Source organism: Euprymna scolopes, chromosome 13 (assembly GCF_053919585.1).
Source record: "Euprymna scolopes isolate OS-2025 chromosome 13, ASM5391958v1, whole genome shotgun sequence".
Classification (NCBI taxonomy): domain Eukaryota; kingdom Metazoa; phylum Mollusca; class Cephalopoda; order Sepiida; family Sepiolidae; genus Euprymna; species Euprymna scolopes.
In genome coordinates this window covers 41525997-41760657 of record NC_136494.1, presented here as the reverse complement: position 1 = coordinate 41760657, position 234661 = coordinate 41525997, and the positions used below count along the sequence as shown (strand labels likewise).

At 31.7% G+C, this 234661-nt stretch overlaps 1 protein-coding gene and 2 pseudogenes across 4 annotated transcripts; 2 read left to right on the top strand and 1 right to left on the bottom strand.

Moving 5' to 3' along the window:
- Positions 1 to 16456: 16456 nt before the first annotated feature.
- LOC145291987 (uncharacterized) lies at positions 16457 to 227233 on the bottom strand. Of its 4 annotated transcripts, XM_080137948.1 has the most exons (28): positions 225656 to 227233; positions 137981 to 138170; positions 101728 to 101840; positions 99243 to 99519; positions 93417 to 93574; positions 92759 to 92873; positions 90545 to 90568; positions 80648 to 80803; positions 79228 to 79328; positions 77125 to 77325; positions 75006 to 75190; positions 74785 to 74882; positions 72856 to 73061; positions 70902 to 71145; positions 69694 to 70001; positions 67692 to 68126; positions 63119 to 63256; positions 60062 to 60085; positions 55146 to 55211; positions 54790 to 54863; positions 49333 to 49451; positions 45624 to 45842; positions 33035 to 35166; positions 25690 to 25811; positions 25441 to 25555; positions 24168 to 24281; positions 19267 to 19929; positions 16457 to 16629 (listed from the first exon to the last, which is right to left on the bottom strand). In XM_080137948.1, the coding sequence occupies exons 1-28, from the start codon at positions 225761 to 225763 to the stop codon at positions 16609 to 16611; spliced, it is 6726 nt and encodes a 2241-aa protein (XP_079994074.1). In that variant the 5' UTR covers positions 225764 to 227233; the 3' UTR covers positions 16457 to 16608. The 4 variants fall into 4 exon arrangements, with proteins under 4 accessions (XP_079994074.1, XP_079994070.1, XP_079994071.1 ...); XM_080137944.1 differs by lacking the exon at positions 16457 to 16629 and having other exon boundaries at positions 18460 to 19929; XM_080137945.1 differs by lacking the exons at positions 16457 to 16629; positions 60062 to 60085 and having other exon boundaries at positions 18460 to 19929.
- Positions 106877 to 106974, top strand: LOC145292578 (U2 spliceosomal RNA; annotated as a pseudogene).
- Positions 152252 to 152475, top strand: LOC145292590 (U2 spliceosomal RNA; annotated as a pseudogene).
- Positions 227234 to 234661: the final 7428 nt, after the last annotated feature.

The window sequence follows — 234661 nt, the reverse complement described above, 5'->3', positions numbered from 1 at the left end:
TCTTCTTTGAAAAAGGGGTTTTACACCGAAAATCTCAGAAAAGCAAAAATGATTTTAATTATTTAATAAAATATTTTATATCATTATTTCGTTTTTTTTTTTTCATTTTTAAATTTTCAAATTAACCTTATGAAATAAGTTTTCATTTTTAAATTTTCAAATTAACCTTATGAAATAAGTTTTCATTTTTAAATTTTCAAATTAACCTTATGAAATAAGTTTTCATTTTTTAATTTTCAAATTAACCTCATGAAATTTCATTTTTTATTTGTGATTCATTGTTTTCTTCCTTGTTTCTCTAATCTAACAATCTAACAGCAATTCAACAACAGTGAAACACATGTTATCATGAAAAAGTAACCGAGATTAAATGTTCAATAAATTTTTGCATTTCACTGTCAAACTAGTTAAGTCAAACATACCTGTGTAATAATTAGTTATAATTAATTATAAGCAGTTATAATTAGTTGCAAAGTAGCTACCTTTTTGTTGTTTTAGTTTTATTTTGTGGTCTGTCCATCATTTTCAGGTTATTTAAAGCTGAATCATTTTGGTAGAAATTTTATGCTTCAAGATCACAAAATCTTCCATTGCAGTTAATAAATGTGTTTTACTGAGACAACATCAAATGACAAAGATGAACGTACATATTTTAATAGTCTGTTTGGTGGCATATGTTCCCAATACAACCTTTGTGACTATGTTGCCACTCTTGGCGACTGATAAGGATAAGGTATCACATAGGATATCACACGTCCTATAAAAAAAAATCGATTCATGATATTAATATATATGTATACAAGAAAATGAAGTGTCATGGTATATTCGATTTAATCTGGAGATGAGATACAGGCAGTTTGTAGAGGTGGCTTGAAATAAAAGAGAAAGAAAGTGTCTCCAGAAATCCATAGAAAATTACCAACATCTTCACTATAATATAATCAACTGAGGGACTCCAGCATTAATACTAAGAGCTTCTGATTTCTGCCCATCAACCACTACTCTTATGAACCTATCAGAGAAAAATGATTTAATAATAGAGAAGACATTTCCAGCTATTTATGTAAGAAATATAATTCCATGTCTTTTAATCATCACAAAGTTACTAATTTATCCAAACATAGAATAAATTTTATCAGGCCTTTCCTTCACACAAGAATAAATTTTACCGGCCATTTATGGGTCAAAGACATCTCAGTTTTTGACCCATAAATGGCCGGAATGATGAAGATGTACATTCGTGAGCAAAAAAAAAAAAAAAAAAAAAAAAAATGGGCCAAACAAATTTTATACATTTTATTGCACTAAAAGCTATATTGAACAATGAACAATTGAACAAGGAAACTTAAACGAGACACAGAACAAGACATTTACTTTAATAAATGCTTAGGATAGAATCGCATTCCCACTTGATTGCTTTAAAAGATCAATCCTTTTAGACATGCTCTCAACCAAAGTGGAACACTGTGAAGAGGAGATGTTATTCCATTCACTTTGCACAGCTTCCTACAGTTTGTCATTGTTCTCAAAAGTTCTTCCAGCCAATGCATGAGATATTATGGACCAAATATTCTCAATTGGGTTTAAATCGGGGCTTTGACCTGGCCAAAATATCACATAAATTGAATTATCAGAAGATCATTTTTTGTGACTTTAGCAGTGTGTGAATGGGCATTATCATGTTGAAAAATAATGTTCTGGGATATTCCCACCTTTTGGATACTTAGTAATAGTCTTGTTTCTAATATTCAAATGTATTCCTTTGCATTGATTGACTTCTCACATCTAATAAGTTCCCCAACTCCTGCTGCAGTAAAAGTTCCCATATCATTATCTCTCAATTGCCGTGTTTAACCATCGTTTTTATGCAACTTGGCGAAAATCTTTCTCCAGTTCTTCGATTGCACCGTTCAGGAGCATCAGGAGCATCACTAACAAGACAAAATCTTGATTCTATTTAACCAGAAAATATTCCTGAACCAGTCTGTATCTTTCTTGCCATAACAGGAGAAAAATCTTTTTTTATCATTGATGTTCTATCATTGATAAAAATGGCTTCTTTGCACACCTTTTAGAAGAAAATCCCATTTCTTTCATTCGTCTAGATATTGTAAATCTAGAAAGAGAATTTCCAGCCCGGGATTTGAATTATTTCCTTTGGTCAACATAAGTTTTCTTTCAATCCTTTGAAACAGTTAATTTAAGCCTGTGGTCGTCCTTCAAAGTGGATGCTCTAGGGCGACCAGATCAAGATTTCCCTTTTACCAAGCGTTCGGCTTTGAACATTTGACTAATTCGCTTCATTACAGGAAGAGATGTTTTCACTTTTTCATTTCTTATCTGTTTGTGAGTTATTTTGAACTGCCTTAATCCAGCAATTCGGTTTTTTATATCCTCGCCAAGACGCAGTCTTACCATTTTTAGGATTAATTTTTTCCACTTATTATTATATGCTATAATAATAATGATCTGCAAAATAAAAATTTTCAGTAAAAATTAACAAAAATTTATGGAAAAATATTGAAAACTCGATTTCTTCCTTCTTTCACTCTTGGCCCATTTTTTTTTTTTTTTTTTTTGCTCATGAGTGTATATTCAGAAATTCACCTGTTTCAATTGGCGGAGCAATTTATATGGAATTAATTGAAGACATTTTTAGCCATGCCTTTGTAAGATTTAATTTGTATGGCATTCCTACCCATATTTATTCTGACAATGCTCTTTTATAGTTGGTTGTAAATATGATTAGAGAAGTGTTTGTTTCTGATGAATTTGAAGGAAAATTCACTTCATACAACATCAACCATCTTACCATAACGATGTATTCGGCTTAGTTATCTTATTAAGATGGTGAAATGTTGCTTGTATAAGTTAGTGGGAAGAGAAAAACTATCCTATTTTGAGTTACTTATGATACTATCAGATATTTAGAATTCTATTAACTCACTTATAGATATTTGGGGCAATTTTAGTCTTGATGTTATTCCTCCAAATGACTTCCTAAAAATGTTGTATTTTTTCTTGATTAGATTAACTCACAAATGAAACTTTTAAATTGTTTAGAAAAAAAAATCTTACTTAAAAAATTCCATAATTTGTGGCATGAAGAGTATTCACTTAGCAGGATTTAAAAAAATATTTTTAAAGTCAATTTGATAACTGCTGTAGACCCGTGCTAGGGGTTACAAATGAAAGAAACCACAAGTAGTGTAAAGTGTATAAAATATAATATGTATTTATTATAAAGAATACAGGAGCCACTAAAGTGGTATGAGAGGAACGTGTTCGTGGCATGCGGTTAAACATGGTATGAATGTCTCCATCTTGTCTCTGAAACCAGTGGTATTCATAGGACTGGTTGATTCCATGGTATGTTTATTTAGCCCGTCGGCTCCGGCCTTGGTATTATCTACTACCAAGGCCTCATTTGGGGTCTGACGCAGCTTAGGCACCAGGGCCAGTAGGGGGAAGTGGGGTGTGCGGGGGTCTGTGCTAAGCTAGGCTAGACTTGCATGAAAACAAGTACTTTATTAGTTTATTCCTACGCTAGAATCACTATCATACTAAAACGCCTTCATTCTTACCATGGACCTATTTAAAATCAGTATAACTCCCAAGCTTATGGGATGGCAAGCGACATGCATTCTGTTGAAAAAGACAAATATATTTACAAAAAACAAAACAAAATTAATATTTACAAAACAAAGGGATTTTTTTTTTTATTATATATATGGGGGTGAGATGAAGGGGAGGGGGGAAAAAACTAGTAAACACCCAAAAAAGAAAGAAAAATAAAGCAATAAAACAAAATGCCTATGGGGGCGGGTTAGTAAGTGGTCCCTCCCTACCTACTCGCTAATCATCAATTGGAACGCCAACTGTCTTCCAGTCCCCTCAAAGGAGGGGTGAAAGCAAGCAGGTTGTTCCCTAATGGGGAGTGGGGGACCTAAGAGACAGCACTTCCGTGAAAATAACATAGGGTTGGGGTCGTCGGGGATGAACGGTGTCTTCCAAGATATAATACGTAAGGGATTAAAATAGACCAGGGACAAAACAAACAGGTGGACTGGGCATCTTTGGAAGCTCTCCTAGTGCCGATGAAAAATAAAGAGTCGAGAACAGGATCAACACTCATTCTTATCCATGTCTAGTCCCTAATAAAGAATTTATTTTCTACTCTGGGTGGTTACTCTGCCTAACTACTCTCTACCCGAGGGACTTTTGTCCGTCAAGGGGCTGGGTTCCGAAAAAATAGGGACTCCAGCATCCAACCAATGACTACTAGGGCGGGAAAACGAACTCGAACCTAGTGCCCCGTCGGATGCACATACTAGTGTTGTGTACCCATCTCCTATCAAAGTCTATGCGGTGCAATCTTTCCCAATCACATCTGATCTTTATTTTAAGTTGATGCTTAAAATAAACAACCAGATCGTGATCTGAAACAAATTGCCTCTCATAGACAATGCCCAGACATGAAACCCACGTCACTAACCTAGCTACGGCTAGGACCGCTAGAAACACCGACCATTTCTCCCCACCAAACGGCGGGTCCACATTGTCGACTACGTACGCTAAATCAAGTGGCACCGACCGCTCGGGGTCGATGCGAGCCGTTACCTCTCTGACATACTACCAGAGACTCCGAACTTCGCTGCAATGAAAGAACGCATGTTCTCTCGTCTCCTCCTCCTCTTCATCATTGCAGCGTGGGCAGAGGGGATAATATTCTCTATCCCTGCAGTCCCTGACTAGTCTGCCAAAAAGTGGCAGCACGTCCCGGACTAGCCTCCATGCGATGGAAAACTCTGAATTATTGATATGGCTACTGGCTGGCGCCCAACTCCACAGCGAGAGAACTTCTCCCCTCGACAGATGTAGCCGCTTCACCAGCAGATCGTTTGCGGCTCCCACCACTAAATTCTCATATAGCCTCCTCCTAGACTGCGCAAGGTCACTGGACCCCAGCAATGCCCTAAGGGCGGCTCAGCATTCGGTGAGGAAACATGATTCCCCCGGCTGTCTTCTGCAACCTTCAGTGGCAGGAGCGGATATGAGCCGTGGAAAGGCTTGCTCCATAGTTGGTACCCAGTGTGTTTCCTCTAACAGTGTCTGACTCCAAATTGCCAATCTTTCGGCGTGCTTATGACTCTGCAGGTAAGCCTCCCTCGCCAAGTTTCTGCATACAGACTTGTCTACGGACATACAGCTTTCCTCCCTTCCACAGAAGTTTAAACAGGAGGCGCTCTAAAGCCTTACAGTGGTCCGCAGGCAGGGGAAAAACAGACAAGCGGTAAAGAATCAGCAGAAACACATAAGGAGCACATGCCTCCTTACGACCCTTCAAGGACAATTTCCTCTGAATCCAAGTCCCTACCAACGACTCGACCTTCGTCTGTACCTCCGATCAATTCTTGTCCAGCTGGAGTCCAGACCCGAACCACACTCTGATGATCTTAACCGGGCCATCTGTCCAGCTGAACACACCTGAAAGCGAGTTTACCCTGATCCAGGCGCCTAACCGCAGGCCAACAGACTTGCTGCGATTGACTACGGCCCCTGTGACAACTTCATACTCAGCGATCGCCTCCATCACTGCTCTAATATCGCTTCGTTGCGCAACGAAAACAGTGACATCATCAGCGTACGTGGACACCCTGGCAAATTTGATGCCAGGTAGAGCTATACCGCGCAGGACTGGTCTCATCGCCTCGTCCCTTAATTTGCGAAGAAAGGGCTCCAACGCCAGGACATATAACAGAGTAGACAGCGGACAACCCTGGCGCACCGACCGAGAGACCCCAAAGGACTCCGACAACCTACCGTTTACTTGTATCGCTACCGCGCGATTATGATACAGAACAGAGATCCACTTGCGGAAGTCTGGACTAAAGCCGGCGGTCTCCATAACAGATTCCAAGAAACCATGGTCGACCTTATCGAATGCTTTGGACTGATCTAAATTAATCAGCGCGGCTTCTGTGTCGGCTTCTAAACCCTCTATGATCATATGCACCAAGTGCAAGTTGTTTTGAATTGAGCGACCCTTCACAGCATAGTTCTGCTCCAGCTTGACCAAGTCACCGATAACGACCTGCAGTCGGTTTGCAAGAACGCGGGACAAAATTTTTAACTCTGTGTTTAGCAGAGTGATGGGCCTATAATCATCTAGATTCTCCTCACCATGCCGTTCTCCCTTCTTCAGAAGCATGAGCAAACCTTTGGTAACCTGCCCAGGGATCGAGTCCTGTGCAAACCAGTGGTAAAACACGCCCTTCAGAAGGGGCACAAACATGGGCGACAACCTCAAGAACAGTTCGTAGGGCAGACCATCGAGTCCTGGAGATTTGTTATAGCCAACCTGCTTCAACACAGTAATAATTTCACACTCTGTAACTATCCTCTCGCAGCTAGCCGCTCGGGCCGCAGTAAGGTGGGGCGAGCCAGCTAAATAGCCGCCAAACTCCTGGCCGTAGAGTCTGGGTAGTTGGGTGAAGCGCTCCTCCAAATGTTGTCGAAACCCGTTGCAAATCTCTCGTGCCGATACGAGAATGTGCCCTTCCAGGTTTTTCACCTCCCGAATGTACCTGTCCGAGCCGCGTCTTAGGGCGGCCCCACGCTCAACAGCGTCAACGTTTACGGCTTTGTTGGAGACTCTTTTTAACCTAGATCAAACTACTTGACCTTCATAATGCTTGCTAGCCAAGCGCTGGAGTTCCCCCTTAACTAATGCTATCTATAGGGGATCCCCATTAGCCACTACCCGGGTCAGCCTATCATCCAAGTGCGTTTTCGTCCGAGCCCTATTTAAAGCGAGGGTTTGGCTATATTGGACGCAAAAATGCCTAATAGTGGTCTTAAGATTAACCCACCAGCTACTCCAGGTAACTGCCCCCACTAACTCCCGCTGAATTAGTGTTGTCAGCTGTTCCCGGAAGTCGGCCGTCTAGCAAGGAGGTATTCAACTTCCAGTACCCAGCCTATTACCTACTCTCAAACTGGCCATTACTAATTTATGGTCCGAATGACCTAGCCAATGGAACGTGGGACAAGATAAGAAATCTATGTCACCTCTTCTAACTAACATCCTATCCAAGTAGGTATTTGGACGGGAGGCCATATGATTTTGCCACGTCCACATCTCCTTCCCCGAGTGATCCAGACGGAACCTATTGACAAGATTGCACGAGGCCATCAGGTTAGACAGGCTGCTTTCACACCTCTCTGACTCTCTATCCCCCCCGACCTTATCTATCTTGGGGTCCAGGATGGCATTCCAGTCCCCCATTAAAACTACCCGCTCTGGACCTGCCAATAGGAACACCTCCACCTGCCGAAAAAAGGAAACCCTCTCCCCAGCAATATTGGGCGCGTAAACAGCCAGAATCCAAAACTTACCGCTTTTAACAGCAACATCGACCACGACCAGCCTTCCATGAGTGTCTGCGTGGACTACAGTAACCGTCGCAGCCAGGGTGCGACTCACTAGCACAGAAACCCCACGACTACGGAGATTGCCATATGCTGAATAAACGTCAAAGTCGTTCACCAACACATCGCAATCCCCGGGCCCAACAAAGTGGGTCTCCTATATTGCAGCTATATCTACCTCAGGAGCCACGAGATCCCGCAGCACGTGAGCAGCCTTGCTTCGGGATCTCATGCCCCTCGCATTTAAACTAGATAGGTTTAAGGTTGCTATTATTCCCTAACTAGTAATATTCGTCTAGTACAGGTCTAAAACCCTCGGGGGTTAGGACCGAGAAGGTCTAACCGAGACTGCCAGTCAACAGCTCCGCTGCGAGCTGACAATTTCAAGCCAGACCCCCTTCACATTTGGCACGGATTTGGTTCAATGAGGGATGTTCTTCCTCGATTAGCTTGAGGCCTAGTACTGCTCCTTTGGCCTCCCGGAGCATTCGCCAGAGCACCTTTACTCTTGCGCCTTTGTCGTTTTTTACAAACGTAATGTACATTGGCGCCTCCGGGAAGTTTCTGGGGTCTTGAATCCTCTTCCCGTCCACATATAGCAGATTCGCCAACTGTTTCAGCTGCATTCTTTGTCTGCTGTTCAGCTCTGCCTGAGCGTCTGCCTCACAAATTCTCGCTCCGGGCAGAAAGGGCAGCTTTCTGGTCTTTTCGGTCCTGGCTGGTTTAGGTACGGGAATGGCTTCCTCTACTGTAACTTTGCCCTCTGGGACTTCTACCTCCTCCTCTTCTTTTTCCTCCTGAGATCTCTCCATCTCTACCACTTCTACTTCTAGGGGGGTGTTAAAAAAGGTAGAGGTTTTCTGCTCCGTCGGGATCTGGGATTGGGGAGTATTCTCAGGAGCAGGGTTGCTGTCATCTTTGGCCTTCTTCTTGGTCTGTCTTTTCTCCTCCTCCTTCTCCATCCCTTCCTCTGAGGAAGGTGCTGACAATTTTCTCTTTAGGCCCCCTTTTTCCTCCTCTTTGCGACTTGGGGTGGCCTTTCTACTCTTCTTTCCCACAGTTGTCCAATTGGACGGAGCTTTCTCCACTTTCTCTGCTACCTTTGCCGCTGGTGCTGATGCCGCCAACGGTGTTGTCACTGATGTTGTTGCAGGTTCAGCTGTCGGTGGGATCGTCTTGCCTGTCTCTGCTGTTACTTTCTGCGGGCACACCTTTGCTATATGTCCAGCTTTCTGGCAGTGCCAGCAACGTGGACGTCTCCCTTCTACAATGAGGGACACTGTCCAATGTTTGCATTTGAGCTGGGCAGGGATGGCATTGGACCCTTTTTTTTATCCACCTTCATTTTTATCTGATAATCACCGGTCTGTATGTTTCTTGGGCCGCGGACCAGAGTGACCGCTTCTACATCTCCATACTGAGACAGTACTGCACCGAGGAACTCCGAACTGATGCAGCAAGGGACTCCGAGCACAGATACTAGGGCTCTTCTTTTCTCTAGGTACTCCGTCTTAAACTTGATCCCTTTCCAGACCAGGTCGCTTTTCACCATTTTCTCCGCCTCCTCTTTAGTAGTCACCAACATGTCCCAGCTACGACTGATGAAATATGTGGCCGGGATATTTTGCTGGACTAGCATCTTCATGAAATTCTCTGTTGGAACCCCTATGAGCCCCTTCTTTTTAACGTCTAGAGTGACAAAGGAGACTATCCTACTTCGTAAGGCTTCCATAGTTCCAGGCTCTGGTTTTATCATGTTTCCTTCTGTGAGCGCTTTATACATTACACAAAACAGCTCTCTATATTCCTCCAGGGGATTCCTCGAGCCATCTTTGCAGGCTTTCTTTTGTCGCAGCTACTCTTCGCGACATGGGAATGTCGCTGGATGGTTCAAACGGTTCATCATCCACCTCTATTTCTGCCACTCCTAATTCAGACTCTGGCGTGGTTTTTAGAAATGAGGTACTACCAAATGTGGTAGCCTTCGATATGATCACTGGGGCACCACCGTGTGGTACGCCCCACCATGAACACTGGAGCACCACCGGGTGTGGTGTCCTCTGAACCGATCACTGGGGTATCACCGGGTGTGGTGCCCCCCGAACCAATCACTGGGGTACCACCAGATGTGGTACCTCCCGCCACGAACACTGGAGCACCACCAGGTGTGATGCCCCCCGAACCGATCCCTACACCAGGGGCGTCCTCCATGGTGCCAAGGAGCAGGGGCCTGCTCCTTCTAAGTGATGGCCCAGTGCCTGACCTCGACCCACCGATTCAGAACTAGGGGGACCTTCGCCTAAAAAGGCACGTCAGTTTCCCCTAGACCTGCTGGCTGCTTAAGTCTGTCAGACACTGGACTACCTGAAAAAGATCAAAAAATGTAACAATTAGTAAAAACAACAATATAACAAAAAACAATGCTTAAGGGACCACTCACTCAAAGAAGGAGTCGGTCCCTACAGCCGAACAAGAAAAACCCTTAAGTGACACACAAGAAGTGGTCAAGTGGGTGGTCATCAGAATCTTTTCAGAGATGTTGCCAAATCAGAAAAGCGCCAGTTCGGAGATCATAGCATGCGGTTAAACATGGTATGAATGTCTCCATTTAGTCTCTGAAACCAGTAGCATTCATAGGACTGGTTAATTCCACTTAGTTCTGAAATACGGGTGATTTGTACCCCACAACAATAACAATCATGAGATTTTTCTATAAAGCTAAGTCTTGACCTTATTGGACTTTAGTTGTTGAAGTGGTAATCGATCGTGATTTGTTAATATTAAAAAACTAGATGGTAATATTCAGTTACATTCTCTCAAACATTTGTAATCTTTGGAATTGTCGATAACTTATTCTCACCAAACCAACATTCCCTATGGGAAAAAAAGGGTTGGCACTTCAGATAATGCAAATGAAGCTGTTGTGATTAGTTTTAGTGTTAAAACTAATTCCAAACCTCGAAGAAGAATTAGAAACTATAATACTTTTGCATTTTAAACTTTAATTCAAGCCATTATATAAAATAATTTTTTTAAACAAACAGTATGTTTTCTACAATGTACTAACATGGACTAAAGTCACTGTGGGGAGACATGTGAAGCTTCCTCCTCATGCATCATAGTGTGTCTACAATTAGAGCAAGCAATCAATCGGTTTGATTGAAAATTTCGATGACAATAAAAGTATTGGAAATGTGGAGCATTTGTTGATCCTAATTCAATCTCGAATCACCTTGAATCTTGCTGCTAGTCTAAAAAAATATAGTGTTAATGACAGAATCAAAGAGAGCATTTTCTTTTTCCTTTCTTTTGTTTTTATGACAGAAGAATTTCAGAATTTATTTTTAAATAGCCTTATATGATTTAAAATAAAAAGCTTAGTATAAAATAAAGTTTGCAAAATTTGTTTTTTTTTTTAACAGATTCAAAATTTTATTGAAAATAACAGGCAGACAATCTTTAGTTTACTTTTGAATGATTGCCTTTGTGTCATAATTTCTTTGGCTGATTTGAGTCATGTGACAGTTTTAAAATATGAACACTAGCAGACGAGAATTTTAGGATTTGAGAAATCTTTTGTTTCCAGATGAGAAATTGGATTAGATTCATCAACATCTTAATTTTTCATCTCCATGAATACAGTTTTCTTCTGCTATAAAAAAACTGTTTAAATAAATGAATTATTCACCTTCATGTTGAAGATATTTGAATGCGTTTTATTTTATCATGTTTTTAAAATATGGACAAATTAAGACATCAATCTTAAGTTATACATAAAATTTAACATTTAAAGTTATTTCTTGGGTTGTAGATATTTTGTGACGCTGAGAACATTTTAAATTTATGCTCCTGAAAAAACCCAAGAATTATAAAAGATTTGTGGTAAAATCCAATTATAATTATTTTATCCAAAAGGAAAAAGATTATGACATGTCATTATTGAACAAAGGTTATATTAGAATAATGGAATCCAAATGCATCCTTAATTTAATGAGAATATCAGAAAATAATCCAAGTGTTTGTATTTAGTCTGAATGACTAATTATTTATAAAATGTCATTGAAATTAAGTTTTTTTTTTTTTTATCTAAACGATAAATGAATAATAAAAAAAGAAAAATGTATATGGGTCTTTATATATTTAATTTAACTTCTGCACCCCAGAAATTCTTATTTATGTAAAAAATATAATTCCATGTCTTTTAATTATCCTAAGATAACTAATTTACCCAAACAGATAAAATTTAAAAAAAAATAAAAAAATGGTGTAGAAATTTAAAAATAAAATAGGTTAAGCAAATATTTTTCATTTTCAGTGTCTCAAGTAATTTTATTATTTACTAATGGGGGTGGGGACCTGGCATTACCTGGTCATAAAATATGCTTAAATATAATTTGATTCATGCAAATTTTGTATTTCTTATTACATACTCAATTCTCTATTGGATATTATATTGTACCTAATATATACAAAACATTAAAAAAAATGACTTAAGCGCCATCAGCTAGAAAAACCTTAAAATATTTAGCATTCCAGCTGCATTCCCTACCGATTGAGCTATCACCAGATAGATAAGAAAGATTCAAAAGTAAGCCACTTCAAGTTATGAATGAATTTGCGCATGCACAAAAGTAATAGTAGTATGCTGACAAATTGAAATGAAAATTTTGCATTTACACTTGTCAACATATTTCTGTACGCGTTATTCATCCATCCAAACAAAGATTTTACTCGTTATAAATCAATCCTTGGTGTATGATTACTATTTCCTATTAATTTCAATGTTATGTGACGAGTAGTTTAAGAGTTTATTGATTAAATATTTTCACACAGACATGTTAAATATTTTGGTTTCAATTATAGCTGATAGCACCTGTTATTTTTTTTAAGTCTTTTGTAATCAGTAGTATATATTAGAGATGAACTCAGGTCCATTGATGATGGTTGGGATAGAATGCCTGCTTCTGTTCAGGATCCTGTTTGCTATATGCCAAAACTGGTGGGAACCAAGCCGCTGCTCAGCTACTGTTGCTCCATTTCCAATTTAGGATGATATTTGAAAATAGTCTCCCCTCCCATTTTAATGCGTAGATTTGAGATGTTATACACAGAAATTATGTATCAGGTATGATTAATAGTAATAAAACAGTTTAACCTCTCTATAAGTAGACATGTCCTCCTTGTTAGGTTGCTGGCGGAAAAAGAACTAATCCTGAAATGGCTTCGTTCACATTTAAACTCCTAAGTCGTACAATATCCACGAGTTCTAAGAATTATATACTAAAAAAAGCAGGAGGAAAACTAGCTAATCCCAGTATGCATTTTTTTCTTCTCTTTTACGTTTTCCGAGGTTTCTGAATGATGTTTAAACTTAAGGAATTATGTACAGATACAATAATGCTGAAATAAATACATTAAATAATAATAAAAAACAAAACAATTTAACCTTTCTATAAGTAGACATTTCCTTCTTGTTAGTTTGCTGGCACAAAAAGAACTAACCCTGAAATGGCTTTGTTCACATTTAAACTTGAAAGACGTACAATATCCACGAGTTGTGGCTCGATCATGAAGGTCTTAATACAAGTTGATGTAAGTGTTGTAACTTCCTGGATTTTTCATCATTGTGAACATAGAGATGGATTCAATGGAGTCAAATGCTTTTTCATAGTCAACAAATGCAAAACAATAAATATAAGTTGCTCATTAGCTTTCGCTTGGAGTTTGCTTACAACTTGAATGTGATCCATGGTGGAAAATCCAGGTTGGAAATCTTAGGGTAACTTTCTGCCAAGTGTGTTTTGCATCTTTTTGAGAGAAATATGGGAGAATACTTTGTATTCAACCAAAAGTAGATTTTATTGACCTGTAGTTTTTAATATCGTTCAAGTTTTTTTTATCCTCTCTCTTTCCATGAATCAAAATTTCAGATTGTTTTGTATGAATCTTGAAATTTCTGCACAAAGGAAAAAACAAAAGCATCAAGATTGAAAATAATAAATTTATTACAGAATATTGAAAAAAAAAAAAAAAAATATTTGTATGAAAAGAATGTTCATATTCAGCTTCCCCATGAAACTGGTCAGAGTTTGTGCCTCATCACAGAATATTTACATCGCATTCGTAGAGGACAACAATCTTTTTTTTGAAAAAACGGCTGCAGACAACACAGCTCTCCTTACTGCATCTTGGGAAGGCTAATCTTTACAGAGATTTTCAAAGAAACAAAAAGGAACAGGAATTATACATACATACTTACATACTGATTAGGGGGGGGTCAAAACAGAAAATAGAAATACTGTACATTGATGCTGATTAGTAAGTGAAGTTTGGTTGAAACAAAACAATGGCAGGCAAAAACATGCGTGTACAAGAATCCTTTGTTTTTATAGCATCTACGGCAAAGACAGGAGCTGAACAAAGATTTGTTAATGAACCTAATTTTAGAATTTCAGTAGAATTTTCTTTGTTAGTTAAAAATGGTGAAATCTGGCATGATAATGCTCCAGTAAGTCAGTATGAAAAAATAGCTCAAATATGATCAATTATCTTTTACAAAGATTTTCTGTTTTCATATTTATTGATGGTGTGGTCAAACTCAAGTGTTTAAGCTCAATGGATACTATATATGATGTTTGAATTGAAATATGTAATTCCAGAGCAATTTTAAACCAAAACAAATTCAGACAATATAATTTTATATCAAGCAAATTGGTTTTAATTTAAACATTACAAAATTGTTTCTTCATTGCTAAATAATGAAAACATCACAAAGACAAAATGACTTACTGCAAAATCTCCAACATTCTTAACATTAATATGTGTATTTAATGGTAGAGATATTTTGTTGAAAATATGAATGATTAAGTTATGTATGCAAAATTCAAGATTTGTGATTACCAATGTTTTACCAATGTAACAATGAAGAAACAATTTTTGTAACCTTTAAATTAAAACCAATTTGCTTGATACAAAATTTTATTGTCGGAATCTGTTTCAATTTATAAGTATAACTATTTCAATTGAGAAATTGAGAGTGGATAGGTCTTGAAACATAGCTTTTGTTTGTTTTTAAAAAAAATGCTTGGAAAATGTAAATTCGTTCATTTTTTTATTATTTAAAAACCTGCTCTTCTTAGATTTGGCAATCAGATAAATTCAGGTAAATTTTATGCACAAAAAAAAAAAAAAAAAAAAAAAAAAAATCCCAAAATAATGATAAAGTTTGCAAATGGATGACCAGAAAGAAAGTGTAGTCCACATGGAGGGATGGATGTCATGTGGAGCTTATAGGGAGGATGTGCAGCCTACAGAGAGAGGACGAGTAAAAAGGGGACTGTCACCCCAATGGTGAGAGGGAGGATTCCAAATTGGAACCAGTGGAGGGACTAAAATGAAGACAAAAAAAAATAAAAAGAGTGAAATGATAGGAAGATGGAAAAATCCAACATGCCAGCAGCAAGCAGTTTAATCAAAACTTGAGTAACTGAGAGATAAATCACAAACTAATTCATTAAAAATGATTAAAAAAAGACAGAAATCAAAAAATGAAATGGTGGGAGGGCGATGAAAACAATTTACAAGGATTAAAGTTCTATTTGCCAAGATTGCATCTACAATAGTAATTTATGGTCAATGTTAGAAAAGAGAAAAAGAAATGTTCCTTGAACAAATCAGCAGTAAAAAGATATTTTTTTTAAAGACAGGCAAGATAAGGCATCATCTTTCAAATTGGAGAAAGACTGTGAGGGTTACAATTAGTACTTGAGATGTTAAAAAAAAATTGGGACTGCAAAACTTTTTGCTTTGAAATAAAAAGTAAATAAAAACATCCAATTTTAAAATATGTTTCATTCTTGAGTGACCTCCTGTCTTAAGAGACAATGGATATGCTCTCAATGTGTACTTTTGTTCTTCAAAATGACAGGGACATATTTGAAAAATTAACACTTTCGTTTGGTTCAGAAGCAAATGATTTGTTTCTTTAAACTTTAATTCAAACCAAAAATTGATTTTCTCAGGGATAGTTTAAAAGCTTCAAAATCACTCACAAATTTTGAAGGCGTCATACAAAATAAATGCAATGCTGACCATTGTTTTTAATGTAATAATCGATTGACATGACTGACAGTGTTTATACTGTGAATCTTTGCAATTGGAAACTGATTTTGAAGCATTTAAGCTTTCAATTAGAAAGTTATTTCTGGCTTGAATTAAAGCTTAAATATTATATAGTCAAGTATTATGGTTTGTTTGTTTTCCTAAGCTAAAGGAAGCATTAATTTTTGAATGATCTCCTGTTGTAGATAAGAAATAAACTTTTCTGTTCTTTTTCTTTTTGTTTAAAAAAAAATACAAGAAAAATAATTGTAGAGGGGGATGGTGTCATATGGTCTGGAAGCTAATGATGCATAGAATTGGTTCTGTGAATCATTGTTGCATACACGATTTAAGCAGACTTTTCTCAATAAAAAAGGCACATCTTAATTATAGATATACTATGTTAATATTAATTACAACAGGAATTTGTATAAAAAAAATTTAAAAAAATTCACCACAAAAAATAAAAAAAATCTAATTTACCTCCATCCCCAATCTTTCAATTCAGTTACAGAAAATGTTTTTATTTTAATTATTAATGCAACATTTTTAAATTAACTTTTATATGTTAATACATTGTAAAAGTTCAATGTAAATAAATTTAAATAAAATTCTTATTAATTATTTTCATATATATAAAAAACTTTTAATGATTAACATCTTTTCTCTAGTTTTTGTTTATTTAGAAAAATTAGTTACAATGTGGATTAAAGACCATTTTAAAATGCAGTTTTATATTAAACAAGTGAATGCGTTTTTAAAGATCTCTCTCTCTCTCTCTTCATGAAGGTAGTGCAGGTTAAATTCCCCCCCCCCCATGAAGACAGTGCAAGTTGAACATAACATGGTGATGCCAAAAACCAGGCTGGAATTTCAACGTTAAGAAATTAGTCATCATTTCATCACATCAACCATGCAGAAAGGATCACACGAAGCGAGCAAGTTAGGTGTGTTGGCAATGGAGATGATCATCTCTTGGCCAAAGACTCTTCTTTACCTGATTGTGACGATTTTACAATAGGCCAGCTTTTCAGTTACTAAGGTCAAGCTAATGGCTACCCTGCATGTTAGGGCGTGCTAGAATGCTACGGAACGAACCTGCAAGAATTAAGAAAATCAGTCACATCATCTCAGAAGCATTAAGACGAAATCATGCAATCAGATTTATACATTTATTAAGTTTTTATATGCTTTCTAGCATTCAAAAAGGCGATGTTCAATTCTCAAGGGTTTTGGCCTTTTTATTGCTTTTAGATAATCACATTATCTTGCTTTACTTCTATAATAAACAAATCAAAGATTTTCTAACAAAAATATTTTAAAATAAAATTAAAAAATCTTTTTTTATTGCATCTAATAATTATTGAATAAAACATTTTCCAAATAGATATAGACAACATATATTAGTAGTATAAAAACATACATAATACCTATTAGTGAACTAAACAAACATCTATGCTTCATTGCCTGAAGAAAATCTTCAAGTTAATTTTCTTAGGGAATGAAATGTTTCTGTGTAGCTCACTTGCTATAAGTATATTTTATACGACTAAGCTCTACTCATGTATTCAACGATGTTGAATTAAATACTTAAGCAAATAATATTTTATAAGTGTGTGGATATAAATATATATTTACAGTTGGAAGAAACGTAACTTACAATACAGAAAAATCTAACAATTAGCATCAATGTGTGTTTCAACTTGGAAAACAGTTTTTAGTGTTAAGTATTTTTTCTTATGAATACAGTTAATAATTAAATTATATTTTTTATAAAATGAGATAAAACAAAAATGCATCAAGTTATGTTGGGAAAAAAATAAAACACTGAACTAGAAAAATGTTTGAAACAGAATAATTCTACCATTTTCCCTAAATAACAAATTTTTGATAGGTTTAGGAAACTTGATTTTGTAAGTGTATTCCAATGTAAATTTGTCTAATAGGATTCAGTTTACCAAAAACAGTTTCTGACTTCAATTCAGAATTATTAGCTTATTTCATTATTTACTACATCGAGTGATTTATAATGAAATGGATGAGATCAAATTTAAGAGAGTAAATTTTTAACATTTTGGAAATAAAGTTATTTTGCAAATGGCTGAATTAGAACATTTTAGTGAACTTTAGAGTCAACCATTTTCATTGGCTTAAAAATGGAATAGAATATTGTAGACATTTATTTATTAGCTACTCATTTACCAGTTTATGTAAATAAATATTTCTAATGACATCAACTCAGGTTTTCTTATTGACATAGAAATTCTAAATTGCATAAATGGTGATGAGGATAATTTAGCATTATCACAATAAAAAAAAAATGAAGTACCATTAGCAGATATTTATTTACATAATAGCTATTCTTAACTATTATTTTAATACTGTAATATTAAAATAATAGTTAAGTAAAGTTGAGTGTGAGAGAGAGAGAAAGAGAGCCAATTACTATTATAGACATTTAGTAAGACAAAATAAGTCATATGTAGAAGAGCAGGTTAGAACTACTATATTATCACAAATAGAAACGTGCATGATTAAGGAGAGAATCTGAAATTGTATGTGAACACAAAATTAGCTAGTTATGTACTCTTCTGATAAGAGGAACATTTTGTTAAATAATGCAAATTTTAGTTTGTAGAAAAAAAAAAAAATCTTTCCTCACAATCAAATATCGAACTGTTTTCGTAAAATTCCTGACTTAGCCTAATTGATGTTTCTTCAATGAAGCATGTCAATTGGTTTAAATGAAGATTTCCTTATTCATAGAAAAAATCCAGGGGAAGCAGATCAGAAGAGAATGAGCTGATGTTTGTAATAACAAAACATCACATTTTTTGGAAGGACAGAAAATGGTTTCACTGGAAGAATTTGCAGATGATTTTTGTCTTAAGCAGTCAAGCAAAATAAACTAAATTGATTTATGAAGAGTTTTTTTTGTTGAATTTAATGAATTGAAAATAAATTTTTTCATGATAAAATGAAGACCTAATATTAAAAAAAAAAAAAATTAAAATGGAATTTTTGTTTTTAGGATCCACTCCATCATAGACCAAAAGGAATCAGCATAGATATGAAAGAATTTATGGATGAGAAATTAAAGAAAATACAAATTATACCAAACAATAAAATTATCATAGAATTAAAGAATTTAAAAATTTATCGATATACTTTTTCTTGCTTATTTATTAATTTTTTTTTGATCAAACACTTTTTGATACTCAATTCAAAAATCTATTTTCAACACTACATAAAAATAAGGATCTTTTAGAAACTGATTAAAATCTTTCTGAATGCCAAAATCAAATTAGTAAGAATTTTTCCGCATAAATTGAAAACAAAATCTCCTGAAACTCTGAAACATCAAAGATTATTTGTGGTTGATAATAAGCAAAAGATGAGAACAATTCTACTTTTTCCAGACATTTTCATTTTGCTACTCGCACATACGCACACACCTCCGCATACAACGCACTGTACAAAAGCTATCTATGTTTATTGTCCATTCATTGTCGATTCTATATTTCTTTGTAATCTGGAAGCTTTAGGTTTTTCTTTAGGAGTGTTTTCTCCAGCCTCTTGGGCAAAATATTTCATTTTATCTCGAAAAGACATACGCTCGGGGCCTGGCATCTTAGCCGAATTGGCCGCTTTCTTAGCTTGAATTCTAGTCCGTGGATCACGATAAATCTCTTGGGAACCAATGACCCCAGGAACTTCAGCAGTTCGATAATGTACCTCAGTTGGTTTCGGATGGGTCACTGGTGGTGGAGAGATTGTTGTCTGCGGTTGGCTCATATCAAATACATCGCTGTTTGGTATCGTTGGAGAGACTGCCAAGTCATCATGTTCTTGATAGTGTGACTCTGTGGGATTAAATTGATCCGAGGTATGAGAACTAGATGATGAAGGGTAAGATGAGAAAGATGGATTAATGCGAGTTTCTAGTTGGGGTTTGAAGGAAACAGATTTTTTTGGAGCAGTAACATCAAGATTGCTACGCAGAGCTGATGCGCTGGTATTGCGGCCAACATTATTATATTGTGGATTATCACTGAAGCTTGCTTGCTCTTGCGGAGGTTTCATTCCCGCTCGTATTTGGTACTGATTTAGAGTCTCATATGAAGAGCCCCTCTCAGGGGGTTGAGGGACTGATTGGAAGGTCTTTTCTGGAGGTGGAGGAGGAGGAAATGTTACACTTGGCCCATGATCAAGATATGTAGAATTAGTCATTCCTGTATGCTGTGCTGGGTAAAGATTAATGGAACTGTAATCAGAAGTGGGCCCGTCATTATAACGCACGTTTCCTTGTCGCATTTGCTGGTCGAGCTTTCTTTTCTCTTCGTTTCGCCGTTGAAGTTCTTCTTCAGCTTCTCGGGCAGCTTGGACTTGTTCCCTTTCCTAAGGAAAAAAAAACAAACATTGTGGAAATTTCAAGATGAATTAAACAAATGTTTTAAACTCATATTTATTTAATCTTAATATATACTAGACTACCCGTGGCCCGTTGGGTCAGTATATTATATTAGCCATGGAATTAATGTATGAGCATGACACTTGTGAGGTAAAGAAAATATTTTTTTGTGCCATAACAAACATTTCTATGAAAGTATATTAAAACGAAAAAAGAGTATAGATAGATTTCTATGAGTCGTTCTGTTTATAATTGTTTATTTTTGAAAAAAAAAACAAACTTACAGCCATTGAATTATAACTGGTTTGCCATACTTAGAGGTAAATGTGCACTGAACAGATACCATAATACTTAAAGTTAAATTCAAATTTTTATAAATCTCTTAATTTAAACGTGAAAAAAAAAAAACCAAACAATTGGGATGCTGAAAACGTACACAGTAAAAGAATACGTTTTATTGTCACATTGATTATTTAAAAAACAACATTTTCTGGATTATTTATTTATGTTGGTCGTGTAGAAGAAAATGTATGAATGTTTTTAAGAAATGTGTATTAAAAAATAGAGAATAAATTAAAAAAAGAGGAAGGCGGTGGGTAAATCGCCGTTGTAAAATGCTCTTATGGTTGTCAACGGGTTAAAGTAGATTTATTTGTAAGAAAATTGTGTTAAAATAACTTACATGCAATACGGAAATGAACAATGTAAAAAAAAAAAGCAGAAAGTATTAACAATTGTTTATTCGGATAATGTAAATGCGGGAAAAAATTGGGATGCTGAAAACGTACACAGTAAAACAATACGTTTTATTGTCGTGTTGATTATTTAGTATGATATATATCGTATATATGAAACAGGTCGATGATTATACATATTTGTAATCACGTTTTGAGTTTGCTTCCCATATCTTGAAGTTTTTTTATTCAATAAATTTAAGATATTCGCTTTTCTAAGGACATCCGTTTGTTTGAACAAAACCGGTCCAGCGATTTGTGTTTATTTGTTCACGCTGTTATGGGTTTATGTTTATGTACGCATGCACAACCGGAAGTCGTAAACCGGATGTTGGGTTATAACACCCATTACAAGGTCATTTGAGTTTTCTATATATATAGATATATAATTTTACTTATGAACTTATTTTATTTAAATATGAACACATAAAAATTAGGTGCCTTCTGCAAATATTAAATGAATATAAACATATTGAGATAATAAATTTAGTTTTTTTACATTTGTATAAATAGACAAGAATTATTATTTTTTTCTTTTTTACTAAAAGATTTTGAAGTGGATGGAGTTACTGAAGTCTACCAAGTGAAGGGTTGATCAGGCATATGTGCGCCGTATGATGATTTAATCCTGACCTGTGAGGATTAAAAACATACGTCGCAGGGAGAAAAGTGGTAGGAGAATGATACAAAAATTCAAAATAGACAAAATAGATGAACTTGGAGGAAGATTAAATCTGGACAGTATAGAGAGATGTGTACAAAAAAACAAACTTAGTTTGGTCACAATGAAAGAACTGATCAATAGATGTAGAACAGTTGAGATAACAGGGTCAGTTGATAGAGAAATGGCAGAGAAAACACGCAAAGAAATAATAAGAATGGATTTGACAGAAAAAGCAGCAAGTAAAACCCGATTAGAGATAAATTTGTTTGGAACTGAATTATTAAAAGCTGTCCAACACATGCCAGCATGTTAAACAAACGTTAAAGCAAATATGATAAGCTAATCTTTTGAGAAAGTAAATAAAATTAATGTTTTAGCATTAGAAACTTAAAGAAGCCCATGGAAATGTTATGGTTTAGATAAAAATCACTATTAGGATTAAGATAATTTTAGAGGGAAAAATAAAAATAAAATATAAAAAAGTGAAACAAATACAGAGAGAAACAAGTTTTGTCATAATTATTGTTTTATTAAAGATTGCACTTATTAAATATCCATCTTAATCACTATTACATATCAGTTCTGTGTGTGTGTGTGTGTGTGTGTATGCATATATAATTATTAGTATAGGTTTCTATGAGTTGGGATCGACCGTGGATGAAGCATCCTTAACCTAGTTGTCCTGGGCGTCTACTTCACTGGAGCAGAACAGCTTGTGGCTGAAGAGACCACTGTAGGAATGGCAGACTGTCGCAAAGGTCACAAATATGTGTGCATGTGCTCCTTGGGCTGTAGACAATGATTTATTTCTTTCTGCCTGCACGCTTCTCTGCAGCAATGTTTATCAACTTTTCTTCCCCTGCTTTCTAAGGTTTCTTCTCATCTTGAGCAGTCATCTGTAATGCCTTCGCATGACCCAATGTTGACGTCAATCACCTTCATGTCTTCCCTCACAATATCTTTGTATTGGAGTTGGGGGTGGTCAATATATATGTGTGTGTGTGTGTGTGCCTTTGGAGTATCTGTTCTTTTTTCTAAACTTTTATTTAAGATGTAATGAATTATTCTAAATGAAGAAATATTACAAAATGCAAAATCTTAAAAAATAATGGAAAATGATTTCTTTACATTTTCAAATTCAATCTTATGAAAGGCATGCAATAAGCAAAGGATTTTTGCACATAATTTCAGAAGAAAAACTTTTCATTTTTATTTGGTGGGAGTGAAGAGTGGCTTTGAAGGTGATTGTACTAAAATCTCCAACTCTGCATGACACTTAATCTCCAACTCTGCATAGAAACTTAAAATATAAGTTGGAGATAAGATGGGAGCAAAGAAAAAAACCATGCCATCATTTTTGACGGCATAGACACATTAATTTATATTATTTCAATTCCTCAGACTATTGTTCTCATTTTTAAGATATTATTTTCATAACATTTTAGCTGATGTAACCTTCACGTGCATCTTGTTGAACTTAGGAATCTGTACAGAATTTCTAACAAAATTTAATTTATTTAATCCATTGAGAGTAGCTTGTTCTTGTTCTGTCAGCCATGATTGGATAAAAGTCTTAAGTAATTTATAATTGAATTCATTTTAGTATCATAATTGTACTCTTAGTATCACCCATACTGAAGATTGAACCTTCAAAAGACTGTCATTTAGAACTGATTATCACTTGGCATTTATATTTGTTACAAGTGCTTGTAGACAATTCTAGTATGAATATATGAAAATATTCTTATTAATATATTAGAGTCTGACAAGATGCACTTCAAAAGGGTTGGAGGTTGCATCTGCTGAAAAATTATAACATCCAAAATGAGATAATACAAATTATTAATTCTCATCTAAAAGATTCTGAAACATCATAGGCACAATAGTAGAAAGAGGAAGTAATTTAATTCTAAAATTTATAGACGGTTGTTTACTTTAAAGCACTATCTTTATAAAGTTAGTTATGTTTATATGTACAGGATTCACTCCTGAACTAATTAACCGATCATTATGAATTTTGGAACACAGTTAATAGGCATAAGGGGTTCATATTTAGTCTTATAGAAATAAGAGAATGGAAGTCTTTTGTGAAAATTCAGATACACCAAACTTTTTTTTTTTTTAATATTTTAACAATAGGTAATAGATATTAATATTCAATAAATATAAGTTACTTTGGAGTATTTTAAAGGGTTTTCAGGAATCGTAACATACAACCTCCATATTTGAAAATTAATATATTTTAGATTTGCATTTAATTTGATTTATAGTCATTAGAAATCTATGAATTTCAATCCCTCACATTCTTTAAGCTTAAATTTGTTCTGTTCATGGAATCAATTTAACCCATTTTGGGATGAATGAATTGCATTTCCATTTTAATAAGTGACAGCAGGAATTTTAAACCGTTTTCAAATCAAATTCAACTGATTTAAAGGGGTTATATTGAATATGACAGTGCACAATTATCAGACGGCTTTCTACAAATGCATTGTGAAGAACATAACCCACTCTTTACCAGCTATGTCATAACTGTTTGGGGACACACTAATCTGGCTGCAATTATTTCAAAGTTTCCCTTTTTCTAGAATAGCTGTCTTACAAACGATAGAAAGTCATCTGTATTGTTATTTCACCCATAGCTGTATGGGGGACAAATGAAAACATCACCTTTCCAAGGATACAATATAGCATATGACAGATCTTAAATAAACCACAGTCTATACTGATAACCACTGAGTCACCACTACTTTGGTTTATATATAATTTCCATATTCAAGCATAAAAAAGAAAAAAGACTCCTAAAATATCAAAAACAGGTACTTACTAATTCTTTCTTCCTTTTCAATTCTTCTATTTTTCGGTCTCGCATTTTTTCTTCTTCTAATAAATGGATTTTGCGTTGTTCTTCAAAATCCCTACGCTGCTTTTCTCTTAAATCCTGTAAAATGGAAATGAAAAACAATTTCATAGTTTTCTCAACCCATACTTATTGTAGATGTATGATATTTGGTTTATTGTTGTTTAACTGTCAGGTTCCAATCAATAGGGTTAAAACTGCATAAATTTGGACAGCTTTTATAAAAAACAAAAAAAAATCCAATGCAATCTTTTGCCCCTTTCGCTTTAACCAACAAAGCACTGACATCATTTGTCAATCATTTCTATTTTGTCTAAACCAGTTCTATGGCATGCAATCAATCATCTCCACACCACCATATCAGTTAGTGAAATGCCTTGGAAATATGTGGTCAATCCCAATTTACTTATTCCTATTTACAATGCCTCCCCACGGGACAGAGTTAAACACCAGGGTCGTTTTTTAATGTGGAGAAAAGGAACAAAAATAAAAATTGTCTCAGTCGTGAAGGATTTCTCCACTGACAGAACAAGAAATTAAAGTGCAGCATCTGAAGAACAGATACTACACTGTGATCTTGTCCCAAAGGCCAAGTACAGTAATTTACTTGTTTCGCAACAAAAGCAGAGTTAGACACAAGTTGTTTTTTTTAATTTGGGAAGTCTGTCATCTCTACAGTACAGCCAAAATTTGAAATGGGCATGATGGGACTGGGTTTCCTACTATATAAAGTCCCAGATCATGTGGTCAATTGTCATTGGTTGATTTCAGAAGTTCACTTATTCTTTTTCAATGTGTTAAGGTGACAACATTGTTTATTCATATCTCAACAACAAACCAGTTCTGTCTACATGCTTTTGAGACAACATGCACTCAGTCTCCTCTTTATTCAAGTTTTCTTGACATGCTTGGAGACTAAAACTGTAAAACATTTTCATCATTCATTATATTATGCACTTTGATACATGTGCATATTTTTGTACATTACTTAAATAATAAATCCTGTTATATTTTTATAAGTTTTTCTTTCTCTTATTTTTATATTAAGAAAATGATGAATCTTACACAATTATGAAAATAATGATACACAAATCTTTTTAGCCATATACATATACACACACATACATATAAACACACACACTCAAGATTGATCTGCTTGTTCTTAAATAAGGCCTAAATGTTTCTAAATTAAAAGCTAATCTTTGATCTTGAAAACAAATCATACTCATCCTGAACCTACCCTTTGTTTTTGAAGATGCTGTTCTTGTTCGAGCATTTTTTGCTGCTGACGTCTTTGAAGTTTTTTTCGATCTTCTTCTCTTTCCTTTTCAAAAATTTCTAATCGCTGTCGTAGACTGTAAGAAGAAAAAACAGTCTTGAATATTTATTGCATCTTTTTTTGGAGGGATAAAGATATTAAAGTTGTATCCTGAAAAAATAAAATAAATAAATAAAAATAATGAATAAAATAAATGTGAATTTTTCTTACCGTTGCATTCTTTCCGTTTCTTTTTTGTATTCTTTTGATGCTCTGTCCTCATCAATTTCTCGAAGTCTGTTCAGTGTCTTTTGAAGATCTTCCTGAATATTTTTGATCAGCCATTCTTGACTCTTAAGAAAAAAAAAAACGAATATATTTCATGAAAGTAAGGCACTAAACATAATAGTTATTCTAACTCTTTATCAGTTTTTATTTTGTTATCTTAATACCAGTTCCGTGAAAATTTGTTTAATAAACTAATTTTGGTTAATGATTCAAAAGCCAATATTAGTGAACATTCAAGACATTTAGTTTGATAAACATTTGTAATTTCATCTTGTGTATTAAGAATCAACATTGCATCAATGTTTATAATCTGACTAGAATAGACAGTGACACATTTGAGTAACATATGAAAGATATTGGTTTCAAGTCAGTAAACAGGTTTTATATCAGAGTTTTCCGTCTCCTAAATGGATGATCTAATAAGATCTCTATTCTGGTACATATCTATGAGATGGGTAATCATATGCCTGGGTACTATGCTAGGTTCTTCTAAGCCACAGCAGTTAAAAAAAAATTCAAGTTTTTAGGATAAGTTTTGTTGTTTCTTCCATAGAGAATAAAAATTTAAGATATATTTATTTTTTTAAATAAAAAGATATATTTATTTTTAAAATTAAAGATATATTTATTTTTAAAATTAAAGATATATTTATTTTTAAAATTAAAGATATATTTATTTTTAAAATTAAAGATATATTTATTTTTAAAATTAAAGATATATTTATTTTTAAAATTAAAGATATATTTATTTTTAAAATTAAAGATATATTTATTTTTAAAATTAAAGATATATTTATTTTTAAAATTAAAGATATATTTATTTTTAAAATTAAAGATATATTTATTTTTAAAATTAAAGATATATTTATTTTTAAAATTAAAGATATATTTATTTTTAAAATTAAAGATATATTTATTTTTAAAATTAAAGATATATTTATTTTTAAAATTAAAGATATATTTATTTTTAAAATTAAAGGTATATTTATTTTTAAAATTAAAGGTATATTTATTTTTAAAATTAAAGATATATTTATTTTTAAAATTAAAGATATATTTATTTTTAAAATTAAAGATATATTTATTTTTAAAATTAAAGGTATATTTATTTTTAAAATTAAAGGTATATTTATTTTTAAAATTAAAGGTATATTTATTTTTAAAATTAAAGGTATATTTATTTTTAAAATTAAAAGTATATTTATTTTTAAAATTAAAGGTATATTTATTTTTAAAATTAAAGATATATTCATTTTTAAAATTAAAGATATATTTATTTTTAAAATTAAAGGTATATTTATTTCTAAAATTAAAGGTATATTTATTTCTAAAATTAAAGGTATATTTATTTCTAAAATTAAAGGTATATTTATTTCTAAAATTAAAGGTATATTTATTTCTAAAATTAAAGGTATATTTATTTCTAAAATTAAAGGTATATTTATTTCTAAAATTAAAGGTACATTTTTTTTTAAATTAAAGATATTTTTTTTTTAAATTAAAGATATATTTATTTTTAAAATTAAAGATATATTTTTTTATTAAATATCCATTCTATGGAGGCCAGGTGCGAACGCAGACCCCATAATTTTATTATACCATCCCTATTTAAGTTGAAACATACTTATCAAAGTATTCTTATGTACATCTATATCAAAAACCCTTGTAAACGTTTTTTTTCATTTTTTATTTTCATAACTTGGAGGCCAGGCGCGAATGCAGACTCCACAATTTTTATGAATCACCGTTCTGCCAGATCAAACATACCCATTCCTGATCCTGAATACATTTTCTATCATTATATGTAATCAGTTTTTTAAAATAGTCAACCATATAGGAGCCTATTTGTGACCAGACACACACACACACACAGATGTTAAGCTTTATATTATAGATGTACGTATTTTACGTATGTATCTTATGTATATATATCTACGTACGTATCTTATGTATATATATCTACGTATGTATTTTATGTATATATTTATGTATGTATTTTGTGTATATATTTATGTATGTATTTTGTGTATATATTTATTTATGTATTTTGTGTATATATTTATTTATGTATTTTGTGTATATATTTATTTATTTATTTATGTATTTTATGTATATATTTATGTATGTACTTTATGTATATATTTATGTATGTATTTTATGTATATATTTATGTATGTATTTTATGTATATATTTATATATTTACGTATGTATTTTATGTATATATTTATATATTTACGTATGTATTTTATGTATATATTTATATATTTACGTATGTATTTTATGTATATATTTATATATTTACGTATGTATTTTATGTATATATTTATATATTTACGTATGTATTTTATGTATATATTTACATATATATTTTATGTATATATTTACATATATATTTTATGTATATATTTACATATATGTATTTTATGTATATATTTACATATATGTATTTTATGTATATATTTACATATATGTATTTTATGTATATATTTACATATATGTATTTTATGTATATATTTACATATATGTATTTTATGTATATATTTACATATATGTATTTTATGTATATATTTACGTATGTATTTTATGTATATATTTACGTATGTATTTTATGTATATATTTACGTATGTATTTTATGTATATATTTACGTATGTATTTTATGTATATATTTACGTATGTATTTTATGTATATATTTACGTATGTATTTTATGTATATATTTACGTATGTATTTTATGTATATATTTACGTATGTATTTTATGTATTTATTTACGTATGTATTTTATGTATTTATTTACGTATGTATTTTATGTATTTATTTACGTATGTATTTTATGTATTTATTTACGTATGTATTTTATGTATTTATTTACGTATGTATTTTATGTATTTATTTATGTATGTATTTTATGTATTTATTTATGTATGTATTTTATGTATATATTTATGTATGTATTTTATGTATATATTTATGTATGTATTTTATGTATTTATTTATGTATTTATTTATGTATGTATATTATGTATTTATTTATGTATGTATTTTATTTATTTATTTATGTATGTATTTTATTTATTTATTTATGTATGTATTTTATGTATTTATTTATTTATGTATTTTATGTATATATTTATGTATTTTATGTATATATTTATGTATTTTATGTATATATTTATGTATTTTATGTATATATCTATGTATTTTATGTATATATTTATGTATTTTATGTATATATTTATGTATTTTATGTATATATTTATGTATTTTATGTATATATTTATGTATTTTATGTATATATCTATGTATTTTATGTATATATTTATGTATTTTATGTATATATTTATGTATTTTATGTATATATTTATGTATTTTATGTATATAGTTATGTATTTTATGTATATATCTATGCATGTATTTTATGTATATATCTATGTATGCATTTTATGAATATATCTATGTATTTTATGTATATATTTATGTATTTTATGAATATATCTATGTACTTTATGTATATATCTATGTATTTTATGTATATATCTATGTATGCATTTTATGTATATATCTATGTATGCATTTTATGTATATATCTATGTATGTATTTTATGTATATATCTATGTATGTATTTTATGTATATATCTATGTATTTTATGTATATATCTATGTATTTTATGTACATATCTATGTATGTATTTTATGTATATATCTATGTATTTTATGAATATATCTATGTATGTATTTTATGAATATATCTATGTATGTATTTTATGAATATATCTATGTATGCATTTTATGAATATATCTATGTATGTATTTTATGTATGTATTTTATGTATATATCTATGTATGTATTTTATGTATGTATTTTATGTATATATTTACGTATGTATTTTATCTATATATTTACGTATGTATTTTATGTATATATCTATGTATTTTATGTATATATCTATGTATTTTATTAATATATCTATGTATGTATTTTATGAATATATCTATGTATGTATTTTATGAATATATCTATGTATGTATTTTATGAATATATCTATGTATGCATTTTATGAATATATCTATGTATGTATTTTATGTATGTATTTTATGTATATATCTATGTATGTATTTTATGTATGTATTTTATGTATATATTTACGTATGTATTTTATCTATATATTTACGTATGTATTTTATGTATTTATTTATGTATGAATGTAAACAAAAAAAGTCAATAGTAAATACAAATAAAAGAAACTTGAAAATTAAGTTTTTAAAACTAAATTTACTAGTTGGCAACCCGGCGTTGCCTGGCCAAACAATACGCTTAAAGATGATAGTTTAATTTATGCAGCTTGCGTATGTATTATTATCAATCCTCTGTCGATTATTACATATTACAAGGAATAATCTGCTCGGTGGAGTAATTTGCAAAAAGTTTTTTTAAAAAATATCAATGATAATGTCGTTCATCAAATTCTGTCTGTGCTTGTTTACAGTATAAAGTCAGCTAATATTTGGGCTTGATGATAAGTGCCCTGGAAAAGTCACTTTTGATCAATGTTTAGTCTTAAAATATGCAAATGAAAAAATGATTTGCTGCGATTTTAAATGGTAGCTATTTTATTGTAAATTGAACGCATTAATAAGAAAAACTTAAATTAAAACGATGAGGTATACCCGGGCTTAAACAGGGGGATCATTCGATCTGTAGTCAAATGCTCTACAAAGTTATCTCACCAGATCATAATAAATCTGTTTTTTAAGACAGGATTATTTGCTGAAATTTTATATTCTCTCTTTGCAAGTGTAACGTAAAATATTCCCCTGTAAAAATTATTCTTTTTTTATAAGAAAGAAAAGCTATTTTTAAGATCAAATTTTTTTTTTTATTTTTGATACTTATTGAATGAATTTCTGCAGAAAACATATCTAAAACACTGCCAAGCATATTAGCATTGTGTGAAATTTGCAAAGGATAGGCTCAGCTGTTTCGGCACCTATGAGAAAGGAACACACACACACACATAAAGTGATTTTTATATAATAGTAGAGATTCCAATTAAAAATGAGTTTCGTATGATTATCACTGTAGCAGACAGTTATTGCTTATTGTTATTTATGCAATAATTTCTGACGTTTTTGGGTTAATGATTTTTTTTAAAAAGATATGTTTGACTTAAGTTTATCAATATTAACATTTTTTAATAATGATTAACAGATAATAGAGATTTACCAAAGTTGGTACTCATGCAGTTTACAGACCTAACAGTAATAACATTATTTAGAAAATCATTCCTAACATGGAAGAGGAGAGGTTTTTTTTTTTAATAATTCTCTTTTTCTGCCATTCATGCTGTGGCAAAATTTGCCCACATATCTGATTAGATTTTTTTTTAATAACATTTGAAAGAATTTGAAATTAATTTAATATAAAAGATTTAATAGAATCTTTTCATATGTAATTTTAAACTAGATTAACAAACTTTCAACTGTAATAAAATAGTTTTATATCAATGTACATATGCAATTAAGTTCAAATATAATGTATAAAATGAATTACAAATCAATATTTTTTCAAAAGTACCCAATAGAAAAAGCCTTAATGCTTATAGAAAGTTTATATATGAATAAAATGACAGATCAGAATTATTTAATATTTAATGTCAATTTCGGGGCTAAAAATAACTAATGCTGTGTATTCTACTTTAGTTTCATGTAAAAATTCATTAATTGTGACATATGTTAAGACATTCTTGGAGAGAACTTGAATGCCTATTTGACACCGTCCTTGAAAGTCTAAGGTTTGTCAAAATAAACTGGCATAAAGATACTTTTCTCTACAAGTAAACCTTGACTAAATATTCAAAATCACATAGTATCTCTGTATGACTAATCTACACTGACTTTTATGAGTAATAGTGCCCCTTCTCCAAGTGATATTACCTTGGGTAAACACACGGATCTGGATACTCCACCAGACTAGATGTATTCTTGTCCTGGAATCCAGTAAGACAAAGGGACACTATGACATAGTTAATTGGTCAATAAGTGAGAGGAAAATTAATATTCCTTACTATCTCAAAGTTTGAGATAAAAAGAGAACTTTAATGGAATATTCGAATATCTATGTATTTCATGTGTATTTCATATGTTAGCCGCAGGAAAGGAGGCCCTTAATTTCTGAGAAATTCGACTGAAGTAAAATGGAACAAAAAGTATAACTAAAAATAAGCGTCTTTACATTTACACTATCACCTTTATATAAAAGTATTATTTTTATTATATAAAATGAGATTATTTTACCATCTAATTTACATTCATGGTTATGGTATGTACAAACATGTAAATTAGATGACCATGCTGAGAAAAGAATCACTCAGGAGTTGAATGAACATAGTGAGGGGGAAGGGGCACAAGAAATATATTGCTAAACGAAAGTTGGGTGACTTGTTCAGTAAATTATAAATTACAGCCAATTAGAACAAAATTTCTTTTTTAAACATAACTCAATCCCAGAACTAAAGTATGCTTTAGCATGTACTTTATGTTATTAAAATATATAGAAAAAAGCCTCGGCAGATGTAAAACTCACATTATAATAGATGATAAAAAATATTTGATATCATATTTATTTTCAAGAAACTGCTTTTCTGTTAAATTTGCTTTAAATTAGTTCTGCTAAATTCTTTTTGCTATGAATTTTTTTTTAAATTAAAAAATATCTTTTTTTTAATACTGATTAGTGACCACTTTTCAAATTATAAAATGCATTAAAAAAGCTTTGATTATTTGAACTAATAGTCAGGTGAAAAACACCAATAGGAAAGCATTTTATGGTAAAATTATAAGAAAAGTATCCCCCTCACTCTTGCATTAAATTTTTTAAAAAGTTTATCTGAAAATTTGATGCTTAACTCTTTTCTGCATAATAAAATTTCTTGATCATATAAAAAGAAAAAAAAATTAAATCAATATTTTTCGCTTATGAAATACTTTTTTAAATCTTGTGCAGATACATTTACCACTAAAATAGTTTGATTCTTGCTTTGAAGATTTCGTAAAATTCAGTTTTTCAATAGAGTTAAGAATGATTGATGAGATATTTAAAAGTCACTCAATTTTTTTTTAAATACAGTGTGTAAATTCTATTTCAACTGTTAACAAAAAATTTGGCACATATAATTGCAGTTTTCACCAAAATGGTTAATAATCAGTTTTATTATTCCATTTTTGGGAGTTTTATCTATGAATCTTTTTGTCAATATTTTTTATACACCCATCGATAAAAAACTTACTTGTTGTCTGTAAGGACTGATTTCAGTTTCAGATTCATTGTCGTCATCATCTCCAACTTCTTGCACTCTACGCTGGAATTCTTCTTCCAAACACAATTTTTTCAGTCGATCTTCTTCTTGGGGTGTGCGATATTTCATTTCTGAAAGTTTTTGGATCTCCGTCTCTCGGATGCGATTCATATTTATGTCCTCCTGTTTGAGGATCTTAGTTTTATCTTCTCGGTCCCAATTACTGTTATTGGATGCATTCACTGGTGGCCGTGGAGGAGACACATTTGACTGTGGATAGGACATCCTTGGATCTTCGTGTGAATTTGAGACGTGTTGAAGACTGGGTGGCCCTTGGGTTTCAACAGACCTTCTATCGTATGAAGTGCCGTCATAGTTATTTACTTGAGTAGGATAAGTTTTGTAATTATTTTGATCCATAGGTGGTACTCTGTTGCCATCACTGAACTCTTGACCTCTCTGACCTGGACTTCCAGATTTGTAGTTTTGTATAGACGAACCAAAATCATGAGGGCCATTATATCTGTGAGTGACCTGCTGCTGCTGATGTTGCCAGTGTTGGGTATCCGAGTGATAGGTCATTCTTACATCTTGAGGAGGTGGCGGCATCATTTCTTGAAGGTCTTCAGGTGCAGGGGGAGGGGGAAGGTCTGGTGGTATTTCAGGAGGTGGAGGAAGATCAGACTGATCGATCTCTTGTAAGTTGGATTTACTTCCTCCTCCTGTCATGTCAGGAGTTTTGGGCTTCTCAGTTGCTTGATGTGGCATTATAGGGCGAGACTGGACGACCTGCTTTTGCTGCTGCTGATGTGCATAACGTACATTGTAAACATTCTGTGGTGGAACTTGCATTTGTGACTGTGGTTGGATTGGCCGTTTATCATGGACATTAATCATGGGTATGTCATTTACTGGGGATCCTTTGTCAACTGATTTCAAAGTAATTGTTTTGGGTGGAACAGCAGGTTTCTTCATTATTTCTTGATCCCCTGCTCGTTGCAGTTGGTGAAATGGTGGCGCTGGTTCCTGGATTCGTTGTTTAGTTTTTTCATAAAAATGTTGCTGCCGCGCCTGATTATTGACGGAAGCTTTCGGTATATCATTGATTTCTCGAGTTTCTGGTGAAATCTTTGCATAATGTGAAGTGGCAGATTTTTGTTCAGGAGATTCCATAAAGTGTGATTCCATAAAGTGTGGATGCTTGACGACTGGTTGTTCCAATGGGCCAGCATGGTTATAAGAATTATTTGAATAATCAACATCATACTTTTCTTGCCATTCACGGACTTTATCAGCACTAATGTCATCCGAGTGGGGACGTAATTGTACACTACCAAATTCTGGTCGTTCATGTGAACTAACTGGAGGCGCCATGGAATACGGACGGTCATCTTTTGGCAGACTTGATACTGGAGAATGATTCATTGTTGATGAGTGATTCACCATTGGCTTCGGTTGGTATGTTGGAATTGGGCTGGGAGTGTAGTTATTGCCTCTATCTGGAGGACCATAACTATTCCTGTGATGATCCTTTCCTGGATGTTGATATTTTCCAGGATCCGCTTTATTGTTGTAATAGTTCATGTGTCGAGCATTATCAGGTCCTCTTGGATGTTGATCCATGTATCTGTTATCAGCTATTTTGGGATCTTGGTCCGGTGGTCTCTGGATTGGTCCAGCAAAATGTGGTGGATCAGCACCCATATGCTGTGGGCGCTGTTCATAGATTTGTCTTACGTTGCCATTCATGTAGGGCGGTTGTGAGGGCATGGCCTGTTGTGATGGCATCGGCTGCTGTGCAGGGGAGTTTGATTCTGGGTGTGGCTGACGTTGGGGTGGTGATCTTTTGTTGTTGGTAAGCATTCTGTAATCATCACCAGGAATGTTGGCATTAGGGGTAGGAGTCAAGGCACTGGCAGAGATGCTACCATGAATATTCTGATGGGGAGGCATCTGCTTCTGATAGACACCCATTTCTTCTGGCCGTAAACTTGATGATGATCTTGATCTGGGATCCTCTCCCCGATGCTGTTGATGATGCTGTGGAGGTCTGTTGGCATCAGGATGTGGAAAATTGTTCGGAGGATACCTCATGCTCCGTGGATCTTGTCCAGACCCTTCACCTTGAGAGGGAAAACAAAAACAAATTTAATCAGCAAGGTTGTACTACTAGATATAAGAAATAAAATAAGTTTTATTGCAGATTATAAAATACATTCATTAATATTAGATGCAAATCTATAAAAGTAACAATTAGGAATAAAATATAAACACTTTCTATAGGAACATAAAAAAGTTTTATTTTAAATAAAAATGAATATAAATTTGTACAAAAATTAATATCAAAAGCTTCTTCATAGAATGGGAAATATTTTTTTGGTTTGGACTGTCCTTTTTCGAGCAACCCTTTTTTTTTTAGTGATGAAATGCAATAAGTATTATAAATGATGCTTATACGTCACTGAACATTTTTACAAATAGCTAGGGGAAAATTCTAGGTTCATACTAAAAAGAAAACATTGGCAAAACTCCTCTCCAACATTGTGATACATACCAATTCTTCTTAACTTAAACCATAATTCACAACATCTACACTCTCTTGGCTGTCAAAAACTCAATTCCCTGTCCTTTTCAATTGGTCCTTCTTATAGTTGCTATTCCTCTCATATGCAAATTAATGCCGCATTATATATATATATATATATATAAATTTTTCCAAAATTAATAATGGAATATGTCACATATATATATATATATATATATATATATATATATAAGAATCCATCTACAAAGATTTTTTCTTCTTTTTCATGCCCAATTCCATTACTTGATAGACCAAACAGATGCACTGCCGCTTGTCTGAGTAGTATCTTCTATTACAATACTTTTCTCAACAGTATTTGTACATAAATCACTGCAAAGGATCTGATAGGATTTGTACTTGATTTTAGCCAATTTTGTAGGCTATGAAAATATCTACTAAGCCAATCATGCATTCCTTCACTCTTTAAAAAAAAAAAAATTTTTTATATCGCTTGCATGAATGAATGTTGTGAAGTGATAACAACCTTGCTATGACAGTAATCTTTTAGGTTGGTACAAAAAATAATGTTTTTTTGACATATATATATCTCTCTCTGATTAAAAACGACATTATTTTTGCACAAACCTAATATTTGGTATTTGATGATGTTATGTGTAATATGAGAGCGAGAGAATAAAAAATACTTTCCTAACATATTGCATTCAAGTGTTTTTATTCTATTAACTGTTGGTGTGTGATACAATAGTTCATTTTTATTGTTTTGCCAATTTTATGAAAACAGAGATAGTAACAATGAGAAAAGATATAAAATGCAAAAACATGCAGAAACAATCAGTGAATTATTCAAATTTATCAAGTAAAAAAAAAAGAAAGAAAAGGTAAATGTGAAACAGGAAATGAAGAAATGCTAATTTGTATTCTTTTCTTAAATTTCTTTCAAGTGATTTTCTTTTGTAATGTTTCAGTTTAGGGGAAAGGAAGCAAGTGCAGATAAATAGAAATTTGAATTTGTTGAGATTTTATCTACTAAAATATACATGAATATGACTATATGCTAAAACATGCATTAAATGAAACTTTTAAAAAATGTGCAGGGTTTACATTCAGCATTTATTAAAAAAAAAAAATAAATAAATAAAAAAATAAAGTAGTATTTTTAAACTAAAAAAAAAAAAAAGAAAAAAAAAAGACAAATTTATCATAAAAAAAATTCAGCAATACTCCTCCCCACAAGACTGTTTCAGACTTGTGGGGAGGAGTATTTTTGAATTTAACAGAACTCTGCTGAGCAAGATTTTACGTTAACATTTAGTAGAAATGAGGAAATTTATTAAACTTGTTAGGTCTATGATTTCTTAAATTTGAATTTTAATTTTTATTTATATGACAAAAAATAATGTATAAAGTCTGCGTAATATTAGTACACTTTTGTATTATATGAGTAATTGCACAATAGGAGTGTAAACTGAATAGCTTCCACTTAAGCTGCACGTTGGGCATTACCTTGAAGGAGAAACCCTATATGCATCAATCTTTGATAGATCACAGCTTCTCATGAGGTTGACCCATATTTGAAGTATGGATTTTGAAAAGACATTCTCTATGCAGAACTGCCTACTTACAGTTTTGGTTTAAGGGTGTTTATAAAAAAAAAATTCAAATATTTTGATATTGATTTTGTCACGTAGGAAAACTCTGTTTAATACCATCTTCAATGGTAGTAGTTAATCAGAAGTGGATAATCACAGAGCGGTCGAGAGAACAAGGTGTAAACACAACAAAATAGAACCACACCAACAGAACAGATTTGTAGATATAACATTTGTAGCTGTGTATGCTTCTTACAGATTGGCTATTGCAATCAGTGGAAATACTGCATGTGAGTCTGCATCTTAGGCAATGGAAAATTTCATGGGTTTAGGAAACTGATGCTGACTATATAAGTTATTTGAGATGTATAAAAACAAAATCATTTTATAAATGCAATGAAAGATGCCTTCATTTCTATAATTAGACAAAAATTATTGGTAGTAAAGCTGGTTAACTATTTAAGATTTCAAATGTTTTTTATATTGTTGATTAAAATGGAAAATAAAAATATTTTTGAAGCATTTCCCAGTAATTGGAGAAACTTGTAGCAGGCAAGAGTACTATGCATTTGATTAAAAAAGAATAATAAAAAAGTAATTTTCTCATATCTTATATCAATGCCTCATTCCTAGTAGAGCAGTGTCATTTGTATTTTTAAGTGTTGCCAAGAGCACTAATGAGCAAATAGGGATGTTCGAGGAGGCATCTACTGCTTTTGGCTAATAATTTCCATCTGTGATTGACTTCTCAAAGTTCACGTTTTTCTTTTTCTTCTTTCTCTTTTTAAGATTACCCAATCCTTTCTATCAAGTGTTCATCCATTGAACAAATTTGTGTTTTGCAAGGGTGGAGAGTAAAATCATTTTCCTGTTACCTCTCAAGTCTTTGTTGTGACTTAGTTTATCGACTTTAGCAAAGCTTTTACAAGATTCAAATTTTCACTAATTCTTGTTGATCGTGGAATAGGTGCCTTATTTTCTTATATTGAAAATACCAAGTTAAAATGACATTTGGATATCAGGAAATTATAATCATCATAACTTTAACTTTGCGTAATGGGTAAAGTAAATAAAATATACATTATTCAAAAGCTCCAAGCAAATCAAGTGAATCTATAAAAAAAAAAAAAAAAAAAAAAAAAATAGCTGCCAATTTATTTGAAAATACAAAAAGCAAATATTTAAAAGAAAAATGTATAAAAGCTGATGAAATTATTCATCTAACATGCAAATGAAAGCAGGTAATGGTTCATAGGGAGAAAGGTTTAATTACTTTGACTATACCCAACAACAAAATGAAAATCATTCATTGGTTTTGAAATGTTTAGGAGAGGAAAACTTTTTTGCATGTCATTGTTGTTGGGTTTGGAAAGGAGACAATTTAATGCTAGATCTTTGTGTGCTTTTTGTGCAGACAAACTTACGGAAGTTTGGAACAGACCTCCATGATGATGGTGGTGCATTATAACCACGAAAACATTTTTTAATATTTGGTGAGAAATGTTTACCAAGCCTGATATTGCTCATACTGCCACTAACTTTATGGGTGGTAGCAGTGTTGAGGTTGGAATGGCTTAAGCTGCCAACAACCCCATTGCTGAGTGAAGAAGAGGAAGTATTAAAAGGCTTTGAACGTCTTGCAGAAAATTCTCTCCATTCTGCTTCCAGAACAAGATCTTTCACGTTTTTCTGTCGATGGAGTTCTTGTGAACCCTCAGATTCTGACAGAGATCTATAACGATGGTCTGAAAAAATGCCAGTTGCCATTTTTATTCATGTATTGAAAAAAAAAAAAAAAAAAAAAAAAAAAAAAGTTGGAATGGAAAGTGATACGAAGTCGAATTCGGAGAGAAATAAGTTTCATTTATTAAAATGCATGATTATAAAAATAAATAGAAACATAAGAAAAATAATAGAAACCAACAAAAAATAAAACAAAATAGTTCAATCATGACTTAAAATTTTTGGGTAAGAGCATGAAATGTCATATACAGGAAAAAAAATAATAAAGAAAGAAAAAATGTAGGAACTAATATATTTTCCAGAACAAAATTAGAAATTAAGATTTTTTTATGAAAACATCAAATTAGAGAAAAAAAAAATGGATGTAATTGTAGATTTTTATTTAGATAAATTAAGAGTTTTTATTTTGGATTTTATTGCTACCCGATTTATCATTACAATTGGGACTTTTTGCAGATTTCTATTGAAGGTACAGACATTCTGGAAATCGCAATGAGATAATGCAAAAATAATGTTATCTAACAAAAAACAATTGTTACCTTATTAACATATAGATGCTTTGAAATGATAAGTGTTGATAAAGTTCAATACGGACCAAAGAAAGAGAAATGAAATATTTTATTTTTGTTTTTTTTTTCACTTGGAAACTTATGGAAGGAGTAATCTAGCCTCATAAAATACATCAACTCGTTTATTTAAAATTGAATTGAATGATGATGTTATATAGAACTCTAGAAACAAAAACCTTGTGTTGAGCAAAGCATTGACCAATCAACATCAGAGTTGACTAAACACTCTTCATAAGAGCATCGTTGTAGTCAAAAGTGAAGAGTCAGAATCAACAATTTTTGAAGGAATTAGAGTTTTTTCTTTTTTTTTAAATAACTCTCTGAAATGGAAAGTCAAGAGTTGGCAATTCTTGAAGACATTTTATTTAGCTGACTTCCTAACTCTGCTTATACAAACTTTAGAACATTTACTTATTCTACACAGAGTAAAATTAGCCGAAGAGATAGAACAAATGGAATACTAGAGAAGACTGGATCAATATTGTAAATTTTCAAGAACGACTGCTACAAATTTTTGGAACACTTTTTATCTCTTCAATTAATATAAACAAAACTATTCTACTTTATACTGTCTATGAAATACAATTTTCTTTTTGAAATCAAAGCAAAAAATGTCAAAATGTTCAAGATATAAATTCGTAAAGATAAATTTGAAATGAATGATGAAAAAAAACAAAAAAAAAAATTCATAAGTTAAATTATCAAAAAATATAAATTATCAAAAATATAAATTATCAAAAATATAAATTATCAAAAATATAAATTATCAAAAATATAAATTATCAAAAATATAAAGATGCAATTAAAATAACAAGGACAGCCGAACAAGATTAATCTCTTTAGACTGAATGGAAAACCTGTTTTCAGATTCCAAGAATGTAAGCAATTTTTATAAACATCGGAAAATGACCAGAGGTAAAGCAATCGAAATGACAGTAATAACCAAAATAACACCAGTCTTGCTGTAACCAACATAAATTTTCATCTAAATGATTCCAAAATCCCATTTGGATTATTCGAACTACTATTCTCGTCTTAAGTGTTGTTTTCACAATGTTTCAGGCGATGTACCTTCCAACCTTCTTCAGGTGTACCTTGTCAAACTTGAAAATCTGAAGATTGAACCTCCAACCTCTGGAAGAGTATCACAACTGAATTTTACCTAATACTTTATTTGTTACACCACAGGTCTTTTGGTCATGGCTGACGGAAAAGCATGCTACCCTTTATGGATTAAATAAAAGGTTCTGTTCAAAGTTCCCCATAGATTCCAGAGTTCAACAGAAAAATTTCTGAGTTCTATAAGAAGGGCGGAGGTTACATCAGCTGAAACATGAAAATAACACTAGTAACCAGAAGAAATAATACAAAAAATAAAAATGAGTGAAAAAGATCTAGATAGACATAAAAAAAAAAAAAAATTTACACTTTCCGATTCTATTTATTACATGCAAGTAGTATTCATGAGATCTGGATAAAAATGTACAAGGTTTTCTACAATTAATATCATCAAACTTTTAGAAACAAAAGCTTGCAATGTTTTTTATGAACAACACAACTATAACAGTTAACAATTTAAATTCAAATTTGAAAAATAAATATTCCAACTTTTTTTCCCTTTTAAAATAAGCAAATTTAGTTATTTCCAACAATTCTGCTCCACCATTTTCTTTTTGAGAATGAATGAGTATTCTCCACTATATATCACACACAATTAGAATTTTATACTACCACTTGTACTTGTTAACATATTTGGCTAATATTAGCAAGATACCGTTGCCTATTGATATAAAAAATATTTAGATAGTTTCTTAATTTTTACATATATATGGCTAATTTTTTAAATAATTTTTTCTCTTAAAACTTAAAACGTTATTTTATATGAATATTAGTGCAAACACTAGGAAAGCACAATATTTTTTCATCAATTTTTTTATATAAAATTATTAGCTGCATCCACTCTTATTTTCAATGAAGAATTAATTTAAATTACATTTTATTCTAAATATGGACCAATGTTAAAAAGAACATGGCCAAACAGAATTAAATACCGATTTGTTAGAATTAAAAATGGTGAAAATGACTGACTTTACTTTATTAGATAGGTAAAAGAATAGATATACATGTACACAAGATAAAATGCAAACTTTAAATTGTTGGGATGCATAGCTTAGTGGCAAGAGCATGACTTCAGATTAGGCAGCCTCTGTATATTACTTTTATTCCCCTTTCATTATTATGGCTTTGTTTGGGCAGGAGAATAAAAATTAAATCTGTTCTTTGTAAGAATAAAGCAACAGTGTATCAAATACAGTACTTTTTATCGTAATAAAATAACATTCCTTTCAAAGATAATTTGTTGAATTTAATATCCACCATTTTTCATAAAATATATCAAAAGATTGAGTGATCGATTTTCCAGCATATAAACATTGATGAGTCATTCAAAGCCCCCCACCCCCACCTAAATTTTGTTTTATAAATATATGCAGATGTTTTAGAATGGAAGTTTTATCAGATTTAGGCTGTTTTAAAATTTTTTAAAAGAATTCTACATCATTTTATAAACTTTTCTTTTTTTTTTTTAGAGAGTGAATTCCTTCTGGGTGGTCTTATTTTGGTGCCAGAAGAGTCTTGTTGTTGTTTAACTGATTTATTCTACAATGCAGGTGGAAGGACGTTGGAGTTGCTTGTCAGAGGCCTTTGACAGTGGCAAAGCTCCTGTGGGATGGTAGTTGCTGCAGCACCTCTTCGTGTCCAAATTGTCAAACTCTGCCTTTGCTATTGCCTCTCGATGAATCTGGATATCCTGTACACAAATGGCAGGTTGGTTGATTTCATCTTGCATGCTTTGTTGAGCTTGACGTCAACCTTTGCAACACGAGCAGAATGAGCCTATGCTGCCACTACTGCAGTTGAGTAGCACAGCACTAAAGCTGACAGGCTAATCTTATCACTGACATCTATGAGTTCAAATTGTATCTCAGCAATTTAAAGTGATAGCTGTCAGTGATGAGATTGAAGCCTTATTTATATTTCTAGAAAGGCATTAGTACATAAAGGGAAATAACTGATTAGTGCAATGACGTCAGTTCATTTTACTATTAGCAAATTGAACTTAACTCTATAAATAATGAGTGGGAAGAAGGACAATTGTGTTTAAGTGGTTGTTTGGTTCTTTTGTTTTATGGTATATTAACTCGTTTTAGGTTATTTAATGCAGAATCTAGTCATTTTGGAAAAAACTTTTATTTTTTAAGTTCTTCATATCTTCAACTATTTATTCATAATATTTATTCATGAGGTTTGATTTGAGTGTTTTGCAAAAAGGAAATTGTTTTTGACTTTGCAGAACATGATTGAGTTTTGTAAAGTGAAAGGAAACAATGTTTGGTGCATTTTTGGTTAGAAAGCCAGGATCTTCAGACAGCCTGATCTGGTAGCACCACAAATTGTGTTCTAAAATGCATCATTATGTGAAGTCTTTTTTTATAAAAAAACATTTTAAGTGCTAAAACATCAATGTAAAATCTAAGCATATCTTAGATTTTACATTGATGCACTTGTAAATCTGAGTGACAAGAGGGATTGCAAGAGTAAAGATATTTCCTATCTAAAAAGTATGATCTATATATCTATAAAAACAGAGATGTGTGTGCCACAGACGATTTCTGATTGGTTAATCCAATAATCACCTCCTAAAAAACTATGGTTCGTAGGCTCTTAACTTTACCATAAAATATTATGGCTTTATTTATTGTCCATCTTGGAAGGGTTTAATTTTTTTCTAACTTGTTATTTACAAATTAAAAAAATACGAATCTTACACAATCTTACAATCCAACCTACGACATCCACGGCCGCCATTCTGGTGCTAGCCGCAGACATGTACACAACACGAAAACAATGTTTTGAAAATCTAGCAAAAATTAATTTTCCTGAAATTTTTCAATATTTAAAAATAAATTATGCCGGCTGATAAAATTTTAAAACTTTTTTTAAAGCTAGAAAGATAAAATTTAAAAATACTTATTTTTATGTAAAACGCGCGTTCCCTCGTGGTCTTTCCATTTCGGGTTTGTATTACTGTACACATAGATTCGAAAAAGTTGTCAAAAAACAAATATATAACAAATAAATGTTATCAAAGGCAAGATAAGTTACTTTTCTACCAAACTGGATATATTTTTCGTGTTTTTATTCAATGTAACACATTTATTCAGCTCGAAAAACGGGTTTGTATTACTGTACACATAGATTCGAAGAAGTTGATAAGATACGAAACAATACAGCACGAAAACACACGCACACACTCACGTCCACTACCGTCCTTGGCTACGTCACGTTGTTATGGCAACACGATAAATACACAGTAAATTTGATTTTCTTCATTTCTACGCAAATATTACGCAAATATAAATCATATAGAATATCTGTATGAATATAATTACACATAATAGTTAAATAAAGATGATCATCGTATAAGAGAACCGAAAAAAAAAACTAATAGGGAATTTGTATAAAGTTGTATTTTCTTTTTAAATAAATAGAAAAAAAAGGGGTGTTGATAAGACTATCGATACTTATACAGTTTAGTGACGACATTAAAAAATGGAAATATTGAAAAAAAATTTTATTGTACGTAACTGTTATAGACTGAAGTTCTCCGAAAAAAAATTTCACTTCATTTGATCAAGTAGTTTTGTTCTTACAGCGAAAAACAATTATTTATCATGACGACGTCAACGTGGCCATTTTGGAAATGTACCTAGCAGAATACCTCCATTTTAGGCCAAATTTCGCAATCTAGCCTTTTTTTTCTCGCCATATTGAGATGCGCACAACACATCTGCAATTTTTTTACGTTTTTTTTCTTTTTTTTTAAGATCTGCAATTTTTTTGTGTTTTTTTTTTTAAATAAGAATACTATTGAATATGCAAAGAAATTGAAAAATGCAAAGAATTGAAGAATTTTTATACAAGATTATTTTCGAAACATGCTCAGTTGGACACGCATGGATAACTTCGAAACTTCGTTTATTTACTTCTGTTACAAATTAAAAAAAAAAAAAAAACACCCCAAAAATGGCATCTGTCTTCGCAAAAAAAAAAAACAAAAAAAAAAATCTCATTCTGGTGGGGGGAAAAAAGGGCTAGATTGGCCTAAAATGGAGGTATTCTGCTATGTACGGCAGTTACCTGCCCTTGGGGAATTCCTGGGCCTGCAATAACATTTCCAAAATGGCCACGTTGACGTAGCCGTGATAAATCATTGTTTTTCGCTGTAAAAAAAAAAAAAAACTACTTGATCAAATGAAGTGAAATTTTTTTTCGGAGAACTTCAGTCTATAACAGTTACGTACAATAAAATTTTTTTTTCAATATTTCCATTTTCTAATGTCGTCACTAAACTGTATAAGTACCAGACTATCATTACACACAAAAAAATATAGATTTATTTCTGGGTAAAGTTCCCCCGGGTTTTCCTTTCACTTCAGTAAATAATGGTCTTTTGTTATATATATGGCGTACTATTATCCTTATATATATGATGTTTATGTTTATATATATATGTATAAGTGATAGTGTCTGTGTGTGTCTGTGTGCATTTCCCTACGCTAAAACTCTGTCAATTTTAAGCCTACAGATTCGAAATTTGATATACAGGGTACTGAGATTTGGGAAAATCGATGTGATAGGTTTTCGACAGAAATTTGGCGATTAAGTGGTCAATATTCAACAATTAAACCTTTGAGAACTCTACCAAACTTCTCCTACAATTTAAGGTCTGAACACATGATATTTTATATATAGATTCCTTGGACATGGATCTAACTTATTAACTATACTTGATCCCTAAACAATAAATGTTAAGAGGTCATAATAGGGGTCAAAGTTTAAAAAAATTGACCATTTTTTTTTCCTCAGCATACACTTCAAAACACCTGGGCAACGCCGGGCACCGATTGCTAGTTCTAAATAAACTTATGCGATATTTGAAGAAGAAGAAGAAATAAAGCATATGAAACAATCGTTTGGTTCTTCCACCCACTCTGGATTCTACTCCTAATCAAAAATAAAAAAATAAACTTTTTTCCTATTCGAAAAGAAACAAAATGAATACAAACACTTACTATTTGGAGAGGGAGAAGATTGAGGGCCAGGACGGGGATATGGAGGACGTGAATCATTCATCTGCAGTGGTGGTTGGCGGGGCAAGCTAGTTTCACGAAACTCTGGCTTAGCGGCTGGTTGTGGTTTAACCTGTGGGCGTTCACTTTCTCTGTGAGGACCATTGAAGAGATTCTCTTCACTACGATGACGATGTTGAGCTGGTTTCTTTGGCCCATTGGCTGAAATAAAATATTTCAAATGTGCACTTTAAAAATCTACTGATTGTAATAATACTAAAACAAAATGTTAATGAACAAACAATGAAAGTCACGGAATGTAAATATTACATAATTTATATAAATATCTAACATATGAAGTCATCCTGTCATTTTTTTTTTCAAGGGACACACAAATAGCATTTAAACTGACAAATAAAATTTTGTTTCTGACCAATTGTCATTTGTTATTGATGTATTGAATTATTAGCAATATAAGTATGTACTTTGTCACAATTTATTTAAAAATTACTTAGTCTGGCCAAGATGAATGCTAAATAATTACCTAAAAGTAAGAATCAGCAAATTAAATTGAATATAATAGAAGTTGTGTACTTTAAGTTTAAAAATGTGAAAACAAATAAAAACTAAAATGACTATTTCATTCTCATCAATGCTAGTTAGGTACAAGTAGCATACATGTTATCCACAGATAGTTTGTTTTACTGATAAGTGTTGATAGATTCTGTTAAGTGTTGAGACATTTTGTTGAACAAAGATGGCGGCAGTAAATCAAATTAGCAAAGAATCAATGCAGTCACGATCTCGAGTGTTGAGTAATTCTTAGTAACAAAGCTGGCAGTGAAGAATCAATATAGTCACGATTCAGTCGTTTCGAGACAGAGGTTGACAGCAAACTGAATTGAATCTGAAATTCAATATTTTTTATAGTAACATTTGAAGCTTCTGATTGGTTGATTGTCATAACCATGGTTATATAACATTGGAGTCAAAAACATTTTAACAGATTCCAACCCAGAAAACTGCAATTCTTTCCCCTTTGTCAGAAACATTGCTCATGGAATGTGAGGACTAAAGGACAAAATAAGGGAAGCAAGGCCAAAAGTAAACCCAAATTTTCTACTCTCGTTATATCAGATTTAAATCATGTGGTTTGCATAGAGCAAAGCTGAGATGAGCACTTGCCATGAAAATAGCGAACACATGCTCGCAACATCTCTTTTGTGGGATGGAAGTTATAAAGAGAACATGGCTACACTGACCAGGATTTCAAACTTTTAAACTTTCTATTGGAAAAATATATGGTAATAATTAAATGTATCATATTTTAGCTGATCAAACCATGCACACACTTATAAAAGGTATTTAAAAACTAAAAGTGAGGTTAAATGTTTGTCATCTAAGTAAAAAAACAGAATTAGAAAAAATTCATTATAGTCAGTGCAGATGTCACCTCCATTAGACATATGTAATATAATGGACACTAATAACATGAATATTGTTAACAAATACACACATGTTTTTATTGAATATATATATATATATATATATATATATATATATATATATATATATATATATATATATATATATATATTGCATCTTATAAAGATTATCCCAGATTTTCAGCTTTACTTTTAAGCAACATTGGATTTCTATGCTAGTATTTAACAAAATTATTTTAAGTTGTGCATTTTAATAAATATTATCAGCAATAAATATGTAGTATTGGGAATCCCAGTTTAAATGCTATCTAGGAAGTTTGTAGAAATAGTAAGTTATGTAAGTATATTTTCGATTCCCATCAGCGAGTTTAGTGTGGTTAGAAAAGGTTGGGTTTGACAGGCGTCAAACTCGAGTCACCTTTTGTCAACCTAGATAGAATGCACCGGAAATTAAGGGTGACACTGAATTGTGGTCGTAGGCTTCCGGTTGACGGACACATGGGCTGAGAGTTGGATTTGGCCTGCAGATGGAACAGACAGGAGATTAGTATCTCTCCGCGACAACCAGGGTCCAGATATAGGCTTGCCTTTTAAGAATTGAAGCTTCAAATCCTATCTTGTGTTCATCAATGCATCTGTCTGCAGCAGTGACCACTCCCCACGAGATGGCAGACCAGCATCCAAGAAGATATCTGCTGGACAAGGCAAGCAGATATGTACGATTATGTTATTGCACGTACACGTCGAGACCTTTCAAGGCAAGAAATAACACACACACCCACATAAGTAAGAACATATTGATAAGAACACACAGACTTTTAAAAGTTTAGAAGTAAAAGAAACAGTAAAAAGAAAACGATAAGTAAAAGTAAATGATTAATAGTAATAAATAAACAAACAGGACAGAACGTTTTACGGTAACAGATATGCACTCTTTTGGTAGCAGATTTTGCTGAATAAAGAGGAAAATGCACATGTGGATGTAAGTAAAGTAAAATAAACAAAAAAGAAAATTAAAAAAAAAAAATAGTGAGAGTCACCCTTTGAAAAATGATCTACAAAGCTAAAATATACAAGATAGAAAACCTGGACAACAAAAAATATTAGAAAACTTTCAAAATAGGTTTTATATCAAAAGCAAAATATAACTAAATATTACTATAACTTTTGCATTATTTGTATGAATTCAAAGCAGTGGACATTCCTCAGTAGTTAAATTGGGCTAGAGTGAATAGATTTTTTCAAAGATATTCACTGCAGATTATGTCTTAAATTTTAAAGTTTTAAAGATGTAAAAAAATTTGTCAAATCGAAGTGAGATAGTCATGAATTATAAATACAGAATACACTTCACTAAAGGATAGTAACCTAGAAAATAAAGATTTTTTTCCCCCCCATTTCTTGATCACAGAACTTATCTAACCCAGACAGACACATTCACGCGCACACAAACACGTGTGTGTGTGTGTGCATGCATAAACATATTCATGCAGGTTATTCTGTATAGGTGGATCATTGATGAAAAAAAACAAAAAAAAACAGTATTCTTCTGTAAAAAGAATTGAGTACTTTTGGTTATCAGTATCATAAAAATGTAAATAAATTAATAATTTCATTTACATACAATATAATTTCTACCAATAGAAATCCATTTGCTTAATCATTAACCACTGGGGGAGGGGGATGGTTTTGAATCTTGCTACACCTAGCCACACTAATGAATTATAAAGATGACAAAATGTTTCTATAGAGAACTATATTATTTAGATTTTATATATATATATATATATATATATATATATATATATATATATAAAATGTGATAGGGGTAGAAGTTAACATTGAATATAAAAATATATTGCTTATAAGAAAGGGAAACCATATTAATTACTTTTAAGCTTGCTGGGCTTCAGTAAAACAGAAAAATACTTATGCATAAAATTACATTAAACATATTTTGATAGAAATAGATTCATACTGAAATCAAAATTGCTAATATAGTAGTTTGCATAAAAGCTTAAAATACTGTCAAATATCCTAAAAATCAAAGCAAATGGTTAAAAACATTCAACTTTGACAAAACCTCGAAAAATACATTGTGGAACATTTACTTTGAACTATACCATTATATTTCATTGATGTAAAATTTATTATTTAAAGTATACAAAATTTGAAATGAGAAATTCTATGTTGAGAAAAATAATTTTCCTAAAATCTGAAATGCTCATCAGCAGATTACAAAAATGAAATGGTGAAAAATTAAAAACCTCTTTGCATTATAGGAGATGGTTGGCTGAGTAATGTGGCTAATCCATGATAAATGGCGCCTTGTTTAGAAACTTTCAAGCAAACGACATTGCCAGTCTTCGTCATCAGATTGGCGGCCCTAAAGAGAAGGAAACATAAAATCAGTTCAATTTCGAAAATAAAGCAGTTATCTATAAAAAAAAAACAAAAAAAAACATGAACGTGGAGAAAAGAAACTAAAAATGTGATAAATCGGCAGCATACACTTGTCATGGGCATTGGACATTTTAATTGTTTCTTTCAAAGCATCTTTCAGATGGCTCATTTCAGGGACAGATTTTGATTCAGGTTTCAGACCATCCATGATTATTTTGTTCCAGGTTTTAATAGTCTTTTTCCAAATCTACTTCAATACATTTATGGAACAACTCAACCCTACAGTTCATATTGCATGATTTTAAGGTGGATAATATAAATACAAGGGTTTTTCATATGTTTATGCTGGATAAACTCTGAAACAAATTAACCGATCATCAGGAATTTTGGAATACAACTGCTAATTTAGTTCTATGCATAAAAATAGCTGAAAACTCTTAAGCCCGTTCGTAAAAAATCAGATACCTCTCACATTGATTAAATTTGAATCAATTCCGTAATTTTCAGTTCTTTGGAAGAATATTTAAAAGAGTTGCTGTTAAGGGGAATATGAGCACACATTTCCATTTGAAATTTGATTTTGATTAGCAATCAAAAGATATTTGAAATTTCAAATATCTTTTGATAATAAAAATCAAATTATTAGACACAAATTTAACAAGATTTCTTAAATTTTAATTTCTTCTTAAAACCTAAAATTTAGACATTTTTCTAGAATCTAAATCAGCTAACAGAGTTTGATAAAAATAGGAAAGGTTTATTAGTTTGAAAATTACCTATTAAATCTTTAGCAATTAATGAGGAGGAGGTAATCTATGCAAATTTAATATAAAATATTTTTATAAAATATTTTGTAAAATAGTGAAAAAATAATTTTAATTACAAATGTCCTTTCTGAATTGAGTATAGCATGCATTACGGAGGGGGAGGGGACATTTTTTTTTATTAAATTATTAAATTAATTTCACTTCTAAATGTGTGTAGTAAAGTGATGCCCCATTCAAATTTTGAACGAGTTTATAAAAAAAATTTTAATTTAAGAATTTTGTGAACATTTTATGCTTAAAAAATTATAAATATTTTAGAGATGGTAGAATGTATTGCATGCGTCCACCTTAATAATTTAAACAAAAAAGACAGAAAATACAATATCATTATATCAAGACCAAATGATCTCCCTTTATCACTTATCCTTAGAGAATAGATGGATTTTTTTTCAATTTGGTAGGAGGAATATTAAATATGTCTAATGCATAAAAAATGAATATTGATCAATGATGAGTACCTACATCAATAAATAGATTTTTAATTTAAACCAATTTTTGAATTTCAATTAATTTTAAAAGATAATAAAAAGCACTGAAAGCAATCTTATTTTTGACACCAATTTTCAGAAATGCAGTCATTGTAGTTTCAAAGATATTTACAAGTATATATTTTTACAAACCATCTATATATATAAAAGGCAAAATGTGTGTGACCATTTTTTTTTTTTTTTTTTTTTTTTTTTTTTTTTTTTACAAAGGCATCACCACATTATCAAGGCCCAGAGGCCACTCAAGGATAAGGGTTAAAGAGTGTACAGTAGAAGTTGGTCAATATAGTAATCATTAGTAATGAAAATTTGGTAAATTTAATAACTTATATGGAACGGCTCATCAAGAACTTATTTACTTTAGACTTGAACAAAACCATATTGTAGTCAGCCGGAAAGCAGGAAAACGGAAGACAATTCCACAGGCGTGCAGTTCTAAGAAAGAAGCTTTGTTCATGGAATCTACGTTTAGGTTTAGGCACAGATAAAGAGTGGGGGAAATTATTGATAGTGTTTACAGCTAGACGAGTGTTTCTTGTGAAAGTTTGGCGAGGGGGGACCATAGATTGAAGCTCAGTTGAACACTTTCCATGAAAATAACGATACATCAGAGACAAACTCGCAACATCTCTTCTGTGAGATAGAGGTTGCAAGGAGGAGAAAAGGACATCTCCTACGAGGCTACGAAGTCTATTTTGAACTCTATCAAGGCAGGACAAGTTCTTTCTAGCAGCTCCTGCCCAGATGTGGCAACAGTATTCCATCCTTGGACGTACCTGGCTCTTATATAGATAGAGAATAGCATCAGCAGTGAGATATCTACTGGATCGATAGAAAGATCCCACCATTTTTCCAGCGGCCTTGGCAACAGATTTGATATACGTGTTCCATTTAAGATCAGGAGTAATGGTCAAGCCCAGAAGCTTGTCAAAACTTGAGGCCTCCTGAAGACGAGAGCCATTCATTTCAATTGATGACAAATGTGGATTAGAATGTTGATGATGTAAAGAGAGAAGCTTGGTTTTAGATGCATTAAAAGTAACCAGCCACTCCTTTCCCCATTGTACTACGTGCTCAAGATCAGAGGAGAGAGAATTGGAGAGAACTTGCTCGTTTACTGTCTTAGATGTGGTACCATAAATGGTAGTGTCGTCAGCATAAATGTCTACAAATGATGTAAGGATATGATTTGGAAGATCATTAATGTAGATCAGGAAAAGAGTTGGGCCCAGGATGGATCCCTGAGGGACACCGGCATTAATATTGTGAGCTTCTGATTTTTGCCCCTCAACTACTACTCTTATGAATCTATCAGAAAGAAATGATTTAATAATTGAGAAGACTTTTCCAGCTATACCATAGCTAGCGATCTTATGAAGTAAACCTTTATGCCATACCCTATCAAAGGCTTTAGATATGTCAAGAGCAATTGCCCTAGAAAGATTGCCACCGTCGAGAGATTTGCTAATCCTATGCGATATAACTGTAAGGACATCTGCTGTAGATCTAGCAGAACGGAAACCATATTGAGTGTCACTAAGAAGGTTATTTTTGTTGAGATGTTTGATTACTTCTGTATTTAATACAGATTCTAGCAACTTACTCATGACGCACAGGAGACTTATTGGCCTGTACTGAGAGGGGGATGAGCGATCACCTGAATTCTTAAATACAGGGCATACTGATGAGATTTTCCAGGGAGATGGGAAACTATTCTCCTTAAGACAACGTTTAAACAGTTTTGTAAGTATGGGCGCTAGTTCAGGTTGAAGTTTTTTGAGTACTATGATTGGAATACCATCAGGGCCAGTTGCTTTACTGGAATCAAGGTTTTTGATTAGTTTGGCAACATCACGTACAGATATACGTATATCACATAGCGTGTTTTCTGATACAAGAGGAAATATTGGGGGTTGGCGGTCTTGGTCGCAAAGGGTAGAATTAGCTGCAAAGTTCTTGACAAAGAGTTTGGCTTTGTCTGATGCTGACGAGATTACCTCAGATCCATTGATAATAGTTGGGATGGAGCACACGCTTCTGTTCAGGATTCTGTTTGCTATTTGCCAAAACTGGTGGGAACCAAGCCGCTGCTCAGCTACTTTGGACTTAACAGATTGAGCATACAACTTTCTTGCGTTCCTTATTACTTTCTTACAATGGTTGCTGGCAGTCCTGAAAACGGCTTTAGTTTCCATACATCTATTACGTTTGAAGCAGTGGAAAAAGTGATTTCTGTGCGCAATGGCAGCAGCACATTCTGGAGAGAACCATGGCTGGCTGTTAGGTTTTTGCTGAAACTTTTTAGAGGGTATGAAATGGTCAATACCTACAATTAACCATTCAGTTAGGTCTAATACTATAGAGGACACATCCTTTTTAAACATGGAATGCAGAGGTAGATCAGATATAAATGTACGGAAGCTATCCCAGTCAGCCTTAGTGTATCGATATACTGTACGATGAAGAGGTACGTCTGGGGACTTATTACATTTCATTTTTATCTTAATTGATACAACAGAGTGGTCGGAAGATCCAAGAGGCGACAGAACAGAAACTGAACATAGTTCAGGGCAAGTTGTGAGAAAAAGGTCTAGTAGGCTCGCATACTGGCCGTCATTATCGGGCACACGGGTAGGTTCCTGAACAATCTGAGTGAGGTCATAGGCAATGGAGAAATCATGACAGAACCTCCCCTCATCATCGGTCTTGTTTGAGTGGGTCAACCATTCGACGTTGTGAACATTGAAGTCTCCACATACGTGAATGTTAGCTGCAGGATAAGTAGAAAGGACTTGGTCAATTTTCTCAGATATGCTTTGAAAGATAGTAACTCCGCTGTTGTGGGGGCGATAGAGAGTAAATATAAATGCAGTAGTGTGAGCTAAAGCAACCCGGAAGCACATATAAGGTAAGTTAGGATCTTCCCTGGAGATGTCCCTCCCACATGGAAAGCTATCTTTAATATAGGCACATATTCCATGCCCATGGCGATCTTGGGGGTCAGATTTAGAAGTTAAGTTAGAGTATCCTGTAATTGCAAACTCAATGTGTGACCATTTCGTGTATGTCTCGCAAAGGCTTCTTTCGCACGCGTTCCCGGGGTTGTTACTATCGCTTAAAACTCTGTATAAGCTTTAACTTAACATGCTAATCTATTACTCGCACTCGTGGTCGAGACCGTTAAGTAGTTGGTATTGTTTTCCACTTCCGAGTTCAATCCCTCCTCCCGACCAAACGTTTTTTTTTATTACTTCGCTTATTCTTTAGTTTACCCCCCCCCCATACGCATGTTTATTTATGCCATTTTTTTTTTTGTTTTGGTTTTGTTTTTTTACATCGTCTTTTTTATAATATTTAAGCAGGATTATTAATTACCCCCCCCCCATACACACACCTACAAACACCCGAGCAACGCCGGGTACCCCCCCGCTAGTACAAAATAAAAACCAAACTTAAATGAATGGGAAAATAACAATTTTTTATAATCATTTTTAATTTTAAATAAGTTCAACATATCGGGTTAATTTTTACAACATTTTGGACACCTATTTAGAATCAGTGTTTCATTTGAGACACCAATTTTCAGAACTTCTTCCATTGTATGTATAAAGATATTTATATTTAGATAAAAATGTTTAAAAAAAAAAAAGAAAAAAAAAAAGGATTCTCCAATGTTTATTATTCAATGATCTTTAAAACTAATTGAAACTCAAAAAATTGGCGAAAGTTAGAAATCTAGTTTTCAGTGTTGGTACTTACTATTAACTAATTAATCAACTTTCTCTGGATGGATATATATATATATATATATATATATATATAATCTCTCCCAACGTAGAATACAAAGGCAAAATAATCTAAACCACGCATTCATTCCTTACTGCAACCAAAGAATTGGTCATTTATTAAAATGGAAATAAAAAAAAAAAAAAAATTCAGTTTAAAAAAAGAAAAGCAAAAAAACATGCAATTATCTGTACTTATAAGAAGATAAAACATAACTTACTTTTCCTGGCTTAGCCCAACCAAACTACGGCCATCCACTTCTAACAATTGGTCTCCAGCCTGAAGTCTACCATCCTATTCATAAACAATAAGAGAGAAGATACAAGGGGGGGGGGTTAGAAAGAGAAATAATTGTAATTTTTGTTTTGAAATTTGAAAAGTTTTTTTTTTTTTATCTTAATTCTATAAATTATTAATATCCACTTGTTTTAAAGAATTGTTAATTTAGAAAAGTTGCAAACATTTGATTTTATTGTAAATTCATAAACAATCTTAATATATCAAAGAGAAATTAAGAGAGGAGGAGGAATAGAATAAAAAAGAGAGTGAAGGGTATAGATGACAACCAAAAATTACCAGAGCTGCAGCGCCTCCAGGAACAACAGATTTGATGTAAATTCCTCGTGACATCTGACCATCACCCTAAATTAAATAAAACAGAAGTTAATAATAAAACAAAATGGCATTAAAAACAAAAATTACCCATACAATATGAAGAGTTACTAATCAACTAAGAATGGAATCCTGCATGTAATCAGAGTTGTTTTCATTTTTTTTATATATAAACCTTAATTTAAAAATGTTATTTCATCAGAGAATTTTGATTAGTGTAATTTTTAATACATTTAAATAAGATGAGCTTATGTTATGTAAAGATAGATAGTTTTTCAAGATTTAAATTAAATTACTTAAATCTTTATCAATTTTGAAACCTTAGAATAATTTCTGAATTATTTTAGACTTTGCTTAGTTTAGTAAACTTGGGTAGTTTACTGTAAACAAACAAAATGCAAACAAGTGTCGACTAATACAAAGTACAAGGTGGCTTCAATAAGTTTCCAGACGTTTTTTATACAAGCATTTAAAATTGTTGTAGATTCTTTAAAATTCAGTATGTTATTGGAATATATCTTATGAGATGACTGACCCATTTTTATGATTTCAGGTTCAAATGAACAGCTACAGCAGGAATTGGAATACACCCTACTAAAACCTGATTGTCACAGCTGGTAAATTGAAAAAAATGCAATCTGGGTGTAAGGACACTTTTAAAGAACGATATGCAATAAAATTCTGTTGGAAAAGTGCTACATAAATGTACGGAATGCTTCTGACTGCTTTTAGATGATCTTGCATGAATCGAGCATCAGTTTTTGAGTGGCGTAAGAGTTTCAAGGAAGATAGGGAGTCTGTGAGAGATGATGAGAGATGTGGGAGGAGTATGGAAATGAGAACACCATAGTTTATTGGCCAAATAAAGAATAACATGAATTAAGACGGTCGTATCTCTATAGAAACAATAAGTGCATGGTTTGATGTTAGTGTAGATACTGTACGCACAATTATTTGGGATGAACTGATGATGTGGAAGATTTTTGTGAAGTTTATCCCAAGGATGCTCAAGATGTTAAGACTTATTTGACCAAAATGAGCATCAAGACAATTCTTTACCCTTACAGTCCAGACCTTGCTCCCTGTAACTTTGCTTATTCCATAAGGAAAACCTTAGAGGCTGTTGTTATGAGACAATTAAGGAGATGAAAGAGACTGTGACAAAGATCATTGACACGGTCACGCAAGAGGATTTCTATGGGGCTTTTCAGAAGTTGTTGGAATAGTACAACAAGTGCATTGCAGCCGGAGGAGATTACTTCGAAGGAGACGAGAGTTTCATGTGTGTACTATCAATACAAGTGCACATACGAAAAATGTCTGGAAACTTATTGAAAGCACCTCATACACAAGAAATGAGAAATGCATGCAGCATTTAAAGTTAAATTTAAAATTAAAGTTCAATGAAACAAGGAAAAAATTATAGAAAAAAAAAATTCAAGCAACAGAATTTACAAGTAAAAAGATTAAGAATACTGAATTAACATTTTTTTAGTAACAGTTGGACTAATACAGATTTAGCCATAAGTGGTATCTTAAATTTTAAAAATTTTATTTAAGTTTGAAAGATTAACATTTTTACGACCATATTAATTTGAGATTTACTTCAGACAATAAAAATATTAAAAAAATTAACATTTATGCTGAAAATTATATTTTATGTACATATTCTTACACAAAATATTTCATATTTGATAAATCTTGACAGATTATGCCAGATGTTGAGTGTTAATTAAAAAACAAAAAATAAAAAATGAAAAATTCTCAACTCTTGTGAAAATTTATGATTGCCTTCCCACAATATGCTATAAAAGTCATCGATCACTGTTAAATAATTTCATACTAAAACTTGATAAGATTCATTTTTTATGGATGAAAAATGATCAAATTTGGTTTTATAAAATGTTTTGAAGAAACAGAAAAACAGAGAACATTGAAAGAGATGAAGGACAGCGAAATGTTTGCAAAATACAAAATATAATTCATATCAAATTACAAAAACATGCAAACTCACAAGTGCGGTCATATTCAAAAAAGAAAACTGTCCATAATATGACAACAAACTATCACACTTTTAGTTAAATGTCATCTTAACACAAATTGAAAAATAAGATCATTGAACGATTGTTATAAATAAAACCTATATGGTTAATAAAGTTTATAACTATTTAAAAATAACAGGAATGATTGAAAAAGTTTTCAAAGTGTATTAAACAAATTTAATTTGCATTTCCTTTTAAAACAAAAGAAAATAATTGACAAAACAGAAGTTTTATCTTTAACTTAATCTAAATGTAAAATGCATGAATAAAAAGATATTGAAGTAGACATTTTTATTTTGTAAGTCATCGTTAATGTCTTCAGAGATTCAATTAAATGATCTTTCCAGAAAATAAAACATTGCTTATGGAGGTTTGTTGTGTACTTCACTAAAATTGGGTATCACTAATTCAAACTAATAATAATGCAGTGGAATACAGAACATTTTTAGAGTCAATTTTTATTTATTGGAATGGAGGACATATTTAATAATATAAAAGTAATGCAACTTGTTTGAACACAAAAAAATTGTTTATAATGGAGAGAATGTAATTTTGTTCTAAAAGAGAAATGAAAACTTTTAAAGAGAAACATGAATTGATAAAGAAAATGGAATGAGAAAGGTCAGGATGCAAAACTCCAAGACAAAAAAATATCACTGAATCAAAAAATCGTGTGGAAACTAAACAATTTAATTAAAATAAGTAATAGCACACAAAAATGTATAAAATAGATAAAATAAGTAAAAATGTTTATATAGAACACTAGCTGGACACCCGGCATTGCCCGATCATACAATACGCTTACACATATTTTAATTTATGCAGATTGCATATGTATTTTCATAGCATCAATCCTCCATTGAATATTATATATCACAAGGAATAATTTGCCCGGTGGACTAATTCACAAGAAAAAAGAAAAAAAATAATAATAATGTCCTTCATCAAATTCTGTTTGTTTACAATATCAAGTCAGCTGATATTTGGGTTTGATGATGAATGCTCTGGAAAAGTCGATTCTGATTAATATTTAGTTTTAAAATATGCAAGCAAAGAAATGATTTGTAGGGATTTTAAATGGTACCTCTTCTTTTATCATAAATTGAACTCATTAATAGGAAAAAAAATTAAAATAAAATAGTGAGATACACCCGGGTTTGAAACGGGGGACCATTTCATCCGTAGTCTAATACTCTGCAACTGAGCTATATCTTCAGATGACAATAGTTCTATTTTTAAAGAAACGATTTGCTTAGAATTATCTTCCTTGGTCGATGTACTGAAAAATACTCCCCTAGAATCGGATTATTTCGATTTTCGATACTTATCTGATGATTTCTGTACAAAACATTCATAAGAACACTGGCAGACATAAATTACCTTTGCGTGAAATTTGCAAAAGATAGGCTCAGGCATTTCACAACCTATAAGGAAGGAACTCGCACACACAAATTGACTTTTATATAAAAGTAGATTTAGGAGATGCTTAGAGATAAAATAAATTGAGTTTGCTTTTTTTTTTTTTATTTTTAGGAGAGGGGGGGCAATTTTTTTTATATCTTTCCAGAATTTATAAAATTTAATCATGAATTACTATTGAAAAAAAATCAGCAATATGTACACTTTGTATAAGTGGGGTAAAAAAAAAAATCAGCAAAATGCAAGTTCAATTATTTTCATGAAATGTCTACATGTGAATTGTCGCAAGACTTGTAATGTTTAAACATTCACAACTATAAAACTATAACAAGTCCCAAAAATATCAAGATGATCAACATAAACAAATCATTTGAGTCCCAACAAAACAAGATTTATGAACAGAGAAGGTTAATGAGAATGTGTGTAAGCAGTGTTGTGTAAAAGATTTGTGTTGTATAAAGGTTGCATGCAGTCATGAAAGCTCAAGTATTCTTAACGAGAATATCAAGATTTATTTAATTTTTCTCTATGAAAATTGTTTTTGTGATTGCAATGAACAAGTGTTCTTATTGATGCTATGTACTTGTGGTATCCATTAAAGAACTTGCTTGTCTACTGGTTGTAGCTCGTGAGATACTAATAGCCATTGCTAACCTGCAGAAGTCAATCATTGTAGTGAGGTAAGTTGAGGTGATTATGATTTTGCTCTACATGTGCAGTGAGAAACAATCAAATTTTAAAGGTGTTTAGATTTTTGAGATTTTTGCTTTTGGTATAATTCCTCTTGGCAAGGAATGTCTGGTTTCTTTCACTATCGAGCTGCATAATGAGTAACCTGTATTTGAGCCAATCTAAGTTGTCACTTTATATGAAGGAAATTTATTGAATATTCTAGAATTATAAATTTCTCAGCTTTGTACTCTGATTGGTCAATTTGCACATAGATTTACTGTAATAATATTTTGAGCTGTTGAAGTAGCATCTTTTCCTATAGAAATAGATATGCAGTACTGACAGAGCTAAAAACAAAAAAATTCAAACAGATTTTAAAGATGTTGATATTTTACAAAAACTAGAATTAGAATAGGTGAAATATTTTAATTGAAAATAATGCAGACCATGTGAAAATTCATATCTAAATATCAAAAGAAAAAGAAAAATTTAAAAAAAAAAAAATTTGTACATCTTATTTTTTGTAAAATTTGTATTATTTCATTAAAATACATCATAAAACATGGTTCAGTCTGTAGCATATATAATAAAGCAATTAATTATTAACTCTCTGATGAATTTGTCATTAGGTAATGAATCACAGATTTTGTAGAGAAAGGGAGATTTTATTCCAAGTGAAGATGTGCATATTCAAAGTCATTCCAAATTTGAAAAATGAGATGCGATTTAATGAGGGGAAGAACTTACCTTATAATAATCTTGATCTGTTGTCTAAATATGGAGAAAATAATGAACAGGCCAACAAATTTAATGGGAGACAAAAAGATGAATGAAGGAAAATGCATATTGGACATACAACAGAATAAAGCACTGATAATCATACAACAATTGTAACCTTATTATATAAAACTTAGAAAATGCATTAAGTTAGGAAAGGGATGTTTCTTTGCTAATGATAATATATTAACCTGCTGTATAACAGTTACACAATGAGAGAGAGGAGAGAAGAGGGAAGTAGTGTTGAACAAATAAGAGAGGGAAGGAGGAGGAGGAGGAGTGTTGAACGAGAGAGAGAGAGGAGGAAGAAGTGCTGACAAATAAAAGAGAGAGAGGAAGAGGAGGTGTGTTGACAGAGAGAGAGGGAGAAGTGTTGACAAGAGAAAAAGAGGAGGAGGAGGCGAAGTGTTGATAAATGAGAGAGAAAGAGATTAGGAGAAATGTTATAAAACCCATCTTGTCAAATTAAATACTACCCAGCAGAGCATTGTAGACCATAATTCATAAACTAAAACAATCGCTATTTGAGAAATCATAAGAAAAATGACATTCAATCAACCAATTTAGAATAAAAGAAAAAATGAGAATTTGATAAAAAAATCTATGATTAAAATAATTACATTAGTAGAATTTGTTATTGCAATCTCTAATTTGTTCATTTCAAAACCTGCATAGCTAGTTTCAAGATTTAAAATAGTCAAATTATTTTTACCCATTTTGCCCGATTTTAGAAAATGTACAACACACCACACACCCATCTTAACTTAGGATGGTACAAGATTTCTACAGTATAGCACTTAGAACAAATATAGAATTAATAAATGTATTTCCTAATTGGAAATATAACATTAGAAATAACTTAATTTGAGAGTATTCATCACCAACAGATTCAATTAAAAATAAAAATAGTTCAATAGTTTCCATCAATATAAAAATGACTGTGCATTACCTCCCGCCATCCACCTCACATGTTTAAAGTCCTAAAATAAAATTACGATACTTTGACATTTTCTTTTATTATGCCTACAGATTATGCAGTAAAAGCGGTGATACAGCAGACCATTTTAAAGACAATGGTTTTATATCGATAGATGGAACCAATAAAATGGAGAATAAACTAATCTTTTATACAGAGACTAGCCAGACACCTGGTGTTGCTCGGTCATACAATACGCTTAAACATATTTTAATTTATGCAGACCGCATATTTATTATCATAGAATCAATCCTCTATTGATTATATATTACGAGAAATAATTTGTCCGGGAAACTAATTTGTGAAAAAAATTTAAATAAAAAAATTAAAAAACAAAACAATGATAATTTCATTCATCATTCATCAAATTCTGTCTGTGTTTGTTTACAATATCATGTCAGCTGATATCTGGGTTTGACAATGAATATTCTGGAAAAGTCACTTCTGATTAATGTTTAGTTTTAAAATATGCAAAGGAAAAATAATTTGCAGGGATTTTAAATGGTACCTATTCTTTTATCATAACTTGAACTCATTAATAAGAAAAAGTTTTAAAAAAATGGTGAAGTACACCTGGGCTTGAACAGGTGATCATTAGATCCATAGTCGAATGTTCTATCACTGAGCTATTCCTCCAGATGTCAATAATCCTGTTTTTTTTTTTAAGAAAAAATAATCTAAGATTTTATTATCTCCCTTGCCGATACAACGTGTAAAAATTCTTATTTATCTATAAGAAAAAAATTATTTTTTAGATTGAATTTTTTCAATTTTCGATACTTATCGGACAGATTTCTGTACAAAATATATCTAAGAACACTGCCGGACATATATATTACCTTTGTGTGAAATTTGCAAAGGATAAGCTCAGCCGTTTGGGAACCTATAAGGAAGGAACTCACATACACACAAAGTGACTTTTATATAACAATATTTATATAATAATATTTATATAACAGTATTTAGACAAAATAAGTAAAAAATGTAAATAAATTTATTCAATCAAAATCTTATTCCATCTGTATTTAAACAAAGAAAAAGAAATGAAAGTAAAGATATTTGAAACCAAATAATTGAAAAAAGTTTGTATTTTAATTTGAAAATAACTAGCCCCAATTTTATGAAGATATCCAATAAAAAAAGAAAACCTTTCAATAATTGTATTTGTGTACAATTTTCATTAAGCAAAATGAAAAACTAAAACACAACACTAACAATTTGACCCCCCCCCATCATGTGAGAAACCAGCATCCAATATGACTTTTATCAAAAATGCTTAGACAAGAAAATACTATTTTGAAAGCTAATCTGGATATATTAAGATAAAAAAAAATGAATATCTTTCAAAGGTGACCCAAATAATTCTCCAATTAGTGAAATACTAAAATGGCTACAACCCTGAAACTACATCCGATGATGAGACCTCGATTCATGAAATTTGGAGAACATGGTATCAATCCTTACTCACCATTAGTCCACTCTAAGCCTACGTAATAGAACTTGTCACATAAATTTACATAATGAATAGCTAATCAAACCAAACACTGAATACATATTTGAAAATATTAAAAACCTGAAGCATAAAAAAACATTAAATGACCTTAAATTGTTGATAAACCATAAAACATAAATAATCCAGGACTTGAAGAAAAATAGTTTCCAGTTAGAAATAAATCAAACATGTGAAAGTTTATCCTCTATTTTTTAATAATTTATTAAAAGCTGAAGACAAAACGGTCTTAGATATTTTCATAAGAAAAATTATTGTAGCATTAAACTGAAAATGGATCACTTAGAATGCCAATACTAATCTCAACAGCCATGTCAGAAAAATTGACATCAAAACAAACTAATTTTTATAACCAAAAACAAAACGACTTTATATTGGCCTTTAAAAACCGTGGGAGGGCTATTCAAAATATTTCCTCATTGACATTTAATAAAAGATAATCAACAAAAAAAACAATGAATGTATAAAAATGTCATCTTTTAGAACGGAAATCCCGTTGGATGCTTCATTCATGATGACCATAATCAGCAAAGAAACTTACTTTTGCTGCTACAATGCTGAGTCCAATGCTTCCTTTCACTTTTTCAAAGCTGACTTCAACAATTTCTGGTTCTTTTGGTAGTTCTTCAGAACGGGGTCCTTGTCCAAGATGAGGACCTGAAACCTCCTTGTGGTGAAGCTACCAAAATACAATGCAATTAAATAAAAGAAACGTACATTATAGATTAGAATCATCCTTAACATTATCAAGGGTAATGAAATTGTGATTACATTTAAAAATTAAAAATAAAGTTCTTTTTGATATGTTGTGTTTTTCAGAACTGATTCAGACGTCAAGAGAAGGAATTAATTACAAAAAAATTTCTTGGTCAATTTCCCACCTCTGGTTTAATATCTTCATTTTATGTTCAACAATAAAGATTTAAATATGTTTTTTAGATATTCAAGAAGAAATAAAATTAATCCAATCAAAGATTATATATATATATATATATATATATATATATATATATATATATATATATATATATATATATATATAATAAAGTCGTCATATAATGTGTGCATGTCTCTCAACATTTCTATTTGACTATAGGTTTTAATTTACAACTAAATGATAACATAATGAAATTAATTTTACTTTCATAAAATTTCTATTAAAAAATATTTTTGTAAACATAAAAAACCAATGTGCACTTGGCTCTTCATTCTCACTAGAAATGACAGTTTAAAAGCTTCAAAATTACTTTGAATTTTTCTGGTGATGAACATGATGTTCACTATATGCTAAGTAACAGGTGCAATTATTACCCCCACAATACAAATATAATAAATTTAATATTCGTTGAAAATAAACTATGGCTTAATCCACCAAAATGCCAAAAAGATATATGTTGTCTAACTTATAAAATTTCAGTATTTCCTAAGACATCCTTTTAATCTTATGACATATTCCTTCATTGAATTATATTTCCAAAAACATAAATATATTTCCATAAGAAATTAATTATAAGTAAAAGAAATGATCAAAGAAGGTGTAAAAAAAAACAAAAAAAAACAATAGAAAAAATTTGTTTGGGTTTTGATTAAATTCCTCATTATAAACTAATATCCATTGCAATACAACATTTAAACGTACAAGAAAAATCCAAGAAAGCAAGAAAATAATCAACCTGAATGCATTGCTCTCATTGGAGTAATAACAAAATGGAAAACTAAGAATAGAATATTTCCATCAATAAACGGATTTAGTTAATCTGCACTGATCAACACCTGCTTAATTGTTACCAATGGTTACTTCAGCATCTAAAGATAATAGTTTATAAGGAATGCAGGATTTAAACATAATTTTTTAGTACAAAAAATAAAACTATTTTTTAAAATTACAACCTTTTTTTATTTTTTTTATTTTTGATAAAAATCTTAGATGTCTAGAATGAACTTGATTGATAAAATAACCTAAATTAGAAAAGTCAATATTTTTTTAAATGCAAATTTGTCAGTTTAGGAGAGAAACTGATATCAAACTAGAAATCTTGTTAAGGAAAACTAGCTTATTCTAGTCAAGCGCAACTCGTCAAACTGGTCATGTCAGATAAAAAAAAATATGTTGGAACTTTGTTAATGAAATCAAAAGAGATTGAACTCTAATCAGTCCTGTTATTTTATCTGCTGCAAAAACAAGGAAACCTTCCTTTCTTTGATTATTAAAAAAGTAAACTCATCCTTAAGAAAATAATTATTTTAGAGAAACATTAGAATTTATAATTATTCAATTCAAACATTTAAATTATACATTTATTGTTTGTAGTAGAGGTGCTTTTCTTTAAATTTAAAAATATTGAATTCAATATTAAAAAACTTCAAAGAATTAAAAAGTAAAAGAAATTCTGACGTTTCTGAATTTTTGAGATGAGGATTATTTGTATTATTATTCATTGGACTACTGTTCTCATCTTGAGTGATTTTTCACGTTTCGGTCGATATAACCTCCGACTTTCTTTAGGTGTATTTTGTCGAACTCTGGAATGTTTCTGTTGAACTCAGGAATTTGGACGGAATTTTGAGCGGAACCTTTTATTTACTTCATGGGGGTAGCATGCTCTTGTTCAATCAGCCATGACTGGATAGAGGCCCTAAGTAATTCACAATTGTATTTTGTCAGTCATACACACTGAGGATTGAACCTTCAACCTTCAGAAGAATATCACTTTTTACAATTGATTTTTTCAAGTACTCCAACCACTGCGCCACAGGTCCTTGTGGACAATTCTAGTACGAATTTTAAGAGCCTTCAACCTACTTTTTTTTTCTAGTTGTAAATATCACCATTTAATACTAATTATTACTATATATTAATGTATATCTATCTCTATACTTATTACTTGTATATATTAATGTTTTTACTTATTACTTGTATATATTAATGTTTTTACTTATTACTTGTATATATTATCTATTGTTTATAATTACTGGTTCCCATATCGTATTGAATTCTATACTAGGTCTACTTAGCAGTTGGTTATTCCCCAGCATATGTGCGGCTTCTTTCAGTTGTCTTACTCTCCACCATTCTTCTCTGTCTATAATTTTTACTTCGTCCTATAATGGTAGATGGTTTTCCTTTTCTTTCCAGATATGGTCAGCTATACCTGACTTTTCAGTTTCTCCACATACTACGGCTTTTTGATGTTCTTCTAACTGTACTTTCAATGGATGGCACATTTCACCTTTGTATAGTCTTCCACATTTACATGGGATTTCATATACACAGTTCTTAGTCATGAGTTTTTTCTGTAGGGGACTCGACTCTCATAAGCTGTTTTCGGAGAGTTGAATCACTCCTGAATACTGTCCTGATGTCATATGGATTACATATTCGTTGAAGTTTTTCAGACACACCCTTCATATATGGTATATAAACTGTGGTGAGTTTCTGAGTGGTGTCCTTTTGTGTTTGGCCCAGATTTCTTCGAGATAGTTGTTTCGGTGGAGATTTTCTCTTAAACTGTTCATCTCCTCTTGATATGCACTGATGTTACTACATATTGCTTTTGCTCGGTGTTGTAGGCAACGGACGATTCCTTTCTTTATATTATATGGATGGTTGGAGTTGTAGTTTAGATACTGCCCAGTGAAAGTTGGCTTTCGGTATACAGATGACATAAACCTCTGACCTGTGCAAGTTAGCACATCTAGGAACGATAATTTATTATTTCCTTTTTCCATTGTGAACTGTACAGTTGGACAGATCGCGTTCACATGGTCTAGTAACGTTTGAACATCTTCCTGATGGGGTCAGAGTATGTGTCATCTACATATCGCAACCACATTGTTGGCTTTAGTGGTGTTGATCCTAATGCCATTTCTTAAAAGTATTCCATGTATGCATTGGCCAGTACCGAGGACAATGGTGATCCCATCGCCAGACCTTCTTCCTGCTGATATATATATCAGATCCCATCACAAAGTAGTTTCTACACAGAAGGTCAACTTAGGATCTCTATCCAGTCATGGCTGACGAAACAAGAGCGAAGTAAATAAAAGGTTCCGCTTGAAATTCCGTCCAAATTCCCGAGTTCGACAAGATACATCTGAAGAAGGTCGGAGGTTATATCGACCAAAACATTGTAAAAATCACACTCAAGATGAGAACAGTAGTCCGATGAATAATAATACAAAAGAAATTCTGTTCATAAATCTATTTGAAATATAAATGAACAAAATATAAAAAGACAAACTAAACTATTTCTGATTGCCTCTCATGCTCAAAAAATATATAACAGAAAATACCCATATATATATATATATATATATATATATATATATATATATTCTGAAATATATGAGTATGCTGAACTTTGATGCATTATGCAAGGTCATTGTGTTTGACAGATATCATTGGGAAGCCATGGTACTAAGTCGAACCCAATCTCTTGGCTATGGAAGAGCCAATAACAAATAAGATTTTTATGTATGGTAACTTCTTCATTTTAAGGAATGACTAAACGCTGAACAGATGAAATGCTTCCTGTTGGTTGCTTATGGAACACCAGTTATCCAATCATATTTATTATTTCAGGGTTTTCCTTCTCTTTGACTTGTTGTGCTACCAAACCACGAAAGTCTAATCCTTGTTTACTTATCATCCCATGATAGAGTTTTTACATGAGAAAAATCCAACTTAAAGGTGAGAGACTCTGGATTCAGACAAAAATAAAAATTGCCTCTGTATAGAAGGATTTCTCATCCACTGACCAAGAACAGAAAAGATGACGTGTAGTATCAGAACAGATACTACAGCTTATTCCTAAAGAAAAGGCCAAAAGTCATGAGTGTCTACTATTTCCCCTTAAAGAGGAGGAAAGATGGATCTATGTCGCTGTCAAGGATATTAATAATAAGCTGAACACCTTTAACAGAATTTGAATGTTGATTTCACAGTTTATGCTCCTCCCATGTAATAACTGAATATTTTCTTGATCATATTCAAAAATCATTTTCTCCAAAGATAACATTACCAAATAAGTTCTGCAAATAACAAGTCTGAAAGTAAAAAAGATAAAGATAAAACAAAAAAATATATAAAAACAAAATCATCTTTACTTTCTTACCTCATTAAGTTTTGGTCCTTGCTGGTCTGGTCCTATCATGTGAACAGTCCAGAGTTCTTTTGAATTGGGTTGAGGAATCAAACGGCAGATTCCTGCTTGAGTGTAAGGTTCAAGGTATTCTGGAAGGCCATTTGGAACTCCTCGGATGATATCGCATGAATAACCATCTTCCGGCAAAAGGAACGGAAGCTGCAGATCTTTGTGCTCCTCCAAATGAATTTCACTACCGTCAGATTGGGCCAGGTCATCAGCCATATTCATAGCAACAGCGACCATTCGATCAATCAGGGCCTGGGGGATATGTGGTTCATTATCTTCTGGAATGTAATATTGCAGAAGGGCACGCACTTGAAGGGAATTTAGCTTAAAGCATGTGGAACTTATGTTGGCAATATCATCAGAATTGTTCTTGGGAGCCTGCAGAAGGTGGGCAGCCTAAAAGCAAAAATGGAAAACAAAAAAAGATTTATTGAGTAAATTATCAGAAGTTTATATTTGCATGAATATCGATTTTATGACAGAATTTATTTTGTAGAGAATTGAATGTTACTGTATATCATCAAATTAGTTTGGTGTTCATAATGATCTGTTATGATAGAGGTTAAAGAATTAAAACCTGAAGATTTTGAAAGGCTTACTTGATCTGCATGTGTTCACCTCATCTTCAAACAAATTCTGTCTTCCACTCCCTGATCACTAACTTCTCATTATCAGCTTCTCTAGAAACTATATCTATACCCTGTGCAGCCAACAATCAAAACCTTTGTGCCATTTATTTTTATTTTTTTTATTTATTTACCCAGGTTGATCCATTTGGTTCAGTAGTAAAAATAAGAGGCAAAAATTATTTTGGGCTAAACTTTATTGTATTTTTCCTCATATTTATATAAATAACTAAAAAAGGCAGGAAAGCACATACTAAACCTAAATATTTTTGGAAAGTACATTCTATCCAGAAATATGTTTGGGTAAATTTTTTTTTTAAGTACCACTTTTCCCTATAAAAATGAATCCAAAATTTTCAACTCCCACCATTCATATAACAAAAAAAAAGGAATCATCCGGTGCTTACAACACCATGCCAAGACAATATGTAGCGATGACAACACATACCAGGAGGATTTGGAAATGTAAGAATAACCCTTCCCTGACATGATTACCTAGAGAGGAAAACCTAGAGCAAACACTAAAGGACAATACCTGAAAAGTTGCCAGTGGGCACATCATACATAAAGAGTCCAAAAAAATTTTTTTTTAAAATATGCAGTCCATAATACATCAAAACAATATTCAAGAGCGATTTAACTCAAAAAACACCTAATACAAGTCAAACCCCCGACCAAAAGTCTCAGGACAAAAAACTGTATATGAGATTTCATGCAAATGCAGAAAACTATACAAAGGTGAGATCAGTCGCTCTCTAAAGGTAAGACTAAAAGAACACTGTAAGGCTGTGACACTGAAGGGAGGTAAAAAAGTCGGAACTAGCTAATCACATGGAAAGAAAAAGGAACACGCTTTCCTTTGTATAACGAGGTCAAAATAATTGACAAGGATGCAAGGTGGCGGGTCAGGTGACTCAAAGAGGCAACACATACGCTAAAAAAAGAAAAATTACTAAGCAAACCAAGCTTAGAAATTAGTAGCATTTGGGAGTCTCTAATTATGCCATAAAAAAAAACATTACTCAATTTGATCAAATAGTTTCTTTTTAAAGAGGAAATCAAATTTTAGTCAGACAATTGCAACAAAGACATATAGGCAATTTTCGCTATGAGGATGGGGGACGCCAAGGGGAGATAACTCTTAAAGTTTGTCAAAATTTGATGAGATTATTTTTATAGTTTTGAATAATTTTAGATATTCTTTTTTGTTTTTTCATTTCAAAAATCGTTTCAATTTTATAAATAAAATTATTAGAACTTTATGTGCATTTTGACAAACTTGAAAGATTAGATGGAGCTATTTCTCCTTTCCCCCTTATTAATAAAAATCTTTTTACCTGGATAATTCGGCATAGATGGCAATCTGCAGCCAGCTCAAGTCCCTGCTTCTCTGCCCAGGCTTCAACGCGACCAAGTCTACGTTTCAGCCTGATTCCCCATCGTCTTGTACACAATCTTAAATTTGGCTTTTGTATAAGAATATTAAAGAGCCACATGTTGATGAAATGAAAGAGTTGAGAGAAGAGTTGAATGGTCAAGGCAGCATTCACTCGACACCGACGTAGGAGATTCATGGCAGCAGAAAGTGTTCGCAAGACGTCACCAAGTGTAGGTGACATTCTCTGGTTATTCCTGTTCATATTCTCTGGAGAAGAAAACAAACGTACAACTTTATTCCCATTAAAGAATTTATATTTTTTGTGGAGATATTTTGCTACAGCATATATTATATTTTATAATAAAGAGTTTTGTATATTATAATCTTTTTTATTTTAGATTATAAAATGTGCCATGAATAAATATTCTATTTATTAAAAGCCACATAATATCTTTGTCAAAACAGTCCTTAATCTTTTGGCTAGAAGCAAAGTATACTGCCTGTTCTGATATTAAATTTCATCCTTCCTGTTCTTGGTTAGTGAAGAGAAATCCCTTTAAATGGAGGCAATTTAAATGTTTGTCTCAATCCAGAATTTTTTGGGAGACCTTGATTGTAAATAAGGCCATGTATTTTTAAAATGTTATTTCATGATACTTATATTCAATATGCCCTACCTTTTTTGTTTTTTATATAAATCTCCAGTTTACAAAATAAAGTGGTTGTAATCCATCGCTACACAACATCGACTTATTTTAATATTTTTGGTTAAATTTAATTTGGTAATACATTTTGTTTATTAGTTTGTAATTTTTTTTCTTTTTACTTAAAACGTTATTTCTTTATAAATCTACATATTTTACAAAAAAAAAATGTTTTGTAAATAAAACTTTAAAATTAAATTTGGAGAGGCAAGTATGCATATCTTATTTGTTTATAATCCAACCAGAAGTAAAAGGAAAAGAAATTGGTGTCAACCCAAAACGTGTCCTCTTGGTATTTTTTTCTGATTCTGGGATGCCTCAAGTCTAATTGATCCAACTATTTTTGAACACAACTTTTATTGAAACATTATCCTTACTATGACATGGTAAAACTATAATTACTTACATTTTTCTTTTTATAACAATTAACCTACAAATTATTTCTATTTTTAAGATAACTTACCAGCTACACCAAAATCATCATCTTCAACACTATCATCATCATCAATAAAAGCTGGCATTGTTTGTTGAAGATCATACTGTAAGCAGCCAACAAGATGGTGGAAAGCCATTTGGACAGACTCCGCCATCACCTCTTGAGCTTCACGGCTAAACAGGCGAGTGTCCTGGTCTTGTTTAATGAAATTATACGTTTCTGAAGTATTAGCCATCAAAAACGCTAATGCTGCTGGATCTTCACGGCTGTCCTGTTAAAACAAAAACCACAATTATGGAAATTAAATAAAGATTTTTAGCAGAGCTAGAACTGGAAATAACAAAATCTGGAAGTTTTCTTACTTTTATCTTTTGTTCCTTTTACTTAAAAATGCAGTTGAAAAAAAAATATAAAGTTCCTTTTAAGAGTAATAACATTTTAAAATAAAAAATATTGGCCACTTGTATTAATTCAGATCAAAAGTTGAATTCTATAAAATTTATACTTATTTAAAAATCACTTAAATTTCAAAATCAACATTGTTTCTCTGTATTTATACAGTTAGATATAAGACAAACTGAAATGAAAAATAAAATTCACAAATGTTCAAACAAGGAATATAAAAAAGATGGCGATTATTTAATTAAAAACAAAAAACAGATGTTAAAGATAATGTATGTACTCGTCACAAAACAAAGATGTCATATTTTAAAAATTACGTAAATTGATTCATTAAATTTTTTATATAAGAAAATCAAATTTTATGAGTAAGTGAAAAGGGGGTCAAGAGACACCACATCTTTTTAGAAGGTGTTAAATTCAAAGGGTGACAATTTGACTACTAAGATTTATGGACTGTGCTATTTTATTACTACTTTACTATTATTTGCTAAAAATCATAAAATTTGATTCTCTTAATTAAAAAAAACAAAAAAAACTTTACATGATTTTTTGGAATATGACATTTGTTCCAAGACAAAAATGTGCATGAAGATTTTTCTGTATTTTTTTTTTTAATTAAGTGTAATTCTAAATAAGCACTAAAAAGTTTTGTCTTAATCCATGCAGTTTCAAAAATAAGATCTTCTCCTCAAAGAAAATAATTAGAAGAATAAAATATTACTAGTTTGCATGAACTTGAAAATTTGGAAAATAGTAAAGTAAAAGAATTTCTATCATATGTTAGAAGAAAAAATTCAAGAAAAGTTTTTAAAAAAAGATAAACATTGTAAATTTTATTTTTCATCATTACAATTTATATCATTAATGCTCTTTAATATCGAATATTCCTTCATCACATAGGATCTAATATAAAATATTTATTTTATTCAAATAAATATATAACCCAGATGAGACATTAATGTTGAAACATTGGTTCATTTACATAGGCTTTTTCTAACATTTAAATAATTTTATATATATATATATATATATATATATATATATATATATATATATATATAACATCATAAACTAACGAATGGATCATTCTTAATTTTGGAATATTTTAACATGGCAAACTAATTTTTGTCAACTTTCATGATATAGGACATGTTTCCATCCATGCTTGCATGTGTCCTCCAAATTTTTGAAAAATAAACTTTAATAAAAAAAAAAAATTGACTTATATTAAGTGATAAAAATTTAAAAAGAATGGTGGGTGCATGTGAGCATTAGTATATGCTTGGTAAAATTCTAAACTACTAAACTTATGAATTATGGAACAAGTTTTCTAAACAGAGTATATTCTATGGGTATTTCTTTTAAGACTATATTATTTAGGAGGGTGCAACTGAAAAAGAAAAATCATTAAAATTTAAAACTAATGTTATATTTATTGCTAATTCTATTACTTCATTATATAATGGAAAATTTCATTAAAATTTCACAATTCTCCTGTTTACAAAGATTAGATTGGTAGGAGAGTGAGGGAGATATCCTAGCACTGATTGTTAGAATTTGTATTAAAAAAAATGCTAACCTCAATAGCTTGTTGCATGATTCCACTAATTTTATGAATGAAGTTGGTAAGTCGTACAGCTCGTTCTTGAGGTGGCAAGTCAGGATAGTACCCATTAGAGAGACAATGACGTATCGCCAAATACAAAGTGTAAGTTGGAGCAAGTTTGAACTGGGTAGTGTTGCATTTTGTATTTAGGATAACTTGCCGTAAAAACTGGTCTTCAGCTAAAAAAAAAAAAAAGGTAAGAAAAGGTTATTTTAAATGTTTAAATGATCAAAAGTTTAAAGAAAAGGATTAATTTCTTTGAGATATCAAACAGACTCAATAATGAGTTAACAAATCATGCCTAGAATTCATTAAAATATTTAATATTTTAATTTTTAAGAGTTTTTATAATTTTTACAAATTGTGAACTGTTCTTTATCCTGGTTGCTGTTATCACAAAGTTTGGATCAATATGTGCCATAATCTTTGCAGCTGTAATATATCTATGGGATATGGCCAAGACAACTAGAACATCGATTAAAAAATGTGCAGGTTTTCTTGAGGTTCTGTGTTCAATCCTAAGCAGAGGTAGCAAGAGGATGTAATAAGCTAACTGTTAGAATATCATAAGACTGGGAGAATGGAATATGACTAGTGTATCCTCAGGTTGATTCAAAATTCCACAACAGTTCCAAGGTTCAAGAAAAAATACTCTGAATACATCTCATCCAAAGAAGCTGCCCTGAGCCTTTACCACAAAGGTAAGACTTGAACCTGACGCATGCTGCCTCCACATTGTTCTTCAGGATTGTCAACCACCAATATCATCCTGTTAATCAGCTTGTCCTTGATGTTGCAGATGGTATGGTTGGTGTCTTTGTAAACTACATCGTACACAAAGTAATCTACAAAGTCGCAATAAGTAGGGAAAGGGGTAGGTGCTGAGATTGGTGAAATTGTTCTCAGACAGCCACTTTTAGCTTTACTTTGGGGTGTGATCCAAAATAGAGTTAAGCTGCCATATATATATCTTTCCTGAAGTCACCCTCTAAACCAGTACTTGACAACAGTGGCTAGCAACTAAATATAGTCATTTATGGAAATTGCTCTGAACAAAGCATAAAGCAATTTGATGTAAGAAGCTAAAAGGAAAAAAAAACAAACTACTTTTAAGTTAAAAAACTAGCCAACAATGTTAGATGGATAGATTCCAACACAGAAAACAGCAATTGTCAGAAACATTGCTCAAGGAATGTGTAGACTAAAAGACAAAATAAGGAAAATGAGAGTTAAAATGCTGCTGAGAGTAAACCCAAGGTCCATTTCCTACTCTCCTTATTTCTACTTTTCATTATTTTGGTGTATTTATAAATTAAATTCGGTATTAAAGTATAACTGAATAGCATAAATAATATAAGAAATGTAAAAATAAAATTATCTAAAATAAGGTATTAACAACTAAAAGGAAATTGCATCATTTTTAGTTAAAGACTGACAGAATCTTCATTTCTATTATAATAAGTTATATAAAATATATGCAAGACATTTCATTAAAAAAAAATATATATTGTTCAACATTTTACACAATTTCTAGTAAAAGAACTAAATATGCTACTGTTCTGACAATGGAAGAAATAATTTTTATTAGAAAAATCAAGTTCTGAATATATTCTGAAAAGAAAAACAACGTGAGAGAAGTAAATAATTATTTTGTTATTGCATTCACAAAAGTTATCAGATATATCTGTAATGATAAGTCAGTCATGGAAAGTTTGCATGAATTTGAATCTCATAATTTTCATGTTTATGTTACTTGTTGTAAATTGAAATAAAGATTTGATGGCATGCATGTTGCAAAGTTTACATCCTGTAAAAGTCAGTTCTACCCCTATGACAGTGGTGGCCCAATGCATTATCGGGTACTATTAAAAAAAAAATTAATGACATTTAAAGAATTCTTACCTTCTTCTCGAAATTCTAAAGCAGCAGGCAAAACTTCAGCAGATCTTCCGGATGAGGCACCATGTCTCCCTGGACTATGTGGACTATGGTTAGGGGCACTGCAGGAAAGGAGAAAAAGAAAATGTCCATAGATAAAACTTCTAAACAAAATATTCAATTCCTAGATTTTTATTTGTTGAAGATTTTATCAAAAAAATGTGAACAAAAATTTTTAAAATTACTTTTTGTGTAAATCTTCCCGGGACATTCCTCGTGGTAAATTCTGATCAGCTAACGTTTCTACCTGGCCATTCAGTTCGAAAGTGGTTTCAAATGGTTTGTTTTGGTCATCTTTAATTCCATCTGGATATGGAATAGGCTGATGTCTTGGGTTGGGAGAGACTGATCTTCGATGATAACTAAGGTCCTAAAATTAAAGAAAATAAAATAAAAAGTAGTAAAATTGTTTTACTAAATAAAAATACAAAAAATATTTTTTTAATAAGGCTTAGCTGAGTTACTGTCTTGACTTGTTTACTCTCTTCATCTATTGCTTTTACAGATGAATTCTGCAATTGTTTTCTCAGTACACTCTTGGTAATGTTGGGACCAAAGTTACCTCGAAGGGAGATAATTAGTCACAATGCTGCTATCATGTCTATTTGGTCACAAATTGAGACTCTTTGGTGTGACTTCAAGCCAACAAACTGTTTGGTAGAATCTCTTCTGATTAGTTACTCTTGGATATGAATATCCTCAAACTAACGTTGTTTGTAAATTCTACTCAATAAATATTTGAAATTTAAGTAATTATTTAAAATATGGTTTAACATCTTATAACATCTCATCTCCTAGACTTGCATACTTCTTTATAGCTCCGCTGTGATGATCTATATCTCACATGTGCATAAATGAGCAAAAGATTTTTATGCTTCAAAATGATATTGTTAATCAGATTTTGATATTGTGATATTTTGCTAAGCCATCACATACAAATTGCAGCTTTTCATGTTTTTCTTGCTAATGATTAAACCCAAGTACTTGAATGAATTTAAGATTTTTAATTCTCAACAATAAATTATATTTTCTGAAATGTGTTTTGTGTCTATCATAAGTTTGATTACTTTATTTCAATAAAAAATTTTTAAATGAAGAAAATAGTTTCTAAGAGAGAACAATTTTTATTCTCTAAAATTATTTTTCTATTCCACAGATTTTATAATAATAAATATTGTAAATATTTCAGAACGATATCTTTCTTTTTTTTTTGTTTTTTTTTGTTTTAGTAACACTGTTAGTAATATCCAAAGCCAAACAGTTAATTCAGTTCACCATAGGTCTGGAAATAAAAGAAAAAGCGAGTCTCATACAGAATTAATCTTTTGAGCTTTGCGATAAATCTGTGTTGAAGTTTTTATTATCACTGTAAACTGTAATCTCCTTGAATTTGCATTAAACAGCAAATATATCATATAGTAAACATTGGAATTTATTTTCAACATTATATACATTATGTATCTTGTTGACATAAGATAAAAGCACTGAGATTCAAGTTAATATAGATTTGTTGAATAATTTAATATCTATTTTCTTTTTATTAAAAACTGAAATATAAACAAATGCAAAATTACTGAATCACAATAAATTATGAAAGTTACACTAAACTAGCTGTATCTACATCGATTTTACATTACATTTTTGCTTTCAATAAATATCTGATTAATAGTAAAAAAAATAGTGATTCAATATACAATTTTCAAAGTTAAATTAATGCAAGAAATACACAGCCAAAGTTGTCATAAGTTTTATCGGTACTTGTACAGTTTAATCAAAACATTAAAAAACGAAAATATTGAAAAAAAAAAAGTTATATGTATCTGTTTTGGACTGAAGATTTAAAAAAAAAAAAAAAAAAATTTCACTTAATTTGATCGAGTATTTTTTTTTTTACAGTGAAAAACCACATTTTTATGACAGGGTGTTGAAGGTAGCCATCTTTAAATTTTTGGAAAACACCACCAGGATATAACTCAGTTTAAAGCGCCAACACTTCCTCCCATCTTTAATACTAGCTTTTCTTCCTATAAATCGAACCTTTTGCTCGGTATCATAAGAAATTGTTTTTTCGCTGTAAAAAAAATATAAAAATAAAAAAAATAAAAAATGATGAAATTAAGTGAAATTTTTTTTCCAGATAACTTCATTCCATAACAGATATGTATAGTATAATCTTTGATATTTTCATTTTTTTATGTCTGGATTAAACTTTACAAGCATCTTTTTATTAATATAGATAATGAAAATTCCTAACATTTAAAAATGTCCAAGTTTTCTTTCTTTTTTTTTTTTAAAAAAACTTACCTCATCTGATCTAGAATCAGAAAATCTAAAGATATGATTCAGTCCAAATCTGACAATCATACCATCCTGCAGCAGTGTTGTTTTAGAGACATGTTCATCATCAATGAATGTCTCTGCATCCGACTTGATTGGAGTCAGTGTAACAGAACCATCCATATGAGCAATGACACAGTGATGAGGAAGAATTCTTTTACCAAACAACTGAAAAAGAATAGCAGATTCATGAATGGAGTTTATTTTAAAAAAATAATCTCGTAAACTAATGAGATTTTTTTCAAATAATTATTTTCTCTTTTAGGAAAAAAAGTTGATTTCATCTTTTTTTATCTATTTATATAAAGTTAGGTATGTGTATATGTTCATATATTTCAATATACAGGATTAAATCCTAAAGTAATAAACAGATCATTATGAATTTTTGAACACAGCTATTAGATGTAAGGGGTTACAATGTAAGCTATATATAGTTTAATTTAGTTTTATGCAAAAGCGGTAAAAAAGGTGTGGAGGCACCGTGAAAATTCAGATACCTCCGATTTTGTAAAATATTAATTAGGCACCAAAATATAAATATTCTCCAAATTTCATTTACTCTTGAGTGTTCTAGTATTATATCTGTATTTTAATTTTCTTAAAGGGTTATAAGAGTAATGCAAAACTATTCAGAGAATTAATTGCATCAGTCTTGAGACGAGTATTCTTTTAGATTCATAAAAAAATAAAGAAAAAAGTAAAACCTTCTCCAGTAAAATATTTTTTGTATATTTTACTATTGAGAAATGTGAGAGTAAATGAGGAACCCTATTATCTCCCTTTGTTCACAGCTTGTAACACCATATCTTATTTTTTTGTGCTTCTTCAGTATTAGAACGAAATCAAAACATTAAATTTCAATTAAAATAGATGGTATCAACTTATGTCAAAATGATTAAAATATCCAAAAATTATGAAAAACGATGAAGTAAAAAAAATAAATAATCAATGAAAATAATTTTCAAATAATACTTAAATAATGAACAGCGGAGGTAATTGAAGTATGCATTTTATGTAGTAATTTTACTAATTGCAACATAACAATTAAGTATATAACGTTTTTTAATGGAAATTCAATTTTATGGCTTTTGATTTTCGTTCTTATACTGAAAATGTACATTTTTTTTAAATTCTTATTTTTACATTTTATGATATTCTATTTTGGAGGTAAAGCACAAGAATATGTTCAGAAATAATTGGATGAAAAAAAAAAAATGCAAGTAAAGTGACAGTTATTCAAATAATTTTCCATAAATTCAGTTTTTAATCTCCTTCAGACATACTTAACATTTCATGGAAAGGAGTGATCCATGTGCACTCCTGCTCCAAGCCCTGAATCCCATATTACTATTTCTACCCTTTTTTTTTTTATTTTTCATAATTGTGGAGTTATAAATCAAATACAATAAATCCATATTTCCTTTTTATGGATGTCTGACATGAACAAAGACCCCACAATATTATTCTACTTCCTTTGATCAAAATGAAATATACCAAATACTCTAGCTCATGTAGTGTCAGAATATGCATGGTTATGCGGGTCTACTTCTGAAAATTTTAGGAGTTTGTGAACAAATAAGCAAACAAAAAAGGTGGAACTATAAACTTATGCTTTCATGTAAAGGATTCACTCAAAAATGAATCAATCGTAAGGAGTAAATAAGATGGACACATTTTTTCTTTGTAAAATTAACCATCTTGTGTACCCCCCCACTAAAAACACACAAAAAAAACAAAACAAAAAGAAAGTAATGCTACATATTGTTTTTACCCACCTTACGATGATCATTTTGCTAGTACATATATACAGATATAACCGAATTAAATTGTTTTCTAATCAATAAGATTTGATAAAAATTAACATCCATGGGCAGTGAACAAAATCTTATTAAAAAAAGAACAAAAAACATCAATTTAAAAATAATCATTTCTTATTGTATCAATTAGTTGCCATAAAATTAGCCATCTTTATTTAAGGAATAAAAATAAAAAGGTCAAGTGTGGATTACATATCCTGATTATAAGAAAATGCAAATCAAGAATACACACAAAATAATTGAAATATCAAACCTGAAGATATTGGCCACTTTCAGACACAGATTTTTCGCTGCCAACTTCAGTGACACTTGATTGTAGATAATGTCGTCTGCCTTCAATAATTTCTCCACCATCTTGTTGGAGCATGAGAGAAGAGAAAAAATTAATAAGTTTGGTTATTAAACTAGTAAAATTTAACAGATTTTATTATATTTCTTAATAGGTCAACTTCCCGATCCCTTATACCACAGCAAAATTAGACACAAGCTTAGTATATCGTAAGCAATTCAAAAAGAGGATATTCTAGGTGAAAAAGTTGCCATGACTGACCATGTCAGCATTTCCCTGTTAGGGGGATTTCAAATGACTGACAATATATCACCTGCCTTTAACAAAGGAGGAAGTGATGCCTAGGAGAGGTACCAACTAGTACAAATATCAACTTTGATTCAGCCAGAGGGTTCCTGTGACAGATAAGTTAACTACTGTCTAGTATTGTATAAAAAAGTAGCAAAAATTACTTCATCTGTTCTAAATATTGTTTTGAAATCCTTAAACTTTTGATCTTTTGACTAGGAGCAAAATATAGTATCTGTTCTAATACTATATTTCATGTTCTCTATGTTTTCTGTTCTGTCAGTGAAGGAGAAATCTTTCTCAACAGAGCAAATTTTAATTTTTTCATAATCCAGAATGCCATTTTTGAGGAGATAGAGTTTCTCCACATCAAAAACTGAACTTGCGTCTAACTCGGACCTCATAGGGGAGTCAGCTAAATAAGAACTTCCCAATATGTAAAAATTACTGCTAAAAGTCTTCGTAATATAAAAATCCTGACAAAAGGTCACCAAATATACGGATAAAATTAAATATCATAAATACACTATTAAAACTTAAAACTCATAACTCTTGAGATCAAACATCCAAGAATAAGATACCAAAAAGAACATATTTGGGTTGACACCAGTTTCTTTTATTCCCAATTAAACTATAGGAACAATATGCACTCGTTGAAGATTTTTTAAATTAAAAAACAGTTTTATTTACAAAACATTTTGTTCTTCAAACTATAGAGATTTATAAAAAAAATTTAAAAAATGGAAGCATTACAATTTTTATTTAAAAAAAATGTAAACAATTGAAAAAAAATCAAGTGAAAACATTTTTAAAAAATATTGTGCAGAAATGGATTAAAAAACGTTTTGATTTGTAAATTTTTTTTAATCTAAAAAATTTTTTTTTTAATAAATCTCTATAGTTTACAAAAAACAAAAAACTTTCAATTAAATGTTTAAAGGCAAGCGTATGTATATTATTTCTTTATAACCCTGAAAAACAAAATATTTTAATTAAAAAAAAAATATCTTTAAAAAGAGAAGAAAGAAAGAAAACCTCTAAAACCAAGATGATTGAACTTATTGTCATTTATATAAACTCAATAGAAATATTTTACCTCTGTGCAGTTCTACCAGGTAAGGTAGTCTGGATTGTTGTGGAGGGTTTTTGTCTTGGTTGGAACGCAAATCATTATGAGAAACTGCTGCCCGCATTCTCTCTTTTTTTCTATCATCTTGTGGGGGTCGCAATCGCAATTGGAACATGAGGCAATCTAAAGTAAGAAAAAAAGAAAGAAAAATGTCTGGAAAAACCTCAAACAATCATAAGTTTTGTTATGAAAAATTAATGTAAACATGTTGAAATTCAGGTCACTTGAAAGCATCTGATTGTCACTATGAGATTGAGTTATAAGAAAAACAAATCACAGAAAGACAAACACAAAAAGATAAAAATGTTCCATATGTGAATGTTAACATTTGAAATTAAAAATAACTACAAAAAGAAAAACGGTTTTAGTTTTATGTTAAAAGGCAAAAATTATGACGAAAAACTTAAAAAAATTAAATATACATTTTTAAAAAGAAAATAAAGAGAGGATAAGATGTTGAAAAAAAAATTAACACAAATCATAAAAAAGATGTTGAGAGAGAGAGGTAAAAAAAAAAAAAAAAAAAAAAATGTTACTCATTCTCTCTTCTGGTCCAGAAATGGATGAACATTAACATTTACTGGCCAGGGAAGTGTGTGAGCATTCTAATTTATACAAGTGATCACAAGTTCATTCTATATTTTTTTTGATCAGGCTGTTTATAATTTACGTGCCACCAAAATCAATGCACATTTTTATTAATCTTTGGTACAAAAATTGAAAGTTTTCCCAAGAAATTGAAAGTTTTCCCAAGAATCAGGGAATCAGCAAATTTCAATGAAATCTTCAATTATATGTAAATACTTTAGTTTGATTTGTTTATTATTATAAGCTTTGAAGAAATACTTTTTGAAGGTAAGTTACATCCACCTCTGTCTTTTTTTACATAACTAGTTTTTTTTTTTTTTTTTTTAATATATTAACTCAACTAGTGATTTTTTTAAAACTGATTATATATATATATATATATATATATATAATTTTAAAATTAAACTAAGGCATGTTTGCTCAAACTTTTAAAATCTAAGAAAAAAAATTAGAAGCAATATTTTTTTGGGGAGGAGGCTTGAAAATAGGGCACGGTCTCTGGTAATCAAATGGAAAATCTTAGGTTAGTGTTGTAGATTTTATAACAATCGGTGAAGAATTTGTTTGAGCAAGAAACTTGAGATTTTTAAGTTTAAAGATCCCCCAAAATTTGAAGAAAAATTGTTATAAAATATAGAAACAGAATATATTTTATTGTAGGATAGCTACTAAATAAAAACACCATTATATTTTTTTATTTAGCAAAAACAAACCTACAAAAACTACCATTTGATATTAACAGAGCCTGCTTAATGTATTTGTAGATAAGAATTAAAATATTAACAGAAATGAAATTTTAGTAACTGATCAGAGTGACAAAAGATGGTGTTGGGGAGATACTAAAATAGTAATAAAAGCTAATGGCTTTAAATTAAACTTGAATGACCAATAGGAAGAAGTGAAGATGGGTGTGAATATTTTCAGTAGACAAAAACTAATAGCTTTAAGCAGTAGGAATTGGATAAAAAAATATTTGCTTATAAAAGGGATGGTAGAATTTTAACTTTTGCAGTTGACCTGATGAATTAGTTTGTTGGAATGATTCCTGTGAAAGCCATTTGCTATATGTATGCTCTTGCACATATATATTTAATGTAATAAGTTTTCTTGAAGAAATCTGAGGATAAGAAAAAAGCACATGATGACAAGCGAGGATACACAAAGTGCAGAAAGTCAATCTTATAAAGTCATGCAAGTTATGAGTTGTTAAAAGCATCATGCCGAAAGTATTAGCATACAATTGCATCAGAAAATGTGCATTTTGTGTCGACTTTTCCTACCTTTTCTATAACCTTTGAGTCAAAAAAACAAAATTAATAGAAAAAAAATCAAATATCTAATTAAAATAATGTCCAATAGACTTAATTTATTTGTACAAGTTTAGAAAAAAAAACTTTGAATACTTGTGTTTTAATCAAAGTTTTACTTAAATACAAATCAAATACATATCAAATAAATCCATAAATAATGTACTTATACAATGATATCCATTAAGAAAGCTTTTTTTTTTACAGTTTCTTCAAAATAAATTGAAATAAAATGTTTTATCACTTTTAAGTATAGTTTCAAGTTCATTATTTCTTTTTTTTTTTTTTTAGTTCAAAATTTTTATTTAGTTTAATATTTGTCAACGACTTTTTCATGTTAACAATATCTTTATAAACAATATCATTAATTTTACTCACAATTAACTGTGCCTACCCGACAGTCTTTACTTGAATTTATTTAAAAAATTTAAAGAAAATTTTGAAATTTAAATTTAATTCTTTGTTTGGTCATTATATTATTAATTGAAGCAAATAGTTATTAAACTATAATTAATTATATAATGATAATGTTTTAATCCAATATGTTAGACCTAAAATTGCAATACTACTGACAAATTGATATCTGACTCTGACTTGTGTAATTTACTGGAGTTACTTTCTGAAAATATTTAGGCTGACAATGAAGATTATTATAATAGAGCGAAATTTAGAGCGAATTTTAAATAATAATTTAAAATGCTCAAAATGTAAGGGAGATAATTCCTATTTAATTTAAAGGTAAACATATGAGTTATCTCTGAAACTATTAATAGAATATGTATTGAAATACAAAATAAAATAAAGGAAACGAAAACGAATAAAAAAAAAATCCTATTAAAAAATAAAAATTATCTTTTGAAGCTCTCCACTTGGCCAATGGGTGAATAAAGTTAGTTAGAAAAAATAAAATATTCAATTCCATTGATGCTTATATAAATAATATTACGAAAAGAAATTTAAAAAGAAAATGAATTTCAGAATGTTAAATGGAAATTCAAATTATATTCCTTAGAAAAAAATATTTTAAGATTATATTTTTTTTTGTTAACTAAAATTGAGAAGCAGAAATTGAATGCATTACAAAGTATATAAAAAACATGAAACTTATGAAAAAAGATTGTAGTGTATAAAACTAATTATTATTGATTTAATTAATTTATGATAATAATTAGACAATTGCTCTAGAAAAGAAACATTTACAAAATAATTCTCAAACTTTTATTATTACTCACACTTTTCAGCATTTCTCAGTAGGAGCACTCCAGGCAATTATTAAAAACTAACTCCTATAAAGGTGAATCCAGTCAGACACAAGAAAGGCCACAATATTTCAGTCATAATAATTTGCAATTTAAACATTAAATTGTTTCTAAGGCCAGACATGATTAATTTTACTTTCAGTGATTGAGTCAAACAAGTAAATAGTCTTCTTGACGTAATCACTGAAAGTAAAATAAAAAATACAAAACAAAAGCAAAGGGTTTTTTTTTGTCTATTTCCATTTCAAATTTCCAGCTGCTATTCTTTATGTATTTCTTCAGATTGGAGATGAAAGAATCAGAGATGTTTCTCTAAAAAGAAACCATCAGCAGGTTGAGCATCAATAGAACATTCTAAGAAAAGAGCAGATAATAGAATTAGTCCTGAATATTTAAATAAATATATATATTACACACACACACACACACACATATATATAATTTCCCCCAAACCTTTGGCCTTGATGGAGGGGAGATAGCTAAATCTTGCTGCTATGATTTCAAATGATCTAAAATAACATCAAGGGGGACTTGATTCCAAATGTTATATCTCCCCTCTTTTGGAAATAAGGTACGATTATGAATATCTCCAGTATCAAATAATCTTTATACACTGAAATTTACTTTATGTATGAAAACCAAAGAGGGGAGATATAACATATGAGAAACATTTAGAATCAAGTCACCCCTTGCTGTTATTTCAGATCATTTGAAACCATAACGGCAAGTTTTAGTCTCCCCTCCATCAAGGTCAAAGGTTTTGGGAAAATATCAGATATTTTGGAATTCATATGCAAAACTAGGAGAACAAATGAATATGATTAAAATATCGCTAAAGATGCAATATCTTTCCACCCTCAAAAAATCCTTTAATCCATTTATTATAGGTTTTTGATGGTGCTGAAAATGAAAATAATGTTTAAAATCCCAGAAAACAAATAGTTTCCAAGATATGAAGAAATTATAGTTTCAAAAAGTGGGGGTGGGGGTCACTTTTCTATTATATTTAACATAAAATGAACACCCACTTTATAGCCATCTTTTTTTGGCAGGGGAGGGGGCTTATTTATTTTAGGGATGGTAATTGTTGCCTGGTAGATCAACACAAAACCTATCTTAAAAAAACTTGTTTTCTCTAGGTTTTCAGATGTGCTGCAAGCGAATATTGCATTTAAATTTTCCACAAATAAGTATTTTTTCCAGGTATTAAGCAATGTAATTCTTTATGTCATAAATGGTGGCCGTTGTTGTATGCGCAAGTGTGCTCATATTTTGCTTAATACCCAGAAAGATACTTATTTGGTAAAAATTTAATTACGATATTTGTCACAGGCCACAATAAAAACATCCCCTATAAAAATTTACCCCCCCCCCCAAAAAAAAAGGGGAGGGGCATAAGTAGGTACTCATTTTACATGAAATTAATATAGAAAAGCGATCCGCCACATTTTGAAACAAAAATGTGTGACCTTGAGCGCAAATGTCACATAGCTCACTATACAATTCAGGTCATTACGTTTCCAACAAGCCTTCATTTGACTAATAGTCACTGAGATTTCGAACTTGTAAAATTGTTAAAAAAGGTGGTATATCTATACTCGTAGCCAAATTGAATATTGAAATGCTCATATCTTTGGTTCTATGGGACAAAACTACATGAAAATTTTCAGGCTTTTTGCAAATTATAATTCTATTCTATGTTTAGAATTTTATGACAATTGGTAAAAAAGAACCTATATTTTCAAACCAATAAAATATGCCCAAATTTGCTTACATGTGTATATATAGTGTCCTGGCAGGTAGCTTTCGTTTTTCTGCTTTAGTTGTCTCCCCTACATTTATCGGTTTTGCTGCTTTGGTTGTTTCCCCTGTAACCTTGCTAGGCCACTAAGTAAGTATGATAAGTTATGAAATTATTATTATAGCATACCTGTTCACACTGAAACACTTATCACAATATTCTGTGGATCTATATTAAAAAACCTTGTTAAACTTTGTGACATATTTCCATTCTATGGAGGTCAGGCGCGAACGAACACCCCATAGTTTTATTATACCATATTTCTTCAAACTGAAACATAATTATCAAAGTATGCTTATGCAGATAGATATGAAAAGTCTTTATTAAAGTTTGTGCCTATTTCCATTCTATGGAGGCCAGGCGTGAATGCAGACCCCACAATTTTAATGAATCATCATTATGCCAGATCAAACATACCCATTCCGTGTCTCGATACATCTTCTATCATTATATGTGATCAGTTTTCTATGATAGTCAACCATATAGGAGCCTATTCGTGACCAGACACACACAGACGTTCAGCTTTATATTATATATATTTGTAGTCATCGACATACAGTCCTGTTTCGTTGTATCACAATTCATCAGTGCCGCTAGACTAGCATCTCTCCCAAGCCAAGGATTGAACCTAGAACCGTCGTGTTGACAGTCGGCAGTTCTCCCACTCGACCACAGAAGGGACGCCCGCAAATAACTCGTCGGAATGTCTATTTAAATAGACATCTGCCATCACTCTTGCAGTGCTCAAACCGCCTGTTTGTAAACAAACAAACAACGAGCTTCGCATTTTTCAGCCAATTAAGTAGCGGGTGAAATGACCCATTAAAACACACTAAACCAAATGAATAAATGTATAAACGATCCAAACAATTTACTTCCTTAAAATACAAATCTTAATACACAAGGATTTTCAAAAAACTTTTTAAATTAGAAATAACTTTCTATTTGGCAATTGACTAAAGGCTTCCAAAGACCTTGTAGATTTCATTTTTTTTTTCCTAAACTATTAGCAAAAAAAAAAAAAAAAAAAAAAAAAAATTAAAATAGCATATTTATATAAGATATTGGACTGCATTATAGTGGATTTAACTTAATAAGTAAATTTTTCTAATTCAAAATTTTCATTTTATGCTGTTTCAGTGAATACTCAATAGTAACAGAACAGATTTGCACCATTTTTATGATTCTTTATGGAGATTAAAATCAAGATATGATTCAAAACATTAAGTGTAAACACTTTATTCTAATTCTGATCATTCAATGAAAATCTGATATATTTAAATGTTCAAATGGGAAGTTGTACCTCTATTATTCTCCTTAAAACTCTTTAAAATACCTTTAAAAAATTGAAATTTGAAGAATATTAATATCTAATATCTTGTTAAAATTTCACAAAGAAAAAAAAAAATCAGAGGTACCAAAATTAAATGAATTAAACCACATTTTTACCATTTATTTTAGCAACTGTATTCCAAATTCATGATTGAATCCTGTACATATAAACATATGTAACTTTATAAAGATAAAAAATGAGAGTTGCAATTGAAGGAAGTGAATTATTGTATTGTTTGTCTCATTTTCACCTCTCATGCTCTATGGGTTTTCTTAGATACAAGTATTAATCAGTACAGAAATATACTAATCACCTCAAATTTTGAAGTAAATTATTATCAGAACTTTAAAATGCAGACTTTTTATACAGATTTATTCAAAATGTTTTTGTCAGATTCTATGAATTTTTTCATACATAAAACTAGAAATTTAAAAATCCAGTGAATATATCTATTATCAAAGAATCTATTCATTAATCCAAGTATAAATATCAACAGCATAAACAACTGCATAAAAACCCAAATATTTTATAATTTTGTTTGCTAGAAATTAAAAATGCAATTCAACATGTGTATAAAATAATGTAAATACAAAAAAATAAATAGTAAATACAATTTTGCACATTTTGATACATTTTCATAAAAAACTAAATTGTCACATTTTTTAGATAATTTTTACGTATTTTATAAATGTATATTTCAAGCAAAAAGTGTCACTTATCACTATAACGGCATAAAAATTCATTATAGCACAAATTATTGAAACTACATTCATTTTATAGAACTTAACTTGTGTCTTTGACATGTCTTATAATGAACTTTTGTTATTTCCTCCCTTTTTCCCTCACACATGTTAATGTCTGTCTCATATATGCCACTATTATATAAAACAAAAACGTTAGAAGAAACTGACAGTAATATTGCAATAACAGATATTTTCAAGTCTTTAATTCAATTTGTGGTTTAATAATTTTTACTCCCACCTCTGCTGAAAAAAATAAGACAAATTAAGCAGAATTTGATAAAAAATCTGAGTGATTTGAGATATATTGTCTTAAACTGACTTAATTTAAATTTAAATAAAAAAAGATTATTCTTTTTGTATTGAGTTTTTAGACATAAGCCACATGCAAGAGATAGCAATCAGAACAGACAACAGATGGCTAACTACAAAGATAGGCGTTTCTATTCAAAGAGAAAATGCACAAAAAAAAGATCTAATTTTTAAATTCATGCTAAAAGAAAAATTATATAAACACTATGTTTGTTGGTGAAAAATGTAAATTCGAAAATAGAAAAAAAAATCTATTCTCATTGCAAACCAAAAAAAATTCTACATGCAAGTTTTGAGTGAGAAAATAATTCATCGACACTTTTTTTAATGTATCAGAAAAGCTATTTTATTCGCTTGATTATTTATGATCCTAATGTCTACATAAGTGAGATATTATTTGTTATATCTGTAAAGACTTAGTTTAAAAGACAAGGCATTGAACTTGTTCAGCCTTGAGAAACAATGGATACACTAGGAAGCCTGTGTGATATGAAGTTTATAGTTAAACAATAGTTGCATAATACCAACCACCTTTCTCTTGACAAGAGAAATCAACGATGACTGAGAGCAATGCTGGCATAAGCGGAGAAGGATTAGTGTTATTTCAGAGTACCTATTTACTTGCATCCCCACAAGGGCAAAGTTAAACACAACCTCATTTTTTATGCGACAGATGTTCACCTCCTAAAAAGGAGGCTTTAGATGGGAGAAAATAAAAACTACCCCAGTAAAAAAGGATTTCTTCTCCTGATTAAGGACAGAACATATATTACATTTTCATTCTAACCAAAAGGTTTGGAAGTTTATTTTACCATTTCACCCATGGCAGGAGAAAATATGGATTCATACCTGTGTCTAAAGATATTAGAGAAAGTCAGCCATATTTATATTTAGATCGCTTGATTTTCCAAAATAGTCACTCATCTGAATATTGACTAGATTCAACATTTGCTTCAGGCCGGTAATCTGATAAGCAGTCTTATAACAATATCACAGGAAAATGTGTGAGTAGAATAGATGGGCACTAATACTAAAGGATATTAAAGAAAAACTATTATTAATCAAAACTAAAATTCTGATAAAATAATGTTGCCACTATAAATAGAAACAAAAAGAGTTTATAAAATTCATTCCTGAACTTTTTCATTATGATGAATACAACGATTGTCTCCCTCATGCAATAAGCAAAAAAATGCGAGATTCTTTCCAGATTAATGTTTTAATACTTTTGATAAATATGATATTTCTCCTCTCTTTTCAGTATGCACTGTCAAGTTCCATTTGTTATAAGAATGATAAATAAAAATTATTTTATTTTTTTAATTATATATTGATTGATTTTTTTAATTATATATTGATTGATTTTTTTAAATTATATATTGATTGATTGAACATAAATTGATTTAATCAAAAAAGGAAAAACAAATTTCAGAAATAAATTTAATGTCACATCAAGAAGAGTCCAATTTAACAAATCTTTTATTCAATATGATTATAACTGATCCGGAAAGATAAAAAAAATAACGTTTTTATGGCCATCTCAAAGGTACAGTAGTTCAACCTCTTCAGATGACATTATTCTCAGTCCAGTGAATCCAGAATAGGAACAATTTCTATCCATCTTATAGCCATATCATGCTTAAGACATAGGCTCTCCTCATGCAAGTTAAGCAACATAAAGCTTGATCAATACTTTAACGAGAGGCTGCTTCATTTAAAATTTCAGTTCTCAATTTTATATCTATTTTTTCAATATGCAAAGAATTTGATTTTGAAATGTGCAAGTTTGATGTAGCATTTTATGTATTTCACTTTTTAAGCATTTTTTTAGTGTTTTGTGATGACGTAAATTAAAAAATTTGTTTTTCTATCTCGATTAATAAAATTCTTAGACATCATACACGTGTACGTTTTTTCTTGCATATGTTGCTTTCAAATTGTACATTCATTGATTTTTTTTTGATTTAGCATTAATCAAAAATTTATTGAAATAAAAAATGCAATAGTGAAAACTAAAGCAAAGTAAAAAAAAAGTTTCACAAGTCATTAATATTCACTCTCTTCACTTTGCTTGCATACACAGACAACACTATGCCGCCAGCCCCCCCCCCCCTCTCCCTGCATTTACAAATAATAGGCACTGCCTCTCGCAATCAGCCTGCATGCTTCTAATTTATAAATAAAATAAAAATGAAATTATGCGGTTTAAAAAGAAAAGTAAGCGAAACAAAAATAAAAGTACAAAGATTCCCGGACAACTTGACATTAGATTCAGCTAATAACAAAAATATAACTTATATGTGCATGTGCCTTTTAAACATCGTTTGACTTGATGTTTGGTGCAAACACTGATCCCTAGACTATAAAACATTCTTTAATGATTTGAGTGAGTTTATGGGGAAATATTTTGTTTTAGAATGGTCAGAGGTCCAAGTCTTAGGTGGAAAACTACTGAAAATATGCAGCATAATATTCCAACGAAAATGGAAATGTAGCATGCCAATAAAGACATCCAACCTCCTACCTTCTTCATTCATCACAACTCCATCTGAGAAGTGAGAGAGAAAAAAAATAGAATGAATCTAAAACATTAATATTTTAAAATTGCACAACAGACGATATGTACAAGATGAACTTACAAGATGATTGTTTTTTTTTAAGCTGAATAAAAATGGTGATGAAAATTGCATGTAAAGAAACAAAAAAACTTTTGCAATTAACCCTCTGAAGATTTGTTTATCATTTTAATTTATCCATCATTCAACTAAATTGCATGAAATCCTTATGCTTTCAAGTATTTTTAAGACATCAATCGAATCCATTCTACTCTATGGATCAAACTCTTGGCCAGTAAATGTTTGATTGAAGAAATTGACGGATCATATACACCAAAATGTTACACATTATCTACAATATATCAAGGCACGACTATGTAACAAACAAAAATCCGTAGTTATTCAATACTGAACTTTAGGGCTGGCTGAACATGTATCCAGACATGATGAACCTACTGGAAAAGTGCTCCTGTGCTTCTCAGAGATCAAGCAATTGACTGGGAGTTCTCATCTTATAATCTAGACTCTTCTGTAGATGGATACTAGCCTCTTGGGATTGGAGCTCCATGGCTTACAAATTTTGAGAATGTTCTACTATCAATTGATGGAGGACTCGAAACAAAAAATCTTTACCATCCAATTTTGAAAATAATAAGAATAGATATTCTTAGAGGCATGTTCATTCAATATACGTGTTTAACCATTTAAAATGATATTTTGTATTTGAAGTGTGACAGATGGACGGAACCTCTTACAGAAATGCATGAAACTTAATGATTTAAAACAATGAAAGTGAAAACTGGTTAGAGTAATTGAATTCCTTTTTCTTTTTTTTTTTGTCATAAAAATATTTGATAAAAAAAACAAAAAAACAGCTCCTTCCTGTATATAAATTGATAGCAGACTTCAGCCATGAGACAACTAACAAATTTCTGCAATTAAAGAGTTTTTTCAAAAGTCGATTTTCAAAAAAAAGTAAAAAATTAAAGCATCTACTTATTATTTTTTTTTAATCAATATTTGTTTTAAAACAGCATCAATAATCAATTATCAAAGTCTATTTTTATACATTTTATCAAAGCCAGTGCTACCTACTTCTCAATTCCTGTATCAGAGGAAACCCAAAACCTTGATGGTTGGGGAAATAGGATAGAGTAACAGAATGGAAATTATTTTTTTTACAGCAGTGCTTTGGAGGCTTCCTTAATTTTTTTCCCTTATTTATTTCCTAGAGGAGAGCATGTGTCAGAGGATTGAGAGAGAGTAGATGAGGTCCTAGTACTGCTGTAGGAAGCAGTGTAATAGACGACAATGTAATAATTTGAATTATAAAAGAGTAGCATGATTCAAGGCTAAAAAAATGCATGATCCCTTCCCCACACTCCAGTTAATCTCTATAAATATATTATCACAACTTAGAATAGGCTGATGAACCTCTAATGTCAGTACTGTATTTTATACTTAGTTCTGGGTGCATCAATAAAACAAATCCTAATTTAAACCAATGAAACTCCTGACCATGATGCATCATTCATGAAGATTATTTTGTACTCTTGACTTGAATAAATTTAAATAGTTATACAAGTTAAACATGTGGAAAGAATGCAATAGGCAGAAGTTTTGCAACATTAGAAAGCATTCCACTCAGTGGCATGTTTTCATAATGTGAATGAAGCAGTTCAAGTTATGGAAAGTATCTGCTGTCGGATTTACACCAATACATTTCTCCACATCATGGATGTGATTTTAAAAGCAAAGTACAACATAGTCCAATTTTGTAGCTTAAGCTTTACAAGTCTGAACTGAACCATCATCCCACTGAAGCAAGCTAAAAATGTATTTGATGTGAAAAAGATGACTGTGTAATTGATCCAGAAATTGTTTAAGAAACTTTGTTCAGGTTGCAAAAATCTCAATCAGTCATGGTAATCAGTCATATATTGTGAGGCTATGCTCCAAACCACAGGTGCATCAAGTCAGTAGCAGTCTGAGAGTATCAGACATGCTTAGTATTTCAGTCCGGTGTACTCCATCACCTTCATGACCTCAGCAAAAGAATTGAAAACTGCCAAGTTTTGCAAAATATTTCAAAATTTCTAACTCCTCGAAGTAATAGAAGTTAATAATTTTGGATGATTACATAAAGAAAATTTAGTTTCTTTAAACAAAAACAAAGACTATACCTCTTTCGGGTGCATGTTCCAGCAAAATGGCTAATGGGCATTCATCATCGTCAAGTATTTTCTCATCACCAAGAGAACCTCCATGATATTCTCTTTCTCCTTTTGGCACAGTTACCTTTTAAAATATTTAAAAGAAATTCACAGATAAAACCAATTTCTTTTGTGAAACAAAATCACAACTTTTATTTTTCATAATCAGAATTAGTTTAGTTTACATGTATTAAACATTATGATTTTTTAACACATGAAAATAACATGTCATACAGTTTGCAGAGAAATGAGATATTTTTACTTAAAACTTGATTAGAAATATTTTCATAAACATTAAATAATATTATTTAATAAGACAGATAATAGAAAAGAAAAAAAAATGGTGGAAAGGAGGATGAGGAATAAAATAGTCAATGTTAAAAAAAATTAAAAAGCAACAATTTTGTAATTATAGGATCTTTTTAAAAGTTTCAACAGAGCTGTTTTTTAGAAACGCATTATTTTCACTACTTTACAGATCAATAACTGCCGATAACAGTCATGTCTAGGCGAGTAACAATCACAAACAATTTTGCCTCCAATATTTTATATTCAGATATAAAATATTGGAGGAAAAAAAAGGTACTTGAGATTTAAATAAAAAAAAAACAACAAAAAACAAACTTACCTGAACTAAACAATATTTGTAAGCATCATCCTTGGGGAGTCCATATTTATCCAATGTCTCTTCAACCACAAAGTATGCAGTATCAGTTGCAGAGACAAGAAGGGTTTTGTAAGGAACATTGGGGCTAAGTGCTTCCCCATGAATCTTAAGCATGCCTCCTATAAATAAAATAAATTTTTAAGTTAAATTTCTTGGAAAAAATAAAAATAAATTAATATGTAAATGTATAAGAAGACTATAGCAATGTAGAATACTGGGTTATTGTCCGTATGTCACAGCACTTAAATAGCCTGATAGCCTACATTTCTACAACCTTCTTATACTCTCTCTCATATATATATATATATATATATATATATATATATATATATATATATATAAAGAGAAGGTAGTTTGTTTGAAAGATTGTCGGTAACCAAATATATGCAAATATATATAAGACGGGCGTAGCAATGTAAAATACCAGATTATTGAAGTGACATATAAACAAAAAGAGAAAAATAAACAAAGGTCTTGTATATTTTATAAATTTTTGTATTTAAAAAAAAATTTTTTTTTTTACAAAGGAGTTACCACTTACAAAGGCCCGGAGGCCACTAGAAGAAAGGGTTAATGAGTATACAGTAGTCAATGGGACAATACCATAGTAATTGTTAGTAGTGTAAATTTGGTAAATTGGATTACTTAAGGAGACGGCTCATCAAGAACTTGTTAACCTTGGACTTAAAGACGATCATATGGTAGTCAGCTAAAAAGCAGGCAAACCAAAGAGAATTTCACAGGAGTGCAGTTCTAAGAAAGAAGCTTTGTTCATGGAATCTACGTTTAGGTTTAAGCACAGATAAACAGTGGGGGAAATTATTGAGAGTGGTTTCAGCTAGGTGAGTGTTTTTCATGAAAGTCAGGCCAGTGGGAACCATAGATTGGAGCACAGACGAGCACTTGCCATGAAAATAAGAATAAAGTAGAAACGGGCTCACAACGTCTCTTCTCTGGAAAAGAGATTACAGGAACAAGAAAAGAGCACCCCACTAGGCTATGGTCTATTTTGAACTCTGTTAAGGTAGGATAAGGTGCTCCTCCTGCTCAGATGTAGCAATAGTACTCCATCCTTGGACATACTTGGCTCTTATACAGGTAGAGAATTTGCATTGGCAATGAGATATCTACTCGAGCAGTAGAATGATCCCAACATTTTTCCAGTGACCTTGGCAACGGATTTGATGTACGTGTTCCATTTCAGATCAGGAGTAAAGGTTTGACTCAGAAGCTTGTCAAAACATGGAGCCTCCTCAAGACGAGCTATTCATTTCAATTGATGCCAGATGGGGATCAGTGCACTGATGGTGTAGAGATAGAAGCTTGGTTTTAGATTCATTAAAATTAACCAGCCACCTCTTTCCCCATTGCACCACATGCTCAAGATCAGAGGAGGGAGAACTTGGTCATTTACAGCCTTTGAAGTGTTGCCATAGATGATAGTGTCATCAGCATAACTGTCTAGGAGTGATCTTAGGATGTGATTGGGAGATCATTGTAGATCAGGAAGAGAGTTGGGCCCAGGATGGACTCTAGCATTAATATGTGAGCTTCTGATTTTTGCCCATCAACCACTACTCTTATGAACCTATCAGAGAGAAATGATTTAATAATTGAAAAGACATTTTCAGCTATACCACAGCTGGAGATCTTATGGAGTAGACCTTTATGCCATACCCTATCAAAGGCCTTTGATATGTCAAGATCAATTATGGACTTGCTGTTTAATATAACCAGGATGGTAAATGTCTGATATTTTGAGAATAAAATCTTTTTCAAAAAGAAAACACACCTAAAGAGTGCCATAAAAGGGGTGGGGGAGGGCAGTAAAAAAAAACCCCAAAAAACTAAATTAATCCATTTGATAAAATTGTAAATGTCTGTATTGTTGGGTGCAGGCTCAAATGAAAAAATGGTGTTATACAAGTGGAATCTAATGGCAAAACACATGAATATCAAGGGAAGTCTTTATGTGAACCTGACAATGCAAAAGAAAATGTTTGATTTGTGTAAGCTATCTCAAATAATAGAATAAAAGATTAAGTTTAATATTTGTAAAATATACACAGGTAAAACTTTTGTTCCTATTAATTTTAAGCACAATTTATAAAATATTTTTTCAAAGGAACAAAATTTTAAATACTATTTATGGAGGTATTATTTAACACCTTTTAAGAAAAAATAAACTGTTTCTATGTTTGATGAAGACATAATCGAAACTAAGTTGATTTAAAATTTTTAAACGTAAAAATATTCATTTTTAAAAAAATCTGTGTTTTATCGGCTTCTTACAAATTCAAATTTACACTATGCTTACATCAAAGGAAAACTAATTCTATTTTAATTTGTCTAATTAGCTGTTACTTGTAATTAACTAAATAAGTCAACGATTTTTTCACTAATGTCTGAGCATTTACAGAAAGAGTGATACTCTTCAATGTTACTTCTTAATTGTTTTGTCATCTAATTTACATAATGTGTAAAATTATCAAAATAATACATTTATTATATTATTCATGAGTAAAGAGACTTATTTTAAGTTATGCAACAAGATGTGATATTTTTTGATTGGAATTAAAGTTGAAAAAATAGTGTTAGTGATTAGAGTTATATCCAATATTATATTAAATCCATAAATTTTAGGTACGCAGCTTATGTACATACACATAATAAAAATTTGATTAAAAATCATAAACCATTTCATTTTGTTTAGAATTTTTATTCTGATTGGTTAAGCAGTTCAACAATGAAAGCAAAGATGATTTTTTGCAAAAATGCAAAATAGTTAACACTAAATTTGTAAGTCAAAATGAAATAGCAATAATTTATATCAAATGCATTAGAATGAAATTCTCTACCTCACAGTTTTAAGTTTTAAAACACTTTATTTTACATTTATTCTTCTTTAAAATCTGTCTTCAACATTTAATAGCTGTTTGCAACAGGAGGCATGGCAGCCAGTTAAGTGTACTTGCGATTGTCAAGGAGAAAGATTTTATAGAATAAAATGTATGAAGTAACCAACAATTGCCATGACAAATAACATTCTACCTGATATCCCATCTTTTCAACTCTTCCGCCTAACATTCACAGGCAACATGAATCGGAACAAATACATTGAGGACTGCCAAGATGGGCTCCCTCTACTATGCTAGAAAATTATTCATACCAGAGAGTATCCTATATCTTTACAAAGTCACAATTCATCCATGTATGGAATATTGTTGTCACATCAAGGCTAGTGCATGCATCACTAGTCTCTCCTTATACAAGATCCAAAAAGAAAAGAGTCTCAAAACTAATAAGTTCTGCCAAGCTACAACCTTTATTCCATTGTCGCAATATTGCATCCCTGTGCCTGCTTTACAAGTACTTAAATAGAATGTGCTCTGATGAACACACAGCACATGCTTTGATGTACATACCTCTGGCTAACCAGACAAGCACCTTCCCTTCTCTATTGAGGTCCCTAGATGTCAGAAAGGCTTCTTCTCTAATAGTTTCTTCTCTTGGACTGCTAGACTTTGTAATTCCCTCCTTGTTTCCCCATATTCCTGATTGTACTAATCTGTAAAAGTTTAAATGTAATGTGAACAGACATCTCGCTGTTCAACTCCCCACAATCTCCTGTTGGACATAACATTCCAAGTGGCAATATGTCTTGTTTGAGTTAAAAAAAAAATGTTCTAAATGTTAAAAACTATGCGGATTAGAGAATTTCATTCTCATATGTTTTACATAAATTAAGTATTTTTTTTTTGTTTACAAATTATCAAGTGTTAACTATTCTGTGCTTTTACCCGATTTTTAATTTAATGAAATCAAATTTGGATAAATCTAAAGACAGCAAATAGTTTCATAAAAGAATGATTATTTTAAAAGGAAAGTAAAATGAACAATTATAATGCAGATTTTTTTTTAATCAAATTCACTTAAATTAAGTGATCTCAACTGGAAGAATTTGTTTTGGCAACATCAGGATATGAAGAAAAAAATAAAGCTGAGAATCCCTCATGAATAGGCAGATAAGAAACAGGAAACTGAACAATAAAAGAAAAAGAAATAATTTTGGCTTCACAAATGTAAAAGCAGTTTTGCTTTCTTTTTTGCACATGTGCATTGGCTGACTCAGTTTAATGCTGACAGCTGGAAAAAATAGTCTTGTTATTTATAAATAGAAAAAATAAATCTTGTATGCTATGTCAAATTTGAGATTTCTTTAAGAAACAGGCTAAAATCACCAGGAAATACGAAATTAAGAATTACAAACATTTTTACATTTCTATATATAAAGTTAGGTATGTGTATATATATTTTGATGTGCATGATTTACTTCTAAATTATGAATTTGAAAGCACAGCTGCTAAATGTAAGGTTGTATAATGTAGGATATATTTAGTATAACTTAGTTTTACGCAAAGACGTGAAAGCTTTTCATGAAAATTCAAATACGTCTGATTTATGTGAAATTTTAATAGCTATTAGACATCAATTAATAAATGTTCACTAATTTCAGTTAATTTTGAGTAGTTTAACAAGTTTTAGAGGGTATAATATGGGCATATCCTTCCATTTGATATTTCATATGCATTGAATTTGCATTTCCATAGTCATTAGTAGGGTTAGGACAACAGCATATTCTTTTCATTGTTTTGACTCTCAAGTGTGTATCTGTTGATATCTTATACACTTTTATATATAACGATGTGGTTCTCAGTTGATTAACTGTGTCGGATATGTATTTTTTTCCAAAGTTTACAAGACAAAAAAATTTATACTAAATATGATTTTTATTAAATAAAATTTTTTTTTTTTTAATCACCTCCCTTGAAAATTAATTAATATTTTAAGAAAAGTTTTGGCAATCGCTATTTTATTAAATTGCTTTAATATCGGTAAAACTATTGCAGATATATTATATATATTGAACAATAACATAAATGAATAACAGCAAACACTTATTAAAATATAGTTATGCAAACTAGGAATACAAATAGCTATGTTTGTGTTTTACCTCTACTATATCTACAAAATTTCAAAATACTATATTGTATTATTGAAATAACTGATCCGTTTCAATGATTATGTGAGTGTGATAAAGGGAAAAAACTGCATTTATTCATTCAGATTAATTAAAATTAATACATAGCATAATAGGAGGTTGACTGAATTTTGGAAAAATCTAGCATATGTGCAAATTCTTTCATTATAGTAAAGTAAATGACAGCCCTAAACATATCTTATTATTTGAGATATAAACTAGGCATTTAACCAATTTAAAAAAAGAATCATTATAAAAAGATGACGTTAGAGACATTTAGAAAAATAAGATTGGTCGTTATCAAAAAATAAAAAAGTAAAGACATTAAAACGTCTACATGCTAAAACATTAATATCACCATCTGCTTACGTTAAAATACAAATGAAATGTAAACAGTTTCTATTAAGATAGAAAAAAATTAATAGAAAGATTTGACATGTGTTTTATATTGAGGATACTTAGCTTTTTTTTTGTTGTTGTTTTACAAAAGCATGATTCAGTAAATTATCAAATGACAAAAATAATTTTTAAAAAAATTGAGTAAAATTAAATAACATCAAAATTTCAGCTTCACACTTTTTCCACATATGTTTATTATGATTAATTTGAAATCACTTGAGGTCTTTTTTTTTTTTTGCACTTATTGACGGTTAAAAGTTTGCTTTCTTATTATGAACGATGGCTGAGATGGAGATTAAATTTTGCATAAATTCTTTTATTCAAAAATCAGAAAACTGTTTACTCACCAGATTCTGATCCAGTTTCATTTCGAAATTGTTGCAAACGTTTCTCCACTTTTTGTTGCCGTCGCCTTCGCATAACAGCTTCTGGATTCGAAATGCTTCTTGTGAAACTGTTCTCTGGAACATCAGTGTAAAGTTTCTCGGCAATTGTTGAGTCTTTGCTCAGATTTTCTTTGTTTTTCAGGCGTTCTTTTTCTCTTTTCTTTTTCTCTTTTTTCTCTCGTTTGGATAATTTCCGTTTGAAACCACCAATTCCTCGTTCATTCTCAACAGCTTCATCCTGCAAAAAGTTTGTTCGTGCATCGTTCAATTTTTAACTAATAAACAATTTCATTCTTGTTCTTCTTTATTCTACAAGGTAATCTTATTACTCCTACCAAGAAGTAATGACAAAAGCAAAACAATACAGCAATACAAAGAAATTAAAAACAAAACAAAAAACGAACAAGTTTATTCACATTAAGATCATTTCAAACACCATTTTCATGGCACAAAATAATGTGGCATGATGACCTGTGTAATATTTTTTGAAGATCTATTTTGGTGATCCTTTCTATATTGTTCTTGCTTTTTCATTTGGGTAACAAAACTTTCAGTCTACTCTGCACATCATGTCTTATTACCGTATTGTATTACTGGAAGTGATAAGAATAAATTTCAGAGAAAGAGGGATAGAAAAATACCTGGGCAAAGATAGGTTAGTTTACAAATCACTCTTTAAAAGCCATTCAACACATGTACTCATGTAAAACGGCTGAAAATGTGAGTAAAAAGACTGTCTAGCAACAGAGAGTAGGTACAGTTAGCAAGAAATAAATTATAAAAAAAAAAAAGAGATAATGCCTGGGAGGATGGTATCATGAGAGCAAAAAGATACATCACCCCTACCACCTCTGCTAAAATGAGCATAGTTTTACCTACAGACAGATACCAAGTGTCCATTATTAATAGAAATAATAATATAGATAAGAAAACTTATAGAATGGATATAAAAAATAGTTTATTGAAAAAAAAAAGGAAAGGTTAACGGGAAGGTCATTAAGAATTAAGGAAGCAAGATATGATATGGATTAAAACAAATTTTATTTATTTTAAAACTGAATGCATTATAATAGAAAACAAAGCAAATCAAAATAGCACCTTAACTATTAAAAATGCGAATCATCTGTGCAGTTAGCCTAAAAGATGTTATATGGCTTGGCTAAAAAAGGTGGACCACCTATACAGCTAACCTTATTCAGAATGAATCAATCCATATTGTTTGTGTTAATATAAATCCTATCGTCTTACCACTAATATAGATATTAATTACTCACTTGTATCAAGAATAATCAATTTTCAATTTCCTAATCTTGAAATCTAAATCAGAATGACATTGTAACAATATCTACATGCCACTAGAAATAGCTGAGCCTGAGAAAAACATTGGATTGAGGCTCTCACCGTACAAACATATTTATCAATCATAACACGAGTGCATAAGTGTAAGAATAACAGAATTGGAATAAGAAAAAAAAGAAATGAGCTACACGATTTACGTTCCCAGGTAAAAAAAAAAAGAAAAAAAAAGGTTGGTAACAGCTGTTGCACGTATGACTCACTCCTCTTTTACAATGGAAGCAATTGACAAATACAAAAAACTTTTCTCTGTTCATATGTGTGCTTGTTTCTAGAAATATTTTTCTTTTTGCTGTTGAAAATTTGCCCTATTAGTTACAAAATCTTACAAATATTCCTGTCAAACAATTCAAACTTTAACCATTGAAGCTTTTTCATGGAGAACTGACGTAACGTTTTTTTTAGTCATTTCTTTTTAGTGTGATCTTTCATTTACTTTAGATAAAATCTTACTGATTTCAAAACTGTTCCCAATTTTCTTTGATCACATTATTATGTCTTCCCATATAAAACAAGCCAAAAACTATATGGTCCCATAACTGATTTTGGCTATTTTCCCCATTTAAATCCCTGGCCTGATGTAAAACATCAGGGTAAAAAAGCCAAATGACACCGTTTTATGACAAACGATGCATTAATTTGAATTCAATATCATTCAAAAACCCTATTTAGACACAAGTATGAATTTTTGGAGAAAAATAAAAATTAGCCTCAAAAGGAGTGTTTTTTACTCCTAAAACATCCTGAGGCTGAAGCCTCAAAATTTTCCAAGGGTAAAATATTACGTTTCCAGATGTATATTCATATGGTCTTGCTTTCGGGTAATTTTCAGTAAAATCTAATAGTCAGTTGACCTAGTGTCTAAATTTCTGGACAGGGAGTAAATAAATTATAAGTTCTTAATAGAACCCAATATATCCTGTTGATGTTAGATAATACAACCAATTTTGATTGGTTAATTTTTCCCAACATTAAAAAAGAGCAAATAAATTGTTGCATTTCTCAGATTAATCTACAGAAGGAGAGAGAGAGAGAGAGAGAGAGAGAGAGAGAGAGAGAGAGAGAGAGAGAGAGAGAGAGAGAGAGTTACCTTGGGAGTAATTTCACGGGCACATTTTAGCAAGAAGCGGCCTTCTCTCATGTCAGCACCCCAATTCAACTGAATGAACAATGGACATTCATCATCGGCTAACTTACGCTCATCTGAAAAGAGAAAGAGAAATCCATAATTTTTAAAATTTAAAAACAATATTTTATCTCGTCTAACAATCAATGACCAATATTATTAGGTTGGTGCAAAAATAATGTCTTTTTTGACATTTAATATCATGTAAAAAAATAACATTTTTGCACCAACCTAATATAAGTTGCATAATAATTTTATGCATTTCCATTATTGCCACCTTTGCCAAGGCGGTTATATATTTAGTTGAATCTGACATTACGTTTATTTGTGCACAGCTTAGCATCCACATCGCTTGATCAATCATCACCAGATGTACTCAAAATATCAGTCATAACCCAACTTAGAATTGATTTAATTTTGGAATGTCAAGTTGAAGCTAACGTTTTTAATGATACGTTTTGTGTTGTTCATCACAGAGTCCCACTACTTGGCTCATACTGTAACCAATGAAATCCTGTATTTTATGACTATAATCTTGAAAAGTTTGGTCATAGCTGACATTTTGATAGATTTTACAATATGCGTTGTCAGGCAGAGGTAGGCAGTATTATGACTGAGTTATGTTTCTCATGTTTCATTTTAATCATTAATTTAAGTTAATAAAACTTGACGAAATAAGCTCATTTATTTTGAACATTTCATTTTGTATCAGAATTTCTATATTATTGTGTAGATATGCATTTTATTTATGTGTAAGTATTTTTTAATGATGTTCATTAAAATTCACTCCCTACCCAGTAATAAAATAAAATAAATACATTTAAAATGCAATTTTATTTGGAGGAGAGGATTTAATATAGTCTATCTTATGTTGCTTTGTCTACTGCTACTACAACCTATTATGAGTAAAATAGCAACTTATATTCAATTAAATGTATACCATAGAATTTTTTTTTTTTTTTTACATTATTTTCATTCTCAAATAGTAACAACATGATAAGAATGTAAATAACAAATATCAGAAATATCACCAAATAATATATATCATTTTAACATTAAATAATGCACAAATAGTTCTGACAAGCAAAACAAACAAAATATTATTTTCATAATTTATACGAGCAGGGTGAAAAAAAAAACCTTTTCCCTGAAGTTCGACATAAAATGAAAGAAAAAAGTCGCTAAGGTTTAAATGGAGGCTATAAAAACATTTGTGATCTTGTAATTCAATGGCGACTTTGTACTTAAGTTACGCCGGCAGGTAAAACCAAAGATGAAAGCGACCCTGATGTTTACACACTTGATTGCTTCATTGAATAAATTCAATCACAGAAAATTTCGATGGTGAAATACAATAATGATAGTTTTCCATTTAAAAGGTCAAAGGTTAATAGAGATACCTCCTCTCAATTTTCTCTGATGCGTGTGTGTCATGCATATAACTTGCGCCACCATTTTTATTTCACTAGTAAATATTTAGGTAATCAAGTCGTTTCCCAGACACATGCAATTTTATTGGAAAGACGATATGTAGTAGTTCAAAAATTTATTTTTAAATAGATTATGATGTGCTGAATATATTGGCATTAAAATTAATTTAGTATTATGTATGACAAGAAAAAACAAAAAAAAAAAACCCCAAGAAACAACTTTATAGTAAATTAGCCAACAAATTAGCATTTTTTTTTAAAGATGGGAACTAGTTGATGTAAAACTTGGAATAAAAAACAGTCAAGACGAAAAGTAATCTTAGTGGTTTATACAAAAATAACTTATTTAAAACAAAAGAATTATGCTATGAAAGAAACATTTTTATAAATATCTTAATTGTTTCAAATAAATTTTCATTACTAAAATATTTTGCTGTTCATTTGACCTCTTCTGTTTCTATTTTAGATAGTTTACTGACTATGATGGAACTATGCCAGTATGTTGGCCAATTTAATAATTTAAAATGTTTTTCTCGATTTCATATTTACGAGGGGCGTGCAATAAGTAATGCCCCTGACCCACTTCCAGTTGTCTGATATAGCTGAAATTTTGCATGTGCAATGATTTATATATCTATCGGTTATGTGGCAACTTACAGCTCTGAACTAATTGTGGTTTCTGTTTTACAGGTGTTTGAACCGAGTCAGGTGTGAAATGGAGCCTGTTGAATATCGAGCAGTGATCCATTTTTTGTATTTGAAAGGACGCACACTACAGGAGACTTTTGATGAAATGAAAAAAACTTATGGTGGCAATACCCCATCATATGACCTTGTAAAATGCTGGCATCGTGAATTCAAACATGGCCGGAAGTCTGTGGAAGCAACTCTCAGACCTGGTCGCCCCTCTTCTGCCATTGATGAGGCATTTGTCTGTCAAGTTGAGGCTGCCATTTTGGAAGATCGGCGCATTACTATTCGCCAAATAACCCAAGATGTCAAGATTAGTACAGGGTCTGTGGAAACTATCATTCATGACCATTTGCATATGCATAAGGTGTCTGCCAGATGGATTCCCAGGTTGCTCACACCATTCCAGAAGTGAGAACGCGTCGCGTGCTCGAGGATGAATTTGGAGATGTGCCAAGAAGAGGAGTCAAAGTTTTTCAAAAGACTGATTACACAGGATGAAACCTGGGTCCATCATTATGATCCAGAGACCAAAGCCCAGTCAATGCAGTGGATGCACTTGGACTCACCACCTCCAAAAAAGGCAAGGGTGCAGCCCTCTGCTGACAAGGTCATGCTCACAGTCTTCTGGGACCAGGACGGAGTAGTGATGACAGATTTCCTGGCAAAGGGTACCACAATTACAGGAGGCTATTATGCTTCACTTTTGAGGAAATTTAGGGAAGCTATCAAAATCAAGAGGCGGGGCAAGATCAGCAAAGGTACCCTCTTCCTGCAGGACAACGCTCCGGTCCACAATTCGTATGTCGCCAGATCAGAAGCACGGGCGTGTGGTTATGAAATCCTCTCCCATCCTCCCTACTCTCCTAACCTTGCACCCTATGACTTTCACCTCTTCCCAGCCATGAAGTTGTTTTTGAAAGGAAAGCGTTTCCCAGATGATGCAGCCTTGATTTCTGAAGTTACGTCGTGGTTGGAGGACCAACCTGGAGTGTTCTATAAAAACGGTCTCCAGAGCTGCATCAAACGATGGGAGAAATGCATAACTCTGAGTGCTTGCTATGTAGAGAAAGACTAATAACTGTGCCAAGTTTCGTTGCTCTGCTGCTATGGGAAGTGAGTCAGGGGCATTACTTATTGCACACCCCTCATACTTCTAAATTGATTTTTATGCCAATACATTCAACATGCCATAATATTAAAAAAGAAAAAGAAAAAAAAATTAAATATAATTTTTGAGACTCCAATAAATTCACATGTGTTGGGAAATGATGTGATTACTAATAGTTGTTAAAATAAAATAGTAATCTTTACAAAAAAAGGTTTGGAAAAAAAGTTTTGTAGGGTTCAAATTTGATTGAAAGTATTCAGGACTAAGATTTTGTTGGCAGAATATCTAGTGGAAATGAGTGCCTTGTTCAATTATCAGCTACAAAACCATGAGGTAAAAGGGACAATAAGTGAAACGAAATTGCACCCAATGTGGGACATGTTGTAAGTTGAAAAATTATTCTCTTTTCAACCATTGAACATTATCATAAAAGAAAACAGAGCCAATATGTTCAGCCTATTTCATTGGTCAACAAATATTTTAGAGTGCAGACATCAGCTAATCTGCCTATGTATATCTTAAAAGTATTTAATTACTTCATCACATTGACTGTATGACAGTACAAAAGAAAAAACTAAATTAAATTTTAATTTTAACAAAATTAACGTATTTGCATAATTCAAATGTTTATCATCATATTTGCTTTGACATCCATTTTGCATGATTGCATGCGTTGAATGACTTATAAAAATTGATTTCCTGGCCAGGTCCTTATCCCTATTTCTCTTAATTCTTATCACTTACTCCTATGATTTCCATGGCCTTCCCCTGCAAACTGAATCTTCTACTTCAGCTGTTCTAAATCTACCAACCTAAGAACCAAACTCTCGTTCTTTCAACATGAAGTCTGTTGTCCTGCACACATCTTCCTATACAATACGCACATTTAATCTTCCTCATCGGATCTAAACCTGTTTTTAAAACTCACATTACACATTCATCATATTCTCATATCATTTCTCTCCATGCAACACGTGTTTTCAACCCTCACTGCCCAAGTTTCAATTACACTGTATATACATTTTTTTTATACATCACAGTGTATTTACATTCCTTCCAGACTTCCCTTAGTTGGCAGTGGTAACGCTTTGTTGGTTTCGTAATAATAAAAGTTCCCTAGAATTATTATATCTCCATATTGGCTTAAACCAAATAATTGTTTCCTTAAGTGAGTTGTCTGCCTACTAACTACTTTTAAGCTATTGAACATAGAAATGTGAAACTTGATAAGGATGATATTTTTAAAATGCAGATTTTCATAAGGTAAATTGGCACAAGATGGATTACTTCTCAGAAAATATATATTAAAAAAAAAAAAAAACAGACAAATAAACAAACAAAATAACAGAACCATTATATTAAGACACCATGCATTGTACCTAATTTTATTACATTTGGAATAAGTATTCCGTTATCGAACTGCGTCTTTAAAACATAAAACTGAAAAATCTTTTCACCTCTAATTGTAATGAAATTTGAACTACATGCAAATTACAGTACATTTCATTTTAAAAGCGCTTCATAGTATCTTGAACTCATAAAACTATACTAAGACTATAACTAAGCTTTACTTTAAGTTTTCACTATCATAGGAGGTCTGTTAGCTTTTTGTGGCCAGTCTCCTTGCTTAAATTAAAGTTTCCAAAGGTATCTAAGTATTATGAACCAATTCAAGAACAGGTACTCCTACTAGTACACAATGTTTTTTTTAAGTATATTATTTAATAGAATCATTATATTATTACGCTTATCGCTCTGTCCGTTATCATGCCGTGCATCCCTAAAAAGGAAAGTGGAATATTCCAAATAAACCTCGTCACCCCTGAAAAAAAAAAAAAAAAAAAATTGGTGTCGCTGTTGAGACAAAGCTAATAAAAATGATTTGTCTTTCTTGGCCTTTTGGCTAAGATCAAAGTGTAGTACCTGTTCTTCAGGTGCTACATTTCAATTTCTTCTCTCTTTACGACTAAGACAATTTTTTTCCTCCACGTTAAAAAACGACCCCGGTGTCTAAATCTGTTCTGTGGGGGAGGCATTGTGAATAGATACTATGTTTAATGTAACAAAGTTTTAATATTAAAAAAGTAACTGGAAAAAGTTATTTCTGATTTAATTACAAAATGCCCTGGAAATGTCACTTCTGATTAATTATAAAATGCCCTGGAAATGTCCATTCTGATTATTTTTTTTTTGTTTACTTGCCTATGTCCTGCATTGATTTCTTCTTTGAATATTTATTTATATCTTGTGGAGATTACCCGAATCTACCAAATAAGCTTTAAAAGAGCAGGTAGCAGTCATTTTTACTCCCATTTTATCTACTGCTTCAACCACCAAATTCAATAGGTGTTAATTTTCCGTGGCATAAAAACGAAACTTATTCAAAAATAATGAATGCTATGCATTTGCATTCCTGAAAAAACAATAAATGTTCACTAAGAGTTTAGACGTCAGTAAGTTTATTTGATTATTTCTTTTTATTAATTACTTTTCCCTCAGAATTTATACTCTAACATTTATTTAAATCAATATTTTATATTTTCATATACTTACTTTATCTTTTCTGTCATTGGTCAGTGATGTAGAACTCCTTTTAAACTGAGAAAACTTGTTTAAATAACGATATAGATATATTGGATATTTTTCAAGAATCAAAATATACATGAAAAGAACAAGTTAGGTTGATACTTCAATATTTATTTAAAGTAAAATCATTCCCCACCCCCGTGCAACGTTGTGACACATCTCACAGCTAGTTTTATTATATGAATTTGAAAATTATATAAATTAAAAATCTAGAATAGAAATGGTGACCAGAAGTATACAAGGGTATCCTCATTTATTCCCGGGCAACGCTAAGTATTGTAATGAAAGCAAATCTTGTAAAGATTTTAACATGTTGGCCGACATTTTGAGAGGCTGAATGAGAAAATTGAAAGCAAAAAAGATGCTACGATGTTGAGAAAGGAGTAAAAGAAAAGTATTTTCTTTCTGCTTTCTTTCCTTGACTTTTGAGTGAACATATCGAATCACAGAAACTTGAATGAATTCTTCAGCCTACACACAAGATGGAAACCCTATTTCAGTTGCTCTTTGGGAGGGGCTTAGAAATGGTAAACAACAGTTGAAAACTGTATTCCTGAACTACAAACCTGACTTGAATTAAAGAAACAAGCAAACAATATAGACATAACAATTCACACACACACACACACACACACACACACACACACACACACACACACACACACACACACACAAATATATATAAACCAGTCCAAGGATATGACTTTTTTTTTTTTTAATTTTATTCTTTCTATAGGCCGTTATAAAAAAATGTTGAAATTGTCATTCATTTTTCCCCCCTCTTGCACAATTTCTAGATTTTTAACATACTGGCTAGAGAGGTTAAAAAAAGAAAAAGGACAGATTTTGTATTTCTTTATTAACTAAAATAATTCACATATATAAAATATAAGTGTGTGTGTGCAAGAAGTGTATAGATAGAAAAAATGTAATAAGGATAAATCGCAGAGACCAAGCGAAGAATCAGGTTTCTTTAGATGCGATATTTAAACAACTTTGCCAAGAATAGCATTTAGTGAATATATTCAAATGAAATATACAAAATATTGGGGAGTAGTAGTGAAATACAAGTCCAAGATGTATAATAGAGTGAAAGAAATTGAGATTAGTAGTATTAGATGGGATGTTGTATGTTTAGAAATTATTAGTGAAAGAGATGAGATGATGAGTATGTAGAAAAGTGAGTGTATATAGGTGAGTGAGCAAGGAAAGGAAGTAGGAGGCATGTTAAAGTGGGTGGCAGGTAGTTTGTATAATATGGGATGATGAGAGGGTATTTTAGCGGAAGCAGTAAGTACATTTTTTTTTTCATCTGTACAGAATTTTAAACAGAACTTTTTAACTAATGGAATAGATCTTTCTCATTCCATCATAATCAGGCAAGTGCATATGACCTAATGGTAAATAGCATTGGTTAATCAGTTCTAAATGAGAGGAGGTTGAAAGTTCAACCCTTACTGTAGGCGATAATAACTAAGATAAACATAAATTAACACTTCTATCCGATCATGGCTGATGTAATAAAAACAATAAATCCCACTGGAGGAATACATAATGTAATTAAATCCTTAAATAAGAGAAAAATCCAGGTTGTCCATCTAAACAATATGATATAAATGCGGGAGTACCTTATTATTCCTGATATTCATAAATGACCATCCTGATAAAATTGTTTCTGAAATGGGTATATTTGCTGATGACACCACTCTCTATAAAAGGCACGAGGGGAAAACAAATGAACACATATCTACGGAAATGGCAGAAACACTAGAGGAAGACCTCTAATCTGTAGTGGAATGAGGACAAAAATGGATGGTCACATTCAATGCTGCCAAGACTAAGCTTGTTTCCTTCAATAATTACAAGAAACCTTCTCTACCACCAATAGCAATGGCCAAGAACACATTACCTGAAAGTACTTCCTTTAAACTCCTTGGCATAACGTTTACAAGGAACATGAACTGGAATAGATACATTGAGAGCATTGCCAAGGCTGCTGCAAAGAAGGTGGGCTCTCTCTACTGTGCTAGAAAACTACTTATGCCTGAAAATATCCTGTACCTCTATAAGACCATCATTCGCCCATGTATGGTGTATTGTTGTCACATTTGGGCTGGTGCATCTACTACTTGTCTCTCACTCATGGACAGAGTTCAAAGAGAGTCGCCAACCTGATAGGTCCTGAAATGTCATCTAGGCTTCAGCCTCTGTCCCATCGATGAAATGTTGCATCCCTCTGCCTGTTCTACAAGTACTTTAATGGAGAATGCTCTGACGAACTACAAGCACTTATACCCCCTCGACGTGAATACCCCTGACAAACCCAACAACCAGCTAAATTCCACCCTGTCACAGTAGAGATCCCTAGGTGTAAGAAAGCCTTCTACTCCAATAGTTTCTTCCCCAGAACTGCTAGGCTTTGGAACTCCCTTCTGGGATTCTGCTTTCCCAACTGTACTTACATGCAGCAGTTCAAGTGTAATGTGAACAGACATCTTGCTACACATCTCCCTTCATAATATCCCTGCAACTTATGTCCCCGATAGTAGCCCCTACTTCAAAATGGCACTGTGCTTTGTTTGGGGTGAAAATTGAATAATAAAAAAAAAGTTCTGTTTGATAGATTTTATAATTAAAGTCGGTTACAGGGCAGTGTTAAGAAAAGAGTAGAGGATGGATTTTGAAGGGTGTGGAATTTCTAGGAAAATGGGATTTTTTAGTGGTTTCAGGCATTTAAAGTTTTAACTACATAGGTTTAGTAATTTTATTTTTAATAGTTTGGAGTTATTAATGGAGAATATTATGCATAAGTATGTTTGGAATTATTAGTGGAGAATATTACACATAGATATAGAAGAAGATGGGGAATTTGAAGGTTTACCATAATTACATTTCTAAGAATTTTTCGGTTAATAACAAGTGTGATAATTAGGAGGATGAAATAATCTCAAAGGAGTAAAATAGATAATCAAAAATTAAGATTATTAAATTAACAGGAGGGTTGAACCAAATAATTTTCCTAGATCTGTTTTTTTATTGTTTGGTGGGGGTGGGGGTCAATATAGTTGATGGTGGTATTAGTATATCCACTAATTTTTAGAGCTGCTTTAAAAAAGAATTTGTGTTTAGTGAAAATTCCCCGTTTTGATGAGTTTGTACTAATTCTATTTTCAATGGATTTGGGGATTTGTTTAATGTCTCAAGTGGTTGGATAAAGGGTGTATATATAAAAGATTGGAATTGTTTTTAGGATAAGGTTCATATGTATTGTTTGCTAGGTTGAAAGTAACATCGAAGAAGTTTACAGTTTTTAAATTAGATTTAATTTCAATTTTTAGATTAATTCTTTTCATTTCTTTAATTTTTTTTTGTTTCTTTGCATTTGGGGCTGTTGGAGTTCTCAACAATTAGCAGTCTGTCGTCCCTATAGAGTTCTATATTTATAGTATTGATTATTCTTGTTAAGTTCTATGAAATAAAAGCTTATTATATAGGACTCTATAGGGACGACGGACTCATTTGATAAACACATAATTTGAATAAAAGATGAAGTATAATTTTATCAATGAAAACTGGTATTGTTTAGATGGTTAAAAAAAGTAATTATTTGTCTATGAAAGTAGAAAAAAAATATTTATGAAATGTATGCTTGAAAGTCTTAAAAAGAAAAAATCTTAAAAAAAAATTTCAGCATCTGTAGCTCATGCATAAATATAAGGAAGCGTGTAAATCTGTCACTACTATTTTCAATAAAGAAGAGGCTAATTTTTATTTTTAGTCAACGAAAAGGGGTTGTCATTACTTTATCTCTCCTATATGTCTCTTGTCTCTATTAAAAAATATTTATAACAGAAAATTAGTAAAATTAATCAGACGATGCAAAGGTTGTTTGAATTTTGTGTTAAAGCTAGCAAAGGTGGCTCATTCCACAACTAAGAGAGGCTTCTTATATCCTTTAAAATAATTTACATTTCTGATATAAATACACATGTAAATAGAAATTAGAATGAAAAATATTTTACTAAGTATAATATAAACAATTTATTGTAAAAAATAATTGCAGAATTAGATAGGGAAATGTAGAAACTTTATTTTTTTATGAAGAATGTAAACTCATGCTTCCGCTTAGGTGAATAAGCATTAACAGTATTCTTAGGTAGTATAAGTACTTTCAGAAAAAGAAAAATGAAGCAAAATAAAATATATTCGTGCCAATAACATAGTGGAAGAAAATAGGCTAGTCTGAATTAAACATCGTTATGTGATACAGACTGCTATTCGAGAAGGACTTTCAAAATCTGACAAGATATCTTTATATGTTAGATGGAATACACATAGCTATTTAACCGAGAGCTGGAGGAAATTGGAGAGTTATATCTTTTTTCAAAATAATTAGTGCACAAATGAGACAAAGATTAAAACACCAAAAAATCTTAAAATCGATGATCATCATGGATTGTGAATTTAAATTTTAAATGCTTTAAAGAAAAAAAAATTGACAGTTTTTGTTTTTAATTTAAATACTAATTCTGATTAGCTAGCAGGCCATGAAAATAAATAAAAAGCAAAAATACTAAGAAAGTAATCGATAAACTATTACAATGTGAATCAAGTATCTCACTGTATACAATTCTCTTAATCAAAAAAATCATTGCTAGTGATTTTTATGTTATTGTATGATAATGTTAGAGTCAGATATTTCAGAATCTGAAAGGTTTAACAATGCAATGCACATTTTAAGTTGATTCAAAGAAAGGACACAAGCGTTATTGCTTTAATCTATCAATAGAAATCAATTCTACAAAGAATCAAACAGGAAGTAGGTTAACAGAAATAGGATAAATATGGGAGGTTTACACAACACACACAATCTATAAATACATCAACTCTTGTGCTATTATTAATATGAAGAACACATGGCAAAACCAATTCATCCATAGATTCTGCTTCAAGAACAAAGAGTAAAGCAAAGAAAGTTTGTTTTTGACCAAATTAGAGTAATTATATTTAAATATATCAAGAGAAATCATCTGATTCAGTATCTATTGCAAAAGTCTTTAGAAGTACGAAAAGGTAACAGTTTTAAATTCTTTCACATTGAAATGGATCTACCATTAACAAAAAATTAAAATTACTGATTTCTTTACGAAAAAATGAAATGTTACAGTGAATTTTATGATTTTTGATTTTTAATGTTTTTTATAAATGTAATTTATGTTTTAATTTTAATAAATCTTTAAATGATAAAAAATAATTCAATGTGAAAAAACATGCAACTACTGACAATATTTTTGTATTCGTCCATTTCTTTTCTGGATTTAAGTGATTAGATGTATTCTTTTCTGACAAGCGTCCATGAAAGAAATTTCTATAAATATATAAATGTTTGCTTTGAATACAAATGCTTTCAACGATTTGAACATACTTTAAAACAATTTGTCCATGCTTGACTGTCTACTTGAAAGTAGAAGAAAACGGATTTATTTTTGCTGAAGATAAATTGTGTTAGAATTTATTTCTTCTATAAATTTATTTGAAAGTTCCCCACATTCTGTTTTGTTTGATGTATAAAAACAGTGTTTAAGATAACGAACATTAATGAGTTCCACTATTCTAGACAGACTTTTGAATTTGACAAGATAACCGGTTTGACAAAATCTAAATTAATAGGGAAAAACCCAAACATTTATAGTATGAACTTATCTAAGGATAGGTATGTTTCCGATTGTTTTAAGTTACCTTAAAAAATAGAGATTTTTTGTTCTATACCATTGAAAGGTTGAATTCCAGTACATGGTTTTAAAGTTAATAGAAGGATTAGGCAAAACCAAACTATAATCTAACAAGCCACGTGTGCATGGTCCCCCTCTGGTGCTGCATGTGAGATGACGCCACAAAAAATAGTGAAGAAATCATGAATGTGAGAAGTGTGAAGGGCCAACGTTGCCTTCACATTTTCGCCAAGTGTCAGAAAAATCTAATGGATGGGACAAAAGTTATGGGGGTTAAAATGTAATTTTTTGCAATTTTGGGGCATTTGTGACCCCTTTTGAGCTCCTGGGAATGCTGAATCAGTGAAAAATGGACAAACGACACAGTTTCATGCCTAAAGACATGTATATTTGAATTCAGCACCATGGAAAACCACTATATAAACATACATATCAAGTTTTTGAGCAATATGAAAAAAGAGCTCCACATTTTGGCCAAGTTTCAAGAAAATCTAATGGATGGATCAAACGCTATGAGGCAAAAAGTGTTATTTTTTGCCATTTTGGGGCATTTTTGACCTCTTTTGAATCCCTGAGGATGCCAAATCCCAGTTTAAATGGACAACGGTTCAGTTTCAGGCCTTAACACATGTATATTTGAGTTAACCACCGGGGAAAAAACCACTATATAGTCAGACATATCAAGTTTTTGTTGAGAAATATGAAAAAAAGAGTTATAAAAAGGGGTGTTTTTAGCACTAAAAGTCTCCAAGGACGTGAACCAGAATTTTGCCAGGGTCACCCATACTAGATTTATATTAAGAACAATAGGCTCCATATTTTGGCCAAATTTCAGAAAAATTTAATCGATAGATCAAAAGTTATGGAGCAAAACGTGTCACTTTTGGTCATTTTGGGGCATTTTTGACCTGTTTGACCTGGGGACAATGGGAATTTTTGCAAAAAAATTTTTTTTACTGTGCACATCTATTTAATTAAATACAATTTGTGGCAATCTAGAATAACGGATGGACGTACAAACGCTACTGGAAACATAGGTCCTTCTCCGATAAATTGGGGGGGACCAAAAAATAGTTCTTATTTTTTAATTTAGAACAATATTAAAACTTGTTTGAAAAAAAAAAAAAAAAAAAAAAATCAATTTCATGCCTAATTATACTTTATTTTTATACAAGGGATATTTAATATTTTTTATGCTGAAAATAGTAAAGTGATAGAATACTGATTTAAAAAATTATTAAAAACTTACAAGTTTTGAATAGAAATTCTAAAAATGTGTATATCAGCTTCAAAATTAATAAAAAGAGTTTAATTTGAGAAAATTTTGTTATACAAATTCTTTTTTTGTAATATCAAATGACATAAGGAGCATGCAAAAGAATTGATTCGTTGATTTGATGGTTTGATAGTATTTACAAAAGTTATACAAATTTATTTAAACATTTAAAGCAAAGGCAGCAGTGTTAACTTTGTAATTTACGAAATAATAAAAAATTTGCTGCAATCTGAACAAATTCAGGAGTTAAATTTTTTTTTTGTGAATGTTACATTGATCTTCAGAGATATTTTCTAGCTTTATTTGTAATATAGAAACGTCAATATTGATTTTAAAAATTATTAGTCTCTTCCTATCAAGAGACAATGGATATCCCCTGAAAAAATGTTTGCATAATGAGAATGTAGCAAGGCAAAAGTTATGCATTATATAAGTGAACTTCTTTCCTAACCGAGTATAGTTTAAGTAATGAAAGAATAATCCAAGCTAACCAAAAGCAAATGCTGGAGTAAGCAGAGACGACTGGTTTTACTTCTAAGTTTTTTCTTAATTACACTAGTTGCTTTAGCAAGACTTGAAGTATAATATACTATTTCAATTGTTGCATGGTAAAGAGAGGGTCCACACTTTTCCTAAAAGTAATAGGGAGCAACTTTTTTTTTTTTTTACATGCATTTCCAAACTTATGGCACCTGTCCGTATCAAATGCACATCCTTTTTGACTAAATTCAATGTTACTTCAATAATCCGATGAGGACTAACTTTTTAATGCGATAAGATTGTGGAAAAGATAAGAATGTTAAAAAATAACAGGTACTTATGCAAAATATGGACCGTGAATTTTTTTTTTAGATTTTACAGCATTTTGCTTATTAAATTGTTAAATGAAAGCACAGAATAGTTACAAATGCCCTTTCCTTCCCATGTTAAGAATGGGTTTCTAAATGTTATTTCATCAGAGATTCTGCACAAGTACCAATATAAGAATTGGTAATGTTGGAATTGGGAATTAGAAACGTTATAATGGATTAGTCTTTGGACTTCTGTTCTCATCTTCAGTGTTATTCTCATCTTCTGTTTTGACCGATGTAATCTCAATCTGTTATATTATGAGCCAGTTGTAGAGAACACATGTATCATTTTTATCCTGTTCTTTTACCAAATATGTATGCATATAATTCACCCAGTTTATGAAAACACTGGCTTTAATTTGACATCTCAATTGGTTATGGGGATAGAGCGATGTTTGATGTTCTTTGTTGTGTGTGTTTATATTGACAGAATTTCATTGTTTCTTTATCTGACCATTAATGTCATCTCCAGGTCAATATCTGGGACGTCTAGGCTAGTTATTTGTTTAGGTTTGTTATTCTCAAAATGCGGCATTACCTAACTATAATCCAATACAACCTTATTGTTGAAGATTAAAATCTTTTTGTTGAACTTGGAATTTTTTTTTGTTTACTCACCTTCACACCAAACAAGGCATATCACTATTAATTGGGACCATGCCTAAGAAAGATTAATAAGATGTTGGTTTACATTACATTTGAACTTCTGCATATCACTACAATCATGGAAGCAGGTAGCAGGAAGGGAATTCCAAAGTCTAGCTGTTTGAGGGAAGAAGCTATTAGAGTATTAGAGTAGAAAGCTTTCACACATTTAGAGACTTCAACAGTGAAAGGGCGTGATTTTGTTGCTAAGCAAGTTTGTTGGGGATATGCATGTCGAAGGGGCAAAATCATAAGGAGTTCCTCAGAGCACATTCTATTAAAATACAGGTGCAGGGAGGCAACATTGCAGTGATGCGACAGGGGTTGGAGCCTAGTTGACAAAGTGGAACCTATTAGATTGGAGACCCTTTTTTGGATCCTATCCAAGAAGTGGAAACTAGTGGAAGATGCACCAGCTCAGATGTGACAGCAATTCTCGATGCATGGGCGAACGGTGGCCTTGTAGAGGTAGAGAATACTAACAGAACCCTTTATTGAATCCATGGGGATAGTATGTTCTTCTTCTTCTATCAGCCATGACCAGGTAAAAGTCTTAATTTACAATTGTATTCTTAGAATCACCTGTACTGAGGATTGAACCTTCAACTTCCAGAAGAGCATCAGTTAGAACTTAATTTTACCTAGTACTTTATCCTTGCGAAATGAAAAATAGTCTGATGATACAGATTATCAATCCTCATCTAAAAAACTCAGAAACAAAATTAGTCTTTATTGCGCATCAACTGCAGGGAGGGAGTAGCATTAATTCTTTATTCAAAAGTATAAAAAAAAAAGCAGTGAAAAACAAACTATGGCTTTATTAACACGTGAAAATGATAGCAAGAACCGTATTAACTGTAAATGCATAATATAGAATGCGTAAATATCATAATCTTAAGTAAATATGCATCATTTCCCTTATCTGATCTGGGGCAAAATATGGCGTGCATTATCAGCTTTCAAGCTTACTGAGCATATCTTTAATAATAGAGTCAGATTCAATTTGCCAACTATATCAATAACAGTGTATTTGCACTCATTTACCTTTGAAGAGAAGGAGAAAAAAAGTGAAGAGATGTAGATATTGATGTAGCATGAACATCATTTGAAGCCATTTTCTATCCCTGGGGCATTATTTAATGTAAACATCTCCTGTAGGGCAACTCTCCACTGGAATTAGTAAGAGACTGACAGATGAAAAGATGATAAAATCTTCCTCGACTCTTAAGAAATAAAGCTAAGTAGTTTTTTTTTTTGATTACAACATCCTAGGTAATCCACACTGAAGTAAATGTAAAAGGTAATGTTATGAAAAGCTAATGATTTATCACGTTTGTGATTAGAATGTAAACGTTATTTAGATGAAGGTAGATAGCTTCACAAATGCATAAACATCTTGCATCAGATCTAACTTACAAGAGATTAGAAGATATATTTTAATAGACAAAAATATAACTTATGTTCCTATTTACTTGCCTCCTCACGAGGCCAGAGTTAGACACAAGGTCGGTTTTTAATGTGGGGATAATCCAGCTCCCCAAAATGGGGCACTCTGGATAGAAACAAAAATAAAAATTGTCTCAGCCATGAAGGATTTCTCCTCCGCTGACCGAGGACAGAAAAAGTGAAGTGTAGCATTAGAGCAGATACTAAACTGAACATAATGTTTATATATTGGATTAACATAGTGTTTTAACCTTCAGGCCAAAACACTGTTAATCTAATATATGAACGGCTATATGTATCTGTCGGTCATTGTGTCTGCGTCTCCGTATTTTCAAACTCCATCTCCTCTGAAACTAAAAGTTGCAGAGTGGCGCTAGGAGCCTCAAATGATTAGATTTTTTACGGGCCATTCTTTTATGTATGATGACTATTTCCTGTTAATTCCAGTGTTATGTGATTATTAGTTTAATAGTTTATCGGTTAAATATGTTCAGACATACACATGTTTTATTTATATGGATAATAATCTGTATGTGACTTACAGATATTTTTACTTAATAATCAAACATTTATTGAAATCAAGAATCAAAAATGCTATCAAGAGTGTAAAGTGAAAATTTCCAAATCCTATTTAAAAAAGTAATAATTTCATTAAAAATTAAATCTACCAGAACGAATTTCGGTTTTGTAAATAAGTCAGTCGTATTTTATCTTTTGTTAATAATAGAAAAAAAAAATTTATAAAAGAACAAATTACTTTGGACTCTACAAAATTCAAAAGGAATTTGGAAGAATTTAAACTTGAATAGAAATTATTTCTTAACAAAGCCATGTATTTAAAAGCTTAGAAGTATTAATTTGCATCCAATTTATATGTATAGGTTAAAACATCACTATGACAAGATTAGTTATAGTTTTACAACAGTTTGGTTCAATTTATAATATGGAAGAATGCTGCATAATTAAATTTTACTTCCAAATACCACTAAAAAAAAACAAGGATACAAAAATCAAAGTAGACACCCGGGTAATGTGGGTAAGTAAAGTTAATGTATAATAAGAGGTTGAATTATTTTGCTTAAAAGTGTATCAACATTTACAATCGTTTAATGCTGAGAAGAACTTTTCAAACAAATGTTTTACAAAACATTTATCTAACCAATGAATGGGCAGAATAGAACGATTCATATCATTCCTCATGTTTAATTAGTTATGTTCAACTGATTTATTAAATCAGCAAAGTCAGGTAAATATCTATTAAGAAATTAGTTACTTTTTTATTTTATTGTACATGAATAATAATATGTTATTTAATGCAAAATATTGTACAGGATTCATTGAAAAAATAACTATATTACCTATAGTAGCATACAATTTGAATATTGAATATTCTATTTTATATGTTTTCATAGTGACACTTTTCTCTAATGCCACCATATTGGATATGTATTTTCTTGGCTACCCACAAGAGTCAGAATAATGGAGGGGGCAATGGTAATGAAAGCAGTAAAGGCGGTGACTACATTTACATAATTAAATAGAGTTATTCTCTACCACAAAGTTTGTCAAAGACAAGCATGCAAGAGACATAATGTATGGTAGGAACAAAAAACAGGAGAGGGAGTCCAATTTTACAGACATAATCACCAAGACAAAATTATGATAACAATCACAAGACAAAATCAAGATACATGTATTGCCAGGATAAAAAAGAATGCTTTGGTGTGTAAAATAAAATATAACTTATTTATATGGAGAAATTGCCATGCTGAAATGGCTAGCTGTCTCAGGAGTGTCATCTCAACTGTTCAGAAGATAAACCGGATGATATGTCAACGGTGTGTAACCATGTAAAAATGGAGATCTAGGCCAGAAACATTTTGCCACTTCCACCCCAAATCCAAGAATAAGACAGCTTCTAGACTTTTTGATCTTACACTATGCATGTGAGAGTCTTTATTATTTAAAAAACTGAAGAGTTATTTCTCATTGTGGTCAATATAGTTCAAGGGAAATAACTTGAAGCCGACTCAAAAGACATAATTCATAATTATAATGATGCAATAATAGTATAGTAGAAGTGGCAGTCATAGATTATAAAAGATTTGTGAAGATTTAGAATTGGTAATTTGTAAGAAGTTGGAATTCATATCATTTTTAACAAGTATGGATAGAACACAATTTTGTTAAGATAAACACTTCTGATCAGATATTGCACAAGTTCAGTGACAATGATATTTCCAAGATGGTTAGGATAATCAGAGAAGGGTGGGTATTATTTCAAAATTGTCTTTATCATAGACTCATTGCCCTACCATTTCACCCATAGCTAGAAGTGATGGACTTATACTTTTCTGAATGATGTCAAAGAAGTAACCTTGTTACAAACACTTTCATGTACAAGTGATCCCCACATAAACACTGAAAAAAATTTTTTTTTCTTTTTCCTGTCCAACGTGCATGACAGGCAGACACGTGGGCACTTTACAGGTAGGCCGTTTGTATGTTCGTTTCTATTTTCCCCACATCCCCCCCTGATCTCATGATCGCAGAGATGGCAGGGAGGTAGCACTCTCTTCCGGCGGATGCTTCTTCAAAGGGGGACTGTGTAGGCCTCTTGTTCATTTGCGCTCTCATCCGCAGTCTGAGGGTCGAAGAACACTGCTTCCCCTGAGAGGCTACTAATATCGGATTCGCTGCTTGATGAGGATGAAGACGGTGCAAACCAGAGTAATGCCCCACTGGCCTCAGACTCAGAGTCGCTCCCGTCGTCCAGTGGTGGTTGCACCTGTGTCGCCGGCCTCAGGTCCCTAACATGATGGGACACACCGTCAACCATAACTGACTGCTGACTCACCACATTGGTCACTAGGCCCCGTGTATATCTATCAGTGCACTGGCTTCGCGGTAGCTTCACCTAGACAGGATCTCTTGGTGCATACGACCCCTGGCCTTCCTCGTTAACGACTTCTCTGTTGGTGTAGATTCCCTTTTCTTGAACTCAGTATTAGTAAATTGCGTTGGCAGGCACTGTTCCTGGAGAGACGCCATCCTTTGGCGTGATGTTGTACCAATATACGGCTTCTGAGACGGTGCACTGCTTCCTGGCCAGTCTTTATACTTGTAGCACTGAGGCCTGCTAGGCCTTTGAGTCAATGAGCGTGATGAGAGACAATCACAGGCCAAATGGTTGGGCCCACCACATTTGTAGCAGCTTGTAACCGTGCCCAGGTCCTGAGATCCACCCTGTGATGATTGCACGGCTACAGCATGGTCTACAGTCTCTGGTGTTTTTTTTAGTATCATCCGCGCCCGCGCTAATACTTCCGAGATGTCCATCTCATCTACTTGGGATGAGGCTCGGAGCAGATCCTCCACATCAGCGGGCAATCCTGCAATATATGCACACACCAGGCCTTTATCTGATATTCCTCCGAACAGGACCGCAAGCTTCTTCAGTTCTGCCAGATAAACATCAACCATCTCCCCGGAATGTAACTTGCGTGCCATAAACTCCTTCCATACAGCAACCAGAACTAGTGCAAATGCTGTGTAGAGGGCGTTTTTGATGCAGGTGAAATTTGCCTTCTTTTCGTCTGTTAGCTGCTGGTATACAGCATATGTGCCCCCAGTGAGACGCATTGGGACCACACATTCCAGATGCTTCACACCACTGAGCTGGCATATCAAGTCTGCCTTTTCCACCCATTCCTGTAGCTGACTGCTCAGGGCTGCTGCCATCAAACAGTGGAAGCTTAGGATCAAATCCTGAAGTCATGCCGAAATAGCTTGTAGAACTGTAACCTCTTTCACTCATTCCAATGCTCAGAGTAACCGTCTGTATGGCGAAAAAAAAAAAACAAACCTTTTTCTTTTTCCTGTTTAATGTGCATGACAGGCAGACACGTGAGCGCTTTACAGGTAGGCCGTTTGTATGTTTGTTTCTATTTTCCCCACATTGCTCAACTTCAGTGATCCAACAAGAACCAGTGTTTTAACATGACATAGGCAGAAAACACTGTAGAACAATATCAGTATTGATAATAAAATTTTAAATTAAACGTAGAATTATGAATTTGTGTTTTTTTAACTTTTGCACTATAACCAATTGATAGGTGTAAAAATTCATTTATTTCTTCAAACGTTTTGAAATATTAGGAATTTATTGATGCATTGATTAAGATTACAGCATATAGGGGGGGGGTTCATACCTTCCTCAGTGGTAATAGAAAAAGTAACTTTAAGCTATATCCAAACTTATAACACTCAATATTTCCAAATGGTCATCCTTCAAAGTATTAATCAGACTCAATGTTACTTAACTATGGTGATCCATAGTGTTGTTAGAACACCAAATACTTGCATTTCATTAAGATAAACAATATTAGACTTTAGAACCACTAGATTTCATATCTACCATTCAATATCAAAAGAAACACACGATGGTCAAAGTAGCCCCCCTCCATTACATAAACATTATCTGTTATTACTTAAAATGTTGTTTATCTCTTCTTCAAGTGAAAAATATGTCGTAATGAATGCACAGAAGAAAATAGGTCAGATGTTTGCAATGATTTTAAAAGCACCAACACACTTTCAATATTAAAACAAAAAGACCATTGAAGATAAAGACAACACTGAAAATGAAAACATGTGAGTGAAGAATATTCTTTTTGTGTGGGTGTGTGCCTTTTTACCTATGAATTTATCAAGGCTAAAAGTCACTTCATAAGAGTTAATGAGATGAATAGATTGTCAGTTGAATGGTGAAGAATATTATGAGAGGATTGGAAAGTATAAATGGTAAGAACAAACTAATTATGAGGACTATGACAAGTGCTTGTTAACATGGGATCTGATATGACCATGTTATAGCCGGCAGGGCAGCGGTCCTGTGGTAATGTGTTTCATAGCTTGCAAGTAAAGACATAAGGAAATTAGAAAGGATAAAGACAAAAAATGCAGACAAACTGTCTGTCGTATTTAACGAAATATATTTAAAAGAAAGAATGCTGCCTATATATATATATATATATATATATATATATATATATATATATTTATATATATATATATATTTATATATTTATATATATATATATATTTATATATATATATATATTTATATATATATATATATATATATATATATATATATATATATATATATATATATATTTATATATATATATATATATATATATATATATATATATATATATTTATATATATATATATATATATATATATATATATATATATATATATATTATATATATATATATATATATATATATATATATATATATATATTTATAAAATAATATCAACGGTATTTTTCATAAATAGATTACACAGACGGGCACTATTGGTAGCTTTCAGATTAATTTTATTTACAGAATTTGAACTTACAAAAGGAATTGTCACATCTTTCTAAAATATAAAAAATCTCTTAATACATCACATACAACACAATGCTTCAAACAAACTTTTACTCTCTCTTAAAATATTTTTATTATTTATACTTAATATGCATTAAAGAAAATTTTTTTTTTTTACAAAAAATGCTGATGGAGACAAAAAAAGAAACAATTAGTTGAGATATTGACTTTAAAAACAATTATGCATCAATAAGGAAGTTTAATTGTTATAAATTCTAGCAATCATCCAAATGAATGTTTTTAAAAACATAGAAATTCCAATATTTTTCTGTCAAAAAGTAGTCAAACTACTATTTGCATTAAAATTTGTTTTAAATGACGATTAAATAAGATGAAAAATTACTTTAAAAAATATCAAGAACTTATTGGAAAAATATATCAACAATTTTTCCAAATAAAAATATATAAATGATCAGTCAGTTATGACTGAGAAAGAGAAATCTTAAGTAGTTTGCAGAAATTAAATATGTTGAGTGGTTGAAGTGTAAACATTTTAAATTAAAACAAAACTCACAATATTATTTCAAGTAATAATTGCTCTCAAAAAATAGTATTTGAACAATCGGAAAGGAGAAGAAAAACATCAGCTCATTTTATTTAGTGAAATTCTCATTCGATACAAACTAACCTATGATTATTCTTATTGTACATTAGATTATAGAACAATTTTTCAGTATCTAATCTGACATTTGAAGGTTGTATGAATTTTAGTTCAAAACAGAAATATAAGATTATTCAAGTTTCTTTCAAATGAGTTTAACATGGAGAATGAAACTGGATAAAAAGAAAAGGACTCTCACATAAAAAAGCCTGTAATTCAAAAAGAAAGAATCTTAAAATTGAAACACAAGGTTAATTTTTGAAAAAAGTTTTTCAAAATTTACATTTAGTTAAACATCTGCATTCAAATAAATGACATCTGAAATAGTTTACATATCAGAGGGTTTAAACTATATACATCTAGCTTCAGTAGCTTAAAAGATAATCATCAAATCAAAGCCAGCTTTTGAAAATTATAGGATTTATAAAACCGTAGGAAAATGGCCCCACTCCACACGAAAAAAAAAAAAAAAAAGAGGATTACTAAAAATATAATAAATAAAATAAAGTATGGATACTTGAAAAAAACAATTGTAAATGTTTTTTTTAATATAAAGAGTTCAAACAGTTTATGCCAACTTGTAAGCAAGTAACATCACCTGCTTTTCTATTTTATGCATTTCCTTGCACTTCATATTTTATTTCTATTCTGCAGTTCTATTTTATTAATTTACAATCAATTATTTTTAAATTGCCTCTTTTGATTAAAGTTAAAACATTTTACACTTAAAAATAAAATATATTCATGAATACATTTTTTTTACCTGATAATTTAGAAAACAAAAATTATTAGGGGAAAAAAATTGAACTATTCAAATAACACTAAAGAGTTCCACATTACACACTAGTTGAATAATTTAAGCACAGAGACAATTTTTTTTGTTTACACGAAGCGAGCTTGAGGTTTTTGATGCAAATAATCTCCAAAAGACTAAAATGTAAAGAATTATGCAATTTTAATTTTAAAACAATTCTTATAAAGTCATGTTGATCATTTGTCTTGAATTAGGCAATTTATAAGTTTTTTTCACCCTCTCGTCTTTAGAATATTTCTATTGGCTTATGGCACTTTTTCAGTATTTCTTAGCTTCTATGATGTTCATCTATGGTGCAAATTACAAAATCTGAGATTGTGTGTCAAGCCTTGAATGATACAATTACCCAGTTTGAACCTCCGACTCCCATCAGACTTATGTGGTGTGTAGCACGATGTTACATTTGAGAAGTAAACATTTTTCTTTTTAGAAATGCTTGAATTGCTGGTGGAGTAAATCTGAGAATTTAGAACTCGAAACCTGCAATGATACCTGTTCATCACTGGACCTCTGGGTATCTACATGATGTAGTTTATAATTTTCATCCACATTAGCAAAGTAACTTGACTCTTTTGACCAAAATTAGATGTAAGATTGGAGAATTATATTTTAATAACGTATAGTAATATCTACCAAAAAAAAAAGAAATTTATATCAAATAGATGTTATACAATCAATATAGCTAAATGAATATTCTATACTTATGCCCATATTATTTTCATAATCACTTAATCCATTTATGACTTAAATGACTTAGCTGCGTCATTATTTTTTTCTTATATTATTCTTTATGCATTTTTCAAACTTCCATAGATGATTTTGCAAAAATGTTCAATTTCTGAGTTTATTATGCAACTATTTTTTCAATTAACAAAAAGTCAATTCAGTTTTGCAATATTTATAAAAATGTTATAATTTATAATGAATCAAGTGATTTGGTGATATTTACTTTTTTTCTTCTTTGTACATTTGCACTTATGAAAACAAGTCGATTATTACAGTTATAAAGAGCTTTCCAATAGATGGCTAATTAGTGGATATTACTAACATATGAATTAATTTAGCTTCTCATGTTCTATCCATGGAAAATGTTGAAGTTTAAATGGTCGCAAATTGTCCTAAGTAAATTGTAGAGTAATGAATTTGAATAAATAAAAAATAAATGTTTTATCAAAGAAATCAGGTGAGGAATAAGGTCAGAATTTTTGTGGGTGTCTGAAGTCAGAATTAAGTTTTCTTAAAACCAACTTCAAAGTGAGATTTTATTTCACCGATTTCCAACCATTGAAATACATAAAGCATTATAATCTAATTATTGTTGGACAGATTTCTCACAAATCAAATTAAAATCAAATAAACTTCATATAAGTGTCATTTCACGTAATAAGCTTTTGTAGAATTTTAAATCACTTGATTATTCTCATCTGTTTAAACATCAAACAGAAAACACAAATATAAATGCCAAAGATGTTTGAGATGTTGGTTGAGTAATAGTCTGATAATCTAAAGGTTTACAATGTCAAAGAATTACAGTGAATCTATGCAGCAAAAATATTTATAGTTTAAAGTTTAAGTTTAAGTCTTAAGAATGGAAATATTTTAAGCGATTATCTTTCAGTTCAAACGTCTAAAAATCTAACAGGAAAAAATTTACTACTGCATGAATCTTTATATAACTTGTAGAGAAGCAAATCTTTCGAATACATTAGTACCATGACCACATTAACTTATTTGTTTTTATGGACCCTAAAAGATTAAAAGAAAATTTGAATATTTTATCCTATCTTAAACGATGAAGAACATAGCAGACTTCTGAAATTTTGAGATGAGAATTGATAATTTGTATTATTTGGATTATTCAGACTCCTGTCCGTATCTTGAGTGTTATTCACACAATGCTTTGACTGATGTAACCTCCGATTTTCTTTAGATGTATCTTGTTGAACTTGGGAATTTTTCTGTTGAAGTGAGAACCTTTTATTTATTCCAGGAGCCATGACCAGATGAAAGTCTTAAAAATTGCTTCAGAATTCTATCCAGTCATGACTGATGGAACAAGAGGATGTCAATCCTGTGGATTAAATGAAAAGTTTTGTTTGAAATTCTGTAAATATTCCAGAGTTTGACAAAGATGTACCTAAAGATGTTCCGAGGTTATATCGACCAAAATGTGAGAATAACACTCAAGATGAGAACAGCAGTCTGAATAATACAATTGCTACTATGTGTAAATACAAACTAATGTCATTAATGTTTTGATTAATGTTAAGTTTCTTGCATATATATATATCTTTTTTTTTTCAACTGTCAATAAACGTGTACTTGTAGTAAGCTTTAAATTCTTCTCTTGTTTGTTCGAAAAGTAGCTATGTTTAGGAGCTTTTTTTTTTTTTTTTTTTTTTACAGTGATCACCACTTATCAAGGCCCGGAAGCCACTCAGGGATAAGGGTTATTGCAAGTACCTATTTACTATGCCTTCCCACGGGACAGAGTTAGACACCAGGGTCGTTTTTTAATGTGGAGAAAACGTACAAAAATAAAAGTTGTCTCAGTCGTGAAGGATTTCTCCTCCACTGAAAGAGAACAAGAAATAGAAGTGAAGCATCCGAAGAACAGATACTACACTTTGATCTTGTCCCGAAGGCCAATGCAAGTACATTACGTTAGTGTGGAGATTTGATGAAGTGTTTACTTAAGGGGGTGGTTCATTAGGAATTTGTTAACATTGGACTTGAAGACATCCAAGTTGTAGTCTGGTGGGAAGCAGGCAGACGGAACAGAGTTCCACAGGCGTGCAGTTCTAAGAAAGAAGCTTTGTTCATGGAATCCGCGTTTTGATTTAGGCACAGATATAGAGTGGGGGAAATTTTTCACAGTGGATTCAGCTAGACGGGTGTTTTTTGTAAAAGATTGGCGAGGGGGACCAGAGATTGGAGTTCAGACGAGCACCTGCCATGGAAATAACGATAAAACAAGGATAGGCTCGCAACGTCTCTTCTGTTGGAGAGAGGTTGCGGGGTAGAGAAAAGGGCATCCCCCACTAAGCCACGAAGTCTATTTTGTACTCTGTCAAGGCAGGATAGGCTGTTTTTAGCAGCTCCTGCCCAGATATGGCAACAGTATTCCATCCTTGGACGTACTTGGCTTTTATATAGATAGATAATTGCATCAGTAGTGAGATATCTTCTGGAGCGGTAGAAGGATCCCACCATCTTTCCAGCGACCTTGGCAACAGACTTGATGTACGTGTTCCATTTCAGATCAGGAGTAAAGGTCAAACCCAGAAGCTTGTCAAAACACGGGGCCTCACCCAGACGAGAGCTATCCATCACAATTGATGCCAGATGGGGATCAGAGCGTTGATGATGTAAGGATAGGAGTTTGGTTTTGGATGCATTAAAGGTAACCAGCCACATCTTCCCCCGCTGAACCACGCGCTCGAGATCAGAGGAGAGAGAATCAGAGAGAACTTTGTCATTTACAGCCTTTGATGTGTTGACGTAGATGGTCGTGTCATCAGCATAGATGTCAACGAATGATTTAAGTATGTGTTTAGGGAGGTCATTGATGTAGATCAGGAAGAGAGTTGGGCCCAGGATTTACCTCATCCATCTACCACTACTCTTATGAGCCTATCGGAGAGAAATGATTTAATGATTGAGAAAACATTTCCAGTTATACTGTACCTATTTACTATGCCTCCCCACGGGACAGAGTTAGACACCAGGGTCGTTTTTTAACGTGGAGAAAAGGTACAAAAATAAAAATTGTCTCAGTCGTGAAGGATTTCTCCTCCACCGAAAGAGAACAAGAAATAGAAGTGCAGCATCTGAAGAACAGATACTACACTTTGATCTTGTCCCGAATACTGTAGCTGGAAATCTTGTGAAGTAGACCCTTATGCCATACCTTGTCGAAGGCCTTTGATATGTCAAGAGCAATTGCCCTAGAAAGGAAGCCTTTGTCAAGAGATTCACTAATCCTGTGGGATATAACTGTCAGCACATCTGCGGTAGATCTTGCAGAGCGGAAACCATATTGTGTGTCACTAAGAAGGTTATTCCTGCTGAGGTGGTTGACTATTTCTCTATTTAATATAGATTCCAGCAACTTACTCATAACACACAGGAGACTTATTGGTCTGTACTGAGAGGGAGATGACTTATCACCTGAATTCTTAAATACAGGGCAAACTGATGAGGTCTTCCAGGGAGTCGGAAAGCACTTCTCCTTAAGGCAGCGCTTAAATAGTTTCGTGAGTATGGGAGCAAGTTCTGGTTGAAGCTTTTTTAACACTATAATTGGGATGCCATCAGGGCCAGTTGCTTTACTGGAATCTAGGTTCTTGATTAGCTTGGCGACCTCATGCACGGATATTTGTATGTTACCTAGCTTGTTCTGTGTTATAGGAGGAAATATGGGGAGTTGATGGCCTTCGTCGCATAGGGTAGAATTAGCTGCAAACTTCTTTGCAAATAGTTTGGCCTTGTCTGACGCTGACGAGATGACCTCTGGTCCATTGATAATGGTTGGGATAGAACGCACACTTCTGTTCAGGATCCTATTTGTTATTGCCAAAACTGGTGGGAACCAAGCCGCTGATCAGCTACCTTGGATTTAACAGACTGGGCATATAACTCTCTTGCATTTTTTATTACTCTTTTACAGTGGTTGCTGGCAGTCCTGAAAGTAGCTTTAGTCTCAGTGCATCTATTACGTTGGTAGCTATGGAAAAAGTGATTTCTGTGTGCGATAGCAGCAGCACATTCTGGGGAGAACCATGGCTGGCTGTTAGGTTTTTGTTGGAATTTTTTAGATGGTATGAATTGGTCTATGCCTACAATTAACCATTCGGTCAGATCTGATACTTAACTAAATACAGAGTTTTGAGATAAAATAACCGCTTATGCAGACAAACTTGATGGTAGATTGTTTACAATAATTCTTAATATAACAAAGAAAAAAAAAAAAAAACAATTGGAGATTTAAATTTTCCTTCCAAAATATAATAACTTGTAAAAAATCGAATCTCTTATAAAACTGGATAAAAGATGAGCATCCAGGAGTGAAAAATTTACTTTCACCATGACTAATGCTTGTGCAAAATTTCAAAAAATAATCCAAGGCATGGGTATTGAGAAAAGTATAAATGGATGAATGATTTGGGGGCAATTTTGCTCCTATAATGGTCCCTACAAGGGCAACCAGAGTTATCCCGGAATTTATTTTCACCATGACTAATTTTTGTGCAAAATTAAAAAAAAAAATCCAAGACATGGTTATTGAGAAAAGTGTGAACAAACGAATTACTTGATTCAATCCCTTCTTTGTCGGAGGGCTAAAAAAGTAGAATAAGTTTATCAAGGACAACTTATTCTCTAGCATACACTTTTGAAATTTTAAGATGTGAATTGAGAATTTTAAATTATTTGATCTATTAATCTTTGATGTTATTCTTACAATATTTCAATTGATGTAACCTTGTACCTTCTTCAGGAATGTTTTGTCGAAAACCAAACTATTTAATCCATAAAGATAACTGTTTTTGTTCCATCAGCCATGAGGTTTTAAGTAATTTTTGTTTTTAGTATCGCCTGTAGTTCAGATTAAATCTTGAACCTACAGAAGGCGCACTTAGAACTATTTTTGTGTTACATGCACATAAATTTCCCTTCTGAGTTTGATAAGAAGTATCTAAAGAATGTTGGAGATTTGGCCAAGATGTTATGAGAATAACATCTGAGATGAGAATAGCAGTTCCAAATATTCTAAATAACATCTTTGCTGTCAGACAATAACAACCTTGTCTTCCGTACTAAGTCCGCATATGACTACAGTCAATCATAACAAATAAGAAATAACAAATAAGAACACTGGCAGAGGATGCATATCTGCTTTTGGTGTCATACTTGTTCATTGAGGTATGATATCAAAATCTTTTAGAGTGTTGCTGAGGTTGTCCATATCCAAACATCACTTTTTTACTACCAGCCTGGGTGCCCGGCATTGCCTGGGTGTTAAGTGTGTTGAACAAAATAAAAAAATAAAAAAAGTAGTAGTAGGCAGGCAGGATCGAATTTGTACCATGAAGGAGGAAAAGAACATGAAAAAAAAAAAAAAAGTGACATCTTTGCTGTTGCGAACATCGCCAAACCGGAAGTGCGGAAGGTTTAAATTAAGGCTAGTCAATCAAAAAGAGGGGATGACTTTCGAAAATATCGGCGAAAAAAGCGACTCCTCTGTAGAAAAGTGCCCAATTAAGGGTAAAGAAATTAATGTTTTTAGCCAATTTTTCAATATTTGTCATCCAAAGGGTTGAGTTTCAAAACAATACTGATCTTGTGAAAATCCATCGCCTTTGTTGAAAAATGAACAGAGTATTAAGACATTTCTAAGAGCTATTGGGAGGAAATATCTAATATAAAGACATGGGGTTCCTCATTTAAAAAAAGGTAACACTAGATCGAGTTTGTTAGAAATATTTTGGATGGATAAAAAAATTTCTAAACAATTTTCAGTTATGCATTTAATTTCAAACATGTACATATTCCTTATTTTATCTTCTATTAAAAAAAAAAAAATCAACATAAAACATGTAACATCTTTTTAAAAAGGAATTAGAAACATTGTAAACAATTTAGAATTAGAACATATCATTTTCCAGGATTTCCCACCTACATAAGACAAATTTCTTTTTCCTAAAAATAAAAAAATGTCTAAAAAACAGTTGTATCTTATGTGAAGATAGGATTACGCAGAGTTCGTCTGAACTTGCCTATGAAACACAAAAGTCTTAAGATTTTCCTGCAGATCTAAGCATAATATTATATGAGAAGAAATATGGTAGGAAGCGATTTTCTTGGATATTTGAGAAAAAAGGATGCTCATTTGTAACTCTACTATGTCAGCCAACTAACCGTTTCAAGCAGTGAGTTCGTTTAGTAATGTTATTAAAGTTTTAGGCACACCAATATTTGCAAAACTTTCTTTTTGATATTTAAATAAAAAATTTTTTAAACTTATTTTAAATGAAGAAAATATAATTCTTTAGCATATTCATTGGATTATTCTCATTTTGTTATTTTTGCATTACAGCTAATGTAGAACCTGAAAGTTGATTCTACATCGGCTGAAACGTTGTGAAAATAACATGAGAATAGTAGTCTGAATAATCTAGATAATAGAATCGTCATCTAAAAAGACTAAAAGAATTCAAATGAAAAGGTAGAGTGAAAAACAAAAAAAAGAAAAGCCTGAAAATAAATTCTCTTCTATCCAAATATTTGTTGACTGTTTTTGCTTTTAACAAAAATCCACACATGCTTTTCATTACTAAATCAGGTTAAGTGGCATAAATTAAGATTAATGATATTAAATCGTATCCAATGTTATGTATATTTAAATGGATATTTTCATGTCTTAGACAAAGATAAAGAAAAAGAACTATATCAGCTTAAAATGATCGGAATACAGATGAGAAAAAGAAAAAACTAAGTACAGATAGTCCCCTACACAATCTTGTCACTTGGGTGTAGACAGACGAATGCAAAGGTAACTAGGTTCCTTCATGCTCACATGGGCTTTCTAGTCGTGAGGCGTTAGTTAAAAAAAAAAAAACAAAAAAAACAACACTGAATAATGCATAATAAATAAAAATAAATAAACTCCAGCAAAAATCAAGTTTAAATAATAAAACTGTTGATTTTAGGATTTACAATATAGCTCGTTTGCATGTTTTATGGCAAATCAACTCTTTCACATTATTTAATGCTAAAAAAAACTATTATATAAAACTTATTGAATACAAATTGTCTTTTGGAAAATAGCTGGCGTGAATTTAAGAGTTCATGTTTTCCAACAGTTAATAAATAAATTTAATAGATCCCACGGAATTTGAAGTTATCCCATAGAAATTAAAGAGATTTCAATTTCCAATCCTTACTCACAAGACAGGAGTAAAATTTCATCATAAAATGTGGTACAAGGCTTAGAAACAGATAGGAGAAAGGTTGGTCTTATCTATCTTGACTAAATTAGTACGTCACATTCATTGATCATTTTGACCAGTTATCGAGGATAAAGGTCAATGAGATCGATAGATTGTCAGTTGAATGATGATGAATACTATGAGAGGATAAAAAAATGTCAATAAAGCATTAATTTCAAATAACAATCAACCCAAGAAATAGCATCTCTCACCCACTTTGCTTACAGAATATGAAAACTAAATAAAATAGTGAAGAAAAGAGTTATGAAGCTGTCAAAAATAAATCCAAGATCCACTTTCCATAACTCTCTATTACAGTTATTGAATGCTGCGTCTAATTTTTTGTAAAATATGTTATGTTTGAAGTTGTTAATATCCTTACATACTTATACATAGCATACAAGTATAGCATATGAAAAGTTTGTAGATTTGTTTTCACATATTTGTAGAGATGCTAAAGGGTAAATTCTATTTAACACATACATGAGACTCTGACAAGAGTGAGAGCATTAGAAGACAATAGAAACTGTGTGAATAGATGTACAAATAACACTTCAGCCCTCCTTTTTAATGAACGATTCCTATGTGTTCACATTACATAATGCATCAAACTCAAGAGTCACTTTCCATCTGGTTTATTTTTTCACTACATGTGAATGAAATAAGCTGAATTTTTAAAATTAAGTCAACAGCAGATTACGAATGACACTCATTTGACCAGAAGGATGAAGGGGGTGGGGCAGTGATAAATATGTTAATATTAAGAGTAAAAACAAATGCATGCAAAAACAAAAATGTTCATGTTTTTCATGTTGATTATCTCAAAATTGCATTCATTTCTTGTGTGTTCATTTCTAAATTTTACTGAACAAACCAGAATGACTACTTGTAGGATGATATATCTGTTCAACCAATAAAAAAAAAAAAAATAGAAACAAAAAATGAATTTGAAGTAAGATATTTAAATTTACTGAAATAAGTAAAATAATGGAATCTGTATGATTACATTTTCCAAGTTATTATTGCGAGTGCATTTCTACTGACCATCTTAAATGCTTTTGTTAACTCATCAAAAACCTTATACAGTCATGCACTGTTCAATACACTTACAGCAAATTCCATATCAACTGTATGTCTTTTCACCTGCATAAAACTACTGTGATTCTGATGTAGTTACAAAACAAATATCTTCCACCAATCTGTTAAGCAGGTTGCCAACAATTTCCAATAAGGTGACATGATGGTAGTCACTGGATATTGATCTCTTACTCTTTCTCTTGTATAAAAAGTAATAGAATACCATCCATTATTCAGTCTAGTGGAATTAGATCAACATTCTAACGATTGACAATGAAGGTTCTTATAGTTTCTCAAACTTCAATATATTGACTGGAATACCATTTTGACCATATTTTCATCTTACTCGACCTTCTCAAATCTAGACTGGTTTGTATTAAAATTCTTTCTTTCACATTTGACAAATTTTTTTTTAAAACAATGTATTTGTATTATTCAAACTACTGTTCTCATCTTGAGTGTCATTTTCACAATGTTTTGGTTGATGTAACATCGACCTTCTTTAGGTGTATCTTGTCAAACTTGGGAATGCTTCTTCTGAATTGGGGAATTTGGATGGAATTTCAAACAGAACCCTTTATTTACTTCACAGGGATAAATTTATTTTCAAAATTCCGTTCAAATTCTCAAGTTTGACGGAAACATTCCCTGAATTCAACAAGAGAAACCTGAAGAAGGTTGGAGGTCACGTGGACCAAAACGTTGTGAAAATGACACTCAAGATTAGAACAGTAGTTCGAAGAATCCAAATTTAGAAATGTAAAAAATGTTAATCATTTCTCACAGGAGACAATGGAAAGATTTTAATTTTTGTCACATCACAAGAGTAACTGTATTTTTGAATTCAAGGTAGCTATTTTTTTTAATTACCCCCTCCCCCATATATATATATATATATATATATTCCAAAAAATTAATTTCTTTGTTCTAAAAAGACTTCCAGAAAATTTTTTTTTTAATGTAAATCATTCCAGATTAGAGAAAGCAGAGAAAAATTGAAATAAATTTATTACCTGCTATCTACTTATAAGTATTGGTTTAAGAATATTAATATATATATCTAAATAGCTGAGTGTCTAATGTATCTAACTAACAACATCAAGGTTGCTGTTAAAGTAAACTCTTCTTAATATGGTACTATTCCACACTGACCTGGGCAACGATAATTATAAACATAAAAACGGTTGATAGGTCTTAATTCTCAGGTATGTGAAATACATTTAACACTGGTTATCAAAATAAAATGATCCACACTTCAAAAATATATAGGAGTTGCTATTATATATATAAAAAATAAGTATCTTGATAGAAATAATTAACTACGAACAAAATGTTAAGAGAAATACCTAAAGGTGAAAAGATTTATAGGAGAAAGAGGCATTAAAAATGTAATTTAAGAAGTACAAAGGGACCAAGAGATTTATTCATTTTAGCCAACGGCAAGGATTTCCAAACTAATCCACATGATAAATCCTAGCAAGATAAGAGGCCTAAAAATAAGGTTTATTAAAAAACAATTGTTTTTTTTTTTTCAAAATAGCAATCCCAGTTTTACATGAATGAAGAGAAAGTAAATTTCAATAATGAATGTAGATTTCTATTCACTCAACATCAAATAAGAATCTACTGGAATTATGTCTAAGAATAACATGCAGATCAACGCAGAAGTTAAAAAAAATAGTTGTTTAACAATTTTGCGTTCGCAACCAATATTGTATATTCTGTGAAAAGCAACTCTAATCTATATAAATAAAACAGTAGATGTATGTATGGATGTGTAAAATAAATATTTAACTGATAAATTCTTAAACAGAACACTGAAATAAACCAGAAATAGTAATCATACACAAAGGATGATTTAATAACAAGTAAAATCTTTGGATGGATGATTAACACATACAGAAATATGCCAGTAAGTTGAAATGCAAACTCTCAGCATATTTCTATTACTTTTGTGCATATGCAAATTCATTCATAGCTTGAAGTGATTTACTTTTCAATCTTTCTTATCTTGCAATAGCTCAGATAGTAGGAAACATGGCTGGAGTGCTAAATGTTTTGGTTTCGATTCTAGCTGATGGCATCCAAGTGATTTCTTTTCAAAACTTTTGAAAACAGTACTATATATTAGGTACAATATAATATTCAATAGAGAATTGGCTCTGTAATAATAAATACAAAATCTGCATGAATTAAAATATATTTAAGCATATTTTATGACCTGCTAGTACATTGTATACATCCAGAAAATTCTGGGCAAAAATCTGAAGGTCTTGAAAATCCATAAAAATAGATATGGTAAAAATAAAAATGGGGAAGAGTGAAGAAGAGAGGAAATATGTAAGGTTATGGTTTATAAACAGAATAAAAAAAGAACACATCACTAAACATAATACAAACCTTTTTAATTCTAATTTTTTCTGTTCAAAGGCATTATTCAACATTCAATACATAATACTTATTGTTCCTCTGTCTATACTTAGAATCGTTTTTAAATTCTTCACATTGGCCACCCTTTATTCCATCTTAATTATAGAATATCAGTACAAGACAACCATCTGTATGCGGACAAAAAGCCATTTCAAGACTTTACAATCCATCAACATATAATTTGACCATCCCCCATTTTTTTTTATCTTTATCAGTGATTTCTATGTTCATTAAGTTTTAAAAAAAAAAAATGTTTTCTTCTTTTTCTTTTTACAGTTGTAGCATTTTATTGTTATTGAAAAAGGATTTCTATTTTTGTTGGACAAAGTATGAAAAAAGAAAAAACTTAAAAAAAAAACGTATTTATCTGTGGAAGTAACTATCTTTTGATGAAGTTCAAAAGAGGGGAAAATGCTTGCATAATTACACTATCTTGAAAAGGTTGAAAGCTTTTATGATAGACATTCTAAGTAACATTAAAGAGAAGAAAAAGAAAACAAGTACCAAGTGACACTGAAACTTATATATCTATCAATGCTTAGTGATTTGGAATCGAGATTTATTTACTGCAAGTGAACAATTCAAAGGAAACCTTGTTTCAAAACCATAAACTGTTTGGAGATAATATTTCCAATGCAAAAATGGAGAGAGAAAAATGCTTGATTATGAAAAAGTTGCAAATACTTTGTCAGTGATTCATCCCTTTATTGTCCTTTGGGGCTGGTTAGTATCTGTTTACATTGTGCACCTAACAGACTTGATCAAAATATATGGTTCTCAAATAAAAAAATAAAAAAATAAAAATAACCCTTGTGACCTGATAGACATTCACATTCACCTGTCATAGTACTTTTTCTCTGTATGACAAATGGTTGAACTGCCTGTGCCAATAAGCTACAATGGTTATTATAGCAAATATTTTTGCCCATAAAACCTAGACTTAAAATAGCAAAACAGATACAGTGGTGGCTTGTTTGTAAGTGCTGTCGAACTGTAGCCTTCTACATTTCAGATTGATAGAAGGATAAAGTCTAAAATGTATAATAAAAAAAAAAACAATGTAATTCTCTATATTATCATTTTATTTTCTTATTTCCATACTTTAAACTTAATAGTAATAGAATCTTTACAGTTCTTTTTTGCCGTTTCCACCACCATGATCTCAATATCCAGATTCTTAAATTCATGAAAATAAACAAAAACTTATTTTCCTAATTGAACCTAACTGAAAATACTCTTGAGATGTGAATTTTATTGTTTTTTGATATTTTAGAAAAGATTTGTGTGATCTTTCATCTAATAAGTTACATATGTTGGCTGCCTAAGTGTTAACGAAATGGTCAGTCAAGAAATGACATTTCAGAATAAAGACACAATTACTGGAATGTAATTTTATATAATTTATATTTGTACAATATTAAATATAAGCAATATTTAAATACATTTCTAGAAATGAGGATTAAGTTAAAATATTTAAAAAAAAAAAAAGTTTAAAAAATATTTTTTTTTTAAATAGAAACAAAGTAGATTTCTCAAAGTTTTAAATTCTGAGTTTTTTTTTTTTTAATTTCCCGAAATAGCTCCTAACAGCAAAAAAGTTACAAGCCACTGTTGCATGTAGTATTACTGTTTTTAATATACAAAAACAAAAAGCATTTGTATGAAACAGGTATAACAAATGATTGTAGCATTTCACTTTAAGGTTTATTTTTTATCCATGTGTTTTGCCAGAAATATTTTATGACTCAGTTATGCTTCAAGTTTGTTCAGTCGTATCTGTTTTATATCTGTATTAGCATCAAACAACACAAAACCAATACACATGTTTTTTGAATGCCAGGGAAAATTTGAAACAAAGAATAAATTAGAGAACAATTTTTTTTTCAAATATCTAAATTTTTTCAAATTCTTTTTTTTTTTTTTTTTTTTTTTTTTTAATGCATCCATACATTTCTTTAAGAGGTTTTTGTGACACTGATTGCATGGATGCATCTTATACTGATGCATCCATGCATATCTATAAAAGGCTGTTAAGTTTGAAATTTTTCTTGCATAAATAAATGAACACATTTCATGAAAAAAAATTGTGGTTTACTTACCATTGACATGAACTTCATAGAGATTATATTCATTCATTGTCAACATCCTCATGTCTGGATGGAATTTTTCAACCAAGACATCCACAACTTCTTTCGCAGTAGCTGTGCTTGCAACACGAATGCATTTAGTTGCAACTTTGGCACCAGCATCTTGAAAGAAGAAGCGCATAACGCCATGGAACTCCAGTTCCTGAAAGATAGAAAATAAAGAGGGGGTTATAAGCATAAAAAAGTTAAACTGAATGCAAACAAAAAATAAAATTAATTTAAAAAGGTTGATATAGTTTGCTTGAAGCATAGTGTATAGTGAATGTATATTTTCACGCATGTGATAGGGGGGGGTAAATAAAAATCAAAGGGATATGAAAAGGAATTTACGAAAAGCAAAAATTTATCGCAGGCAGACAAATTTTCTGCATAGGGGTATCGTCAAGGTCCCAGTAAGGTTCAAATTTCCTTTTTATTACAAAAAAGGTTGAAACAAGAAATGACAATTGGTTCGCATGAGACAAGCGGGATGCAAAATAAGCACAAGAATCGAACACTATAAAATTGCGAGAAAGAACGAGAACAAACACTTCCAAATGATATACATCATCAACGCTCTGATCCCTACCTGGCATCAATTGAAATGGATGGCTCTTGTCTAGGGGAAGCTCCATGTTTTGATAAGCTTCTGGGCTTGACCTTTACTCCTGACCTAAAATGGAACACGTATATCAAGTCAGTTGTCAAGGTCGCTGGAAAAATGGTAGAATCCTTCTACCGCTCCAGAAGATATCTCACTGCAGATGCAATTCTCTATCTATATAAAAGCCAAGTACGTCCAAGGATGGAGTACTGCTGCCACTTCTGGGCAAGAGCTGCTAAAAACAGCCTATCCTACCTTGACAGATTACAAAATAGGCTTCATGGCTTAGTGGAGGATGCCCTTTTCTCTTCCCTGCAACCTCTTTCCCACAGAAGAGACGTTGCGAGCTTGCCTTTGTTTTATCGATCTAGTAGTCTATGGTTTAAGTCAACCAATTAACACTTAGTATTTATTGCCCCTCTATATTTCTACCACATTCGTCATTTATACTCTTTTCTTCGATCATCAATGTCACACAATTATTTAAATGTGACGAAAAGTAACAAAAATAAATTGCAAATTAAAAAATGATAATATTTTACCAAATTTCTTTTAACATTTTATCAAAAACAAAAAAAAAACACGATTCAATAAATGAAGGCAATTACTTTTCCATTAGATATTTTAAGTGATCAAGTAAATGACACATTTAATTACTAAGATCAGCAAACAGCTGAAACAACTGACTACGACATGATACTAGTACACAAATTCTATTAATTATTTACTATCAAAAATCAGTTCAAGCAAAAGCAAAATCCCTTAAACTATAAAGAAAAAAATCATTTGGAATATGAAACATCCATTTCCTCCCTCTAAAAAAATAGTACAAATTGTATAGCTAATAGCTATTGTTATTAAGACATTCCTAGAATAGTTTTCATAAAACAAAAACACCTACACAATATTTGTAAGATACATTTCTTTGCTTTTATTTATGTGTGTGTCAGAAAGGGTGAGCCAAAGTCCATCAACATTTCAATTCACAGGAAGGAATATCTCACCTGTGAATCATGATGTTGAGTAAATCACTTGCGTAAACAACAATCGTATACGTAATACTGCAAATGCATATGTATAGTTTGTAAAATAGAATATTTAAAAACTTCAATGAAATTATAAATCACCTTTGTGGACTCAATGCCTCACGTGTGGTAATGTTGCTACCCGGAAATAGCTTTAATCATATGTGCGAGTTGACAGCCAACACATACGCACCACTTTTTTTTGTCATATGTATTTAAACTGCTTAATAAATACTGATCATTTGTATAGAGATTAAAAATTGAATAATTTAAATGAATGTGTTTTTTTTTTCAATAAATCATCATTTTTATTGTATTGAATCTTATCCAAAATGACTTTATAGTATACAAATACACGAGTGTGTAATAAAATAGACTATCAACTTTAAAATGATTTTCTGAAAGCACTTAGATTCATTTACTAAAGTAAAATAGAGAAGACTACAAAATATTTTAAACGTTTCTTTTAGGGAGCTGAATTTTCTCCACATTAAAAACTGACCTTGTGTCTAACTTCCCTCATGGTGAGCCAAATAAACAGGTATTTTGTCATTCTTTTCCACTATGACCGTGATAGTTCTAACTGGATTTAAATTTGAAATAGTTGACTCCATCAGTCGCATCACTGTCTATTTCACCAATTCTTAAATCTGAAGAGTTTGCATAGTGCAAGCACATTCTTTATTGCAAGGCAACTTTTTATTTATTTAAACGAAAGAGATGAAAACTAGCCAACATTCATTCTTCCTTTGCAAAACTTCCAAAATAAATAAGATAAGCGTAACAGGAAGAAAAAGGCATAAAGTTGGCACTTGGAGAAATAATTAAATGTGTCACTGCATCAAGTACATAATTCTTCCCAATGAAAAGTTAAAGAAATGTGAGCCAAATAAACAAACAGAAAACCAGAGAAAAGTTATTTCCCAACAAAAATTCTCCATCTTCTAAACGTTTTTTCTCTTTTATAAATGTAAAATAAAATGTTTTTTTGTTGTTTTTTTTTAAACGTTATATTCATAAACATTTCTATTATAAAATGGTTTTATTTTTCATTTGTGTTTTGCTATGTTAACTATTTTGTGTTATTTAATGCCGAAATAGAAAACCTAACAGTGGTATAGAATCAGTTTGATTCTTTAATCCCACTCACCACCTGTAAATGGGGGGGGGGGAGTCAGAGATCAGGAATTCTCGCAAGAGCGAGTCAAGATTGTAAAACTGATTTCAGTTCGGTTTCTTTTTCAGCAGACTTTTCACATCTGCTCACAGAGCCCTAATAACTATTTTAGCCACAAATGGGAGAAAACTTTGGTTTCATACTTTTCTCTGGATTTGAATACAATTTGATAATTACATAAGTATTTACTTTTTATTTTACTAATGAATCAACTTATCAAGGCCAAAAACCACTCAAAAATAAGGGTTAAAGAGATGGATCGATTTGCCAGTTGAATATAAGAGGATTGAAACTAATAAATATAAAGAACGAAATTTGATTACTTAAAAAGGACGGCTCAACAAATAATTGTTTACATTGGATTTGAAGATGACCATGTTGTAGCCTGCAGGGAATCAATACTGTGGTAATATGTTCCAGAATTTTTGAAAAAAAAATTATTCATGGAAATTCTGTTTGATACTAGTCACGCAAACGAAGTCATTTGCAGTTGTGGTAGGAAAATGCTTTTTTGCTATGAATATCTTACAAGGAAGAGCAAAAGGTTGAAGTTCAGATGATTACCTACCATGTAAATAACAAATGTAATAAAAATCTACTATGAAGGTCTCCTCTGTGAGAAAGGGGCATTAGAGAATAGAAGAGATTTCAAAGTTGATTTTGTATTCTGTCAAGGCAAGAGAGAGTACTCGAGTGGCGGCAGTATTCTATCTTCAGACAGATCTCACTCTTACACATTTATAGGATTACATCAGAAGTCAGGCACTTTCTGGAGCAGTAGAATGATCCAACCATTTATCCATTAACCTTAATTTTCTAACAATATAAAGATTAGTTTCTAACAACATAATTTTCCAGGTCTATTCTACTCTTTTATGTCAGTATCTTAATAAGAGAAAGTAGGTCCCACACTATCAGCCAAGCTCCAACCTCTGTCTTATCATCGCAATGTTGCATTCCTGTGCCTGTTCTACATTAATGATGAACTCACAGCATTTGTTCCTTCTCAACATTCATACTCCTGACCAACCTGATAAGTAACAAAGTCCCACCCTTCACTGTTAAGGTCTCTAGACACCAGAACGCCTTCTAAACTAATAGTTTCTTCCTTCGGGCTACTAAACTTTGGAATTACTTCCATGTTTCCTGCTTGTCTGACTGTAACGACATGCACAAATTTAAATATGTGAACAGACCTCTCGATACTCAACTCCCCACAATCCCTCGTTAGATTAGAAATCAGGATTCAAGAATAAACTAAAGTCATTTATTTGTTGCTTATTTAGTGTTGAAAGGTCAAAAGAAGGGTAAACGATTTCAGACTAATTCTTCAATTGTTCTGCAAAATAATAGAATTAGCTAAAGCTTAAAAGGTTAAAAACTCAACAGGTCAAACATTAACTAAAGATATCTAAGTGATTACCAGGAAAATGCCTGGATCATTCAAGTGTTCAGCGGCAAATTCCACATCTAAAAGGTTGTACCATTTTATATTAGAAGCTGTAGCGTTCACAACTTAGTTTGAGATAATAGTTGTGTTTAACACATAAAACCCGATGGCAACAAGATTTTTTTTTTTTTTTTTTCATGATCAGGATCTGTTTGTCTATGGAGAATGGTGACTTTTTGATTTTCTTTTTTTCCAGGACAGTTGCCAGAAAAATGAGGCCAGGAAAATCAGACAACACTTTTTGCTTCTTTCTCAAATTTCAAGAAGAGAAATATTTTCTTGTTTGTTTTTCTTATGCATAACTCCTACACTCCCATTTTGAAATTGTGCCAAATTGGCTGATTTAGGAGAAACCTTTTTTTTTCTTCTAAAATGATACTTATGTCATATTGCAATTTTATGTCACTCATTTATTAATTTTTTGTGAACAAAGTAATACTTAATTGAAGTATATACTAGTTGAAATACTCGTTAACATTAGATATGCAGCTATAGCATTAAAAATAGCATCCATTATACATATATACACTAAATATGAACCGTTAATAAAAATGTTAGAAAATGAAAATGTTATTTCCTATTATGTGAATATCGGTTTTTACATTTGGAAAAATATGTAAATTTTCAAAGAGAAACCTTTTTTACAAGAATGGACAGATGTTCAGCAATTAGTTTATAAATTAAACATTAAAATGAAAACATCTAGTAGCGTGTTAGTCTAAATATTCCGTGATATAAACCACTCAAGGGGCATCAGGGTGGTTCATAACTAAGAGGTTGGAATGTAAGATATAAATTAAAACTTTCTTTTCAGACTACATAGACTTTTTTTTTCTTTATCAATTTTGATTACTTAAAAGAAAAATAAAGGTTTTAGGATTAGGAGATGAAATAACTATCTTCCGATAAATGCTCTTGGATCCTTTATAAGTTAAATAATGCAAAGAAACCAAAAAACAATAATGGAAACATAACTATGTTGTGAGATTAGAAACAAAGAAATTGAATGTTTCATTGTCTCTTTATAAAGAATATAAAGTAGATAAATCTAGGATAATCTGCATAGAATATCATTTCTACTAAATTTCATATTCCTAGGTCTAATACTCTAAAAATAGTGGACACAGACAAATCTTTCATATTAGTATTGATTTTAATTTTGTTTTTTAATAAAATTAAAGGAAGTGAATAACAGCTCTTATCTAAATTATTTTCTCATTTCACAATAAAAAAAATAAGCTTTACTATTGTGCAATTTTGTTTTTTACTCTCGTTTATAAAATTGATTAAAGTTGTTACTTTTGTAGTGTTAATACACAATTTTACATGTGTAAAAATTGATATGTGCTCTTTGTTATTGTTGCGATGGCATTCACTCCGATTGGGTTGAACCAACTTTTTCTCTGGCCTGCACTATATCTTCAATCATGGCAGGTCATAGCATGGTCGCACAAGATGTCTAACCAATCACGATTCCACCATCGAAGGCCGACCAACTCCTCAATGGTTATTGTCCAGGTCTTCAGTTGTCCAAAAACACGTTTGTGCCACCTAGGCAGAAAAGCAAGGAGTATAGCTTCCCTCCACAATCTACTCTTTAATAAATTTCTAATAATTTCGTTCAGAATACAATTTTGAATGATATAAGCTTTTAATAACAAAAGTGAGATAACAGTTTGAGGTTCCTTCTTAATTGTAAACTCCATAATCTTTTCAAATAGCTATTAATGTGTTCACATGCTAAGACTGAGCCATTTCATGTTTTGTGTACTACAGTTCATAAGAGTTTTCAGTGATAAAATTTATTAAAAATCTCCCTTATAATGAATCAGAATAAAAAATGTTCTTAATCTTAGTTTTTGTTCTGAGAGAATTGGTCATTTGGTTTGGGCAGCAATGTCTCTTAATATTCAGACTTCATAGCTTAACAAATTTTCATTGAAAAGATTTCAAGCCTGCACAAGTTAGTGTAAAAAAAAATGTTTCTTTTTATATATGTATCATAAAAAATATATATACATTTTTTGAAAACTGTTTAAATACACACACACAAATGTTTTAGTAGAAATTTTGCAGACAGCATTCATTTTTCAAGCAGAAGCAATAACCCATCCTTGGTGATTTAGTGTAAAAAAGAAAACAAAAACAATCGACTAAGTCAGCTTAGTTTTCCCTGTGGTTGATAAAGGTTATTTTCTTAACCCCTAACATTTAAACTTGTGATTAGAAGAAAAATTAAAAAATATATTTCAATTATTTGTTTATTCTTTTTCCAATGGATTTTTTTTTTATCTTCGAAAATTAACATTTAGACAAAAACCTATTGAAATAAAAACTTTTCATTTTTATCAACAAAGCTGCAAATTATTGGTTGCCGAATGTTGCTGCTTCAAGTTTTCAACAAATGAAATAATTTTTGGTTTAAAGTTTTGTTTTATCATTCCTTACCTCACACTCACATTTTTCTCTGCATTTTTCAGTAAAAATGGTTTAAGCGTATAAAATAATAAAGTGTAAAGGTGTTTCAAGAGAAAAAGAACTAAAAGTATTAGGTACAATATTTCATACTATTTTTGTTTCAATTAAATAAATTTTCTAAAATAATTTCTAATTTTTTCGTAAGCATACACCTACACCTGGTGTTAAGAAAAACCAGTGAGAGTGATCATTTTATTAAACTTTGAAAGTAAAACAATCCTTTTTATTGTAAAATATTTTTCTATTTTCTCACACCTTACTCCCCATTAATATTTAATTGCTTTACTTGGCACAAAAATTTATAAATGCTTTGACTAAGTACATTAAATTTGAAAAAGGTGACATACTCGTAATCTACACAAATGAGCCATCATCAGAATTTAAAAATAGATACATTGTTAAATTAGTATCTGTTTATCTAAAAATTCAGTCTAAGGTTTCTTGGAAATATTTTGCTACATCACACGAAAAAAATGTTGTTGAAATTGGTGGCTCAGTTAAAAAAGAGTCACAAATAAAAATGAAAATGCCCTGATTGCACAAAACTCGGTTGAGTTTTACAAATTTGTAGCAAAGGACGATATGAAGGAGGAAGTAACAGTCCTTCATATTGGTGAAGGACAAATTTCAGAGTTGATAAAAGAAAAACCTTGGGAAAATATTAAAGATACGTCAGGCATCAGTAAGATGCATGTTATTAATTATTGTGATGCTTCAACTATTGAAATGTTCCAAATAAATTTAAGTAAGAATTCATTTTTTTTTTTTTTCTTAAAATAAAAAAAAATTTCAAATTTAGTTGGACGTCGATTGCGTTATATCAGTTAAACAGAATAATATTATGCGAGTAAAGGATTTTATTTTAATTTATTTATTTATTTTAATTGTTTTTTTTTCATTACTTCAAAAAATGCTGTGAAGAGCATGCCGATCCTGGTGATAAAAAGTATTTGAATCTCTGCAAATGTCAACCTCACATCATAGCTCGTGCGGAAGTTACAACAGTATAGGATTGCCTCAACAGGCTATACCGTCTGATGAAAGAAACACTCACATCAGACCTAAATCGTGAGAGAATGAGGATATAGTCTACGATAATCATGTAGGACCACTCATAACGGAAGACTGATGTAGAACCTGAACTGGTAAATGGGCCCTGGTAACGTCATGGGGAGCAGCATGACAGTTATGCGCCTTGGCGGAAGAACTAAAGAATCAGTCAATGGCAGGGCACGAAAGACGTTGAGCGGAAGAATCATTAAGAGATCAACGATCAGGTTCAACTAGTCTAATTGAGAAATTACTGCGATTCGCCTGTGGACGTATCTCACACAGGTGATATTATCTGAGCTATAGAAAGATTCAATATGACTCTAAATCAAACCAGAATTTCATACCGCATCGACCGCCACATGGGTAACCAAGGGTCGCTACTTGGTGTGCCGGCAATGACCACAGCTATCGACAAGTTTACTACAGCACCAAAACCTAAGCTAACAAAATGTAGACATACCATCAAAATATCCACCTTTAATGTACGGATACTTCAACCCACTTCTCAAATATCAGAACTTGTTGCTTCATCCAAAGAACACGATATCGATATTGTGTGTATTCAAGAGCACCATCTCTTCCACAACGACATGGACATAAAGTACCATGAAATTGGTGACAACTGGACACTAGTATCAGCGTCAACATGGAAAAATTTGACAAATAGTACCATTGGGGGAGTAGGACTTCTGCTTAGCCCTCGAGCATTGAAATCATTGAAAAGTGTTGAGAAGATAACGCGAAGGATAATTCTTGCTACCTTCAGTGGTAATCCTGCTCCTACTGTTATTTGTTGCTACAGCCCTACCAACGTCAGTGACAAGCAAGAGATTCTGAATTTCTACGATGAACTCTCAGCAATAGTGTGCTCAATCCCCAAACATAATTTATTGGTTATCGGAAGTGACATGAATGCACATATAGGACGGGAAGACAACAAGCATAAGTTCTCTTTCTATGATGGAACAAACTGAAATGGAGAGTATCTATTAACTTTTCTCCTTGAAAACAACCTACAATGCATGAATATCCGTTTTCAGAAAAGACCTGGTAAGCTCTGGGCCCATCAATCACCAAATGGAGACAAGGCACAACTGGACTATCTTTTTATGAATAAGAAGTGGATCAATAGCTGTCATAACTGAAGTTTATAGCAGTTTCTATGGTGTGTCTACTGATAATAGGATCGTAACCTCTAAGTTGAAGTTAAGCCTACGAGCGAACAAAACTAACAAATCATCTAGACAGCCCTACAACTGGTCAACATTGTCACATGACAATCAGATCAAATAGGGATTCATCTTTGAACTGTGAAACAGATTTGATGCTTTACAAGCACAAGAGCAGGAACCAACTGCTAATACCATCTATGAAAACTTTGTTAGATCGCACCAAGAAGCAGCAAAGAAGTGTATACCTCTGAAGCCCAAAGTAAAGCGAAAAGTACCGTGGGAAAATGATAAAATAATATTAAAACGAGAAAAGTTAAAAACATAATCAAAAAGCAACATAAATACCCCATTCGACAGAATACAAAATTAAGGAAGCAGGCGCTTCAAGAGCTTAGTACGATGTACCTATCAGAACAACAGGAGTATGTTCAAGAACAAATAGATCGAATCCAGAATGCAGCAGATAACAAACAATCCTATCTGGCTTGGCAAGTAGTAAATGAGATATTTGGGCGCAAACGACCTGCCAAAGCTAAGTTAAAGGCAAACACTCCGGAAAATGCATGTTCGAAATGGAAAGCACATTTTGAAAAGCTACTCGGAAACAAACCAGAAGTAAAAGACCAGCCAATTCAGCCGCTTGTTGTACAGGAACTCGATATTGAGAAGGGTGATTTTACAATGGAGGAACTTCTAAATGTACTAAAGAAGACCAAGAATCATAAAGCTGCAGGCTTAGATAACATACCTCCTGAAGTATGGAAGACAGGTGGTTCCAATGACATACTTCTTAATTCATGCAATTCTGTATATAATCAAAAAATTATTAATATATGGAGGGAAGGATGCATACTTCCCTTCCCCAAGAAGGGTGACCTAAGCATACCAAGCAACTACAGAGGAATAACACTCACTCCAATTCCAACAAAAATCTACAATGCCATGCTTCTCAACCGTATCCAACCAAAGATCGAAGAAGTGCTCAGGAAGAACCAAAATGGATTTAGAAAGAACCGCTCTACTACTAGTCAAATACTTACTGTTAAGAGACTGATTGAAGGAGTCAAAGCAAAAAACATTGAGGCAGTCATGATTTCTCCAAAGCATTCGACTCTGTACATAGAGGAAAAATGGCCAATGAAAAACGTTTATAGCCCCATCACAGACAACACAGGTAAGATCAAATATTGAATTGTTTTTTTTTATTTTTTGTAATTTAGGATGTTTTCTATCAGAAAAAAATATAACAATGTTGGAAAATATTGGATTTAAAATTCTGATTTTGGATCACTTTCTATGGAATGAGCCCACACATACATTGTTCTATTCCTTCTCTACTTCTGTGGAACCCTACTACCCAATCCAGAATTAGAATGCTCAGATCTCATTGCAAGGAATGTCAATGGTAAGATGCGGGATCTGAAAGCAGTAATGCGCATCTGGGATATCTGGCATGAGCACATGAACTCCATCTTGAGTATGGTCAAAAGACGATAATGAACAAAGACAAAAAAAATAAGAAATTCATATACTTTTCAAACGACAACTTCATCATAAACAACCACCAATATCAACAGATCATTAGGAAAAGGGCCCCCAAGCGATTCGACAGTACAGAAGTGGTTCCAGAAACTCCAAGGTGATGCTGAGTTTTGAAAATGAAAGTAAAGGACAACTATGCACTCTTGATGTAGTTTTATTTGGCAATTACTTTTAAACATTCAAAGCGTGTCAGAGAAATATCTAAGATACTTGATGTCAGTATTTCAACAGCGTCTAACTATCTAAAGCAAATTGGTAAGATGGAAAAACTCGAAAAATGGGCACTGAATGTGTTCAATGTTTATAATTATTTTCCAGACAACCCAATTAATTTTCCTGTTTGTCTAAATCTTTGAAAGAGTGAAAAGTTGTATGCTCATGTACTTTTAATAATCAAATCATTTTAAGAATAGTCTTTTGAGGACAAACGTTTTAGAATTTTAAATGAAAACCTTTATTCAGAGAGAGTTCTTGTATTATTTCTAAATTAGCCCAATATCTCTTCTTTGAATCAGAGTATATCGACTTGAGAATCAAAGTTGCAAACGAAAAGACACTAAATTGACTAATGCTTTTATCTAATGTACTATTTTAGTAAATTGAGCATTAAACTCTACAAACATGATCTACCTCTTCAAATGAACTAGTTTATATTTATGGTTTGATTATTAAAAGTCACTTTTTTTGTGATGATGCAATTCAATCCAAGGTTTTAAGCTTAATTGTTTCTTCCATCTTCAGACAAATTTCCTGCTTAGTGTTCATTTTTATAACAACTAACAAGAAGGTCATGAGAATTTTCTTTTGACAGGGATCTTATTTAAGATATCAGATGATCCATTTCTACAAGATGATGGGAACTGAAATCCAGGTATTGTCAAGAAAGTGTCAGTTTAAAATATACATTTCCTGAAATTCTCTAGGACCCATTTGTCCATTTAGGAAGACCTCATCTGTTGCTTCCTTTTTCATCAAGGTGTAAGTTACATAAGAACTAACTTTTTTTAAAAAAAAGAAGAAAATGAGTTAAATGACCTTATCAGTACATTTCGCATAGAAATAGATACCATAGAGGAAACTTTAAAGAGGAAAAAGCATGAAGGTTAAAAGTCCGGAACACTTCCACAAACTGATTACACTAACAGACTTCAGATAAATGTGTAGTATTTCTGTCCTTGGTCAGAGAAATATCAGACAATACAGAGTGCCGCCCCGCCCCCTTTTGGGGAGCGGGATTTTCTCTGCATCAAAAAACGATCTTTCTTTATTTTGTGGGTAGGCAAATACATAGTGGTAAGAGAAATGGAAAATCACGTTCAGGGCACCAGATTTTTATTCAAGGAGAAAAAAGGAAAGAAAAGGAAAAAAGGGGAAAAAAAGGAAAAAAAGGAAAAAAAAAGAAAAAGGAAAAAAAGAAAAAAAGGAAAAAAAAAGGAAAAAAAAAAGAAAAAAAGGAAAAAAAAGAAAAAGAAAAAAAAGAAAAAGAAATATTAGTTTACATCTATCAAAAAACGACCCGGGTGTCTAACTTTGTCCCGTGGGGAGGCATAGTAAATAGGTACATACATGCCATGGCGCCATTATATTATATGGCAATTGATCAACATTTGTTTCTTTAAAACTTTTCTATATACTTTAACATGAAATGTATACTAAAATATATACAGTAGTTCTGGGATTTAGTTATATTAAAATGTTATGTTGTTCTAATTAGTCACAATTTACAATCAACTAAACTGGTCACACATCTCTTAATTTTCGATTGATTCAACAATATTTAAAAGCATCATTATTACATGTGTCTGTACACATCACACACATGTAAATTAGATGGCAAAATAAGTTTCTTTACTTTTATATAATAATAATAAAGTAAAGAGGCCTAATTTTAGTCATCAGAGCTTATGAACCTTGGAATGAAAGAATAAATAGTGGTGCATATATATATATATATATATATATATATATATATATATATATATATTAGCAGGAAGACGTGACGTTGCCCAGAATTGAATGATGATCAACAAATGTTTCACACTCTCATATTTTTATTTTCATCGAAATCAGTGAAATCACCAACTTTTCAATCAGTTCGATTAATTGGCTGCTCTAGTTGGGGACCTCTCTCAGTGCACCGGGAAGAAGCTTCACATGCCTCCTCGCAGTGATTTAGTTCACACTACATTTCTACATTGCACTGTAGAGAATCTACTTTTGATTTTATGAAATTATTTTTATATGTAATGGCTTGAATTAAAGTTTAAAATGCAAAAGTTAAGTATCATAGTTCAATTATGCTCTAAACAGAAACATTAATTTCGAATGCATTCCTGACATTGATGTAGACAAAGGACCTACTGTTGATTTTATATGCCAGGCTTTTCTGCTTGTGTGGTAATAAAACTTCTCAAATGCATTTGTGACATCAGGCTGTATAAGGTGTAAACTTTGGTCAAAATCGTCTGTTTCTACTTTCATTGGATATTTTTGATTATCGATACTTATTAAAGGCATTCAGATATAAAACTTATCTAAGAACACTGTCAGATACATAAAGTAGATTTATCTGAAATTTCATAAAATTGGCATCGCAGTTCCAGAATTCATAGGGATCAAACTCGCACATAAAAAGTTCCTTTTATAAAGTTCATTTTTTTTTCTTGCACTTGCATTGATATTTAAAGCCTACTTTTTCTATTTAAAAATTATCAAAAACTTTTTAATTGACTCAGTCATGGATATGCGAGTGGCTGCATGAAAGTTAACTAATTTACATATTCCTTTGAAAAATGCACGTGAATTATTTATAGTTTCTTATTAGACAATTGGTTTCATTTCACCATTATGCTGAATTCTATTTATGTATAGTTTCTACATTTTGCATAATTGCACAGAATTTAAGATGAAAACTTTATAGCACACAACTATTTATATATATCTCTCTCATATATGTAAGTGATCTTATTGGTATGTGTAAAACATCTCTACCAAACTTGTCTGAATATTTGGTCTACAAAGTTGAAATTTTATATATAGAATATTGGACTTGTAGTACACTTTAGAGTTAGTTTTTAGCTGGCAAAAATTGCTGCTAAGTCAAAATTGAAAACAAAACAGTTAACTTGGCAGAGTAAATCGAATAAAACTTTACTCCTGCTGTTAATTTTGCACATGTGCAAAATCAAACATTCATAGCACAAAGTCGCTTAATTTTTAACCTTTTGTATCTGTCTGTTGATAACTCAGATGGTAGTAATGCTAAAGAGATAAATAACGACTAAGGCTGGGCACTCGAGTTTAGCAGATGGGACCCAAATCATGTTTTTATATCTTTTGAAATCATTTCTATATATTAGATGATAATCAATAGAGAATTGTCTCTATAATAAGAAATCTGCATGAATTAAAATATAATATTTATGCATATTTTATGAGTGACCAACTCCATGCAACCTGCTAGTATATATATAGGTATGTGAAAATTATGGAAATAATATTACAACATGGAGAGATGAAAAAGGAACAAATCAAGATATGTTCAACAATTCGTCATTATTTCAAGACTTCCTTAGATAATTGATTTGAAGAAATAAGATACTAACACAATATTTGAAAATATGTTTGTTGCGTTTGTAATGTGAAATAGATGTTTTGGCCTGAAATCCGCAACTATTATACATTCAAATATCACCACCAACAATTTTGATAACTGCAAACATGAAAGAGTTTCATACAAGGAATTATTTTCTTGGACTTTTGGCCAAGATCAAAGTGTAGTATCTGTTCTTCAGATGCTGCACTTCCATTTCTTGTTCTCTTTCGGTGGAGGAGCAGTCCTTCACGACTGAGACAATTTTTTATTTTTGTACCTTTTCTCCACGTTAAAAAACGACCCTGGTGTCTAACTGTCCCGTGGGGAGGTATTGTAAATAGGTACTTAATTCAGTGATTCAGTACTACCAAAGAGATATATAGATATCTTTAAAAAAACAACAAAAAACTAACAAATAAGAAAAACGTATCACCAGTGGATAAAATTGCTCGTATAGTAATCATGGAGAGGAGCCCATATTTAAAGAAAATATCTACATTAGCAAACAAAAATGCACACACAGATATGGGCGTAAAAAATTAACAAAAGCATTGAACCTTTCAACAAATGTTTAAAAAAATCTTATTAAAAAAAAAAAAAATTAATGAAAAAAAAAAAAAAAACGATAAAACATGGACATCGTATATTGAATACTATCCTAATACTCCCACATTATATGGCCTCCCAAAAACTCACAACTCGAACATTTCTATGCATCCTATAATATCCGGCATCCATAGTGCCACATACATCTCTGCATGAGCTATATCCAATATTCTAATCTCATTAATGGTCACTATCAGCAAATTACAAATGGTATTTGCTATATAATGGAAGAAAAACCTTGAATACTGGTGTGAAAATTAAATCAAGAAACTGGTAAAACTATTTAGTGATGCGATTAATGAGATTTTGACTTTAAAAATGTTTTAAATTAGTTTGGCTCACAAGATGATATGCTTATTCACAGGAATTTACATGTTTTTTTTTTATATAAAATTTATGGTTAACGGCAAGATTTCTCTTGAGAAAATTTATGCAAGATTTAATAATATTAAGAAAATCTCGACCATAAAATCATTGTTCTCCAAATATTCTTTAAATTAATTAAATGTAATTTTAAAAATCTATTTATTTAAAATTGTAACTAAACGTGTATTGAAATTATATTAAAATAAATGCAAAAAGTAGACTTAAAATTTAAGTTTATGGAATGATAGAATTCGATTTGGCAACAATTCATTTTAAAAATGGGTGAAATCTGAATTTTTAACTTAGTGGAACTACATAATTTTCAATACTTTTAATTTTTGTGCTTTTAATAATTTGGTATTTAGTATAATATATACACACTAGCAGGCCACCTGGTATTGCCCGGTTGTAAAATATTGTTTAAATATGATATATTGATTAATGCAGATTTTGTGTTTATTATTATATTAGACCAAATATATTGTAATTATTTAAAAAGTTAAAGAAAAAAAAAAATGACACTGAAACCAAAACGTTTAGCTTATGATTTACTTTTTCCTTTGACGTTAATGCCTAAACTATGAAAACAGGTTTGCTGCAAGGCTAAAAATTAAAACATCAATCAATAGCTATATGCATGCATATTCGTAATGCAGTTCGACCTTCACCTTGCGAATTCTATTTTTTCAATTTTCATACTTTTGCACAGATTTTCCCTGGCTAAAACCCAAATATAAAGTTTCACATGGGTTCGAATACCCTGTATATTAAGTTTCATGTCTGTAGAACAAAAACTGACAGGAGTTTTGTAGGCAAAAATTTTTTAAACAAATATATATATATATATATATATATATATATATATATATATATATATATATACATACACATGAATAAACTGTAGAAAGTTTTGTGTCTACTATATTCTTTTTACACAGATATCACGCAAGTATAAATCATGTAGAATATGTGCATGAATATAATTACACGTAATAGTTAAGTAAAGCTGATCATCCCATAAGAAACCCGTAAAAACTAATAGGGAATTAATTAAAATGAATGGTTAAAAGAATATGCAAATTAGCTATATCTTTTGCAGAAGAATTCCACAAACGATATAACAAAGTTATGTTTTCTTTTTAGATGAATAGAAAAAGGTGTTTTTAATATGAATACACAAAAAAACAAATTTATAGGATTATAGATATATAAGAAATATATATACCGATATCGAATAGTCGTAAAAATAGGATTCATCAAATATCAAATGTATTAAAAGATATGTTTAGAGTTATCAGCATTCCTAGAAAATTCAAAAATAAAAATTTAGTTTGTAAACTAAGATTAGAAAAAAAACCTTTTGATTTTTTTTATTCTTTAAAATGAAAAAGAACATACAGCATTGTGATTTAAAGGAATGTAATATACATTTGCAAAAAAAACAAAATAAAAACCCCATAGAAATGGCTATATGTATACTAGAATGTAATTTATTCTATTTTTATCTTTTCGATTCAGAAAAGGGGTTGTATTATATTTTAGTTATATTAAACAAATTTTGTATTTAAAAAAATCTAAATTACATTGGCATGTTGAGTTGTTTGTTGGAATCGGCACAAAAATTATTAAAAATGCTATTACTGTACAATAAATATTGAAAACATCAATAATTATGGAAAATAATATCTGAATCTTCTATTCTTACAACCTTTTTATCATGTTAACTGAGTTTGCTTCCTCCACTGAAAAATAAAAAAAAAGTGCTTTGTTGGTAAAAGTGCTTGGAAGGCAAATATCTTTTGATGAGGTTGAATCTAAATGTTAACTAATCACCTTTGATGGCGAACATACAAACAACCATGAGATGGGTCATTATGAGATTGAACAATTAGATGACATTTACGAAGGAGATCAAGCCACTCAAGCAAACCAAATGCCAACATGTGGAGAACGGATTCTCACAAGATACTAAGAACGTTGTTATATGTACATGCGATGCTTGACATTTTGGTGGAATATTATTAAGTGCAGCTCTTGCTCTGCTGCTCTTCACAGCATAAATGCAAGACATTTACGCCTGCTATTTATGATATCTTTTGATATGCTATTGGTCTTTAGCTTAGATTAACCCTGTAGAGTTTTTATAAACAAATGTGAACCCTGCTCTCTTTAGCTTAGAAAAGGTCAACAAATGAACAGTTATGTTTAATAAACTCTTCCAAGTGTGGATATTCTCTGGAGAAATTTTATTTTTTTATTTTGATGTTTTTTTTTTCACTGAAACAAATTCCAATCTACTCTTGATAGTTTTAAGATTTCTTTCAAACTCGTACTTAGAAGTACTATAATTTACTACAATCATTTATTTTATTACAGGTACAATATAAACTTTGGGGAATCGGAATTTTGGAGATGAGGATTGATTATTTGGATTACCATCATCAGCACAGATATTATGCTCAGGTTTGGCCGATGTAACCTTTGACGTTTTTCAAGTGTATCTTGTCAAACTCTGGGATCTATACAGAACTTTATTTAATTCACTGAGTAGTTTGTTATCATTCCATCAACCATTGTAACAGAGCGCGTATGAGCGCTGTGAAAAATAGCAGCAATGGATGGTCAGCATGCGAAGAGATTAGCAACAGCAGCAGCCAAATAACTGCATATGCAAATTAGGAAGTGTGCGCAAGAATAGAAAGAAAAAAAGGAGAAAAATGCAACACATGCTCGCGAGAGAAACAAAGTGCACGATAAAGGAAATGGATGCGTGAAATCGCAGGTGAGAAATGGCTAGCTAATACCAGTGTGAGGTCAGTGCAGTTGGAAGGAGAACCGCTTGCCAGGCTAAAATGGACAGGTGACAGAGAGAGACTTTAAAGTCGGTGTTGAAACAATTATAACGATAATAAAAAAAAACTTTTGTTGAGAAAGAAAAAATGCCAACTCGAATGTTTTATTTGTCTATTTGCAATGTAACAGCTACATTACACCATGACCAGATAGAACTCTTAATTCATAACTGTATTGTTAGTACTGTTTGTACTTCAACCATGAGAAGACTCAATTAAAACTGATTTTACTTATCACTTTTATCCATTGCATTACAATTTAATGTAATACAAATTATCAATCATCATCACCAAAAATTTGAAACAAGCGATTTTGTTAGATTTTTATCAAAATTAGAAAAAAGTTTCTAGACATAAGGTTTAGTAATGTTATATCTTCATTTTAAATCCTTGTAAGGAGATATAAAAGTAGTGCAAATTTATTCTGTCTAGGAGAGGGGATGGATGTTCTAGAAGGGGTAGTTTTTCTAGATAATGTATATTTATATTGAATAACGTTTCAGATGTGGGTTGGCGTCTGTAATATTTATTTAGAAATTTAATTATGGCCTCACACACCCTAAGATCTTATACAAATTAAGACCATCACCAAGATAAACATTATAACTTATTTGTAGTTCTATATGAAAATACAACAAATTCTACATGCACCTCTGCTGTATCAATATACCAGACATTGCGCTAGAATCGTCTGTACTGAACTAATAATTTTAAAGTTAATAGTTAGCAAGCTATTTAACTATTTTGTAAAGACAGGTTTAATTTTATAACATGTGGATAATAACAACAACAAAATTTTATATATAAAAACAAAAAAACAATTGTCTTTTCAAAATAATTTGTGATTTTATAGAAGAAACAAATACATAGACCGATTTGTTTTCCCTCCAAACAAAGAACTCTTAAGAGAGGGCAGCTGGATATTGTAAATATCTCAAGAGAAAAAAATGACTTAAAGACGTCTGTATTGTTCTGCCAGTTTGAAAAGACTTATGTTACATGTAAATGGAAACCTTCATAGTTTCTCAAATGAATGGTCATTCTGGGTGTGATTGGCTAAAACTAATGCATATAAGTAGGTAAGTATATCGCAATAACAAAAAACAAACGGGTTATGTAAACGTTTCACACATTACCCAAAACATACAACTGGTTACGTAATCAAGTCATATATACTAGCAAAATAGATACAACAAAAAGGAGCATATTACTAGTGTGTGTGTGTGTGTGTGTATATATATATATATATATATATATATATATATATATATATATATATATATATATATATATATAAACACTTGACCGAATTGAACATGAAAAAAAAAAGGGTGATAGTAAAGTTTCGGTTTCAGATCGATACAAAATCTCCATTAGTAATAGTTATATATATTAGTTGAAGTGATAGAAAAATGTTAGCATTTTCTAACAAGTCAATCATTTTTCATATCAGAATAAAAAGTATTTCCTTAAAACAATTAACTATTTGCAATGGTTATTTAATGTTACTAAACATCAAATGAAAAAAATAGAAAAACTGAGTGTAAAGAAGTTAGCAGAATAAAATTCAGAAAAAAACAGTGTAAAAGGAATACGAAATAGAGCAGGGAATTGAGAATATACATAAGTAGACCAGGCTAGTATTTAAAAGAGCTGGATAAAGAGACGAGCATTTTATGCTATTAGAGACTTCTGTAATAAAACAATTGATTTCCATACATGTGTAGTGTATACTATTTCATTGGTAATATAAAATGAAGTTAGCTGGATGCTCTTTCGTCATCAATATGTCTCTTCAATATCAATATTTTATTCTAAACGGCCATTTTCTTTTCTTTACCGTTGGCCCATTTTAAGAGAAAATAAAATTCGCTTTCATTTCTTTCCAAATATACTTTGCCTGCTAGGTATATGTTATGTTTTAAAAAAGAAAACCATTTTTGTTAACAGCAAATGTAACCTATAAGGGTCACTACCTTTGTTTTCGGTAACAAATTAAACTACCAATAGTAAATGTTAATGTTATTGCATAAAAAATATCATATCATTCTTATAAAAGTTTCTTCTGAAAGTTTTGTCATTTTTTTCTTGTTATATTATGTCATAATATCACCTGTACCTTGGTAACTTAAGAATGTACTTTGCTGCCATCCTAAACAGTCAAATACTTTCTATTCCAAAGCATAATGATAAAATTATTTACAGGTTTGGTTTGTATTTATTTTTTTAAAGATCAATTATTTCTCCTTCTCTCTCCATATTTAAAATAAAATAGCACTGATATTATGATAGTGTGAAATTCCAAATTAATTTTGTAAAATTTCAACGATTTTAATAGAAATTTCTGGTTATATTGAACAGTCAACTGCAAAATATAACGTGTAACAAGACGAAATTTAAAAAATGCACCACCTTCCCCCCAAATTTTTCATTGTGACACTTTATATTATTAGGCTGATCCAATATTTTATCTTAAAAATGAATAATAAAAAAAAAAACTTTTCTGGTGCAGTAGCATATTCCATGTGTGGTGTAGCAATAATGAATTTTCATGTTTGTAGGGAAGAAAAAATTGAGGAATCGTGCTTTTAGAAAAAGTCATGTCTAAACATGGGTTGCTTATTTTTCTATTTAAGTCATAATTTGTAGAACAGGATTACAAAAAATGAAAGAGGAGGTATATCAGATGTTTATCAAAATAGGGTTAAGAAATTTCTTTTGGATTTTGCATACTCTTATATTAACTAGAAAGTGTCAATTATATATATATACTTTGATCAGACAAAATACATGCTACAATATTCCTGAATTTTGGGATCGAGTTGTGTTTGAAAGAAACATGTTTTAATTAAATGTAATTTGCAATTAACTCATCGGTGATGCATCTCTTACAAAGTTTCTGTGTATGATTGTATGTTCTTTGATTTCTCCATTCTCATTTTATATTGTTTCTATCACTCTCGCTCTGTTATTTTGTTTATTAATATTTCCTTCATTAATGAAAAGACAGCAAGGAGATGACACAACAGCAACGGCCAGGTGTCAACTAGTGCTACTCTTTCATTTGTCATCTATTGACGCTTCCTTTCCTCTCTTTATATTGACAAAGAAAAACAGCAAGAAGTAATACTAGTTAACCTGTAGAGAGAAAAAAAAAGAGTAGAAAGAAATATTGGATTTTGTCTATTTTTTATTAAATTTATTTAACTGGCTTCACATGATTTAAACAATCTAGCCAATGACCTAATAGGCCATATTTGTCCAATACTCACGTATATATATATATATATACATATATATACATATATATATATATATATATATATATATATATATATACACACACGTGTATTGGACAAATAACAAATATTGGCAAGATACACTTGAAAAACGTCAAAGGTTATATATATACACACACAGAGACACACACGTGTGTGTATATATATGTATATATATATATACATACACACACATGACTATGCTATATATATATATATATATATATATAGCATAGTCATTTATCATTAACAATCACAACAAAAATAATATATCTTTATAAGTGATAAATTATAATTTCAGACAAGATCTCAGTGTGTTGGTAACATGCTCGATTACAGTCCCTGTGATCAAGGGTTCAAATCCTGTCATAGTCAGCTATGCTGATGAGCCACAGTAACAGTGAAACACATGTCCATGGATAACTATTCTATTTATCTATACATGTGTATATCTGCTTTCTACGCCTCTCCCGCTCTTCTCCAGAAAATACAATCCATGAAACTTGAAACCAATTCCAATTATAAATCATTGTTCACTGAAAACTGCTAAACAAAATTATAGGAACTAAGATACTCTCTGTTATGGAATCGATTTTCAATGAAAACACTGTCACCCAAATCTAGGATCAATTAAAAATAAGAGAAATAATATTTTGAAGAATATGAAAAATATATTTACTTTATGCTTCAATTTGATAATAAAACAAGCTTAATCAAATATATATACACCAGCTTTGTTGCCAATATGTTGTGCCAGAGTGTATAAGTAAAATAATTTTATTTCCTAAATGCTTAACAAAAAGGTTAATTATTGATTTGTTAAGTAATTCATAATTGTGTCATTGTAATAAAATGTTTTTTGTGGCTATGATTAAAGTGTAGTATTTGTTCTGATATGGCACTTTACATGTTTTATCTCTAGTATATAAAGAAATCCTTCTACATCAAGGTCATTTTTAATTTTAGCCAAAATGTTATTTTTTTTTAAACTGGATTTTATCACATTAGAAATGACCTTGTGTCTAAGATTATACAGAATAAACGTTTATTTTATTTCTGAAAAACTTTGACAATATGTAGATGAGAAGATTTGAAAAAGAGACAAGTAGTTCAAGAGAAAAAAAATCTTTATTAAATTCTACCGATTTGAACTTGATCAACTCGTGCAATTACCTGTTAAGATAATCGCTGTGTCATTTCAATCTGTGGAATTATCTACTCAATTGCTTAGCCTTTAAGCCAAATGTATGAATAACAAATATTTTCAACTTAAAAGTACACATTTAGTGGATAACATCATTTTGAGTTAGTTTTTTTTAGGTAAGATTTCCCTTGTGTACAATTTCTTTGTTTATGCTTTTGTCTAAGATGCATTTGGATCGACTTGCAAAATCTGATGAAGAAGGGTGACGGTTGCTCTCACAAATATTAGAATAGACTCCATTTTAGACCAGAATTTAAAATGTTAATATTTCATGAGATCAAAAGAGTTTCAGAGTCTTGGCATTATCATGGGATATTATATTAATCTCCATGCCAAATTTGGTATGCATAAGAAATGGTGACAATTCAAAACATGATCATATACATGCTAAAGCAGCTTTCTGATTTTATTTGCTTAAAAGCGTTCTTAATATCTTCTCTATATTAATTGTGCATCACTTCTTGCATCTGTGTGTGTGTGTGGGGGGAGTCTTGTTTTTAACGATTAATCAATTACTTATAAAAAAAATGTAATAGTCAAACAAACTTAAAATATTTCTCTTACAAAAACTTATTTAGCAGTAAAATGGGACAAGTAGAGAGAAAGAGAGCCAGCCTAATTAGTATTCACTCTCTTCTCCAATTCTTGCACGCTGTAGAATGAACATGTAGTGAATTTCCATCCCAGCATTCGTCATGCATCAACCCTCCCACCTTCATTAGTCTGTTTTGTGATTTGGTACCTGTGACTCGTAGATTGACATTTACAAATTTAAGTGTAAAAAAAAGAAAATAAATAAAAATAAAAAGTATTTGTGATTTAAAAACATAAAACAAAAATAAAACGACTTCCGGGCAATGCTGGGCAGATACAGCTAATACACCTATAATTTGGTTATGATTCAAAATGATTTAATGCGAAAACTTCTTAAATAAAGCAATAAAAATAAAAACAAATTAAAAACATATCAATGCTGATGCAAATAAGTATTTGTCCTCATTAAAATCTTTCCTTCCTTTTCTTACAGCTGATGTTTTCATATGGGAGGCGGTATCAAACAAAAAGAAAAGAGAGCTAAGTCAGATGAGGAAAGAATAAAAACGAACTTTTGACTAAAAGACTGATATTGCTATCATTTCTCAACAATTGTTTATCTAAAAACTTTTAGTAACAGCATTATCCAGAAAGAAGGGGCCCTGTCGGTGGGGCATTAGAATACGCCGACTTCCCCCCTGCAGAGGGTAAAAGTCCCTCAATGGGAGTCCTGGATATGGCAGTGGTGAGGTCCCAGCTTGTGGGCTTTGGGGAGTGTGGAGCCACCCTTTAATTACCATTGCTCCCAGGTTCACTCTGACCCGGAGTGGTAGTACCTGTTAGGGTCCCAACTATGGGTTAAAAGAAACCGATGTGAAAACAAATATATTCTATTAAAATAATTTTCTTCAAAATCTTTGGATTCGGCATTAAATAACCCGAAAAGGGTTGATATGCAATAAAAAAAAAAAAAAACAACCAACCAGAAAGAAGGTTAAGTGTGTGCAATAATTACTTCCCAACAAAACAATGACCTCATGCAACACCTACAAAATGCTTTTTAAAGAATTTCATTTTAAAATATGATCCACACCCAAAAAGATATGCTGATTCAAGTGTATACAATGTGAGATATTTGTTGGCTGAAATTGACAGGAAGAAAATCACCAGAAATAAGGTTAACAATATTTGCTAATATAAAATGTATTGGAAGGGCACAATCATTAACATGAAGAATTTAACAGGATTATTAATTGTATTTGCTCATTTCATTTTGGATTACAAAAACCTCAATGGCCATTACGATCTCCCTCAGGAGAACCAGAAAGAGGTCTATGTGGACATTACCAAAAACCGTTTCATCACCCATTTCTATTGAACTGGACGCTTTATCAATCAGGATCCCTGGACCTTGGAATGAACTTCCAGGAAATGTAGTATATCACAGTACAATCATATTTATAATTTTATTAATAAAAACAAAAACATATGAATGTAAAGTACAATTCATTCAAAAGAGTTTTTCATAATTTTGAACTAAAACTCTTTTCTGATAAGAAAGAAAGAAATATCAAAAGTACCCAGTTCATAGAACTGCCTGTTATATGGATAATCATGTAACCAAGTACGAGTTGGCACCTAGATGGATCATGAGCAACTAAAATCAGTTTACTTAGCAGAATAAAACAAATAAGATCTGTCAAAAGAGAAACTTTGGAATATTTGTCAAACTCAAAAATCTGACTCTAAGGTTCTGAATTTCAAAAAGATGCATCTCATGCAGATCAAAGACTGCTTGAAATATAAACCCAAGATGAGAATAATCAAAATCATACAAATTATCAATTTTTCATCTAAAAAATTCTGAGACAAAAAAAAAAAACGTATGGGCCCACATTTTGAAAATTAAATTTCTATATGCAATTTTAGTAATTTTTTTTTTTTTTTTACTACAAACAAATGAGAATGAAATATAGTTATGGTATCACTTAAACAATCTATGAACAGTCGTAGCATGACCATTAGCTGGCAACTAAGATGCACATTGCTACTTATGGTTTAGGATCATGTCTAATTCTTCTATTAGAAAATTGAAAAGAGATAATCAAAAGAGACATTGGGAAATTACATAACAAAAAAAAGTGAGAGAATATAACTTTGATTTGTTAAACTGAAATGCACAACTTTTTAGGTGAAAGAAAAAGTTATTTTTGTTTATTTCACACACGAATCGCTGACATGTATTTTCAACACAAGTATGCTCGTTCTTTCTCCCTCATCAGGCAGCAGTCCTGCGTTTCAGCTAAAACCAGCTAGGGTATTACTGTACGAGGGGTGTACAATAAGTAATGCCTCTGACCCACTTCCAGTTGTCTGATCTAGCTGAAATTTTGCATGTGCAATGATTTATATCTCTACAGGTTATGTGGCAAATTACAGCTCTGAACTAATTGTGGTTTATGTTTTACAGGTGTTTGAACTGAGGCAGGTGTGAGATGGAGCCTGTTGAATATCGAGCAGTGATCCATTTTTTGTATTTGAAAGGACGCACACCACAGGAGACTTGATGAAATGAAAGAAACTTATGGTGATAATGCCCATCATATGACCTTGTAAAACACTGGCATCGTGAATTCAAACATGGCCGGAAGTCTGTGGAAACAGCTCCCGGACCTGGCCGCCTCCCTTCTGCCATTGATGAGGCATCTGTCAAGTTGAGGCTTCCATTTTGGAAGATCGGCGCATTACTATTCGCCAAATAGCCCAAGATGATAAGATTAGTACAGGATGTGTAGAAACTATCATTCATGACCATTTGCATATGCATAAGGTGTCTGCCAGATGGATTCCCAGGTTGCTCACACCATTCCAGAAGCAAGAACCTGCCGAGTGCTGGAGGATGAATTTGGAGATGTGCCAAGAAGATGAGTTAAAGTTTTTCAAAAGACTGATTACACAGGATGAAACCTGGGTTCATCACTATGATCCAGAGACCAAAGCCCAGTCAATGCAGTGGAAGCACTTGGACTCACCACCTCCAAAGAAGGCAAGGGTGCAGCCCTCCGCTGGCAAGGTCATGCTCAGTCTTTTGGGACCAGGACGGAGTAGTGATGACATATTTCCAGGCAAAGGGTACCACAATTACAGGAGGCTATTATGCTTCACTTTGGAGAAAATTAAGGGAAGCTATCAAAATCAAGAGGTGGGGCAAGATCAGCAAAGGTACCCTCCTCCTGCAGGACAATGCTCCGGTCCACAATTCGCATGTCGCCAGATCAGAAGCACGGGCATGTGGTTTGAAATCCTCTCCCATCCGCCCTACTCTCCTGACCTTGCACCCTCTGACTTTCACCTCTTCCCAGCCATGAAGTTGTTTTTGAAAGGAAAGCGTTTCCCAGATGATGCAACCTTGATTTCTGAAGTCATGTGGTTGGAGGACCAACCTGGGGTGTTCTACAAAAATGGTCTCCAGAGCTGCATCAAACAATGGGAGAAATGCATAACTCTGGGTGATTCCTATGTAGAGAAAGACTAATAACTGTGCCAAGTTTCATTGCTCTCCTTCTATGGGAAGTGGGTAAGGGGCATTACTTATTGCACACCCTTCATAATTCTCTCTAGAACCGACAGGTTGGTCAACTCGCTTTTGAAGGGATAATAAGGGAGAGAAGACTTGTACACTTGTCAAGCATACCTTTCAAATCGACACACATCTTTTCCTTCTCTTTCTCTTCTTTTCCTACTGATCTTAATACCTATATATGCATTTCATTCCATTATATCATGCTTACACCACACATTTAAATGCTGATGCGACATTAATTCAGCATGCGAGTCGTTAGTATCTTTATGTGTCCAGTGGCGTGGTCATTTAATAGTGGAACCATTACGTTACACAAAGATTGAAGCAAACAATAACCACCTGTGAACCCTTTCCCCAAAACATGACTTGCTCATTTCATTCTTACTCAAACTATAAGCAAAAGAGATTGACATGATCAGCTTCCACCATCAAACCCAATTTAATCTGTTAGTCACAAGCTTTCACTGGTAGGTTAAAATATTAAATTATTGGCCTAATGAATATTGTTAGACTATGGAATCCTCTATGCCAATTTTAACTAATAGATCTATTATTGTAATGTACACAAAAATAATGTTGAGAAAGACATAAACTCATTATTTCACTGCAGTTGTGAGTAAAAATAGCAAAAAAAAAAAAAAAAAAAAAAAAAGTTTAATAAATCGATATAATTAAATTGTTTACAATAGGTATTGTGTCTCAGTATTCATTAAAATGATTGGCATGCTATAAAATCCATAAAAACATTGCTGTCAAAGTTCAAAATGCTGGTTTATCGTAAAACAAAAAAAAAAGAAACAATAAAAATGATTTTGCGATACATTTTTTTTTAAAGTTAAAAATAAATTTTCAGTGTACAGTTTTCTTTTTATTAGATTAAATAAACTAAAGGAAAGATGGAATATAAACCAAACAAAAAAGTTTATCTCACATTTTTTGTATAGCTGCCTTGAATATTTTCTATGACATCATGTCAAAGCCTTCAAATAATTTCAGTAAAATTCTGTCTTTTTTTTTTGTATATATTAGAAAAAGTTTGTATGGCTTGCAGTTCTTTGAATGGAATAACGTTCTTAAGATGATCTATTTCAAAATTTTCACGTTTTCTTATAAACACATTTTAGCATTTCTATAAAATAAATAATGAGGAGTGAGAACAACAAATATGTAAAAGTGATCACTTAATTTTACTTCCGGTTGTCAATCTTGTTAAGCAATGTAACCGTTAAGCAACCAACATCCAAGAGGAATATTTTGTAGATATAACTGCTAATTAACTAATTACTGAAAACTACCAACAAATCACTAAGTGTGTTCTTAGTAATTGTTATAGAGTATTAATTTAGATCCCTACATACCAGCACACCTATCCCTAACTACGGAGTTAAGTCGCATGACCGCCAGGCCTGTTATAGTTATCACCCGTGTCAAAGTCAATGATAAATATTAGGATGAAACCAGTTTTCCTGGTTTTGACTTCTTAATGTCCAGTCTGCTGTGATGTCCAATATAAGTAGAAAACATAACGTTTGATGTGTCATGAAAATATTTTCCGGTTTTGTATTCTTTGAGTTTAAATATGAACCAAAAAATCTGAAATGATATAGTAAAAATATAGCAACATTACTATTAACAAATTATAGATCATAAAGTATGTGTATGTATGTGTGTGTGTGTATATATATATATATATATATATATATATATATATAACTATTATTACTATGTCAATATATATATCTTAAATATTATTGAACAGTAATATTCTTGCAAAGTATAGTTATGATTTGTATGAGTAGATTATTATGCTCGATTAATTGGGTTCTAACGTTTTGGATTTATATGAGAATATATGCCAATATGAGAAGTAGAAAACCGATTGGTTAGTTTGATCATGTGACCAAGGGAAAGATTTGAAGTTGGATTTCAGTTGTTGAGTAGATTTTAAAGAAACATAATGCAAGATCCTAGAAGATAGGGGTGCTTAGATACTTCATGACCCTCTAAAGATAGTTTCCACACCAAAGAAAATTAGATATCCAGTAGTTAAGATGACCATTTATAAAGTTAATATTGAAATAGTCTTCTTCAAATACAGACAACTTTTGAGTTATATGTCCCAGGAAAAGACTAAGTTTTTATCCTGGGCCATGTGAAAGAAAGTGTCAATATCTTTAGTAGTCAGTGGTTATCAGTTAAGTGGACTTGAACAGAACAAAAATAGGAAGTAACTGTCAAGGGTTCAAAAGATCAAAATTTTATACCTGAGAAAACTTGGGTGAAATTAAAAAAAACAGAAATGTATGACTACATGACAAAAATAGAGGATCAGATTCCATTTAGGTTGAGAACAAACATGCACCTGTCATACAGCTCTAATTAATAAAATCATATCTTAGTTGTTTAATTAAACGAGATCATAAAGAAACATCCGCAGACTTCCCAGAGCAGATCACACTGAATGGATCAAGTAAGCTTTCTCTCTTGCCATAACACCATAACCATCATATGCAACAAAATATAATTCACCATAACCATCATATGCAACAAAATATAATTCACCATTCTCTTATAAAGAAAAGTGTCCATAAGGAAACTTCTATAAAAATAGTTTTCAGTTCTTATTGTTGTGGGGACATACACATCCTTATAATCACTAAGATAGACTTGTCCATTAGGCATATGACCAGCAAGTCTAGACCGCTCAATGAAAGCTATCTCGGATGTCGTACAGAGACGACTCCCCACGGACTTACTAACCTTTTCTGTACCATTAACCCTTGCTTGATATAAATGTTCTTCTTATTCTCACGAAGTCGTCATGTTCTTTCCGACTCCACTACATTTATGCTAATTGGATTTAAACTACAAGAAAATAACATTTTTTTTTTTTTTTTTTTTTTTTTTTTACACATTCCCAATCTTTGGAAAAGTCAATTCAATTTTTTTTTTTTTACATCTGATAATTTGGAGGTGGAATGGCAGAAGGTTGAATTTCCAAAATTGAGTATTTTTTAAGTCCATTACTTCAATTATGTAATCTTTCTTTTCACAGTTTTTTTTTTTTTTTTTTTTTTTTGCATTGAAATATTTTGAAACTTAATCTTTGTTGCACTTAAGCTTCTCAGGTAATGAACGGATCCTTACATAGCACCCTGCCAAAACAAGTGTTTCAGTTACTACAGAATATAAAGTACACTTTTCTTTCAAACTTCTGGTTTGAATATAATCAATATATCTGACAAGTAAATATCGATTTTAGCTATCGAATCTACTTATATTGAAATCAACAAAAGAATATTAAAAACCTAAGTGAACATCCAATGAGTAAGTATGTTGTCTTTTCACTTTTGTGTTTCACAATTGGATTTGCATGTGCACAAGAAAATATATTGATTTAATATTTATTTGTTTAATGATAAAAGTGATTAATTCACAAAAAATTATGAGGTGCATTCAATCACCTTTAAAATACTACTTTTTTTTTTTACATAGGCATCATCACTTATCAAGGCCAAGAGGCCACTCGAGGATAAGGGTTAAAGAGTGTACAGTAGAAATTGGACAACATAGTAATCATTAGTAATGAAAATTCGGTAAATTTGTTAACTTATATGGAACGGCTCATCAAAAACTTGTTTACGTTAGACTTGAAGACAACCATATTGTAGTCAGCTGGAAAGCAGAAAAACGGAAGACAATTCCATAGGTGTGCAGTTCTAAGAAAGAAGCTTTTCTTATGGAATCTACGCTTAGGTTTAGGCACAGATAAAGAGTGAGGGAAACTAGTGATAGTGTTTTCTGCTAGACGGGTGTTTCTTGTGAAAGTTTGTCGAGGGGGGACCATAGAATGGAGCTCAGTCGAGCACCTGCCACGAAAATAACGATAAAGCAGAGATAAACTCGCAACATCTCTTCTGTGAGAAAGAGGTTGCAGGGAAGAGAAAAGGACATCCTCCACAAGGCTACAAAGTCTATTTTGAACTCTATCAAGGCAGGATGTAGCAACAGTACTCCATTCTTGGATATACCTGGCTCTAATATAGATAGAGAATTGCATCAGCAGTGAGATATCTACTGGATCGATAGAAGGATCCCACCATTTTTCCAGCAGCCTTGGCAACGGATTTAATGTATGCGTTCCATTTAAGATCAGGAGTAAAGGTCAAGCCCAGAAGCTTGTCAAAACATGAGGCCTCCCCAAGACGAGAGCCATTCATTTCAATTGATACCAGATAGGGATCAGAGCGTTGATGATGTAAAGATAAAAGCTTGGTCTTAGATGCATTAAAAGTAACAAGCCACCTCTTTCCCCATTGTACCACTTGCTCAAGATCAGAGGAGAGAGAATCAGAGAGAACTTGGTCGTTTACTGTCTTAGATGTGCTACCATAGATAGTAGTGTCATCAGCATAGATGTCTACGAATGATGTAAGGATGTGATTTGGAAGATCATTAATATAAATCAGGAAGAGAGTAGGGCCCAGGATGGACCCCTGAGGGACTCCAGCATTAATACTAAGAGCTTCTGATTTCTGCCCATCAACCACTACTCTTATGAACCTATCAGAGAGAAATGATTTAATAATTGAGAAGACATTTCCAGCTATACCATACCTGGAGATCTTGTGAAGTAAACCTTTATGCCATACTCTATCAAAGGCCTTTGATATGTCAAGAGCAATTGCCCTAGAAAGATATTCGCTAATCCTATGAGATATAACTGTAAGCACATCTGCTGTAGATCTAGCAGAACGGAAACCATATTGAGTGTCACTAAGAAGGTTATTTTTGCTAAGATGGTTGATTACTTCTCCATTTAACACAGATTCCAGCAACTTATTCATGACACACAGGAGACTTATTGGCCTGTACTGTGAGGGAGATGACCGATCACCTGAATTCTTAAACGATACACTTCCTCCTCAATGGTTGATAACATCTGAAACACCTGATATACTATGAAGATCAATATCATTTTTCACTTCCATTTCATCATGAGGAAGAGCTAAAAGTCTTTAAATAAATTCTTTAAAAGTGGCGCATTCTTGATGAGGTGAGTTTGGATTATAGGGGTGAAGTAAGCAGATGCAATGTCATGGTGATGGTGTCAATATTTTGCTGCTTGCATGTCCAGACGACTTTTAAATCCAGCATCATGAAGATAACATAGAACCTCTAGGTAACATTCCTATTTATTGTATGGCATTGTGGTGCATATTTATGATATATACACCACAGGAGTCAGAGAAACAAGTCAATGTTATGATAGCCATGTTTAGGAGACATGCCACTTTCAGAACTAAGTTTGGTTCATGGCATCACCATATTCTTGGTAAATTTTTTGGTTGATTTGAGATTTAATATCGCTAAGCTTGATACATGTCTGCTACATAAATTTGACCATCTTGTGTGAAAACAAAACTCCTCAGTGCGATACTGATCAGAATTATGAAGTCGGAAGGTATAAGATCTGACTGTCCTGTAGATTTGCAAAATATTCACGTTAGTCTCATTTTAATGTCGTTCAATATTCATACTTGATTCTTTGGAGATAAAAAAAAATTTGACCAACTCCTAACATTTTTACAAAATATCTGCCTCTGCAATCATGATACCAGCACAGCTTAATCTCATAATATTTTAGCCTATTTTCATAAAGAACTACCACCATAATATAATTACTTTATACGGTGAATAATTTCTAAGAACTTACAAGAAACCTCAAAAATAAAAATCATTGTTAATTATGTCCATGATGATTTGTCAACAAATATTTAACTTATATTTGATCATGATCTCCAAAATATATCTCCAATATCTTTTGAGACTTTCCCACACATGTTAATCTATTTTACTGAGTTTACATTTCATGTAAAAGCCACACACTTTAAAGACCCACCTGAAGATCAAAGGCTTGCTAAACGACTGTATATACTTAACAATAACATTAGGCTAATGTTGGGAAAAGCCTGAATCTCCATCTCTTTGTCTCTTTCAGTCACCACCTCCTTTTTCTAACACAGTCTTTAAATGAGTTTCTGAGTGTGTTTGTTTTTCATAAATGTCAATATGATTTTTTGGTATATTAACAGATACAAGACAAGTAAAACCAAACAATTTGTGAACTGTGAAAAGGTATAATAATGATGAACAATATATTAAGAAAACAAGTTTTTTTTTTATAATAAATACAAAAATATATTCTTTTCTCCCATGCAGTCACATATACTCATTAAAAAAAAGTGATAGTTATGTTCAAAAACTTATTTAAAAAATAGGTGGAGTTCTACATGAACTTCAAAAACGTTGCTTCTAAAAAAGGTTACTTCTGCTCCAATCAATAATAAATTCTCAAATTAAAAAGTCTTATCAGAATAAACAAGAAAAACTATACGTGTTCTATGTATCACTCCCCCTCTCTCATATATTACAAGGAAAGTAACCTCCTAATTGATGTTGGACAAAGGATTCAATATCCTTTCAAATCAATAACAAAATGAAATTAGCTTAACATTTTAATGCAGTTTCCCAGCATCAATGATCATCATAAGTGCATCCAAACCAAATATATATATATATATATATATATATATATATATATATATACACACACTAGTGGGACCTGTGGAAATTCCACAAGGGACTCATTCATATGTAATATATTGATGTTGGCATTCTGTAGATGTTCAGTGTAAATGAATATGCTCTGACATTATTGTAGCTATTTTGTTAAAACTGCAAAAGAACTTATCTAAGTTAGCATGAACGCCCAGCAAAGCCTGCCGTAAAATATGCTTAAATATATTTTAATTCTTGCAGATTTCATATATATATTACTATAGTGTTAATATTTTATCGATCTTTATATATTATAAAGTTGTGATTTCAAAAATAAAAAATATATCTATATGACTTGAGTTCATCAGCTTACATCGAAACCAAATCTCAAACACACACACACACACACATATATATATATATAAAACTTTAGTTCCTTAAGCTGTAATCGAAACCAAAACTTATGAAGAATTCTTGATAAAATTATTTTGAAAAAAATAGATTATTGGAGTGCCATTAACTATAATCGAAACAGAAACCAAAATTATGAAGAATGCTTGGTAAAATTATTTATTACAAGAAATGGAAGTACATAACAATTAAATAATCCGGATGTAAGCGTGACACAGAAAATAACACACACGTTATCATGTATATATATATATATATGACAGCCAGCGTCAGTAATGGAAGCTGCTGACAATACGGTCCCAACAGTCCCAATAAATGATATTAACAATCATTAAAAACTGGCAGTATATTTCTGCAAATACATTTATATAGAGGATATTGAGTGCATATATATGAATCGTTTAAAACCTGTAGAATTGTTTTAATGAAAAAAAAATTTTAAAACACAAAACAAATACTATTTACTATGCTATTATCATGTCGGGAGAGGTGACAATTTACTTTAACTAACATTTAATCATGCAGAGTAAATTACAGACCACTCATAACCATTGAAGAAAACCAAAACAATTGTAAGAACTAGGAATGTTTCCAAACAATCAAATTAAACGATCAAATAAAATGGAAAAGTGCAAAACAAAAGATCTTTGTTGTAAAAATCACAAAAGGAAATGTTTGCATTAAATTATTGTGCCTGAAATTCACTAACTACGAAAGATTACTGCATTTTATACGTACAGGTTTCCACCAACTTAATAGGCTTTTTCAATTTAAACAGAAACACATCTTTCCTAAATCAAAGTGGAATAAAATAAATCTCCCAGGTATTTATTTAATATTTCTACCTCTTTGTCTAGGTAGCGTAACTAAGGGTATGGACAACAACCACTATGGAGGAATTGTTTGAATTCTCAAGCCGCAGGTGATCATTTTTCGACAGTAGAATCACAATCGATTACTATTTTATTTTTTTTTTTAAATCAAAACCACGATGGCTTCAAAATGTGGTGTAAGCCAAAGAAGCTAGCTCCACCTAATTAAGGCAAATGTTATTAGATCTTTTGGTTAGTTTAAACTTTTCACAGGATTATCTGATCAAGTTTTCATAGATCTTCCATATAAACAAGTAATATCTATGATTGGTTTAGCTAAATTGAATTTCACATATTGGAAATTATTTTTTTATACATAAATAAAAGCAACTATCATTTTCTTGTAAAAAAAATTTCAAATGAAAATTAAAGGCAAAAGGGAGAGGGATCGCATTATATGTATATGTTATCAAAAAGTTTTACCAATCTTAGTTTAAATATCACAATTACAAATGCTTTCAGCACAGTAATTAAGAAAGCAAAAGAGTAGACAATAAAAGATATCTGTTCTTTGGGAATCAGCATAATTGAATGTTTTATCTCCAAGTAAAAAATGTATTGGAATTGATGAAAACAATGATTAAAGAGAATTCACAAGATATGTAATGTTTTATTTACAATTCAACAGAGCATAAATTATGTATTTTGAAAAGTTATTGTCTACTTTAATGGTGTGATATAGAGAAATATAGGCATATCAAACAGAAATTTCGATTTATAATTTTGTCTAAAAATTAATTTTGAAATAAAAATGAAAACACATACAATTGCTAAAATTATTTATTTTCTTTAATATCACGAAGAATAAATTCAATATTTTAGTGAAATATGTGAATATTACTCTTCCATATCTATTTTAATGAATATTAATATGGTATACATTTACTAACCAAATGTTATTTTAATGAATATTAATATGGTATACATTTGCTAACCAAATGTTACATGACTGTACTATTAAATTGTATTATAGAAAAGGATGTTATTTATTCCAGTTTTTTTTTTTACTTCAGAAACAGAAGTCATATTATACACAAGAAAATCTGATATGTAATTTTAACACTTAACAAAATTGCAGTAGAAGTTACTTGATATATGCAGAGATAAATTAAACGCAGTTGAATTATGATAAGAAATCAGATAGTATGAAACCATAGATTCAGTAGCATTTGGTATTAATGTTTACTTAGAAAGCAACTATATTTACACTTATACACACACAGCCTATTATTGAGTTAATATGATTATATATATTTTGTTTTTGTTTTTTAAGGTTGTTTTTATTTTTTAAAGGTATGTGATGTTTGATCAACACTGCTGGGGAGCCATGAGATAAAATACCGTTTTATTTTTAAATCCGGGGAACATTTTTATTATGAAAAATCACTGATGATCCCTACAATACAGTGGTTGTAAGAGGTTAATAAACTGACAAAAGAAATAGATATTTTTAAAGCTTGAAAATCTGCCAAGACCACACACACACACACACACACACACACACACACACACACACACACAGAGTTTAGAAAATCGATGCCATAATTGTTCTTTACGTGTAAATAATGAAAAGGATCCTGATATACATAGGTCCAGAAAGACTTGAATACGTAAGATTGGTAAAATTGAGGTCAATTCTGATCCTATCTGCACTGATTTTTTAGGATCATTGTACATTTAATTTTCATTGGATACCTATTTTTATGAGAAATAAGCTTGCATGCACTTCAGGTTCGACTTATTTCAACATTACATAGACCCTATCATAGCTCATCTGCATGCCAAGTATAGTAAAAATCCATATAGTTGTTTCTAAGCCGATAGCAAACAGATAAGCTTTTATTTTAATTTACATAGAAGATGAGCAATGGAGATCAGGTGAAGAACTAATAGAAATGCACCTTTTCAGTTGTATGGTGATTACGTTTGAATTTAGAAATGTAATATCAAGATAAACCTTGCAGTCGTTAAGGGATTTTGTAATTACATATTTTAATTTTGGCAATGAAATTTACATGAAATTTAAAGAAATTTTCCTAAAACCTTTATCATGCTTTTTCTTTTCATACTATTGAGTTGAATAAAAATCAAATCATTTTGCTAAAATAATTTATTTAAAACTAGCGGGGAGGGGGGTGCTCGATTATAAAATATGCTTAAATATATTTTAATTCATGCAGATTTCGTGTTAGGACCAATTCTCTATTGAATTTTATATTGTACCTAATATATAGCACTGATTCCAGGAGATTAAAAAAAATGACTTGGGTAATATTAGTTAGAACGAAAAGTAAAACATTTTCTGCTCTAGCCGAATTTCATACTGTTTGAATGATCGAGAGATATGAAAGATTTAAAAGTAAACCACTTCAAGCTATGAATGAATTTGCATATGCGCAAAACTAATAGAAATATGGCCGCAAGTTGAAATGAACATTTTGCATTTCAACTTGACATCTGTCCGCGTTATTCATCCATTCAAACAACAATTTTACTTGTTATAAGCCATCCTTGGTGTATGATTACTATTTCATATTAATTTCAGTGTTATGTGCCCAATAGTTTAAGAGTTTATCAGTTAAATATTTACACACATACATACATCTAAGGTTTTATTTATATATAAAAAAATTTGTTTTGATAGTTTTTCATAATCTCATATTTAAAGAAATAAAATAAGTCGCTTGCTGTTACTAGAGTTGGGAAGGCAGGGATAAAGTTGGGAATAAACAATTTGTGTAAGTTGTTTTTTATTATAAAATCCGACTCTAAAAAGCAGATTTTTTTTCCAGCCAACTCCACCTTTGAGATGAGGAGTCGATTTTTTTCTAACGTTAAAAAACAGATTCCTAATTCATCTTTTTTTTCCAGCCAATTCTATTATGTCTGCTTGTAACATGCGTGACCATCCTTACAACTTACTATAACAATGAGATGGTTTCAGCAAATGAGAATTGTGCTTTTGTTGTGTGTCCTTGTTGCTGAATTATGAGATTTCTAATTCTAAATATAGTTTCTATTGTTCTGAATGAAATTATGAAATTATTCAGAAGAAAAAAGTTGCAAAGCAAACAGCCTTGAGGCATTAATTAACTTGTCTACACCCGTCATCATCACATCTTGTGTTAACTGCAACATAATCAACTTTTGAAAGAACAAACAATTGTAACATTCCATTATAACATTTGACCAGAATGAATTACCCCCCAAAGTTAAATGACATTTTTTATCACAAGTTTTATTTATATCATTCACAATCAGATGTGCATCCAACTGTAAATAATAAAAACAAAACGCAACGTTGTGTTTTTAACATGAATGGAAAATTCAAAACATGCTTCTCATTTTTCTAATTTTATTTATCAAACAAGAAAAAAGTCATGAAAAGACTTCATCTTATACTCAGCACCAGGAAGTCAGAGCAGATTGACTATTTTAGGGGTCGGAGTCTATAAATATCAACTGACTAAAAAAAATAAAATAAATAATGCCTAAATTTTAAAATATTAAAATCTTTCTATCATTATGTAGTTGACCTTTTTCTTTTCTTTTTTTTTTGGAAGACGACCACCAAATTTTATGAGATAAGTTTGATAAAGTTGCAAGTTTAATTCTGGTGAATCTAAAAACATAAAAGCATTTTATGTACACCTATAAGTATAGCTGTCCCAAGACGGGTAAAATCAATTCTACACACAAACAAGAGTTTTGCACTATTTTTATGTTCCTTTACATAGTTTAAACAACAACAAAAAAAAAAAATTCAAATGCAACCCCTATGTATAGAATTCCAATTTCGATGAAGACCAATTACATGATTTGGAACCTAGAAAATGTCTAAAATTTAAGTCTTAAGCTAAAGAGGCCTTATGAAGAAATTGAAATTCAAGGAATCTTGCTTGCTTCTAGTAACTATGGATCAAATGTAATGCAAATCAGGAATATTTAAGTTTGCAAATGAGGGATTATGCCTACATTATAGCCCTAAAACCCCTTAAGAATATTTCAAAATATGACAGCACAAAATACTCCCAATATTTAACATTTAGATTCACAAAGCATGGAAAATAAGGTTCATAACGCAGCTAAAATGTGAAAATAGAGATCATCTCGTGTTGCTGTATATAAATAGAAAAACAAACATGGTGACATCAATAATATTTAAGAAGAATGAACATAAAAGTCAAAGCTACCTGAAAATTTTGAATGCAAAACATTATAAATCCTACTTATATTATATAGTCTAATAAAAATTTGCTAAAAAGATTTCAAACCGAAAAATCCGACTTCTTTTTTTTAATTGAAAATTAGGAAGATATCACATTATGTAAAAACTTAATTTTGTATGAGATAAAGTACTGACATGCAAAACTTGGATTGTGGTCACTTAATTATAAAAAAACAAAAAAACAAAAACGTTTTCATGGTGCTGTAGTTTTTTCACACACACAGACACACACACACACACACACTAACTGTTGCTGTGATTTATATAGTGAAAATTACTAAACATTAGCATACAATGGTTGATTGCCAATAGAGAAATTGGATCAGAATCTTCCAATATACCAACCCAGAAAATAAAGAGTAGAAACATTTAAAAACGAATTTTCTTAATATATCCGTTCAGTCTGCATGTTTAGCAATAAAATATTTCAAATTAGGACTAACCACCAAAAGAACAATGCTTTTTGAAGAAATGCTTGGATGCATGTAAGTTATAACAATGCTATTTTAAACTTTGCCATTACTGATCGGTTGTCCACTCAATCTAATTCTTTTTTCAATTTTCTTATTTTGTTTTTACTGGGGATGAGGCATTCCACCAGATATTTACCCGCTATCTCATATTCTAACTTGAAGATTTACAATTCTAACTATTTAAATATCATTGCTTGTATCTCTCTTGCACTTGGCTCACACAGTATATTAGTAAATGCAATTGTTTGAATCTCTCTTGCACTTGGTTCACTGTGTATATTTGCCAGGTAGTTTTTGAAATTCTTTTTAATTAATAAGTTCAGTTGCTCCTATGATTACTGGAATAATGGCTATCTTCCTAAGATTCCAGTTTCTTTTCACAAGTCATACATAAGACTTCGGTATTTCATTATTTTCTCCCTCTCAGCTCTGTTTAACCCAGCATTACTGGAGACCCTTATTTTTTCCTCCTCCTTGTCTCATATCACTATGTCCATTTTAATAGTTCCATATTCTAGATACATAATTGTATAGTCATAGTAAATGGTGTATGACTCATTTCCAACTGTTCTTTCAAATATATATGTTCCCAAGACATTTACCTGCTTTCCAGCTGACAACAATCTGATTGTCTTCAAGTCCAATGTAAACAAGTTCTTGATGAAGCGCTCCCCCCCCCAAGTAATCCAAGTTACAAAATTCCCACTACTTACGTTTACTATGCTATAATCATATTGACTAATTTATACCCATTGACCCTTATCCTCGAGTGGCCTGCGGGCGTTGATAAGTGGTGATTCCTGTGTTAAAAAAAAAAAAAAAAGGACGTGCCGTTGTATTTGATATTTAACTTTTTAAAAATGTTATGACAAACTAATCAATCAATGGACAAAGTACATTGATGCAAGGACGCATCTATAAAAGATCATGGCGACTGAATGCATAAATTATAAAAGAGCAAAATTCGTATGAAAGTAGAAAAGTTGAAATTTCATACCTATCTATACATGCCTTGTCCAACTTCTAAGTTTAATTTTAGAAAAGTAGTACTGTCCACGTCAGATTAATACACGGTGAATAAATTTGTTACAGTTTAAAGATAAACAGTGGCTGCAATGAAGAGTATCGAGCTAATTATTTTGGCTTTATTCAATATGCCCATTATGTTCTATGAAGGAAGCATACATCCTAACTCAAGCTAGACCAAATGTTTAAAATGCATTTAAACATCACGTTTAAAACGAAAATGTTTTTCAACTGACAGAAAAAAAAAATGCTATTTCAGATTTGCATGTGACAGACCTGGGGACAAAGCAATTTTTCTTGCAAAAATAATTTGATATTTTCAGAGATTTATCCCAATAAGGATAAATCTCTGAGAATATCAAATTATTTTTAAATGATTTTGGTCATAGTTGGTAAATAATCAGACTGATACAGGTGCACTCTTCTTGCAAAAAAATTATAAGTCATAGTTTATAATTTTGTGACCTGGCAAGAGACATACAAAAGGAATTTGAAGTGCTATGTAGAGTATCCTTGCGCTAGCACAAAGGAAAACAGGAGATATATATATATATATATATATATATATAAAAATAAAAGTATGAAACACAAGAATCTACATGTTATTATTTCACAACCACTTCCAAAGAATTTACTGCACTTTTTTTTTTTTACATAGGCATCACCACTTATCAAGGCCTAGGGATCACTCGAGGATAAGGGTTAAAGAGTGTACAGTAGTCAATTGGATAATATAGTAATTGTCAGCAATGGAAATTCAGTAAATTTGTTAACTTAAGGGAAACGGCTTATCAAGAAGTTGTTTACATTGGACTTGAAGACAACCATATTGTAGTCAGCTGGAAAACGGAAGATAGTTCCACAGGTATACAGTTCTAAGAAAGAAGCTTTGTTCATTGAATCTACATTTAGGTTTAGGTACAGATAAAAAGTGGGGGAAATTATTGATAGTGTTTTTAGCTAGACAAGTGTTTCTTGTGAAAGTTTAGCTAGGGGGGGGACCATAGATTGAAGCTCAGTCGAGCATTTGCCATGAAAATAACGATAAAGCAAAAACAAACTCGTGACATCTCTTCTGTGAGATAGAGGTTGCAGGGAAGAAAAAAGGACATCTCCTTTGAAGCTACAAAGTCTATTTTGAACTCTATCAAGGCAGGATAAGTCCTTTCTAGCAGCTCCTGTCCAGATGTGGCAACTGTACTCCATCCTTGGACGTATCTGGCTCTTATATAGATAGAGAATTGCATCAGAAGTGAGATATCTACTGGATCAATAGAAGGATCCTACCATTTTTCCAGCAGCTTTGGCAGCAGATTTGATGTACGTGTTCCATTTCATATCAGGAGTAAAGGTCAAGGCCAAAAGCTTATCAAAACATGAGGCCTCCAAGACGAGAGTCATTCATTTCAATTGATGCCAGATGGAGATCAGAGCATTAGCAGCAAAATCCCACCCCTTCACTATAAAAGTCTCCAGATGTAAAAAAAAAAACCAAAAACTTTCTACTCTAATAGTTTACTTGCTCGAATTGCTTGCCTTTGGAATTCTCTCTTAATTGTACTAACATGCAGAAATTCAAATGTAATGTGAACAAACATCTCGCTATCCAACTTCCCACAGGATGTCCTCTATAAGTCTGGCCTTTAATTATAGTAGCCTCTCACGTCTAAGTGGCAATGCTTCTTGTTTGGAATGAATAGAAGTAAAAAAGAAAAAAGTCAAAAATTCGTAGAACAGATAACTACAACAAAAAGCAAATAAAGTCTTGATAGAAGAGCGGTAGAATCATTGTGAATATAAAAACATGTAAATATCTTTGTTTTATTTTATGAAGATTGTGATTATTTAGTTTCAACTTTGTAGGTTGAATATATGTAATTCATACATCAGTCTAAACACCAACTTCCCAGCTGTTCATAGGAGTAAGCTTTTACCTCAATAGAGAGGGGGAGGGGTAGCGAGTGCTTGAGGAGAGACCAACATTTTCATAAGTGTTCTCTTACAGAGAACCCCTACTAACTTATTGCTTCTGCACGCAACAATTTGATGAGTTACCATGTCGGTCACTATTAGTTACTAGCTGTACCTACCTAACATTGCCCAGAATACAGTGAAGTCATTTTAGTTTTTACTAGCAGTTCAGCCCGGCTTTGCTTGGGCCCTATGTTACTGTTCATAACTTTATGTGCATGTATATTAAAAAGTTGACTCATGTCCAGGTAACCTACATCTAAAATTGCAAGTGTTTAGATCCAAAATTGGTGGAGGAGTTTTAACTTTGACATCTTGCCAGACAAATTTTCGCGCAAAAACTGATTAAAAAGCTTGCTCCATGTCTGAATACCCTTTATGTAAAATTTCAAATGTTTACTCCCAAAATTGGCCGAATAGTTTGCTAGAGACCACAAAGATCAAACCTTCTGAACTTTAACCCCTTGGCAGTGAAATTTTCAGCCAAAAACCGATTAACAAGCTTGCTCTATGTCCGAATATACTTTATGTAAAATTTCAAATGTTTAGACCAAAAATTGACTGAGTAATTTGGTAGAGACCGCAGAGGCTAAATTTTTTTAAACTTTGACCCCAATTTTGACCTCCTTAGTATTTGTTTTGGGGTCAAATCATATTAAAAAATTTGATCCATGTCCAGGATACCTACATCTAAAATTTCAAGTGTTTAGACCCAAAATTAGCGGAGGAGTTTGGTAGAGTTTTCAAAGGTAAATTGTTGAACTTTGACCCCTTGACGGCCAAATTTCTGATTGAAAACCAATTAAAAAAGATTTTCCCAAATTTCAATACTCCTTATGTCAACTCTCACTTTTATAGATATACTAGCATTTCAGCCCAGAGTTGCCCGGGTGTTTGGATGTGTATGTTGGGAAAAAAAAAAAAAAAAAAAAAAAAAAAAAAAAAAAAATGATAGGAAGGCAGGCTCGAACCCGTACCACAAAGGAGGAAAAGAATGGGGGAAAAAAAAAACACTGTCGTCTTTGCGGTTACGACCACTGCCAAACCTGAAGTGACTTATGTTTAAATTAAGGCTAGACAACCGAAAGGAAAGGATATCTTTAAAAAATATCGGCGAAAAAAGCAACCCCACCCCCACCCCTGTAGAAAAGTGCCTAGTTGAAGGTGAAGATATTAATGTTTTTAGCCAATTTTTCGACATTTGTCGTATGAAAGGTCGAACTTTAAAACGATACTGATCTTGGTAAAATCCGTTGTCTCTGTCGAAAGTTTTAGGCAGAAATGCAAACATATATACATACATTTAACCAAAAATTTTCGACCCAAACCGATTAAAAAGCTTGCCCTATTTCTGAATACCCTTTATGTAAAATTTCAAACGTTTAGACCAGAAATTGTCCAAGTAATTTGGTAGAGTCCACAGAGGTCAATTTTTTTACAACTTTGACCCCTATTATAACCTCTTAACATTTATTGTTTTGGACTCAGATCAAGTTATTAAGTTAGATCCATGTCCAAGGAAACTATATCTAAAATTTCAAGTGCTAAAACCCCAAATTGTCGGAGGAGTTTGGTAGAGTTCTCAAAAGTCAAATCGTTGAACTTTGACCCCTTAACAGCCAAAAACTTCTGGCCAAAAACGGATCACAAATCTTAGTACCCTGTATATCAAATTTCGAGTCTGTAGGCTTAAAATTGACAAAGTTATTGCATAGGGGAAATGTGGACACACAGATACGTTCACTTTTATAGATATATAGATAAATTTGTTTGCATATGAGGTAGACAACTCTTATGATATTCTTCAATCTAGAATAGAAGTTATCCCTTCTGCTGATTTTTATTTTCTTTTAAATGATTATTTTAAAATGTTCTATATTAGCAATTATCTAGACTGGACAAATTAATTTTTAAAATAAATTCTAATATAATATGGTCTTATGTTGCTAATAAAATAAAACAATAACAAATGAAAATTGACTAGCCAGAAGCAAAATTTTATTTGTCAGCTTAAATGTCATTATGGTCTAACAAGGAATTTTATGTTAGATTGATGTTACACTCTTATGCTTGATTGAATATTTTTTGGTGCATAAGAATAAACAAAGAATCAATACCAATTGATTTCAAGCATTTTCTTGACTTTTTAGAAGATATCTTACATAGATAAAATTAGTAACTAGTATACCGATATTTACTTTCGTAACTAAGTACCAATTAATCTTGGGGAGAGGAATGAGACTGCACTGAACAATATCTGATGCTTTTTATCGTCTACAATTGTCATTGAAATACATAAAAATCGTTACAAATATTTTAGTCTTTGATTGAGAATTCAGTTTTGAGAAAGGCACAATATAATTTCCATTAAAAATTACATTTGTTAATTGAAAGAGAAAACAGATATAGACAAATAAAAGAATTCAGAATGTTTGCATTAGCTTTGAATGTTGTTTCACCAAAAGGAATATTTAACTTCTTGTGAGAAATTAATGAACCAAAATTACATATTGAATTTAACAAAAGAGAGAATAAAGTGAAACGGCAGTGAGTAAATGCGTAAATCAAAGCCACATATATGTACTAGCTGGCTGCCCACCGTTGCCTGGTCGTACAATATACTTAAACATGATATTTAAATTTATGCAGACTGCATATGTATTATTATAGAATCAATCCTCAATTGATTATGATATATTATTAGGAATAATTTGCCCGGTGGACTAATTAAAAAAAAAAAAAAAAAAAAAAATAGTAATGATAATGTCGTTCATCAAATTTCATCTGTGCTTGTTTACAATATCACATCAGCTGATAATTGGGCTTGACGATCTTGAACATAGTCTTTCTTCTCATAGATAAAAAAACATTTTTACAGGGAAATATTTTACGTTACACCGGCCGGTGCAACGTAAAATATTTCCCTGTAAAAATATTTTTTTTGTCTAAAGGGAAAAAAGACTACTTTTAAGATTGGATTTTTTCAATTTTCGATATTTATCGGATGAATTTCTGTACAAAACATATCTAAAAACACTGCCAGACATATAAATTACCTTTGTGTGAAATTTGCAAAAGGTAGGCTCAGCCGTTTTGGAACCTATGAGGAAAGAACTCTCACACACACACAGTGACTTTTATATAATAGTAAAAATATTAGATATTAATTTCAAAATTTCCCTGCTGTTAAATTATTTTTGCTTCTTATTTTTTACAGATTATCTCATTTTGGGAATGATAAAATCATAAAAACGAAAGAGAAATAATAAAATAAGCCGTTTAAGTGAATAATTTTATTTCGAAAATACTATGCTAAAAAAGGTTCAGGATGCATCCAGTCTTTATGCTGTTGCAGTCTACAAAAGACAGCATGATACTTGCAAAGATTCATGTTTAAACATTTGCTAAAGTAAAATTACATAAAAACTACTTATAAATACACGTAAATTCAAAAGTTTATGACTTATTGAATTATAAATAAAATTCAGTATGCAAGTCTCTTAGACCTTTTTCTCATAGCTTGCCCTGAGCTATGTTCAACTTCTGTTCTGTCTCCACTGGGATCTTCAAATTGCTCAGTCATATCAGTGAATATAAAAATGAAATGCAGACATACCTCCCTAACGTACAGTATATTGATATTCTATGGCTGACTGGGATAGCTTCCGTACATTTATATCAGATCTACTTCTGTGTTCCATGTTTAAAAAGAATGTATCATCTATAATATCAGACCTGACGGAATGGTTAATTGTAGGTATAGACCGCTTCATACCTTTCAAAAAAATTCCAGCAAAAACCTAGAAGCCAGCCATGGTTCTCTCCAGAATGTGATGCTGTCATTGCGCACAGAATTCACTTTTCCATTGATTTCAATATAACAGATGTACTGAGACTAAAGCTGCTTTCAGAACTGCTAGCAACCACTGTAAAAGAGTAATAAAGAATGCGAGAGAGTTGTATGCTGTCCGTTGTCCTAAGTATGTGAGCAGCAGCTTCGTTTCAACCAGTTTTGGCAAACAGCAAACAGGGTCCTGACCAGAAGCATGTATTCTATTCCAACCATCATCAATGGACTCAAGGTGATCTTGTGAGCATTATACAAAGCCAAAATCTTTGCCAAGAACTGCAGCAAATTCTATCCTATGCGATCAAGGCCACCAATCCCCCCCCCCCAGTATTTCCTCCTGTATCTGAAAATACGCTATGCAACATAAAAATATCTGTGCGTGATGTTGCCCAGTTAATCAAAAACCTTGATTCCTGTAAAGCAACTGTCTCTAACGGCATTTCAGTTAACTTAAAAATTGAAAGACTTCAACCAAAACTAGCTCCCATACTTACAAAGCTGTTTAAGCATTGTCTTAAGAATTGCTTCCTGGAAAACCTCATCAGTATAACTTGTATTTAAGAATTCCAGTGAGTGATAATCTCCCTCTCAGTACAGATCAAAGTCTCCTGTGCATCATGAGTAAGTTGCTGGAAACTTATAAACAGAAGTGGTCGACCACTTCGCCAAAAATAATCTGCTTTTGACATATCAATAGATAGGATATGGCATAAAGGTCTACTCCACAAGATCTCCAGCTACGATATAGCTGGAAATGTCTTCTACATTATTAAATCATTTCTCTCTGATAGGTTCATAAGAGTAGTGACTGAAGGGCAGAAATCAGTAGCTCACATTATTAATGCTGGAGTCCTTGAAGGGTCCATCCTGGGCTCAACTCTCTTCCTGATCTACATCAATGATCTTCCAAATCACATCCTAAGATTATTCGTAGACATTTATGCTGACAACACTACTACATATTGCAGCAAATTCTACCCTATGCGATCAAGGCCACCAATCCCCTGTATGACAACACATCGACTGTAAATGACTAAGTTATCTCTGATTCTCTCTCCTGATCTTGAGCATGTGGTACAATGGGAAGAGGGGTGACTGCTTAATTTTAATGCATCTAATACCAAGCTTCTATCTTTACATCAACACTGCTCCCTGTCTAGCATCAATTGAAGCGAATCGCTCTCATCTTGGGAAGGCTCCATGTTTTGACAAGCTTCTGGGTCTGACCTTTACTCCTGATCTGAAATTGTGGAATCTCTCTACTACTCCAGTAGGTATCTAACTGCTGATAAAATTCTCTACCTATATAAGAGTCCGGTACATCTAAGGATGGAGTACTGTTGTCACATCTGGGCAGGAGCTGCTAGAAGCTGCCAGAAGCTGCTTTGACAGAGTTCAAAATAGCCTTCGTGGGAGATGCCCTTTTCTCTTCCCTGCAATCTTTTTTGACAGAATATTGCAAGCCTGTCTCTGCATTATCGTTATTTTCATGGCAAGTGATCATCTGAGATCCAATTTATGGTGCCCCGCCTTGCCAAACTTTCACGAAAAATACTCGTCTAACTGAAACCACTATCAATAATTCCCCCACTATTTATCCGTGCCTAAACCGAAACAGATTCCATAAACAAAGCTTGTTTTTTAGAACTGCATGCCTGCAGAACTCTTCTATTTGCCTACTTTTCAACTGACTATAATATGGTCATCTTCAAGTCCAACATAAACATGTTCTTGATGAGCTGTCTCCTTAAGTAATACAATTTACCAAATTTTCACTACTAACGATTACTATGATATGGTCCTATTGACTATTGTACACTCATTAATACTTATCTTTGAGTGGTAACTCCTTTGTAAAAAAGCAATGACTTTAGGAAACTTTATGAGAATATATATTTTTATTTAAAGAAAATCTTTATTTGAGTATCTAAAATAAATATATGTAAAAAGCTCATTTCTTGTACTGATGGAAAAAATACTCAGTATTTGCATACTTCAGATAAAGAGAAAGAAAGGGGGCAGGAGACGGAAAAAAAAACGGGGGAGAAGATACAGAAAAAAAGCGGGAAAAGAGAAAGAGTTCATCTCAAGTCCAGAGTTGGAATTAAAACAATAAAATATATGAACATAGAAGTACCAATCATATTCCGTCCTCATAACAATACGTTTCTGATTATATAGTGTAAATTTTACACTAACAAGGAATGGAACAAAAACAAAAAGATAATTGCTATTCTCTTCTAGCTGATATCGAAGAGGATAGAAAACATGGAAGATCTTAGGAGTGTTTGTAGGCGCGTGCGTGTGTGTGTGTGTGGGGGGGGGGTCAGTCGCGGCTTTGATTTGCACATCGACTAACTGCCTGCCTTTTCACTTATATTTTCCCCTTCATTAAATTCAACACATAATTCTGGTTCATTAACTTTTTCCAGGAAGTTGAATTTTCTTTATGCTGAAGGAAATCATAATTCTTTGAGTAAAAGTTGGTCAGAATTGACTAAAAATGGAAGCAGGATAATAGAAAAGTTTATTCAGAGAATGCGGCTTCTTTGAGGTGGAAATTTATATAAACATAATGTGGAGGAAATACAGAAAGAAGCAGGAAAGTTCTACAGGTAAAGGTGGGGAGATTCCCCCCCCCCTCCATTCGACACCCAACAGAAATTAATTAAAAATGCAGGCTGAAAAAACAAAAAGGAAAGGCCAGCAGGTGTGTTCAATACTAACGAGTTGGTCCATCACATGAGGCTGGTTACAAAAAATAAAAAAAAAAGCAGCAAAACAAACTCCATAGCAACAGGGTGATTATTAGAAAAGTCCTAATAAGAGAAGTTAGTCAACCAAGAATATAACTGACAAAGACCCCTTCTGATTAGAGCAAAAATGGATGCCCCTTTAAAAGAGTAGCACGATCATTCTCCATCCTTATTTTCTTCTAAAACGGCATTGGCTACATCCTGTGGCAAAGAGGAAAGCCAACACAATGGGGGAATAATACTGGGGTAAATGGAGACAGACTGATGTTATTTTAGAGTTGACCTTCTAGACAAATTTCATTAAGGCATAAGTGTCTGGTGGATTTTTATAAAATATAATTTAGTATATAAGAAACTGATATGTCACACACACAAATATTGTATTTTCACACTCATTGACCTCGCCCCCTCCATTCTTACTCTTACTCTCAATGAAATTAAGGCATGTGTTTATTGCATCATTGAGCATGGAAGGCAATGAGAAAGCTGAAAAATTGATCGATTCCATTGTATAGCAAAATAATCTTATAAAAAAAGTAGCACGTGTTGAACAGGGTAACAAGAAGAGGATCTAAAGAGTGAGAGAAGATTATCTCCTCTGATTGCATTTATGAAATTAGTAAGGATAGAAACTGTTACACATAAGGAATATATTCGTTTGAAGTAGCTGGATGGTCTTGACTGCAGTATTCAAATAATAATCTAGTAAGTAATCTTACTGAATGGGTGTTTGTGGTCAGAGCTCGTACTCCCTAGCGTAAGACTGTCACCATACTTTTCAACATCTCTCTTAGGCAGCTCTACCAGTTGGTATTTATGACTTAATCAGCCAATGATATTTTTGTCAGGAGGAACCCGGATGTATTCATTTTCATTACATCACAAACGAGAATGGACTTTTATGAAATTAAATAACTTTAAAATAGGGCTTTTTAAAATTTCATCTTATTTTAGACTATTTTATTTTGATTTTCAAAATATTCTCTAAATCGTCAATAAAAATAATTTAATGTGTAATTATCAGTTACATTGATACTAGAAAAACAGACACATGCAAAGTTGAGTCACGACTTTATTAATATAGATGCTGCAAAAAAAAACAACAAAAAACAAAGAAAAGAAAAGAAAGATTAACTCATCCATGAAAACCATTGCTGAACAATTCACAAAGTGTCACATAATTTAAATATTTTTATTTTCTATTATTTGCTGTATGTGTGGACTTTCCAGAGTAAGAAGATATCATAGATCATGGCAGTAGTATTCATGTGGAGATGATCCTTTGAAATTTTATCCTTTATAATACTTAAGATTCATCACTGTTAGATTTAGTTTAATATCAATTTTAAATGATGGCATGTCTTGGGGCAGCTTTTAGACTTCCAAACAAACCTATCTTTGGCCAGGTCTTTATTTATCCTTTCTCTCGTTAACATTTATCAATTCTTCCTAAGTTTTCCTTTCATTGTCACTGTGAACTCAACCTGTTAACTTAATAGTTCTACATCTCCTAACCCAAAATCTCTTCTCCATTCTTTCAACATGGACATACGATCAAAGTCTCTTGTTCTGCACACACCTCCTTATATTGTCCACATTTAATCTTCCTCCGGAGTCATAAAATCTAAGCCGATCTTTAAAATTCACATTACACATTCATCATCTTATTGTTGTGTCATTTCTCTCCATGCAACGGATGTCCTCAACCTTCACTGGCCAGTTTACACTTCCATACATCACACTAAACATGCCTGCGCTGGTTAGTAATGGCAAAAATTCCCCTTACTCTATCCATTCCTTATTTCTTGTAATCACACTAGCACCTGCTTCAATGGTGTTACTAAAGTAACACAACTTCAACAATCTCACTAGCTTCACCATCCAAATATACTTTGTCCACCTCCGAGTTATGTCTTTTGTCTTGTCACGTTTTGTACATAAACTGATTATCGTCTCTTCATAATACCTCTGTACGTCTTGTGTACTCAATGTTTGCACAAAAAGAGTTGCACCCAACGTCCTTTTCACAAATTGAACAGAGAAATTTTCTTCCAACACTAACCACTGATGACTTCCAACTTCAAGCAATATAATTCTTAATTCTTGGATTGGAATTAAAGTAATTTAAGATGTGAAAAATTGCAACACTTATTAGTTAAGCATTTTTATTAGTTCTGATTTACAGCATATGACAGATAGGTACACAAGAAATGACAATAAAATGTACTTTGCTTGACATTTCACTAGTTTCATGATATCAGAAGTGTTTCAGACAGGCACCACTCAAAAACCTATTATAAAAATTCGATCTCTCTCTAGAGAGGTGTCTGTTCCTAGTAAAGCAATATATTATAAAAGTCTATGTATGTTTGATGCGAATTCATTTCTCAGTTTTAGTTGAAACGTTTGCATATAGATCGCCAGAAATAGTTCTATAAATAAATAATTATAATCTTATATCTAAAATAAAATGTTTTCCTCTTTCGTGATCATTAGCTGTTTTACTACAAATTACATGAAAAGAAAATGGATTATATCAGTCATATAAAGGCAAATATTGATCCAAGTTAAAATCCAAACATTTTATTTTCATTATTGCAATTCTTTTGAGATGAGCAATTTATACATTTATTTATTTGCAGACTATTATCCTCACCTTTTATAGTTGTTGTTTCATAACGTTTCGACCAACTATTCCTCTGGCCTTCGTCAGGTGGTAAACTGTGACGGGATAGGAATGTAGAGTCTTCATTGTATCCTCAGTAATTACTGCCTTCCATAATTCTTGTCGTCTCACCATGTTTTGGCCAACTAAGCCTCTGCCTGGATTTGGGTAGGATTGAAACTGCTATCTTAAGACAATGCTCACTTGGAACTGTAGAGATTCAACTTCTCTATCTACTGAACCATTTGATTTTTAATTGAATTCAGTAATTTTTACACTTAATATTTTGTTTTATCTTCATCAGAAAAAAGGGAATTATTTCTTTCATTGCCTTTGACTGAGAAGAGAAAAGAAAGTAAAGAGAGAAGGAAGATGAAAAGGAGTCTGCTTGTTTTGGTTTTAATCAACATTCTTCTGTGAAAGAGAGAAAGAAAATTGATTCAGCAGCTTAATTGATTAGCATGCCGTAATTTAGAAGCAGAGGTTCAGTTTGAACTTCACACAAGGAAAAGTATCTTTTTTACATTTTGACTTAAAATTACAATATTACGCTCATTATTTAATTTTACTTTATTTTTCTATAATCTACGTACATTACAAAAATTAGGACCCTGGGTAGCTCTGCTAGTATAATAGGTTTCAAATCTCCAAAAAGTTTCATAGTAAACAGCTGATCATTTTTTATTTTTTTTATTTCACAATTTAAGGTAAGGTGCCCAGTTTATGTGTTACTAATGATGTAATTAGTGCACCCCTCCATTCAATTTCCTTTTCTATTTGTTAATTTTCTAGTGGTAAGTTCTAAATCTGCAACATGTGGATTTAGTTAGTATCCAAGACTTAAACTGCATTTACTTTTCTTCATCTATAAATGACTATAATTACTATATATATATATATATATATATATATATATATATATATATATATATATATATATATTGCTGGTTATTTGTAACGCTAACACACTTATCCTATGTCAGTTCACCGACATTTTTCTGCTGATTAGTCACACTCTAAATGTTGTTTAGTTTCAAAATGAAGCACATGCCACTATAAAAAATAAAAATTATGGGATTAAAATTTGAAAATTATGTAAGGAGTCTCATCAACTTAATTGCAAAATTGATATTTTAATGACATATTTCGTCTTTGAATTATTTCTGAAGCGAAATAAGATTTTCCTCTATCTGATTATCAAAAACTATTTAAAAAGACAAAATAAAATGTTTCATGTTCTAATTAAAAAGATATATTTATTTCTAATTGATTTTTTAATTTTTATATTTAATTTGACCAACAATTTCTATCCTTACTAATTTCATAAATGCAATCAGAGGAGATAATCTTCTCTCACTCTTTAGATCCTCTTCCTGTTACCCTGCTCAACACGTGCTACTTTTTTTTTATAAGATTATTTTGCTATACAATGGAATCGATCAATTTTTCAGCTTTCTCATTGCCTTCCATGCAATAAACACATGCCTTAATTTCATTAAGTGAGACTAAAAGTAAGAATGGAGGGGGTGAGGTCAATAAATGTGAAAATAAAATGAAATTATCGCTAGCAGCTAGTATGATAAAATGTGGATTGGCACACAGGTGTAATTCCCAACACTGCTGATAACAGTTGGATGTGATTTGGCATTCGGTTTTTGCAACTACACTGAAAAATGAAATGTAATGTTGGATGGAAAAGACCCGACTCTAACGTAAAAGATCTTTTCTATAAGTTATACTATATATTGTTTATAATTTTCATTTGAAAGACGATGGACATGTTTTTCTAGATACTGAATTTGACTTTTGTATAAAAAATTTCTTTAACAAAATCTAAAGAATTTAATTTTTGCAAAATGATACACAATCAAAAATGCTCATTTCTATATACAATAAAAACGACGCAGTTTTTCTCTATACCAAAATACTGTAGGTTTACAATAACAGATACCACAAATTTATTATGTCTACACTATTAGCCACCATTAAACGAACAGTTTAACACTTACAAACACCCCGCCATTTTTTTTTTTTTTTTTTGCATATCCGTTCATTCCTTTACAAACCTTTTGCTCTAGATTTATTATTTCTTCATTAGCTACATTAACTTTGCATTTCTGGACTTTTCCGACATTAAAGTAGATCATTGAATGTAAAACAATTGTTTTTTTTCTTTTCTTTTATTTCTTAATTATAATATTTTGTTTACTACATTGCCTTACAGATAATTTTCATTCTGGTATAAACAACAAGGCATGTTAGCACGAACTTGCAGGTTTCACCGACCAGCGAGCAAAATACCAAGGAAGTAAATATACACAGAGATATACACATAGCGAGGGAGGGATATATATATACAGAGAGAGAGAGGGGGAGAGACAGGGAGAGAGCATTCCCGCACAGCAACTACTGCGCAGAAATAGGAGTGAAGAGTGTCAAACGACTTCTCACGGACAGCACTAACATTGACGGTTAATCAACACAGACTCATTCCAGTGAGCCATGCTCCAATACCGCAACACTCCAGACCGTGATACCTTGCTCTCTCCAGCTATGTATGTATTTGGAAGATCAATAGAGGATTTCATACCCATAAACCCTGGAAAGTACCAACCACACAGCACCTGGCGTGAAACTCTGGCATCAAGAGAGGAAGCCCTCCGCAACCGCCACATGCGCATCTCCGAGTGGCTCACAGAACACACTCCTCCCCTGCCACCGCTAGTCGTTGGTGACTGTGTGAGGATCCAGAACCAAACGGGACCTAACCCCAAGAAATAGGACAAAACTAGTGTTGTCGTGGAGGTCCGACAATTCGACCAATACGTTGTTCGCATCGACGGCTTGGCCGCATTACGCTGCGAAACCAGAAATTCCTGCGGAAATACATACCAGTGATTGAACGCTCCCCACTCTTGAGGCTACCCGGACCAACACCGGCATTCCACAGCCCCAGCAGTGCAGCCGAACAGCCACAGCCAAACCAATTAATACCACTCACTAACACACTTTCCGAGCCTCCCAAGCAAAAGGAACACCCAGCAGATACCACTGTCATGCCTCCCAACCCTGACCAGCATTTGTTCAGCCAGCCCCCGCGACTACGGAGAAACCAGCGGTTGATCACAAGCAGAAGATCCCTATGTCCCTTCAGGGTCTGATGCCACACAACGCCCTCGGCCTACAGGAGCGTCCGGTGTCTCTGCCTGACCCAGACACCACACAGAGCCAGTAGACGCGTTGCCTCTACGTCGATCAACCCACCTCTCCCACCCACCTGCCCGACAGAGTAATCTGAAAACAGACTTTAAATCATTAAATCTACTTTATGTATCAAGACATTTTATTAAATTCTCATGCCCAGATGGACCATTCGCATTGAGCTTAACTGATTAGTAGGTCGTAGGTTAGATATTAACAATATCTTACAATACTTATACTCGTCTTTATGTCTAAAAGACTGGGGGGGGGCATACATGATGTTGTTCTTCTATTTTATTTATTTCCAGGTGCTGTAATCATTGGTCCAATAAAGAACATTGACTAAAGAGTTGAAGCTCATTTAATGTTCATGGAATTTCCATTTGATGTGAGGCACACAGTATAAGAAAGGAATAATTTTTGTATTTGTAATTAGAAGAGGAGTTAACTCTTTATAAATTACTAGACTACCCGTGACCTGTTGGGTCAGTATGTTTTATTAGCTATGGAATTAATGTATGAACGTGACACTTGTGACGTAGAGAAAATAGTTTTTTGTGACATAACAGAAACATTTCTATGAAAGTATATTAAAATGAAAAAAGAATATACATAGATTTCTATGAGTCGTTCTGTTTTTGTTTATTTTTGAAAAAAAACCCCAAAAACTTACAGCCATTGAATTATAAGTGGTTTGCCATACTTATAGGTAAATGTGCATGTAACAGATACCAGTTAAATTCAAACTTGATATATCTTAATTTAAACGCGAAAAAATAGTTAAATTTTATAAAGTTAAATTGAAATTTTGATATATCTTAATTTAAACGTGAAAAGAAAAACAAAAAACAATTGGAATGCTGAAAACATACACAGTAAAACAATATGTTTTATTGTCGCATTGATTATTTGTTAATGTACACATGTGCAACCGGAAGTCGTAAACCGAATGTTGAGTTATAACACCCGTTACAAGGTCATTTGAGTTTTATAATTATATAGATTCTGTCTTTTTCTCAAATTGCTTGCCTGATATTAAGTTCTGAATGAATGAAATGAACAAAATTTGATTATTTATGAGAATGGTTTATGACAAATATTTGTTGACATTGGATTTGAAGACAACTATGTTGTAGTCTGCAAGGAAGCTGTTCATGGAAATTCTGCTCAACATTAGGTGAGAAAAAAAAGTTCCTTTCAGTTGTGATAACAATATTATTTAAAATGTTCTTTCCTAATAATTTGTAACACATTTTAGACATCTTTCAATGCTGAATTACTTTTATTAACCAACTATTGCGTTTTATGGACTGCCAAAGAGGGCATATGGTTGAATTAGAAGTTTGTAGAAAATACAAAGATCTGCATCTACAGAATTTATGTCCTGAGCACAGTTCTATATAACAGAGTTATGGACCTCTATGCACATATCAGGAGAGGAAATTCAACACTTTCTCATCTATAGCATTTTCAATACCATTTGACAAGAAATGTTTTGGAAGAACTGACGTCTTGAAAATATGCTGAAATATTTGCATTAGCTTCAACATGAGAGAATACATTGAGATAACTCACAAATATGTTCTTCATGGTGAGCTTGGAAACGTTGAAAGGATCTTTATTTGTAAAAATATTCCTGACTTGAATTTTTGAAGGCTAATATTTTTTGTGGAGTGCTATATTTTTCATGCCCCCCCCCTCTTAACTGAATGATGCTGCCAATTATTTTTTAAGCGCTGACTACTTGTTTGAATTAATAACTTTGGAAGATCTGGACCCTGTAGCTTAATGTTATTTTATTTTGGAAAAAAAAAAAAAAAAAAAAAAAAATCAACTTCACGTTGAATGAATATTTTTGGAAATTTAAAAGTACTAATATAAATAAAATATTGCTCATTGAGCAATTTTTTTTTTGAAGGGGGGTAAATATTTGCTTAATTTATTATGAATGCAGTAGTAAAAGAATGTTAAAAACAAATGTTGACAACTTATGTACTTTTTGTAGATGTGGTCTGAGTAGTTGAGGTTTCTGTACTTAGAAAATAGCTTCTACAAAAAAAAAAAAAACATTGCTGACGCTCTGCTCATGAACCAAAAACAAAACAAAAAAAAAATCTTTTTCTCTAAGTTCATCTAAATTGGACTATGAAGTTACATACAAAGAGTAAAAAAAACAAAAAAAAAAAAAAAAAAACGAAACAGTATAATTTTATACTGTCTGGAATATTTTATTTGTTCCAGAAGTACTCAAAACGAACAGTAATCTCAACTGTATAAGTAGCTTCAATATTAAAATTTTTTGTTGAATATTGAAATATATATTTATTACTATAATTATTTTTATACCTACAGACACTAGTGTTTTATCCTTTCAGGAATCATTAGTGCAAGGAGTTACGATTACAGCCGGTCGGGAGATGTGAACCTAGCCAAGAAGCCATCTGATTCCATTTGCAAGGAACAAATCATACGGCCAACGTTAACCACAAGAGAGGTGTGTGTGTGTGTGTGTGTGTGTGTGTGTGTGTGTGTGTGTGTGTGTAAGATAGAGAGAGAGAGGGAGGGAGGGAGAGAATCCGTTTTTTTTTTAATTTTTGTTTGGGATTTATTACACATTTGTGTTTCCTTTGCAAAGAAAGGGGGCGGAACTTCCTAACACTAATAAAATTCAATAGTTTACCGAGCAGAGAATTTTTTGTACATCCTAGCAAAAGAGATCTGAAGACCTAGGAAATTGATCTCAGCAGATGGTGAAATTTTGGTTTCGTTTCATACTGCTTAAAGGCAGGATGTTATTGTAGGGTAGGCCGATTTTCAACTAACTTTGAATATCAAATATGTTTATGCAGAGAATGCCGGGTTAGTATGGTCTATATCGACATTTAAAACTAAATCACTCACTTCCACTAATTTCTGAATAAACAAAGTCAACATTTAAATTCCTCAACTATTAAAAAGTATCTACTTTAGAAAAGTTAATACATTTTAATACTTTAATGTTGATGAAATAATATTTGGGAGAAAATTTTTGATTTGAGTTCTTTTTTCTTTCTTTTTTTAATTTTTCAACCTCTTTCTGAATTACAAAAATTTAGGTTAAAAGAAATATAAATAAATATCACAGGCTGTCCATTGTCTTTTGAGAGAGATTATAATTTTAAAATTAATTGTCTTTGCTTCATGTCCTGTAGTGAAGAAATAGATCAAAAGGAAAAGTTCCAACATTATCCATTTTAAAATGAATAGTTCAAGAATTCTGTTCTTGACATAAATATCTTTAAAACTCTACTTTGCATGCTGTTTGTTTTATTTAACTAAACACATAATTACTATAATTTAAAATACACTTTAAAAAGTGACATTCAATTTATTTGAAAATGATAATTATGTTTATTAAGAGAAGGAATTTTTTCTTAATATTTTAAAAACTTACATGAATTCATTATTTCAGAGGATAGGTTAATTTGAAAATCAATTTCTAAAAGCCGTCCAACACATACGGACATACGAAACAGATGTGAAATCGAATATGCAGAGGAATATTATCACCAATATATGACAATAAATTATACAGATAGATGATGAAATCAACCACAAAGTTCCAATGAAATCCCAATAATATATTCTAATTAATTTAATAGGTAGTCAAATTTCGAAATAATATATGCTTTCCTCACTATACCCTAAACTAAATGAAAAATTCATGAGCAGTTTCTTTTCTAGAGCTGTCCATCTGTGGAATGCAATACCATTTGTCTGCTTTCCAGCTAACTATAACATGGCTGTCTTCAAGTTTAATTTGAATAAATTCCAATTGAGTTGTCCAAAAAAATGCAATTTTGAAGTATTAGCAAAAATATGCTGTACTCGGTCACATATTTTTTGCTAGAGTGTGAGGATTCTAACATTGTGAAAGAATACAATATGTGGTTAAAGCAAAATAAATTATTTTGAACTATTAAAATAATTTCCATCACTATTAATTATATTTACCCATTAATTAATTTGTTTTTATTGCTTATGTTTGAATTCATGTTTTGGAATATGACGTAAATCTATGATGTCACATCAAAGTTATAATTTTGTTAAGATAATGTTTTAAGCTGTATTTATAAGAAAGTCAAAAACAGATCAGTTTGTAAAATCTCAGACTGAAGATCCCACAGTTTCAGTTTCAATTTCTAGTCACGCCATTCATTTTATTTGTTAGGAATTTATTATTTACTATTAATATAATATTTTTCATTTCTAAAAATAGAAAAGATATATTTCAAAATGAGACAAATTCTGCAATGTATTTATTACGTTTAAAAATTGTGATAGGCAGACAGATGGATAAAATGTTTATATGGAATATAACAAAGAAAAAAAGAAACGCGTTTATTTTTCTTGTGTGACTTCAAACTGTGATAATGCTTCTTAAATAGCCTCAAATACAAATGAAACAGAGAGAAAGGTCTACAAGGGATCAAACAGTGCAAAGGAAATTTTTAAAATTCCGTTATGATAATGTGCCTTACAGTTGAAGAGAAGATTATGCACTCTTTATAATAAGTGTTTAAAAGCAATTGATGAACAAAACTCATCTTAAAGAGCCTGAAAAATGTCAGTATTTCAACAATGTCTGACTGATTAATGGAGCCCTGTAGAAAATCACTGAATAAATGTTTCTGAAATTGGTTATTATTTTCCAATGCACCCAACTAACTCGGTTCCCCGTCCATAGTTTATTTTTTGACAAAATTTTGTTTTTGAAGACTATCTAAAAAGACATTACATTTTATGTTTCAAATTAAGTAGACACGATAATTTTGTGGATTATTTCAATTATTCTCATTTTCATTGTTATATTCACATTTCATTTTGAACCATGAAAACAGCATAACAGCTTGATAACTGATGCGCATGAAAAGCAATTCTGAAAGCAAGGGTTTATTCGTTCACTTAAAAGAAAACAAAACGTTTTAGTTGATCGCTTTTATCTTGAAAAGGCCACAGACTGATAAACTATTAACAAGATGCACTCAATTGAAAGAGAGAGATGACAACGTCATAACCTTTTCTACTGATAAAAAAAGAAACTGCAAGTTGTTGAGTAACAAGAACCTCAAGCATAGAGTTCACAGAACTTGCTATAAACAAGTCCAAACAATGGTTCAGAAGTGTCAGCTACAACTGGATGATTTCATCTTGAATACCATTACCATAGTTTATTATCGGGGTGTGTGCGCAAATTATATTATATATATAGATTGTAGTTTGCTTGAAGCATTGTTGAAGAAAATTATAAGGTAAAATTAAAAGCCAAGAACAATGCGAGATTTTTTTTTTATATAGAGTAAAATTAAATGAAAACAAAAGAAATAAATTTCTTTTTTTTGTTGTTTGTTTTTTCTTTTTCACACAAATTTTAACTCTAAACAACAGTAAATTTTTTTTTTCCTGTTGTTTTCAATGGTGTTATAAATCTCAATATATTTCAGACCTATTAGTCCTTTTTCAAGCTGTCTTCTCTTGAAAAAGGACTAATAGGTCTGAAATATATTGAGATTTATAACACCATTGAAAACAACAGGAAAAAAAAAATTTACTGTTGTTTAGAGTTAAAATTTGTGTGAAAAAGAAAAAAAAAACAAAAAAAAAAAAGAAATTTATTTCTTTTGTTTTCATTTAATTTTACTCTATATATAAAAAAAAAATCTCGCATTGTTCTTGGCTTTTAATTTTACCTTATAATATATATATATATATATATATATATATATATATATGCAATTTTTTTTGTGTATTGATATTCATATTAAAAACCCTTTCTTCTATTTATTTAAAAAGAAAATACAATTTCATTATATAAGAGTCGTAGAATTTCATTCATCTGCAAAAGATCTAGCTAATTCGCATATTTTTTTAAGCATTCATTTTAATTAATTCCCTGTTAGGTTTTTTTTCGGTTTTCTCATGGGATGATCATCTTTAGTTAACTAGTACGTGTAATTACATTCATGCAGATATTCTACATGATTTATACTTACGTAATATTTGCGTAAAAAGGTTATAGTAAACACAAACCTCTTTCTATATATATTTATGTATGTGTATATATATATATTTGTTTAAAAATGCTTGCCTACCAAATTCCTCTGTCAGTTTTTGGTCTACAGACATGAAATTTCTTATACAGAGTATTTGAGCCCACACAAAATTTTATATTTAGATTTTAGCCGGAGAAAATCAGTGCAAAAGTGTGAAAATAAAAAAATGAAATTTGCCAGATGAAGGTCGAACGCCGGCATTATGAATATGCATGCATAACGTAATAGCTATTGGTTCACGTTTTAATGTTTAGACTTGCAGCGAACATGTCTTCATAGCTCAGACATTAACCTCAAAAGAAAAAGTAAATCATAAGCTAAACGTTTTGGTTCTGATTCTCAGTGCTGATGAACAAGTCATATTTTTTTTTTTTAAACTTTTTAAATCATATATATATATTGATCCAATATAATATAAAAAATACGAAATTTGCATTAATCAAAATATCATATTTAAGCATATTTTATGACTGGGCAATGCTGGGCAGCCTGCTTGTGTATAATATTATATATATATATATATATATATATATATACACACTAAATGTACCAGAGACCTATTGAACCACAGTAATAACTATTATTTATTATCTTTATTAGTGCTAAGATGTACAAACTTGAAACCTTGTCAATCAAGGTTGAGGACATGTGTTGCATAGACAGAAACGATATAAAAATGACACGATGACTGTGTAATAGGGATCTTAAAGACAGGCTTAGAGCTGATGACAGGAGAGCAAGATTACATCTAAACAATATAGAGACATTTGTGCATGATAGACTTTGATGGTATGGCCATGTTGAAAGAATGAAACGGTGTGCTTAAGACACAAAAAATGTGGAGAAAAGGATGAAACTAAGACTCTTGAGCAACACCAAGTGTGTACAGTTATTTATATATATATATATATATATATATATATATATATATATATATATAGAGAGAGAGAGAGAGAGAGAGAGAGATAGAGAGAGATAGAGATAAAATAAATAATTTGTTAGTTTTATTTAGTTGCATTACCTGATGTTTTCTGGGATTCATTAATGTCATTTTACTTTAAATTTTTAAATTAATAATATCTGTAAGCTACATATAAGCAATAAACATATGCAGAAACATAAAAAAGTTACATATTTTTATTAATATAAAGAAGAGATGGGAAAAATGCTCATGTAAGAGAATTCTTATCTTTACTTTTCAAGTTAAAATAGTTTTTTTACATTTAGAACAATGATCCAAAATAACCTTCCTTACATTTTACATAATAACATAAAAATGGGCATTATTTAAAATTGCCTCCATTATAATAATCTTCCTGGCCATAATTAAACTAATTACACTTTTTAATGTAAAGAACATGCTAAAGGGATAAAAAGCAAGAAATTGCTAGTCAAAATCAAATATTGATTTGTCAAATGTTTTGATATTTAGATAAAACTTTAAAAATCCAACTGATTTAATTTGATATATTAGATTATAATAAGTATACAATTATTAAGAAGTTCTTTTTTTTTTTTTTTTTTTTTTTTTTAACTAATCAAATTTGTCTCATTGTTGAGAATGCATGTTCTCCCCAAGGTGTCTGAGGTTCAATTTAAAGCTTAGAATGAAATAATATGCAAGGTCGGTTGTGCAGACAAAATCTGAACATACAAAGACATACACGATAAATATCATTATATAATAAAAACTAATTTAAATGTAATCAGTATTAATTTTGGTGAGGAGGATAATAAAGGTACAGAGTTCAAATTCAATCAGATCTATTATATTTGTTTACATGTTAATATGGTTGGAAAAAATATGAATCTCACTTTTCTCCATCCAAGTTACAGATAAAAATAGCACTTTGTCTTTAAATCATTTATAGGTATTTTGTTTCAGCAACCAAATAACCAAAAGAAATCAATATATCCCAAGATAGAATTTCAAAATCTAGACAAATTGAAATTCCAAACAATATTGGATTGTAGTTGTTGGTTTTAGAATTTCCAACAGTGAAATTGTTTCAATGAACTAAATAGACATCTGAAATGGTTAAATATATACTTCTGAGAGATTCTTCAAATGATATGATTATCCAAGTAAGGATTTTCTTCATGTGAAATTGGTAAAAATAGCTGCCAAGGGGTAAAAATTGAAATATCGGAACTTGCAGGTGTAAGTTAACTAAATGTGAAAATATACGTTTATGTTTAATTGTGTTAATTTTTAAAGCTTTGATATCCATGGGTTCTCAGGTCAGATGGTAGAGAATACTGCTGGAGACCCAAATGTTTTGGTTTTCGATTCTAGCTAATGCCACCGAAATCATTTTTTTTTTCTTTTTTAAATTTTGAAGCCATTATTGGGCACAATGTAGTAATCAATAGAAAATTGGTAATAAATATGAAATCGGCATAAATTAAAATATATTTAAGCATATTTTTACAACCAGGCAACATTAGTGGCTTGCTAGTAAATATATAAATTTGAATAATACAGACATATAATCCACAGTAGACGGTGACTGGTAATTTGTCATGTCACATTATCATTAGTTTTGATAAATAGAAGGTGATTCTTTGTCTATGCTGTTCAAAATTATGTTATATATATATATATATATATATATAATTATCATTACAAATATTAAACATGCACTTCTTTTAATAAAATATAGGAACTAAGAGAAACATATCTATGATATGGCATTGGTGTGCGTGAGAAAGAGAAAGAATTGAGAGAAGCAATAAAAAAAAAATAGTCGTATACTAAGATGAAACAACTTTCAAAGAATACAATATTCATTTTACAATAAGATTGTACTTTTCGGCTATGCCAGACATCCACAAACAGTAAAAAAAAAAAGTTTTGTTATTTATAACAAAGCAATTCTAATAGATTAAACCTTATCTTTTCTTATGAGATTTTAAGAATCCAATAGTGGTTATTATTGAATCTGAGCACTTGATTTGGGGAAATTTCTGATGACATTTATTATAAGAATATTTGAGAATTGAAAATAATGGAATAAACTCAGTTTTTAACTTTTACGCTATTAACTTGAAAAGGTTGGAATAATTATTAATAATAACTAATTAAAATAAATTCATATACTACATGATTTGCTTCTGTGTCAGAATATATAATTCTAAAGCTTGCTCTTCGGTTGTTCTCTTTTCTCTGTACATTGCTCAACTCAATATACCAATTATGCATCAGCATGTCTCTCGTCTGCTTTACAAGGGTTACCTGATATGCATTTGCTTAATGTATACACGCATTGATCACTAACTTTCAATCCAATGTTATCATAATCTCCTCTAAACTCCAATAAGAAAAAAATTATTGTAATTAACTTTCTTTAAAAAGTAAACAATAATAACAATGACATAATTTGGATAAAAAAATAATTCTTTAGTTTAAAGATTTTATTTGATTTATCCGTTTTAGTGGAAAATTTACACTTTTGGATTATTTAATACATTTAAAAGCACAATAGTTCTTGTAAACAATTCATTGTATGCGCTTATTTGAAGATAAGTTACTTTTTACTCATAGCTGTGGAAAAACTGAAATTATACAATTTTCACAACAGATCAGAGTGAATTTAAATTTAGCATATCCAATACATACTCCGTAGTGGTATCCATTAAACCAAACTACCATGGTCTGGATTTAATGAGGTTCAAGTTCAAGGAAATGAGGAGTGGACAGTAGTAGTAAACCGATTTCAATGTAGCTTTTACTGTAATAATTCTGAATGAAGAAAATTAAAGATTTCCAGGAAAGAGAGACGCTGAGGAAGCACGTTATTGGATATGGCTGCAGAGGGATAATAGAAACTGAAAGAAGAGATGAATTTTGAACAATGAAAAAAAGGAGATGAAGGAGATAGTGCTGATACCATATACAGGATAGTGTCATGATGTCAATATGTTGCCACAATGCAATCAAAATCAATTGTTGATAGTGATTGATATTGTTGAAAGGTGCATGTGGCTTGATTGCATTTATAGGCAGATGAGACCAATGCTACACAATCACCACCTGACAGAGGTCCCCGCCACTTCAGAAAAGCAGTTGAGGAATAGGGGCTTGTAAGTGCAAAGCATTTCCTCCAGATGATGGTGTAGTACTGGATTCAGTGGTGGAGTTGTTAGCTGCAAAGCACAAAAAGGTTACATCATCCAAATCCTAGACTCTAATGCAAAATGTATTTCATTATGTTCCTCATATTTCTTATAAACTGCATTATTTATTGATTCAACTATAGAAAAAAAATTAAGATTTAATAATAACCTTCCATTTGGAAAGTACTTAGCTAGTTTTTTTGTTTTTTTTAAATTCTAAATCAATATTTATGAATAAACAAATCAATCATTTCATTAACAAAAACAAAAAAATTGCCTTCTTAGTTTAATTTTTTTTGTCAGTATATTAAAAAAAAAAAAAAAAAAGAAAAAATCAGACTTTATGGTTACGAATTGAGCAAGCAACAATTTCCTTCCACCTCTTCAATATAAACTCAGTTAAATAATCAAACTATCAATGCTAATAAGGGTATACTAGCGATGGAAAGATTCCAATACCCCCTTCTCGGATTCCGATACAATTTCCGTTTCTGTTTTTAGTTTTCGATTCCAATAGGATTACAGATTTTAAGATATCTAAATATTTAGCTATAGAGTTTTTTGCTTTCAAGCAGGTTTAAGATTATCAGTCCATATTTTTTAGTTTTGAAAATGTAACAATACACTTATAGGAGGTGATCTACAGTTTAAAATCAATAAACATTAATCATTTTATCATCAGTACCAGCAATGGAATATTTTTAAATAAAAAAATAAAGAATCGTTTTTGGCATCGAAAATATACACAAATTTTTCTGATTCCGATACTCCATAAAGTCCTGGTTTTTACAATTTCCAATCCCGATTAATCATCCCAACATCAGTGTATATGCATAAAATATAGATTGAAATAAGTGACACAAAAGCAAATGTCGATAAATTCATTTAATGTGCAAAACAAAGGGGGGGGGGAACAGTGTTGAGAAGCCAGCAGAATGAACAAAAACAAAACCTGAAAAGGAATGAGTAAAAAATATGAGGACACTGAGAGTTTACATTATCATTGCTGGTTCAGGATTATTTGAAAGTGTTTATGTTCAAAGAGCTAGTGAAACATACAAGATAATTATCCAACTTAAACTTTAGCAGATTAACTGTTAAATAAGATTTTATTTCTAATGACTAATCCTCCTTAATCCTATTTTTTACAAAAATATATAAAACCCAATTATAAAACACTTCAAACAGATTGTTACATACTACTTAGTGTCGTATGCTTTTGAAGTCTAGAAATCTATTTTTTACTGAGTCATTAGATATGATTGGCATGTTATGACAGATGAGGCCTCATAGATGATTTGATTGGTTAGTTTAATCAGGTGATATAGCAAAAGGTTTGAAGTTGATTTCAGTTAAGGATAATTTAGCAAAGATAGACATAGTAATTTAAGATCCTGAGAGATAAAGGTATTCATACTTGTGTGAATATGATCCAGCAAGGAACAACTTTTAGCTACAGAAAATGGACATATCAAGATAAATTGGACATAATCAAGATAAATATTTTTAATTTTTAATCGATTTCATAATCCTTCTTTAACAGCATCTTCTAGCTACTCATAACAAGGAAAAAAAAAAACAACAACATACAATATATTCAATCCTGGCTCAGAATCCGTAGACCGACAGCGAAGGGTATCCCGAGATTACAAGTTTCAAATTTCATAGCATCATTCTTGAAACAATATTAAGAAAACCCTAGGGAAAGATATGGTTCATCTTACCCAATTGTTAATTGCTAGATCCATAAGTCAGCTAAAATACGTCAGTTAAAAATCTTCAAGGAAAAGAAGAAAAAAAATCATTTTAAGTGCAAGAAAATGGATTTCACGTTAGACACCATCTTAAAAGCTGTCTTGTTTGCTGAACAAAGCAAAAATGTATTTTTGGTTGAGATTGTCACCAGCAATAGAAAAAAAAGTTTATTTTAAGAGAAACATATGAAGATAAGCATAGTTAGATCTAGAACACCCGTCATCATCAAAACTTAAATAGAATCTACTATTAAAAAAAAAAATGCTTAAATATATTCATTCAATTTGCGCGTTTAATAATGAAAATGCTATTTTCACTAGCCTATTTAAAACTATTTAAAACTGCTTATTATTAGCACTTACATCACAAATCCTCGCAGAAAATTCTATTATGAATTTTAGAAACCATAAAACTATTCTTGTTTTAGATTTGTACTCTTTAGGCATTGCCAAACGAATGTGAAAAAATACGCATAATTCCGTGACGTCAGATTTGTGTTAACTATACGAACTAAAAGCAGAAGCGACTTAATGATTTTTTAAAACCTTTAAATCTTTGTTATAATTTTTTTAGATTTTAAGATTTACAGTTTAAGGATTAATAATATTATAAACATTCGTATATTAAATATGAAATACGGTTTTACTGAATGTTCATTTGGTTAACTACCGGCTTCCATATTTTGTTCGGTAAAAAGAGACAAACAAAAGGGGGGGGCCACAAAATGCTTAATATTTGTGCAATATTTTCAAATCGGTTTTAATCTGGCGATAAAATAGCTGACAAGAGCCATGTTTATATTAAAACTTAATATTTAAAAAAAATTTAAACACAATTAAAAATCTGTTGTAACGGAACATTTTAAAATAATGGAATTTTAATTGTTTTAATCTTTTAAAAATTAATTAATTTTTAGGAAGTTTCTTTTTTTTTTTGGCAGTTCAACTGATTATAGTATATATTAATTCGAAAAAACGCTATTAAAATAAAATAAAATAAACAATATTAAATTTATATCATTTTCAACTTCAAGGTAAGTTTTTGTTCAATAGGTGTATTTAAATTTTTTAAAAATAAATCTGTTTTACTTATTTGAACTCTTCTGTTTCATAATAAATAGAAATTTCGATAGATTTAAATATACTTTGTTCAAATTTTGAAAAAATAAATAGGGGGGGGGCACGCACTAACAAAAAATTCCTTTCGTATATTTTATGGAAACTGTATTTTATATGTAACCTCATTCTAAAATGGATACGTCTCGAAAATTTCACGAAAATCTTTCTATTAGTTGATTTTTGCTAGATTTATTAAACACGGGTATGTTTTCACGATCGAAATGCTTACTACATGGAAATGTTGTTTTAAAGCGTCAATTATGTAAACACGATTTTCGTCTCGCAATTTCATTATTTTCGTACGATAAAACAATTTTTAAAAATTATTACTGGTTTATTTGCCCTTCTTTTAAATTGTACAAAAGTTATATTGATAATATTAATTTATAATAAAGTTACATCGTGTTACATATAGGGGGGGTAATTTTGTGGTGACTTTTGGAGGTGCCTAGTACTCTTGCTACTTATCACCATACGTTACTACATAAGAAAAAGAAAGAATTAAATATAATTACGAAATATTTAAAACTTCTACCCAATCATAGCCGACGAAACGAGAGCAAACTACATTTCTAGATTAAATAAAAGATGGTGTTCAAAATTCCGTACAAATTACGAGTTGGACAAGAGTCTCCTGAAGAAAGAAGTTACATCGGCCGAAACGTTATAACATACTCTGACGAACTGCAAGCACTTAACATGCGTTACGATAACATCATGCTCTGACGAACTGCAAGCACTTGTACCTCCTCGACGTGACTACCCCCGACAAGCAACTAAGTCCCACCCCTTTACAGTAGAGATCCCTAGGTGTAAGAAAGCCTTTTACTCCAATAGTTTCTTCCTCAGAACTGCAAGTCTTTGGAACTCCCTTCCGGGATACTGCTTTCCCAACTGTACTGAAATGCAGAAGTTCAAGTGTAATGTGAACAAACATCTTTTTACTCACCTCTCTTCATAATGTCCCTGCAAATTATATCCCCCGATAGTAGTCGCCTACTTCAAAGTGGCACTTGCCTTGTTTGGGGTGAAAATTGAATAACATTTTTTTTTTTAATCCAAAAATGAGAATATTTGTTCGAATAATCCAAGTAATCAACCCTATCCTAAAAAAGTCTATTATATAATAAAATGGCCGATAATATTTTTCAATCGAAAATTTATGTAATTACGGATTAGTAAAAATTCGTTGGAATAATGTATTTACAACGAACACAAAATTGTTTAATATAAATTAAATTAAGTGATTTCCGATTACACCTCCACCTTCTCCACCCCCTTTCTTCAAATAAAAGAAATTGCCATCAATTTTATTTGTCGCGTTATTTGGGCGTGCAGGAAAAGGAAAGATTAAATTCCTAAAGCTAAGAAGAAAGAAACTGTTGTCTCGTCATTGTTAAGTCATTTGGTGGCGAGGGTGGGAGGAAGAAATGTCTCACATCCGACCCGAAGAGAGGGGGACAGCCACCCTACACTCTTAAGTTGCCCTACATTTAAAGGGGCTTAATAGTTTAAAGTTAGGGCCCACCTTCTTCTTACACTCCGCATCCACAAGACAGAAGGTCCCAGTGTGGGGGTGACGAACCACCTTGAACGTCGTGAAACTGGAATCTTTTTCTTTTTCTCAGTAGAGGAAGGCAAAAGACAACATATAGTTCCCTACCCAGTTAATATTTTAGTGAACGAAAAAAATTAGTAATTGACAATTGTAGAGTTACAAAAATAACACAAAAATTAAACAAGAAAATAACGGTGAGAAAGTTCCGTAAAATCTAAATTAATTCATTTACTTTTTTTGCTGATAAAGACTTCCTTCCGCCTACCTCTTTTTTATGCATTTTAAAGCGAAAAGACATGACGTTTTTAAAACTTCATTGGAATATTCTAAAGAGTTGAGATGATACGCCAGTGGAAGAATAGTAGGGGAACAAAATCCTTCAACTCAAACCAAAATAAACTTAAACTGCCCCAATTTTACAGGGTAGCAAAAAAAAAAAAAAAAAAAAAAAAACATATACGATATCAAATTAATTTGACTAACAAAATGCCGCCTTTTAGTTTAACTCTTGCTGAAGACTTAACATATCATAATTTGCTTAACTGTACGACAAAGTTAATACAATTCTAAACAATAGTTTTAAAGCCTATAAATATTATTAGCAATAGTAACATCATGTTCACTTTAACTCCCTACAACAACACCCAGCATCCCAAAGATTTCTTCATACTAAATTTAGTGCAATTATTCTCAATACTTCTGGAGGTTTCAAGTGCTGATAACCATCAGCAGTAGTAGTAGTAGTAGTAGTAGTAGTAATAGTATATGTAGTTATAATATGTTGATTTTCTATGACATGGCGTCTCTCAAGGATTCTTGATGACAAATTTGTTGTAACTTTTACTCAATACTTCGTATTTAGAATAAAGGATTTGTAGATGAGTACTACGTTTTAGAGTTGACATTTAAGTACTTCCGACTGGTCACCATACATGCTCGCACCATGTGATATACAAAACAGAGCCTTTCAATTGCAGAGAACCATCTGTGCATAATGAGGAGCTACATCCTTCTTGATGTTACCGTGTCAATATGCATGGGCATAAACCGAACACAGCATATCTAGAGGAGTAAACACGGACTAGAAAATCCAGCTATTCAACGAGTAGCAGTAGTTTTAGTTATATCCATCCACAAACTGATAATCTGGTTCTAAGGGTAGCCTAGCTTTGCAGATGATCGTCTTTGTGCTGCTTATATAATCTTCCATTAGATAAAACCTTGTTTTATCGTTAATTGATAGATATATTTGCTGATACCATGCTTTATTCTCGATACATGGGCAAATAAAACAGATATACAAATCTAAAACAATCGATAGTTCCTTAAAATGATGGGGAGGGGGAGATGATTATTACATTTAATGATGCTAAGCCACAGCTCCTTTCCTTCAACAATTATAAGAAACCTTTCCAACCATTGATTGCTAGCGATGATAATGCCGAGAGCTCAACGTTCAACTCCACAGCCTAACAGGTAACATGAATCAGAATACATAGCAGACACTGCCAAGTTTGCTGCAAACAAGATGGGCTCCCTGTACTGAGCTAGGAACTTTCTCACACCTGTCAGTATCCTATATCTCTATAAAGCCACTATTCATCCATGCATGGAATATTGTTCCCACATTTGGGCTGGTACACCAACCACGAACCTTTTCGACACGGTGCAAAAAGAATCTTCAATTCAATAAGTCTCACACTATTTACAAAGTTTCTGCTCATCTAATCACTGTAATGTTGCATCCGTGTGCTTGTTTTACAAACACTTCAATGAAATGTACCTCGAATTTACTGCACTTGTGTCTCATCAATATAAGTAAATCCTATAAGCAGCAAAGAAACACGTCTTCACTGATGCCAGAAAATTTTATATTCTAATAGCTTCTTTCCTCAAACTGCTTGCTTTTGGAATACCCTACCTGTTTTCTGGACTGTATCAACATGCAGAAATGTAAGTGTAATGTAAATAAATATATTGCTGCATACTTTCTTACTTAGAACGCTCTCTTATAAATTTGACCCCTAATTCACAGTAGTAATATGCCTTATTTGGGATGAACGAAAATAGGAAATAGCTCATTGTGACATCTTGTATGATATTTACCGGGTGTTCAAGACAAATTTGATAAGTTTATATTCTTTTATTTCAGAACTATTTAATAAAGTCCAAGAAATAACTATTTCTAAGGGTTGTGGAAAACTGAAAAGCTTTGGACTATTGAACGGGAGTAATTTGCATCATTGATTTATACCGGATTAACTTGGAGGCCGGGAGATATAATCTAAAGAATTAAGATGAATATTTGAATGCAGTGACTAGCAGGAAGGATCACAGCAGGCGTTCTGGTCATGTCTGCACAATAGAATTTGTCAAGAACAATATTTTTTAAAAAGAAAATGCACCAAGATAATGCAAACTTTGGCAAAAGAAATAGATGTTGGTGTGACAATTATGAAGAAAACGTTGAATGAGAATCTTCGCTACTTCTCATACAAAAGTTGCAACAGCCAATTACTCACTGCCAAGTCCAAGAGAACCGCCATACAAAAGCTAAAACTCCTTAACAAGATCTAACACCAATTCAAACTAGTGATGCTCTGATCTTTCCCATGACAAACTGCACAAAGCAGATGGTTAGCCTACAGTTCAGTCTTGCACAAGAACAGGTTCTCTTGAGCCATGATCTTTTTAGTCTTTCTAGTGACGGCCACATCATGTTGCCTTATATCTATATAATGTCTGTTGCTATTGTCTCTATTGGGCGGAAAGAATGGCTGTGGAAAGGCTGTATGTGTGGTAGAAGGACTCGGCTCCATGTCATACATTCAGAAAAACCCAGAAGTGGCTGCCTAAGAATTTCTATTACAGCACCAGTTTCAAATCCTTTTTGCAATTCGCCTGACGATTTTGTATAGGACATAGTTGAGTCACCAACTATTCTGTCTGCAACACAAAGGAATATTCCATTGCCTGGATCAAATGTTCAAGCATCTCTCGAAAGATGCCATGAAAGCCACATATTCTAGATCCAGTGATTGATTCCTCGAAGAGATGCACTTTGAGTTTGGAAAATATATTAATTATTGGCTAAGATATAAAGTTTTTTTTTTCCTTTCCCAAACATTAAATCAGTCTCTCCCCCCCCTCCCTTTTTTTTTTTTTTTTTTTTTTTTAAACATAGGAGTCACCACTTATCAAGGCCCGATAAAGCAGACATGCTCGCAATGTCTCTTCTGTGAGAAAGAAGTTGCAGGGAAGACAAAAAGGGCATACCCCACTAGGCTACAAAGTCTATTTTGAACAACCAACTGAGCTGACTTCAGCATTAATACTGTGAGTGTCTGATTTCTGCCCATCAACCACTACTCTTATGAACCTATCAAAGAGAAATGATTTAATAATTGAGAAAACATTTCCAGCTATACCGTTGCTGTAGATCTTAAGTACAATTTTATGCCATACCCTATCAAAGGCCACCCTATCAAAGGCCACTGATATGTCAAGAGCAATTACTCAAGAAAAAAAGCCTCTATCGAGAGATTCCCTAATCTAAACGGCTTTGTAAGTATGGGAGCTAGTTCTGATTGAAGTTTTTTGAACACTATAATTGGAATGCCGTCAGGGCCAGTTGCTTTACTGGAATGAAGGTTTTTGATTAGCTTGGCATCATCACGCACACAGATATCTGTATGTCATATAGTGTGTTTTCTGATACAGGAGGAAATATAGGGAATTGATGGCCTTGGTCGCATAGGGTAGAATTAGCTGCAAAGTTCTTGGCAAAGAGTGTGGCTTCGTCTGATGCTAACAAGATTACCTCAGGTCCATTGATGATGGTTGGGATACAGCACACGCTTCTGTTCAGGAGCCTGTTTGCTATTTGCCAAAACTGGTGGAAACCAAGCTGCTGCTCAGCTACTTTGGACTTAACAGACTGAGCATACAACTCTCTTGCGTTCTTTACTCTTATACAGTGTACACCCCGTAGTTATCAAATACTTAAGAATGAAACACTAAAAATACAGCTGTAGATTTTGCCTCAGAAGTTTAAGACAAAGCAAAATATTTTTCTTAGTAATATTCAATAAGGAATATCGATTTCATTTTTTCTTTATTTACACTTAACACAGCTTTGCCTTTTGTCAATTTATTGAATTTTAAAATCAATAAGAGAGGTAAACAATGAAAACACTTCAAAAATACATTCTTTACAAAAGAAAGAAAAACTATTACATTTTTGTACAAATAGAAATTTTAGAACAGAGACGAGTCACATGATTTGTTCTCTACAACATCCTCATGGTTGAACTCCATATAAACTGGAAACAGATTTGTATTCCATATTTCAATATTTTTCCCTGCTCAAAAAACAAGGAGTCTTCTGTTAAATATCTAACTGACAGGTATGGGCAAAAATGTTGAAAAAAATAAAAATAAATTAAAAAAAATAGGGCTACATAGTTTTGAAAGTCGGTTTATCATAATTTTTTGATAGGTTTCCGACTACTTTTTCATTGAAATTGAAAGATTAAAGCCTAAAGTTAATTTCCAAAAGGAAAAAATTTAAAAAAAAAAAAAAAGTTATGAAAAAGATTTTCACGGCAACACGGCACGCTAACAAATTCGGCTAAATTTTGAAGTTAAATAAATTCATTGTAAAAATCCTTTGAAAGATAAGCATTAGTTTTCTGGATCTAGTTCCAATTAGTAAAGTCCTGACACATTGTATTAAAAAAAATCAATAAAAAAAAAAATAACCTTACTTGTACAAAAAGAATGGCTTAATCAGCCCCAAAAGCAAAAAATTCTAGCTTCGTTTAAGCATAAATGAACAAAGTCATGTAAGCAATGATTCTACGGAAGCCCAAAATGTCAGAAAGTCAAAAGGCTATCTGAAAATGATATCAGGTAGTTAGAGAAAGGGAGTGCTGGTTTTCTTTTCTTTTTTTCACAGCCATGCATCTGTACATTCATATCGTGAACGTTTGTATGATTTTTACCATTTGTTAATTTAATTATTTTTCTGTGTTCCTGCTTTTAAATTACAAATTTTTTTTTAGTTTTCAAGATTATATAAAAATTATGTTATGCCGAAAGTTTGACGTTCATTCAAGCAAGGAAAATCTTACAGAAATTTAAAAAATAAAATAAAATAAAAAATGTAGAAATATTTTTTGCAATTATAATTATTTTGCATGAAAATATTAAATAAACAATGTTTAATTCAATGATAATATCGGTAGTTTAAGAAATTAATTTTTCTTTGAGTTATATCGAATTCATTAAAACATACTTTCGGGGCTTTTTTCATAATGTTCCTGAAAAAATTATTTTTTCTTTTTTATTGTTACAATTTAAAAGCAAAAATTAATTCATTTTTTTTTTTTTTTTTTTTACTATTGAAAATCATAAATTTAGTAAAGGTGTTTTTTTGTTTAAACAAAATAATACATTTCCAATAAGATTCAAATAAAAATAATGGGTTCATTAAATTCCGTGATCATTATTTGATAAATATTGAAAATTTCATTAAAACTGGTTAATTTCCAGATTTTTTGTGAATTTTTAAGTAAAGGGAGGGGTCAAAATGTTTATACATTTTGAGCATCAGTTATTCATTTTGTACGTACATACTAAATGAGAAGTTTGTTGCCAACAAGACAAATATATCAACAACCGGAACAGGTTAGCAACAGGTTTTCTGCAATGGCACCACATATACTTATCACTGCACTAAGAAATATAACCACAATATTCGTCTTGAACAAAACATTTCTTCCACTGTTTACTTAGCTGAATAGCATCATTATAAACACAAGCAATACTCAGTTCTGAACGTTTCTACAAAAATGGCCAAACTGCTTACAAACATTACTTAGGAAGAATTGAACTATTAGTATTTTCATGCGACTTTTTAAAAAATTGATGGCATTATATAAACAAGTACAAGAAAAGTCAGATCCTCAAAGTTAGACTTCTGACAAATCAATATATAGCCAACATATTACAGAAATGTTCAGTTTGTATTTTTAACTAAAATCCACATTCTAAACTACAGTGATGATTTTAAAAAATATATATTTAAAAACAAATCTAAATTTAAAATCCATTTTGTGCAAAAAAAAAAGAAAAAAAAATGAAAAGAAATTATGACTTACATATTGGTAAATAATTGTATCTTTTGCCCCTTTAAGAATTGCGTGGAGTAACCAAAAGGTAACCCAATTAGTACTCACTTAGGGATCATGCAAATTAACCGATATAAACTCCAATGCTCCGAGTTTCAGTTTCTTTTATTAGTCACCCTACTAGCTTGGATGACTGCATTGTGTAAAGTGCACAGAAAACTGTCCCAGGCAGCCATTCCTCGTTCTCCTGTTTCCCCCATTTCAATTAATGATGGCCTGACTGCATTGTCCCAGAAGGCATTCTGCAGGCAAAAACTATTACTTTCTTGACAGAAAGATCTAGAATCGTCAAAACTAAGCTGTTAGCTGGACAATCTTCAGATTAAGACGAGTTCTTGCAAAAGCACATATTTGAACACTTTGTTCAGTATATCATTCTTTATTACTTTTTCAAGTATTAAATTAATATTCACTGTTTTTCTGTTTCTCCAAATTTGTCATTTTCAGTTTGATTTTCAGTGCTAATCTTTGAGTACAATCCCTACTTTCTCACATGCAAGAATTGAACCTTTTCTGGAGATAAAATTTCCCACAAAATTAGTTATGCAAAAATAAATGCATTTCTTTGCTTTAATTCTTTATTTTTCATATCAAAACAAAAAAATATACTGTGTTTCTTTTACACAATTCCACAAATGATATTGATCATCAGAATTTATTTTTCTAGATTTCTAAAAAAGGAATTTGCATGGGACTTTTTCTATCCACTTTAATTTAAGTATGACAGTTATACACTAGAGGATGATATATACATCTGTTGGCAGCGATCAAAAATTATGTGACTTATTTTAAAAGCTTCATCTTCTGTATTTTGATATCTAGTTTGATCGTTCAATGAAATTCAAAATCTGAAACAAAATCAAGTTAAATCTGGAAAATGAAATCGAGTTTAAGAAAATTAAAAAAAAATAAAATAAAAAGTGTACGAAAAAAATTAAAATTTAGTTCATTTTCAAGTAATCAAATTTCATTTTTCATTCGAGTCTCACATAAACTAACATTTTTAAATGATTCTTGGATCATTTACAACTTGGTATCTTCTTACCAAAGTTGCAATTTGTTCCGATTTTTATGCTGAATTAGATTTTAAATAAGAAAAACTGAATATATGTGAAATTTGTCAGCATTAATCATGTTAGAAGAGCGAGCGTAAAATAAAGCAAGTACTTGCAAGGAATGAGTATCCAGAATGTTTAAGGACATAGTGAGTCCGTTCTGGAAAGGGCCGATTAGAAAGTCATGTTTATTTTATGAAGTTTTCTTTTTTTTTAACACTTTTTGGGTGGGGAAGAGAGAATATTTTTGTTTTATCCCAACGCATGCTTAGCATCGTCTACCTTTTTACATTTTATTTTCACGACTTTCATATTGTAAACTGCTCTGGCCATTTCCGAGACTTCCATCAACAGCTGGAATTGACTATGTAAGTACCGAAATTCTCTGGATATCCATTCCTTACCATAAAATGATTACAAGTTGAATTTAAATATAGGTTGAAGTTAATAAAAGTAATAAAAATGCTATAAAGACGAAGAGGGCAGCTGTTTCTCATGCATTAATGAAATGGGGATGTTATCACTAGTGAAGCCACTTTAAGAGAATTCAGTTTCAGCTTAAGAGCAACAATATACAAGAGAAGATAGATACAGACCTGGTCTTTCAAGTTAACCTATATCTGTTCATGCTAACACATGTATAAACTGCTTTTAATGGGTATTTACTATCATTATATTTTCTACAAGCTTTACAAGTAAAAAGAACACTAACACCTTTCAAAATGGGATAAAAACAGAGAATGTGCTTGATTGGCACTTGAAGTTTGACAAAGTAGAAAATAATTATGCTAATTTGTTTTAAGTGATTAATTGAGCTACAAAATGTTTATTGACTTGTTTCATAAGAATCCAATCGCGAAAAAGACAAATTACAGTTTAAAATAACTTTTTCGAAGACAGAAACATCAAGAAAAGACTCTTGCAATAGTTGCTTAATGGAACAAGAATTTACATTAGTGCATAAAACTTAAGTTTAATTTGACATATCAACTTTAGAGGAATTTTAAAGAACAAAAAAATGATGCTCAACACTATTTCAAAGCATTTTATTACATAAAATCATTACATTTAATTGGGGGGGGGGCGTCACCATTTATCAAAGCTTGAAGGCCACTGAAAGATATGCTTTAATGAATGTAAGGTGGTAGTGAACTAATCGTTAATTATGCAAATTGGGTGGAATTTGATTATTTATGAGGACGACCTAACAGGAACTTGTTTATATTAAATTTGAAGGTTATCATGTTGTATTCAGCCAGAAAGCATGCCAGTGGAACAGTGTTCCAATCCAAAAGTGGGCAGTTCTGGGAAATAAGTTTTGTTTATGGAATCTGTGTTTACATTAAGGCACAGATAGAAAGTGGGGAAAATCATATATAGTGGTTTTAGCTAGTTGAGTGATTTTTGTGGAAGTTTGGAAAGGGGGGGGCAGAGCAGAGACAGACTTGCGACGTCTCTTCTGTGGGAAAGAGATTGCAGTGAAGAAAAAGGGCATCACTTACTAGGTTTCGAAGCCAGTTTTGAACTCTATCAAGGCAGGATAGGGCGTGCCAAGCAGCCCCTACCCAGATGTGGCAACAGTATTCGATTGTAGGAGGCACTTATACAGATAGAGGATCGCATTGGCAGTGAGGTGATAGAGTGATCCAATCATTTTTCCAGCAATTTTGGCAACAGATTTGATGTACGTGCTCCATTTCAGATCAGGAGTGAAGGTCAGTCCCAGAAGTTTGTCAAGATATGGAGCTTCCATAAGATGAGAGCCATTCATTTCAATTGGGATGTGATGGGTGTTAGAGCGATTATAATGAAAGGAGAGAAGCTTGGATTTCGATGCATTAAAGTTAACTAACCAACTTTTTCCCCATTGCACCACGTTCTCAAGATCAGAATAGAGAGAATCAGAAAGATCTTTGTCATTGCTAGCCTTTGAAGTGTTGCCATAGATTGTCGTGTCATCTGCATAAATGTCTACGAATGGACCTAAGAATGTAATTTGGGAGATCATTTATGGAACATTGAGAAACACCAGCATTAATATAATGAGTTTCTGATTTCTGCCCATCAACAACTACTCTTATAAGCCTTATCAGAGAGAAAGGATTTTATAACTGAGAGGACATTCTCAGCTATTCCATAGCTGGCGATCTTGTGAAGTAGACCTTTATGCCACACTGTCAAAAGCCTTTGATATGTCAAGAGCTATTGCTTTAGAGACAAAATCTCCATTGAGCGATTCGCTAATCCTGTGTGATATAATGGTTAGTACATCAACTGTAGATCTCGCAAAATGGAAATCATACTGTATGTCACCAAGCATGTTACTTTTGCCGAGATGGTCGACCACTTCTGTTTATCACAGTTTCCAGCAACTTACTCATGACACAGAAAACTGATTGGTCTGTACTGAGAGGGAGATGATCGATCACTGGAATTTTTAAATCCTGGCCAAACTGATGAAGTTTACCAAGATGTTGGGAAGCATTTCTCTTTAAGGCAACGTTTAAACAGCTTTGTAAGTAAGGGATCTAGTTCTAGTTGAAGCTTTTGGAGCATTATAACTGGAATGCTGTCGGGGTCAGTTGCTTTACTAAAATCCAGGTTTTTGATAAATTTGGCAACATCATGTACAGAAATTTGTATGTCTGTCAGTGTGTTTTCAGTCACAGGGAGGAATACTGGGGGTGGGGGTAGACGGCTCTGATCGCAAAGAGTAGAATTTGATGCAAAGTTCTTGGCTAAGAGTTTTGCTTTGTCAGATGCTGATGAGATTACTTTAGGTTCATTAATGATGGTAGGGATAGGGGACACGCTTCTGTTCAGGACCCTAATTTTTCAAGATGTATTATTTACATAACTACTGATGCATCATGATCGAATATTTTTGGGGGGTGGGGAGCTATATATTGACAACCTATTTTGTACACATTTCGGATATAATTGTATTTTTACTTGAGAAATTAAATTAATAATTTACTTTAAATTTCATTTTAATTAACTCCTCACAAAAATCTCCCACAATACATGATGTAGTCACTGACTCTCACGGTCAGTCAATCAGTGATATAAACTTTTTATTTAATATGACACTTTTTATTGTTGCTAGAAACACTCGTTTGGCTGTAAACACTATCAATAATTTCCCTCACTCTATCTGTGCCTAAACGTAGATTCCATGAACAAAACTTCTTTCTAAGAACTGCACACTTGTGGAACTCTCCTCCGTTTAACTGCTTTCCAGCTGACTACAATATGGCCATCTTCAAGTCCAATGTAAACAAGTTCTTGGTGAGCGTTCCCCTTAAGTAATCCAATTTACCAAATTTACACTTCTTACGATTACTGATATTGTCCTTTTGACCACTGTATACTCTTTAACCCTTATCCTTGAGTGGCCTCTGGGCCTTGATAAATGGTGATTCCTTTGTAAAAAAAAAAAAAAAAAAAAAAAAAACATTAAATACAATGATTATAACCTTGATTTTACATGGCAATTAATCAACTGAGAATATACCATCGTTTTGTCTTTTATTCCAGAGGTCCCATCGATAAACATTAAGTCACTTGATACACAGTGCTGCAAATATTTTGTTAATTGTAATTTACGAAACATTACTTATTAAATGAGTAATGCTTATTTTTTATTTTATTTTATTCTTAATTAAATTTAATAATGATTTTGTTTTATTTACACAATTTATAATTTCCGTATAACGGATGCTGACCCATTGGTTAGGACCAAGCCACAAATCCAACTGATGATTTGATTTTGTGAAGGCGTATTCAGCCACCGTGACTCATTTTATGTCTAGATGATTGGATTACGTTTGATGCAAAATGGTCAATTATTTTAATCATATAAGATTAACATAATTGACCATGTATGCCGTTTTCTTTTATTTTTAAATTCCTACAATGATTCTAGCTTGAAGATTCTTGCCATTGAAATAACATTATCATAACAAAATCAAATATATTTCCATAACATTTCGGTTCAATAAATTTAATGACCAAACAATACCATAATAAGTAGGTTATATTATTACGATATCGTTTTGTCATTAAATTAATTATTGAAACAAATTGTTATAAAACTAGAACTAATAGTCGTTAAGGAAATGTGCTTGATTGGTAGCCATATTAATGAAAATAATACCATTTTTTTTAATATCTATCTATATATATATATATATATAAGTGTCGTTGTTTTTAATTTTATTATCGGTGCCTGAAATATAAACATCCTAAATTTTTTTTCATTATTTGTAGCCCTTTATTTATTTTGTACTTACTTTGATAAGGTCATTATGCAATTTTTTCTATGTAAAATTCTAAACATGTCTCTTGAGCCTATAAACTTCATAATTCGTTGTATAAACATTACTTAGCCTTACTTTATCTTGATCATGTTTAAATTTTCTATTTAGTGCTGATGAAAAGACTTTAATTAAAGAAAAAATTGTAACGTCTCAGAAACGATCGTACATAAATTGGTTGTTGAGGGCAAATTCTTGAAGCTCAAGTAAATAATTTTTTCCATAAATCATACTACCTGATGCAACACTTATTTTATGTATTTTTCTTTATATCACTTACAGTAGTCTGCAAAAATATGGGTGATTTTTTTTTTTTTCACCACCTCAAGATTAGACATGAAGTCAGGTTACTATTGGCGGGGATGAGAGGGATCTAGCTCCCTTGAAATGATGGTGAGAACTCTGAAAGACAACCAAAAATTGATCTGCTGGTATTTCTCAGTAAGAATACTTCAGACAAAAAGAGTCTGGGACTGCACATTCATAAAATACAGGCTTAGTTTTCATTGAGAATCAATGTCCCTGCTAGGCGATTTGGCCACACACTGAATAATTAGCCTGCAGGGCACACTGACTCCATCTGTCCCTTAAGAAACTGCTTTAGCCCCTTTGGGAATCACGGTCGATCAGCAGAAAAAAGCCTGGAAGCAATGAAAAGATATCGTGTATGTGTCCATTAAATGCTGAACACTCCAGCATTGACGATCTTCACCTGAAGATAACAGCTGAACGACCTTCAACAACCCAAAGAACTTTCAACTGTTCATTTTCTTCACTCTGACACTATCCAACTTCCTGCCCCTGAAATAAACCCTTTGGTTTATTGTGTTAAAAGAGGTTTTGTTTTTCTTTTCATGAGACATTTTTATTTACTGGTACATCGAAATGTATCTTGCATATCTAAAGTCCCAGAGCAAAACAATCCTGAGGTTGTCAGAATATGTCAACATTAAGCTGTCAAATTAAAAGTAAAGTTTTAGCCAATTGTAAAATAATGAAATCGACGCCAATTCAAAAAAAATATTGTAAAAATGATTTATTTGTCACTAGTGCCTACGTTTTTTTAGCGGTTTTTAATCCCAAAATATGGAAATAATGGATAACTGTATGCGCCCATATTGAATTCATGCACAAAATGCAGACGTCACCGATTTTGCACGGATTAATGAAGTTGCCTATTACATATTGTTGCTCTTTTTTATTATTTACTAGAAATCGAATATTTACTATAAAGCTGTACATTTAACAGGAAAAAAAAGGAGTGAAAAAAAAGGAGTGAAAAAAAATAAATAACATTTCTTTCTTGATATTTTTTTTCTCGGTAATTATTTGAACTACAACAAAAGACAGAATTCTAAAAAATAATTATTTTTAAAAAGCTTTAAATGATATTAAATTAAAATATTACACGATATGAAGTTTGAACAAAGATTTTTTAATAACAGATTTTCAGTAATAAAAAAATATATTCATATATTTTTTATATATAACTCGAGATAATAAAAAGGTGCAAATCCCAAATCGGCATAATAAATTCGTTTCGATTTTGTTATTTACATTGATAGAGGGTGATCTGTATGTTTCGCGCTTTTTTTAAAAAAGCATGGAAGCCTGTAAGCAACATTATCTTTAGATACATAAGTGTCAACAGAAGACGTTCAAATTGTATTTTTAACTCTTGTCTGTGTAGTTCGTTAATAAAAATCTATTTGTTTTACAAAAGCTAAGTCTTACATTGTTTTTTATCCATAGCAAAAACACGTTACTTCCATTAACCATTATAACGCGAATGCCCATCCATAGAAATTGACACAAACACACGAAATGATGACGTTGCTAATAATGTGTACAATGCTGACGTTTCACACACCGTCGTGGAGATACCTACCTAGGTCTCGCACTATCAACCCAACTCCAACCCCCGTCCCCTGGACGTACACTGCTTGTTTTATAAGTATTTTAATGGAATGCGGTCAGACGAATTCGTAGCACTTGTGCCCCTTCGATGTAAATACTCCCGACAAGCAACAAAATTCCACCCTTTCACTGTAGAAGATCCCTAGATGCCGGAAAGTCTTCTACTCTAATAATTTCTTCCATCGAACTGATACACTTTCAAATTCCCTCTAAGTATACTGCTTCCTTGATTGTAGCGACATGCAGAATTTTTTAGCGTAATATAAACATATCTCACAGCTCAACTCCCTACATACTGTTCCCATGGATGTGAGATCAAAAAGTAGCCCTTTATGCCCAAGTGCTTTGTTTGGACTAAATACGAGAGAAAAATATCTCGACTAAATTCACTGAATCAGTTTAGTGAATCATATTAACGACACACATTTTGAAATAAAATTTTCCAAAATTTGAAAACTAAAAGGTCAATCGAATATTAAGTTTGTTGATCTATTAGAAATACTCAGTTTTCAGAAAAATAAAAAGGGTGCAAATAAATAAAAGCAATTTAAATTTTCTATCGTTTGGTAGTAGTTATGTGTTGACCGTTTATATATATATATATATATATATATATATATATACACACACACACACACACACACACACACACACACACACACACCATACTGCCCAATCAGCGATTAGGCCACTCGCCAGTAAAACAAGTTTAAAAATAATTTAATTATGAAATGAAAACAAGCAGACATTTTAACTTTCTGAAATCTCTACTTATATATATAATAAGGCACCTTGTGTGTGTATGAGAGAGACTCCGAAACGGCTGAGCCGAGGCTTTTGAAATTTCACACAATTGTGCTTTTTACGTCTAAGAGTGTTTTTAGATAGATTTTGTATTGGAGTGTCTTCGATAAGTATTGAAAATTGTTAATAGAAAGGATTTAATTAAAGAAGGAACGGTCTGATTTTGACCAAAGTTAACACCCTTGTACAGCCTAACATCACAAGTGCATTTAAGAATTTTATCACTGCACAAGCAGAAAGGCCTGGCGTATAAAATTAACAGTGAAGCCTCCTCCTGGTGCAGTAGTGCACCGCGAGGAGTCCCCAACTATAGGCAAATCAATTGATTTTGAAAAATGGGCGGTTTCAACGACATTGGAAGTAACTGCTTCGTCGATCCTCATTCAACCCCGGGCAACGTTCGTACCCTTCGGTTAGGGTCAGGCCACAATTACGTAGTAAAAGAAGGAGTTACTTTGTGACCATTCGAAATTTGAAGAATTAAAAGTGATAAATTTTCTCAATTTCTAACTTGCAATTCAATAGAATAACATTTCTTTAAAGATTTGATCGACTTTCCATGTTCGCTTTAGAAGCTACCAATAACAAAACCAGTTACAGTTTTATAACAAGTTAGTTCCATTAATGATTTTAATAACCAAACGATACTCGTCGATACTGTAATAGTTAAATTAATTGAAACTTAGAATCCTATCAATAAAAAGAGTAAAGAGACTATTGGGCAACGCTGGGAACATACAATAATAATAATAATATCAACAACAACAATAATAATAAGGTGCTAACTAATGCAGAGAGTGACTGATCCGTGCTATTTTTTTAAATCGTATTTTCAAGTTTAATTAAAGTTTTTATGATATGTTTTTTTTTATTCAATTGTAAGGTTAAAGTACAGAATAGGTACAAAACACCCTCCCCATGTTAAGAATGGCTTTTTAAATAATAACGTTATTATTTCAGCACGGATCACTCTCTGCATGAGTACCAATAATAATAACTATTAAAAATAGTTGTAATGGGGTCTTTTTTATTATCCAAATAAAAGAAATCGGTTAAGTCCAAAAATTTAGTACTCAAAGTTAAAACGTCGGAAAGGGACTCGGTTTACACCTAAATATGGAACGGAAGTCACTAAACATAAAACGAAATACGAAACGATATTGAACGAGTGAACCACTTCTTGTTTTATGAAACAATAAAAAAAAAAAATATTTTTTAAATTTCTATAAATATTTTTTAAATATTTAAAATATTAACATGGAAATATTTTATTTCAAAATAGTAACTTAAACTTTCATAGTTTACATTTCTATAAATAATTTTCTAAATATTTAAAATATATTCATATGGAAATAATTAAAAATTTTCAAATTTTAGCAAATAATTTTGTCATAAATAATGTATCACAAAACAAAGTAGCTACCTCAAATTAAATTATGAAACCGAAACTTTATTATTCCACTAAAAAATTCCGTGATAAAATTTGTGAATGACAAATATTTCAAAAAGACACCATTTAGAAAAATGCAAATACAAATTCTCAATTTTTCGTGATAAACAAGCAAACAAAAAAAATGAAAGTTTATTTTTTTATTGTCTCATGATAGTACAAGAAGTCTTAAAACTAAAATGATTTTTTGAAATAAATCATTTCCATATGGTTTCGTATCTCGTTTCATGTTTAGTGACTTCCGGCGTCTTAACTTTTAATAATTAACTTTCTGGACTTAACTAAGAAATTCTACTAAAACTGATAAATGACAACATGGCTTAGAATATGACGAGTGAACTGGATGCTGCTGCAGTACGTGGCCATCCTCCAAGGTATTATCGCCTCCTTTCAAGGCGGCTACCATATTAAGAGAAGACAGAGATCGTCAATAATCACCCCTAGAAGGGGGATGTCAACGGCTTCGAATAGACAATATTGGTGGTGGATCCCACAGCTTGACCAGTATCGCATTCGGCCTTCTCGATCTTATTTAAAATTGACTTAAGTTAATGCCATTAACCAGTTAGCTTCTTACAGCAAATTAGAGTGGGATTGGGATTTTATTTTATTAACTTGTTAATTTAAAATTAATCTATCTTCAACTTCACTTGGAATCAATTTCATTCCTCCGCAAATAATCTCATTCAATTTGTTTATTTTTGCAATTAAAAATACAAGCAGAAATATGCGACCAGAAGTATATATTTTATTGCATATCAGTAACCCCACCAATTTCATCCCTGATAACACAGTATTATGACCACGGAAGACTACCCAAGGTAGGAGGATATAATTAATGCCTGGGAGGATGGTCTCATGAGAATAGAACAAATAATCCCTACCACCCCGCAGCCAAACTGAGATACCACAATTAATAGAAGTAATAGTTTCCACTTCAGACACCAAATCCCCATTAAATTGTAGAATTTATGGTCTTTTAAAATATACGTTAGGTTTTAAAACTGAACTATTTTCGTTGCTATAGTTGCGCAGATCAACTGTCAAAGTTGTAGGACAGCTTATCAGAAAAGACGGTTACATTTGAAAAAAAAAAAGAAAGAAAAAAGGCAACTAAAGTAATGAAATAATAGGAAAATGAAATGAGGCCATCCAAACATCTACACACTTGAAAAATAAAAATCATGGGGGTGGAGGGGATCGACGGCTCTACAGGTGTGCGACAACTGGAGTGGCGACTCTCACCCTCTTTACCTGTAGTTTAGAGAGAGAGGAGAATGGGGGGGGGGGGGTCACACGGCCATCGTTTATTTGCTCGTCACAAAAAGGACCGACCAATCAAGACACGCGGAGACACCTTACACCACAGCAACCAGCGATATTTATCCCCACACCATCTCAACCTTTTGTGTTTTTTTTTTAATTTAAAAAATAAAATAAATTGCTAAATTATATCACCAATGTCGTCAAACAACGTGCAAAATATTTTTTAAAAAATTAACTGAAATATTTTAGATTGAATAATAAACTTGGTATACCATAAACTTTATGTACCAACCACGTCTTCATTAGAAGACAGGTAAAAAAAAAAAAAAAAAAAGAAAAAAGTCCGTTGTGAATTGAAAAAGCAGGCATGTCCACGAGTTTGAAATTACATTTCAGTTTAAAGTTAATATAATTGGATTTGAAATGATGCCAATAATTTTAAGATAGTAACCATGATCACCGACAATCCGAATTTAAATCATCAAATAATCAATTTTATAAAAGTGTTAAAAAACAGAGCTAAAAAAAGTAAGAAGATTAACTCAAACAAAATCCAATATATTATTTTTTAAATTTACGTTTTGTCAATAAAGGAAATCAAAATAAGTTGATTTTCATGCTAATTTTTTGTTGTTATCAACGTTTGTGGACTTTAAAAAATATAGAAAGTATGTCAAGGCGTGTCATGGTCGTTAATTACCTGGCGACCAGGTAAGTAGTCAATAATCGCCCATAACTAGGCAGGTGTAGTTCGTTAGAGTCAAAGTCAATTAAACTTGTAAATATTTGGATTAAAACAATTATATGAGGATCGAAATAAACAGGATAATTTAGTCATAACGTTTTAAGTTTTTATTCATCATGTAATCATGGCAAAGGTACTATTTCTTTTTAGTCACAAATCTTTAAAGTCGAAGTGACTTCGTGGGACAAGAACTTCAAAGGCTTTTAACGCAGGTAGCCATATTGAATTGAACAAATAAATAAAACAAAATAGTTAAAGAAATTAAATCAAACCAAGTTCAAAAGAATTTTGAAAATTAAATTTAATTTTGAAGGCATAAAGTCGAAAATCAAATAAGTGAAAGTTATTTACATTTTTTTTTTATTCTTGAAAATAAAGATATGAAATGCTAAACTTTAAAGAAATAAATATGGTATTTTTTTAATATAAAATTAATGAAAAAGAACGCCAAAATGTTTTATCAAAAAAGGAATAAATACTGAAATTTAAAACAAGACATGGTTGAGAGGGAGAAAGACATAAAAGGCAGTAATTAGCAATATAATTAATATATTGAAAAGTTATTGATTTAGCACATGCTTTTTTTTAAGTAAGCACCAGTAAAATGATAGCAGCAAGATTTTAAAAAACTAACTTGTCAAAACTAAATAAAGAAAAACAGAAAAAAAAAATTAAAAAAAAAAAAAGAAACAAATAAAAAAGAAAAACGATGAGAAGTTTTATTTTTCTTACCTCATTTGGTTGACTGAGGGCAAAAATATCATAGTGGTCATCATTCCATTCATTAATTAATTGTACCAACCGTCGGAAGGCAGGATCATCCGGAGAATATTTGGGCATGGTTCCGAATTACATTCCAAGAAAAGTAAATTCCAAACCGATGTTAAAAAAAAGAAAAAAATATAAACTCGGAACCATAAAAAAAAAAAAAAAAACAGAAAGAGGGGGAAAGAAGTGGGGTTAACTTTTACTCCAGTATGTTATGTTGTCTTTTTTATCCAGGAAGAGGAGAAACCACATACATCACCACAGAAACTTGTTGCAAAACTTTCTTAAAGAAACTCAAGAAAGGTATGTCAAGTTAGGGTGACGAGATATTTTCTAAAGTTAAGCCATAAATCTCGTAGGATGTGTTTACTACTTTAGCAGTAGTAACAGTAGTAGTAACAATGTGTGTGTGGTTTGGGTAGCAGTACTAACAAGACGAGCAGTTGTAGTAGTAGCGATTGTAAATACTTGAAAACGTTTGTAGCTAAAAAAAAAAAAAAAAAAAAAAAAATACCGCTTGTTTACAATAAAAAATTGAAGTTATAACTTATCAGTATAGTGATATTATTGTTACTTGCGAGATTCACAGTCTAACGAGGTGTCTGATCCTTACATTCTAATGTTATTTTCTTTCTTTCTTTTTGTTTGTAAGGGCCCAGATATTTTCCTCATCCCATCTCCCAACTGCAAATCACACACTTCTGGTATCTCAATACATTTACTACTAATACTTTAAATGCCAACTTTTGTCAATGTATTAATCTAGTAGAGCTTTTTCTTTTCTTCTCTTTTTTTTTTTTTTTTTAATTCGTGCGTGTTTTTTTTTTGTTTGTTTGTTTTTTTCACACCTTTTAAAAATTTGTTTTTGTTAATAATTCCAAATTGATATAAAAATAAAATACAAAATCTTTTTCTTTTTTAATGCAGCAAACGAACGGGTGTCTTTTTTGTTTGTTTGTTTCTGTTTCCTGATGTTGGTCCGAAAAAGTTGGGTTGCCGTCAACAAATATTTTGAGTCTAAATATATTCGACCAACTTTTTTACCCCGTTCAGCAGAGCTCACATGAAATTCCCTAACCCAGCTAATTGGCCTGCGCATGCGTCCTCGTCCACACGCACACACACACACACACACACACACACACACACGAAGAGGGGGCGTGTCTAAATACTTCACTTTCTTCTTTCAGCCTTTTTCATTCTCCCTCTTCTCACACACTCCTTCTTACAATCTTAGAGTACTCTTCTGTTCCCGTTACCATTCCTTAACGATTTTAAAAAAAAATATTTCTTTGACAATGTTTCTTTTCTCTCTCTTTTTTAATGCTTCCTTTTCTTACGTTTTCTATTTCTACATTTACGTTGTGCTTTTTCCCCATTACATTTTTAAAAAAATCACTTGTTTGCTTTCATTTGAGTATTGCGTTTCTGGTCCTGCCCACTCGTTTTCTTTGTACTTTCCTGGAAGCAAGAAAAAAGAAGAGTATTATCCACCCTTAATTTCCATCCTTGGTCTATCTTATAGCGATTGTTGTTTGTAACAGTTTTTTCTTTCTTTCTTTCTTTTTATTGTGGCTCACCTGATATAACACCAGTTAAATCTTTTGTCGGCTTCCTTATCCAGGACTTTCCTTTTTAGCATCTCCCTCTCTCTGTGTCTCTCTCTGTCTCTGTCTCTGTCTGTCTGTCTGTCTCTCTCTCTCTCTCTCTCTCTCTCTCTCTCTCTCTCTCTCTCTCTCGTTAATTGGCTGTCTTTTTCTTCGTTTTTCTTTGTAACATTTTAATAATATTTTTAAGACACCTTAGACTTTGTTCAAGTTCAGTTTGTGATTGTTTACAAAGGATTTACTTTCGTTTTGTGCGCATCGTTCTGCTTCACGTTGGATGCCCTGAAAAAAGTCTCTTTTGATTAATATTTGACAGTTTAAAATATTTTATTCTCTCCCTCTCTCTCTCTCTCTCATATATATATATATATATATATATATATATATATATATATATATATATATATATATATATATATATAAACAGCCACCCCACCTCTATTACACACAACTAAGTGATGCACAGATATTTTTATCGTGTGGCGTAAAAAACATTTTAAAGAAATAAAATTTTTTAAAATAAATAAGTAAAGAATTAAAGTATTGATACAGCTTTGAACCAGACAAAAAGGAAGTTTCATTCCACCTTTTTGGACTGTTTGCATGAATAAGCGGAAGATGCCGAAGTGCTTATCCAATCAGTAGGTGAGAAAACCTGACAAGTTTAATTGTAAAGTGATTAAATCGTAAATTTCAACAGAAAAAATGCAATAAAAATTAAGAACGTAACAAATAGTCAATTTCTCAATTTCTCAAGTCAGATTTATCAACTGTTGTCAAAGTAACATTATGTTAGGATTAGTTTAGAGCAGTGTTTCTCAACTTTTGATGACCTGTGGCCCTCCTTACCAAGTATCTCAATACTCGTGACTCCTACACTATAACAAAAAAATGTAGATTTCGTTTCTTGCTGTTTATTTAGTTACACTAAAATTAGTAATCAAAGTGATTTTTTTTTTTTTTGTGAAAATTACACACTTGCTTTTGAGCTCATGTGACGAAGCCTCTTATTTCCGGTTCCATCTTTGATACAAAGCAAGGCGAATAGCGTTCCTAACATCGACCGTTGCTGATTTTCGTTTTAATGGTTGCCAGGTCAGAAAATCCACATTCGCAAAGGTAGCGAATTGTATGAGTGTTACGGATGCCTTTTTGTTGAGTAGGGGATACACATCCTGAATAGACAACAGGAAGTTGGGGAAGTCTTCTTTCTTACTGAAAGCCAGATCTATTGGTTTTGAAACCTTAAACTCTAACAGCTCTTCTGCTTCATCTTCAGTACATTCAATTTCAGTATCGAAAGGGTCTCTGGGCCATGAAATAGCCAGTGGTACTTCATCGAAATAAGATTTGAACTAAGCTTAGAGAATTTCGAGATGTCCAGTGATGCAATTGTAACAATTGTGAGAGAAAGTTCAGTCATCTGCATTTGCAAAATGCTCGTTTAAGAAAGGAAACCAGGCTTTGATTCGTGCCTTCCAGATTTCAATTTGAGCAGACAGTTAATCAAACTTGTCTTGAAGATTACTGACTGTCACATCACGGCCTTGAAAGGATTAGTCCATTTCGTTGAGTTGGCCAAAAATGTCGGCCAGGTACATCATGAAAAACCCTTTATTGTCAAAGTGGGAACGGAGGTTGTTTTCTTTCTCTTGTAGAAAAATTTCCACCTCCATATTGAGTTCACACAGCCGAGAGAGGTATCTCCCCCTCGATAGCTAATGAACTTTGGTGTAGACCTGCATGTTGTGCTTCCATTTCGTTAGCTAGAAGTTGGAGGAACTGATAATTTTTGTTTTTTGCATGAATGAAGTTGATCACTTTGACTGGGGCGTCCATGACTTGCAACAAACACGGCGGTAGAGTTTTCGACACAGGAGCAAAGCGGTGTAGTGAACCGTGGGAAGACGCCATGCATGACCATTCATTCTTGGCAAGCGTGAAGAACCTTCATCATCGTTGGAGTACCATCAGTATATTTGTGCTTGAAATTTTGGCAACCTAATACATTAACTACCAAAAAAGAGTCCACGATGACTTTGACACATATTGCTGTTGTTGTGGTTGGCAGAGTATTGCAAAACAAAAATTTTTGCTTCATCTTTCCATAGTGAGCGAAGACGATCAACTAGTTCTCTAGAGCGGTGTCTGTAGTGTTAGCATGGAGGATGCTTTGCTTGATTTCAAAGCAAACTTGAGGGCATATATCAGCGATCATGTCATCAATTCGTTAGCGAATTGTGTCATTAGAGAGCAAATTTGCTGGACCTTTTCGTTTTGCCTCTGATTTGATCATCAATTCCACCATGTTCTCTGTACAGTATTTGATAAGTTCATATCGGCAATTTGTCAGGTTGTCTCGTTCAAAAGCTCGATCAGTATAGAAGAAAAATTAATTTTAACTTTTTCATATATATATATATATATATATATATATATATATATATATATATATGTATATGTATGTAACGTAATCCCCCATTTAGGAGCATTAGAATTACTACGCTGAGGTAGCTTATCATTCCCGGGTGACGCCAGATAACCCCAGGATTTAAGGTAGAGAAGATAAATATATATATTTTATTTCATGTCAAAATAGATATTGTTTGAAACCACAGAAATATATCTTTGCAGCTAAAAAGTTGATGACAGGAAATTTCACTTATAACTAGGCATTACCTGAGTCTCCTTGAGGGGCGCAACGCACGAGGTCGTTAAATGTTACACATTTTAGTAATTAATTTTTGCAATTAGTGAAAAGAATTACGGAGCATTTAAGTTGAATTTTGGGAGTAAGAAGTTTGCCAATCCTTGCATGGTTTCGTGGTGCATTTCTGGATATGGGTCCATTCAGACATGCTGCCTGGGAGGACGCTGGGGGTGTGTGGATAGCTCCCTGTAGTTGTTTTATTAATCGTCCATAAGGAGACAGATGCTGAAATTGAGGTCGTTGTCTGCACGAGCGTGTGTGTGTCACATGGAGAGAGAAGAAATGTATCATATTAATCGTCCATAGGGAGACAGATTAATTATGCCGAAATTGAGGTTTTGTCTGCACGAGCGTGTGTGTGTGTGTCACACGGAGAAGGAGTGTATTATGGGAACGTGTTTTGAAACATCAAGAGGAATTCAATAAATTAGGGGGTGTATCTAACTTCCTGTAGTTTTCTTTTATTATTTTGACTATCCATGAGGGTACGGAGTAATTTCAGTGAAACTGAATTGGTTGTTTAAACAGCCTGTGACAAAAAGTACTTGACTTTTTGTAAATAGTTGTGTACTGACAGACGGGATTGTCCTCGCTTTGTTCTGGGGATGGGCGTGATCAAGCTGGTGTATCTGTGGAGACCAGGAGAGATGGTCTGATAGCAGAGCAGCGAGTGGTAGCTGGCAGAAGGAGGGAGCTGTGTAACGTGACGTGGACAGAATCGCGAATTGTTGACACTCGGTGGTCTTGAGCACCCCGTTCGCTCTGCTTGTGGTTGAAAAAAAAATAGCATTGATGAGCGCTCCGCCTGGAAGATGGTTGGGGAGATTGATGCCTGTCAGTCATAGCTGCGTTAATGGATACAAGAGATAATTGGAGAGTAGAAGAATATACCTGAATATTAAACTCTTGGAGGATAAAACATTAGTGTTTGTGTTTGAATTATCGAAGAGGATTCGATAGAACGAGGAACCAAATATAAGGTTTATCAAGTTGTATCCTAGTCACTGAACACACCCAAGTTAGGGTTGGTAGCCAGTTACAGAGTGGAGTCAGAGTATGTAGCATTTAATATGGTCGGAGATAAATTTATGCTGTTGAATCAGCGAGAGGCAGGAAAATGCCGAAATAATGGTCTTAGAATTTGCCGGTCACAGAGTCCGTTATATGTCACTGGAGATCATGAGTTGTGTGTGTTGGGATTATTTCAGGGGGATGAGAGAGTGATAAATAGCGTCTGCAAGGTTGAAGTGGCAAGTGAAGGTCTTTTGCCACTAGCTATACGAGTAGCTGAAGGCACCTGGTTGGTATCCATGCAACAGAAGATGGAATTGTCTAAAGTATGCAGTAACATGGCTGCTGGGATAATCAAGGTGGGACCACTTTTAACTATGGTAGAACTGAACGAGGGTTGTGAAGCCCGGGGAAAGGGCATAGGGTTACCTGCGTATTATCAGGTTGAGGAACGGTATTTGTTAAAAGCACCTGAGGTAGAGTGGGCGAATGATCAATTGACTAACCTCACTGACCTCTGGGACCCCCTGATCCATCGTTCACCGCCACATACTTGACTTAGGCTACCAAAAGCTATAGGAGGAGTTAGACGAATGGATTTGAGTGAATTACAGGCCCGACTAAATGCTCTGGAGAATACAGAAGATAGGGATAGGCTTCATAAGGTAGTGGTTACCAGAGCAGGAGTGAGCACTCTAGTAACGATAATTGTGCTGTTGTTGGTGGTTGCATGGTGCGTGAAGAGAGCGAATATGGAAGGAGAGCAAGGTGATGAGCATCTCGAAGGTGATCGCACGGATGTCGGGAGAGACCTGTGGTTCTGGAAGATGCGGCTGCTGATGCTGACGAAAACAAAGTGCAACCCAAGAACTTCCCTGATGCTGAAATCCAGAGAAACTGAAGACGACTTGAAGATCTTTTCTTTTCTTTCTTTTCCTTTCTCTCTGTTTTATCACAAAATTCTTGCAGGGTGCTGAGCTGAGAACCGTCAAAAGAAAGTCCCAACGATACCTTGAATGACCATCTATTGAGGTGAGAAGAAGTCCTCAGTGAAAGAAAATCTTACAAGATGCTTATAAAAGAAGACTTGAACTGTGAAATAAAAGGTGAGGGTTCAATTACAACTGCTTAAGGTGAGAAAAATTCCTCTAGCTCAATAAAAAGCAGGTCCTTTGAAAACCCTGACTAGGGCTGCATACCCTGTATTACAAGACTGTGCTGTTGATGTCAGTGAAGTGGAAAAAAAACCTTGAAAAAAAATGATTATCTTATCTTTGAATTATTAACGTGAATTGAAAAAAAAAAGAATATATAACCAAAGAAAAAAATTGCATGTGGAAAAAAAAAAAAGAAACTGTATTAGCCCTGACGAACTTTGAACTTTTACATTTTTGATGATTTTACGAACTTTTTTTTTAATTGACTTTCTTATGGACTTTTGAATGAAAAGGAGGAGAACCCTGCATAAAAAGGGTGGATATGGGATTGTGTATATGTTATCTTGTTGGTGGATAATTTGAGGATGGAGAGAGGGGTTGGTGAAAAAAATCTGACAGCGAACTGTAAAAATGGGATTGGGTGGTGTGTTAAGGAATTAGACTCCATTGGTTCTATGAAGCAATATAGTCTAATGGGGGCGAATGTAAGATAATCCCCCACTGAGGAGTGTTATAACTACGCTGAGGTAGCTTATAATTCCCGGGTGACGCCAGATAACCCTAGGATTTAAGATAGACAAGATAAATATATATATTCTATTTCATGTCAAAATAGATATTCTTTGAAACCAGAGAAATATATCTTTGCGGCTAAAAAGTTGATGACAGAAAATTTCACTTATAACATTGTCTGGCCTTAGTAATCTCAAGGTCGGATGTCAGAATTGACATCTGACCTTGGAAATCGTGAGAATTAGTAATTCAGATTTCAGACATGGGAATTGTGTCCATGCAGGGATCTGGGCCTTCCGATTTCGTGGCGAAATCTTATTGGGGGGGGGGAATTTCCACCCCACCAACATTAGGCTGACATGCTCTAAAATTAGACAGATTGCTTGTGGAGTTTGAGAAGAAAAGACCGTATAGAGACGTGACCCCTCCACCTTCCTCATCCAACCGTCTGTCGCTGTCTGTGAAGAGATTTGAGACTGTGAAAAAAACTTACAAAATCTGAATGAGATTTGTAAAAACATTTGTGCATAATTCTGCGAAATTAAGCTTCTGTAGATTAGACTACATGAGTTGTCTTTCTTCCTGCCTGCTTCTTCGATATTCGCTTTCAGCATACCAGATTTCATGTAACAACCTCAGAGAAGACTAGACTACACGAGCCAAGAATTCAGATAGACAGGGGGTCCTTAACCACCTTTTCACGTGAGGGATTACAATATATATATATATATATATATATATATATATATATATATATATATATATATATATATATATATATATATATATATATACACTGGTTTCATTTAAATATGTTGTTAAAAAAGTTAATGATTTTTTAATGAAAATAAACGAAGGGTAAATGTTTTTGTTTTTTTTTACTTCAAATGTTATTTCGTTATCATTTATTTTTCTCTGTTGAAAAACTGCATCGTTTGAGTTTTGCACCGGTTCGTTTTCATTCGGCCTTTTCGGGCTTTTTACATAAAAACCACGACATACGTAAATATCGATTCAAGCCCTTACACTAACAAATAATGTTATGTTATGTTTGAAGTCCTAGCACATAAGATCGGTTGAGCAGTCAAACTGTCGATAATAAATGTTTAGCTAACACGATTACATTTATAGCCGCTTTACTATGTTTATATATATATATATATATATATATATATATATATATATATATATATATATATATATATACACTAGCAAAAGTGATCGTCATTGACTGGGTTCAAAAATAGCCTACAGAAAATGAACTCTGATTTATGAAAGTATGAGAGGTTATGAAAAGGAAGGGTTGTAAAGAGATAGCTTCGAATTTGGGGGTATCAAAACCAAAGCAAAATATGATGAAAGTAAAAATAAAATAGATAAACCCCATAATTTATTATACCATACCTGTTCACACTTAAACACTTATCACAATATTCTGTGGATCTATATTAAAAAACCTTGTTAAACTTTGTGACATATTTCCATTCTATGGAGGTCAGGTGTGAACGAACACCTCATAATTTTATTATACCATATTTCTTCAAACTGAAACATAATTATGAAAGTATACTTACGCAGATAGATATGAAAAGTCTTTATTAAAGTTTGTGCCTATTTCCATTCTATGGAGGCCAGTCCCGAACGCAGACACCACAATTTTATTATACGATCCCTATTTAAGTTAAAACATAAAACTTATAAAGTATGTTTATGTACATCTACATCAAAAACACTTGTAAACGTTTTTTTTTTAATTTTTAAATTTTTTATTTCCACACTTTGTGGACCGGGCGCGTACACAGACCCCACAATTTTAATGAATCATAATTATGCCCGATCAAATATGCCCATTCCTTTGTCTCGATACATGTTCTATCATTATATGTGATTAGTTTTCTATAATAGTCAACCATATAGGAGCCTATTCATGACCAGACACACATACATAGAAATTCAGCTTTATATTATAGAT

Coding starts and splice junctions, on each gene's coding strand:
- LOC145291987 (XM_080137944.1), bottom strand. CDS start 225,763: ATGCCCAAATATTCTCCGGATGATCCTGCCTTCCGACGGTTGGTACAA. Junction 80,804..90,544: donor AGTTGTGATGAATGAAGAAG/GTAGGAGGTTGG, acceptor TTCTTACTTTAG/ATTGCCTCATGTTCCAATTG. Junction 55,212..60,061: donor CAGATCAAGATTATTATAAG/GTAAGTTCTTCC, acceptor TATTTAATTTAG/GGTGATGGTCAGATGTCACG.